Below are 244,582 nucleotides of genomic sequence, written 5' to 3'. Positions count from 1 at the left end.
TAACATTTCATTTCAAGAGGGTATATTTCCAGATTTATATAGACATGCGATTATGACACCATCGCACACAAAAAATAGAAATTCGATGTTTGCAGCAATTATCAGTACTGTTCTCCAAACTGACTTTCTCCAATGCCTTAGACACGATTTTCCTAAATAGATCTTTCATACATAAAAACAATGTACTTTACTGTAACCAATTCGGATTCATTAAAGTGAAGTCGAAACTAAGGCTAAAAAAATCACAATGTGATTTCATTTGTTTCGTAAGCTCTTGACGTTCGGAAATCGGATCTTGGAGTTTTTTTTATAACACCAATGTCTTCGATATGGTAAATCACAATTTACTTCTGCTAAAACTTGGCTATTTCAGGATAAGAGGCGTTCCCCACCATTTTATCTCTTTATATTTCATTAGATGGACTCAATCTTTTCGAGTTCTCTTCAGGAATTGTATAGGTTGTAAAAAAACTGTATTGTTTCATCAAGTTTAATTAAAGGATATAAATTACGGAGTTCCTCGAGGTCTAGTCCTGAGCCCTCTAATTTTCTTCTAATTATGAACGACAAGCCATCTTGCATTACCGGCATCAATGCTACAGTCTCCCAGTTTACGGATAGTACTTCTATCTTCATAAAGGTTCAGAGACGAACTGACATTGAGATTTTTGCTTCTATAAGTTTAACCATTTTAATTCATTGGTTTCGAAGAAACCGACTATTGTTGATTGACGCAGTTCTAGATTTGTTTATCACCAATACATCCAAACTATCGGAGCAGCAGACGTTGGTTTTGGGAAAATGGGAGGTACTACTATGTGATGTCTCAAAGTTTCTCTTCGTGTATATTAAAACCAACTAAAATTCCAGGATCACGCTGATTTTGTCAGCAAGAAATTGAATGTTACGATATTTGTAATTAGTATTTGTATTCCAAGTTTGCGGTCTCTTGATTACAATGGGCCGCATACTTTGAGTTGATATATCAATATCTGTCTTAGGCTTGGGTCCTTTGATGGTTCGAATATAAACGCTCTAAGCCAATATTCAAATACTTCAAAACAGAGCGTTGAAAAGATCATTCGGAAAACCAAGCCTGTATTCTGTAAGACAATCCTCAAGTAATTAATTATTTACATTTTGAGTTCTTTAACCTTCGTGTGAAAACACTTTGATTTGTTTCACGTACCAAACGCTTTAATTCATTACAATCTTAGGAAGGCCAACAACATAAACATTCTTAAGCATCGTAAAAGTTTCTGTAATCAGTATCTTATTATTAGCTGTACTAAGCTTTGAAATGCACTGACTGACTTCCTCAAGGTCGAAAGTGCCGTAACAGTATTTAAAGAGGAGTGAAAACTCTTCTTTTGAACAGTTGGCCCTATAGCGTTCAGGAATATTTTAGCCGTACTATTATAAGTCCATCTAACAAATAGAATATTTTAGTACATGTATATTTTCAATTAGTAATTAATAGTATTACTTTCTGATGGCTATTTGTGGAAGCTGAAACTGTTGCCCCTGTTTGTAATAAAGAAGTATGAGTTCCGTTCAATCAAAGGTGCATTTTTCTTTAACTTTGAGTATAACGCACATTGTAAAAGCCGGGTGATTAGAGTATGTGACAATTTGTATAGCTAGCTAATTTTTCAATTATTCTCTTGAAACCTAGAGGTAACATTGCATTTTCTATTCCTGATATGGGCGCGGTTTTCAAGGTACAAGACAAACCTCAATGCAGAATTATGGTTAATATCGACCATTTGCTCATGATTCTTATTCTATTCATCGCAAACTACAGTACTCTATCTATAATATTATCAGCGAATGTTTTAGCAGAAAACTAAAGGTGTGCTCTTCTAACCCCATAAGCTAACGAATTTAGATTATCTATGTCTTTCTTGTATTTACCTAATACTTCCTCTATATGATAGTAAAACTTGAATTTACTATCATATAGTACACTTAAAATCCTATGATTACTCACGACTTTCAATACTTAATTTTACAATTTGAAGCCATTGTTTTCCGTCCTCCTATTCTTGTAAATATTATCACGTTACACATTTACATCAAACTGTCTTGTAGCATTTCACACGATCTTCTATATTTACCCCGTGAGAAGCATTTATGAAACTACCATCTGCATATTGAACAGACACTGTTGTTGTTTCAGTCACAAACTTATTAATATCTGAAAAACGTTATATAGAGAATAATAATTGGCTGATTGCGCTGCCTTGCGGTACAGCTGTATGTAGGTCTCTGTATTTCCTTTATTCCCACTGTTATTTCTGTCATCCAGAATGATAACCGTTTAATAAAATAGCTGGAACATTTGTAGTATATCATTTAGATAAGAGAGTGGGAATGTGAACATTATCATTAATATAGTAAAATCAAGAGATGCAGCTATTAAATATTGTATCCTTCCTATTAGGTAACTGAATAGTCTCGACAATCTCTGCTTCTGTGGAAACCATACTTAGTTTATGGAATTAAATTAAAAGTTTCCACAAACTGTTATTATCTGCTGTTAACAAAACTGGGCTTCTGTAGTCAGGAAATTAATGTTTTGGGTCTATGGAGATATTTTATCACTATCTGATTTTAACATAAGAAAATTACATGATTCTTCGAAGCACTGGGCAAATTGGCACTTTCAGATTTCCAAATACTGTTTTAAAGTATTAAGAATAGCTTCTGACCTTCCACAGACAATTGCTTAATCATGGATTATGATATGCTTTCTGGACCTGGCGATGTGTCCTTGTTCTTTCTTGTAAGAACTATTTCAATTCCCTTACACTAAAATGTCCATTTATTCTTTCAGTTTCTTTTTTAGTAGCTTCTTTGGCCTTGTTGGCATACAACATGTAAGCTTCAGAGTTTTCAGGTGGCATACTTCATCTAATATTTTAAGCACGTATATTTTGCTATATTTTGGCATGTAAGATTTTCCATGTCTACGATGTGTCCATTAAATCGACTAGTCGTCAGTTGGTTTGGTAAACGAGAGACTCTCAAATGTTCAATGTAAAAATTGTCTAAGGGTATTTATATTATTGAGTTTTGTTAAAACACGGTTGCAAAATAAAATGATTGCATTGTAGTGCCGCTCCTAGCTCACCGAAAACTGGACTGTAGCTGCTGGAGAACGGATATCCCTGGAGGCTGAGAGTTCTCCAGAGACAGAGAACTTGCAGAACCTGGGGCTGTCTCAGTTCTGTACTAGTCAGAGGCGGTACCTGTCACAGGCCAGACTTACCTGTAATAGGCCTGAGGATACAGTACAATATCTTCCAGAGACCGGGATTGCATCGGTTAGAAACTTAAAAACAAAACAATGAATCGCGTAGATAGTTAAGAACAAATGTGAATAGGAAGGGAAAAGGTGTACATGGGGAGAAAAGGTTTAAATAAAAGGATGATATATCTCACCGAGGTGATCTTCAATAATTGTTACACACAGCACGGTACGGTTTAGAGTCGTATTTCATTATCCCAAAGTACGGTCACATGATCAACACACTGTCTATGGGTAAATTTACAGATGAGAGCAGAGTACAACACATTTCACACTGGTAGTCCTTTCGCATCGAGGGATAGGATCTTTAATTAAGTGGGAAACCACATTTACCAAGGCCACCAAAGACAAACTCCACAAACTACATTTCAAGGCTACGCGAATCAATCGTTTCTATACTCTCATCTTATAAAGGAACAAAGTTATAAACTTCATAGACGGAGGACAGTTTTTTGAAGCTGGAAGAGGCTGGAACCTGCGAGAGGTTATCATCAAAGACAGGGTTCTGCCGAAGACCAGGACTTCCCACAGGCCGAAAAGTCGTAGGGACCTAGAGCTTCTAAAGGCATGGACTGCCATACGCTAGGACTTTATTTATGTATTACTATTTATTAGAGGCTAAAGGCTACCGTGACCGGGTCCTGCTGAAGACCGCGAGGTACTGTAGACTAAAAGATCCCAGGGGCAGAGAGCTACCAGAACACAGGGGTTGCCAGGATTTGGGAGCAGCCAAAGCTCGGGACATACCAAATGTTTAGAGCTGACTGAAGTGTTTAACAGTTAAAGATTGGGATGGTTGAGATATTTCCGGAACCAGGGCTCAGTGGCTCAGAAGGCAGAGAATTGAACAAAATTTTCTGTATAGCTAACAATAATATTAAAATTGAAACATTTAAGATCGGTTTCTATATAATTTTTCAGGCTGAATCGAAAGACAGAATTGAGGAATCAAATAAATGAGCAGTTTTATGATATAATTGATAGTAGTGGATCGTCTAACAAATTAAATCTATGTAGTCTATCTCGTTACTTTAACTTAAGCAATTTTCTTAGCTTGGAATATATTTAAATGTGGGGCTTGTTTATTAAAATAAGTTTTTTAGTTGTTTCAAAATAATACATGGTAAGAAAAAAATACTATATGTTTAGCAGTTTTTACGAATTAATGTACATTTTTATTTAAATTTAAATCATAATTCCAATCTTAATAATATTATACGTACAAACGTGCCTTTGTTTGTTTGAATTTCACACGTAAACTATTCAACTGATTTCCCCCGGATAGTCACTAGGATAAATTTATGCTTATTCTTATTTCGAAAATACCTTTGGGCTACGTTCCTTTCGTCTTTTCATTCTTACATTCCTTAGAAAATGTCATAAAACATAAAATGTCCAGAATTTAACTCCGAATACTACCTTTGAAGTATATATCCAGAACTACGCTACATGAACGTTCGCTGGATTGTGCTTTTGAACTAATGTACCAATTTCAACTCTAAATGTTATAAAATATTAAAAATAATTATTATAAAGAAATAAGGGGAATACTACTTAATGTAGCTAAAGACAGACTTTTATTTGAGATTATAAACATAAATGAAAAGAATAAAATTTTAAAAGCTATTCTTCCCGTATTTAGACGATAATTTTCATACTCAACGATGCAATAATAGGATAACATATGCAATACGTTTTCGCAGGAATACAATGCATGGTAATACAATCCAATAAACCATCCTCCTGTAGGGTCTTGCGACCATGATGACTAAATAGATCATATCGAAGTGTCCTATGTACCAGTAAGATAATCTGTGTTAACAAGTGATTTTTTCAAATTGGAGTGATGCTGATGAACTCTATATTAACTGTCGGAGATGGAAATCGTCAATAATAACTTTAAACAGACTATTACTTAGCATGCGACTGAAGTTTAACTTCTTTTTATACAAACAAGTGGTATTGGTATAACAGAAGACCGAATTTAATACTGACGAATGGATCATCTTTATTATATAAAGGATAACTTAACAGATTAAAGAAAAGAGGGGATGTTCTCGTAATTCGGTTTAGAAACAAATTGTATTACTGTAGTAGTTATCACTCTGAGGTATTCAGCACAGCAAGCATATTTGATACATGTATTGCATTACTCGATATTGCTTGTGCACCTGCCAGAGAAACGCACGAATTTACTTTACGGCGATTGGACGGGCGTGATCAGTAGGAGAGCGGAGAGAGTGAAGTGGTGGAATAGGCAAGCTTTGGCATAAGGCAAAGGCAAAGCCAGTGGGCTCTGGGCTGATAGTGATTGTCTGATTGATCGGCTGTTTTGGTGTACGTGTAGCGAATATTCAAGTGTCCTTTCCAAATTTTAATATCAGTAAGAGTAATATTTATGTTATTGTAATATTAGTGCTCACTTTTATTACTGTTGTTTTATAACTTAGATTGTTTGTGTAGAACATTATTATCTAGTTTTGAACAAGCATAACCTCTCCCTGTATCATCTTGTATTGGATTGTTTATAAAGGTGAGTTTTATGAAGTAGTGATTCATTTTTTATTTAATTAGAGTGTGTGATACAATTTATAATTATAACAGAAGTAAGTGGTGTGACATTGTTCCTTGTTATACTAGAATTTCGTAAGGCATGTCGGCTATCCTATAAGTGATATGAAGCAAGGAAATAAACCAAGCTCAGGATGAGAGGAAGCTTAAATATTTAAATAGTGGACTAGCCCACCAACACAAATTAACAAAAATCTGTTCAATTTTCTGAACAATTTAAAGAGGTGGGTTGTATTTTTTGGTCAACAAACAATATTATATGCATATAGCTTTGGAATTTTTCACTTTATTATCTAAATATGGGAAGAATGGCTTTCCTATTTAATAATAATTCGAAATTCCTTAGTCATTTAATTGTATGGCGTTTAATTTTTTAACACTTGGATCAGTCTGATACTATAACTTAGGCTATACTTCTTAACTATATTAGTGGCAGTCGTGAATTTAACTTTTAAATGGGCCATTTACTGTTTTCTCTAAATAAATAATAGATTAACCCTTTCACTGACAGACGTTTTTGTAGGTTATGTTGTAAAAAGTGCCAAGAGGGTGTACCATATGACCTATGCTGTAATAATAAGAGCTATGACAAACATTTTGCTCTTACTATTGATATTTTCAATAGTAATTAATTTGAACAATAACTTGGTATTTGCACCAACTGTATACACATTTTTATATTCTAAACACAATAATTAGTTCTATAGCCTAAGTAACTTAAGTTCTTTTAAATAAAAAAAGATAGTTAAAATTATAAAACTATACAAAACACTGAAAGATGATGTAATGTGCCTTTCTTGGTCTCAAGATGTTTGTTTTGATGCTACGTTTTCTATATTATTTAAATTATTCTTATCGTGCATGCATTTAAAATCGATGTAGTAATAATAAAGTACCTATGACTTACTATGAATTCTTTTCCTTTTTTTAAATGTTGCTTAAAGAAATACACAGTTTAAAAAATTTTCACACACAGTATCACCTGTCTTGATTTTTCATTTGATTATGGGTTGTGGTTTTTTATTATCCATAACATTATGTAATTGTTTCAACTATTTATATTAATTTGAAATATGTGACTAATTTAGCATTTTATGTACGTTTATATCAATTGATAGTTCTGTTATCCCATGTATAAAGTATCATTGATTGTAATAAGCGATATAAAAACCTGGACCCCTTATATAATATAATATTTAAATGACAATATTTAATGTGTTGTACAGAATATAACCATATTAAGCTTAGTAGGTCTATAGAAAATATACAGACTGGCATGTCACGTACATGGGCATTGATGGTGATTACTCACCTTTAAGCTATTGGTCCCCAGGTTGTGTTAGAGAGGCCTTCTTAGCCGTAACTTCACCTGCTAAAATAGCTGTCTTTAGTTTAACTTTTACTGTAGAATGTTAACGCCTTTTCTTCGAAGTTAAAAGTAATAATTAAAAAAAAATGTATTCTTAAAAACATTTTTATGTGTGAAGGTATCCATCCTAACTTATTTGTTTTATTTTTCTATTTTATAAGTATAATAGATGGAGGTACTCCAAATCATCAAAGTTTCGCATAGGTTTTTAAATACAATGATTTTTAAATCACATTTCAAAATTTTGGGGTTTGAAAATAAAAATTAAGATTTGACTCATATTTGGTACTATGTAAGAGAGTTTTCTTAACATTTTATTTTATGGACTGCTAATTGCAAAGACATAAAACATTATAGTTATTTACCTTATTTTATTTACCAAGGTAAGAATGTTGACATGAAATTGGCCATAAATTCTAACCATAGAAAAAACAAGTACCTGGACCTAGTACCTAAGTGAATCTTAACCTAGTTCTTGAATTTAACTCTTACAAAATCTATATTAATTTAATGACATAAAGATAAATACTACAAATATAGCTTTTAAATAAATAAAGTCTATTTTTATTATAATAATCACCATTTGTAGCGGTTATTTTCGGAACTACTGGTTTTGATCAAATTTTGCATTTACATTCAAGACATAGTCCTCTATATTATATTACGACCCTCATTCTTAGGCCAGAACTATTTTCGGAGTATATTGATTTTACAGGTTATGTACTGAAAATAACCTATGTTTAAGTTAGTCGTTCATCAAAAACCTACAAGCTGATTTTGATAAAACTGTCAATTCAAATTCAATGCATAGCCTACTATATTATATTATAAACCTCATTCTTAGACCGCACCTATTTTTGAAGCTTACATAGATTTTACGGCCCAAACGCAGAGTTTGTAAGTTATGGATTGTCCTGTATCTCAAAAACGTATCAGCTGGTTTTAATGAAATTTTGCATGCACATTCAATACATAGTCTAGTATATTATATTACAAATCTTATTCTTAGGCTGTGCCTATTTTTGGAGCTATATCAGCGTTATAACCAAATGGTGAATCTAAGTTATGGATTGACCCGTACAGTACCTCAAAAACTTACGAGTCGGTGTTGATAAAACATTCTATACACATTTAAGACATAATCTACTATATTATATTACTACCCTCCTTCTTAGAATGGACCTATTTTTAAAGCTACGAGTATATTGATTTTACAGCCTATGTAATGAAAAAACATATGGATAGTTGTGCCTCAAAAACCTACGAGCTGATTTTGATAAAACTTTCCATGCAAATTCTATACAGGAACCCTGAGTTAGATTATGGTGAATATCAATCCGAGGCATTGGGATTTGGTTGAACGTTAGGTTAGCAATTTTTTTTAAAATTTGTGTTATGGGTAACCATGATGGCAACAAGAAAATAGCAGAATAAATAAATGTGTAAACAAAAACAATTAAAAAATAACACATCAAGAAAAATTAGGTATGCTACCTATTATTTATTTATTTATTGAAAAAAAAAAACATTAAAATAGTTACATTAATTTCTTTGACACCTTTCATTTTCAAGAAAAATATCAGACCCACGTCACTCATAACAAAGTAATGTGGGCCTGATAATGTTTTCCTTAAAAACAAAATAAATAATAATTAGAATGTTTATTTTTAAATAAATGATTAATTAAAATCCAACAAGCAAGGAGCTTCTACAAAATAAGTTATTATTTTTTTATTATAATAACTATTTATTTACATCTTTGGAATCGGTACAAAATTAAATCTTTATAGTACAAAATCTTTGTAGGAGCTTAATTCTATATATTTCCATAGCATAAAAAGATATTGATTTCCAAACTTGTAAAATAATGAAATGTTTGTGATAAAAAATGATTTTTTAAACTATGCAAATCCATAGCTTTAAATTTGAGTATTTAGAGCAGCTATCTATACTATCTATTAAATAAAAAAGAAAAAAAAACTCATAATCACTTGTTTTTTCACTTTAACATTTTTTTGAAAATTAATGTTTGTAAAACTGTTACTTTAGACTTGGAAGTAGTATTGAACCTTTATACTTAATTTAAAGTGTACACTTACAAGGACCTTTATTAAAGTACAGAGCTTTCTAAGGGATTGGTCTTTATTTAAATTTCCTAAGATGAAATGAACAGGAGATGTTTGTTTTAACACAGCACTGAAAAAGCTAAAACCGAGCATTCAGCTGACTACAAAATTCAATCCTTTTAGAAAGTCTATAGGCCTATAGGTATTTCAGCCTGGCATATCATGTTGTGGTGTTAAGTTTGTAAGCAAATTACTTCAGCATCCAATTTATCCTCTTACTGTAGGACATCTGCCTGCACTTTTGTCAAAGACCTCGTGATTTATTTAGGGTCAATATATTCAATATATTTTACTGGAGGTGTTAGTAGATATTTTAGTATTTTAGTTTTTTATTAGGTAAAACAAAACTGACTTGCACTGTAAACGGAAATAAAAATAGAAGCAAAAGTATTTTTAAATTAATAAAGAATGAAGTATAAAATAAAAGTTGTAACCAACTAATCAAGAGTGTAATTTGTGATGGTTCTCATGATAGGCTACATTCATAAATTTGATAATTCTCCTTTCACAGCAAACCTGAAGGATGTTTCTGTAATAATTAAACAGTAAATATTGATTATGCTAATCCTGTTTTTTTTTTTTACTATTATTCAAATAACATATTTTAAACTATTGCATTATTTTAATTTTTCCTCTGTATTCATTTGATAGTCTTTAGCAAACTGGTAATATTCCAGCCTATAGTGAGAAACACACCATTTCCCCTGTGATGATTCTGAAGCGGGAAACCTGTGAGGTTAAGCAGTTTTAGTGAGTGGTACTATAACAAGATTACACACTTGCCAATAGCAGTGTGCTCAGAGTGGTAGACCAATTCTTGTATAAATGGTATTCATCATTTCTAAACTGGCACACATCAATTACTCATTCCCTTTTGTGTTTCATAAATAGGATTATTGTAACCTTGATATATTCTCTATGTGTGTATGTGAGGATTGGTTTAAACAAGTTACAACATAACTGTGTTTAAATAATAGTCTACAGTAGGCCTATTCAAAAATTTTAATTCTCGATTAGTATACAAAATATTAAAGTAATATTATTTTGATTATTATATACAGTGTGCCTTAACAGTTTCCCTCCCCCTTCTATAACATTCTCATGAATGGAGATGAAGTGATTCAATAAGAAGAATAAAACAATTTAAACTTTAATTTTTCACCAAATTTGATTGAGTAACATTAGAGACCTCTAGTTTTTGCCATTATTCTTCTTTTTTTATAATACCTTTAAAATTATGTGTCACTTGCAAGGGGTTCCCATTTAAAAATTTTGACTTACCCACAAACTACCTCATTTCAGGAGAGTGGGTCAACTATGTTCATACATAAAAAACTGCTCAGTTGGTCATATAAACATGCCCACAAGTAAATTACTTCAGCTCTATTCCTAAGAAAGGTAAGAAGGGGGTAAGGGGGGGTGTCTTAAGGAGACTTGAGACACTGTGTATATTGTATTTACCTAGTCAGAAAATTACGGAAAATTACATACTTTGGAAGCTCCGCACCTAGTAGTGCTGCTTTTATTTATTTGGGTATCCTATTGCAATGGTGCATATAGAAAATTATTTTGGAGGGGGCTGACCCACTGGGTAATTTTAGAGGTATAATATATCCTACAAAAACTAGGGCTTTGGAAATCTTACCCCAAAAAATTGTTAAGCTTTAAGACCTCATAAATGTGGTCTAGCTTATGTGTAATCAGGGTCTAAGTAAATTATTATTTAGAATATATTTTAACAGAATTTTTTTTTACATACTTCGTGTGAAAACTCCAATACAAATCTGAATAGTGAGCAATGGCAGATATCGAAAAGCACTGTATAGTTTGGCTTAACCAATGTATTATCACAACCAGCGTACGTTATCTGTTGGAGAGGATGTGGCTGTTTTTGTTGTCTCTGCCACACGCGGTGCTATTTTTGTTTCCTACAACATATCACAGCATTCGTGGTAGTGTACGGCGTACTAGGAACAACCGCCACAAGCAGGATAACAATTTCGTATTAATGGGCAGTGACGTATCCAAAATTAGTAGTTCGGGGATGGACCAAGTTTAATGAGGGAGTATTGTCATCGATCGTATAAGTGTTTGGAAAATAAGGACTTTAACCTCGAGAAATGCTTAATACGCATTTTATTATTAAAAAAAGGCAATTATTGATCATTACATGTAGTAGACATTATTGACGGCTATGCAGATTTGTCTATGCCTACAATGCAGTAATTTAACATTAATTAACGCATATTTACTTTTCCTAATCCTGTATGGGTGTGTCTGGGGAAAAAACCTCTAAATCGGTTCCCAGTTGTAGTAATAAAAATATCTTGAAATGCATGCAAGATTGTTTACAAAGGAAACAAATAAATAACGTCAGATTTAAATCAACATAAAATTTGTTTCTATAATGTTTATGTTATTACTAGCGTGGCTATAATAAAAATAAAGGTGGTGGCACGGAGTACGGCGACGTAGGACGGGAGCAAATAGGCTAATGGGCGACGAGTTCAACGGGCCCGTGCTGGTTGGGCGGTACTTGCTATGGAGTGGGAAAGGCTTAAGAAAACTATTTGTGCTAGAGTATTTTGAAGGAGTAGTAGGAGGACATAAGCAGAATAATTCATAGATATCATTTTATTAACGAAGGAAAACATTTTTCAACTACGATAGAATGTCAATCAGGTCTTTTGAAGAAATTCTAGTTCGAGCTCTAGGACGCATACAGAAGAGGAACACGTACACGGGGAGATGTCCATCTGAAATGTCCGTGACATTAAACTACCATACACTATTATAGCTTGCATCTGCCTGTAGAGTATTGCGACCATGATGGTTATAGGAAGATAATATACAATACCAGGGCGCCTTTTATAGGTATCAGTAGGGTTGCTGTAACATTTGTTTTTCATGTACAATTTCGACTTCATGTTAAAACTGGCATCCAGTTTAAAACATAACAATTTTAAAACTTAAACTGCAGTTTTACACTATTTTCTTTTTAATTGCAATTAAAAATAGTTTTTATAACATACTAGCTGTTTTCCCGCTGCTTTGCACGCTTTTCGTAAGCTTGCCCCCTTGCCCGTGTATGTGAACTTCTGGTTTAATTGAATTTATATTCGATGTAGAGTTTGCCTTGTTGCCACGATCAATAAAAAAAAAAAAAAAAAAAAAAAGAAAATCTGTTTATGTTTATAGCCATTGTTGCACGTACATATATACTTTATTATAAAAGTGGTCTAACACTCAAACTTTAAGTTCAATCAGAAATGTAATTTTAAAGTGGGACAAATATACATAATAACTTAGCGCCTTCAAATAGTGTTTGGGGCTATGTAAATATACGTAACTGTCTCGAAATTTGTGCAGTTTGATAGTGTGCAGGGCGCTTTGAAATCTTTTATCTTTCTGCAGCGCCGCTTAGTGGTGAGTTACATCAATGGGCATAGCTTATAAACCTTTCTCCGTGGAAAAATACATATACGTACAAATTTTCATCATGGATCTCGGTCCAATAGTTCACGATTCCATAAAGGACAAACATACAAACATTCATTTTTTTTTTTATATATATAGATTATATATATAGATATATATATATATATATATATTATATATATATATATACTAGCAGTTTCCCGCGTTTCGCACCCCACAGGCCCGCCGGCTTCGCAAACGCTTTACCGTGTATTTGCACTTCTGGTTCATGCACGTACATGTATTTTATTTAATATAAAGCGGGTCCTCTAACAGTCAAGCTTTAAGTTCAAACCATATTATTTATCATAAAGACAAACATATATCCTAACTTAGTGCCTTCAAATCTTAGTCTTTGGCAAATTAATACACGTAACTGTTCTCGTAATTGCAGTTTATAATGTGCTGGCGCTTTCCCCCCCCCCCCCCCCTTTGAATACTTGTTATCTTTTGCAGCACTGCCTGGTGGCTCAGAATTACATCAATGGGCATAGTATATAAACCTTCTCTGTGGAGCGGGCCCGCGCGCGCTTTGCTGCGCATTTCAATAATTTTTGTTTTGCAAAAGTTGCCCGCGGCACTTCGCACGCAATTTCCCGTTGAAAACAGTACACTATATTCACTTATTCTTTTTCTATCACATTCTAAACATTGCTGAGATAATTGATAGTCGTTCCATCGTGAGCCTCTTGGGCGTATTATGAAGGTATGTTACCATATTCCTGCCTCTATCTAGCTGTTACCCACGGCCTTCGCACGCAAATCTTAAGAACCGAAGTCCTTATATTACTTAGTAAATTTTTTTTTTTTACTATAATAAATTTTAGATTAAATTAGTTATATCTCCGGATGCCCACAACGATTGAGCTTGCTTTGTTGTCTCGATCGAGAGAATAAGTACACACGGAGTTTTGAGAACCATACTTCTGTCAAAAAAAAACAACTAAGGTTGATTTTATAACATTCTTTATATTTGTAGCCAACGTAAGATAGTAATTATGATATCTGCATTACTCTTCTGAATCAAGGCATGAGCATGTGTTTATATTAAATAAATATTGCAGTTAAAGGTGAATTTGTTACGTCAAATTTGAATTGTATTATCTGGGGGATAGTAAAGTCTATGTTTAACAAGTCGATTGCAAAAAAACAGTTTAAACAAAATTTGTCGTTTCTCTTAAGCTTACTCTATGCTTTAAAACTATAAGTGTAATATATGTTTACAAACAAAGAACAGCTGATTAAAAAATTTGAAAACGACGTTAACATATGTTTGCTGCAATGCATTTCTTATGGGTAATTTTACTGTAACCAGTGGGGCGGAATCCTGAATCGGGAAAGGGATGGGCATAAGCTTATAAACCCTTCTCCGTGGAAAAATACATATACGTACAATTTTTCATCATGATCGGTCCAAAACAAAAATTTTTAGTTCACGATTCCACATAAAGGACAAACATACAAACATTCATTTTATATATATAGACTAGCGGGGCCCGGCGCGCTTTGCTGCGCATTTCACATAATTTTTTGCAAATAAGTTGCCCGCGGCTTCGCACGCAATTTCCCGTTGAATAACAAGGTACACTATATTCCACTTATTCTTTTTCTATTCACATTCTAAAACATTGCTGAGATAATTGATAGTCGTTCCATCGGGAGCCTCTTGGCGTATTATGAAGGTATGTACCATATTCCTGCCTCTATCTTAGCTGTTTACCCACGCCTTCGCACGCAAATCTTAAGAACCGAAGTCCTTATATTACTTAGTAATTTTTTTTTTATTACTATATTATATTTTTAGATTAAATTAGTTATATCTCCGATGCCACGATTGAGCTTGCTTTGTTGTCTCGATCGAGAGAATATGTACACACTGGAGTTTTTGAGAACCATACTTCTGTCAAAAAAAACAACTAAGGTTGATTTTATAACATTCTTTATATTTGTAGCCAACGTAAGATAGTAATTATGGATATCTGCATTACTCTTCTGATCAAGTCATGAGCATGGTTTATATTAAAATAAATATTGCAGTTAAAGGTGAATTTTTTACGTCAAATTTGAATTGTATTATCCTGGATAGGTAAAAGTCTATGTTTAACAGTGATTGCAAAAACAGTTTTTAAAACAACAATTTGTCGTTTCTCTTAAGCTTACTCTATGCTTTAAAACTGATAAGTGTAATATATGTTTACAAAGAAACAGCTGATTAAAAAAATTTGAAAAAAGACGTTAACATATGTTTGCTGCAATTGCATTTTCTTATGGGTATTTCTGTAACCCAGTGGGGCGGAATCCTGAATCGGGAAAGGGAAGCCGATGGGCATAGCTTATTAAACCTTCTCCGTGGAAAAAATACATTATTACGTACAAATTTTCATCATGATCGGTCCAATAGTTCACGATTCCATAAGGACAAACATACAAACATTCATTTATATATATATATATATATATATATATATATATATATATATATATATATACGAGATTATTCCAATACTTTTCTATCTTTAAATACTGTTTTACTTATTTGCAGACATTTTTATGATAGTTCCAACGGTACTTTTTCCAACGTAAACCGTTAATGCATAGGCGAGCGCGGCCACTTTAAAGATATGCTTACATAAGCCAGGAGCTACAAACAACTGATACCTCTCAACTGGGACATGTTTGGTGCTCCCGGCTTGTTCAAGTGTATCTTTGAAGTGGCCGTGCTCGCTTATGCGTTGACGGATTTCGTTGGAAAAAGTATCGTTGGAATTGTCGTACTAATTTCAAAATAGTTGGTATCTTGTAAAATTTTTAAAACCTATTTAAAAACAGCTGATGCCTATCAAAAGACAAAATAGTTGCTCGCGTATGCGTTGACGGATTTCTTTGAAAACAGAACTCGTTAAATTAGTATACAAATGACTAAATAGTTTTGGTATCCTATGCATTTTTTTATAACTACACAGGTTTTTGTATGTTTTTTAAACGGGCAAAAGGATTTTGTTAATATTCTATTTTCAAAAAGGTCTACCGGTTAATACAATTCTCAAATTTCATAACTTTATAACTGGTTCAAAAGATATAATTTTTTATAAAAACAAAAACACATACAGACAGTTAAACGGAAAACTAAAGGTTTTAGGAGATACTTTCATATGAACTCTTTTTACTAATTTTAATGTGTAGAACAAAATCCCAAAGTATCGGAACAGTTTGACTGAACACCCTGTATACAGTACCGGAAATTTTGTTTATTTTGACCTGAAGGGACTTTCGTTTCCTCAGTGTAATGAGGGCACCTACTAGGCTCTCTTCTGTGGCGTAAATTGTTATGTTGGTCGGATCTGGGACAATTAGTCACCGAGACATAATTTGGAAATACCATAAATAATCGGACAGTTTAGGGCTAGGAATGACAGATTGAAGAGCAGACTATCTGTAGATGTACAAGTACTGGGATGAACAACACTCAACAGATTATTTTCGATTGCGCTATCACACAAGCCACTAGTGAATGAATCAACCGTAATATACAATCCATGTCATACTGCAAACTGGGCTATATAAATTTAATTTGCATTAAGTTACGAGGATTTTCTAATAAACTTTGACAATAACTAATACTAATGATAAAAGGATTTATTGTTTCAGAATTAATTAACATAACACTTCTTTTACATTGAATTTTGAAAACATTATGCTAAACCTTAAATATCATAATGAGAGGGATAGGTTTCTTTGTCATTCATTCATTCAAGAAATCGTGGATCATCAAATATTTGATACAACGAGATTTTTTTATATGTTCAAGTTAACTCTATTGACATTAGATTTATTTAACGGCAACGCCAGAAAACGCACGCTAACATACTTTTGATTGGCAAACAATAAGTTTTCGAAATGTATTCTTGCTTACTACCCTTCTTGCTTAGACTACTACTGAGTATTCATACTCAATTATGCACCAGAATTAAAACAGACATCGTGAAAACTAAATTTAAATAGTTCTTTAAATGTCTTCTTATTTACTGTAGGGCATTCATATTTGATGCTGCGCCAGAATTAAAACAGATATTCAGCGTCAAATCAAAACTTTTAATGATGAGTCTGTTTAAATGTCTATGAGCTGTTCTGTTTCCTCGTTCTTTAACATTACCGGTGTACACGTATATGAATTCATAAGATAATAACCAGTGTACGGAGGAAATTTTATCTTTCGGAAGGTGTTTTCAAAATAGAGTTAGTTTGATCTCTTTTTAGTATTTTTGTAACACAATTCCATTCTTACGTATCATTTGTTTCAAAGAAGAAAATATTGTGTTATTCTTACAGACGCCTTCTTTTCGGATCCAGGTTAGATATGTTGTCTTATGTTAAGCAGGTATATGTCCTCGAAACGATTTTCAACAAATAAACAACTAAATTTAAAAACTCAACTAAAATGAGATTTATTTTGAATAAATAATATTTTGTATATTGTATTGAAAGTCGACAAATAAGCCTAACAAAATGTAATTACTAAAATGATATTTTTACTATTTAAATAAGATAACCCCGCTAAGTGAAATACTAGAAAATGCAACTATAGTCCAGGAGAAATAGCAGTTAAAAATGGTCAAATAAATAAATGTTTTCTTACAGCAAACTAATGGCACAATTTAGTCAAATACATCATAAATAAATTAAAAAAACCATTCCGAGCCAAAATTGTCTATTAGAGGGTATAGGAGGGGTGGTTTTTAGGGGTGAAAATGGTTTTTTGCAATTTGTGAGTAAACAATGCATCCTATTGAAAACAGTCAAATGTAAAGTTGTTGGGAAAAAATATACAACTTATGTAGTAATCATTTTTGCCCTCAAACCCTAACCTCAAAAATTTCCCAAAAAAATTAAAAAAACTGATTTTTTTGTTTTTAATTTTTTTCTTTTACAAAAATGGTTTGATTGAGCTGAAAGTTTGATCAAATATACTTTGTGCTATTCTAAAAATACTGTATTTTTTCATTAAGAAATATTCAGCCGTTATAATAAAATTTCACTTAGAAAAATATTTTGATAATTTTCAATCACCATTTTGAAACATTTTTTTTAATCAAAAAAGATTCTCTGACGGCTCATTATTTTCGTTTTTTTTGTCTATTTTGAAGAAATGAAATAAAAAATATGTAGTTTAATTGAAAAAACTGCAAAAAATTGAAAATAAACAAAATATTGACATTTTTCATTATACATTGTATTATTTACGTGGAAAAATTGTTATTATTTATTTAAATTATAATTTTTTTTAATGTTGAAGAATTTTCGAATATTTTGAAAAGTTTAGAAACTTGTTGAATGTGAAAGTTGGATTACAGGTATATATATAGTACAGGTATATAATAGTGTCCTTGAAGCAAAAGGGCGGGGTCAATCCTATTCTTCTATTATACGGGTTTCAGTATGTTTCTAAGCATTCAATAAGCAGCTACTTTGTCGTCAGTCAAGTTATATTGGAGTAGTGTCGTGAAATAAGCCTCGTGATTAGCAATTTACAAGATTTTTGTCCATATAAAATACAAATCGTAAGTAAAACTTTAAAATTTTGCGAAACAAAATTTTATACAAATTATTCAAAAAAATTATTAAAAATAATACAGATCATAAAACTTTGTCTCTGTACATACAATTTTACGCATGCTATTTATCTAGTAATTTTTACGTATTTTCAGTATACTAATTTTATCGTGCTTTCTGCATTTTATAGATTCATGTAAATGGTGGAAAAGGTACCTTCTTGTATCATTTGTAAAAGCCGCGATGGAGATTTGGTGAAAATAAAAAGTCGAGGGATAGATACTCTTATTTCGTCAAGTAAACAAAGCAATGATCAGCGGTACAAAACATTTCAGAAATTGACTGAAGCACACATTCATGATGGTTGTCGATCGGCATACAATAGACCTCGATCAATTGTTACAGCTTCCAAAGAACAAACAAGAAAAAAAATCTATTGGGAAGAAGATTATGAAAGAAGCATGTGATTTTGATTTTGAGCATCATTGTGTTTTTTGTGAAGAACCTTTTAACCAAAATAGAGCATTTCGCGGCATGCAGAAGGTTGAGACTAAAGAAAAATTTTATCAACTTTAAAGGGAAGAGATGTTTCAGAATCATTTAATAAAAGTCTGTTAGTTAGACTGAATTTTCTCAAAGAATCAGATGAAGTTCAAGCTTATTATCATAATAGGTGCATGTCATCTTTTTATGATGGGACAAGCTCAACATCTTGTAGACATACATTGACTGTAGATTCTAAAGATTTCATAAGTTACTGCGTGTATTACTTAAAAAAAAATCATCCGAGTGCCAATTTTCCCTTAACGAAATTAAAGAAGATTTTGATGGTGATATCCCAACATTAAATACATTAAAAAATAATTGAGTGATAGTTTTGATAATGATCTTGTGTTTCCTTCAATGAAAGGAGATACAATCATTACATTTAAAAAAAGCAGGGAAAAATTGAGTAGAATATGGTATGAATCACGATCAGATGACGAACAATATGAAAAAAAGATATTTATATTTTTAAGTTCACTGAAAAAAAAATACATAAATATTCAAAAAAAAACTTTTGGAAAGAAATAATGGTTTCTTGATTCAATTTCAATAAGAATTGTAAAAAATATATGATGAAAAATACAAATTAAAAAAAATTTACTAAGACTCGAATTCTGTTTTTTTATTTATTTAAAAATTTCCACGTAATTGTTAAATATGCATGATTCATTATTATTTTGCTTAATGCTTACAAATAGCACTGGTATAAAAAGAAAATTATAATTTAAATAAATAATAACAATTTTTCCACGTAAATAATACAATGTATAATGAAAAATGTCAAACATTTTGTTTATTTTCAATTTTACTGCAGTTTTTTCAATTAAACTACATATTTTTTATTTCATTTCTTCAAAATAGACAAAAAACTAAAAATAATGAGCCGTCAGAGAACCTTTTTTGATTAAAAAAAATGTTTCAAAATGGTGATTTAAAATTATCAAAATATTTTTTTAAAGTGAAATTTTATTATAACGGCTAAATATTTCTTAATGAAAAAATACAGTATTTTTAGAATAGCACAATGTATATTTGATCAAACTTTCAGCTCAATCAAACCATTTTTGTAAAAGAAAAAAAATTAAAAACCAAAAAAAACGGTTTATTGAATTTTTTTGGGAAATTTTTGAGGTTAGGGCAAAAATGATTACTACATAATTTGTAGATTTTTTTATTTCCAACAACTTTTACACTTGACTGTTTTCAATAGGATGCATTGTTTACTCACAAATTGCAAAAAACCATTTTCACCCCTAAAAACCACCCCTCCTATACCCCCTAATAGACGATTTTGGTTCGGAATGGTTTTTTAAATTTATTTATGATGTATTTGACTAAATTGTGCCATTAGTTTGCTGTAAGAAAACATTTATTTTTTCAATCAGGTAATACGACTGGACTACTACTCTTTTACCATCTTTCAAGTTTAATTAAACATTACTATATATATATATATATATATATATATATATATATATATATATATATATATATATATTAACAAATGCGTAATTAAGACGCATAAAGTACGTATGATACATCAGGGTTAAAAGTATTTATTTTCCTTACTGTCTTTCTCGCTATTAAGACAATCGCGTGGTGAAAAAGACTTCTTTGAAGTTTTACAACCACATGTTCAAATCTCATGTTGTCGTTCTGTCATACTTGTTTTCGCATATGAAAAATTGTTACTATTCAGAAAAAAGACCTGAAATATTACTACAGTTTATTGATAATTTTCAGCGTAAAATCCGGAAATTGTGTAAAAGAAATTACCGAACTGATCAGAGCATGCTACGGTGGTACCGTCAAGCACAGGAAGCTTGCTCAAACGTAAAGCACCGGTCGCCAAGAATACAACTTGAAACCGTGAATAGTTAATGCGTGCTACGAACAAAGACCTCAACAGTCATTACAAAGTGTTGGACAGGAACTTGTACTGCCGAAATCAACAATCTGGCAGATTGTAAGAAAGGAATTACGCTTGAAGTCATACTGACAAAACTTCTCTAAAAGATTGAAGCCAGGTGATTATGAAACACGCAAAGAGCTAAGTACGCATTTGCAGGATTCCTTATAAGATGGAAATTCCTCCATTAATTTGACATTCAGTGATGAGGCAAAATTTGACTTAAATGGTAAATTTATAGTAAGAACAGTGTAAATGTTCGCATTTGGGAACAGAGGCCCTGCTCACATTTCGGGAACATGGGAGGGATTCTCCAAACTTAAACGTTTCTTTGCAGTGTCTACCACAAAAGTGTACGGCACCTTTTTCCTTTGCGGAAAGGACGGTTTCGGGCATTGCTTACCTAGATCTGTTGGAGCAATTGTTGTTCTCTCAGCTTAATGAAGACAAAGATCATCTCACATTTCTATAAAATGGGCTCCACCCATTGATACCGTGAAGGCCAATGCTTCTTAAACGATCAATTTCCCCACTGCTGTATTGAACGTGGAAGGTCTCCAGACCTTACTGTGTGAAACTTTTTGTTTGGAGATACATAAAGGACAACATCTACGTGTCATACCAATGCCTCAATCACTACAAGAACTCCGTGATTATATTTGCGTGACATCATCAACCGACTTTTGCTAATGTATGGTCTGAACTGCAGCATCGTCTAAAACTTACTATATTGTCAGTGGACGCCATATTTAACACTTGTTAAAGTAACCTATTCAACATAGAAAATTCAAGATTTTCTTTTTCTTATGATGTTTTAGCATTATGTATGTACCAGTTACTTAATAAAGCATTTGAAACTTTATGAATCATGTAAACACCATGAGTATAAAAAATAAAGGCATTTTATAAAAAATGTAATACATTTTTATATATAGGCTTATCTTTATAATCAACAGTAGGTGCCAACCATACAGCAAAGGTTCAAATTTGTCTTACTCTCAGATAGAAAAATTGTTTATACTTTTTTAAATTTTTACAACTTAAGGAATTACATATTAGGAAAAAAATAACTGTATCCAACATCAAAAGTAGGCATTTTAAAGCTTTTATTTGTATGGACAAAATATTTTCTTTGTTAGAAAGACTCCCCGAGAATATTGTAATGGGGTTAGAATTATAAAATTGTTTAAAAAGAGGCATGTTTTATAAAGATACTTATATAGATTTTGAAAGATCTATGGTATAACATTTATGCAATTGCTTTTTTCTGGTACTACTGAGACTGATCAAATAGGATTGATGAAAGGGTCTAATTGGAACGGTTGGTAGTGATTGCAAATTAGATTGCTATTGTCAATAGTATTTTCTGCTGTTCGTACGTCGATATGTTGTCAATACCATGCTCTGATGTTCGTGCGTCGATCAGTTGTCAATACGATGCCCCGCTGTTCGTGAATCGATCTGTTGTGAATACCATGTTCGCGGTTTGTGCGTCGATCTGTTGTCAATACGATACCCCACTATTCGTGCATCGATCTGTTGTCAATACTATGCTCCGCTGTTCCTGCATCGATCTGTTGTCAATACCATGTTCGCGGTTTGTGCGTCGATCTGTTGTCAATACGATACCCCACTATTCGTGCATCGATCAGTTGTCAATACGATGCCCCGCTGTTCGTGAATCGATCTGTTGTCAATACCATGTTCGCGGTTCGTGCGTCGATCTGTTGTCAATACGATACCCCGCTATTCGTGCATCGATCTGTTGTCAATACTATGCTCCGCTGTTCCTGCATCGATCTGTTGTCAATACTATGCTCCGCGGTTTCTTGCGTCGATCTGTTGTCAATACTATGCTCCGCTGTTCGTGCGTCGATCTGTTGTCAATACGATGCCCCGCTGTTCGTGAATCAATCTGTTGTCAATACAATGCTCCGCGGTACGTGCGTTGATCTGTTGTCAATATCACGCGCAATGCTCCGCTGTTCGTACGTAAATCTGTTTTCACACAAGCTGTGGTGTTGTTAAAGTCAACACACCTCCATTGAAAGTTAAACTGATTTTTGTAGAGGTTAAGAGGTGGCTGGCTTAATTGATTTTAATCACGTAAGGACAATGCTACATTATAAATAAATTACATCCGTACTTTTGATCGCTGTCTCATGTATACTTTTAAATGTACATATAGATCCAATGTCTTCGTTAATCATTTTCTTTTAATTTAAATGATCGATTATTAAAATAGCTATACGCGTTTTGGAAACTCGAAAGGTATGCAGATGGATATATAAACTTTGCCTTAAGCATACACCTGGCAAAATTCCATATTAAAATCATGTTTTAACATTCACATTCTTGAGGATTCACATTTAAGACCATTTCAGTGCAGCAGCTTTGGTTTGGAATACGATTAATTAGACATTCGCTAAGTTCAAAACTTAAGCGGCTCGATCAATCAGCGTCTTTCATAAAGTAGTTACAACATTTTAACTTGTAACACCATAAAACATTTCCAAGCACCAGTTTAAAACGTTTCACTTTTGTGCCAAAATATTTACCATTAGGTTTATTGTAAGGGAGGCTTTTAGAATAATGGGCAGCAAGTTTGAGAATTGAGAGAGGGCTGAAAGAGCGATAACAAATCTCCCTATAACATTTCTTTAAATCACTAATCCTTCAAAGTCACGAATTTTACACTAGAGTTATGTTTACTTTTTGATAGTCGTTGGACTGGAGCAGAAACTTCAGTTTTTGTGTAGTTTACAGTTTTTATGTTAGAAAATGAGAAAGGGGGATTCGATACCTCCAAGTTTACGTCATCATTTACTTCTTTTTTGTTGCAAATTACTCATAGCGAACAGTACCGATACACAGCAGATATAAAACTATAATGTACAGTTAATTTGCAAGTTATTATATGCTTATTTTCTTAAATATTAACATTTCTCATTATATTACCAATTGTATTATATTCTTTGTGTTGTGCGAGACCTTATAAAATAAAAAGAGTTAAATGCTTAAAAAATAGAAATAAAATAGAAAGATAAACATGGGTTCTAATAGAACAACGAGTAGATCAGCAACGCTCTAATATCAAGGACTTAACAGTTTTTGTAATTTTTGTGTGTGTGTAAATTAATATTGTTTCAGGCACAGAAATTGAAAAGGATTACGTTTTATGAAACTGTTTATTTTAGTTATAAATTATTTTTGTTCTGATGTCCTGACCACCAAGCAATGTGGAGATTGTTGTATCGGTAATGCGTGTGGAGAGGAGTGAATGGATTGATTGAAGGTGCCGCAGAACGCATCACGAGCACGGTGCGGCATGATGCTGCGAGTTGCAGGGACCGCCGCCAGGATCGCTGGCAGTCGAGCAGCGCCGCGCCGCGCCGGGCTCTCATCTCCTCTCTCTCAGTTGTGTGGGAGTGTCGCGGCGTGCGGTGCGTGTGTGCGTCAGTGACGGTGACAGTGACATGAGTTAGCCATGTTCAAGCAGTGCTGCGGCTGCAAGGGCAGGCCGGACCCGGACACCGACGACGAGAAGGAGAAACTACAGGAGGTGGAAAAGAAGAACAGCGTTACGATAAATGTGAAGGAAGAGAAGGCCGAAGTCACCCCGGAGGTGGTGGTGTCACTGCCGGACAGCAGTCCTCTCCCGGAAGTGAAGAATGAAGCGGAGGAAGCCCCCCTCCTCAAGAAAGAAGAGCCACCGAAGGAGACCAAGAATCCGGGACTGACCATAGACACCAGCCAGGACCTGGAGGGTCTGGACGATGACGACGACAACATGATAGTTCCTATCACCCCCCGCACTGCGAAGGGGTTGACCCCTCACCCCGCCAAGCGCAACAGTACCCCCGGACTGTCCGCCATCCCCAAGTGGCTGTCCCAGGACGACGACGAGGAGTCCGGAGGCACGGCTGAGCCGCCGGTCACCCCCGTGGGCCGCGACGAGCTCGCTCTCCGCCGACACCGGTTCTTCTCCGACCTCCTGGTCGCCGCACAGGCCGCCACGGAGCACCGGGTCCGCTTCGACCCCCTCGGCCCCTCTGTTGCAGGTAGTCAGTTGAAAGTTATCCAGTGTTATATTGTTGTTTACACCCCGCAGGCTGTAACACCCGCGTCGTTCCGAAGATAAATGGGCAATAAAAAACAACGGTGCCGCCGAATCGTCCGCACACCGGACTATATCTCACACCAATGGCCTCAGATTTTCGTCGCCAGCAGTCGCGCCTTGGATCCGACTGGTTTTGCAAGGAAATAAATACAAGTTCGGGATATATTACACTTTATAAACTATCTTTGATTTTTCGTAACTGGCTCACCTTTTGCCGCTAAATGCTTTAAAAATCTGAATGTCATCAATTGATATACAATTTTATAAGGACATTATTGATAACTCTGCGAACAGTTGTTAAATTTTCTAGAATCTTCTTCATTCACAGTTTTCAAACTATTGCCTTTGTAAGAAAAACAATTAAGTATAGATCTTCCAAGTTGTTAAATTGTCTTAATTGTTGGTACTCTTTTGGAGGTAAGAGTTTAATGTTAGTCAGAATAGGGTGTTTGGAACCGTGTTGTTACCTCGCCGTTGCCTGACATCCGCACTAATCTCTCCATGCAACAACAAAGGCTTTTGAGGTATCCAAATCTACAGGAATGGGGATGAAGTTTGACTTTGGAAACTGGATTTCAGTAGCTTATCAATTTAGCTGCTGTAACTATATTATTATGCCTTTAGCTAACTGTAATCACCAAAATTTGTATCCTATATAAAACCTAATGCCTCCCTAGGTTGACATTGTTATGGGGGTATAGACACCAAGTAAACGTCGATCTCAGTTATAAATAAATAAATGCCACGGTCATTCATTGCATTCATCTTCTAAATTCATACTCCTCAAGGTGTATCGGGATCTTGATTGTTACTTGGTAATATCCACTAACGAATCTTTATTTGATACGAACACCATTAAATAAGTATACTAATTGCGATTTAAAATCATTTAATAATAGAAGAGCACGTTTTAAATTCAGCTTACTAAATTTTAAAGTAGACAGCCGTCCTAAACAGCAGAAACCCGTGCACTTCTTTGCTACAAAAAACATTACAATGTAATAACGCAAAAGTAATGTAGTAAATTGTAGCGTGCTTCTTAGTTGTTAACATGAACATCCATTCTGTTTCCACAAACGTCCAAGCTGGAATCTACATAATGTGTTCCCGGGTAGTTTAATATGAAAGTGGTGGTACAGAACGACACGATTACACCTGGTACTTAACTGTATTTGCTAATGAAGATGTCCTACTTATCATTACGTCAATTCAGTGACGGCGAACAGTAAAATATTGATGGAGATGGAGAAATACTGTTTTAATTTTCGTTTACTGGAAGAGGTTTTGGTTCACCAATCGTGGTATGGGGAGTTCTAACTTGAGCCTCAAGGCCCCGGCTGGGCAGTGACATTACACAGACGACATCTGTTTGCGGTTGTGTCGCCGGGTCGCCCAGATTGTTTTACAAGCGTTCTGCGGGGATATAGAGTTTTGAGTCGGTGTAGAGTCTCAAACCAATCGCAGAAACACTAGCCGATAATATTAGGTTACAACTGACTGATTGGCTGGAATGAACAGTTTATTATTTAATACCCGACTCTGACATATCAGTGAATTCCAGTCGGTTCCTTCACTGGTATTTTACAAATATGTCCGAAACATAGTAATAATGACCAGGAAGCATGATTCACCAATGATCAGTAGTAATGCATGTGTTATGTTGTGATAAGACATTCGGAGTTCTGGGGATGAAATATGTAAAACAGTAATACGATGCAGGTGCATCTGGCATAATAAGGTGCAGGTGCTCAGCTAGTCTGAGGTAGACATTGAATGCAATGATCTGCTGAAACACGTTAAAAAGTGTCCTCGGTGACTTACCCAGGAATTACTTTGGGAAGAAATGTCCTTAGGACAAGGGAATACCGAGCTTATAAGTATAGACTGTGGAATCTGGAAAGTATTGTGGATCCTCCTATTAGTAGACCGGTGTTTTCACTTTGTCCTTTGTGTCAATGTGTTAGTACAACGGACGTCTTATATGTTTAGATTGGTTACGATCGTCAGGCGGACCACAGCCAACGTGAGAATTGGCAGCCGGAATTGCCAATCACTATTGTCAGACCAGTGTCCAAGTGATTCGGATTCCACGTTATACTGTACTCCCTGGATACTTGGCTCTTTTAGGATCTATAGACCTTGGACAGTACTACTCATTCTCAGGACTCACACTACACATCATTCATCTTATATTCACCTGTTACCGAACATGTATCTTTGAGGGATAGAATTATAAATAAACTGATGCAACGGAATATCGAGGAATACCGTGATATTAATAGGTCTTCCTTGGAATAGGAGAACACCATGTAAGAGTTTCTAACCTCTTAAGACGTTTTTACCAAGAGTTATCGCACGGACAGATATTTATGGACGGGAGTTTAAGGAACTTTCTGGTGCTTAATAAGAACATCTAATATTTGTAGTGATATACCCCAAAACATCTAAAATTGATAGTGATATACTCCAAAACCGTCTCAAATTGGCAGTGGTGTATTCCAAAACATTTAAAACGGGTAGAGATTTATCCCAAAAACGTCCAAAGCAGGTTGTGGTATATCCCAAAACATCTCAATTTTGTAGCGATTTGTGAAAAAAAAACATATCTAAATAAATATATTCGTAACGATATATCCCAAAACATCTAAAATTGATAGTAATATACTCCAAAACTGTCTAAAATTGGTAATGGTATATCCCAAAACATCTAAAATTGATAGTAATATACTCCAAAACTGTCTAAAATTGGTAATGGTATATCCCAAAACATCTAAAACAGGTAGAGAATTATCAAAAAAACACACAAAACAGGTTGTGATATATCCCAAAAACACCTAAAATTGATAGTAATATACTCCAAAACCGTCTAAAATTGGTAATGGTATATCCCAAAACATCTAAAACAGGTAGAGAATTATCCAAAAAACACACAAAACAGGTTGTGATATATCCCAAAACACCTAAAATTGATAGTAATATACTCCAAAACCGTCTAAAATTGGTAATGGTATATCCCAAAACATCTAAAACAGGTAGAGAATTATCAAAAAAACACACAAAACAGGTTGTGATATACCCCAAAACATCTAAAACAGGTAGAGAATTATCCAAAAAACACACAAAACAGGTTGTGATATATCCCAAAACATCTAAAATTGGTAGTGCTATATCTAAAAAACATTTAAAGTTCGTAGTGATTTATCTCGATGTCCTCCCCTGGGTATGTCAGTGAGGGCTCTCTCAGACGTACACAAATGAGGACCATACATGGTTTTTTTATAGTGCACGATGCTTGGGTAACGAACCTGCAGCTTCGTCCAGAGCCAAGTATTTTGATAAATTTAGACCTCATATATCAGTTAGGTAGTTAAGACACCTAAGACTAGGCTTTTCAACCTACGTGACAGAATTGGGTGAACTATAAAACGGATCGGTATCGTTGGTACCAGCGTTTTTCATATCATTCCTATTATTTCCTATCTCTACTACTTCCGCGATCTCCTGTCTTTTAAGGATAAACGCCCTGAGGGAAGTGCACACGGAACGTACAAATTCAACAAGAATAAATTGTGTGTGTCAAAGAAAAGATCTTGCAGGCTTTCCGCTGTAGTGGACGAGAAACCGAGCGAGAGGTGGTGGTGACGGAAGGACGAGAAACTCCAGACCACGAAACGCGGCGAGACGGAACAGGAGGGAATGAATCACGTGACGAGAGTATTTATGAGCCGGAAGTCTGTATCTGTGGCGGTGTGTGACACTCATCAACTCTGTCTCTTTCCGTCCAGTCCCACTCCCAACAGTCGTTTATGTTCTGTCTCCCATCTCAGGCTCTGTGTGGCACTGGAGTGGCACTTTACTATTGTTTCAAAGAAACTTTCTAAAATATTCCTTTGATATACGAGCACTGTACGTAAATAAGAGAATGTGTTTTTAATAAATGAAATCAGTGTTACAAATAATCGTGTGGCGTTCACTAGTCTCTCCAGAATTGGTAACCAAGTACGAGTGACAGCTAAGAATATTAAGCTAAACATTAATATTTTATATTATTTAATGAAGTTGTAAATTTTTACGATAATGCAAAAATGGTGTATGTAATGAGCGTGTATTGTATTTTTGGTTGCCGATATTATATAATTGGCATGGACGAATAACAAAGAAGAATGGCTTTGTATCTACAATAATGACCCATTTTAATCCCTCTTCCAATCGCCGACTCTACTACACATGTAACAGATGAACCCAAAAACAGTCCAAACCGTGACGTTTCAGTGAAGTTAAAATACTTATGTATATATTTACCTACTGTAATAGCCTAAAAATGGTAGATAGGGACAGAGTGGCCTCCAGATAGTACCAAAGTACCCGTGATCAATAATAAGTTGAGATTAAATGCAAGACCAAAACTTACGACCTCATGCCTATGGCAGCGCTTCGATATAGCGGAATCGTGCCCTTAGTGATCGGAATTTAGGACGTGAGATCAGGCCATAAATCAGCTAATGAGGGTTATTTAAGGGAGCGATTTGCCACGAGCGAAAAATCGCCTTCTTCGATGCTATTTCCATTAGGGTTAGTGGTTAGAACTATTTGTACCCTTGAAACCAATAAATAGCTAAAAACGTTGTTTCCCTCATTTTTAGTAAATTTATCTAAATAATGGTTTTGTAGTAGGTAATATATAAGAAAAACTGTAGTTTGTATTCAGCGACCAAAGGTTACACAAGAATTAGTTGGAATAAGATCTTCTAAATTGTATAAGTAAAACATCGACTTTACTGAACTAAATTGACATAAAAAACATACATATATAACTCAAGTGTGATTACATTACATTATAACTGTTTGATCGTGATACCTGTAATTAGGCCTATTCTTTCCCTATTGTTGAATCTGTACGCTCCCAACACGAATGGACGCAAACTATCCAATTACGCTATCTACGCCAATCACAGTATTACAATACCAGTGATTAATTATCCGAGTGCATATCTTGCCAAGCCTTCTGCATTGTTATTGTAGCGATTTGATCGCAGTTATAATAATTAAATTAATTAACCTGCCTTACAGGTCTGTTCACTGGTCTGTTGTAAATACACATAAGTTTGAGGGCGTAACATAACTACAATTAACGAGCTGGTCACTGCGTTTGAAATGGATTTTTCATTTCTGTTTGCGTTGAAATAATTAGTAACCGCTTCTCCCTCTAATGTGTTAAGGAAAAGAGTTGTAAGCCACGTGGAGCATTAATTTATGAATTGTTTCCAAGTTGGTTAAAAAAATCTCCTCTGTTACCACGATTAGTAAAGAACTTGAACATTGAAATAAACTTATGCAAAACAAAATAAGTAACCCGCATTTATAATTATTATATATTATGGTACATGTAAACCAAAATATGTAACCCATACTTATTATTATATATTATGTTACACATTATATATTGTTATGTACAGGGTGTCTAGTTAGTAACTCTCAGGACAAATGTATACCACGTTATTGTACAGGTCAAGACGAACATATTTCACCATATGAACATGTGTCTCCGGTGCTAAGTTTCCTGTATGTCTGTCTGTATGTTTTCCATTCAAAAATTAATATGTTAAAAACTAATAAATGTTATCCAAATAACAAATAAACCAAATTTGGATGAAATGTTTATATAGTAAGAAGACCAGTAACGACAACAAATATTTCATTATCTTTTGCTGAATTCAAAATTGCAGCAATTACATTTTTTAAAATTGAATATCTTAAAAACCAACAATTTAACTAACTAATTAATAGAGTAACTTTTTTTATTCTATCACAAATTAGATTATTTAAATGTAAGAGTAAATAATTGATTTAGAGCATATTTACTGTGACAATACTTGTCTACATTAATTTAGGTTCTCAGCAAATAGCCAACATTAAAAAAATGAATAAACGGCAGCTCTAGAATACCCTAGAATTATCTAGAATATCAGTTATGCGACACTCGTGTATGCAAATCTCCGAAATGGGAATTTAAAAAAGTTTTACAGAAAAATAAGTAGAGTAATAAATACGTATTAGTGAATTAAAAGTAATACATTATGAATAATACTATGTGCTCGATCTTTATCGGTTTCTTTATTCATTGTTATCTTTAGAATAATTCGATTGTTATTTTACATGTTTCAAATTTAATTTTATAACAGATAATTAAGTTATTTAAAATATACTTAAACCCCTTAATGTTGTATAAAAAATGTTACATTCACCTACTACAAAGTAAATATACATCGGAAAAAATTCAATTATAATTCTAACATATAGTGTTGTTTGCATTTATATTTTTGTGGTTTTATATTTCACGTTAGAATTTTAATTTCATATTGATTGTTTCAAAATTCTGAGTTAACGCTCATCTCCCTTATTTTGGGAAAATAATAAACTAAAAAAAACTAAATTGGGAGAAAGATGCGATATTTACATCCTGCAGGCTTGCACGAGCTGTATGTACTGTGGATACACGCTATCAAAAGTTTATATCTAAATCAGGTTTCTAAACAATGAGTTTATGTGTTGTTACGATCATTATTGATCGTGTAATTGTGTTGTTAGGGTCGGGTTGTCTCTGTTGTTAACGATGTTACCTGATTAGTTCCAGTAAGTAACAAAGGAAGGTCCTGCTGTATTTGTTGTGTGTCACTGGACACTCGGTCATGAGATTATTGCGAACTCGTGGCGTTATCTATTGTTTTTAAACAATGAGTTGATGTGTTGTTACGATCATTATATATTTGTATTATTGTTAACGATGTTAGTAAGTAACAAAGGAAGGTCCTGCTGTATTTGTTGTGTGTCACTGGACATTCGGTCATGAGATTATGGCGAACTCGTGGCGTTATCTCTTGTTTTTAAACAATGAGTTTATGTGTTGTTACGATCATTATTGATTATGTAATTGTGTTGTTAGGGTCGGGTTGTCTCTGTTGTTAACGATGTTACCTGATTAGTTCCAGTAAGTAACATAGGAAGGTCCTGCTGTATTTGTTGTGTGTCACTGGACATTCGGTCATGAGATTATGGCGAACTCGTGGCGTTATCTCTTGTTTTTAAACAATGAGTTGATGTGTTGTTACGATCATTATTGATTATGTAATTGTGTTGTTAGGGTTGGGTTGTCTCTGTTAACGATGTTACCTGATTAGTTCCAGTAAGTAACAAAGGAAGGTCCTGCTGTATTTGTTGTGTGTCACTGGACACTCGGTCATGAGATTATGGCGAACTCGTGGCGTTATCTCTTGTTTTTAAACAATGAGTTGAATGTGTTGTTACGATCATTATTGATTATGTAATTGTGTTGTTAGGGTCGGGTTTTCCCTGTTGTTAACGATGTTACCTGATTAGTTCCAGTAAGTAACAAATGAAGGTCCTGCTGTATTTGTTGTGTGTCACTGGACACTCGGTCATGATATTATGGCGTACTCGTGGCATTATCTCGCGTTTTTAAACAATGAGTTGAATGTGTTGTTACGATCATTATTGATTATGTAATTGTGTTGTTAGGGTCGGGTTGTCTCTGTTGTTAACGATGTTACCTGATTAGTTCCAGTAAGTAACAAAGGAAGGTCCTGCTGTATTTGTTGTGTGTCACTGGACACTCGGTCATGAGATTATTGCGAAACTCGTGGCGATCTCTTGTTTTTAAACAATGAGTTGATGTGTTGTTACGATCATTATTGATTGTGTAATTGTGTTGTTAGGGTCGGGTTGTCTCTGTTGTTAACGATGTTACCTGATTAGTTCCAGTAAGTAACAAATGAAGGTCCTGCTGTATTTGTTGTGTGTCACTGGACACTCGGTCATGAGATTATTGCGTACTCGTGGCGTTTATCTCTTGTTTTTAAACAATGAGTTGATGTGTTGTTACGATCATTATTGATTATGTAATTGTGTTGTTAGGGTCGGGTTGTCTCTGTTGTTAACGATGTTACCAGATTAGTTCCAGTAAGTAACAAAGGAAGGTCCTGCTGTATTTGTTGTGTGTCACTGGACACTCGGTCATGAGATTATAGCGAACTCGTGGCGTTTATCTCTTGTTTTTAAACAATGAGTTGATGTGTTGTTACGATCATTATTGTGTAATTGTGTTGTTAGGGTCGGGTTGTCTCTGTTGTTAACGATGTTACCTGATTAGTTCCAGTAAGTAACAAAGGAAGGTCCTGCTGTATTTGTTGTGTGTCACTGGACGGACACTCGGTCATGAGATTATTACGAACTCGTGGCGTTATCTCTTGTTTTTAAACAATGAGTTGATGTGTTGTTACGATCATTATTGTGTAATTATGTTGTCAGGGTGTGGTTGTGTCTGTTGTTATTTTTTACCCGATTAACAATATTGATAACAAATTGGGCGATTGGTTACCATTAAACAACGCTTTTTCCAAATTCACATGACACATGAAAAGGAATCACAGTTTCCAACATGAGAACAAATTTATACAACAATAAGAGAAAATGATAATCCGGACTGGCCAGATAACAGAACAAAGTTGAAGGATACAAAACTGGGATAGCATGAACTTTGGGGGTGGATCACAACCAGGATATCAGGAATTACCATATCCCCAATGATTTACTAGATTTACCCCTCTCCGGAATATGTAAAAAAGTATACATCTGAAATAAAACACAATTTTTAAAATTCACTCGTATTTAGAAAACATTTGGCCATCCCCTCTTATTCTGTCAGTATGAGTAATACAGTGAGTAATAATATATGGGTAATTATCACATCCTCCCCGGCTTTAGATTTTGACGAGTCTCAGATAGAAAATAGCCTGGATTGATCCTTCATAGATAATGTTGACGTCTTATAGATTTTCGTGTAGTAATAATGCATAATTTTATTGTTTTAATTTGTAAGTAGTTTTACCACTCTAGTCAATAAACAATTAAACTAAAAATTAGTCTAAAAGTGTTACATTCTCTTAGTTATTAAATATTAAAGAAGAGTATATTATACTAATTAAGTATTTTGTGTTTAACACTGTAGTTAAATCTTATACTCTGGGAGCTGAGAACCAATTTACACTCGAAATGAATAGTCTTAAGACTGAAATCAATTGCCAGCCAACCAAGAACGCCAGGAAAATATTTGGTAGAAGGGAAGGGGGGTCAAGACGACTAATGTTTTCCCGTAGTGGACGGAAAGTAAGGAAAGTGCAGTCTACTGCTCATTCCCCATTTTGTTCATTAAAAGGTTCTTGACCTGTTTCATTGTTGAGAACGAACTTTCAGCAGTACATACCAGTAATATTTAATAACTTAAATAATAATAATAATAGTTAAAATTTGGGGGGGGGGGTATAGGCCACTTTATCACCCTCGCCGGCTACGTCCTTGGCAGATGATCGATTTCTATGCTAGGTATATTTCTCAATCGATTTCTAGAAAATCCAAGTTGTGTGCTTATTTGTACAATGCAACTTGGCTCTCGGTTCCTATAATAAACTGAAAATGTTTTAACACCAAACAATATTAAATTTTCGCGAACATTAATATTATCTTTGCAAGTATTTCATCATAATTTACACTTTTCATAACGTTTCAAAAGTTATAGTTACAGGAAATGTATTAGATATTGTTCACTTTGACTAAAAATGTAAAAAATTATAATATTGTACTAATAATAATAAAGTATATGAGGAACTTTGTATAAAGATATAAAACACTTTTATATTGGAGGAAAGACAACCAAGTTTTTCCTAACCCTGATGTTCGTAATATAATTAAATACATGAATATTCAGAGCACAAACGAACGGGTTGTTATCCACTGTAAAAGTAACTCAGCCAGTATTTTATTAATACTGGGGCGGGTAGCAGAATCTGTCTCATATACATTGCAGAGTGTTAAATTTCCAACTTTTATCTTGAACCGAGATTATTTATATTTCTGAAAATGTAAGGCTGGAATGTTTGATAAGGGTACGGTTTCAGAGATGCCGCAAGAAATGTGACCATTAGAGATCGCATCTCCATGTCCTTGTTTCTCCCCTTCCCCCTACCCCGCACCACCCTCAGTAACATTAACCCCTTAACCCAGTTGTGTGCTATCCCCTGAATTGCTTTGTCCGAGGGGAGGTTTAAGATTGCATGGAGCTGAACTCTTATTAAAGCCGTGTGAACCATGCATACACAATGAGGGAAGTTCATGGTTCATGGAGTCGGGATGTTTACCAGTATATAAATATATCTTAGATTGTTATTGATTTGAAAGGCATTACTCTGTTGTATCTGTATACAATATCCAAATCATTCAATTGATAGTATCCATTCTGTTATTTATAAATTGTCTATAAAGAACAAAATAAAAATGTATAAACATATAGAATTCGTGTAATACACATTTAATTATATAGCGTAATTGAAAACGGACAAAAATTCTTTGAAATGTAAATATTTTACAGTTAGTTTTTTATATTTTCTTCAAGTAGTGTTTAATCTACTTTACTTGTGTCACTCCTCAAAAGTTTTACCATCCAACAAAATAAAAAACTATTTTTGTAAAATGAAAATTTTTTTAAACTTCTAATTTAAAAAATCAATATACTGTATATATCCAGTCTAAACTATCATAAGGAAAAAAGTAAAATGTTAACTAGGGTTATAAGAACAATTTAAAAACATAAACGTAGTAAAATTGAAATAGAGATATCTAATAAAAAATTGATGGTGGTATACATATTTGCAATATATATTATAAACATATGTATGTTAAATATTCCTGAAAAATTATAATATTATAACCACTGCAATTTGGCCCATTTTAAAACATCAAAACAAAAATTATCAATTCAAAAATATACCCTGTAAAAATTGAGCAATTTCGTAAAGTAAATGTCTTATCCACATATTATTCTGTGAGATTATGTAAAATAACGCATTAAGTTCTTTTCTTGAATATATAGCTCACAAAGCATGTTTTGGTTGTTTGGCATTGAAAGTTTCATATGTAACGTATCAGTTCTAACAATTTTCGAATGACAACTCACCGTGCTATATTGTATATATAGCTATGACGATGTTCAGCCAAATTAATGTCTAATGTACGGAGATGTTGTGGTAACTGACACGTAAACATCATCTCCGATATGTCTACACGATTAAGTCAACAAGAGATCAACTGAAAGTCAACCAGAGAGTTGGCCACATTCCCGGCTCTTGTGGTTCATTGACTCCAATCTCTGCTCTGACACTCTTCATCCAATCAGATATCAAATGAGAGCAGCATTTCTTGAAGGGTTTGGCTGGCCTATTGAAGATCTGTCGACCTCCCTCCTCCCCCGTCCCCCGCCACCAAGTAAGGGGGAGTCTAGCGATCGTATTGTTTAACATTTCTTGACAGTTTGAGATTATAAAAATTGTATTAGGATAAAATCTACAATAATATATATAGTATTGCTCCCGGCGGAGCAAGTACTTTTTGTGATTCAATGTTTATTGAAATTAAAAAAAGGCTATTGCCATTTATACAATTTAATGTAAATAAAAGTCGTTTGACAGGTATTTGGTCTTCCGATCATATGTTAGTTTGCTTATTTAAACGCATATGTGACAGATACGGCCAAATACAAAATAATTGAATCGGAAAAAGTAAGCGCTCTGTGGTGTAATGGTAGCACATTCACCCGGCAAGTGAGAGATCCGGGTTCGACTCCCGGCGGAGCAAGTACTTTTTGTGATTCAATGTTTATTGAAATTATATATATATATATATATATATATATGTATATATATATATATATATATATATATATATATACACACATTATGTCAATGCAACGTTAATATAAAAGTCGTCATTGCGTTTCTTTATTAAATTATAATTATCGTTCTCTCGTTGCTGGGCAATTAAATTAAAAATTCATTACAGTGTTTCTTCCTTTTGTTCAAACAGAATATCAACTTTAAACTCCTGATAAAAAAAGTCCGGAAATCTAACCAAACCGTTTTCTTTCTCCGTTCTCCAAAACGTGCAAATCGTTAATGTTTTATCAGGCAGAAAGTAAACAACTGTTTTTAGACTATTTTAGGTAAAAACGAAGGTTTTCGAACAAGACCGGTGACTGCAAAAAATATGTTCCCTCATCTGAAGGGGGCAGTTAATATATTTCTAGTAGCCTAACATGTTCGGGAGGATCGGGATGTAATCGTAATGTTTTCAGTCTTATACTTACACGTCGGTTAATACGAGTAGTTATTTGTTCGTCATGTGAAATATTTAAAAGGCTATGGTTTTAGACAGATTGGTCAGAACAGGGTTTCTTTTTATATTTTTGTAATAGCTTTTAAGCTTTAAAAATAAATTTATTATAACAATTAGTGTGACGTATTCATTTAAGTTTTTTTACACTAAACACTTTTGCCACACACATCTCTTATTCAGTTATTGTATTTACAATTTTAGTTCAGTAAAATTATTATTGATTGAAAAGCTTTGCAGACATGTGCAAAATTGTATGATGGTTATGCAGTAAAAATTTGGGAAACGAGTGTTGTGAAACCTCGATCTTTGCTATATTAAAACAATACTGAACCCCATTTTTCGCCGTTCTTATTGTTTTTAGAGGTCTCACTATACAAATCTAGCGAATATGCATCTAAACGCTTTTTAATCGTTTTTTTATAAATTGTATTCAGTGTAAATATTGAAACAATTTAATACGAAAAGTTAATTAAAAAAAGTAACAATATTGAAATAGTTATAGTCTTTAAAGAGAAATCTACTACTCTCTCTCTCTTAAGCCTCTATTTCTCTTATGGGGTGGCATCAATATGAAAAGTGTTTTATTTAACAGTAGTTTGTAATTAGTTACTGAAAGGTATTCAACTTACATTATCAATATACATGTTGTTTGTCCATTACGTAAAACATAACGTGTACCAGAGAACCGGTATCATTATATCTCGAGGATCTACAAGCGCGCTCTCAGTCTTGGCTCTTAGGGATATAACGTCTCAAAAGGGCATTTCACGCTCTTTCTGGAGAGCCCTCTTTACTAAGCATTGTGAAGTGTGTTGTGTGTTTTTAGTTTTATAACCCTGTGCATGTCTTAGAAGTTGATGTTTGCTGAATTTACATACTGTACAATTCGTACCCTTACATTTCACGCTCTTTCTGGAGAGCCCTCTTTACTAAGCACTGTGAAGTGTGTTGTGTGTTTTTAGTTTTATAACCCTGTGCATGTCTTAGAAGTTGATGTTTGCTGAATTTACATACTGTACAATTCGTACCCTTCGTACCCTTAACATTTCACGCTGGTGTAGTTGTTGAGTTTTTTTACTACCCTGTGCATGTCTTAGAAGTTGATGTTTTGCTGAATTTACCATACTGTACAATTCGACCCTTACATCCACGCTCTTTCTGAGAGCCCGTCTTTACTAAGCATTGTTGTGAGTTGTGTTTTTTTTTAGTTTTATAACCCTGTGCAATGTCTTAGAAGTTGATGTTTGCTGAATTTAATACTGTACAATTCGTACTAGTCTTTCTGGAGAGATAAGCAATGGTGAAGTTGTGTTGTGTGTTTTTAGTTTATAACCCTGTGCATGTCTTATTTGAAGTTTGGTGCTAGAATTTACGTACAATTCGTACCCTCATTTCACGCTCTTTCTGGAGAGCCCTCTTTACTAAGCATTGTGAAGTGTGTTTGTGTGTTTTTAGTTTTTATAACCCTGTGCATGTCGTAGAAAGTCGATGTTCTGCTGAATTTACATACTGTACCGTACCCTTACATTTCACGCTCTTTTCTGGAGAGCCCTCTTTATACTAAGCATTGTGAAGTGTGTTGTGTGTTTTTTAGTTTTATAACCCTGTGCATCTTAGAAGTCGATGTTTGCTGAATTTACATACTGTACTTCGTACCCTTACATTTCACGCTCTTTCTGGAGAGCCCTCTTTACTAAGCAATTTGTGAAGTGTGTTGTGTGTTTTTTAGTTTTATAACCCTGTGCATGTCTTAGAAGTTGAATGTTTGCTGAATTTACATACTGTACAATTCGTTTAACCCTTACATTTCACGCTCTTTCTGGAGAGCCCTCTTTACTAAGCACTTGTGAAGTTGTGTTGTGTGTTTTTAGTTTTATAACCCTGTGCATGTCTTAGAAGTTGATGTTTGCTGAATTTACATACTGTACAATTCGTACCCTTACATTTCACGCTCTTTCTGGAGAGCCCTCTTTACTAAGCATTGTGAAGTGTGTTTGTGTGTTTTTAGTTTTATAACCCTGTGCATGTCCTTAGAAGTTGATTGTTTGCTGAATTTACATACTGTACAATTCGTACCCTTACATTTTCACGCTCTTTCTGGAGAGCCCTCTTTACTAAGCATTGTGAAAGTGTGTTGTGTGTTTTTAGTTTTATAACCCTGTGCATGTCTTAGAAGTTGATGTTTGCTGAATTTACATACTGTACAATTCGTACCCTTACATTTCACGCTCTTTCTGGAGAGCCCTCTTTACTAAGCATTGTGAAGTGTGTTGTGTGTTTTTAGTTTTATAAACCCTGTGCATGTCTTAGAAGTTGAATGTTTGCTGAATTTACATACTGTACAATTCGTACCCTTACATTTCACGCTCTTTCTGGAGAGCCCTCTTTACTAAGCATTGTGAAGTGTGTTGTGTGTTTTTAGTTTTTATAACCCTGTGTGTCTTAGAAGTTGATGTTTGCTGAATTTACATACTGTACACATTCGTACCCTTACAATTTCACGCTCTTTCTGGCGAGCCCCTCTTTACTAAGCATTGTGAAGTGTGTTGTGTGTTTTTAGTTTTATAACCTGTGCATGTCTTAGAAGTGATGTTTGCTGAATTTACATACTGTACAATTCGTACCCTTACATTTCACGCTCTTTCTGGAGAGCCCTCTTTACTAAGCATTGTGAAGTGTGTTGTGTGTTTTTTAGTTTTATAACCCTGTGCATGTCTTAGAAGTTGATGTTTGCTGAATTTTACATAACTGTACAATTCGTACCCTTAACATTTCACGCTCTTTCTGGACGAGCCCTCTTTACTAAGCACTGTGAAGTGTGTTGTGTGTTTTTAGTTTTATAACCCTGTGCATGTCTTAGAAGTTGATGTTTGCTGAATTTACATACTGTACAATTCGTACCTTACATTTCACGCTCTTTCTGGCGAGCCCTCTTTACTAAGCACTGTGAAGTGTGTTGTGTGTTTTTAGTTTTTATAACCCTGTGCATGTCTTAGAAGTTGATGTTTGCTGAATTTACATACTGTACAATTCGTACCCTTACATTTCACGCTCTTTCTGGAGAGCCCTCTTTACTACTAGCATTGTGAAGTGTGTGTTGTGTGTTTTTTAGTTTTATAACCCTGTGCATGTCTTAGAAGTTGATGTTTGCTGAATTTACATACTGTACAATTCGTACCCTTACATTTCACGCTCTTTCTGGGAGAGCCCTCCTCTTTACTAAGCTTGCACTGTGAAGTGTGTTGTGTGTTTTTAGTTTTATAACCCTGTGCATGTCTTTAGAAGTTGATGTTTGCTGAATTTACATACTGTACAATTCATACCCTTACATTCATTTGACCTATTTGTTGACAACTACAATCTACCATTGTTGTCTTTGTTTTGTGGTCATCTATCATGTTATGTACACTTACGTGTCCATAACTTGTAATTTATTTTGTTTAGTTTGAATAAAGGGAAGACGTGGAAACAAAAATTCTAAAAACTATTTCGGTCACGGATTTTCTAATAATAATTTCAAGTTAACGTTTAAATAATTGCAGTAATTTACTGTAAATTATGTTGCATTTTAACTCTAGTTAGCAAGCCGGTGTTTAAAAAAATCCACAGCTTTTGGGAATATAAATCGTATGAACGCTATAAAACGGTGTACTAGGTTTTTAATTCTTATACAGGCTTGCAATTTTGATAGTCATTAAAATAATGTCCTGAATCACAACAATTTCTATTTTATTTGAGCTACCAAAGTGTTTCCAGGATCGGGTGTAAGGGTCCATTAAAGCACAATGAGCTCCCTTAATGCTTCTCGTATAGATGGGTCCCACGCAAGTAGCTTAAATGTGAGCTAATGGAGAGCACGTTGTAATGAGCTACTCGGCAAATATTATTACATTATTTCACTACATTACCTTGCGTGTCCAATGAACGAAACATTACGGTCCTGACACTCATCGCTCTGCCGGAGGTCCGTGTATTTGTTAATTACATTTATTTACAATTATGTGGTTGCAATGCATATGCAAAAATACTGTAGACAAGCCATGGTAATATATGTAGGATTAATAGAATTGTAAAAACTAACAATGACAAAAAATACTTACGTAAATATTCATACTAGTTGTTAACGTTGTACATATTCTACATTGTGATTGTTCAACATTTTTGAATTGAGTGTTAAACTTGTTTTGGTATAATGGAAATGTTCTTTATGATTTGTAATATGAATCAATATTATGGTGGCGAAGTATTTGATTATTCATTATTTTGAACAAAATTAATTAACTCAATAAGTAGTATAATTTATAGCTAATAGACCACACTAGGATTAGGAATAGTTCTTACACATTCTTGAAAAAGTTCTTTATTTAGCATCATATACAGGTGATTTGAAGCAAACAAAGTGTAAACTTTACAATTTTATTTACCATTTCTAACCCCACAACTGTAGAATTTTCTTTAAATTATGGGCTCCAAATATTTGAATATAGTATAATATTTAACTTTCAGTTATTAATGAGATATTGAATCAACATTTTGTCAATGAGCCTCTAAACTAATGATGCATCATATTCAGATAAATGTTTCAAGGCAGTGTTTCCACATAAAAACTACCTTTCTTCAAATTCTATGGCATTTAAAATGCATGTGATAAAAATTCAAACTAAAATAGTTTATTTATATAATGGAAAATAATAGAACAATACAATAAATAGCCACAGTTCGAGAAGGCTCCACATGGGTTGAAAGCCAGGTGGGGCTGAGTTCGTAGTAAATCAATGGAGATAGGCACAGATCGATTGATAGTAACTAAAAACATTTTATAAATATTATGTGGTAAATAAAACTATTGTATTGTACAAAGCATACATACAATTTAAAACTATACTTGTTAAGTGTGAGGATGACAGGTATTAAACATTATAAAAATAAAGAGAAATATAGAATTAAGTTGCAGAAATATAATAACAACAAAAATCAATGAAAGTACTCGTATTTATTCTTAATGAAATTTACTCTTAGGTTAGTTATTGTTCTGTATCCACTGCTATTGTTATTGTTCTGTTTTATTTGTGGTTTATGAATTGAAATTAAGATAATTTCCATATGTAACCATTGTTATTACTATAATTATAAATATTTCTCAGCTTGTTTTACAAATATACTATTATTGTTTGTTCCAGGTGAGACAATCGTCAAATTTGCATCTTAACGCCGTAATATTGTAAGTAACAGTTAAATTAATTTTTAATATATGTAGTCATCATATTATTATAGCGTAGTGCAATTATCATAATTACGTAACCAGTTCAACGTAACCAACCCGTAGGGACCACATGAGGTTGAATTTTTCAAATTAACAATGACTAGCCTGTGTGCATTTTGTTCAACACAATTAAGCCTAGAATGCGGAATACGTAAGATAAGTTAAAAAGATTTGCAATGTTTTTTTTTTAAAGTTTAGTTGTAAATCGGTGGCGAGGAAAGAGTTCTGTGGTTGGTACAGAGGAATACCTGTGGGCTTTTGGGTGGGGGGGGGGGACTTGCGCGTGTCATGCATTTTTAACATTGCACTTCTGAGCACAAAGCCGAGGTACGTCTAGCCTTGGAGCTAGTTTGAAATCTCTTAAATTGCCGTGTTCAGCATACAAACTACAACATCTTGACTATTGATCGAGTCTGCGGCATAAAAAGTACCTGTTTATGGGACAATAAAGTACCGGGATTGTTAACAATAACAGGGTACGTCATACCACGTGTCGCATAACAGGCTTCGCTGAGGTTTCTTGCAAAATTTACAACTATACATTTGCAATCTATTATTTCATTTTTGAGATATCCTGTGAACAGAAAGATTACCATACAGGAAAGTCATTGTTTACATCATCCAGGAGACAAAAAAGACATTGTACTAGCCAACTGATTGATAAGATTAATGACGCTCAGCAAAATTCCATAGCTTAACTGTGCGCCATCATAGAACTCATTTTTGTCTAAGTAGAAATGAAGTTTTGTGTAAAATGTCTACAAAATGCAAAAGCTACAGGTGAAACGTTTCTCGTAATATTTTGCCAAACAATACATTTAAAGGTTTGTTAATTACTTCAGGTTTCATAGCAGTGTTGAACTAATAAAACTTCCGATGACTATTCTATAACCCTCACATCTTTTGGTACTCCCTCTGATTTTAACGGGATCTCGCCCCTCCTTCAGAAACTAGTTTCTGCTCACTACTGAAAATGCTAAAATCAGAGATGATAAATGATCGCCAACCTCTAGAACAAATTGGTTGTAAAGAGCTTTACGTGTGTGTCTAGCATTTGTACTGGTCAAACGTTTATTATCCGTTTCTTTGAATTTTGTACACGCTTTCCTTTCTGAATTTTCATATCTAGATTCATTAGCGAGCGGAATCTGGATGAGGAATGGAGTTCTGGGGTATTTCTATTTACAAACATAAAAGTTTTTATGAATTGTTTTTCGAAATTTGTTCAATTAACTCATATATAAGACGTATGGAACACTAGTTCTTCTCGAGAACATTGACACTTTATATTAAATTGATAATACATATAAAAACAAAATTATTGTGGCCCATGCTGTTTAAGTGGTGAGGCGTAGTCTCTTAATGACTTCAAAACAAAACAGTTGTTGTAAAAGTAAGCGATGAGATTTTGAAAACAGCGTGTGTTCAGTGTTCTGATTTAACTCTGAAGTTAATACGGATTGATGTTATTCCAATCTCGGTAGCGCCTCTGAATGTGAGAGATAAAGTAACCTGTTGTTTATCTTGTAAACAGTGCCCAGTACTTGTCTCGGCGGCACTGCGCGTTATCTCAGATCAGCGCAGGTAATTATCTCAACACAAACAAACTTTAGCAACTGTATAATCGTAGCACTTCCTACAGCTTTCGTTCACTTTGGAGAGCAGTAACTAATAATAATAATATTAAAGTACTGATATCTTAATATAGAGTTATAACGTCAGAGTTAAGATCGCGGAGGAGTACAAGTGCAATCCCGATATTCAGCATTGCATTATTTTGGCTATAAACAGATATAAACCCCTCACAGTTACAGCTCGAGTATATTATTTGAAGAGGTGCTTTACAACTGTATAGCCAACGCCTGTGAAGTTCTAAGAATTGCGTTGCATATTTATGTAATGGAACAAAATATATAATCAAAATAAATCATGTAAAATAATAGTAAAATTTAAATATCCAATATAATAATATTTTGTAGTTAAACGTATTTAAGATATAACGAATATGATGAATTGATTTGTTAATTTTGTAAAGGCGATAGAATTTCTTTCGAACATTTGCCATCGATCAGTTATTAAAAAAAATCGTAACGTTACGTTTTTAGATCTGCAATTTTCTCTCTTTCTCAAATGGATAATCTAACACATGACTATATCACCTCAATCGTAAAAACTATATTTAATCAAAGATGACTTACCAATACCTGTCTCTCAGACTATATACTTGACTGTAGCCAACCAACTGCTGAAACCGAGTATATCACGAGAATCTGTGCAGTGATCAAGACTTGATATAATACTCAGTTTCAGCACTGACAAAGGGTTACATACATAGTATTGTTTTTCGGTGGTTTTAGATTGCATATGTTATTTAGTATATGACATGTACTGTGTATGTGAGATGATGTGGAACGTGTCAGATATAATAAACTCGCTTTGGCGTACCCTGAAACTGAATTTAAATAAGATTTGTAAAAAGTGTTTACAAAACACAATACTCTATAGAATTGGTAAATGTGTAGTTTTATCTGACGATTGAATAATTGGTTTATTTAATTTAAAGTTAAAATATCGATAGAATAATATTTTAATTTAATAAAAGAGCAGCTTGACTTTATGGAAACGAAACATTACATTTTAAAAGGACGGAACATTCTTTGATCTTTGTTAAATATTGGAGGGAGAGGAATTCATTGAAGCTTAAACTTGTTTGCCTTTGTAACGCTGAACCGTGACAGAAAGGCTTTGTAAAAACACCTTTACAGTACTGTACTGCCAGCGAGACGATACCATAGTTTGACCTTCTCAGAATCTAGACTATGTAAAATTTGGTGTACATCGTCTTCAGTGACATGCATTGAAGTGGATAGGCTGAGCGCTAACTAAGATTATCACTCGAGGGGCTGGTCAATTTCAATTCTGTCTGCCTGCCTGCATGATACCATGAGCTATTGACTTGACATTCCGTAGGCTACTTCAGCCAAGCATGTTTACGCGACACGTGGTTTGATGTAATCCTGCCTTGTTTATTAATGACCCAACGACTTTTGTCTGTCCGATGTGCCATAACTCTTTGATAGATGTGGTATTGGGACTTGAAACGTGGTACATATGTTCCTCTTGGTCTAAGGATACATTCCTAGGAGTGTGGGGATAAAACGACCAAAAGGCAGCAAAGTTACCGGAGAAAGGGTTACAGTCATGTAACGTAAAGACTTCGTTATATTCTGTCGTATCGGTTTATTAATTGTTAATTTAATGTTATTAAGCTTAAAAAATAATTTTGTGCAGTCAACATTTTGAAGAGATGTGTCCAAAACTGAGTGAAAACCGTTTTGAATGACGTAACTTTTCTAAAACTCTAGTTATGATCTACGATTCTTAATAGCTCGATTAAAACTCGTGATTTTTCTCAAAAGTTTTACGGTTTTATTCTGAAAACATTAAGCAATATCAGAGAACATATATAATAGAATAAAGCGTTATTACAAGTTGCTTAAAATATCGCATGTTTTTCTACATTTATGTTGTAAATTATTCAAGGTAAAAGTGTATTGCTAATCGTCATAATATTAAAACCTTATTGTGTTAGGCTGACAAATCCACTCTAAGGCATGAGTACCTCCATTTCTGTACCACATAGTCTTTAACTAAGAAATTACGGCAATTTTCTTGTTCATAGGGATATAGTGTTCAAGCCTGAATATGTTTTTTTCAAAAAGATGGATTTAGAAGTCTAATGTTTATAATCAGCGAAAATCTGTAGAGTTTTAAGGAAGTTCTTATATGGCGGTGATTGCCAGAGATCAAATCCTATGAAATGTATGTAATTTATAAAAATATTATTTTTGAATCTTAGTCTTATAAAAACAATTACTTTATACAAACATGGACAACAAGTTGATTTTCATGTGTTGTCTTGAAATATCAAATTATTATAAGTGTAATATACATTAAGAGTTTTTAAGATTAATTCAAACAAATTTCTTAATCACTGACATGTAAGTATATTTTATGAAAAATTGGAAGCCCATCATCTTGAAACCGTAAACGATGTATAAATAGTAAACGGTGTTTTATCTAATTATGATGCGGTTTAATATATCGTATTCATCTATGCTTTGTGCTTTTTGATTTTTGTAATACTTTATAATTTAACGAAATATATCAAACATAAATAGCAAAAAGTCCTTGTAGCATGAAACATTTATATTATAGTTAATAGCCTACAGTATTATTTATTGCTATACAATAGATACAATTATATATTAATGAGTGTTCAAGCTCACTAGTTTCAATTGCCTAATTGAATAACTTGTGTTGTAAGTAACATTGAACTTTTAATTATATAATTGAATACAAACGGGTTGATGTTTTGCAATTTTAAAGTGAACGTTGACTTTTGAAGTCAGTAAGAGCATACGTGATGAAAACAATCGTACCTGGTTTGGTTGGGAATCAGTGAAGGATTACAGTTTATTGTTGTTGGCACTGTTATTACTGCTGCTGTGTTATTGTATTCTTCTCAAAGCTGCATGCTAACAGTATTGTAGCTTCATAGGATATCGAGAAATGATTAACAACAGTCATTGTTAATGAAGTAATACAGTAATTGTAAATTTCTTTGTGTATTTGTAATGTGCTTCATAACTGAGATGTGATAGAATTACCTTAAGTTTTACCTTTTGAGAACAGTGTTCAATTTTAAAACACGTATTCCTTTACTTTTTGTCGTATAATTAAGGTAGATGTCTCATTTTAAAGATTTTATTGATAAGTATCGAAACGCTTTATAATTTTTTCTATCAAAGTTTTTTTGTGTTTAAACGTTAAAATACAAAACAATTTAGTTCTTTCGGAATAACTAATACAAATTTAATAAAGACTAAAAAGTGATTAGATGAGTATGAATTATATCTTAAAAGCGTAATATCTCCCATAATTCTATGAGTAATGAGGCGTCAACTTGTTTGAGGATTAACGTTGCTCTTATGAGTTTAAAGTCAAGATGGCCGACAATCCAGCCGGATCCTGATGGCGTTTAGACTGAACCCTCAATCTTGCTGTAAGACGGTACTTCCATGTACTTCCATACTGTTAACCATGGCAGATATGCGCTGCAATGTTCTAGTTTAATAATAGGCTATCGCAAATATTCAGATTGTTTTGAAATATTAAATACAATCTATATGGAATTTTACAAATTGCGTGTTATTGGAAAATCAAATTTAGCACTATATGAATTTTTGATTGCAATGCAGTGTATACTATTAAAAAATATTTAATATTCAAACACACTTAGTTGTAAAACAATGAACAAGAATGTAGTCATATCTAGTTTATTAAGACCAATTTCACACCGACCCTCTCCCCAATTATAAGCAGATACTACGGAGATAGATTATTTCTAAAGACAACCCCTCTTTTATTTTTTGTGTATAGGCAGTTTTTAATTTGAATTTGGATTTTAGAAACGAAGAACAAACAGTACGTAATATAAAATAAGGTTTTACCTTGGACCAAATGGTAGATCAACATCTGGTTGGAGAATTCTGTAGTACGTTAATGACCATTCATTGTACATTCCCGCTGACCTTGTGCCACCGACAGGATAACATACGATTAGTTACACATCACATTATTGACACTGTTCCATGGGAAACAGGACTACACAACGTGAATGGAAAAGCCGCGAGACCCGTCTGTTACAATCAAATATTAGTTGTAACACACAAGGCTGTTGTAGAGATTTGTTGTTTCTACATTACGTCAGCACTAATTTTGTCATGTGCTATAAAAGATAGCAAACAATAGTCTTAAGCTCCCAGACGAATATCAGCTTTGGCTGATACATGTATCAAACACGCTAATTACACAGTCTTGGGGCTTCCAGCCACTCTGCATTGTATGACCACACAACATAGTTTTTTGTAGAATCTGTTGAAAGATTCTTTTAGTATTTTGTCAGCCAAGCATTTTTGTGCAGTTCGAGGCGTGGGGGAGGGAACAAAATGATTGAAAATACCAACTGATCAAATTTTCGTCGCTAATTTGTATACCTTGAAAAACTTAAAAAGTAATCGTCCGACACTTAAATGATAGTTATATTAGACGTCAGCCAACGACATAAAATAATTCCACTTATCCCGTTAAATGATGCTTATTTAACCTGTTATTCAAATTTCTGAAATGGTGTTTAAGTGAAAATGATATTACTTCTAAAAAGGTTATATTTGCATATTTTTAACACAGTGCTTTATTTAATTCATTCAGTAGCTTCTCATTTTGACTTCCAACTAAATGAACGTGGCTGACGGTAAACATTTTTACGAAAAATTAAGTTGTGATAATTTAACCTTAAAAAAAAGCAAATCGGCTCTCGGCTCGTGGTTAACAAAACAGAAATGTATGTACGTTTCCAAAATAGTTAAATTTCTATTAAACTTCGTATAATGTGATTTTTGAGTTCCAATCACGCTATCCAGTTCATTTAGGTTTCAACTACTCCCACCTATGTTAAATTTTCCATCTATTATGAACATTGTCTACTTTGTATTGAAAATAAATCAGATACCGTACTACACTTTAGCATCTGAATGGTTCAATCAAGGTTTCTATTATACTATCTTGGGTATTTGTATTTTTGTAAACGTAACAAACGGCAATCAGAAGCTCAGTCTGCTGCCCTAGCCTGCAGACAGTCTGTGGCCAGCGCCTAATATATCTCAGCCGTTCAGTTCAATCAGCGAGTTTATTTTCTCTCCTGACCCATTGCCTCCAATCTCGGGTTTGACGTTAGAACTGACCTGACCGACCATTGTATGTTTTCCCTGGCAACGGGTGTTAACTTATGTGATAAAAACGTGTGTTAGACATTAGACGGCAAAGTAATGCTATTATTATAATATAATAAACTATTACTGTGCTTGAGCTAATGTCCCTTCCACATTTTTGATTCTAAATAACATCCCAGTCGTAATGAGAATGGTTTAAATCCAAAAGTTAATTCAGATTAATTTAATAATGAATCCAACAATTGTTCAATGTGAAACGCGTTTGCTGCGGTTTCATTAAATATTAAAAGTGTAATTGATTACGAGATAATACTGCTAATCTCACCTTTTGTTACACTGTTTTTGTTTTATGCCACACCAATATAAACAGATTTGCTAAATTGGTATTATTATTATTTAGTAAAACTCCGTCATTGTCTTTTGGTATTAATATTTATGAAATATAATAGCATTGCCTATAATGGACTGCACGAGAATAGTTATGTATGAATATGTATGCATAAAAGAATATCTATACAAAAAAGTATTTCTTAACATTTGGTAGCATTTATTAAGTATATGGTGTGTATATTAAATTTGTTACCTAAAGGCCTGATGTTCTGATTTTCAAATATTGTTTTTTAGTGGCTTATTGAGTTTAAGATTTTGTATTGTCTTACGACAACTCTTTAAGTAGTTAGAAAAAAAACTGGTGAAGTAATTTAAGTGCAGTTGTCGTAAAAATTCGATTATATTTAAAATACTGTAATTAAAAATAATATTTTCCACTTCACATCTAAAACATACTTAACAGTTGTAAAGCAAATTATCGTATTTAAAAATTTAATATATTGTGTTTATTTTGGTGTGGTATAACATTGAACAATAGAAAAAGTAAACTAAAAAATTTCGATTTTTTAAGGATTTGCGTCGTTATTTCAGGTTGATATCCTGTGTTTTAGAATCAGTTAAAAACTGAACGAGAAAATACGTATTTATGTAACTTCTGTAGTCATGAAACTATCTCACGGATTGTGGAGAGGCCGGACGTCTAGACTAAAAAGATCGATTTGAATAGGGGTAGTCAGATGAACACAGAAGTTGTGCTAATTGAGTCAACAAACTTGTTGAAGTTTGCCGTCGTAAGTTGAACTGATGCGGCAGTGGGATGCTTGTATTGTATACTAATGAACAGTTCACCATGATTACATCAACTTTCTCAGTCACCTGTTACCACGTCGGTTAGAGCTGTTGCTTGTAACTTTGTCAGACTCCACTTATGCTATAACATTAGTATTGTGAACACTTTTAAGACAGTTTAAATTCCACATGATGTATCCAGATGCTGGGTTAGTGTGAAGTGTTCTATGATAATTCTACGAGTGATACTGATGTCTCGTACTCTTAATACTGTAATACAGAAATACCGGTTGCCTTGGGTCTTATAAAACTATGCTTTTTAAACAATTGTATGTTAGAAGATGTAATGAGTACCTTTACCATAACTCATATGTAAAATTAAAAGCATGGTAGATGTTTACAAGAGTATAAAATAAATGTTTCCTTTTTTAAAATGGAAAACACAATACATATATTTCTCTTTTCTAATATAGAACTGAAACACTCCTTTCTTTGTAAACCTGTGTTTTAATGATTATGTTCCTGTGAAAGTGAGCTGTGGTTTATCTTGCAGTTTACACTAACAAATATTAATTACTGTCGTGATTAAATTATAAAAAAAACTCCTTGTAATTACTCCACGAAAATTTCTGTTTAATTTTTTACACCAATGTACGTAAGAAATGTCATATAAAGTACAGTCATATCTTGCTTAGTTTATCGTCTTTCTGTTATCTCCAAATTTACTAATGGTAGACAGTTCCGAATTTGCAATGTTTAGTCTAATCAAGACGGGTTAAAACATATCATTTCTGATTTGAAAATCGATGCGATATAATAATATTTTCAAACTGTAATAACACGAAAGCGGGAGATTAAAATGAAAAAATGCTGGATAGTAAAGTGCGAGTTAATTTTATATTAATCTTTTTTATCGAATTTATTCCGCTGCGATCAATAATATATGAGGTTTTTTGAGCACCATGCCTCCTCATTTAAAATACAATAACTTATGTCTATATATTTTATGGCCTGTCCTATTCAGTTGATAAAGATGCTTTTTACAACCTCTTTGCGACCACTTTGCATCGTAGACTTTTATTCTCTTGGAATAGCGTAATAAGGTAGAGCTGGCCATAAGAGTGTTTGAAAAGACTTAATTGATCTGCAGTAGATTGCTGTGAGTCTGGCGGGCGGGTGGTGGGCGTGTGGCTGTATCAGCCCCCCCACTCGCACCCCCACCCAATCCCAGTTCGCCCTGAGCTGACTCCGAGAAATATCTAACCTAACGTTAATCAAAGGCTTGCTGAATTATGAATCACTAATAAGCATTTCACTCTGCCGTTGGGGCAGAGCTATTTTTAATAATTTACTGGAATAATGTATTGCCAAGTTGGGTCCTGGCAGAGGTTTTTTTACTTCAGTCCATTCAGGAGACATTTTGTTAAAGTATTTTCAGAGATGTCAGATATATGAATAACAAAATAGGTCCCCACTTGAGGAAGAATAGTTGAAATTGTGAGAAACCTCATTAAATGGGAGCTAAAGATGTTCGTAAAGAAAAGAGTGAATGAGGAAGAGATGTGGATAATACCTAAACGATATTAACAAGACTGCACTGGGCATTTACACTCATTCATCTCAATATTGGTTTGGAATGTTCTCTTAAAAGAAATATTAAATTGTTCCTGGAGATAAATAAACATTTAGAGTTAGAATGAATGTTCGTTTGGGTTAACAGACATTTAAAAATTCGCGATTGCTACACAGTATAAATTGGGAATAAAGAGATTATTATTATCTTAATAATCTTATAATCAGTTCACAAGTTCCTTTTTGTATTTTAAAATTTACTAAATACCGAACAACAAAATGAAAATTTACAAGTTTCGGCCCGTTCCCCAGTTAAATCAAATGCTAAGCAATTAATTTTGTTGATATAAACAAGCCTCTTGAATGTTTATACATTTTTCTAAAGAAGTCTGTAATTAACTACTTAGTCCTTTCAATTAAATAAAACGTGGGTAAAGTTAGATGTAAGATGGAAAACTTCTTCATCGAATTACTTGAGTCAACAGTAAAAAGTTACTAAAGTACAAATTTCAGGTAAAGTAAAGTCGTCTGTTAGGCGCTAAAGTCTTTTCTCTATATATAATGTCTATGACTGATAACCGTAATTATAAGATATGCAGCATTCTCTGGTAGTGACTCTTCAAGCATGTGTTTGGTGGTCTCCATAAATAAACTAGACTAGGGGCACCCCTCTTCAAGGATCAACCCCAGTCTGATGCCTCGGTTGATGTGCTCGATCGTCAAGTCAAGTATTGCTATACTGTATAACTCTGTCAGTCCAAGGCGTCTAGGTTACTCTACAACAACACTGTAAATATGCTTTCTGTGAGTTTTGACTTTACTGCCATTGACATTTTAAATTTATAAAAGTAATAAAATTAGTCCTGTCGTACTACTCAAATAAAAGAAATTTTAACATTAGAGTTTGAGGAAGAGATAAAATTAAAATATTTTGATTATATGATTTTTAATAACTGAACGATGGCAAGTGACCGAAAGACATTATGTCACCTTCACAAAATTAAATCCACATCAATTTAATCAATCTTAAATACTTTGAATAAGGTAATATAGAATTGTCATATTTGATCATCTTATATTATTAGGATCAAATATAACATTATAATATATGATGATGTTATAAAAAAAGTTGTTGTAAAAGTAATTTATTAGATCTTTAAAACAGCGGCTATTCAGTATTCTGATTTAACTCTGAAGTTAATGCGGATAGAATTTATTCCAATCTGAGCAGCGCCTCTGAATGTGAGAGATAAGTAACCTGTTGTTTATCTTGTAAACAGTGCCATCTTGTATAATCGTAGCACTTCCGGCAGCTTTGCGTTCACTGTAAACATCAGCCACTTATAATAATCTATTAAAGTACTGATATCTTAATATATTGTCGTCGGAGTTGAGACCGCGGAGGAGTACAAGTACATCCCCGATACTCAGCGTAACATTATATTGGCTATAAACAGATATAAACCCTAACAGTTACAGCTCGAGTATTTTTTGAAGATGTGCTTTACACAACTGTGTAACCATAGTCTGTGAAGTTCTAAGAATTGTATATACAGGGTGTAACTGAAATACAACGACTAACTTCAGGAGGTTGTCCCTCGGGTCAAAACAAACCAAAAAGTATCTATAAATGTATGTCCTTAAATGGCATCGTTTTCCGTCTGGTCCGTCTGTTGGTTTTTTTTTTATTAATATTTTTCTAAACAACCATTAAAGGTAAAAAGTTAAAATTTTCAACATGTGCCAATCTAGTAAGATCGTCAATTAAAAAAATAAAATTTAGTCAAACATTCAAAACAGCGGCGTTTTCAAATCCTTGATGGCGTATTTTTATTATTTTTTTATAAGTATTTTTTTTATTAAAGTAAAAAAATCTAGGAAACACTTGCAAATATGATATGTTATTAGGTAAAGAAAAATATCACAACAGTTTTATCTCTAGAGCGATTTCAATAAATGAGTTACCGTTTGTTTTAGAATAAAATTTAAATTTCCTTTTGATTCAAGTACATTTTTAAACAGTAATTAGTTTTAAAAAAAATTCACTATCAAAGTTTTTAACAAACCGCCTTTTTGAATTTTGCTAACTAAAAACTTTTAGTTTTTAAAAATTGACGATCTTTACTAGATTAGCATATGTTCAAAATTTTAATGTTCATCTTTAATGGTTGTTTAATAAAATGTTAATGTAAAAAACAACAAACATACGGACAGACGGAAAACGATGCATTTTATAACACGTATGTTATACCAAACTCAAAATTTCCTATAAATGTATTTAACTTATAGGAACTTTTTGGTTTGTTTTGGCCTAAGGAAAATCCTCCTGAAGTTTGTCGATGTTTTTCAGTTACACGCTGTATATACATATACATTGCAAAATAAAAAATATTTAAAATGAAAATATCAAATGTAACAGTCATATTTAAATTAAAGTATTTAATATTGATTAAATTGATATTGGCTTAATTTTGTCAAGGTGGCAGAATTTCTTTCGGTCATTTGCCATAGTTCAGTAAAAGAGAAATCAATAACGTTATGTTTCTAGATGTGCAATTTCAGCTCTTCCTCGAGTGGATGACTAATTTACACATATATCCATAATCTAGGTTGTAGGTTGGGCCTGAGGAAGAGATCAGATTGCAGATCTCGATTGTACTGTTACTGTTTTATTATGAATGACAGTAAATGTCCAAAAATGCCCTGTTTGTTATACTTCCATTTCAATCCTCAAAACTAATTCAAACAAAAGCTTACATCTAACCAATATGTGTCGTTTAGTCGTTTTAGGTAGCTCAACACTTCAAGCCGAGTATACGAGTACACTGCGTATCATCCACCCAACTGCTGAAACTGAGTATGTCATGAGAAGCCGTGTAGTGTTTAAGACTTGTTGTATACTCAGTTTCTCCACTGACAACGGGTTACAAATATAGGATTTTTCTCTGTGGTTTCAGATGTCTGATGTTATGTAGTATATGATATGTACTGTGTATGTGGGATGATGTGGAACCTACGAGATACTCGCTCTGGTGTGGCCTGTAACTGAATGTAAATACAATGTGTAAAATATTATACACACAACGCAATACTGTATAGAATTAATCTGATGATTGAATTTACTTATTGAGTTTAACATTAATTATCGACAGAATAACACTTTAATAAAATAAAAGAGTAGCTTGACTTTATAGACTCATTGCAATTTAGAAAGACGGAAAATTCTTTGACCTTTGTTAAATATTGCTGGGAGAGGAATTCATTGAAGCTTAAACTTGTTTGCCTTTGTCACCCTGAACCGTGGCAGAAAGGCTTTGTAAAACACCATTACAATACAGTACTACTAGCGGGACGACACTATAATTTGACTTTCTCAGAATTTCTGTAAAATTTGGTCTTCAATGACTGCATGCATTAAATTTAATTGGCTGAGAGCTAACCAAGGTTCAAAGATTGGTTTTGTCCTATTTTTTAGATTGTTATTTAAAATGTTGTGAGGAACTTTGTTATAATTTAGATAGATATGTAACCCTTCTTTCGTGTTTATAAAGGAAGATTAATTTATGGACACTCTGTATGAGTGGGAAGAAAAAGTTTTATCGGAATTTAATCACGTACCGTCGTTGTTAGTGGAAGATTAATTGTAAGTGGAAGATAAACCAAAACCTATTTTCACAATAACATTATCATTAGAGAACATGTGTATACAAAGAGACACGTGTTTCAGTTCTATATTAGAAAAAATATATGTAACGAGTTTTGCGTTTATAGAAAAAGGAAATATATGAACAACAGACAATTGGAAGACAGCCAAGCCCCTCCCATATATGTGTATTTTATACTTTTGTAAACATGTACCATGTTTTTAATTTTAAATATGAGTTATGGTAAAGGTACTCATTACATAAAATTGTTTATAAAGCATAGTTTTATAAGACCCAAGGCAACCGGTATTTCTGTATTACAGTATTAAGAGTACGAAACATCAGTATCACTCGTAGAATTATCATAGAACACTTCACACTAACCCAGCATCTGGATACATCATGTGGAATTTAACTGTCTTAAAAGTGTTCACAATACTAATGTTATAGCATAAGTGGAGTCTGACAAAGTTACAAGCAACAGCTCTAACTGACGTGGTAACAGGTGACTGAGAAAGTTGATGTAATCATGGTGAGCTGTTCATTAGTATACAATACAAGCATCCCACTGCCGCATCAGTTCAACTTACAACGGCAAACTTCAACAAGTTTGTTGACTCAATTAGCACAACTTCTGTGTTCATCTGACTACCTCTATTCAAATGGATCTTTTTAGTCACACTGTAGACGTCTGGCCTCTCCACACTTCATGAGAGATATGACTTGGATTCTAATGTGATCATTGTAGTTATTCCTATCTGCACGCAGTACAGACATTCCACAACCATACAAATTCAATTTGCGGCGGCGAATTCCAACAAATTTTTGACTCACATAGCACAACTTTGTGATAATTTATTACTCATACTTAAATTGATCTTTTTAGCTTAGACTCTAGACGTCTAGCCTCTCCACTCCATGAGAGATTCAAGGTGTAAATAAATGCTGCAGAAAATATATTTAATATTCTTTTATTCTAAAACTCAAGACATTTACCTAAAATATACACGCATTCCTTTTCGTCTTATTTGTTTAGTTTGCATTTTTTTAGTTTACCGTTTTCTAACTGTGTACTACACAAAAATACGTACTATATTTAATTTTTATAGACGATCATTTGTTCTTACAGCTGTTTAGAGTTGTTAAGTACGAGATGGAAAATATTATTTCTAATTTAAGTGCAATTTACACTAAAATATAAACGCATTCCTTTCAAGTTCTTTAATTCTGTATTAAGTGACTCTGGAATAATAAAGCAAGGTGTACCCCAAGGATCTGTCCTGGGAGCAATATTATTCATTGTCTACATAAATGACTTATGCAATGGTAGTTTACAAGGAAAAATAACTTCTTTTGCTGACGACACAGCTCTCTGCTATTCAGAATCTAGTTGGAACAGTATAAGGTCCAGTATGGAAAATGATTTGGAAGCACTTCAGTGGTGGTTTACTATGAATCACATGCTGCTGAGTGTAGAAAAAACTAAATATATAAATTTCAGCCTCAAAAAAGATATTAACTTCGAAAATCAAGTTTATTACAAATGTGCTAAGTGTCTAGGTGTTCAAACTGTATGTATTGGGAATAGTTGTGCTGTAGTTGATAGAGTAACGCATATAAAGTATTTAGGAATTTTTGTTGATAGCGAGGTTAATTGGAAAATTCACATAAATCATTTAAAAAACAAAATTAATAATATTTTAAGGTATTTTTATTTTCTTAAGAAGTTATGTAATGAAAGAGTTATGCGTATGCTATATTTTTCATTGATACAGAGCAGAATTGATTATGGAATTATCTTTTGGGGCAGTACATACGATACTTATCTGAATGCAATATATGTTCAACAAAAACATGCAGTAAGGTTAATATTAAATAAAGGAAAGACAGTCCATTCGCGTCCGCTTTTTTGGATTTGAAAATTTTACCATTGAAATATATTTTTGTTTATAAAGTTCTGAAAATTTTCTTTTGCAAGAGTGGTAATATGCCACAAAAAAATATAGAATATAAGCAAAAATTAAGATCCGGGAATCAATTTACAGTTCCTAAACCAAATTCTACATTTTTTACAAGAACATTAAATTTTATAGCACCAAGAATTTTTAACAAATTACCAAGCAATATTAAAGAATTATTGAATATTGACACATTTTTGAAAAGACTTAGAGAGTGGCTGCTAACTTTGGAACACATTGACTTTCTGATTCAAATTCAGCAATAACATTTATGTTTGTATACCATAAATATTTTCCATCTTTTTCGCTTAGATGCTCTTTTACATACAGTAAACTAAAAATATATATATATATATATATATATATTTTCTATATGACATATTTTCTATTATTTTTGTTTCAATAATTTATCATGCAACAAAGAAAAGAAGCACTGATAGTAAGAAGAAAATTGGCCGAAAAAGTTTAAATAAAATATTCATTCTTTCACAATCTGGACGCTGTAAAACAAGTTTAATGTTTAATATTTGGAACCTCCGAACAGGCCACGTGCCTTGGAGGCCCTAAATTTTCTCTTCTGATATTTATATAATCTAGTATATTTACAAGTTTTTTTTTATAACAATATTATATGTAAGGAGACTGAAAAAAATTATGTTAAGTTATTTTTTAAGTTATGTTATGTTATTTAAAAAAAATCTAAAACATGTTCATTTAGTACATATAGTCAGTCTTGGCAAGTATAACTATATTGTTTATGATTTTTAATCATGTAAGTTCTTCATATATTTTATGTATGTTTTTGTGGCAGAAAGAGAAAATAAATACATTTATTTATTTAAGTATAATTTTCTTTATCTTTTTTAGTTTACCGTTGTCTATTAGTATTCTAAACCAAAATACGTTTTATTTTTGATTGTTATAGACGATAATTTGTGTTTACAGTTGTTTAGTATTTTTAAGTATGAATTGGGATATTATTATGTCCATTTTAAATGCAATTGTATTTTAATGATGATTGCACGTAAACAACTTCAACAGTTTTCTGATCTAATTACTTAAGAGTATGCCTAAAGTCAATACTAAATCTAAAGCCCATAAGACACTTTAAAGACTCAGAATGAACAACGGGCCTTTGTACAACAAATTTACAAATCTGCTTATTTACCATATACTCAATACATTTCAACAAATGTTTAAGAAACCCTTTTTTGTTGGGACATTCTTGTATGCATACAGTATTCATGCAATCCATTACAGGGAAGACTATTATTTTATCAATATTAACACTAAAGCTAATGACGGAGTGTTTTATTAACTGTGATGCCAATTTAGCAAATCCATTTATTGTGGTGTGGCATACAACAAAACAGTGAAACAACAGGTGAGATTAGTAGTATTACCTCGTAGTGTATTACATGTTTGTTATTTATGGAACCGCGACACACGAGTAGAAAACGAGTTTCACAATCAGTGGATTGAACAATAGTTGGATTAATTATTAATCTGGATTGACTTTTGGATTTACATAACATCTGGGTATTTAGCATCTAATATGTTAGAGACGTAATAAAGTAAGCCCACTAATAATTTATTATATTGTAATAATAGCATATCTCTATCGCCTAATGTCTAACACACATTGTCATCACATAATTTGACACTCGTTGCCAGGGGAAAACATACATTGGTCGGTCAGGTCAGTTATGACGTCCCTTCTGAAAATAATGGACGACAAGTTGATTTTTATGTGTTGTCTTGAAATATCACATTTTTATAAGTGGAATATACATTAAGAGTTTTTAAGCTTAATTTACACAAACTCTTCAACCACTGACATGTTAGTTTATTTTATTTAAAATTGGAAGTTCATACGGTGTTTTATTTAATTATGATGTAGTTTAATATGATGTTTTATATTATATATATTTATGTATAGTTTGTATAAATGGAATACATAAAATATAAATAGGAATAAGTTTCTAGTTAATAGTCTATAATATAATTTATCATGTTCTATTTATTGCTCTATAAATGAGATAAAGTAACGTATTAATGGGTGTTCAAGCCCACCAGTTTAAATTGCCTACTTTAATGATCTGTGTTGTAAAGTAATATGGAACGTAAAATTTTATAATTGAATACAAACGGGTTGATATATTTTGCAACTTTGAATTGAACGTTGACTTTTGAAGTCATACATGATGAAAACAATCGTGCCTGGTTTGGTTGGAATCATTGAAGGATTACAGTGTATTGTTGTTGGCACTGTTATTACTGCTGCTGTGTTATTGTATTCCTCTCAAAGCTACATGCCAACAGTATTGTAGCTTGATAGGATATCGAGAAATGATTAACAACAGTCATTGTAAATGAAGTAATACAGTAATTCTAAAACTCCTTATAGTAGTTAGTTGTAATGTGCTTAATAACCGAGATGTGATAGAATTACCGTGAGTTTAACTTTAGGAGAACAATATTAAATTTCAAAATACTTATTCCCTTACTTTTTGTCGTAGAATTATGGTAGATATCTCATTTTAAACAATTTATTGTTGATAAGTATCCAAATGCTTTATAGTTTTTCCAGGAAAGTGTATGCGTATTGAATAACTAAACGATAAAGTACAAAACAATTCTTTCGGCTTAAATAATAAAAACATAATAAAAAATTATAAAGCGATTGGATCAGTATTAACCATATCTAAAAAAATGAAACACTTCTCATAATTCTACGATTAATAGGGACGTAAACGTGTTTGAGGATTAACGTTGTTGTTGAGATTAAAGTCGGGAGACTGTGAATACAGCCGGCTTCTGATAGCGTTTTGGCTGAATCAGCAATGCAGGGAATAATGGTTATAATGACAGCTAAACTTCCCGGTATGGCGTAGTGCGTCCACACTGCCGACCGTGGCAGATTTCCACTGTAAGGTTCTAATTTAATTATTAGCTATCCTAAATATTCAAGGAGATTTGTACCATTTATACGGAACTGTACGAATTGCGTGTTATTGGTACATTAAATTTTGTAATCTATGAATTTTGATTGAAATACAGTATTTTTAACAAATATTAAATATTTATATAATTTTTTAACAATTAGCAAGAATGTAATCATCTGTAGTTTAATAAAAATAATTCTGCAAATTCTAGTCTCCCTCTTCAATATAAGAAGATATTTCTTAAAGAAAAAAATATGGGTAAAAATGTAAATTTGATTGTGGATTTTAGATGACAAACAAGGTTTGACCTTGGACCAAATGCTAGATCAACGCCGTGTTGGAGAATTCCTTAGTAAGGAAATGACCGTTGATTGTACATCGCTGACCTTGTGCCACCGACAGGATAACATACAATTAGTTACACATGACGTTAATGCCATTGTTCGTTCGATGGGAAACAGGACTATACAACGTCAATATAATACAACGTCAGGAAACCTGGGAGGCTCACCTGTTACAACCGAATATTAGTTGTAACACAAAAAGCTGTTTTAGACATTTGTTTTACTACATTACCTCAGCAGTAATTTTGTCATGTACTATAAAAGATAACAAACAATAGCCTTAAACTCTCATTCTTTAATAAGAGGGACGACAAATTTTTTAAGAATTCCAAATGATAAAATTTGTCTGTAATTTCGTCGCTTTCAGGACAAAATGAGGATGTGTAGGAGGCATTTACAAACCAATTTTGATGTGTTATCTGTAAAATATAGCCTAGATATTATGTTTTACTTTTATCTTGTTTATTTAACATTTTAAAAACTTTTTTGGTTTTAGTAAAAAAGTAAAACTGTGAGATACGCTATATTGTATACAATGTAATTAAAAAACTAAAAAAATACGTATTGTTAACTTAACACTGCAAATGTGTTGCTTAAATTAATAATTAAAAACAAGTACATGCAAACATAGTATTCAGTGAGTACCAAGTGAACGTTCGTAGTGTGGCAGTGATTTATACAATTGCACATTGCTCTGTCATTTTAATTACTGCTGTTGATCCTCGGCAGTAGCCATTAATTCACCGTTCTTCGCTTGTGGTGATAAAATTAAGGATGATTTCTGCCATAAGCTGATAAACAATGACGGCTTAGATCGTTGGACCAATACATTATTGTTAACAATTGCTATGGAAAAAAAGATTTCTTTGGAAGTTTCCAATGCTTGTGACATACCATTATGTGTAGCATTTCCTGCTTTCTGACCATAGTAATAAGTTGAGAAAAGCTTTTTTATATGTTACAAGGCTTTCATGGACTGAAGTAGCATTGTCGGCAAACTTGAGATTCTTTGCTTGTTACAACCATTAGAAAGCAAATTAACTTCTTCCACTTGTTAGTCTGCCAAGTACATGAACTGGCTGGTAGAAAATTAACAGGAACCTCTTTTTTACCTCACCCTTATTCCAAACTTGTGACAGTGGCACTCTTTAAACTTCATATTATAAATTGTATAGTTGTAGTTTGAAAGTAGTCTACTCTAAAATATTTTACTGTTATGATTTCTTGGTAGAAATATCTTGTGCTGTAGATCAAGAGAGGAATAAACTGTTTTGGGTATAACCACATCTTTACAGGATTTCTTTTTATCCGTTACAGCTTTTTTTCTTTTACATGCTCATCAAATAGTATTTACAGATGTTCCTTTTCATCAATGGTGCCTGTTCTACATGACCAACAAAGACCAAATTGATCTTTTTGGGGTGTTAAAGAGATAAGTTTAGACTTTTCATTAAAGAAGAATACGCGTTATATAATGAAGAGATGTTCATTTCTTTGTATTTGTTACTAAACATTTACAAAATTTTGTTTCTGTTGGTATCAGGGCGTAAGTATTGTCGGTTTGAAATCTATTTTCAATAATGAGACTCCATTGTAGGGAACCTAAGATTGCCTGTTTTTTAATATCATCTTATTTTTAACTCTTTCCCCCATTTTAATTTGGCAATGATGCCTTTTTTCTCTGTTTTTTTTCCAAAGTAGTTCTAATACACTTTAAATACTATTAATTTTCTTGAGTTACGCCTTAGGAATTGCAAGTTGCCCCCGATTCCACTCATCAACAAACCGGGTGTATCTCGATATACGCCAGTTTGTCTTGCAACAGTTGAATTTGTAAGATGTGCCCATGTGCTAGGATCCAATATCTCCTCATCGGATCCCTACTGAGGTACGCCGACTATAAAGATGGGTAGAGCGCGTCATCGTTAACAATGATAATCGTATCTCAGTTTTGAATATTTTACAAAAAGCCCTTTGGTCTAAAAGCGACGATTTGGCAAACTTAAATACCAATCGTCAGATATTTAAATCATAGTTTTATCAGCGTTAGGTAACGAAATAAAGAGACTGAAAGTCGCTATTTTCAACAAAATAATTGGACTTATCCTGTTGACTGACGCTTGTTTAAATTGTATTCTAATGCCCGGAATGGATTTAAGTGTTTTAAGTGGAAATAATATGACCTGTGAAAAGTTAACTTTGCATATTGTTAACTCAATGTAATTTAGTAATTCATTCTGCAGCTTCTCACATTGACTCCCACCAAAACGAGCGTGGCTGACGGTGAATACTATTACGAAAAATTCAGTTGTGAAATTTAAGCTTATACAATACTGGCTCTTAGCTCCTGGTTAAAAAAATAAAAAAAGTGTATTTTAACTTTTTAAATGATTTATCATGAAGAAATTAATTGGAAGTTAAATATACTATTAAACTGCTGTGATTTTTAGCTCCAATCAAGAAATCCTATTTATTTGATTTCAACTACTCCCACCTAGGTTAAATTTTCCGTCTGTTATGAATATTACTTTGTATTGACAGTGGATACCGTACTACACTTTAGTATTGACTGGTTCAAGGTTTCTATTATACTTGTATCTTGGGTATTTGTATTTTTGTAAACGTAACAAACAACAATCAGAAGCTCAGTCTGCTGCCCTAGCCTGCAGACAGACTGTGGCCAGCGCCTAATATATCTCAGCCGTTCAGTTCAATCAGCGAGTTTATTTTCTCTCCTGACCCATTGCCTCCAATCTCGGGTTTGACGTTAGAACTGACCTGACCGACCATTGTATGTTTTCCCTGGCATCGGGTGTCAATTGTGATAAAAATAAATGCTATTATTACAATATAATATATTATTAGTGGGTTTGAGTTATTGCGTCTCGCACATTTGTGAGGCAAATGCCCATTTGTGGTGTAAAACCAAAGTCAATGCAGACTAATAATTAATCCAACTATTGTTCAATCCACTGATTGTGAAACTCGTATTTTGTTCGTGTGTCGCGGTTTCATAAATAACAAACATTGTAATACACTACGAGTTAATACTACTAATCTCACCTGTTGTTTCACTGTTTTGTTGTATGCCACACCACAATATACAGATTTGCTAAATCCGTACCATGGTTAATAAATAAACTCCTTCATTAGCTTTAAGTGTTAATATTGATAAAATATAATAGCATTGCCTGTAAAGGATTATACACAAATATATTATGCATACAAGAATGTGCATACTAAAAAGAGTTTGTTAACATTTGATGAAATTTAATAAGTATTATGTAATTAAGTAGATTTGTAAATGTGTTGTCAAAAGGCCTGTTGTTTTTTTCTGATTTTCAAAATTGTCTATAAAGTGTCTTATGGGCTTTAGATTTATTATTGACTTTAGACATACTCTTATGTAATTAGATAAAAAGCAGATGATGTTGTTTACGCGCAATTATCATAAAAATACAATATGCATTTAAAATAAAAATAATGCTTTCCATTTCTTACTTAACAATGCTAAACAGCTGTAAAAACAAATTATCGTCAATAAATTTAAATATAGTACGTATTTTTGTTTGGTATACTGTTAGAAAACGGTAAACTAAAAATGGCAAACCAACGCAATAAGACTTTAAAAGGAATGCGTTTTGTATTTTAGGTTAATATCTTAAGTTTTAGAATCACCTAAAATAACCGAGAAAATATCTATTAGTATACCTCTGTAGCATTTATGTACACCTTTGATCTCATGGAGTATGGAGAGGCCTGGACCACCTAGAGTCCAGATCTAAAAATATCGTTTTAAACATGAGTAATCAGATGAACACAGAAGTTGTGCTAATTGAGTCAACAATCTTGTTGGAGGTCGCCGCTGCACTTTGAATTTGTATAGCGGTGGCATGTTTGCATTGCAGATAAGAAAAGCTCACGATCATTATATTAAGTTCCGAGTCATATCTCTCTCATGGAGTGTCGAGAGACTAGACTGAAAAGATCAATTTGAATAGGGGTAGTCAGATGAACACAGAAGTTGTGCTAATTGAGTCAACAATCTTGTTGGAGGTCGCCGCTGCACTTTGAATTTGTATAGCGGTGGCATGTTTGCATTGCAGATAAGAATAGCTCACGATCATTATATTAAGTTCCGAGTCATATCTCTCTCATGGAGTGTCGAGAGACTAGACTGAAAAGATCAATTTGAATAGGGGTAGTCAGATGAATACAGAAGTTGTGCTAATTGAGTCAACAATCTTGTTGGAGGTCGCCGCTGCACTTTGAATTTGTATAGCGGTGGCATGTTTGCATTGCAGATAAGAATAGCTCACGATCATTACATTAAGTTCCGAGTCTTATCTCTCTCATGGAGTGTCGAGAGACTAGACGTCTCGAGTCTAGACTGAAAAGATCAATCTGAATAGGGGTAGTCAGATGAACACAGAAGTTGTGCTAATTGAGTCAACAAACTTGTTGGAGTTTGCCGTCGCAAGTTGAACTGATGTGGCAGTGGGATGCTTGTATTGTATACTAATGAATGACTACATCAACTTTCTCAGTCACCTGTTACCACGTCAGTTAGAGCTGTTGCTGGTAACTTTGTAAGATTCCACTTATATTATAGCATTAACATTGTGATTTTGAAGTGGAAAGAATAAATTATTATAGAATATTTTCAGACGGTCAAATTCCACCTGATGTAACTATTAATACAGTAATGTAGGGTAGAACTTGCGTCTGACTTGGATCTCATTAAACGTAACTATGCTTTATAAACAATTATATGTAGAAATATATAATGAGTACCTGTACTATAACACATATGTACAATTAATAACATGTTAGTGTATTACAAGAGTATAAAATACAAAGATATGGGTCCTAGTGGTCTTGGATGCATTCCAACTCTCTTTCTGTTGTTTATGAATGTCCTTTTTTAAACTGAAAACTCAATAAATAGACCTTTTCTAATATAGAAATGAGACAAGTATTTATATGTAAACCTTTGCTTTAATTACTATGTTATTGTGAATGAGCTTGGGTTTATCGAGCAATTCACACTTACAATTAATTATTGTTACGATTAAATTCGAATTAATTCTCGACCCACGTATACAAGGTGTCAAAAAATTATTCCACCAAACTTCAATATTTGATTTTTCAGGCCTAAATAAGTAAGAAACGTCATGTAGAGTTCAGCCCTATCTTGCCTAGTTTACCGCCTGTCTGCCTTTTTTCTGGTTTTGTAGCAAAAAAATATTTTTTTGAATAGAATAAAGGTGTCAGTTCTAAATTTGCAAGTGTTTATTCTAATTAAAACCGGTTATCTATCCCAAAGCGCGGCCAGATTAAATTTTCAAAATGTAATAACACAAAAACGGGAAGTTTAGGAAAACTTTAAAAGTATAGTAAAATACGGCTTAAGTTTACATGAAAATGAGATTCCAAATTTATTCCGCTGCAATCAATAAATAAGTTGTAAAGGTTTTTTGAGCGCCATCCCTCACTTAAAATACAAATAAATTATGTTATATTTTATGGCCAATTTTATTCTGTTGGCAAAGATGCAAGGGTGTTTATTACAACCACTTTGCGACCACTTTGCACCGTATACTTTTATTCTCTTGGAAATAGCGTAATAAGATAGAGCTGGCCATAAGAGTGTTTGAAAAGACTTAACTGATCTGCAGTAGATTGCTGTGAGTCAGGTGGGCGGGTGGTGGGTGTGTGGCTGTATCAGCCCCCCACTCTCACCCCCACCCAATCCCAGTTCGCCCAGAGCTGACTCCGAGAAATATCTAAACTAACGTTAATCAAAGGCATGCTGAATCATGAATCACTAATAAGAGTCCGCTCTGCCGTTGGATCACAGCTATTTTTAATAATTTACTATGGAGTAATCTATTATCGTTTTGTGCCCTGGCAGAGGTTTTATTACTTCATTCCATTCAGGTATATGAATAAAAAAATAATCTCACTTTAGAAAGAATTGTTAACATTGTAAGAAACGGCATTAATATATTCCAAATGGGAGTTAAAGATGTTCACGAAGAAAAATGTGGATGAGGAAGAGATGTAAATAATACCTAAACTATATTAACAAGACTACACTGGAGATGTATACTCATTCTATGTATAACTCATCTCAGTATTGGTTTGAAATTTTCTCTTATAAGGAAGTATTAAATCGTTCCTGGAGATAAAAAAAAACATACAGAGCTGGAATGTTAGGGTTAACAAACATTAAAAAACTCATGATTGCTATACAGTGTAAATTGTTAATAATGAAATGAAGAGATTATTATTATTTTGATAATCTTATAATCAATTTATAAGTTCTTTCTGTATTTTTAAATTTACTAAATACCAGCAACAAAATAAAAATGTATATGTTTCAGACTATTTCCCAGTTAGTTCAAATGTTTAATCATTACTTTTTTGTAGAATAAAACCAGTTTCTCGTCTTTAGTTTTTTTTAAGAAGTCGGTAATTAACTACTTAGTTCGTTCAATTAAATAAAACTTGGGTAAAGTTAGAAATAAGATGGAAACTTCTTTATTGAATTACTTGAGTCAACAGTAAAAAGTTACTAAAGTACAAGTTTCAGGTAAATTAAAGTCGTCTGTTTGGCGCTACAGTCTTTTCTATATAGACAATGTTCATGACTGTTGAACTTAATGCTACGATATGAAGCATTCTCTGGTAGTGACTAGTTCAAAGCATGTGGTTGTTGGTGTCTATAAATAAACTAAGACTAGGGGCACCACCGTAAGGATCAACCCTAGTCTGAAACCCCGGTTGCTGGTCTCGATCGTCTTCTAGCTAAATATTGCTATGTAACACATTCAGCCGAAGGCGTCTAAGTTACTCTCCAACTGTAAATATGCTTACTATGATCCTGAACATTAGCTAACTTTGCGACATTTTAAAATTTACAAAAGTCCATAATTTAATCATATTAATTGCAAAGATGATTTAACAAACAAATTATTATTTGATAGATTTTTAAACAATATAAATTAAGTACAAAATTTAGCCAGTTATTCCCACCTGAAGATGATCCAACCAATTTAGCACCTGAAGATGTATTCCCTAAATTCGAAATGTACATGGTACAAATTAAATCAATAAAAATGTTATGAGTTTATACTGTTTAGTTGAAATATCAAAACAATTTTATGTAATTTTTGTTTTTTTGTCCCATGTAATCACCACAAAATATGACTTTTCTGAACTGAAATCGCACCTCAAATTCAACGCAACAATCTCTTTCATTATCCACTGAGCTGTACTTTGGTCATTAACATTTTCCATATTTCTAAAATGACCTGTTGTTGTGATGTCTTAACTCCTGTGGTTTAAACATTTATAAAACCCCCAACCGAAGCGTAAAACCGCTTTGATTTTGTCCCTCCTTTGGCGGATTTTTGATATGTGGAAATAAATGAATGTTTGGTCAAGTTTGACAATGTTATTCACATTGCGTGAATTTTTCATTTTGATAAGCTTTATTGATAGTAAATTAGGAGAAATAGCAATATTCCATTCTGAGAGTGTGATGTTAAACTTCACGTAGTGGAACAATGTCACTTTAAATTTTCATTGGTTTCTTTCACAGTTATTGAGCTATTTATAAGCCTTCGTAAGTATATTAGTTCCTTTATTTGTTGATAATTGAACTTTCCTTAAAACATATTTTTCTATTTTTATTTCCTTTCAAAATAAAACCAACGTAATGATTGGGACATTTAAAATATTTTAAAACTTAAAAAAAAACTTTTGTAATATTTTACACCTCATTTGATAACGCCAATGTATATATAATTTTGTGTCCGTCATGTATGTATACAGGATTTAACAATTTTGAAAATGCCTCCTTGCATTTTAAGGTAATTCTAAGCAATATATGGGTCAACCTCGATTTTTCTCATATTACAATATAATGTTCCAATAGTCAATTAGAAAAGGAAATGACTAGAATTTCTTACCGGAAAGCAGTTATAGGGAGCAGGCAACTGCCAGACGGTCATGTGTTTAAAATTGTTTTACATACATTACCTACATTATATTGTAATATGTAATAACAATTTATCAGTAATTTTTAATAAAAAAAAGGATCACGCACGATGCCTGCCCGCTGCGCAGCGCTTCGCGCTGCTTGCTCTTTTAGAAAAAAAAATTAACTCGAGTAGTTCCAAATGTGAAGCCCAGATCACGTCAGTGCCCCTGATCACTAATAGGTAATTCTAAGCAATATTATGACCGTCTGGCGGTTGCCTGCTCCCTATAACTGCTTTCCGGCAAGAAATTCTAGTCACTTCCTTTTCTAATTGACTATTGGAACATGTAATATGAGAAAAATCGAGGTTGACCCATATATTGCTTAGAATTACCCATTTTAATAAAAAGTTTGGCGCAATTTCACCTTTAAAATTAACTTCAAATAAAACAAAAATGGGATTTTAGACTTGTTATGTAATATGGTTTTGACAATTGATGCACCACAAACTGCTCCTTATTCGACGATCACTGTCGAAAGACAAAATTTGGTTACCTTTGGTGCAATAGTAAAACACGAGATTGGCATGCGTCATCAGGACTTGATGTTTTCCTGTCAGCTGACTATTGATGACTCAGACGTGAGCGTCAGTGTGAGCTGCTGACTCTGGGTGTTTCGTCACCACTTTCCTTTCCTGACTGATGTGTTATTTATAGAGCTGTCACTGAAGGCATTTCTGATGGTTCATTGAATTATCAAGGCTTTACCATTATGATGTGTGGGACATAGTTTATTCATCTTTAAATTTTAAAAAAAGTGGTTGGGCGACCTTTATCGAAGAATCCTATCACGCGTGGGACTGGAAAAATCATTTCTGTTTGTCTGTCCGTATGATATCTCGAACACGGCCTGACCTATAGATTTGAAATGTTACATTCAGCTTTGTTTATGTATGAGGAACACTGAGTTCGATGATGTGTGTATCACTCCATGAGATTTAGCTGAGCGTTAGCGAATACTTTCACATTGGTCTTATGGATAACTGTGATGGAAACGAGATAATAGAAGAGTAAATAAATTCACAAACAAACTGTGTAAACTCATGCGAGATTTTAACAAGTGACACTTACTCGTACAGTAAAAATAAAATGTAATAGATTGGAGACAATACAGTTTGATACAATTTCATTTAATCAAACATATATTCGTATTCTGTGTACTTAATTAACATATTTTTGTTGTTAGCATAACATTTTCATTAAAAAGATCTTTTTCTTGGAGAAATAAAAATTTTATTGTTGCCCAAAGAGTTTTTTTTTGCAATTTGACATTGGTTTTCTTAAAAACTACTTAACTCACAGTTCTGGGGCCTGTTTTATTCAATTAATCAGGTAAAACACAACTATTGAATTTGCTCCAGAATTTCAGGAAGACCACGTTTTATATGGCGAGTTGAAATCCTGGAGAAATCTTTGACTACCCGTTAACTCACTAACAAAGTATTTCCGAACCCATATTTATATAAAAATTTTCACCATTTTTACATGTAGAATGAGCTCACACAGATTGTGCATTCTTCGTGAATTAATCACCCTGCAACAAAACTCGTTGAAAATATTTGACTTCAGCACGATATTACATTTTAGTATCCTCGCTTGCGTACCAGAAATGTTATTTGAACACTGTCATACAAGCTAACATATTAAACAGAAATGTGAAAGAATCACGTGGTAAGATATTCCGAGAAAGATTGTACATTCATGCTTTGAATGTTGCATGAAACTTCATTTCTACGATGGCGGTTTTTTCAACCTCCAGTCTCACGCCATGACGGCCAGACATTCTGTCTTTATTATAATGGCCTCGCTCAGCACGCAACCAGGGCCCTAAGTATTAATACTGTTTTAGCCGCCTCAAAAATACATAAACTAAAACATTGCTGCAACCAAAATGTTGAAATCACTCAAATATTACATCTAGGCTCATATAGATCTAAGGTTTGAGAAAGATAGGTCAGTGCAATTATGGATAGGCTAGATATAGGCAGTGACTAAGCCACAATGTATCGTGTGGCTGTCTTGATGGTGATTAGAGAAGGTTTTAATGTAATTTGAAAAAAGAAGTTGTAAGTAAGGATGTTTTGAAAAGAATCTAAATATTTATCAAGTAGAAATAGCTTCAGGATACGGAGATATATGGATCGAACTGAAACAGAATAAATTACCCCTGGAAACGTCAGTTGATCCAGGAATTGATGCTTTACACGCTTATCTCACTTACGTGAGAATCGTTAACGTGTGACAAATGTTTTTGTGACGTCAGTTTTTCTGCTTTTGCATGGTAACCCATTTTCTTATATCTTAGTTTTCAAGGGACAAAATGTTAATAATAATAATATATTTATCGAAGAAAATGCAATATAATCATTGTATCGGAACCTTTAATATAATTAAGTGTAGCTAAAAAATATTTGGAATTCGCTTTTTCCATTTCTTAATTCTCCATGAACAATTTCCGTTCATCTGGTTCTCATTGATACGGTCGCTGCTTTAGCACCCCCTGGAAAATTCCCTAATTTTCACCTCTAGTTTCGTTGTAAGTTCGCCAATCATGTGGTCTCCCAATTGTTTGCTCGTCCATGCTATAAAACTCTTCTGAAATAAATACTACTTTTAGACGAACTTAAACGCCTCCGGCGTTGCGGCGCTTTATCGTGTCCGGTGCTTGAGCAAGCAGACGCTCATACTCAGCTGTCTCAGTTCCGCAGTTCTGTCTTCCTCTAGTTCAGTGTGTTTACTAAATGTAAGAACAGTGAAATAGCCTCAGTTTTTTATGGTGGCTTGGCTTATTCCCAGGGTGGTTTAAAAACTATTTACATTATATTTTTTTTAGTTTGAACATACGAGTACTAGAAAAATGTGTGCGCATCCTTCCCACAATATCACTCCATAGATGTGATGGGATGTGCATAGATGATTCCATACTGCGCCGTCAACAGTACCTGAATTGGGCAATATTTGGGAACTGTTTTATGTACACTTTGTTCACGTAACAAGCTCATGTTAACCCTCTATCTAAGTGAATACCAAGGAATTTAGTGTATCTGTATAGATTTCTTCAATCTCAGTATCTTCTAATATGACTATTCGACTCATATCTGGATCTATTTGGCGCTGAAACATTGAATGAAAATTTATTTTTCTGGATATGTTTTGAAATTGAGCTAACTGAAGTAACTATCTAGGTGAATACCAAGAATTTTAGTCCTATCCGTATAGATTTTTCAATCTCAGTGTCTTCTAATATGACTGTTGGACTGATATCTGCATCTATTTACCGCTGGGAAAATTGAATGAAAGTTGATTTTGTTGGATATTTTTTGAGGTAATTGAAGTGCTGGATTGCGCCGTTGAGTTCAGTGAATGCAGCGATTTAGCTTTTTATTTATGAAGATGTATTGAATCAGAGTCGTGGCAGTTGCAATAAGCGATTTCGAATCATTAAGATGCCGTTATTAAATACAAAAGCAACAAAGCACTCGTGGTACTGAGAATATCGTTAGCTTTCTGACATTAAGACCCTTTTCGTTCTTGAATATCTCACCCCTTTCTTCCAATAATATTTCCCCACCTCGTTTACGTCTCTCTTGCGTCCTTATTCAACAATTACTGCTTCAGCGTCGTGCTCGTGTCAGGCCCAGAAATATTACCTCACCTTTTCTTTCCTTTTATTACTGATGGTTGCTTAAATTCTGATATCAAGATTCGGTCCGGCTCGCTTACTTATCAATTGTGTCTCACTTCCACGGCTTAAGATTAATTTAACAGTACTTAGAGTAACTAATTAACAGTCGTATATGTTCCGAGTAGCAAGCGACTCAACTGAAGTCATGGTGTGGGCGACGATGCGACGCTACTAACAGAACTCATTCTCCGAGTCCCTTGAATGTAGTCTAAAGTGCAGGCATCCAAGCGTGCTTCCATGTGCTATTCTAACTGAGCGAGAGCTCTAAGCTTCATTCTCGTATACCAATTAGCGGACGTTTTTAACCTGAATTGCATTTAGAACGTAAAAGGCAAGCTATAGCTAAATACCGAGTTATAGGTAATATAGTATCTCATATTCATTTATTCAACACAATAAATTCAATGGTACTGAATTCAATTCAAAGTTTTATTGAACCACGGCAACTTATTAAAGTAACAAAATATAATAAGCTATTTCAATATAATAAGGGTTTTACAGGTGTATCACTATTTATAAACTATATTTCATTATAAGTAGTCAATCTGTTACTTTTATTGTTCTTAAATTATACATTATTCTAAAAAAGGTTTTACTCAGCATATCTTATAATATTTAGTAATAAACAATGGAGTGTGTAATGTCTCAATCACATAGGAGTGACATATACAATTCTACAAAGTCCGATTGAGTTTTGGGCTACAATGTGGTATAATTATAACATACAGGTAGAACCTTCATAAACACATTATTAGGTCATAAGACACGATGAACTTTCATAATTTTGTCTGTAAGTCCATCTTGATAAATATCGTCAATTCAAAAATCCAAATATAAAAGCATTTTAAAGGTCTTTTTTATATAAAAGTTCTAAGTGTTTTTTATTTGACTTTGAGTTTTTTTAATGACTGTGAACATATTTGTGGTATATTGCTTGATTGTAAATGTTCCTCAAACTAGTTTAGGAACTGAACGAATCTCAGAAACTATTAGCTACACACAGTGTGAGCCATAACTTCCAAACGCCCGTAATTTATTTGGTACGTAAACTTAGTTACTTAACTGCGTAACTGTATTATCTGTGGAAGTTACCTCATGAATGTTCACTGTTACTCTCTCAGACTTTGTGCAACTTCGCTCCACCCGTCTTTACAGTTTCAGTAGGAGTTATTAAATTTTCAGAAACCTCAATAACAAGAGATGTAACTTCATAGCAATGCTTTTAGTTTTTTGTTGAAGAGTTCCGTACCTCGAGTGCTAAGTTAGAAGCACGTACAATCTCAAAACAATGTTTCACTCACATTCAGATGGGAAATGAGCTGGCGCCCAAGGAACAGGTGTGATCTGGGAATTGAGAGTAGGCACTTGTACATTAATGATTCAGCAGGAGAGGTTCCGGAGACGGGGCAATCATCACTTATCTCAGGTGTGCTTGGGATGTCATTAGTTTAAGATTGTAACGCCTCTGTTATATTTGCGTGTAACTAACTAAGCAACATATATTGTAACAGATAGGTGTAGGCATACAGTCAGTGCTTCCTATGTGCCTGAGTATAGTTTAATAATTATTGAAAATTTATATACAGGGTGGTCTAAACCTATTGTTAAAATTCTTTTGGGTAATAAAACAACATACTCTTGAATGTGGCTCGAATACACAATTAAAAAAAACAATTAATTATATTCCACACTCTCGCTTTAAGAAATATAATTTCAACTTTTTTTAAAATTGTATATTTATTAAAAAGAAATCTAGAACCTCTCGGATATATTGCTAAATTCCTGGAACTTTAAGACTATCATCGTATTCTTTCTTACATTTAAATAATTTTCGTTGAAAAATAAAAGAAAAAGCGTAGATACAGAACACTTAAAAAACTGCTTGAGGGTTCCAAATGCTACAAGAACTGCTCCTCTAAATTCTCAGAAGATAGTAGGCCTATGCAACATTTTATTCTGGAGACAAGAGACTTATATTAGCTTTTGAAACGCCTTTGGGCCATGGTACAATATAACTAAGTAGTTAGTGCGATTGATAAGTGAAACGAATACTTTGTAATAGGTATACAAGTTGAAGTATTGAGCCGGTTCAATACCTATATCTCCCCGGCTCATGTGTGTTTTATATAGTGTATGTGGGTGTGGTTTATTGGCTGCAGAGGCCACTGACCATTTGAAGGCGTTTGGCCTTTCCGGGAGAGTGGCAAAGACTCCGAGCCGTGGTGTACAAGTTAGGAGTAGCTCAGTTTAAATTTTGTTTAATTAAGTGTTTTTGTTAGTTTTGCTGAGCTGTTCTCCTTCTGACATGGGCGGCTAAGTTTACGGCCCCTCACTGATGAGGTCCAGGAGATGAGTTGATTTTCTGCTGTCATCTCTCCATCATGCGTGGTCGCAGAGAACCTTCGCTTTTGCGCTCTGCTGAAGGACGGCCACCATGATGGACATTGCTACTAGTCAACATCTGTGATACCCTGCTCATATTCTTTATTTATTTGTTATTGTTATTGTTGCCATTTATATAGTTTATATTTTGTTATTTAATTTTAAGTTAGTTTTAGATATTATTTAGTTATTTCTTGGATTTCATTAGGAGCCCGCCCTTAGCCGAAGGATACCGGGTGCAATTGGCATTTCTTGTTTCAAATTATGGCGTTTCTAATTTTTGTATGCAGGTGCACCTGATAAGGATTGTTTGAGGAATATACTACTGCAGGCACTTTTTATTTTTTTTATTTATAGTATCTATACTTATATATTTATATTGACTAGATAGGCCTATGTTGTGTCTTAGTAAATGAACCTGAGTATGCTGACCACGGTGTTCTTTTTTTTTTACCTAGTTTAGTTTTGATCCGGCATCCCGTTCGCCACCATGGGCGCGCGCTTCCCTGTTGGTTTGCTGTGGGTGTGCGAGCGGCGATGTCCGGTTTCAGTATATCCATCACCGTTATGCTAAGTTAAGTTACTTTTATGGATTCGTTGGACAGATGAAAAACTAGAACAATATTGAATGTTTTTTAATGGAATTTTGTTCCTGTTTACGAAATTTTAATGTAGCTTTAAAACGTGGAAATGTAAAGCAATATACCACATGCAAATATGATTTAAACTTTTAAACATGAAATTGGTGAATTATTACATATAAACAATACCGTTAGGTCCATTTTCAACTATTCATGCAGTATTAATAAACGATAATTTTTATATATACACATAATAATTGGAGTAGAGTTAATGATAGTTCTGTTTTGCATTTTTAAATTTTCCTTTCGTGTAAAACTATTGTTCACTTTAGTGCAAAGTATGCCTTAATTATGAAACATTTAATTTATAAACATGTTCGCCGAAAGTACTTAAACAACTATGCCTTAAAGATAAAAATACATTGTAACACCTAGACTGTATTGTCTAGTGGTGATTGCATATAATCAGTTAAAGCTGCTAAATCAGGGGTTTTTGTAAAGCTCTACGATAGAGCGATGTTGGCTGTGCACTCGCATTTTAGGTGGTTCCTGGACAATTCCACGCAGTTAATTATCTGCCACCCACAGAGCTCGCCCGGCCGCAACAGGTAATTGTAATACCGTGTGGCTTCCTGGGGGCCCGGAACTTCCCATATAGAACACGGCCACAGCAATCTCCACTGTGCGCTGAAGTGCATTGTTCACTTAAATGAAGTACACAGAATTCTACTTCTGTTGCGGAGAAGGTTCCATTTCCTTATCTAGTGCTTTGAAGCAAGTGGGGAAACTCTTAACATATTGTTTCCCGACGTATTCTTAAAATTAAGTGTTCGTCCAAAGTACTGGAAAAAGTATTGTGATGGGCGGAAAATCGAATTTGGTCTTCAAGTTGTACCAACTGTGTCAAAAAGTGGTGTTTGTTAAAATTGCCGTTTCTGAAGTAATATAGCAATTTTAACCGCTATGAAATTATAGTTGGTTAATAATCGGACAAGTTTTATTATTTTGTAAAATGATGTATTCAAAGGAGTTTATAAAAAAAATTCTAAATACAATTTTATAGAATTTTTATCGTATTACATATCACATTGAATGTATAACAATGTAATAATGAAAGTCTCATACCATCCACAATACGGTAAAAAACTGGTAACCATACGATAAATAAACACGTAGTTTTATTTTTGGGAAACTTCAGCTAAATTCGTGAGAAATTAACTGATTAACATTAGACGTAAATAAACACCTATTGAGAATCTTTTACATTTATCTAACATTTTATATTTTGTTCTATATTTCAGTATTTTAAAACGCAATAAATAATAATTTTACCAAAAGTTTTAGCTTTATAATGAACACCAGCTATATACAGCCTTACCATTCTTAATAATCCCAGCAGAATGGTGGTGTGTGTTAAATGTGATTTGTCAGGTTAATCTGGATATGATGCCTTTCCACTCATGTTTATCAAACATAATTCAAAAACTAATTGTGCAACTTCATACAATATTTATAAATTGCCAGTTTTATTATTTAATTAGAAACAGAATAGAGCATTGGTATCAGTATGGAAGTGTGTAGATAGGCTCAGATTTTTAGCTGAAGGCACTACGTAATGGAGTTTCGCAAGGATCATTATCTTGCTCTCTAATTCTTCTCTCTTCTCTCTCATATGATTGGTTTACAGAAGATGTTTCCTCGAGATGAGAGCTACATGTGTTTGTATGTTTATGATGTTAATAATAAAGGCAACGCACATGAATGATATAGGACCGTCGCCTGTCCGTAAAGATAAATAAACCAGAAAATGAAAAAAGATTTGGCGTGGTCACATCACTTGCAATCTTTAGTTCTTTAGTCTTTTTGTATTGGTAATTAACAAAATACCCAAGTATGCACGGAACCAAAAGGTAGATAAGTTGAAAACGGGTAATAGTGCTTTGTATTAACTTTTGTGCAGTATATTAAGTTTTATATAAAATTATCAGAAGTATTTGTTTGCTATCATATGCTGTAAACACAAATTCTCATTTCTCTGTATAATTGACAAATTGAGTTGGATCTAATTAATGGGGTCAAGTGGAATCTCGTGCTCGGCGCGTTTGAGCTGATGAAAACGCAATTGCCCCAGTTACCTCTGGGAGTTCTTGTCACCAATCCTGTTTAATTTGTCGGTATAAATCTGTCATTCTTACAATTTTACCCGCATTACTTCCAGAATACTTGAGATGTTGCCTCTCACAATTGGCAGTAGTAGAACATGGTAACGGGCATTGTAGGATTCGTGTAAAGGGCTGTACAAGACCTAACTGTTATGTTTGGCTGGGCTTTCAGCAGATTGGATGTGTAACGGTTATCGTCTATTGTCCATCTGTGTTACAGTTTCGTAACCATTACACCCAGAATACTTGAGATGTTGCCGGACACAATTGTCAATCGTTGCAAATTGTAACGGGCATTGTAAGATTCGTGTAAAGGGCTTTACTTTACAAGAACTAACTGTTATGTTTGGCTGGGCTTTCAGCAGATTAGATCTGTAACGGTTATCGTGTATTGTCCATCTGTGTTACAGTTTCGTAACAATTACAACCAGAACATTTGAGATGTTACTACACACACAATTGTCAATCGTGGCAAATAGTAACAGGCAATTTAAGATTCGTGTAAAGGGCTGTGCAAGAACTAACTGTTATGTTTGGCTGGGCTTTCTGCAGATTAGATCTGTAACGGTTATCGTCTATTGTCCATCTGTGTTACAGTTCCGTAACAATTACAACCAGAACATTTGAGATGTTACTACACATACAATTGTCAATCGTGGCAAATAGTATCAGGCAATTTAGGATTAGTGTAAATGGCTGTGCAAGAACTAACTGTTATGTTTGGCTGGGCTTTCTGCAGATTAGATGTGTAACGGTTATCGTGTATTGTCCATCTGTGTTACAGTTTCACCAACATTACACCCAGAACAATTGGTTATCGTCTGTTTTAATATAACATACAATAACATTTTGTTGTCTGTAGTTGTTCAGATGCAATTTGCATTTAGGTACTGTAACAAAACAATTTAAACTAAGACAATCCAAGCCGAGGCATCTCAGTGAGGTTAGTTCTAGGATAAGAACAGAGTTCGCAATGTTGCATTGTATCCAGTTCTTGGTGGTTCCTAGGTCTGGCCGTAGGGTTGCGCTGTTACTGTGATGAAGTGAGATTTCTGTAATATGTACTTTTGTGACATAAAGACTTGTTACAATGATTTATTATAGTGTTACAATAGTAAAAATTGCTTTATAATCTTATTATTAAACTCGTTTCTAATTGGTCTGTAATGCAGTTCTAATAATTTTAGACATTTTATAGCTGTAACAATAACAAAGACCGATTCACGAGAAGTACTTCGTAACACTTAATTCGTAAGTTCCGCCGGAACCCGAACCCAAATTTCTTACTTGCCGCGTGATAGGATAGTGTAAAAATCCTCCACCTTAAAACATCATCGAAAATAGTTACAGCCACAGAAATGGTTTCAAAAATCTTAAGATTTTTAAAACACTCCATTTCGTATAGTATCATAATATATCTCATTAACTTTACAACGGTGGTGATTTTGGAGTCAAATGAAGAACGAAAAATTGCAAACATTTAAAACAATTTTTGATTAAGTATGTGACGTGAACCAACTGACACTCCACTACAGGAACACTTTGTGTAAACTTATCGTATTGAATCAGTTTGACAAGAAAGTTCTGGCGGTTTTGTAAGATCTTTGTGTGCCCGCGGTCGTCGCCAAGCTGACAGCTTGAAGTGGTTTGCGGACCTCTCAGCATTAGTGTGGGTGGCTCTCTGTCTTTGTGGCAACAACTTGAGAGTGTCTGGGTCTGGTGTAATGAATTTAGTCTTGAGTTGATATAAGGGAACAACGCCAGAGGAACCGGCTCCTGTGGATGTTTACCGCCCCCCCCCCGGCACACCGCACACCAGCACTTAATAACGTAAACAAGTTCGAGTACGACTATGTTAATTGGTTTTGAGATATACAGTAGCTGTCATTTCAATCAGAAATGATCAAGATCGCAAGTGAAATTATTCAATTACAGCAATAATTTTCATGCTTATCAATTTAAGTACAAATAACTCGGTTGTGCCTTTTATATAAATAAAATATAGGTATTCCTTATTGGAAGCACTTAATAAGTGGGTGATGAGTTAATTATGTTCTTTTCAAAGTAGGTTATATTGTTTGAAAACATCAGTATGGAAGTGTGTAGATAGGCTCAGATCTTTAGCTGAAGGCTCTGCGTAATGGAGTTTCGCAAGGATCATTATCTTGCTATCTAATTTTCTCTCTCATATGAGTGGTTTACAGAAGATGTTTCATCGAGATGAGATTTACATGTGTTGTGATGTATGTTTATGATAAGAATAAGAATAAGAATCATTTATTCCATTGATCTGTTTACAGAAATAGGACCAAATCATTTTAAAATTACATACATTGTTAGAGCTAAAAATTACATTAACACAAAAGTGTTGTAAAAAAAGTTCACATGGAATTTAAGTAAGTAAGTAGCAATAAATAAAAGTAATTATAGTTAGTTATAAACTAAAAACCTAACATTAATATGGCAATTCATGAATTCCTCAATGCTGTAAAAAGGATTTTTCACTAGCCAATCATTATAACTTTTTTTTTAAATATTTTAAAGGAAACAAGTCTCGCATCATCAGGCAGCTTATTAAAAAAATTTTATAAAATTTAATTTAAACGAGCTTTTAGTTTTAGCTAGTCTGTGAGGCAATATATCAATCTTATTCCTTCCCCTAGTGTTGTATTGATGGATCTCCTGTCTTGTATGAAAAAGATTCAAATTAGATTTTGTATACAATAAAACTTGAAAAATATAAAGATTTACTATTGTGGGAATTTGAAATTGTACAAAAAGAGGTTTGCAGTGTTCAAGTGGGTTGGCTCCTCCAATATTACGAACAGCCTTTTTCTGTAGCACAAGAATGTCAATGACATGTGAAGAATGACCCCATACAAGTAGACCATACAATATGTGCGACTGAAAAAGCCCAAAATATGCCAATCTTAAATACTCTGGACTAACAAAAACTTTTGAGTTTTCCAAAGTAAGTAAATTTACTCTAGAGATTTTGTTACAGACAGTATCTATATGAGTTGACCAGTTTAATTTTGAGTCTACATTAATTCCTAGGAGCTTGACCGATACCAAATTGATTTCCTGTTTGAGGCTTAAAGTAATACACTGTGTTTTATCCAAAATTGCATGCTAGCTTATTTGCTGCAAACCATTCATAAGCCCTTTTCTCAGATTGTTGGGTAATTTGTGCCAAACAGTCTAAATTATCATGACTAGAAAGTAAGGTGGTATCATCAGCGTAAATCACTGAATGAGTATTGAGGTTTTTTAGGAAGATCATTAATATAAACAATAAAGAAAAAAGGCCCAAGAATAGAACCCTGTGGAACACCAGTTTCCACGGTTTTCATTTGAGAGCATTTATTCCTGACACATACATATTGCAATCTATTGGAAAGATATGACTTAATAAGTCTTAAAGCACAATCACTAACACCGTTAAAATGCAAGCTTATCAAGAAGAACATCAACAAGGACACTGTCAAATGCTTTACTGAGGTCACATAAAACTAATGAAGAGGAATCCTTTTTTTAAAAAGCGCTCCAGGGTATGATCAATTATGTTTAATACAGCCGAAGTTGTAGATTCTTCCCTGGCGGAAGCCATATTGACTATTTGAAATTAAATTATGAAACTCAAAATAGCCATTCAGGCTGGTTGTACATAATTGATTCAAAAATTTTAGAAAATATAGGGACAATTGAGATTGGACGATAGTTATGTACACACAATTTTTGTCACCTTTCTTAAACACTGGAGTAACTTTTGACACCTTTAGTAAAGGTGAAAAAAAACCCTCATTCATGCAGTTATTTAAAATTATCGCTAGGGGTTCACTTATAAATTTAATAGTACTTTTAATAATGAAATTCGACAACCAATAATAGTCCATAGCTTTTGAATTGAAAAATTTTGACACAGCCTTTATAAACATCCTCGGTTGTAACTGTTATCCAACAAATGGAATTTTGATCAATCATTCGTTCTCCCAGAAAGTAATCAGGACTATGGTGACTGGGGGGAATTCCTTCACTAAGCTCTTTAATTGAGTTTATGAAATACTGGTTGAATTCCTCAGGATCCAAATTTACATCTTGACTGTGTGTAGGTGAGTGGTTCATTACTAATCACCTTCCAAGCAGCCCTGCATTGGTTAGGAGCTTTACTAATATACTGCTCAACTGCAACTTTTTTTGCTAGTGTTAATTCATTCCTATACCTTTTTTTATGTTGAATATATACATTTTAAGCTGCCTGAGTTTGCTCTGACCCCCTTAAATTCAAACTTTTATAAATTGTGAATAATGCAAGCATTTCATTTCTTGTTTTGGCTAGTTCCGGTGTATACCACTTGACAAGTTTAGTGTTATTAGACCGTGATTTATTTGAGGTTTTTACTAAGGGTGAGCAATAGTGCCATAAGTCAACAAATTAAAAAAAAAAACTATTAAAAAGTGTTTTAATGTCAATTTTATTTTGTTTAAAATCATCTATCATTGTCCCAATTTTCTTTCTTTAAATAATAAATAAACTGATCCAGACTTTCATCACTGTGCCTTCTAATAAAACCATTACTAGCTTGCAACATGTTTTGATTGTTCTGTAAGTGCTTTGTGGAAAACATTTTAAAAATAAAGGGGTACATGGTCTGCAAGGACAATGTTCACCAAGTGTAGTAGTAAATAGCTTTTTATTAAAATTAACAATAATATTGTCAATGCAGGAATTAAAACGTGTAGGTTGATTATTTGTAATAAAAAAGATTAAATGATCTGAGAATGTTACTAAATTTAGAAAAAATCCAAATTACCATTATCACTATTACCCATTTCAATATTAAAATCCCCAGCTATGAGTACCCTCTGGTTATTAATTAGTAACCTTTTGACAGCATGCTCAAAACAGTTAAAAAATTTGTTAATATATCCATTTTGGAGATCTGTAAATAAATGCTCACAATCAAAATATTTTCTTGTATTAATTGTATACAACATATTTCAAATCTAACTCAAAATTAAATTTAGATACATCAACAACAGAAAATTGTATTGTATTTTTACACATAAATACCAACTCCACCATTTTTCCTAGTTTTTTTTCTACAGACTACGCTGGCTGGAGTAAAATTCTCTGGTACTTGATTTTGTTTCAGCCAGTGTTCTGATATACAAAATTAAGTTTATATTTTTTTCTTTACATATACTTTCTAACTGCAATATTTTGTTTCTTAAACAACATTACATTTTACTTGCATTAGTCTAAAAAAAATTGTTGAACCTTTGTTACAATTTTCTGAGACACTCGTAACTTTTTCACTAGCTACATCAAACTGGGAGGAGCATATAGGTAATTGTGGATTTTGTTTGCAAAGGGGAACAACATTATGATTAATCAAAGCTGGGTGGTGGAAGAGGGGGAGGGAAAATCTTCAAGAGATGTCAAAGAGGCCGATAGTGTTTGATTATGAATTAAAATATCAGCTGAGAGATCATCTGTTGCCGCAAACAGAACTTTTTGGCTCACCCACAATGTCTGTTGTTTGGTCTAGACTTTGATGAGTAGTACTGCTGGCATTCTGACTTGCACTAATAGGATCTATAAATGTCTGTTCATCTGACGTTTTTTATTAATATCAGTCTTTTTCAGATGTTCGGTTATTATATGTGCAAGATGGTGTTTTCCTGATAAATTAAAATGGAGTCCATGTTTCGTATGATGATGTCTCTGCATTGATCTCAAATCAATAAAAGAACCTGCATTTAAACCGTCTGAAATAAGTTTTAAGGTTATTGTTTAATTTCCTGATTGCATCGTTCAGAAATGGTTTATCAAACCTAAAAGGGATGCTTATTAAACTTAAATTTGTAATCTGTTTAACTTTACTGAAGATTTCATAATCAAAACTGTTGGGTTTGTTGGATGAATTACCAATGTCATCAATGTTGTTAGTTCCAGCCAAAAAATATAGCCTGGTAATTGAAAGTGTAATCTTCTGTCAGTTCTAGGAGATTTTTTGCAACATAATTAAATGGTGCTCCAGAACTACTCACTACTGTTACCTTGTATTCACAACCAAGTTTATTTTGATGTTAATCATAAAGGCAACACAAACGAATAAATTAGTACCTTAGTCTTTCTGTGAGGATAAATAAACCAGAAAATTACAAAAACATTTGGTGTGGTCATATCACGTACAATTGTTAGTTCTTTTGTCTTTTTGTATTGGTAATACTAAAAGTAGGTTATATTGTTTGAAAAGTCTTTAAGAAATTAAATACAATGCAATAGTCTTTGTATGTGCACGTCCTCCTCGTTATTTGTAGGAATATTGTTTCCTAATACTGTTTTGGTTTAACTCAAGGATATGAGTGGATTGTAGGAGTCCCGATGAAAAATGTTTGGGTGGATTTTATTTTCATAATTAATCAAACCAGTTTTATTAATATTCCAGTGTTTTTCAATGTTATATGCATATGACATAACCTTGCTAATTTATAATACTGACACTAATGTTAAAACCCAGCTTAAAGATTCTTTTGAAAGAGCTCAAATCTGGTTCTCTGTAAATAACCTAATGATTAATGAAAGTAAGACTGAACATATATTCTCAATAAAATATGTTATAGACATTTTGTGTGATTCTTATTTTCATCCTGTCAAGCTGTTGGGTATTTATTTATCTTGATACAAACTGAGCTGGGATGCACATGTTAGTAATCATTGAAAAAAAGTCTGTCTAGCGTAACTTGTCTCTTAAGACAATTTAGATCATGTGTCAGCTTGGAAATTTTGTTCATGGTCTACTTTGGTCTGTTTCCTTGCAACTCAACTTTGGTATAAGACTTTGGGAGCAACGCATCAAATGCAGCCGTAAAGGCTTTTATTTGGCAAAAACAGCAATAAGAGCTATCACTTGTCAGCTTCTGACTTTTGTAGAGCAACCTTTCCTGATCTCAACATCATGACGTTGAATTGTATGTATGTATACAGTAATTTGCTATAGCGTAATATATTATATACGCTATATGATTGCGATATGTGATTAATTGGAGTATTATATAAAATTGTAAAATGTACCTTAATACATGTATGAAAGCAACAATTAATTGTCAAGTATTTGTCCTAATTTCAAGTTTATTTCAATTAATTATTATTTTTATTGATTTCAGGTAAGAACACGATAGCGTGAGATCATTTCGCTGCTGGCTGGTACAGTTGTGTATGACATTCATAGCTCAATCATCATGTCTTTGAACGTAATTGTTGTGTAAAATGACATTGTCTGTTTCAAAAGGGGAAGTTAGCCCTGATCTCTTTACATAGGCTGCTCCAATTACCTTTCATGTTTCCCAGGACCAATCCACTTAGCCTCGCTTGCTGCAGAGTAAAGGAAATGTGCGAGAAACTCATTTAGCCCTTGAAAACCAATTTGTACAAAACTCAAGGCGACGAGAGTTTGCGGGACAGGATTACCAGTTGGTGTTCGCCCCCAAGTTGAGAAGCTTTTAATACTAAGTTATTACTCGTGTTAGAGTCGAAGAATACACTCACAATCATGTGGTTTCTTTCGGTAACTTTACGGTTGGTTTGGCCAATCATAATCTTTCGCATTTAACAATATGGTACTTTCCTCTGGTTGTAATGCACACGTAAGTGTTTTATTTTAAGTTGCGTTGAACACGAAAACACGGTTTGAATAAAAATATTCGGCCTTATTTGTTCAAAGTTTATTATTGACAATGTCAGATATGGACGGATACTATTATATCTGCCATTTACCAGAATTGGGATTTATTCTTTTTTTTTTTAGTATATAAAATCTTACGACATATGGTGTATGTATAAATATTTGTGTATCCTTAACCTTGAAATGTTAACGATTTTTGAAACATGAAGAAGAAAATAGATTTCAATCCTCAAAACCTAGTGTAACATATAACACTATGGAAAATGTCCGAAATCCTGTTGTTAAATCTTTCAAGGTATTGGCGCTACGAAGATAAACATTACAGCTTCGGATTATAACAGTGTGTTATTACAAAGTGATAAATTATGTAGTATTTTTACGGTTGCGCAAATTACATTTTTTCAATTAATTCATAAAGGAATTGAAACTAGAACATTAAATTATATTTTGTACACAAGGGATAACTCATCCAGTGTTATACATTGGGTCCATACAAAGTTAGCGTTCGGACTGTGCCCTCTGTAATGAGAGGGCCAAGTAGTAAATATTTGAACTGACGCTCAAGTAGTAAACATCTGAACTAACAATCAAAGTCACGTGGCGCAGCCCTAGCGTCGGCCCTCTTAACTGCCTGAAATAATCCCCTGGACCTCACCACAACTCGTCCTTATGAATGATTAATCTACTGTATAACTAATACGATCAAATCTAAAGCCAAATAATGTTGTCCATTTAACAGAATAACTGAAACAGCGATTTGCCTATAAACTATCATATCGGACTGAATCTTAATTAACGGAGAGGAAACTAAAGCGTTGTTCACATGTATTGTTATCGGAAATTTGTTGAAGTGTACCGGGACTAATTTATTCCAAGAGTTTCTTAAATTTATTTTCCGTTTAACTTCGTGTATTGTTATAGTTAGTTATAATGGTTTTTATGTATATAAAAATCCAATGTGGCTTGTTGAATAATATTGTTGTAAAAACTGAGTTACTAACAACAAATAATAATTAATTTTATTTATTTCTTTAACTGAAATCCGTTTTAAACAATGTACAAACAGTAAATATATCATAAAGTACTAAAAAATAAAGTACTTTAGTATCTTTGATTTACTTTCGTGTTTTGTTAGTAAATTTAATCAAAACATGGCACGGGCAGGGGTAAATGTTGAGTATAATTAAGCTCGCAATGTTAAAGTGCGGGAGCTGACAGCAGTCAGCATTGTGAGCTGCTGTTACATCTGTACACCATGTCGTGTATGTACACATTCAGTCAGTCACTCTTGCTTCAATTTCCCTCGTTTGTTTCTGTTTGCGCAAACTAAAAGGAACACCTGTCAAAACCAACCCATTTTAAAAACTGTATTTTTATCTTGAAGTTGCATTTTTTAACTTTTACTTAACATTTAGAAAAATATGTCTAAGTGATTAAAACATTAGATCTGCTTTAGCCAAGATGAAGGAGGATGCTGTTTATTCGTGAAAGTTCGGCACATGCGTGAGAGCGATCACGATTTGCACTGTTTTACAACACAATCTGATTTGCTTGGAATTTTACGAAAGAATTGATCGCCGCACTAGTTGTGGTGGAGGTCTAAATTGGAGGATATGACAATGGTTAAGAATATGTATTAAGTCATAATTTTTTATCTCCGATTATATTTTGCTAAGATTGACACCCTTAAAACTGATCATAAATAGGCATACAAATAGTAGTTGTGTCACCGTCAGATAACCGGAAAAAACAATATTGAAGTCACTATTTTCAGCAAAGTATGTGGTTATCTGACGCAGATTGAACGTTGATTTAAGTTTCTGAAGGTTGGTACTAAGTGTATAAAACTAATAAAAATATCTAAGGAAAAATATAATTCTTTATTTTTTATTCTACAACCTTTTGATAACCTCCCTTTTCGACCTCCACTAATACAAGCGCGACTGACGATCGAATTCTTTCTTTAAGGAAATTATTCTGTATATTATAAAAACCAGGTTTGGGAAAAAATCGCTCTCCGCTACTGTAATATTGTGTGTTGTGTTTGATCAGGTGAATTCGTCCTGGAACATAACTGAAAAAAGAAGTAAAATAACGTCTTGGCAGAAGTTGGGAAGAATTTATAGAGTAGGTAGTCAGTTTGTATGAAAAGTATATTTTCTCGAGAGTTTTGAGAATCGTTTCCCGACAAATGTGAAAGACTCACTGATATCCGATATGCATTGTGAATTATTGAAATCTGGCTCGTAACAGTAAAATATTCCATTTGCAGTTTACCAAGTGAGAAGTGTATGTTAATGGCGGAACATCGTGCCAAGTGATGAATTCTTTATGGATCATCCTCTCCGCCCTCTTCCTCCCTCGTCTTCAAGACAGGGTCTGGCGCTTACATCGTGTCTTGAACTAACTGTAACATTTAATTCTATAATGGCCCACAACAACAATTAACACCATAGTTCTATGTGGAATCTGTACCATATAAATATTACAACTGATTTTCCCTACTGGACGAATTGATTCCTGATTCTTCTCTAGGATGATAGAGGTTTGGAGTATTATATTAAAATAAAATTGGTTTTGGTGAGTATATACATCAACAATGTATAAGTATACACACTGGGAGGAAACTATTTCATCCCGTCAATCCGTACCGTGACACCAATTTGCTTGATATCGAATGTATTCAGATCCACACCAATTTCTTGCTTGATATCGAATCTCTCCATATCCACACCAATTTGTTGCTTGATATCGAATCTCTCCAGATCCACACCTATTTGTTGCTTGATATCGAATCTCTCCAGATCCACACAACCAGTCCATTCGCAACTTGAGTGTAAAGTGGTATAATTATTAATGTCATAGTACACATGCCTGGCATTACATTAAATATTATTATAATTTATTAACATTTTACTAGGTCATTACAGTTTAAATTTACTGAAAACTGTATTCAAGGAATGGTCTGTAAACGTCTCATTACTATAAGAAGATTCACTACCTATTCAACCATTAAAAGTTTTGAATCTAAACTTGAATTAAAAGCAGGAATCTCTGAACCTTCACGAATGGAATCTTTCAGACTTTATTTATTACGTTCTTTGAATACATCGGCCTTTGTGTAATTAATTAAAAACGTTTCTCGGAAAGGACTGGACTATATATTACTTATAAATGAGGAGCAAGTAATTTGAATCAAAACATCAGAAAATTAAGTAAATAAAATATATGGAGTGTCGTCTTTACAGAGGTGAGGCCTTCCAATCGGATTGGTATGAGTTCAGTATCTTTTAATCGTCTTTTTAAAGGCCTGCCTCAATAAATAAGAAATTCTCATTCTCACATATGCTAACGTTACGACTCTGGTAATAGGTGAAACTCGGAACTGAATGCGTGGCAATCTTATTGTAAATTATATCGCTCAACATGGTCTGTCAATACTACCAAATCAACAATCTATTAGTAATCACTACAAAAATTTACCGGTCAAATTTAAGATGGATACTGTGATCGAGATAGTAGTGAAGCCGCGTGTTTTATTTGACAAGGGTTTTGCGAAATGCTGAATTCACGCTTATTTTTTATGAAACAATTATCAAATGTACTGTAGATGAATGAACAAGACCTTCTTTCCTTTAAGTCTCACATGAAAATATGAATTAGAGCATTATGTGGAACTCTGGCTTGGACTATTCAGAGTGAAGACCTACTTTAAAAAAAATAGGATACTTGCTGTACAACAAACGACGTACGGAACACTTTAAGAGATACAGTTGGAGCACTTCACACACAGGAAACTATGAGTTTTAAAGTAAAAGGATGTCCTTCCAAAACCGGTCGATAATTATTAACACAACTTCAGGAAAATCACATTAAAAGGAACGTTTATCAACAAGCACAGTACAGACTGCATAAGCTCGTAACCCCTGTAGCTGGTAGTGAAACAAAGGAAAGGGGTTTAAATCTGCACTACCTAGATTGTTCATTTACTCGGATCACTTCCATTCAAATATTTATCCACGTGACTTTTTATGTCTTAATGTTAACATTTCGGCATTAATGAACGATTTTACGTAGAAAACTAATTTTATTATTAATTATTGCGTACAGTAGTTTCTAATATTAATGTAATAAAGAACTTTGTCAATTTGACCATTCCAATTAAATATTATTATTCTCAGTGAAGACATTAAAGAGAGTAAAGTCAAACGTTTTATATCTTCCAGGATTCTTCATTGATAAATAATATATTTTAATAGTAAAAAAAAAAACAAAGGAAACCCAAATAGCGTTATATTGAACACCAGAATTGATACGGATTTGTACCAAGAGTATACAAGGAGGGCGAATAGTAGTGTTAGGTTAGGACAGAGCTGTGTTGATGCCATGTACAATATGCATGGCTCAGTTATTCTGATATGGATTTGTACCAAGAGTATACAAGGAGGGCGAATAGTAGTGTTAGGTTAGGACAGAGCTGTGTTGATGTCATGTACAATATGCATGGCTCAGTTATTCTGATATGGATTTGTACCAAGAGTATACAAGGAGGGCGAATAGTAGTGTTAGGTTAGGACAGAGCTGTGTTGATGTCATGTACAATATGCATGGCTCAGTTATTCTGATATGGATTTGTACCAAGAGTATACAAGGAGGGCGAATAGTAGTGTTAGGTTAGGACAGAGCTGTGTTGATGTCATGTACAATATGCATGGCTCAGTTATTCTGATATGGATTTGTACCAAGAGTATACAAGGAGGGCGAATAGTAGTGTTAGGTTAGGACAGAGCTGTGTTGATGCCATGTACAATATGCATGGCTCAGTTATTCTGATATGGATTTGTACCAAGAGTATACAAGGAGGGCGAATAGTAGTGTTAGGTTAGGACAGAGCTGTGTTGATGCCATGTACAATATGCATGGCTCAGTTATTCTGATATGGATTTGTACCAAGAGTATACAAGGAGGGCGAATAGTAGTGTTAGGTTAGGACAGAGCTGTGTTGATGCCATGTACAATATGCATGGCTCAGTTATTCTGATATTGATTTGTACCAAGAGTATACAAGGAGGGCGAATAGTAGTGTTAGGTTAGGACAGAGCTGTGTTGATGTCATGTACAATATGCATGGCTCAGTTATTCTGATATGGATTTGTACCAAGAGTATACAAGGAGGGCGAATAGTAGTGTTAGGTTAGGACAGAGCTGTGTTGATGTCATGTACAATATGCATGGCTCAGTTATTCTGATATGGATTTGTACCAAGAGTATACAAGGAGGGCGAATAGTAGTGTTAGGTTAGGACAGAGCTGTGTTGATGTCATGTACAATATTCATGGCTCAGTTATTCATGTAACCGGCTCTAAACTCACAGTACCATGATGTCACCTCATCTCATCCTGTGGCTCACAGATGTCCTTATCCTTATAAGGATGTACTTCAGGTGTTGAGCGGCATAGCTGTTTGTTACGAAAGTTTAATGTAAATTTAACTAACCAGACAATTGTATTATTATTTAGTTTAAAACATATAGGGGTTCTTTCTTTGTAACGTCAACGTTCTAAATATTTTGTTCAAAATGAAATGGAGAGCAATAACATGCAAAAACATTTTGTTGGCATTTATAGGTATTTTAGGTGCAGAATTCCTTTAATACCTTCCAAAGGGACGAATCAACTTCTCCTTACAGCTAAGGGCAATTGTAGCACTTCTTATTTTGTCGTCTCTGCTTTGATGACACTCGCAGATTGTTTTCATCTTCTCTCGGTAAATCATCATGTATTAATTATATTGTTACAGGACTACATTTCTGGACTACTTAACGAAAGGCCCTGTCTGGCATAACTGTACATTTTCTGTTTTATTATATTAGTTTCTATTTCACATTTATTGTTGCATAATCAAGCCAAATTTTAAAAAGAAATTGCATATAATTTCACAGATTTTCCAAAGATTAAGAATATTTGTTATCTTCTTATGTCAAAATATTGATTACATTAAGTTGTAATACAGGTGTAAGGCAAAGGGTTTGAATACCACCCTCTCAAATTCATACAAATTGTGAAAAATGAATTTTTCTGCCTTTTATTGAAATAAACACCTAGAAACTGTATTATCGCCATAGAAGTAACGTGATTTGTGAAAAAAAAAACATTTTCTTTTGTACAAATAAAAGAAACCGTAATATTTTTCCATCTGACATCTATAAATCGTATTATCGCCATAGAATGTGGTTTGTGGAAACAAATTTTCTGCTGTTTGAATGAAAGAAAACTGCAACGTCATTCGTGGACAAATATTTTCCGTTTGTAATGGAAGAAACAGCATCGTCATTAATTTATCTATGAGGGTCAAAAATTATGGTAACGACATAGAATTGGTTGGTTGTAGTTGGAGAAGTGTGTAATTTGCTTAGCACTAAATTGTAATTGTGCATTACAACTTCTTTGAGGTGCCGGTGTTTAATAAAACATTAGTGATTTTAATAATTAATGCATAACTGTGCCTCTGTAATTTGAAGTAACCTAATACTTACTGAGCCAACGACATAATTCCCGTGGGACAACAATTTTGCAAAAGTTCCCTTGATATAATAAACGAGAGTTGGTTTTGTTTGGTAATTATGAGCTTTTTGTCTGCCAGCCTTTTGTGCAGAAGTCTTTGTTAAGCGGGAGACAAAAAGATGGCTGGAGACATAATAGCCACACGATACTGTCAAAACGTAACTGGATGCCAACAATTTTGTTTAGTTTGACTTAAACAGTTTTTTTTAAACATTGTTAAGCTAAAAAAAATTGCATTTCACTGATAGCTCAGGTTTACAAGTGTGTATTTACTCTGGAGATTTAACAAGAATAAATTACTTGATTGTCTTTATGTGTTGTGCATTAGTCGCATGCTGATTAAAATGTTGTCAAGAAAATCGTGTTTGACAAACTTTTATGCGACTGTCATGTGCAAAAAAAAAAAAAAAAAAAAAAAAAAAAAAAGACTATTTCTTAATGTATATTTTGTCAGATTTCTAGTCTCTTTAAATTATATTCAAAGGCATAATTTAACTAAAAATACATTTTATTTACGGGTATTATTGTTCTTGTGTATTGTAATATTAAATGTTAAGTCTACAGACTCATATATTTTAAAAAAATGTTCCGTAATTTTTGTTTATTCAAGAATACAAATATTTCGATTTTTGATGACCACACTAGTATTTACTTCCTTGATGAAGTTCATAATGGGAGCCTTTTCAAACAATACAACAGTTTGACTGAACATACATTCAGACAGAAGTCACGGTTCTGGTTGACGGAACCGTTCACACTGCAGTCATTTGTAAACGAATTCACAGTTACATTCAGAGTCACATTCTGGAACAGTACTGACTTCCAACCGAAAAAACAATATCTTTCAAAACGTTCTATATACAGGTTGAGTTTTAAATGTTCCTCTCCTATTCTTAAATTTTTTTCAAATATAGATATCAAACCAGTGCCAAATTAGTACATACACTAGAGTTTCGATTAACCGAATGTATAGTAATTCGGTTAATACAGAATATTATACAAAATTTTCCTTTTTTGTAGCAAGAAGGGTTAAACATGATGTGCACCAGCACCTCCAGGGTAGTGCTGCATTGAAAATATATTTATCTTCGTTTTATGCTGCAATTACTAATGTAATATTGCTCTATGATGAGTGAAACAATGTAAAATTTATTTTGCCTAAAAGTGATTCGGTTAAACCGAAAATGTGCTTAGTCGTGTTCGTTTAATCGAGGCTCTAGTGTGCTTTATGTTGACAAAGACCTTTTCGACGCGATTGTTAATTCGACATGTTGAGAGTGACATTATTTGGTGTTGATATTGAATTACTTTCCGTTTTGTTTATTCATTTGTGTTTTCAATAGTTAAGGATTAAAAAGCCTACATTTCTATTAATTTTATCAGTAAAATATTATGGCGCTTTAAAATGTAAATGTAATTAAATAATCCGTATTTACTGCCATAATTAATTAATAAAGGGTTAATTTTTGTAACAAAGTAATTGTTCTTGTATCATGTTGGCGCGTAGTTTACTTTCGTCTGGTTTACCGGTGGGAATAATGGATTAGATAGTTTACTGGTAAAATAGATCTATTTCAATCGTAATAATCCACCACAACATTCACAACATTGGTGTTTAATTATATTCAATACCTCATTTTGGGACGAACATTGTCTGCAACGCCGACCTATACGTTGTACAAACAGTACAAAATGAAGTGTCTGAAGGCAATATTTTACATTTAAAAACAAATTAGCTTTAAAATGGTGGATTCAAGACCGGCAAACATGTAAAGGATCTTTAAACAAATAGAATACCGTACCTTAGTCTATCTGTGTTTATTCGGCATCTACACTCTGAAAAATAAGTTAGTAAATATGGAGGAACATTTAAAATGAACGCTGAACCTGCAATAAGTGACAGCATCTTAAATACATGAATAATTAATGTCTTTATTGAGCGCGGCTTTCAGGAACAACAGCTCTTTTTCAAAGATATTTGTGTGAAGTAATTTTACAAACAAAATTACAATACTGTTTTCTCTGCAAGTATTTCTGACATAGATATTTCGCTTTGTTGTGAAACAAATTTTTGATTTTATTGTTAAAACGTTTGTACCTTCATTTTAATTTTCCCCATCAGCTTTTTTTAAGACGTGAGGGTCTACTCGTTTATATAATTCCATGAACTAAGGGCATGTATTGAACATAGCACCGGTCTTTGATTGACGTTTTCTGACGATAGCTCCTTACGATATTCTGAGGCAGCATACTCTCTAGTTTTGAGAAGTACAAATCTTATTGAAGCGTTTTGCAATGACATTACGAAGTAGTAATTGAAATTCCGGAAGCGAGTACTCCAAGATAGGGAAAACGACAGATTTTGAGATAAGAAGTGTCGCTGCCACTGGCAGGCAGCACATGTCCCGGTCTGTTCAATGCTCTCAATACAAACTTACACGCTGAATAATACTTCACCTTCATCTTAGTGCAGCGTCTGGAATCTGACGCTCTCGTCACAAGCTCTACAATGGAACTAAACCTTCCTACCATAGCTACGTTAAGTGTAGAAAGCTCGGTTGCTTCACCTTGCTTAGAGATCATGTCTAAAACATCTAGTGTGCTTACTTAGTTGTACATCTGATGAAACAATGAGAATACCTTTTCACCTAGATTACACTATATTTTAGTAGTCTTATGTGTCTTTGATGTCGAAACGACGTAAAGAGTTCATTTTGAGCTCCTTCGTGGTCGACTTTATCAGATTTTCTTCAGACGAACAAGTCCAGACGCTGCACTGAGAGGAAGGTGGACTGGAGCTAAACTCCAGTCCACAGCTAAACACTCACATTCAAACATGTACCTTCCAAAACGAGCACAAAGTCATCTTTATACAGAATTCGACGTGGAAAAGATGGACGCTTAACAGAACACAGAAGAATCCAATTTGAGTCGGCGACCAGTCGAATAACTTTGAAAGATGAGAATTGAACAACGGCACAGAGTTGTGGATAATGAACAGTGGAGAATTATATATATATATATATATATATATATATATATATATATATATATATATAGGCGTATTTAAGGAAACAACGAGATAATTGTTTTTCCACACCAGCAGTATTAAATGATTGGGTCGAAGCAGCTCTTATGGTGAACACTTGCATGCAGAGCACTTCTCTCCAATCTTTCTCTGATAACATATTTCATACAGATATAAACGGAACCATTGGATAGCTGTGCAATGAAATTGTAATCTGGGCTAAAACAAATAAAAAACGCTTTGGAAGAGTCAGAGGGAGCTAGAATTCTATCCCTGTTTATAAGAAGTGTTTCAGTAGAGTCCACCGGAGGAGTTACAAGTTTTTCTCAAATTTAGAAATCCATGGCAGTATTGAAATGGGTCTAAAATGCGAAACAATTATGGGTATCTCCTTTTTCTCAATTCAGGAGAACAGTAAGATGACCGACCGATGACCCGACATTTGCTGGTGTTGGGTTTTATATATATTTATTACTTATTTATATATAGATATATATATATACTTATTTATATATTTGTATACGTTTAATTTACATTAATTTTAATATAATCCTTGAAATTTGACAAAAGCTCAAAATAAAAAATATATATTTAAGTACAAATAACTAACAAATCGAGAAAGTTTGAAGTCAGTAATGAACGAAGAATGTAGAGTTTGAAACACTCGCGCATGGCCGAGCACTGGCGAGCATATTTATACATGGATCAAATAGATCCGGCATGGATCACACACAGAGCTCCGACTGATCGTGTTTAGTGAAACGTGAATGTCCTTCAAGCCATGTACATCGTCGAATGCAGTCCAACTGCTGCGTCCATTCATTCAGTAGTTCATTCAGTTTTTATGGAGTAATTTAAAACATCGTTTGCTTTTTTGTTTTACAGTGGCTCTTAAAACTTTAATGAGAACAATTTAAAAGTTGAATAATGAACAGGTTTGCGAATGTGGTAATTAGGAGTCGCGATATTTATTTGTTTATAGTAATTGGAATTTTAATTGCCATATTAATGTTTTCAGTGGTAACTGCAACTTCTATTATTTTGTTTAATTACTTTTAGAAATTAATAATTTATAATGGATTACATTGATATTATTAACCTAACCAATTGTTATTCCAAATTGCACACATTGGAACTATCCGTTGTTGTAAGATTGTGTAACCTTTAGTGGTTTATCAATATAATATCGGTTTTGTCCCATAACAATAAAGATAATGCTCTCATGAAATTGGACTACGGTTTTATTACACTGTAAATGTGAGTCCTTTTATAGACTAGACTGTTGGTTTGGGTTTACATTTTACTGCTTTATTTTCGAGCGGTAGTTGTGTAAGATGTTATTGCTTTGCATCCAAAAGTTTGTGTAGAATTTATCGATACTGATACTGTTCATTGTAATACATAACCTGCAGTAACCAATACACAGCGCGCCATAAAAGTGGCATAAGAAGTATGAGGTACTTTTATAATGAGGCTTGCTCTCAAAATTAAGCCATAAAAATGAACGATTAAAATGATTGGACAAGATTCCATGTCGAAACAGATTGGCCAGTACAGAGGAAGATAATAGAGAAATTATAAAAATTCTACGCTAAAAATCAATATCAGATTATTTTAGGAGTGAGGTACAACTTATTAATTATAGCTTAAGCTATAATTGTTAACTGGGATACGATGCAGTGTAACAGAGCTCTCTGCAATAGCGGCAGTACATGTGTTACTATTGTAAGAGCAAGAACAGCAGTGAGGCAACCCTATCAGCAGGCGCACAGACAGACAGACAGACAGACTGAGTCAGTGGGAGATAACCGGTGACACTGACCTCACCCAATACACTGTACACTCTAGAGGCAGCGAGTGGTCTATGCCTTATATGGCAGCAGTAGTGGAAGCAGGTGGTGGTGGAAGTTGATGTCCCGTTTTGGTGCTACTCTGCCAGCAACAGCGTATGCTCGCTCTCGCGGTCATGGAGTAATTAAACTTGTCGATAGGGTCTTCAACGTTGTACGGATTGCTACCCAGAGGTTAGTAACGAACTTAAATATATTTGTGTGGTAATAGGTATTTGGTAATTTTATTTTTCACCGGGTTTACACTACTTCTGACTCTTACGTACAACTAGCTGGAGATTTAGTAAGAACATATGCGCGAAACTGTTTTTGTTTTGCCTTTTTTTATTTAGGTACGGTGGTAAAAAACATGAGGCAGGATTGTGAAGGGAGCACCACCTCCCCCCATTCAAAAAGTCAGAAATACTGGAATCATCGGTGGGATTTTATATTTTCAATTTAGATGTGATATGTTCAAGTATTTTCATTTAATCTGTAACAAATTTTTTTAATATCGACCATTTCGGAAATTTTAACCTAACATGTAATATATAGGTCTATAGTATATATGCACTGGAAGTAACTTCCGTAATGAGAATTGACTAAGATCTGTTAGTTTATTTCTCTGTAAAGACTGATGTAGGGTATTAAATTTAAATACATTTCATCTTTATTGACGTCCATAATGTGTGAATCAAAACTGACCCACAAACAGCCTCTGTAAATGATCGAACAGTGTTGCACTCAGGATATAGGTAAATAGAACTAGGTCATAAGGTGAAGCAGCTTCACGGCGTTGCAATGTCCACATGTCAGCGTTACTTTACACCTGTCCATTCACGTGTCGGCTGCAGTAGCGGGTGTAAATTATTTCTAGTTATGTATAGTGTTACTCTACTATAGTTTTCAGTCAAGGTAGGATTTTTATGTCCAATTTACTTAATGATGTATAACAAATAATGAACTATATTTATTGTTGTGAACTTTTTCTCAAATCATGTTAAAATATTTTGCGTGTTTGATATGTTTTGAAAAATTACCAATGAACTTATTAGTAAATTTAATTCAAATCCGATTTCTAAACTCAGCAACCAATTTAGGTTTTTTTGTGTAAAATCATATGGCTGAAATAACACAATACTTCTGTGTTATTTATCTTAAGAAGTCTTAGCATTTGAATTAAATTGCACTGGTGTTCCTATTGTAATCGCTGCAACAACCTCTTTCTAGCACAACGCCTCCTCTTTAAGGCTACACATGGCTGTTTAAGCTGATAGCCTTAATCTCCTCTTGAAAACCGATATTAGATATTATTATTAAACTGCAAAGTTTTTATATGTGATTAAAAATCATTAAATAAAATAGGACCCATACAAAACAGAGATTTTCTAGAAGCTGAAAAGTAAATGTTTTTAGGATTTAAATTACATGTAATTATTTTATATTATATTATTTGAAGTGTGTAAAATGTTCTCTCCCTACTTTTTGCTATTTCTTCACATACCGATACCGAACTATCGTCAACCAGTATACATGTTTTATATTAATCATTATGACGGAGTTATTAGGCTCCTTTATTACAGAACGTAGAAAGAAAGTGGAGGTATTAAAATTTGGTTTATTTCAAGAAAATATGTTGGATTTCCTTAATATTAATTTAACAGATCTCGTGGATTTAGTGCAGGCATACGGACAGACAAGCCGTGGCCTTGGTTTGGCGCGCGGGCCCGAGGGAGATTAGGGACAGAACAGCTGATTCGGGTGTCTGCATTGTAGAAATACAATTGTCACATTCTTCTCTCTCCTGGTTGTGTCCTGCCCACCTCCATCCTTTATAGTGCAGTCATTGAAGCGAAAAATACGGTCTTACCTCCGAATTTTTTTACTGTGAACCGATCCTGAAATTTTGGAATTAGGGCTCATCTGTGAACTGAACTCCGCCTATTTGCATTGAGCCATATTTATCGCTAGAAAACATGTCTAATAGTAAGTGGTGACATGTAAAGTGTTTTCTAACACCTTACCTTACTTAACAATCCCTAAAAAAAAATCACAAATATACTTTGGTATGAAAATTGATCTTGAACTCCACACTCTCGAAAATTATATATATTCTTATTTTTAAGGGGTGTAAACAACCCCTAAATTAAAAACAGTAAATATACATAGATATATATAATTACATTGAGTAGCCATTTATCGCTAAAAAACACTTATTAATAGTAAATGTGTGACATTGTCAGAAGTGTATGTTTCAACGTTCACAAATATTACCATATTACATTATAATATATATATATATATAATATATATATATACTATATATATACAACACATTACAATAGTTTTTGGGTCTCTATTATACTGCATACTTTCACATTGCTCCAAATAGTCACACTCCGAAAATGTTACTAAGTATGAAAAATATTATAAGTTTTTGGACCATAACTCCTTCAATTTCATGTATCACAATAAAAAAACCATGTAAAGGTATAAGAGAGCTACATATTTTTCATTTCTATATATAATTATCAAACCTTTTTAAACCCCCTTTTAAAGGGCTTGAAAACTGCCCCTTGCTCTTTAAAACACAGTCCAGTCAATTTTTGTTTTGACAGAAAAAAAAAACCAAATTGTTTTTGTCAGAAAGATACCTAAATCTTTTATTCATACACTTTTATACGTATCTGTCGTCATTGTTGAGTTATTATGAAAAAAGGTTTGGGTTTTAAAAATTTGAAACTTTTTTTTAATCGTGACTTTTTTAAAAAATATGTGTCCTGAAGCATCCAAACTGATGCAATCTATCACAATCTTCATAATAAAGTTAATTCTAGGCGGAATAAGATTAATTTTAATTTGGTTGAAATGGCACTTATGAAACCCATTGATTTAAAAAGAAAAAACATTAGATGCTCCTCTTATTTGCAATAACAGCTAACTTATTTTACGTGCAAAAGACTTTTAATAGTGCTTATTTTAAAGCTTATTTCAAGCACTACAAAGCCCTTTTTTATTAGAATGCCTAAAAATGCATCTGCTCGCCGCTAGATGGCATTGACCACATCGATTAAATTTTAAAACAAAATAAAAAATGGATTTGAACTTTAATATCTAGCTTAATATTGCACTTAGAACATTTTATAAAAAACCTAATTGTTTATTTTTCTACCTGCTACAATTATGTTTTCTATAAAATTTTCGATAAAACGTATATTTTTGCAGGTATTTGCAAAAAACCGATGAAAAACGTGAAAAAATTGCGAATTTTCAATTGCCAATATCTTGAAAATTATCGGGATTTTTCGAAAAAAACTTTATAGATGATTTTTTGCTTAAAATTAGGCCTTCTATCGAGATCCGAGGTTATTTTGAACAAAAAAAACAATTCACCCCCGAGAAGGGGTGGCAACCACCCCCAGGGTGATTGCGGAGTTCAAATCATTTTTCACTTTTGAAGTTAAGGGTAAGGTGAACCTAATTCTAAAATTGTATGCAATTCGGTTCACAGCAAAAAAAATTCGGAGCAATAATGCTTCAATGACTGCACTAATTACTTAAATCCCGCCCTGAATAATTTCTTGTCCAGATCAGTTCAGTTGCTAAACGTCAACCTTTTAGTGCGTTTAAGAGGTCCCATGCTTTCTCCAATTGGATATCTTCTTCCTTAAGTTGTCTACTCCCGTTTAGACCAAACATATTCAAGTTTCTAAAACACTTTTTGATTTTTATTCAATATAAAATGTAAGACTTATGTCTAAAATTAAAGTCACATATTTCCCCTAGTAAAAATTGGTTTTTTTGTCTCTAACTTGTATGGATAATGGTAATTTTCATTCGAAATATAATTTTAAGACCAAATTTTTAATTATTTACTTAAGTGCGTGATTGTTAAAATGTTCAAATGAAAACCTCTTATAACATTAATTTGTAAAAACCTTTTGAGTGATTAATAAAGCTTGAAAGACAAATATTTGTTTTCATTGTTGGACTAGTAGAAACACTAAATTAATATTAATTTTATTTATATTTGTGCATTCAATAATGTATTGCACGTACAAATAATTTTATTGAGCAAATATATAATGAAAAAGAGGAAATATTGTTCAGATAAATGGCGCGGTCACACAGTTATACCCCCCTGCCTAGATGAATGGCGAGGTTATACAGTTATACTCTCCTGTCCAGATAAATGGCGAAGTATCAGAGCTATACTCTCCTGTCCAGTAAAATGGCGAGGTCACACAGTTATACCCTCCTGTCCAGATGAATGGCGAGGTTACCCGGTTATAGTCTACTACCTACATACATTACGAGATTACACAGTTATACCCACCTGTCCAGATGATTGGCCAGTTCGCTCAGTTGTTCCCTTCTGTCTTCATAAATTACGAGACTACATAGTTATACCCTCCTGTCCAGAAAAATGATGAGGTCACACAATTATACTCTACTTTTCTCGTTAAATGACGAGGCTAGACAGTTATACTAGCCTCTCTAGATCAATGGCGAGGTCACAAAGTTATACTCTTCTGTTTAGACAAATGGCGAGGTCTTACAGTTATACCCTCCTGTCCAGATGAATGGCGAGGTTGCCCGGTTATACTCTCCTACCTACATACATTACGAGATTACACAGTTATACCCACCTGTCCAGATGATTGGCGAGTTCGCTCAGTTGTTTCCTTCTGCCTTCATAAATTACGAGATTACATAGTTATACCCTCCTGTCCAGAAAAATGATGAGGTCACACAATTATACTCTACTTTTCTCGTTAAATGACGAGGCTAGACAGTTATTATATACTCTCTAGATGAATGGCGAGGTCACAAAGTTATACTCTTCTGTTTAGATAAATGGCGAGGTCACACAGTTATACTCTTCTGTTTAGACAAATGGCGAGGTCACACAGTTATACCCTCCTGTCAACATAAATGGCCAAGTCACAAAATTACACTCCTTATAGACCTTGAGAACTTCGCTGATTATATTCTTGATTATGAAAATTTACTTTACAAATTAGAATTTGTTAATACAGAAATTTTATCCCAGACTATTTTATCTAAGATGTATAATCCATAAATTGCTAATTGCAAAACATAGCCAGGCCCAACAAAACTGTTTGAAATGTTTAAATTTTATCATTAAAAGGAAAGTTAAAGGTATTTAATGTTTAAATTTTATCAGTAAAAGGAAAGTTACAGGTATTTAATGTTTAAATTTTATCATTAAAAGGAAAGTTACTATTATTAACAGCTTACGGTAATATCCACAGGTAACTTCGTCAATTCAACTTATTTCAGTACAATCCTTTTTGTATTTTGCAAAATTAGATTATACAATATCCTTAATGAAGTTCCCGGCAGCTGTTTGAGATATAAAAGTTTACTGCTGCAGGGAGCAGTTCTCTAAGGAACTTTCCCCATTCACCAGCACATCAGGAAATCGAGTTTGCCGAGGCAGCAGTGAGCGCTATTATTCTTCTTCACTTGACACCAATTCTTCCCCTGGATCTGGTCTTACCTATTTTATTTTTTTCAATGTCTTGTACAATTTTAAACTATTTTATATGTTGACATAATGTTGATTTTTCAGTGTCTATCCATCATACATGTTACACACTATGATGTGGAATAATAAATACGAAACATTAGGTAAATTAATAAAAACATGCAATCAAATGAGTTATATTAATTTTTGTTGCAACATACAATGTATGTTTTTGAAAAAATGAAGTAAGGGGTTTTAAACACATGTTGGTTGCTTACTTGTATTAAAATAAATAAACAGATATTTTTTATCAAAATATAAGTATCTGGCATGAATCTCGATCAATATCTGAACAAAATAAGACGATGGTCAGGATTGATAGTCACGCACTCTCGCGTTGTGGTCCCCGCCCTATTTCATAAGAAACGGCAAGTGTCCTCTTAGTCAGCGGCAAATACCTCGAGAAACCAATTTTAAATTCCTCAATACTATTTTATATTGATTCTAACAAAATGTTATATTTAAATCTTCTAAATTTGGTTTCGACAATTCGCTCTAATTGTGGAATTTGTTTTCGGTTGAAATTTCTTTAACTATTGTACAATAAGAATGATGTTAAAAAGAACTAAGATAAAAATGTGTGTGTGTATAAAGAAAAAGACTTTTTCTTTTATTGTTCATGTGATAAGCCTCTGCGCATTTATTTTCTGCATACAATATATATATATATATATATATAAGTATACGCATGTATATATATATATATATAAAACAGTATATATATATATATATATATATTTTCCAAAATACTTTAAAATAAATTTAAATTAATTTCTATAAATCCAGAACAAATCACGTTAACAAAAATTTTGTAACATAATCAGTAGATAACGTGAATAATGACTAACCTTGTTAATTCTTTCATAACAGCTGATATTTTAAATTTAAAAGTATATAATAGCCTACTAGCAGTTGCGTGGCTTTGTATGCAATTTTTTTAAATAAAAACTAGGATACCATGAGCGTATTCTTTTTAAATGGCATTTCAAACAATCCTGAGATAAGTGATAGTCGCTGAAAGATATTACTATGTATTGATCAGTTTTAGAATTAACTTTAAAGACGGGGGCCCTAAAGTCAGAGAATGAAACTGTGTTTTATAAGTACCTCTGATATTTCTCAAAAGTCTGTCCAATATATCAAGATATTTTATTGAATAGCTCCAACGTTATCAGTAACAATAGTGAACTATTTTAAAGTAAAAGTAAAGTAAAGATGCCTTATTTTAGGCTAGTGTGGAGAAATCCTTAATCTAAACTGAGACTAAAGTTTGTCCTTAGCTTTTCAGTTAACACACTTATGATGTAATAAATTATGGCATTTTGCTTTAGTTGATAAAAGTCTCAATAAAAACAAACCCATGTAAAGAAAAGCAAGTACACATGTGACATTTTAAAAATGTTCCTGACTTTGACAGATGAATAACATTTACTAGCACGTGTTTAAATGTGTATACATTATTATGCTTATTATTCTTGACTTTTACAGGTGGTTAAAATACATTGATTATCTGCTGATTAGGTCAAGTCAATAAATATATTGAATAAATAATAGGGTATTAAGACCATTAGCATGGATGAATTTTTCGAAATAGACATAAGCTTATGGGTTAACCAGACCGTACGAATGTCAAAGTAAACTATCAGTACAATCGGTCCAGTAGTGTTTTACGTGACTGAGTAACACGCCCAACAGACAAGCAGTCACTAATAGATTTTTGTAATATTTATAGATACAACATTTACTACCTAAATTTACTTTGATAACTTAAAGTTGCACAAAAATGAGTTAAAAGTTTTACTTGCAAACCAAGCCTGGTGTTTCCTGTAATAATACTATTGGATTTGTAAAAATCTACATCGAATGTATTCAGCTGTGTTCAGCTCTCAACACTCTCTTGTCGCACTTGTGATCGAAGTGTTAAATGAATTCTGATCTGTTGCAGGTAATATCCAGTTGGCCGTGATACCTGGTGTGCAAGAGTGAGTAATATTTACATCTGATTAGGGCTCTTTATTTATATAACAAAACAATGTTTAGTATATCGTGATGTTCTTCACCACAGTTCCATCAGAATGCACCACAACCTAGAGTAGATCGGTAACCTGTGTAGCGTTTAATCATCGTGTAAAATTAAAGGCTGCATTACTTTTATTTTGGAGAACGCCGCATTTATAACAATCTAGGTGCTCTTATAATGATAAATAATGTCAAGCGAAAGACCTTTAGAAGTCTCCTTTTATTTGAGTAGTAAATGTTTTTTGTTTCAATTCCATAAAGCAGAATAACACTTCTATTTTGTTTATTTGTAATCAAATTTTGTGAAATTTATCTTTGTACAAAGTTGAATATGTGACCGAACCAACGTGGGTTGTATACATATGTCCCTGTTGTGATGTTGTTGTGTATTATGATATGTTATTGCATTCACACAATTTTGAGTAAAATTTTGTAAGATTCTAAAAGAATACATTTCCACAGTGAAACTATGAAAGTACAAAATTCTAAATTATTTCAAAACCACGCACTAAGCAAATTGTACAAACAATTTTGAATTAAAACATTCCAATTCTGCTAATTTACTATCACACCGTGAAGTTTAATAATGTATAAGTCGAATATTTTACAATGTTCAGTGTATACATAACAATTAGATAACTGAACCATCAAGATCGTTTAATTTGGCATGAAAATAGAATACATTCAAAATAAGTTTTCTTCATCTTCTAAGACTTTCAGAGCGTATGAAAAATGTATTCAATAGGACACTTATTGAACGTTTAAATTTTGTGCAATATGTTTTATTTTAAGACAGCATTAGATGCGTGTGTTGTTTTGAACTTTAATCTTATTAGTGTGCATAAATACCACAGTAAGATATATTTCTCAAAATATCGTACCACCATGATCCTTTCACATTGTTCTTCGTTGTATATTGGTCTTTTTAAAGTCTACACGTCAAGTCACCATAAAGCGGTTGTACTTGTTAAGACAGTTTGCTACGTGTATTAATTTGCCACATGTTAAAATCTCTCATGTGTGTACCGAGTTTGATCAAAAAATTATTTATTCCGCCATTATCGTTGCCACCATAGTTACCCATAAGACCATTGTAAACATATTCGCTTACGCTAATCCAAATCCCATGGTGTGACATAACAAGCATAGCACTCCAGTGTTCCTCATATAGAAACGAAGCTTCATGCGCAATTTGAAATTTATAGGTTAGTGTCGTGTGGACTGACAGGCAGGCAGGTTGTATTTTTCTAGCCCCACCACTGATAGACTTTGCTAACGCTTTGCCAGTTGTCATAACCACACACATTTTGTTTGAATTATTTTTATATAAATAAATTTCAAATGTTCGTTATTAAAGTCTGTTGTAGTTTGGTATTACTTTCTTTGTTTTATTCCAGACGTGCGTGATTATGATTTCCACAGTTGTTTGTCGCATTAGGTAGGTTTGGCTGTGGCCATGGCATAATGCTTCTAAACGTAAGAAAGCAATACAGGTATAATATTACATATTTTACTTTAAATTTATTACAGAATCCCTATAAGTGAATTGCAAACGTTATTATATTACAGAGACATTACAATCCGACATGATAATTATTATAATTTAATTGTTTCTGCAACCGTTAATATTGTGAGATCTGTTTATGAATGGTGTATAAAGTAATGTACTGTATAAAGATATTGTACACACATACTTCCGGTAGACACAGAGAGATAGTATGAAGGGGGGAGGGGGATGTGTGAGCGGACACGAGATTGATGTTCAGTTCTGACCACACATTACGCTAATGGCAGCGTTTAGTCTGACCGCACTCCATCAGTTTCCTGCAAACTTGAAACATGACGTGTGGAATTCAGGTGGGAACTGTGTTCTGTTTTATCCCAATGCAATCAGATAAGTGAGTACAAAGTAGTTACTGCTGAGGTTCAACCGTTTTTAGGTTGTAACTAACTTTTATACTGACATAACGTAGTAATAGTACCTACCCCATCTCCTAGTTGCAGCCCATGTTTGTCTGGACGAGGTGAATGAATGCGATAAAAAATCAAATTAACGGTTTGTAACTTAAAATGTCTATGCTTTTGGTTAAGCACATTTAATGTTTTAACAGTTCTTATCAGTCAGCATTGCCCTGTCTGCGTGATTTCAAATTAAAGAGGAAATTTTTGTCATGCTTGAATATGTGTGAATAACCGTCATGAAGTGGTTCGATTTAGTAATAAACATGTTACTATTTATCTGGCGCTGCCAACTCTTGAAAAAAGAGAAAAAAAAAACAGAAAGCATAAGCCATAAAGCCAAGAAAACGAATTTAGATATATCAACGTTACTTTAAGGAACCACTATACATTTCTGTATTATTTGCTCATTTAAGAATGTCCTATTTCTCGTGTATTTTAATAGTAACAGTTAACATTAAGGCGAATTAATTGGCTTTTGGCTCGTATTTGTTTTTCTCAGAATAATTAAGTTTAAGATAAATTCCTTGAAGACAGGAAAAGTACATATTTTTTTTAGTATTTCTACGAGGCGTTGTATGCGTGTAAGAATTTTAGACAATTTCCTAACAAGGCAAAAGGTTTGAATGCGAAACTTTAACAACATGCATATGAATTACGAGTTAAGAGAATATAATTTAAAAATGAGAAATATATAAAATATTTAATTAAGAAAATATATTTTTTATAAAGAAAAACTCGTCATTCCACTCAGAACTTTTTATATACACTGTACTCCAAACATTATAATCTTCAGTCGTTATTTATTTATGAGATAATATGTTTGTAGGAGTAACGAAATACAGCGAGATAAGAGCCGAGTCCTGAGAGTAAAAAGGGCGAAGTTTTTTGTAGAGGTAAAACCACGCCACCTGACATCAGGCCCAGAGGAAGTCATCAATTACTTTACTTTAACTTTTATCAAAGCTCCATACTCAGCACTGGCTCATTAGGAAAGTTTAACACTTTATCTGACGCATGAATTCCTTTGTACCTAATATGTACTTATCAGTGAAATCGAGCCTCAATACTTTTTATACATGCATTATTATAAAACCAAAATAACTAAATTTAGAAAAATAAATGGCGATTCTGGCACAATGTACATCTGTCTCGTGTAGACATTGAGTGTCTACGTAGATATAGGATAATTGGTCATGCGACACACTCACGGTACTTTGCAGTCAAACGAATTATTTAAAGGGAGGGGTAGAGCTTGATCCCTATCAAGCCGGTATGCCTAGACATTTATTTTGGGTATTTATCGTATATCTATTCATTCATTCACCATTTGTATACGCCATTCTAGAAAAAAGCAATTGCACAGTGAGTAGGGCTGTTCTTATGGATCTCTTCTTTTTAATAATTATTTATAGGTCTAGGTGTCATATTAACTTTTGTTACAACATACCTTATCAGGATTTTGGATATTTGCCGTGGTTAAGGTTATAAATATAAAAGGTCATACTTACCCTTAGGGTTTGAACTCTTATTTTTCCCTTCTTTACTCCTCAATGTTCGTTATTTATGTATGTATTAATAACTCCCCCACCTGACGAAGAAGATAGATTCCAATCCTCGAAAACGTTGTGTTATTCCTTTCCTTTCGGCAAATGTCCGAAATCCTGTTATCCTTTCAAACCTTCCATCGTTAATAAGAAACATTAAACAAAGTACCTTATCGTATTTTCAAATTATATAAAATAACATTCCCTCTGTCTTATTCGGAAAAAAGTAGGTACTATAAATTTTGTGACATTGAAGTATTAATAATTTATTTCTTATAGTTTGTACATGTAATCGATATATCAAAAACCGTTTGAGAAAAAATGGTTTATTACAATTATATTACGAAATGTTGTAAGCATTCCAGGACATGTTGTGAATGTTGGTAACGTTTTAATAGCAGCCATAATGTAATGAAATGACTTACCAAACTGATCAATAAACGTGGCCGAGATCAGTGTTTGTACCAAGGTTTCATTCAGCTTTCTGTCGCCTTTTTGGTTGATCGGAAAACTCCTGTGGGATTTACATGTAATTGAGGTATCGGAAACGGTTGAGTTACAACAACTTTTGGTTATAACAAAAAGTTTAGGAAATGCTATATACATACCAAGACATTTTTTTACTGTTTCTGTAGGTATATAACAGAGTTGTCAGTTTTATATAGATATACATTTTAGAGGGGTGGATTTGGGTTCATGTTTGATGCAGATATTAAGAAATTGTTATTAAATGCTACATGGATAGCAATTGTTACAGGGTGATATTGTGTAGAAAATCAACCTAAAAAATTATGTAGTACTAGCCATGAACAAAACTAGGATTGATATAATGCTTCTGTTGAATATTTAACTAATAGTTTAGGTTATAAAATATTTTAGAAATGTACGATTTCCTTTCTACTTGTATTATTATTGATAACTAGCAGTTCGCGGCTTCGTACGCAATTTCATTTTGAAACAAAGCGATACCATGAACACATTCTTTAAAAAGTATTCCAATCAATCCTGAGTTGTCAGTCACTGAAAGATATTCCAATCTGAATATGGATTACCAATTTCAAATATCATCAATACTGTATGGGTTCTAACAAAATGTTATAAATAATCTGCTGGCTTTGGTTTTGACAATTCGCTCTAATTCTGGAATTGTTTTGGGTTGCAATTTCGTTGACTATCGTACAATAAGAATAGTGTTAAAATCATAAGAGAACTAAAGTAAAATCTATGTATCAATTAAAATTCCTTTAAATCTGGAACAGAACACGTTAACAGTAGTTTTGTGACGTAATCAATATAGAATGAAACAATGACTTACCATATTAATTTTTTTAACAACGGTGGATATTTTGAAATTAAAAGTATAAAATGCTAGCTGTTACCCGCGACGTCGCACGTAATAAGATATAGAAAAAAAACAGGGTCGCCATGAGCATATTATTTTTCAATAGCATTTCAAACAATCCTGAGATAAGTGATAGTCACCGAAATATATTCTAATCTCTTTTACATTTTAGATTTAAGTTTAAAAAGGCGGCCCTGAAGTTTGAGAGTAAAATTGTTTTTTTATAAGTACCTCTGAAGTTACTCAAATTTCCGAATTTCTCTCCAATGTTTCATTATAATGTTATGGAATAGCTCCAATGATTTTAGTAACAACTGAACTATTTTAGGCCATTGTGGAGACATTCTAGGTGTAAAGGGAGATGTCCTTAGCTTTTCAGTTGACTATTACAATATTGTTTAAAATGATTGCCTAGGGTGAGTTGATAAATATGTCCTAGTATAAACGGTTATTCTAACTCTAAAGTTGACTCCAGTTTCTTCAATGTTTCACTGTAAAATAGCCACGGCAGTAGAACGCCTAATGCAGTGGAACAAGTAGTGGGCGACTGTTTTCATTTCATTGCCGACTGTTGTGACTGGAGACAAGGAAATGTCAGTCCGTCTCTGTACAGCGTTCATTGTGCAAGTGTTCAATTTTGTCACGGACACATGAACGTTGAACAATCAGACATCTCGTTATCTCTGTGCGAGTCCTTTCATGTGCTGTGTAAAAAGCTGCTTTTAATCCGCCCAAACGAAGTTGCATTTATCTCGTTTACACGCGGATGCTTTTTATTTCATTCAGTTGTGTATAAGGTAATTTAACTTTCCTGTCATGTTCTCCATTCACATACAGGATGGCGGTAAAATAACAAAACGGTTCTATTTCGTCTGATACTTGATAGAATGACTGAGCTCCACACCAGTTTAAAAATCATCCGCCTACTCTATCTACAGTGTGTTTAAAGGTTTAAAAGTATACAGTGTGCTTAAAATATTGAGCAAAAGAGTTTATCTTGTAATGTACAAGATAATCTAATGAGTTTTACATTTAATGTTTACGTCAAATTACGTTCTTTAACCTTTGTATTTTAAATACTCTAAAAACAATTATCCCATAGATAATAATGACAAATTTTACAGTGAGACCATCTATAGATTATTTTACAAGACATGTTCTCTTATACGTGGGAAATACCGGTTGATTAGCCGTAGATTATATTTAAGAGTCGATCAGTCATAAAGAAATCCATTCAAATCCATAATAGGGAATATAAATTCTGGTATAATAGCGATCAATTTAGTTGTATAAAGTTAGGCAGTATGGGAATTTAGGAATGTTCTAAAACTGGCGATAGGCAACAAAGTGGTCCTTGAAGCAAACAAATGTACGGAAAGGAGTTGTTGTCAATCGTGGGCCATCTTTCGTCACTCGAGAAATGATTGTCTTGCTTCAAACTACCATGGTACTGTGATGACCCAATCTAGGAGCAAGCTCTTATACATGGGTGTGGTTAGTAAAACAGGTCAATTGTTAAAGTGTATATAGAATTTCACTCGTTTAAAATTGGAGGCACAGAATCGGTTGGAAAATTTTGTTTCAACCTATTGAGTTTGTGTATTGCTGTTCCACCGATGAAAAGAAATGAAGTCTCATGCACTGTATTATAAAAAAAAAATACGAGGATCAATGATATAAAGGACATTAGTGCAAATAAAGTTTTAAATGGAAAATCAGTTGGTGTACAAGCGGTGCTGCAAGGCTTGAGTGCCCTGATAAAGTTCGGCCGGAATATCGGAGTGTACTCTTGCAGTGTGTATTTGGAGTAGGTGTTTGAGTTTGCTGTGAAATGTGCGCTATGCACACACTCGAGTGTACAGTCCCGGCCTTGCAGCAAGTGTCAACACTTTAGTGTATTTTATGTTGTAAAGTGAAGAAATACTTATATCGAGTTACTTGCCTAATCATACTTACCGTTATCATCACATAAACGAATGCTAGTTATTTTGGTAACTGTTTTGTAATTAAATATAATAAAATTATCTTCTTTGTTTGAAATTTGTTTTTGTCGGTGGAAGGAATGTGAAGGAAACAAGAGTTTTCCGGACATTTGCCATCGTTTTAAATCAGTAACACTACGTTTCGAGATGTGCAGTCTGGTCTCTTCTTCAGGTAAAATAACTACACATAATTAAAAACTAGGTAAGGTCGTAGGTCATTGGTCGGCGAATGCACACCTATACCTGTATTCTGTAGTTCAGTTTTAATAATTAGTGTTGTGTTTTGTTTTTCAATTGCACGTTGTAGAGTTAGTGAATTTCACATAGAACATGGTGTTTGTGACTCTTGACTTACGCATGTCACAACGCTCTGGTATGATTTGTTAATTTTAACCTACTTTGTAATTATGTGTTAGGTTAGTTATTTACCTGAAGAAGAGATCAGATTGCAAATCTCGAAACGTAGTGTTACTGATTTTTTGTACCACTAAAGAATGGTAAATAAAATTACAATTTTATATAAAGCTTTCAACTAATATAACTCAATTTTGAAAAAGGAACTTGTATTGACTAATTAATTTGTAAATATTACTTAATTTTGAACAACAACAAAAAAACCAATAAGTAAAAGTCAATGGCCACCCCTTTCATTACTGGACGGTTTGACCATTGAAATTACAATTTTGGAATGTTTGTAGGTTACTGAGACCTACTTTTTGGCGTATCGGAAATGCACCACAATTCAGAATTTCTAAACGCCAACCTCCCCTGACCAACCTGACACACTGTTTAAAGGGTAAAAAAGAAACATTTTGGCGCAAACCAGAAGTTGCTATCTGTCACCGTTCTAATATGGTGGCCCAACAAAAAAGCCACCATGTTTTTAGTGTGGTTTGTTTTTTTTCCGGTGTAATGGCGGAAAATAAGATTTTCAGCTATACTGATTTAAAACTTGGTTTTGTTAAGAGGGGGGGGGGGTTTGGGTCACGAAACGTGTACTTTATATCAATTTTATAAATTACGAAGATTGCACCATCAAACATAGGGAAAAGGAGGTTATCCTTTGCTTCCTGTTAGTTTTTCGGCGGATTTGAATTTAATATCAATCAGTAGGCTACCTGGATTTTTTTAGCCCGAGAAGCATGAATTTGACATCGGTTTTCAAGAATACTTACACGTTTTCAAAATGGCGGCGTTTAAATAGCCGAAAATGAGTCCACCCATGCCTCCCCACCCACTTTATTTATGCAAAATAGCTGAAAACCTCATTTCCCGCCATTTAGCGGCCACCATTTTAGAACTGTGATAGATAATGACTTACGGTTTACGCCAAAATATTTATTCTTCTATACCTTTTCACACGTGGAGTGTGCTCCCCAACGCATTTTGATACACCAAAAAGTAGATCTCATTATCCTACAAAGATTCCCAATATTTTATTTCCATTGGTCAAATATCTCGATATGACAGATGTCACTGACTTTTGGAGTGACTCTGTATATAAAAAAGATAATATGAACACTTTTAAAATGGTTCGTAACGACAAGGTTAAAATAAAATAGGTTCTTTTACAATGTTCTATTTTGCTGTTTTTGATTGTCTTTCAATACTATGTTTACTTAGGTAACTTTCTATAATTGGCAGTCCTTCCCAAAATTTGGTTCTTTTAGGTTTTAAAAACCCGAGCTAAACAATAGATTTAGAAATATATAATACGGTACTGTAATACAAATTTTATTTCAATAGATTTATACGATATGTTTAATAATGTGTATAAATGACAAGAACATGGTTACTCACCGAACAATTACGTTATTGATCAGTCTGCTCTGATGCAAAAATCAGGTCCAACGCGACCGACGCTTGGACACGACTGCTGTGTTAGTCACTGTTCCGGTCTGTTGGTTGTGGAAGTGACATGTTTCATTTGGTTTCAAACTAGAACGTCGTGCAATGTAGTCTAAATATAATTGGCTGAGCGTCGGCGAACACAATTTTCTTGCTCTGTAGACTATTAGTTGATGACTATCACAGATATGAGGCTATCCCCTGAACCTAGCCTGACGTAGTTTGGTTGACGGTTCCAAGCTAGTCGTAATTGACATGAGGCCAGTGGCCTAATTAGGGAAAACGAGGGGGATGGAATCACCCAAATAACCCTAACAATTAAAAATAAAAAAATAAAACGTATATCAGCAATCCAAAGTGAAATACGCAATTATTAACTTTTAATAAAGCCTATGTATTTACATTTAGATGAATTCCATAACCTTCCCCACTCCCGGTGTAGGGTTCTCTTCATTTACATTGATGTCCCCCCCCCCCCCCCCCGTCATCCCAAAGTCAAGTCCTAGTTATCCACTGTAGTCCACTGATCATAACCAAGTCTGTTGACGCATAATAACGACAGACAGTATTTGTCATGGGAGAGGTATTCCAGGTATATTGTGCAATACTCATAGCTTAGCGATGCTGAGCCAGATTACGTGTCACAGGATACACAGCTCGAGTATCATATCCCTCTTAAACTCGTTATCTTTTATAGTATGCCAGTAAATCTTGTTTTTACACTAAGTCGTTTTTATAAGATTCTGTGTATAAAAGAAAAACCTTGTAGTTTTTAGCATAGAATCTAAGCCATACATATATGTTAAGGCTTTAATGAGAAAAATGTCTAACAATATTGCAGAATCCCGAATGGATTGTGGTTCTTAATATTTTATATTGGCTGGAAATTGATTGAAATTAAAGGATAGGATTTCAATAACGCTCACATACAATTGTTCCACATTTCTTCTGATCATCATAGCTAACCACCTTTGAAATTGAAAATAAATACTTTATTTTGACACAACTATGCTTTTACAGTTGTAAACTTTGGTCTGCCATGACGAAACTCTATTTTTTTTAATTATAGTTATAATTTTTATATTTACATTACTATTCCTAGGTTAAACCTAATGATAATTTTCAACCACATTAGCACAATTATTAGTTTTCTTAGTTATATCAAATACATTTGACCATTGTTTACTGTAATCCATTAGATTTATTTTAACATAAACTGAAATAGCAACATTTAGAATTCCCTCTGTAATATTATTTTAAAGACAGTTTTAACCACTAATATATATTTAAGAGTATTTGCTGATTCCTCTACAATGGGTTGTATGAATTGAAGTCAACCAAGGTAAATTAAAATTCATTAGTAACTTTATAGGACAGTAAAGTGTACAGCACAACAAAGGGCAACAGTATATTATTACACAGTAGCTGTATATCTCAGTCTAGATGTAGGTCAGAGCAATGAGCAGGTTGCAGTTCAGCTTCAACCAGTGTTATGGACATGCCAGTTATCTACTTGACTCTGCTGACTCACATCTTGTTTATAAATAAGCTTTTTGTTATTGGAAATTATGTTGTTATTTTAATTAACTGGTAAATAATATATTAAATATAGTTTACAGGTACATTGACATGATTAGCGAGTCCATCCTATAATATTATTAATGCTGAAATTTTACATGGACATTCTGTCGGTTCCTGGGATGAATACAGGCCTATTCGTATTTCAAAAATTCCTCTGGGTTATGCCCCACTGGTCTTTAAAGTAGCAAAAAATCCCTTCATGGTCTCTAAAGTTGTAAAGTATTAATTAAAAAATCATGTCCAAACTAATCAAATGTTCTGTGTAAACAATGTTTATTATTTTTAAATGGTTTGTATTTATTGACGGTACATTCCGGAATAAATAGTATTTTTAACACCGTTTTAGATTTCAGCGATTAGGTAAGTACTCATCTACCTTACAAAATGACCTAAAACCTAAGATGGTCAGAATTTGACATTGAAGACTCCCTTTCAAGCAGTCGGCAAGAACTATGCTTGGTGAACGTTTGCTGGACTGTGCTTTGGAAGTAATATTGGTACAAATTCCAGCTTAATTGCTAGAAAATATCAAAATATTTTTCACTTTATAAAGAAACAAAAAATACGTAAATCATTGTTAATGTTCTTTAAACTAAACATTTTTAGCAAATATTAAATATATATGACATATTTAGTATCTAGCTTTCACTATAAATTTAAAGACTTATATAAAACCCATCTTAGTTCACTTCTGACAGAAGTAGGCTTTTCTGATCGGTGATACATATATTTTCTTTATCGGGAAACAAGGCAAAATTAAGTATGTAACAAAACTTACTAAGAAGTAAATTACAATGACCATTAATATACACTTTTTAACATTTTATCAAAACAGGAAGACATAGTTCTTATGCATTGATCAAGGGTGTGAGTTGACCTGAGATTTAGTCGTGGATGGGAATATGTTATAGATGAGTAGCTTATGGTGACTATATGGTTAGAAGTTACTCACAGAGACTATCTTACCAAGGTTATAAAAATGTCTTCTGGATGTCAATTAAAATAAGTATACATGCATGTGTGTGTGAGGGAGTTAACACAACAACTTCATTAATGTCTTGCGTTTCTTTTGAAATAAATACTCCATAGATACCTGGTTTTACGATTAGGTGTTATTATATGTATACAAGAAACACCTTAAGTCTACTTTAGAAAGTGTAGACTAAATGGTATATTTTATATATTGAATTTATGCTGATTTTTATTGATGTCTGAAAAAATGTAGAAAAAAACCATTAGGGAGAGTCCTTTACAGTTAATAAAGATGTCTAATGTCTAGATACAAGTTATAATGTATGCAAAACTAATTCACTTATTCCCCTAATTACCAGGTGTGAAGCGCTACTGTGATACAAGCTGATGTGTTAGCTTTGAAAGTTATAATGTATGCAAAACTAATTCACTTATTCCCCTAATTACCAGGTGTGAAGCGCTACTGTGATACAAGCTGATGTGTTAGCTTTGAAAGTTATAATGTATGCAAAACTAATTCACTTATTCCCCTAATTACCAGGTGTGAAGCGCTACTGTGATACAAGCTGATGTGTTAGCTTTGAAAGTTATAATGTATGCAAAACTAATTCACTTATTCCCCTAATTACCAGGTGTGAAGCGCTACTGTGATACAAGCTGATGTGTTAGCTTTGAAAGTTATAATGTATGCAAAACTAATTCACTTATTCCCCTAATTACCAGGTGTGAAGCGCTACTGTGATACAAGCTGATGTGTTAGCTTTGAAAGTTATAATGTATGCAAAACTAATTCACTTATTCCCCTAATTACCAGGTGTGAAGCGCTACTGTGATACAAGCTGATGTGTTAGCTTTGAAAGTTATAATGTATGCAAAACTAATTCACTTATTCCCCTAATTACCAGGTGTGAAGCGCTACTGTGATACAAGCTGATGTGTTAGCTTTGAGCTTGTTAACTGAACTATTATGCATTAATAACACGATTCCATGTAATTGGACTTGTTACTTGTTTCATCCAAAGTTGAGTTGTTGTAATGAACTTTGTAATGTAATAACTTGCGGAGACGTCAGTAGAGTGGAGTTTACAAGCTCAGAGTATGTCAAGAGCTATATCGGTTGTATTAAAAGTCAACACTTGACGGCACTTGTTACAAGGAAAAATAAATCTGTAAAACTAAGTGATTGTAATTAATTACGTAAAACAATTATGTTTGTGTGAATGATTTGTTGTTAACCTGAGTGGAATTGGAATATTATAAAGCAGCAAATGTTTGTGTATTGCCTTGAAATAACTCTAGGTTTTGCATCTAAAATATCAAATAATTATAAAAATGATCAGAAATAATTTACTTTGATTGATTATATGCTCGCAATGAGTTGTTAAAAAATTCATTTACTTGTTTCCAAGAACTATTTCTTTGAAGTTTGTTTTGAAATGTAAATTCTTTCAATTAATTGTGTTTATACCTTCCAAGATTGTTTAAGTAATTTATTTCACCTAGTTATTAATTTTGATCTTTTCACCCTTAGTCCTGTGATCTCAGGAGACCCAGAGTTTCCTCTTACAAAAAAAAACAAAAAAAAAAAAAACAAAATGTTTTATTCAACACTACTTGTCTTGAAGCATGGCTTAAAATGTTACTCCTATACAACTTCCTGAGACAATATTTCCTGTTTCCCCTGCATTGCACTGATACTCTCCTAAAGAGATATTCCATGTCTTCAGAACCATAATTTTCCCTATGCGTTGGAATGTACCAATAGGATTGTCAAAAATAGTGTGAAATGGATGTGATGATGACATTGACATGTCCGATACAGATTACATTTGTGTCACCTCTAAATTAATGTCGATAATATTGAATTATTTAATATTAAGTTCATTAAAACACAATTGTTATTGTGAAATATAAAAATAAGTTAATAATTAATTAGTGTTAAAATAAAACCAAAGTTATTATATATAAAAAAGGATTCTCCTTAGAAATTTTTTTTACATCTACACAAATATATTTTAAAGTTCTGTTGTAAGGGCCAAGTTGGTATTTAAATAAAAATGAAGAGTTGTGTCATGGCTTTACTCAAGTTTTATTGCAACAAAAATCCTCTTACCTTTATATAGGCACCATTGAACATATGGGAGGCTTAATACAGTTTACAATGCAGTATATTTGTTATTATAAACAAATTATTATTTAATAAGAAAAATATTGATTGTTTCATTTTCTTCATTGTTTAAAAGCCTTTAGCTTTAAACTACGGTTTTGGCAAGTTTATATGTGTTTTAATTGAGGTATATTGTAATCTAGATATTTATTTCAATGAAGAATAAAAAGAGTCCAAATACAGGCATTTCTTCTGAGCAATCAAATGTTTAATTAAGTCAATCTGCACAATAGTTTCACCTCTCGGCCATTTAAAATTAAGCCAGCCATAAAATGTATTGCTAATATGGTTTTAAAAATTGTTGTGCTTAAATCCTTAAAACTGAACTGATGATTATAACAAAAGATATTTGAAACAAAACAACTGGTATAATTGTTTCAACATTTTTGGACACTAGATTAGTTTACTTTATCATTCCTGAATACAGTCAAGAGTATACCATCAAAACCTATTGATAATTTATAAAATATCATTAATTTTAATTATTGGAGTATTAATATACTATTTATAAAAATAATTTTGTACTATGCTTTCTTGTTTATCAGTTCTTCCGAATTCATAATTAATGAAAGAGTAGGATATTTTAAATTGAAATAACATCTATAAAAGTGAAAATAAGTGGACATTTCTGTTATTTTTGTATTTGACAATGACGTTTTGATGTTGAAACTTTGTTAACACCCTCTGTGTGTAGTGACTGACAAAAGTAAGGTAAGTTAACCTTTTTGTCAGTTATAGATTATAAAAATAAAATGAGAAATGAATATCTATATGGCAACATTTTTCTGTTTAATGCTGAGAATTTCTAACAATATATTAAATTTTGAGTTTTACTCCTGTTTTATTTATTTTGAAGCATCATAATTTTATAAGAAATTGTCCATAGTATAACTAAGTGATCTGTAAATACCAGCCCGAATAAAATAAAAATAGTACACTCAGGTATGCAACATGAAAACTCTTTTTCTTCAATTACACCTTCAAAATTAGGACATGAATTTTTTTTAGTTTTAAATTAGTATAGTATGAAGCAGGTAAAATATACTATATTGTAATATTGGAAAATGTGATGAAACTCTATAAATATGTAAATCTGAAATCCATCCATGTCTGTCTGGGTCTGTCTGTCACCAGGATTGGCAAGCTGAGCTGATCTGACTTTTGACATTTGGTTGTGGCTGGGATAACGGTACCTGCTGCTGTTCAGTCTTGTTCAGTGTGGCCGATCCAACATTTATTTTCTACCCTACTCCTATCTAAGTCCAACATTTATTTTCTACCCTACTCCTATCTAAGTCCAACATTTATTTTCTACCCTACTCCTATCTAAGTCCGTTTCAGTGGGAAATCCTAATTAAATTCATGCAGCATTCCAAAATAATTGTTTATAAGGTTTTGCGTTATAAAAATCTTGATGTTTTTTGGACTGTAGTTTGGGAAATGATAGATCATTGAAGCATGTTAGTGTTCATTTTTCTTTTTTTTTTCCACTGTTAAATTTAAAAATGCCATATCAAAATGTGAACAAGCCCACCAATAGATTTATTTGTTCATTAAGACTGGTTTTATAACAGTGTTTAAATAGTATTTTCAATGCAATTGATGTTCCGAATTCATTACTGGTGATTATAACTTTTTATTTGCTATCTGTATTACACTACTAATCAAGCACCGTATACTGTCATATTTTATAAAATTAAAATTCAAACAGATGTGTCTGCCATTTTGCTGAACTTTAGCTGAAAGTGTCATCAGATGTTAAGTAGAAGTTAAATTTGGATTATAGAATAACATAAATACTACAATTTCTTCTGAATTCCAAAATATTCCAGGTAACTTTTCTAACCTTTTTTTATATAAACTCGGATTTCAATGAATATTTTACATAAAGAATCATCCGAATTGGTCCAGCTGTTCTAATATTTAGCACTTAGCAAGCAACACATTTTGCAATTAATTTTTATTTATAAGATTAGTTGAAAGTTTTTGTTTTAGCTTTCAGTTTCTATAATTTAATAAAATAAGTTTTAAAATATCGATTGTTTTGTTTAATGTAAGGTTAAACCAACCAAGTAAACCAAACTATGTTCAACAAATTATTTTTTATCTTGGAGTCAAAAAAGGTTACACTTGGTGACCTGCTTGCTGTGACAGAGAAAATTGGTAATTAGCCACACCAATTGAGCTGTGATGACAACAAAATAGATAGATGGGAGCATTATCTTTTGACATTAATAAAAATGCTAAAATTGGAATTTAAACATTGCCTGTAGTATATTTTTGTTTTGCTTCTCATAATGTATGTTTAAAATTTGTAATTTAATTATAAAATTATTTATTAACAAAGTGCGCCGTGTAGCGTGGAATCCATACTTTTCCATCCTATTTTCTGCAGCCTTTTCCTATGAGAACGAAAAAATTGTCAGCCATGCTAATTTGATTGAGCTAAAAATAGGGGGGTAGCAAAAGGGTTAAATACATAAAACAATAATATTTTCTTAGATAACATTTTTCTTAGCCACCTAATTTGGTGCTCCATATTGATTATATTACAACTAAGCTTATATATGTTTTTTATCCCGTAAGATGTCTCATTTCTGTCCACATAGAAAAAGAGGAAAATATTATATTGTCTAAATATCATTGAAAAGAGATCAAACAACCTACAGCAAAAGTTACAGCATTGTTCATATCTCTTGTATGTTAAGTTAAAAATTACACATAAATAATAAATTTCCTTGTGAATACAATTTATTAGACAAAATATACAAGGTTTGTTCCACCTTAAACACAATCTAAATTTCCCACCTTGAATTTTATGTCTGTGTTTACACTGTGATTTGTATTAATTGAACTTTGAACAAATATAACGTTTAAAAACTTTGGAGAATACAAAAAATAAAGAGAATACAATACAATGCAATGCTCATTTACATTAAAGCAGGCAGAGTGGTTGAGTTTTGTTTCCACTGAACATTGGCAAATTTCTCCCTCAGCATTTTATGCAAACAGAAACCACAGAAGGCAGGAAACGTCCCAATTCTCTCTGTAACTTCCGCAATCTCTGGAGTTAGCTTCTCACTTCATCTCTGTTGTTAAAGTATTTTACTGATGAGTTTTATGGAATCCATTTCATTTTATGAATTTTTAAGAAGAAATTTTTTTAGCAACATATTAACCTTATACAACCGATAAATTTGGATGATTTAGAGTGGTTTGTTCTCTTTAAAGCAAAGGGTTTTAAACTTTGTAAGTGCCATGTCCCATAATAGCAGACTGTTAATAATTCCTTAAAGTTAAAGGCTAAGAGCCGGCTGTACTGAGGAACAATATTTAACCTCAAACCCTTTAACACAGTATTTTGTTATAGATCTATGAGGGATGTTTCATTTACAAAACATAATTACACTTTTTACAATTTTTATTGTGGTTTTTCAGAAAAAATCTTTCTATTTTATCATTTAAATATTACAAAACTATACACTTTACTAGATAAATAAAAAGTGTTCGGACGTGTATTAATAATATTTTTTAAATGGCACATCCTACATAATTCTTCAATAAAAATTAGGGGTGTAAAATTGTTTAAAATTTGTTTTATGGGCTTAAACTCTAGGTCATTTTACTACAGCTGGCTCTTAAGGAGAATTTGTTGATTGTTGTTTATCGCATTGAAGTCCACCCGATGCTGCATAAATGTGGTAGATAACAGGTTAATTTAATTGCCTTTACAACTTTATTTGTTGTTTTACAGTATTTTAATGCTGCATAAATGTTTGTCTCATTAATTCTCCTTGTTAAAAAGACAGTTATATAATATTTAATTGTCTTTATAAACCTAATTGTTTTTTAAACTATTTATCTTGATGGATAAATTATATTTAAACAGTTTATTAACATTATATTGATCAACAATTTATTTTATTCTATTGTAAAAAGTGATGTAAACTATTTGTTTTTTTATTCGTAATAGCACTTTTAAGTCTATGTCATAATATATTTGCCATACTTCATTTTATTGGTTAACACTGACCTAGACACTTTTTGGAATACATATATTTCAGAAGAGATATCCTCTCTGATCTATGTTCATCATAGTTGGAACTGTGAGTTCTCTAGGAGTTCAACGATAACTCATTGGCCTTAGAAAACTAAGTGTAGGCATTGAACACAATATTCTATCAGATTTGGGTCTGATTAGAATGAGTTGATTATTGGTAAGAAAGATCAACCATAAATTTCATATTGAATTTATTTTCCTTAGAATCAGCATTTATTGTGAAATGAGAAAAACACCTACCTCCCCCACCCATCCTGTCTTCTTGTAGTGTAAAATCCATGTTAACACATAATGTTTTACTGATGTTCAGCTTCCAATTTCTAAGGTTTTTAGCCCTTTACTTGTTCTACCACTCTTACTACATTACTAGTTAAAATTCCACAATGATCAGGTGTTTTTTTTTAATTTACGGAATTTCAAATCAGATCAACTCCCTCCTCAAAATAAAGAAAACCCTAACAACTAATGTAAATGATAAAATTGAAATCTACCCTTTATACAATATTAACTATTCTCCTGCTATAAGACAAAGTAGGAGTATGTCACGCAACTTGTTGTGTTCTGTAACAGGCTTCACTTGGATCGTGTGCAACATTTTAAGTCTAACTACATATGTTACTATGGCAAAGTTGTGTTCTGTAACAGGCTTCACTTGGATTGTGTGCAACATTTTAAGTCTAACTACATATGTTACTATGGCAAATGACTGTACACAGTTACTTAAAAATTTATTTATTCTGTTAGTTTATCGTTGCCATCATGGTTATATATAAAACCAATGTAAAAATGTTTACTAACACTCAGCAAAATTCTGAGGATTTGCATCATCAAACATCATCATGTTGTCTACAGTATATATATAAATGGAAATTCATAGAAAATTTTAAATCACTAGGTCAGTAGTTTGTTTTTGAGAATCATGTAAACAGACAGATAGGGATAAATTAAATTTTTCTGGCCCCTCGAGTGACAGGCTTCGCTAACGCTCAGCCAATTAAAGAAGGTAAATTTTGCTATGCTATTTATTGTCATATAACATGTGCCCTGTTCACAAATTTTGTTTATTCGAGTCTACATAATTTTGACTGTGACTAGTACCTTAGACTTCTTATCATCTGACTGGTTACTTTCAAGTGTGAAGATTAGACATGATTGCATTGTATGAGGTCAAAGTACTAAAACTAAACTAACATCTTCCTCATAATAAGTACTAAACTAAATTAGTTATAATGAAGTTAAAAAAAGGTGCTAATATTATCAGATAAATAGGCAGTGTGTAATGAATGAAGCAATCACAATCAATGGATGACACTGGTATCTGTTATAAGTGATGTGTTATTGGCGGAGGGGGGGGTCTCAAGTGTTATTGAGAGAGTGTGAGGGGGCGTGGCTCCTGGCCAAAATATTATCTTTAGCAGATGACGTCACTCTCACATCTCACATAGCCTCTCAGTTTCTAGTATCTTGGAAACCAACAAAGAGGTGAGTTCTTGGGTTTTCATATGCATACTGTTCATCCACGTTTAAAAATAATATTTCATTTGTGTATTTTCAGTATTCTTGTATTATATGTGTTTTATTAGTTAGATTTTATTCATTTTTTGTATAAAATGCATTAAATTTCATTTTGTATGTTTTGCTGTAGGCAATTAGAAAATATTAATTCGTTAGTTGTAGCCAAGTATTATTTTTACTCTACTGAAACTTTTTTGGAAAATATGGTTTTTAGTGTATACTTTGTGATGTCCATTAAAATTTGTTGCATCTGTGTACTGTTTTTCGTTGTCCTGATACTAAGCAAATATTCTATATTACCGGAAAAATCCATTAAACTTATTAAGGGTTAGCAAGGGAGATTGTTTTTGGGAATATTTTCCCTATTCATACATTTTTATTTTGCACTGTTTATTTATGTTGCTATGTCTTCTTAACACGTTCATGACAACGTGTACCCCATCCCCATCGGGTACACACAATTTTTCACAACTGCTGTTGTGTACCCGATTGGGTACATATCAGGCTTTCGTTAAGCACGTTGGGCACCCTATGGGGTACACGTTGCTGTGAAATTCCTTATTGTGTTTTTATTGTTTGCCTGTCTTTTTAGTTTGTTAAATTTGATCCTGTGCTTAAATAAATACCTCGGACTGTCGTGTACACTGTCAGGCATTCAATTGCTCAATTTCCAAGGTAAATTAATTTTTTAGGTACTCCTCGAGATACACAGAGAAAAATTGAAAAACATTGAAATAATATGTTTTGTGCAAAATTGTGAAGCCTACAAATTATACTCGTTATACTTAAACGTAAAAAACCGATTATGGTTTTTGTCAATTACTATTGAAAAAATCACAGAAAATAAAAAAGTACGGAAATAAGTTGTCATGAACATGTTAATACAAAAATCATTATATTGAAATAAACATTTACTGCCGGTATTCATAATTTGCTGTTAATATATAAACATCAATGAGCTGTGTAATATTTTAGAATATTTTTATTTAAAAGTTATTTCTAAAGTTTTATGGCTATAATTTAGAGTTGCAGTAAATCTGTTTTCTTTGTATGTATCTTTAATTTTATTTTTAACACAGTAAAGTTTGATTTAACTGTTTGATATTATATTTTTGACACATAAATAGAAAAGGAATTCATATAAACTATTAAAACCCTTAATGTGTAGTATGTTGATATCTCAAGATGTTAATTGTTTTGGCTAACTGAGTTTTGTTTATTCCATATCAAAAGTATAATATGTTAAAAGTTGAAAAGAAAATGATTTTGGGAAGAAGGTATTTTTGTATACTGTTGTATACAAACTAGTTGTAGTTTGTTTTTTATGACCAATTATTTTGTTATTTATTATTTATTTTAATTAAGTAAAAAGTAATATATTAAATATAGTTTACATTGACATGAATAGCAGATGAATGTCCATTCTATAATATTATAAATGAGAAAGTGAATTTGTTTGCAACGCATAAACTATTAAACCGATTGTACTGAAGTTTTACATGGACATTCTTACCGTCCCTGGGATGAATATAGGGCTATTCTTATTTTAAAAATCCCTCTGGGCTATGCCCCACTGATCTTTAAAGTAGCGAAAAATCCCATCTAAGTCTGTAAAGTTGTAAAATATTAATTTAAAGAGCATATCTACTGTAATCAACTGTTCTTTGTAAACATTGTTTATTATTTTCAATTTTTTTACGTCTATAGTGAGTACATTCTCTAAGGAAAAACAAATATTTTCAACAATTAGACAACTACTCGTCTACCTTACTAAATGTCCTAAAACATAAGATGGTTAGAATTTGATGAAGACTCCTTTTGTAGCAGTTGGTAATAACTATGCTAGGTGAAGTGCTTTTGAAGTAATATTGGTACCAATTTCAGTTTAAATGTTTCAGTTTATAAAGAAACAAACACGTTAATAGTGTAGTTAATGTACTTTTAACAAAACATTTTTAGCAAGTATTAAATATTAGATATAATTGACAAAGTTAATATCTAGCTTTTATTATAAATTTAAGGACTGTTATAAAACCCATATTAATTGTCTTTTGACAGAAGTAGGTTTCTCTGATCTGCGATATATACTTGATCAATATATACTTCCTTGATTGGAAAACAAGGCAAAATAAACTATCTAACAAAAGAATACTAAGAACAAAGTTAATTACAATGGCAACAAATATATACTTTTACGCATTTTCTAGATCTTGGCGTCAAGGCAAACTCAACATTAACATTAGAAATATAATTTACTCAAACCAGCAGTGGTCATACACGTGCAACACCAACTAAATTGCGTGCAAAAGACCTGGTAACTGCTAGCAGTGAAGATATAAAAGACAATGTAGTCTAACTTTTACTTTAAGACTGTTATGAAACCTAAATAAGTTGTTTTTGACAAAAATAGGCTTCTCGGAGATGTGTTTGTATATATATTTTCTTGATCGGGAAAGAGGTAAAATCACATAAGGAGCAAAACATACTAAGATCAGAGTAATTATAATAACCACAAATATACACTTTTTAACATATTTTGTTGATCATGAGAAGAAGGCAAACTCAACATTGGCGTTGGAAATATAATTCACTCAAATCAGAAGTGCTCATACAGACCCATGAAATTGCGTGCGAAGCCGCGGGTAACTGCTAGTATAATATAATGGGCTAATAATATGATTTGTTGACTTGTAGCAGTTGCTATTAGTAGTAATACGTACAACTATACATGTTAAAAGTATCAAATTAGATAATAATTATAATTGAAAATGTCAGTCTCCTCGAACTTTGAGATTTGCAGTATTCAGAGCTAAATCATTTTATAGTAAGTAATAAAAAATTTCAAGTTAAACTTATGGCATACACAGTTATGCTTTTCTTTTTATGCTGATGCCTTTGAAAGGTTCTTCATAATTTTGTTTTAAGCAACAATTTGATAAATCTTTATTTTTGACATGAAGTATTTGTTTAAACAATTGATTCTGTAATAAAAACGACAACTAATTGCAAAACTTGTATAACAAAGTTATATGAAATACGATAAACCAATTCCAAATAAATATTACACTTCATTTTTACTGAGATTTCCAAGAATCTATCAGAGATAAAAATTCAAGAGAATAATGCACAATCTTTCTTATCTTTACATTGATATGATAAGCTTCCTGTATGCACATCACAGAAAATGGTTAACTCATAGAAAATTGAAAGATTGTTTTCGATTTACAGATTGATTTAATGACATCCAAACCAAGAGAATTTCCAACATTTAAGATTCTTTATATTTTCAATGATCTGTCAGAGATAGCACACAATGTAATAGCAATTCTTCAAACCAAATATACATTATTTTCAATGGAGTAAATTCCAGCAATTCCTTATTTTATGATGTAGAGATAATTTTCACAATTGTTTTCACATTACACAATCAGATCACATTAATGTAATGAACATCAGAATTACTTGTCTCGCTTGTGCTGCAGTGATTTGGACTGGCTTCAACGGGAACTGAGTGGTTGAATCTGGCAAGAATCCCATTCTCCATCCATAAATCCTTGTGAAGTTGACTAAATAGTAGGGAGCGCCACACTTGAAATACTTACGTAAGATCAAAGCTGATCTGTTACCTGAGCCCAGTAAGGAGCAAATAGATATTGCTTATCTTTTACCTTTATTTGAGTTGATCGTAAAGAAATTGCCATAAAGATTGATACAAAAATTCAGAGGATCCACTAGTCTGGCACTATTATTGTAGTAGCATCAATGCTTGCTGATATATTAAATTTTATCTGTATTACATCCTCTTTCAACATGTATCACACCAGTACTCTTTTACATAACATATAAAATGCAGTGTTTAATACTTATCGTCAAAAAGTAAATTCAAATGAGATTGGTAGCTAGTTTGATCATGTCTATTCTAAACAGTGCATGGTTAGGTAATAAATTAATATAGATATTTTCTAAGGCTCAAAACGGGTTATATAGAGGTAAATTATTTCTGATGTAGCTATACTTGTTTACTGTAAAGGATTTTGGCTCGTATTATTTAAATAATTAAGATTATGATTTGTCAATAAAGGAATTCAACTGTGTTATTTAATGCAATTGGAGGACCAGTCTTACAAACATTTGACTCTTATATGACCAATAGGCTACAAGTTATGTTAATATTTCTGATTTTTTTAAATGAAACCTGGAGATGCTCAGGGATCCATCATGGTTTTATGTTATTACTTCTTACCATCAGTAATGTGCATCATAAAAATCTTTGTCAATTATCAATACCTGTTATTATGATGCATCATATTTGAGTAAACTATAGAGTATGAACAATTAGTAAAAAGAGAGATTTCTTTTGCTAGGAATCAATGTGTGTGTCATGCAGTTTAATGTACCTTACAATTATTGAATGTTTCTATCATCCAGGTAGTTAACTCACAGAAAAGCAGGAAGAAATTACCTTTACTAATTCTGACAATAGTTGATTTCTTAATCAAATTAAAATAAGTTTTTTTTAAATACTATTAAAGCTAACTACAATAAAGTTGGCCTAAAATTTGAGTTTTGGTTTGCCTAAATAAGGTCTCCACTATCACATGAATAATTGTTTTGTAACGTAACCACCATCAGTTAAAGATCTACCTCCACCTTGATCCAATGTGTTGCGTGACTCCTCACAAACTAACCACCATCAGTTAAAGATCTACCTCCACCTTGATCCAATGTGTTGCGTGACTCCTCACAAACTAACCACCATCAGTTAAAGATCTACCTCCACCTTGATCCAATGTGTTGCGTGACTCCTCACAGTTAAAGTTGTGGAACTCATTTTCTATTGTTGATCTGGTATATAATGAATTTAAAAGTAATACTATTTGTGTTTTTGTCTGTCACAGGTCAGGAGAACTTATTGTCCCCTGCTGCTGAACTTAATACTCTTCTAACTCGTCTAGAGAACGTCACCAGCCGCTTGGAGCAGACGGTAGCTTCCACCGACTCGCCCAAGACACTTTCTCACTCCAATTCTTCTACTCGTGAGTTACCTTAATTATATATTTATTTTTAATACAAAAATATACATATAACTTAGTTTATTTGATTGCACAAATCTTTCAGCTACATATGTGTCTCCCTGTTCTTGCATCCTTCTCCACTGTTTGAGCCTTTGTAAAATGTTTCGTTCTCTCTTGTGTTTCACAAGAATAATAGAATCAAGTCTAGAAACGAGCCACTCCAAAATTTTTTTCTTTCTTGTACTAATGTTACAACTGTAATCTAAAATAAAATGGTAAAAATATAATAATTTTTTTTATAGAATGTGAAAACATGCACTTTTATGTAGGCTATGAACTTTTATCACTGAAAATAAAAACCATATGTTAAAATCGTATATTATTCCAATTCTGAAAACCTCTTACAAATTCTGCTGTCTATCTAAACCTGCTGATAACCAGTGTAATAGATTATAGTGTCTCCTGATATAAGTGTGTCATGTCAGTAAAAACAATGTAAAATGTATTTTTATTTAGGCTATAAATCATCATAAGACTAACTCTTGTACATCATGTTTAACTATTGAATCTTTGTAAAAGGTAATCAATGAAATAAATTTCAATTTTAAAACATTTGTTGTTTAAAAAAAGCATTGTAAACCAAAAATAATTTTCAAAATTCAAGTATAACTTGACTTCAATTAGAAAAATTCAGAATTATTCCAGATTATTTATCCAAATTTCAAGTGGTCCCGTTGTATTGTTTTAAACTTATTTCTTCATTTAGTATTACCTGCGCTTTGTTGAATTAAGTACCTTACACTTCATATATTCTTTATTTTTACTGGTTAGAATGCTGTTATTACAAATTATAGAACAATATGGTTATTAAATCTTTATTGTAAGTGAAGTTAAGTAGTCGTAAGTGAAGTTAAGTAGTCATGGACAATGTGCATGTTGATTCTTCTTCGAGAGCCAGAAACAATACACTAGTCTATTCCTTTATTTTAGGCATTTCCGTTCTCAGTGCTTATTTCCATTGGGATGGTCAAAGTTGTATAACTAAATACTAGTTTTTAATAATATTTTCCTGAATTCAATATGTTTACTGTAAGTTTGTATTTTCACTCCTACATTTTTTATGGAGGATATAATTTTTTATTTTAGTTACTATACAGTGGTGGTTCGTTAACACTGGTTAGTTGTATTTTAACATGTAATTAAAATCAAGATCTAGTAATGTTATTAAGCAAATTATTTTATTTATCTTACAGTTTTTTGTAGTTTTCTGGATTTCATAATGTAAGCTTAGATCTGTTACTACAGTGATTTCGATTCAACGTATTGTCCTTGGCCTCATTTAGGAGAGTAACACTCAATTGTTTAAATTTGTGTTGTATAATTATTGTTTTATCAGACCAAATTGCTTCTATAACACCCATTTTATTTCTGTAATAGAACTTTTAATATTATAACTGTTTATGTTTTTGTATGTGTGAATTTTGTAACATCAGATGTTTATAAATATTATGGTTCTTTCATAGTAATAATAGATATTAAATATGTATAAATAAATCTAAAATTTGTAGGCCTTACTGTAATAAATAATTATTTTTATCTATTGAACAAATTATCTTTTGAATTTAATACAAGAAAATGATCCTCTGGTAATAATGTCTAATTTCAGTTAAGCAACTAAGTTACAAAATGTATAAAATACAGATGAAAAGTTACTGTAACATTGAATTGAATCATAGCCTTTATATCTCCATAAAAACATGTTCAAGAGAGAAACACATCTAACCTACAAACTAACTTCATTTTTTATTCACCACCTAAGATTTGAATAATGTAACAAGGCTCCTTCTTTCTTACGTAAGATAAACCCACATGAAGAACACCAGCAGTTCTGTTTTACAGAAGCTAGTTGTTAAATATGAGAGGGAAAAATCATATACTCGTGCTTACCGTCACCAACAATAAAGAATAGGTCAATTTATACAGAAATTTATACACATCCATTAAAAACAAATCCTCAAATATACTTAAACTCCATTTTAACATCATTAACGACTGCAGAAGAGATAAACCATTTATATCTTTCTGAAACCTGACTGATGATGTTTCAATGTCAAAATTAGTCTCAAGCATAAAAAACAGTAAAAAAATATATAAATACAAAAAAAGAATTGTTGGGGTAAGTTACCATCTTATCACATTATTTAAACAATCCAGAGGCTAATGAACATGAATAATATGCAAGTTAAAAGACAGGTAAGTTTATGCAGGATATTGAGTGTTTTACATAACACTGGTGTTCGTCTAAGGCCACATTACAACTCTGTATGTTGTCATATTTCTTACCACAGAGGGATATAGCCACAGCAAAAAGTTAGATCTCAACCCTAGGTTCCTCTATGAAGCACCTATAAGACATCAATGCTCACTTACCACCTTGTTGAGTTGTTTGCTCTGTTAAGTATCTGGTCCAAAGTCCAAAATAACCCCAAAGTTCTTGACTTGTGATTACAAAGGAGTCCGGTGCCTTCCATCTCCAATAATAAAGTTAGGTGTCTTTTAAATACTTTGTTTTCAGTGTAAAAAACTCAATGTAAATAGATAACAATAAATAAAATTGATTATGAGATTCTGTATTAATTTTTTTATAGCATTGATGGATTTAAACTGTGAGATAAAAATAGAATTTTACTGTGGGATGTGATATCGTAATCAAGCATTTTGTTGTGTTCTAATAAATGACCACATAAAGTAACTATTGCCATTAAGAAACTGGTAAGCAAGGAAACCATTTTAACATGTTTTAAATATAAGTGATAATGTTAATAAATATTCATTTATTTATTATATCTTAACTTAATTATTAAATAAATTAATCAGTTGTTAAACTTTTATTCATAAATAAAATCCAATCAGAAAAACTGTCTCTGTAAATCTGTAATTTCAGTTATCACCCTCAATGCTTCTGTAAATTTATGGTATTTTATTTATGTTGCCCTTTAAATAATTCATTTAACTGCACTATTCTCATACATTTCTATAAGAGAAAGATTTTACACACTTCAAACATGCATTCCTTTCTAGGCTAATTGTCCCATAGATTTGGTGCAAACAATTAATTGAGCCTAATGGCATCATGTATACAAGAGAAACCGGTTGTTATACTTTAATTACAGAGGTTAGTAACACTGCTGAACTGTTGCTCCGTGTGCAGCCAACACACACACATACATACATGTTCATTAGTCACGGTCCGTGTTCGTCCGTCTGTCTGTTCTTCGGCCTCCAGTTCTCCACAGACATGCTGGCTCGGTGGGCTTTTCTTTCAGGTAACTAATAAAGTGTTAAAGTTCTGTTATTTCATAAAGATTATAACACGATTAATGAAAGAGAAATAATACGAACACATTGCAATATAATTAATGAATGATGTTTGGATAATTAACTTAATAATAGTATAATTTTTAATACTGTGTACAGTTCAAAACAATTAGATAAAGGAGGTATCATAAATAATGTCCTGTACAAATTACCTACGTGTTAAGAGTTATATATACACTCTGTCGATTCAATAATGGCTTTTATTTTCTTTAAAAGCAAATAGTACTAATTGTACAGACTTTTCTCATGGTCTCTTTCAATATTACCCGACCTTGTGATCACACAAATTTAACTGTTCTTAACCTAATTCAACAAAAATCGTTTGGCTTGCTAGTTCTATGTTTGTCTCAGTTTGAATCAACCACGACTGATAAATTGAGGTAATATTAAGGCTATGGTTATTTTGCCTATTATTTATATTTTATAGTGTTACACACTATAAAGTTAGCATTATTCTTTTCGTTAAACCAGCATATCTATATACCAATGATTGAAGAATGAATAAACACTTCAAAAAAAGGTTCATTTGATCTGAACAGTTTTTGGTATCACACATGTTAAAAACCTGAATATATTTAGGAAACATTAAAATTTGTTATTTGTTGTGAACAGCCATAGCGTGAATATATTACTAGTCTTATTACAATATTTCAGTCCCATAGATAGCTCTGAGATCTGTTAAACGAATCATCTTACAAAACGAAATAGTATTTATGCACTATGTCCCCACAATTTACTTTCACGAATGTACGAGCTTTCAATTACCTCATCTGATTGATTTATTTGATTTCTATATAAAAATGATTAGTTTTTGTAAACAAATGCAATATTAAATGGAATAAATTTTTATATTTTCCAAATTTTAAATATACCTCTACTCTTTGTAGGTAATGCCTGCCCTCCAAGTAGCTGGCACTGCATCATAAGTGTCAACTGGGCAAGTTTTATAGTAAAGAACTTCTGGGAAAAATTAGTGATATATATATATATATATATATATATATATATATACATATAAACACACACACATATAACCTTATTTGTTATATATATATATATATATATATATATATATATATATATATATATATGTACATATATTTTATTCCAGAGTACTAAGAATTGTTAAAATTTCCAGAAGGCCTTATTTGTTAAAGTAAAATCTGATGTCACATCTCTGCAACTCGCTGGATGTCCAGGAGCAAATCCTCTCTAACCATAAACGTTAAAGTTTATGTTTGGAGGGGGGGGGGAAGTAGCGTCTTGATCACTGTCAAGTACAAAGTTTGAAGTGGTTGAGACTCCTTTGGTATGGTATCAAAGGCTGTTTAGTTAGTCTAGATCTGAGGGGTCATTTTTTGTTTGTCCCTTTCATCTGGTATGGTTTAGAAACTCCATAGTCTTTTTTTTCCTATGTCACAATAGCTGACTCTTAGATTATCCTATGATCTGTGTTCCTACGGTTTTTCTTCCCTGAGATTTCACTAGAAGCCAGCTCCAATACCTATCATTAATACTATGCCATTCCAGAAACATTCCAAAAGACCTATAGATTTAAGTACATTGATATTTCCAGTTTCTTGCAATAAAGGACATGGACAAGAAATACACCGAACGATGATTCTGTGAGACTAAACAGAACTCACAGGTGTACCGTCTAGAGCTGATTGCTAATTAAGCTTCCAACAGAGAAACGAGCTGACAAGTTAATTGATAACTACTGTACTCCTCCCTGTCCTCTTCTTCCCTTTGTCATGTCAAGATTCTCTATTTCATTAATGCAATGTTAACTGTAAGCAATGTTTGATCTGTATCTTCAATTATAGACACTATATTGCAATAAAGGACATGGACAAGAAATACACCGAACGATGATTCTGTGAGACTAAACAGAACTCACAGGTGTACCGTCTAGAGCTGATTGCTAATTAAGCTTCCAACAGAGAAACGAGCTGACAAGTTAATTGATAACTACTGTACTCCTCCCTGTCCTCTTCTTCCCTTTGTCATGTCAAGATTCTCTATTTCATTAATGCAATGTTAACTGTAAGCAATGTTTGATCTGTATCTTCAATTATAGACACTATATTGCAATAAAGGACATGGACAAGAAATACACCGAACGATGATTCTGTGAGACTAAACAGAACTCACAGGTGTACCGTCTAGAGCTGATTGCTAATTAAGCTTCCAACAGAGAAACGAGCTGACAAGTTAATTGATAACTACTGTACTCCTCCCTGTCCTCTTCTTCCCTTTGTCATGTCAAGATTCTCTATTTCATTAATGCAATGTTAACTGTAAGCAATGTTTGATCTGTATCTTCAATTATAGACACTATATCGCAATAAAGGACATGGACAAGAAATACACCGAACGATGATTCTGTGAGACTAAACAGAACTCACAGGTGTACCGTCTAGAGCTGATTGCTAATTAAGCTTCCAACAGAGAAACGAGCTGACAAGTTAATTGATAACTACTGTACTTCTCCATGTCCTCTTCTTCCCTTTGTCATGTCAAGATTCTCTATTTTATTAATGCAATGTTAACTGTAAGCAATGTTTGATCTGTATCTTCAATTATAGACACTATATTGCAATAAAGGACATGGACAAGAAATACACCGAACGATGATTCTGTGAGACTAAACAGAACTCACAGGTGTAACGTCTAGAGCTGATTGCTAATTAAGCTTCCAACAGAGAAACGAGCTGACAAGTTAATTGATAACTACTGTACTCCTCCCTGTCCTCTTCTTCCCTTTGTCATGTCAAGATTCTCTATTTCATTAATGCAATGTTTGATCTGTATCTTCAATTATAGACACTATATCGCAATCAAGTGTGTATTAAATTGATGAATAAAATTCATGTCTTTGTATGTTTGGTCAAGTTCCGTTATTTCACCCCATGTTTTTAAATCGCTACTATAGCCACGGAATTGATTGTTTGAGGTGAACTAATCATTTCAACTTATATTTCTGATCAGCCCCTCTAGAATTTTATATTTTACTGATAGGTACTATCTCGAGGGATGTTTTTCTTTTATTGACATCAGCGCGGGGCAGCACCAAAGGTGTTGCCCCACGCTGATGGCCGGAGACACTCGTCTCATTTCGATAACAAGAACAGTCTGGGCATGCCTGATGCTGATGTCGTCAAGGAAAACAAACAGTGTCTATCTAGTTTAGTACCTCCGTACTCATCTATGATCATAAATAGTTAAAACAATCAATTCTGTGGCTATAGTAGCGATTTAAAAACATGGGGTGAAATAACGGAACCTGACCGTATGTTTTTTTGCAAAATCAAAGTTATTTCCAAAAATAAAAGATAGGTATTTTATTAGTTGTTTTTAAAGTTATAACAGCAAGTAATAGGTTTTAACAGCAATGGTAGGTTATTGGTATGATGCAAAATTTAATGTAGTTTGTATTAATAACATTTGATTGCTACTTTGTAAACAAGAAGAAACAAAGTATCAATTAGCAAATTTATCTTAAAAAAAAAGTTATTTTTCGTACCTCTAAATTCTATACTCCTTTAAGCCTATGCATAACACAATTATTTTAAATATATTTCTAAACCAGATATTAATAGGGTAGTACAATCTACTTTTGTTAGCTTCTTATTTAATAAGTTACTTTATACAAGCTCAAAACATGTTTGAATTATACTTTGGTTCTAATTAATTGAATATGAACTGTCCTGGTCAAGTTTTATTAAAATATTAATTCCCTAATCGCATTTCTCAGTCCCCTACGATGGATTCTACCAGATTCAACTTTTCGTCTACGCTGAGTGTGAGTGCAGGTGGCAGAATGAGTTCCCAAGGGTTCCAGGATATAATTTCCGGACCCCTCACCTCGTACCTTACCTATCCTCACAGCTTGGAGGTGAAGTGACAGCAAATTAACTGTCTGTTGTTGTTTCAGAAGTAAATTTCTCGCCTACACTGAGTGTGAGTGCAGGTGGCGGAATGAGTTCCCAAGCGTTCCAGGACATAATTTCCGGACCCCTCACCTCGTACCTTACCCTGTCCTCACAGCTGGGAGGTGAAGTGGCAGCTCATGCTAAACTCGTCAGTGAGGCCTTCCAGTAAGTTATTCTATCATGAGTCAATTTTTTAAAAAGAATATTAAGGGTCTATTTTATATAGTTTATGGAAAATAATCAGTTTCTTATTGTCTATTTTCAAATTAACTGATTCACAAATAAACAATGACCTGCTCTGTGTGATAGTTCATTAATGATTCAGGAACCACTCTGAACTGTTGGAAACCTTATTGAGACTGTCACGGCCATTGTAAATAGTAAAACATCTACTGTGCAAAGTATTTAGTGGAATATTAATGTGCATGTAAGACAACTTGCATATTAGAACTGTTACTTGTACAGAAAAGTTATTTGTCTATTAAGTGATGATAAACATCTTCAGTCTTTGGTAAAAAAATTACTGTAGCATTAACCCTCCATCAGGCGCTTAAAATTAGAAACACCATCAGGCGCTCACGGAGGTTTCCTCCAGGTTAGCGAATAATGGATATCTGTAGTCGTTTAAACTGTTTTTATTTGTTTAAATATTCATACTGATTTAATTACAATGTAATATATTCATTTTTAGAAATTAAATAAAAATTACTCTCTTATGTAATGAATTTTCCAAATAAGAAATTCAAAATTTTAGAAAATGTTATTGTATACTAACATGATTTATTTTAAGAAATAATGCAATTAATTGTAAAAATGTTTAACCTACTGTAATAATATATAGAAATTAACTTAGTTTTTAACTACTTACAAAAACAACTTACTTCAATTCTTGAGATTTTATACAATTGTAATGTCAATTATTACTCTGAAATAAAAATTTATTCTTTACTAAATATTTTTAACACTAGCTACACTAAGTTTCGAAACATTTTCCTTCTAGTTCTTATGACGACAATGTTCACTCCATAAACAGTACTGAAATGTACCCTAGCACACGGGTACTATACTGACAAGTCTCTCGTCTTCATTCTCCATTTCACAAAAGTCAAATAAAATATATTGTAAAACTTAAAAAGAAACCATCACAGGTCACACATTTAGGCGCACACGGATTATTACTCCATAAAAACTAAACACAATAAGGCGCTCATGGAGATTTCGTCCAAGCACTCGGGAGGCTATTGTTTCGCTTCCCCGAAAGATGCTCGTGAAGTACACTGCGGGAAACGACTGGCAACATCAGCAAAGTAGTACTATTTTTAATAATAAAAAATACACGGAGGAAAACTCCGCTTAGCGCCCAATGTAGGGTTAATAGGCGGATCTCTCGAAATATGCCAGCAAAGTCCATACATACTGTGGCTAACTGAATTTGAAAATTTCTTTGATATGCTTTTTATGGAAAATAACAGTGTAACCTTCGTTGTAAGCCTATGAGACTGGTACATATTATTATTTTAATAGATTATATTTAGTAAGGGCACCGCTAACAAAAACTTTTAAGTTGACATGAACTTTTTGCAAAACCAACATTTCTCAGCTCTGGAGACTAATTCACTTTAAACGTTTGTGGCCACATCTTTCTACAAGACTTCCCTACAACTTATAGAATATATCAGAAAATTCATTGCTAATCCGATAGCGATATAGGAGCAAGCTTGCTAATCTGGTGTGCAAATCACAATAATTTGACAGAGATATACCAAATTTGGTTTTGCTTGTAATAGAACCTAGATGACAGACATGGAATACACTGATTCAATTGTGTAAAGAGTGTGAAAGTATGTAGGGAGGAATGACTAAACCAGTAAATGCCAAATATTCTATGTGCAGATAATAAGGCATAATAATAATAATAAGTATTAGGCTGTGAATATTGGACAGATTTTCAGCCAAAATGAGTGAACATCAAATTTTACTTCAAGTGATAACGCAATAGGTTATTTGTAGATGATGAGATACATGCAATAAATTTATTCTTTGAAATGACAACAATTACAAATCATTTTATTCATAAATGCAAAAACCCTATTGGGTTTGTCTGCATTTCACTAAATATACTAATTAATAATTTTATGCTTTAAATTAATTTGTGGCCAAGTCCATGCAGTTTTATTACAAGAGTAAACACCTCACCAATAATGCAGTTACAATATAAAAAATAATAAATACAAATTTCAAATTAACATACCAAAATTTCTCAAGAAAAACAATAGCAATAATTAATTAACATTTATAAAAAAACTTAATCCTAACAACAATAAATAAATACTCAAGGATAACAATAACAACAATAAATATATACTCAAGGATAACAATAACAACAACAAAAACAACAAACAGAAGAAACAAATATAAAATATGCATAATTTAACTCAATAACAATATACCCAAAAACATATTTAAAGCTCAGATAAAATCATTCAAAGAACCACAAATAAATAAATATATATAAGTTACCTTAATTGTATTTTCTGTTCTGTGAGTAACAAAACAGGTATGCAAATAATGTATCGTCAAAGCCAGTACATGCATAAATCTGTGCAAAATTTGTGCTGGTAAATTTATTATATGCATAAAACCATTTTGCAAATTTTGAAGTGGAGGTATGCTGACACTACATTTTGCAAGAGCTTCCTGGTGTCCTAACAAATTTAATCCCTTTTACACATATTTTTGTACACATAGGATTGTTTAGAAAAATGTGTGGATTAAGAAGCTATCATTTATTTTTATATGTAATTTGGCAAAAATGTGTTGCGTAGGACACAACTCCAGTACCTCCAACTGGCGGAATGCAGAACAGTACCTTCGCAAGCGGAGCAGGGACAGCTGCTGCAGCCCACCTCACTCAAGATACAAGCTATCCAGGAGTTGAGAGAGAAGAATCGGACGTCACAGTACTTCAACCACCTGAGTGCTATCAGCGAGAGTATACCTGCCCTGGGCTGGGTCACCATTGTGAGTATTGTGCCAAGCCCTGAATCTTCCCACGTGTTTGTCAGCCGCAATGGGGTTGCACATCCCAGTAAACATTCTGTGCGTCTGTTCAAATTTGTTTGAACCTGGTTTTTAGCTTTCCCTGTAACTTATAGTTAGAATTTAAGGTTTGAGTTCTTGATAAGTTCACACCTTGTGAATCCCAAAAAAGCATCAGCATAAGCTTTCCGGCACTTTTGTATGTGCACATAAACTTTCTTGGAGGTGATGATCTTGTAAATCTATACTCATTTAAAAGATTTGATTTCTTTTGGATCGTAGTAATGAATTCAGATTTCATCTCCAGTTGTAATGTTTTGTGAGAAATCATTTCCATCGCATTCATATTAACAAAGGTTTGACCTGTAATTTATAAGACATTAAGCTTTCATTTCAGGATTACGCATTCTTGTCATCCAACAAATTGCACATTTTACGGAACCTTAAGTTGTGAATCATATGACAACTCAATCTTTAGGTATATCAATATACAAAAACTTAATAACAAACCATAATTACAAAATTATGCATTAGATTGCAAAGCTAACACCAAATAGATAACCAATTTTATCACTTAAATTTTAATAATATTAAACTGAGATGTACATAGATGTAACAGAGGGCTCTTCCCTCACATATGACATTGATTACACTAAAAACTTCAACATAGGGGAAATCGATTCAAACCAATTTGTATTAAGATTCCATGGGAATCGTACCATGACCTCTTGGTTTAGAGAGCCGCTGCCTTACTCCTATGCTGCAGTAAAGGTCAATCAATATTAATTAAAATGATTGAGATTGTCAAATTGATTCAGCAGTCCTATTGAAAAAGATTTAAGGTTTATGGAATGACCCTTGGTCCACTAAGGATCATGTAAATATGTATTTCTTGTAATCTGTGTGAATTGGTCTCCTAAAAGCCACATATTTGTGCACTGTTTTAAATTTGTGTAACAATCAATGTGCAGTAAAAGGTGAATTGTTGATGTCCGAAAACAAAAATTGGTTTTTCTACAATTGTAACACTTTTGGCTCTAAATGTGTATTATTTATTTTATTAATAGTAACTATTTATTTAATATAATCAATCACTTTCAATTGTCAATAGTCTTTGAATCACTAGTTTGAAGGCAAGTCATATATACATCAAACAACAATACTACTGTACTAACAGTAGAGATTAGATATTAGTAATAATCATAGCAAACAAACTATCAAGAACACAATAATAAAAGTTGTTTACCCACCCCTTGATCCCGCATACAGCTACTCAAGGACCTCTTGTAGACTGTAAAATGCCTTTCCGATCAATAGAGCCTTCACATCTGGAAATTCTTTGAAATACTCAAGCTAGTATTAGCGGAGGCAAAGAATTGAAAAATTTAGCATAAATAATTCTCTAAGAATGTACAATTAACAAGATGTGATAAGATGAACTAAACAATATTTTTAAACGTTTTTTTTATTTACTATTTAATCTTTGCCATGTGCATATTCAATTGAGGTATAATTGAATATTATTTATGTTAAAGAGCCCCGCTCCTGCACCATACATCAAGGAGATGAACGATGCAGGACAGTTCTACACCAACAGGGTGCTCAAGGACTGGAAACAGAAGTGAGTACAGTAAATCTTGCTAGCAATCATCATATAGTATGAACACTTCATATAATACACCACTTCCCTGTTATGAATACTGAATATACTTATCTAGACATCATTAAAAAGTAAAGTGTTGGACTAAAACATTGTAGCCGTCTTCTTGTTAGGCTCTTGAGTACAAGACAAATTATGAAATAGGTGGAGATAAAACATTGTTTTCACTTTGTAGGTTATTTATGCTGAGAAAACCACATAATGTCTAAATTTGTTGTTAATGGAGTTCAAAAAACTTGTGAACATTTCACCCAACATTAATGTTACATAAAATTTATTAATAATTATATAATAGATGGATTCACAGAGATTTAATGATTTACGTTTAATTTTATACAATGAGCATTATTTATGTATAACAAAAGCTTATTGGCTTAATCTTGTACCTGGAAATTTCTGTGCACTTTCCTGGAATCTAGTATATTTACCCAGTCCTACATTACTGTTTCAGTAAGTAAGAATGATAAATGTTTTCTAGTTTAGTGTTCAATGTAATGCGTTCATTTATATTTGTTTTTGTTGAATTTATAAATGTTAAGTTTATCAGAACTCGTTAAATATTTAAACAAGGATATTTTTCTCGTATATCATTAACATAACTGAATATTGTCTGTCGGTGTGCAGGGATCAGAGGCACGTGGACTGGGTGAAGGCTTGGGTGGAGACACTGACCGAGCTGCAAGGGTTCGTCAAGCAACACCACACCACAGGGCTGGTCTGGGCCAAGACCGGGGCCGCAGGTATCCCACCTCCCCCTCCCCCTGGGGGCATGCCCCCGCCACCTCCCGTACTGCCCCCGCTCGAGTCTCTGTCGCTTGACAACTCCAACGACCGCTCGGCGCTCTTCGCCCAGATCAATCAGGGGGAGGACATCACCAAGAGTAGGTTTTGTTGTAGCTGGCACCTGCGCCTGCCTGCCTGCCTGCATGTCACCTACCTTCAGCATCTCTTCTGTCACTCACTGTCTTCTCTTCGTCTTGATATTTCTGTCTTAGGTTTTCAATTGCAAAAATAGCATCTCAGTAATAGTTGTTTTCTTTGAAACGCCAATATTTTCATAACTGACAGGACTTAATGGTGACTTTATTTAGCCATTGTAAACCCAATTTCAAACTTATTTTCAACCAGTAGTTTAATTATTGCCAGACTGTGGTCACACAAAATCAGTCCTCTGCAAGTCAAACATTTTACGCAAGACTACACTTATCCCTCCATTAGTTCCTAGCACTCCAAGTGGCTTTTTCACATATTATGTGCAAAGTTCATTTAGGTGTTTCTGGTTTTGGAATGGTACTCTTACAAATGCTTACATTTTCAACAACAAAACAAAATCAGCATGTTAAAACCATTCTTTTAGACACTTATTTGAAAACTATTCTTATCAATTTGCATTGCTTTATATTCACAGTTAATTTCTAAACTTTCGTAATGGCATATTAGAGGCAAGAGTTTGTAGGTGATATTTTTGCTCAAGCTGTTTTTTTTATCGAAACAGGCATCGTATTTACTGACAGTTATTTTGTTATTTAGTTGATAAATACTGACTTGGAAATAGTTTTTGATTATTCTGTTTGCTAATTATAATGAATTTATCACTGATGGCATTTTGTATTTGTAGGGATAATAGCATTACTATCTGCATGTTCTCTTAAAGCAAATTTGCACTTGTAATTAACAAGAATGAGCCTCCCTGCGTGTATATAAATATGCTTAAATTATGTCTATTGAGTGAGAAGTACTACATGTCAAATGCCATTTGTTATAACCTGGACCTGAGTTCGGTCATATTTGTTTAACTTATTATTATTAGAATATACATTAAACAAACAATTAGATGAATTTCACTGATTTTTTCTGTCTTCAAAAACCTTTTATTCTTGTTAGATTGCTGTCATACTTTAGATTCTGTGATGTCTAGTTTCTGTGCTTGAGTTTGGTAACATTTTTATGGATTCTTCTTCTCTTTATTGTAACTTAACCATCTTAAAATTGTTCTTATTTTCAGAATAATACTTCATCGCTTTATGTTTCTGGCTTTCCTGCCCTTTCTTTGTTAATAAACACAGTAAATCACAGCATATAAACAGAACACTGTAGTTAATTATGTCTTACTCTCGTTATCCCATCCTAGAAAGTTTCTAGGAAGATGCATGTAAATTTATTTGAGTTAAAATAGTTTTCATAACTCCATTCTTTAAAGTGTGTATATATACATATCTAGTATCTGTGTTAATTATTCACCTTGTTAGCAATTATTTCTCATATTATATTGCCACTGCTAATGTACTGTGATAATATTAAAAAGCTTTTGTTCCAAAGTTATTTTGTATTTACAATAATTATTGTAGACTGTGAGAAATTATTTAAACTATATACCAGTTTCAATTTGGAATTTTTAGAAGTCAGTGCACATGGGTTGAAGTTTTAAAACATGAAATTTTGATTTGTAGCTGTATGTATCACAGTTGGAATATAAGAAATGAGTTGTTATTGTTAGACCACACTGATTTGTGCTGTATGTAGATTGTAGCTTATTGTTGCATGCAGGCTTGAAGAAGGTGACATCGGACATGCAGACACACAAGAACCCAAATCTGCGTACTGGTCCAGCCCCGTTCAAGGCACCGGTGAGTGTGGGTGCCCCCGCTGCAGCCCCTGTCAAGGCCCCACCATCCAACAAACCCCCTGTCTTCGCCAGAGATGGCAAGAAGTGGCTTGTTGTAAGTATTCAATATGTTTGTTTGTTGGTCAGTAAAATAAAAAGAACAGAACCCAATACGGGACCTTGAGGTACACCTCAATTAGTTGGAAGAGGTGTAGATTTTCATGTTCTTCCTTCTAGGTATCTTTTGAACGATACATAATGTAATAGAAGTTAGTGGAGACAAGAGTAACTAAAACTAGATCAGTCAGGACAGAACTAGACCAAGGACCAGACCTTTTGTTTTGACAAGCAGTATGCGTTATTTCTATTCATATTGTTGTTTTTAGTAATAAAAATTGTATGTAATTTTAATCATCAAAGTGAGATTTTAAAATGTTATTACATTTTATTTTTTTTGTTTGAAGTTTATTTTTGACGATGGAAGGATTATGAAGGAAACAGGATTTTTCCGGTGTGAAGAGATCAGATTGCAGATCTCGAAACGTAGTGTTACTGATTTTTTGTTTCACTGAACGATGGCAAGTCCGGAAAAATCCTGTTTCCTTCACATTTTATTTTGTTAAAATTCTGATTAAGGTGTAAATCTACTATGGCCGTCTGGTTATATTTTGTTGTAATATTTTTGCCATTTTATTATATCTTAAAAATTAAGTATTCTAGTGAATTGTCTTTATAAGATATAGACCAGGTGTCCAATTTTGGTTCTACCAGTTGCCAGCAGTATATACAAAGAACTGAAGACGTTTTAATCTGAAAAATGGCAATGATTGAACCCGGTTATGACTATTAAATTAGAAAAACTCAAAGAAATGGCATTAATTTCTAAACAATTGTGTGCTCTCTTAGTAAAATTGATTATTTATAAAACTACTTGAAGTGAGCAAATACAAAAAATTGATGTCAGGCTTTGTTACCTACATGTGTTACCTATATTGCATCCAATACAATTCCTATCTTAATCTGGAACATTTATATGTCCATGCATCAATGGTACAAGCAAAACAATAATAGCGGTATTCATTGGTCAAAGCATGGTTAACTTATAATTCTTCAGTAGGAATTAGTTTGCTCTATGCACATGCCACAGAATTGATATAAACAAATTTCTGAATAGTATATAGTTTTGTCTATTTTGACTAATAATACTTTTACAGTTAAAACAGTTGAGGATATTTGTAATAATTGTCGATTAAATAACAAATAGGATGAATAGGAAAATTAGTTTCCTTTGAGAGTGACCGGTGGAGAGAGGAGTGAGGTGATTTAAAAACAACCACATATGATAATATATTGTGATGTATAAACCATGATTGGAAGTTATATAAAACTTCCTGTCTTTGTTGTACTAGGAGCACCAGAGAGGCAACAAGAGTCTGGTAGTGGAAGGTGCGGAGATGAACAACGTAGTCTACATGTATGGTTGCTTCGACTCTACTCTCACTGTCAAGGGCAAGATAAACTCCATCTTCCTTGATTCTTGCCGCAAATCTGCCATCGTCTTCGATTCTCTCGTGTCTTCTGTGGAGTTTGTTAACTGTCAGTCTGTACAGATGCAGGTATGTTGTAGTTCCCTTGCAGCAAAGATTATAATGGGACCATGTTTTCTTACCAAACGCCAATTTTTATCATTAAATCTTTACCTTTCCAAAAAATTGAAAATATACAAAAATTAACAATATATTGGGGGGAAGGGGATAAATATAAACTACATTTCAAATTCCATAAAATTCGTAGGATGAATTTGGGTTTCAAAGGTCACTTGCTGTGAAGTGAAATTGTAGTTTTAAAACTGTCTCAACCTATTACAAATCTAAATTTATACAGAAAGATGTTAGTACAGTAATCTTTCTTTTCTGCACTGTAAACAAATAAACATTACTTTGTCTTTGCCATGTAAATGTGGAAAGACAAAGTATAGCTCAGGTTTTTATCAATATCAAACTTGGGCAGGGTCACAAAAAAACCACAAAAGCCATCATAAAATCCATCCCATCAAAGGTAGGACAAAAAACATTCATCTTATCCACTTCATCTTCAACAGTGAAGCGTAGAACCACTTTCCACACAGAAAGAAGCAACCCCCATTCTGTTAAATCAGCTACAGAAAGAACAAACAGATAAGAAATCTGTTGGGTGTGTAAGAAGTGAGGCGTCATCCTTCATGTTAACCTTTTACACACTATTTAATTGGCCATTTGATACACCCTGAGCTTCAATTAAAAACTGATTTTTTAGCTTAGGCTTCAAACAAACACATTCAGACCATTGATTATCAAGTGATATTGTTACTTATTATATGTGAATGGTTGTTATTATATCACAGGACATTTTGATGAGCAATAACATTAAGTATTTTATATCATAAAACCAGTATATTTGAAATTTAAAAAAATGCAATGTTTTTGGTGTTTTATCTAACAAAATTTCCAATGGATAAAATGCAAATAGGTTGCAGAGAAGAACAATATATAGTGCTAATAGTTTCTAAACATAAATACGATTTTTATATGTATGTATGTATATGTATTGCTAATCGGTATGATGTTGTGATAGGCACTTCATTTGGCTCAATTAAAATCAAAATACGTCTCTTAAACTCTGAAAATTACATCATTACAATATGCTCTTTCTTGTTGCAATCTGTAGTTTATAAATAAGCTGCTAAATATTTACAAAGATTAAAACCATTAATGAGTAAAAAAAGGCCTAATGAAAAAGTAAAATAAAATTATTTTTATAGATTATGGTCATCTCCATTTTAAACTCTTTCAATTTTTCCATGTGTGATATTGATTAAAACAAGTATTAGGATGAAGCCCAGGATGATTGAGATAGGTACTGAAAAAATTGGTTTCTTTTCTGTCACCGGGAATTTTTCAGTCTGAGCAGACAACACAATCTAGGTGTTTCCCCTCCTGGACTTGAATGGTAAAGACCATTCAGTTGAACTGAAGCATCAGGAGTAAATGAAGTAGGCCTACCTCATTTTCTCAAAATATTGCGGATATCAAAAACTAGGGTTTTGATTTGGTGCTTCCTGTAGCATGTTGAATGGGAAGCAAGTTGTTGTCAGTTCTCTTGATATTGTATAAAATCAAACTATTTACAAGAGCAATCTCCAAAATTGAGCAATACAACTTTCACCACCACTTCAGGCTTTTTTTTGGCGAAGCCATAACTGGAGCAGTAGTGGTCACTGCGGTCTACACCTCCTATCTACGTAATCCAATATAAAAATTGGTTTTTCAATTTCTTCTACCACATTATTTTTATTTTTATCTTACCAATTCCGTTTCCGAGGTATGGCAAGTGCTTACCATACTAACCACTCTTTTCTTCTAGGGCAACGCCATCATGTTAGATGTTTTGTGGCTATAGGCTACCACTTTATTTATTCAGATTTGTTATATGTATTTTTCCTCATATTTCTGGTAGCCCCTTTCTATTTGGCATTACTTTAATTCCAAAAATAAAACTTTAGTAAAATAAGCATCTTTAGCTAATAGTTCCTTGCATAAATCAACACTAATATAAAACCTATCAGTGTATAGATGGTTCCTCATTTATTAGTAACATTTTGGAGCAATGTCATCATATGTAATATTATCTTTGATGTGAATGGCAACTCTGGTTAAATAGAACTATTTGTAGTGTGAGATTCATAGTAAGATGTAATCAAGGAATCTGCCATGCAATGAATCTACCAAAACATACATACGCAATTTCCTCTTTATAAGTTTTTGGTTAATTTACATTTTGAATTTGACTTGCCCTTTGAAATTCACAGTTTCTATTGTGAAATCAAACAGAATTTCTGTATCAGTGTCATCCAAACATGCACAATTTGTCATTTTACAACACTTGATTACAAATAACTTATATTTTATCTGTAAGAGACAAATACAGTACATAATATACATAATAATATTATTTATCACAAACCATTAATATTTCAAAAGGAATACTAACAAATTAAATCCAAACAAACACTGCTCCACCACACACAACACAACTGTAAATTGGACAACACGCCATTGCAGTGACATTGTGGTTATATAAAAAATATTTGTTGTCTGTTAGGAGCATGAATTATATATTATATATATATATGTAATATGCTGTAAATTAGATTAATAAGTATAAATAAACGTTTAAAACATTACTGAAATGTATATGGAATAAAATAATACGAAGTTAGATGATTTAGAACAGGAAATAAGTATTGAAACCTAATGTCGGATTTGGTTTAAAGGTTAAATGATGTCAAATCAAATCAAATCAAATCAAATTCTTTATTGCCTTTATACAAGTTTCACAAGCATGGCATCGTCAAATTAGAACAGGAACAAGAATAAAAATTCAACTTAATACTAAAAAATATTAAGAACATTTCACAAATATAATATCGACTGTAGGGCATGAGTTATTATATTAAAAAATTTAAAAAATTTAGTTTAAGATTAAAGACTACATAAAAGACAACTTAAAACATTTAGATTCATACATTTTGAGATAGGCTGCAAAATTCAATAAATTCCTTAATGTCATATACACTTAGCTCAATCAACAGTAATTTTAACTTAAATTTAAATTTTTTATCATCAAGACATTTTATTTCATATGGTAACATATTATAAATTTTCTTACCTAATTCAAATGTCGATTTAATTGTTGTGTGATAATTACATTGCCTAACTCTAAGAAAGTTACTCTGTCTAGTAAAATAATCATGAACTGAGCTGTTAGTAGGAATTAGATCTAAGTTAGCCCTAATATACATTAACAAATTCAAAAGATACAACGAAGGGACAGTAAGAACACCCAGACTTTTAAATAGAGGCTTACAATGAGTTCTACAGCTAACACCACATATAATTCTTAAAACTCTCTTTTGCAAAATTAAAAGCTTTTTTACATTATTATCACAGCCCCAAACAATTATTCCATATGACAAATGGCTTTGAATGTATGCATAATAAACAGACATCAATATATCTAAATTTACAGATAATTTAAGTCTTCTAATAATAAAAGTACATTTAGAAATCTTTTTACAAACATTTACAATGTGTGAGTCCCATTTAAGATTTGATTGCAACAGAACTCCCAAAAATGTAACTTTACTATAACTGACAAAGTTGCTTAAACTAAACTTAATGCTTTGAGTTTTATCCATATTAAGGCAGAGAGCATTAGCTGCAGTCCAGTCCTCAGCTACTGAGTTAAAATGAGACAACAACTGATTAGCCAAATTAAAATTTGAACAGCTTATTTGTACTGCTAAATCATCTGCATACATAGAGGATGAGACACAGACATTGCTAAGAGCCGATGGCATGTCATTAATATATACAATAAACATAGTCGGTCCTAGAATTGAACCTTGCGGTACACCAGTATGCACTTGTAAATATTGAGAAAAGCAACCATTATGAAACACAGATTGAAACCTTTCAGACAAATATGATTGCATAAGATTAACAGACCTAACATCAAATCCATAAAATTTTAGTTTCTTTAAAAGAATAAGATGATCGATAGTGTCGAAAGCTTTCGACATATCATAAAAGTTACCAACCACACATTTTTTTGCATCTACATTTAATGTACAATCTTTCATAAAATTAATTACAGCCATACTAGTACTCTTACCAGGTCTAAAACCATATTGACTATTAGAAAACAAAAAATTATTCTCAAAAAATTTCATAACTTGATTATTAAGCAAAATCTCAAGAACCTTGGACACAACAGGTACAATCGACACTGGCCGGTAATTAGCAAAGTCACTCTTTAAACCCTTTTTATGCAAAGGAATTACCTTAACTAACTTAAGACACTGTGGGACAATACAACACTCAATACAGAGATTAAACAAATAAGACATTATTTCAGCTATAAAAGGTGATGCTAATTTCAAAATATGAGAATTAATATTATAAACATCAAAACATGAACTGCTACTCAATGATAACACTGCACTATGAACCTCTTCAACAGTTACACGACAAAACGAAAAGACTTCCTTTACATTATTATGTTTATTTACACCAGAAAGTTTTAGTTTATTTAAATAGTATGACATATCATGTTTTGCCTGAGGCACATCCTGGGCAATAGACTTAACACTACTAAGAAAAAAATTATTAAAACCAGAACTAGACAAAGTTGAGTCTAACTTATTATCAGAGGGGCATTCATTACCACCTAAACTGTCTTTGACAATAGACCAGATTGCTTTAGGTTTGTTAATAGCGTTCTTAACTTTACTACCATTGAAAGCTAGTTTAGCTTGCCTTACCTCATATTTATATCTACACCTAAGTGCTCTATATGAATCTCTATGAAAATCCAAACCAGTACTTCTAAAAATAGTATAAGTATGCAAGCATTGCTCTTTAAGTAACCTCAGTTGTTCATTGTACCATTTTGGCTTTTTAGGCCTACTTTTACAAGCCCTATTGTATTTAATTGGAAAGGCTATATCAACAATATCTAAAAACATACTAAAAAAAAGATCAAACTTATCTTCTATTGAGGATAAAGTGTACAACATTAGCCAATTAACTTTACTTAATAGTAATCTAAAATATGCACTATTTACATCATCAATTGCTCTGGATATTTTACAATGACTTTCAGACCTACTGTAGTCTTTAGAGCAAGAACCACAACTATTAACTGAATCAAGTTTACCCTTGAATATCACGCTATGGTGATCAGACAGTACCATCAGTTCCACAAAGGCAGAAATAATCCTATCCGGGTGCATAGATACAGCTATGTTATCAATACAGGTACCAACACTATTACCATATAGGCCAGGTCTAGTTACATCATACACAGAATTCCTCAAATTGAAACTAACAAACAAGTTTTCTAAAACCCTTGTGTTGAGGACTAGTGGAAAAAGTAGACTGTTAGGTAGATAGTGCAAATATATGATAATCCAAATTATGAATACAAGTTTAACTATCTGAAAATCCAAATTGAATATGAATACCAGTCTATTAGATTATTCAAGTGCAATTGAATAACTTGACATGGAAACTATAATTAATTGAACATTTAACAAACAAAAATGTCAATCAGTCTTATTTATCACTGATGAGGGAGATAAAAATTTGCTTTGTTTATTCATAAGATGAAGCTGTTTCCTGATAGCAGGAAAACTCAGAGAGGAGCATAAATAATTCATCTTTGTTGTCTATCTTATCAGGATTACTATCACAGTGACCTAGATGTGTGTACTCTATTTTCTTTCAATATTCATAAAAATTGTTATTTTTATTAAAATAATACCCTATAAAACCCATGATAAGTGGTTTAACCAACTCCCTGGGTGGTAGGGTTAAACCTGCCTGGCAGCAAACCGTTTTTGTGTGGAATGCAACCATTTTTGAAACATTCATAAAAGTATTATTTTTTACTTAAGCATAGTCATGTGCATGCTAAAATAAACAAGTGAATTTAAGAAAGAAAAAATGTTAAGTGTTTATGTGCTTAAGTTATCAGGCTTAGAGAAACTGAGACTCTCTGTTTGATTATGTTTATTATCTACTTGCAGATTTGAAGCTTAAATTGGGCCTACAAAATAATGAAAATGTTATGTTTTTTTGTAAAATAATGTGATTAATTTTTCTTTCAGGTCCTAGGGAAGGTGCCAACGATATCGATAGACAAAACAGACGGATGCCAGATATACTTGAGCCCAGAGTCAATGCAGGTGGAGATTGTAAGCTCCAAGTCGTCTGAAATGAACGTTATGGTGCCAAAAGCGAACGGAGATTTTGTAAGTACAGTATTTTAAAACAGGTTTCTGTAAAAGAATTCCTTATTACTGTAAAATATAGTTAAAACATGAATATATTTTTACAACAGATACATGCTAATCAAACTCAAAACAAAAGATAATGATAGGTTGTACAGTGGAAGTCCTAGTACACATAAATGCGGGCTTGGTTTGTTGCTTCACAGATACTCAACTTCTCACTGTGTGTTTTTAAAGATGGTGGATACGACTGATGCTGCTACGACTACAATTCTCTAAAATTCTTAATAGGAATATTACTAAAAAATCAAGAGGAATTAGGTCTGGATTTTTGGGTGGTGATACAATTGCATTGGACCTACCAGTCCACCTTCCTTGGAAACAGACTCTACACAATTGCTACATTTGACATAGCACCATTTTGTTGGAACACACTTGCCTTTTTTAATCCTCATTCTTGGCCAACTGAGGGAATATATAAAGTCGTAATATATCACTATAGATACAACCAGCTATTGTTTTCTTAGCACAAATAAACAGTCTAGTGAACTTGTTATTCATTAGGCCAGACCAAATATTTCATCTAGGTGAGTCCCACCAAAACTCAAGTTTCTATTTGATTTCTCAGAATTTCCAAAGTTCCAATTAGAAAGGTTTATTCGTCAGTTAATACAACATTGTTTTAAATACCTTTGTCATCATTGAAACCAGAAAGTTGGGAAGAAGTTGATATCTATTACTTACATATCATTAGGTTTTGTTTTAGCAGTAACTTACCCATTTGGTAAGAAAGTAACTTCAATTCTCAAATGCTCCAGATAAAACAGTTTTACCTGTCACGATTCGTAGAAATAATCTAGACAAGTTTTTCTACAGTGAAACAAAAGTATGGAATGCTATATCTTCAAATAGGTTTGATGATATAGTAATCCATATATATATATATATATATTTTTTTTTTTTTTTCTATCTTATACTTATATATATACAAGTTTCCTATCTCTTGAAACTTTTGAAGCCTGTTCTATACAGAGCATACTTACATTCTGACAACTTCAATTTGGCACAGAAATACGGGCCAACTGTTGAGACAAAAACAGATGATTTGTTTACGTGTTTATTATTGTAACAAAGTGGAGAATAATTTAACATATGTATGTTCCTGGATAGTAGTACTTGTTGTTGAATAGATTTATTAGCAATTAGGACAGTAGTGAGTATCTTTGGGATGACATACAATGTAGAACTAAGCATGTATTAGTGGCATCTAACCTTCTCTCACTAAATAGATCAATGTCTACTCGGGTTATAGGTCCCATCATGGGACATGGTCACCTGAGGAAGCATCTTCACAGAGTCGGCATCCTTCAGGAGGATCTGCTCTGTAGAATATGTGATGAGTAGGATGAAACTGCCGAACACTTCCTCTTTGATTGTCCTACAATAGCAAGGGAGCGGTATGCCATCTTTGGTAGTTTGGGCAAGGGTGTTACATTTCCCCAGGAGGATCTGATAGGTTGTTTTCGGCGGTTTGTGGAACTGCTAAATCATAGACTGGTAGACCTCATGGTGTGCTTCCGGGGTGTGCAAAAGGCCCTTGAGGGTTAAATGCATGGCAGTAGGCCACCCCATAGAAGAAGAAGAAGTATGTATTGAATATCCACCATGAAATATGTCGCCTGTGAAGGTTAAAAAGAGGAAGGAGCTGTAAGCTGTCATGATACAGGCTGAGTTTCCTATCACTGAACAATATAAGACTACAGTGAGCAGTACAGGGCTATCCACAGTGGTAGTGGAGAGCAAGGGCTAGAGCCTTCAGTGTTACAAGGACCATTACTGGAGTAACAAATGTTTGTCATGTTTCAGGCCGAGTTTCCTATCCCTGAGCAATATAAGACTACAGTAAGCAGTACAGGGCTATCCACAGTGGTAGTGGAGAGCCTTCAGTGTTACAAGGACCATTACTGGAGTAACAAATGTTTGTCATGTTTCAGGCTGAGTTTCCTATCCCTGAGCAATATAAGACTACAGTGAGCAGTACAGGGCTATCCACAGTGGTAGTGGAGAGCAAGGGCTAGAGCCTTCAGTGTTACAAGGGCCATTACTGGAGTAACAAATGTTTGTCATGTTTCAGGCTGAGTTTCCTATCACTGAGCAATATAAGACTACAGTGAGCAGTACAGGGGTGTCCACAGTGGTAGTGGAGAGCTAGGGCTAGAGCCTTCAGTGTTACAAGGGCCATTACTGGAGTAACAAATGTTTGTCATGTTACAGGCCGAGTTTCCTATCCCTGAGCAATATAAGACTACAGTGAGCAGTACAGGACTGTCCACAGTGGTAGTGGAGAGCAAGGGCTAGAGCCTTCAGTGTTACAAGGGCTTTCCTCCTCCACTGGAAAGGCTGTGAACCCACAACAATATTTATTACAAAAACCGCTCTTTATTGTTTAGGCTTTACTTTCAAGTATTATTTTGCTTTGTTATATCAAGATCAGTATACTTAAAGAGATGAGTTGGTTCCATTTTTTTTATGTTTCAGTTTTTTAATTTCAATTGTTGAGTACCAAAACTTTGTTTGTAATAATTAATCAGAAATGCTGGAACAAAAGTTTTATGCATTGAAAACATTGTAAATTAAAGTTTGGAGACAGTTAAATTTTACATAAAATATTGGTAGTATATATAAACTGAAATAAAGGTAATCATCATTCCATGGTTGAAGTTTAACTAAATTATTTTGTTCTATTAAGATAAATAAAACACTATATTTCATTATTTAGGTCAAAATTTCGATAATATGTATGTTTAGCGTACAGTTTTTTACAAGACATTTTTATGCTAGTAACGTCCATTGTTGGTTTTTAATAAATTGGCGTAACCGGAACCAACACATCCCTAGTAGAGTATTTTGCAATCAGATTTTTTTATCCAATGACTTCACATAGAGTTTGTGTTATGTGATTAATCGCTAGGGTTTCTTTGAAGATATTTAAGTTTTTAAATGCAAAATATTTTGTGGTTTTGTTGGAAATATTGTCACACAGATGTGTACAGTACATAGACATGTAGATTTCCACACAGTGCTCACCACTCTGTTGAGTCTTTTGATCACCAAATTTATGGTATTGAATATTTTTGTTGTAAAGGAAAATATGAATAAGGCTGATCTTGATATTGTATGGTGACTACTGATAGTTCAGACCATTGGATATATTGTCAGATTCTCCTGATACTTCTAAAGCCACAGATGGCACATTGCCTATACATGATTGATTCTATCTATACCTCTATAGAAATCACTGTCAAGAAACATTGTTACTATAGTCAATTTCTCAAGTATAATCCACCCTTTAAATTGCATAAACACAAACAATATTTTACAGAAGATATTTATTAAGTGAATGTAATGCAAATACCATTGCCATCAAATGTGATTCTCTATGTTTTTACAATCATATCATAGAATATATTGAACTATTTATATTGTCAAAATCTGTTATAACGCTTAAACAACAAACAGATGACTCCACCAAGTGCATTTGTTGAGTTCCATAGTAAACTCTAATAATTTAGTTGTGAATTTTGTGTAAGAGATTAGGTGCATTTCGTGTTATATATACTATCATATGTTAATAATTAAGAAATTAGTTGCATGGTCGGATGAATTGAATTAAATCATTGTTACCACAGCTGCAGATTTCATATTACAGTTTTATTTTTTTACGTATTACTCATGCAAGTGTACATTTTTTATAAAGGGTGTGGAATTGTGCAACATTGACTGCACATTCACATTCGCTCAACATAGTCAGTTGTTATTGCGTACAGTTCTGTGTATTGTTATTTGTGCTAATTTGGTCTTCTTATGCGTGTTTCTACTTTTAATATATAACTGTGAACAAGTAGTGGTGTATGTTTTCATTCATCAATATTCATAATTTATTTATCAAGACATAAATAAATAATAATAATAACTATTGTATGTATTACAGTTTTAAATAAAAATAAATTTAACTATGTCTTTTTTTAATAATTTATATTTGTCCCTTTCTTTTCATCCTAAAAATATTTAGTCTACAGTATAAAGTTATACATAGTTCATATCTAAAAGTGTTTTATTATAAGTAGTAGTCAAGTTTTATCAGTTATAAACATGGCAAGTATTACCAATGGCACAATGGAGGAAATCCACCCATGGTGGAGTATCACCAGAGGATCATAGAGGAGATCCACCCATGGTGGAGTATCGCCAGAGGAGATCCACCCATGGTGGAGTATCGCCAGAGGAGTATTAGAGGAGATCCACCCATGGCTGTATATCACATGTAATTTTGTATACTACATACTTTTTAGCAGTGAAGGTGTTAATGGTTGCTTTGTTGACCTCCTATATTCTACTCCTATTCACATGGTTGCACTTATGGTCGAGTGTGAGTAATCATGGAACCCATCTCTTGGAGAATTTTTTCATGTCCAAATATTTGTGTAAAATGTGATGTAGGTACCCATTCAGTTGAGGTACTTACACCATGAGCCAACTCACGCACTTTGAATCTTCGATCATCCAATATCATTCCATGGACTTATGGATGATTTCCGGCTTGATAACTTCTTTTGGGCGACCTGAACATTCTGTATCATTAATGCTAGTACAACCACAACAGAACTCTTTAAACCACTTCTTAACCATTAAAATTGAAGGTACTGAGTCCCCGTAATATTTATCAAGTCTTTCCTTAGCCACAAACAATTAGTTACTATGTTAAAAAATTCTAGTCTAAAATTCCACAACATGTAAGATCAAATATTATAAACTGTGAAGGTGGCAAAGTTAAATCAAACTGCAAAAACATTTGTCTTGAGCAAAATAATTTAATTATAACTGTACCCGTAACAAGCAAGTGAAATTTTCAATGATTACTACATGAAGTTAAATAATAATAACTTTGTTTATTTGTCGTAAAACATTTTACAGACAAAGTCTAATTCAGCTACAGACTAAATAGCATTGTCTCTAAATAATATTTAATAAGTACAAAACAAAAATACTATGTATATGTACTATGTATAATATAATACATTAATTGTTTAGTTGAGAACAACACTGATTATAGCATGAGTTTATCTTTAACCCTCCATCTGTTAGACGACTAGTCACTAGTCGCCAAAAAATGTTTCTCCAATGTTGAACGACTAGTCACTAGTCGTTCATGCAGTCATCTTTTTAATCAAACTTTTCCTTTCGAAAATAAGATTTTAGTAAGACAAATATTATATCACATTAATTGGGAGGTTTCACAGAATAATTTGATGTATAGTTTATTGAATAATAATGCCTAATAAGTGTGCACTGAAATTATAAAGTTGCAATACAAATGTTCGTTTGCCGTGTCTGCTCGCGCCCATCGAGAGAACGGAAAAAAACGGGATTTTTCCCTATACTCTTGACGAGGGAAATGTTGTGTGGGAATGAGCTTGGCTACATCACTGCGTTCGGAATTCCTTTCTTTACAAGAACATCTGCTTCAAACATCTATTTTTAGCTCCACATTGTGAAGAAAGACCTTCGAAGCGACCATTGTTTGCGACATTTCTGTAATGTTAGACGACTAGTTTGACTAGTCGCTAGTATTTTGGTGTATATAATACTATTATTAGTGATGTGTTTATATCAAAGTACATCAAATTTTTCGTTGTGAAATTTGCCACCTAGTGATATGAACATCTTCATGGAATTAATCAAGTGTGTGCGTGTATTTGATGAACAAACTTTATAAATTTCGAGGGGACTGTGACCGCCATATTGATTCACCGGCATCACTGACTGTGCATTTGAACTTGTGTTGTAAGTTCTAGGATTTTATTCATACACAGTAAGGTGAAGAATGGTTTTTGTTTTTGTTTTATATATTGTATAATAATTTATTGACATACACAGGTGAGCCTGTAGGCTAAATTTTTAATTATAAACTTTTATACACAGGACTAGGCCTAGTTTACAAATAGTGTTTATTTTATTTATTTTTATTTATTTATTTTTATTTATCGAACAATATGAGTGACCTAGTAAATAAGTCAGGTGAACTCAGACAATTACTCTTAGATGATGAGTTTCTAACCGACAGTGAAATTGATGAAACGCCCCCCGTAACATCAACACCAATTCACCCTGGCCCCAGCACATCTGCAGGGATTTCAAGACTCTCGTCCTCTCTAGGCCTAAGGGAGGTGAATTCCTCCGATATAGAGGTGGCAAATGAATCGGAGAGTGAAAATGGATTCTTTGATGTCGATGACATCTTTGCCCTGTCTGAAAATGATTTGGATGTGTCGCTCACAGACTTTTCGAGTGGTAGTGGGGACGATTACGAACCACTAGAAGGGGAGGAAGAAAGTTCAAGCGATGATGCCCATAAACGCCCCAGAAAAAGAAGACGGCGACAGCCTTTGGCATCCCCGCCACCTACTGCGGAATTACCATATTTAGCTGCTGAGCCACCGGCTGTACAACCCTCACCACCAGCTGCGGATCAACAGGCAGTACAACTCCCATCACCAGCTGCGGAGCCACCGGCTGTACAACCCCCATCACCAGCTGCGGATCCACCGGCTGTACAACCCCCACCATCAGCTGCGGAGCCCCAACTTCCTCCTGTCCAGCCATTGTGGTTGAGGGCGTATCCTCCTGAGAGGCCAAGACAGGTGAAATCTAAATTTAAGGTTAGAGGCCCTGGACCTCGACACACCGAAAGGTGTTCGAAGCCAATAGACTTTTTTTATCTGTTCATGAACAATTTTGTTTGGAACCTGATGGTTCGGGAAACAAACAATTTTGCTCAAAGACACATTGATTCACTACGAGCTAGAGGGAGGCTTCGTCCCAGTTCACGGCTGCTCTCTTGGGTCAATGTGACTGTTGAAGAGATAAAGAAGTTTTGGGCTCTACTAATCAGCATGGGGCTTACGAAAAGAAAGACTGTTGAATCATACTGGTCGACCCACCCTAGTCTGTTCATACCTTTCTTTTCTAAGACCATGACATTACGTAGGTTTCAACAGATCCTAGGCATGTTTCATGTATCGAATCGTGAATCTCCAAACAAGGGCCACCCTGGGTATGACCCTTGGGTGAAGGTGCGTGATTTTATCGATCACATGAACGATGCCTTCAGGTCTCACTTTGTGCCAAGCCAGGAAATCTGTATTGATGAAAGTATGATTGGCATGAAGAACCGTTGTACTTTTATTCAATACATGGCTAATAAACGGCACGCAAGGTTTGGCATAAAGAAATTCGAACTTTGTGATTCTGCGACGGGATATGTCATGCAATCGGCATTATATTCAGGCAAAGACTTTTTGGAAGGTGGATCTGATCCATTTACCCAAAAAGTTGTGGATGACTTGATGACGAATGCTGGCCTATACCGTAAATATTACCACCTGTTTACCGACAATTTTTACACAAAAGTCCCTCTTGCAAATTTTTTATTCACAAGGAAGACCTTTCTTACAGGCACTATCAGTAAAGGAAGCAGATTTATTTCAAATCTTGTAAAAGAATCTAACATATCAGTTGGCGAATCCCTATATTTCAGGAAAAACAAGGTGCTTATCGTGAAATATAGGGAACGCAAAACTAGAAAACCTGTCATGCTTATCACTACGGCCTACCATGCAGAGGATCAGGAGGTGGTAAGTCGTAGTGGTAAGCACAGTATCAAACCGGTGGTAATAGCAGGATACAATCAACACATGGGGGGTGTTGATTGCAAAGATAAAAGTATTTTTCACTTGACCTGCAGCCGCACAACCAAGCGATACTGGAAGAAAATTGTATACAATTTTGTTGATATGGCGCTCCTAAATGCTTATATCTTGTACAGATACCACTCTGAAAAGCCTATGAGCAGATGGGAGTTTATGATCAACATTGTAGACAGTCTTCTTTTAGTTGCTGCTCCAGTTCCTCAGGGTGATGCACCTCTACATCAGCGCCCCATCCCCCCCACCAATCATACCTTGCAATCCTTGCCGGGGAAAAACAATAGAAAGTGTACAGTGTGTAATAAAAAAACTACAATCTGGTGTGCCGATTGTAAAATTGGAATCCACTACAAGTGCCAACCCAAGTTTGAACACTTCCTTCGTCCTGAACAGAGAAGACGTCGAGTGGTCAACTCGTCTTCCAGCGAGTCCGACTAATTTTTTGGATTAAAAATGCCATGGATTTATGTATGTACATATTTTTTATTATTACAATAAATTTTACTTCATTTGAAGCATTTTCTGTCAGTATATTGTGTGTTTTTATCAACTTTTATTTCCTGGAAAAAAACAATTCTCAGAATTTACAACAAAATTTTTTACATATAAACATAGAAAATAAGCTAAATAATATATTTTTCTGTTCTAAAATTTTATGCTCTACAACATAGAGAATGTCTAAAAATATAGTAAGCATACAGAAAATATCTAAAAATGTTGGAATGTGATTATGTAATTTTTTGTAAAAATACAACGATTCACAATTGACCAAAAATAATGTAAACACTTTTGGGAAAGTGTAATTTTTTTAATGTTTTGCATAAAGAACCTTTCTTAGAAGATTTTGTATATCTTGAAAAGTGATAAAAAAATTATTAATATTTTTTATGAGGCTTTACTTTTGGATTTTTTTTTTTTTTTTTTTTTTTTTTTTTTTTTTTTTTTTTTTTTTTTTTTTTTTTTTACTTATAATGAAAAAAAGTACTAAATAGAAATTAAAAAATTACTCCAACTGCATATACATGTTTCTGGTTTCATACTGAAAAAGAAAATATATAATAGTGTATACTTTACTTCAAAAATAAACATTCTACATAGGTTTGAATGAAGGTGTGCACAACTAGCAAAATAGTGCCTGCCATTATAGGAATTTGAACTGCCAGATCCAGGGTTAAATAATCATTAAAAGTCTATTTTTTTAATAGATAAAAACTCTTCAGTATTATAGAAAGGGTTTTGTAACAGCCATTCATAAAGTTCATTTTTATAAATTTTAAGAGGGTATTTTTCAATCAGATGTTTTAATTAGTTTTAATTGCACTTTTAAGCCAATTACAACATGACTCTTCAAAGATTTGCTCAGTCGACAATAGTCAATTAAAATGTTATTTCTGTTTCTTGTGTTATAATTACGTGTTTGTGTGTGGTTTATTAAGTCCTTATAATTTAAAATGTAAACAGATCAATCAAACTATAAATGAACTATTGTTAGAATTCCTTGGTTAATGAAAACAGGTTCAGAATGATCGAGATACTCAGCTTTACCAACAACTCTAACAGCTTTCTTTTGAAGCACCAGTATTTCCCCACAGTATTAATCCATATCTCAAAATATACTGAAAGTAGCCAAAATATGCAGTCCGAACATAATTTTCATTTATACAGCAAAATACACGCAATAAAAAAAATAATTCGGCAGTAGCTACTTGGATCATTATATGGACCTTTTTTAAAGACTGGACAAATTCTGGACACTCAGTTGCTCTGGAAAAATACCCTGACTCATACACATATTGAGTCAAAGTGTTAGTGGCTCAACAAAAATATAAATCAATCTCTTTAACAGATTATTAGATATATTGTAGATGTCATTACTATCTGAATTGTTTAGTCTTTTAGCTGCATCAATTGTGTCAGATGGCTTGATTGATTTAAACGATAAAAATGATGAATTAATACAATCAGCTTTTAATAAATTTTAAATACTATTAATAACTGTACAAGTAATATCAGTTTGAAGCCTTTTGGAGTGTTTTTTTTACTCTTGCTTTGAATTATTTCTCATGCTGCTTTATTTTGATTGCTGCTGGTTTTAATATAATTGGTGTTGTGATTAAGTTTGGCCTTTTTAATAGATAATTTATACTCTTTTTTTGTGGTTAAAAAGTTGGAGAAGCTCATTCGATGGTTCCCTAGAACTTCTGATTAAAGAGTAAAAACATAACAACTTTTCTTTTATATTCCTTAATTCACTAGTATACCATTTATATTTTAAATTGCTTTTAGCTATAAGTGAATTTTTCTTAACAACTGAGTAATAATTTATATTATTTAAAAGAATTTGAAAAAAGGACTGAAAAGATTGTTCAGTGTCAGTGAACTTAATTTCATTAAGTGTTCCCAGTCATAAGCATCCAAACTAGATATTAAATTGCATATTTTTTGTTTAGGCAAAACAATTTGCAAGTACATGTCTTTCCCAATTGGTGGTATAAGAGCTTGAGTATCTAGCACATTAAGGTTAGGCATTACACCATCGTGATCAGAAAAGGGAAAACGAAAAATGTTACAAGAGTTAACCCTATTCTGCTCAAAAAATGTTGTCAAGGCAATTTGCACCCCATGTAGGAGATTGGTTCAGACAATAAAAATTGTACTCCCTTAATAAACGAAAAAAAAAAAAAAATATATTAAACGGATGGTTTGTTCTTTGTAATATCAAATTTAATTTTCAAATCGCCTCCAATAACTATTGTATAGCTGGTCCATTGAGTTAAATATAATAACAGATTTTCAAGTTTATTGAGAAAAATATTATGGTCACCATCATTTGAATGGTACAATGAATTTAATTTGAATTTATCTAATAATATAGCGGTTACTTAAAAATGAAGTTCTACACAAAATTCTGTAACATCAAGAGGCCTTGCATGAAAATTATCGTGGACAAATATTAATGTTCCTCCTCTAATCTGGTTTGCTCTACAAAAAGCAGATCCACAGTATAAACCATTTGGAAAAGAATATGTTACCACTAATTGTTTAAGAAAATGCTGTGATAAGCGAATGACGTATAGGTTCGATTAATTTTTTATAAAAGTATCTAGAACAGTGGTTTTGCCATTAAGACCTTGAATGTTTAGAAATAGCAATTTTATATTTATAATATTATTTTGTAAACGTGACGAGTTAGAACAATTTTCAAAATGACGAAAGTGCAAATTACCTGGTCTTAAAGGTAATTAAATTTCTATGGTTAGATTCCTTTCCTCCTGCAAAAAAATGACAAAACCGATACACTCACAGGGTGCTCCAGAGGACACTGGTCACTATCACGTGTGACATTCACCAAACAAACATGATCACTTGAAATGCTCTCATTTTGCTCACGGCACCTCACTTGTGAAGATGATGGGAGTGTTGACCTCAGGTACTGGGCTCTCGTCTTTGACGACAGAAGTTGTGAGGGGTGTTTGTTCTGGCTCCATGTTACTCCGATGGCATTCTCCAACCTCCTCACAAAGCTAATATATCGGAGGCCATTTCTCAACTTCCTGGTAGGATGTATATTACATAGCCAAACACTATTTGAAGGCGCTAAGTTATTATGTATATTTGTCTTTAAGATACATTTCTGATTGAACTTAAAGTTTGAGTGTTAGACCACTTTATAATAAAGTACATGTACGTGCACAATGGCTATAAACATAAACAGATTTTCTTGATCGTGGCAACAAGGCAAACTCTACATCGGCGTTGTAAATATAATTCAATTAAACCAGAAGTTCACATACACGGGCAAAGCTTACGAAAAGCATGCAAAGCTGCGGGAAACAGCTAGTTCATTATAATTAATAGTCTGTTTTATTAACAAAAGCAGTTTCATTTGTTGAAAAAAGGTAATTTCATACTTGGTTACATTTTTGTAAGTTTCATCATCAATGCCAGTTATTTGTGCAGGCCAATGGGGAAACCCTTTCACTTTGGAAAATATTGTCATTGATTTTAATATCAGTTTTAGACATATTTCTCACTGGAGTAGCCATTGTAGAAGTTAAATTTCAGTTAAAATCAATCATTATACTTTACCCAGCTTAATTTGTGCCAAGTTACAAACAATAAAATATAAACTAAATATATAGACATGATATTATTTACAAATTAAAAATGTATAAAATATATATACAAGCAAAGTTAATTAGTAAAAATGTAACAGGTGATAATCCTGTCAGAAAGTAGGTTATAATAAACCTGTTTATGTGTTAATGATTTGTTTATAAATTTATTATTGTAAACTAAATAACAGGATGGAGGTTGCTAAAATTATTTCCAACCTAAAAAATACATTAAATACTGGATATTACATTATATACTAGTAATAAAAAGTGCAATGGACTATTTATTTTATCCACTTCAGCACTTTATAAATTCACCATTATTTTCTAGAATATCTCCTAAAAAGATCAAGTTTACAAAAGTTTAAGACCCTTTTCAAAAAGGGCAATGATATAGATTCAAGCATTTGAATTTTAAACTTAGCTCCAGTTCACCTTTCGTTTTATTGCAGTCTGATATGAGACAGTCTCAGACTTGACTCCTGGAATCGAGTCATGTTCGTCTGAAGAGATCCAAAGAAAATTGACGATGAAGAAGCTCAAAACGAAACACTTCGACATCAGAGACATCTATTTATATATAGGTGGAATGGTAGTCTCATCAGGTACACATTGGTAGACATCAGAGGCTGCAATAAAAAGGAAGGTGAACTGGAGCTAAACTCAAAATTCAATTGAATCAACCCTTCCTACCATAGCTATGTTATCTGTAGAAAACTGGGTTGCTCAACCGTGCTTAGAGATCGTATCTATCTCACCGTAGGGCACTCAATTGAACAGCTTCAAATGATGAGCAAAATTGCTAATGGTTCTTATTTTAGGTGAATACTTTTGATTCGAAAGAATTATATTTTCTACGCTATGGTTGTTTGCCATGCTGCCACAATCAAACAAATTTTCCAAAAGTGTATACTTACAAAGACTTACCTTGTACACAGTTTTGAGAAGACTACTTCCTTCGGTAATAATCTTCTACTTCGGTCATTATTATATACATCCGGCCTAAGATGTTTCTAATGCCACAGTTGAGTTTGTTTTGTTGGCAAGGAAATATACATATAGCCTATAAAGGTCCGAGAAGCCTACTTCTTACTAAAACCATGTAAGTTATGCTTTATAAGTCTTAAAATCTGTTGTGAAAGTTAGATAGTAACATTATCTTTAATTACTGCACTACTGATCAAATGCTGACTACTTAATATTTACTAACAATTTCAGTTAAAAGCATAATTTACTAAAACCTCCAATTTTTTATCTGGATAACTTTTGTGCTCAAAAGGTGATCATAGAAAATAAGAAGTGATGTTTGTATGCTTTCAAGATTAGTATAAATATCAATACATTTAAAAGGTACCTAAATTAATTAAACATGATTGTGTCATGATAATATAATGTTTACAAAGAACAGTTTATTACTTTTTGACAGGTTCTCTTAATAAATCAAATGTCTTTGCTGCAATGTATTTCTTATGGAAACTTTCACAACTTTATCACCAGCCCTGATGTCGTAGAGAAAAGTTGTTCCTCACAGGGTCACAACTCTAAGGTGCAATATGAAAGTATGTACCAAATTTAATGATTTTTCTAGGCGCTGGTAAGTAATTCATAACACTTTCTTTATATAGATGTCTTAAACTAATTTGGTTATAAAGAATCAAATTCAGTCTTTTTTAAATTCAATTTCTATTACAATTACTATTGTAGAGTCTGCCCCGTTCAAGAATATACAGTATACAGCAACGAAAACCAACTTAGATTATAAAGCGTCTCCTTTAATTTATTTTTGATCTAAGATTTTTCAAGTGACATAGTTGTAGTTTGACTCTTTGTTCCAATGAAGAAAATATGTAACTTGTGTACAACTTAATTCACTGTTGGTCTAATTTATTTACTTGATCTATAAACTATATGTATATGTTGGTTTTCACTGGTAATCTGCCCACAGTCGAAGACATTTAAGTGTTATAGTTAGAGTTCGTCTTTTGATCCAATGAAGAAAGTATATCTTTATAATTATTCAGTCTTATTTATTAATTTAGTTATATGCTGTCGCACTGACCAAGAAAATGATAACATATCATTTTGCAATCCAACTTAGATTAATTTCTGGTGCTGATGTTATTTTGATGTTTTCACTGATCAAGAAATAAGTAAAAGGGGAAGAGAGTTATCCAATTGCTTTTCTTAACTAAAAATGCCATACACAATGTCAAGGCAGCTAAACCAGATTCAATTACCTTATGTGCAAATATTCACAGCTTTGTATAAGGTAGTTTTTATAACAGCGTTTAAATAGCATTTCCATTGCATTAGATGGTTTATTGATTATTCGTGCAATCTAAATTTAAAATTAAATAACTTCGTCTTTGCAACCTGCATTACACTACTGACCAAACACTTTACAATAATTTAATGAAATTTTGATATTAAATGTAATATTCAGTGACATACACACGCATAAGAATTATATATAAAGATTGTTTTTCTGAGAGTCAAAGCTCTATTTTAGTTTTTAGTTTTCTAAAAGACATCAAAAGTTAATATATTGTCAAAGTATGGGAAAAATCTTTGTTTAACCATCCGAGCTATTGCTGATTAAGAGTGGGGGAACTGTGGAAAAACTTGTGGATTCGCCACCAAGACAATGCACCAATCCATAGCACCTTAACCGTTCAGCAGTTTTTAGCTGACAAGAAGATCCGTGTTGCAACACCCAGTCCTATTCTCCCAATTGAGCAGCATGTGACTTTTGGCAGTTTCCCAAGATCAAAAATCGACTGAAGGAAACTAATTTTCAAACTGTTCTCAAAAGATGACTTTCAGCACTGCTTCAATCACAAAAAAATACGAATACAACACTTGATTGGCAACTTCACTTTGTACAAAATGTTCCAATTTCAAATAGTTGTGCCTTGGATATTATGTAACTCATCGTTGGATCCTAAAGTAAGCCATTTCGAAAACTAATATTACCATTATTGTTTTATCACTACACCTTTACACACCAGTTTCATTTGCTTTAAATATTTTTAACACATTGTAATGAAAGATTAATTAGATAGTACTGAAAATTAATTACATTCAATAGCTAAGATATATTTTGCTGTCATTAAAATCTGTATAAATCTTACATCATCTTGGATAAATAGGTTGGTGGGTACATAATATTAGCCAAGAAAGAAAGGATCTCATAATTAAAAATGTTATTTACATTACATAAGCTATTACATTCAGGATTAACAATAAATAACAGGTATTAGTTTTTTAAAACATTTATTGTACAAATGTTAAAATTACTTCTTGCCAGGGAGGATGATTCCATCATACTGAAACAGGAGCACAGAAAACATTAGAACAAAACATATAACACATTTGTTACACATCTCAATAAAAATGTGTATTTATTAATTTTAATAATAAAGTTTTTTTTTATCCCTTCTTTGAAACAACTTTTTAACAAAATTCAGCAAAAACTTTATACATTGTTATTCTTGTTTATTACTGTCATTTTAGAACTAAAAAATATAAATCTTGCATATGAACCGATTCAAACATTGATATACATAGGAAAGATATTAATTTGGTCCATTTCGTTAAATAACTTTTGCCTATGCCCTACAAAATATAGTTTTTAGTGTTTCCTTATATATATATATATATATATATATATATATATATATATATATATATATATTCATTAAATTTGTATAAGTGGCAATAGCCTAATTTAATTTCAATAAACATTGAATCCGGCGGAGCAAGTACTTTTTGCGATTCAATGCTTTTATATATAGATATATATATATATATATATATATATGGAAACATATTAGATTTTCAAAAATATTGCTTGTTTGTGCTCAATACGTAAACAATCCTACACAGTGCACATACATATATACAGCAATGTCCACATTGAATATTTATGGCACTTAATGTATGTGCTTTATGCTTAGTAAAAAAATTAAAAAATAAAATAAATTGTATTTAGTGCCACTAAAAATGGGGGATTCCAATGCATATCAATCAATAGGCCTTGTAATCTACATTTCAATGGACACAGTAAATAAAAGGAAACAATCGAGTTGCAAAAGGCTAGACTGCTAAAACAACTAAATATTTTATTAGTTTACAAAGCTATAGAAATAGATCATCAATACATTGGAATGATAACAAATTCTCTCATTTTATATTGCTACAGTTATTGCTTCTCACATACATACTTTTTGTTTGATATGTCTCTAAAATGGTCAAGGAATTATTCAATCAGATTCTCCTAAATGAACATAATAAGAATTCTACTGATTGAGTAGGTAGGTTTACCTTCTGCTGGAACCACTTCATGGCATCCTCCTTGGTGAGCCTGTGCTGGAAACCAACTACTCCGGTCTTTCTCCTCCTGTGTGCGACGTTAAATCCTACAAACAACCACACCATACATCAGTATATCTTCATAAAACATAACATTGCATCCTTACTTTTTACTGTCCAGACTACCAGAAATTAAAAGTTTGAGAGTTAAAATGTTGCTCATATAGAGAACACGGAGTCTATTTGCCTAAAAATATTTATGACCTATTAAAGTAACTAATTTGAAGAAAGGTAACACCCAGATAATATTACCTGGTCGGCCCAGAACAACGTAGAAATCCAGCCCGTAGATACCAATGGTGGGGTCATATTTGATACCCAAGTCAATGTGTTCCTGGATACCGAAGCCGAAGTTGCCTGTGTCTGAGAAATTGTCCTTCCTCAACTCGTATTCACGCACCTGGAAATCAAATAACAGGTTTAAAACCATTCTCGATTTTATATATTATGTCCATTTATACATATTTTAAAATCTCAACAGGAATTTAATGATTTTTTTATAGTTTTTACATTATGGCATACGATTTTGTATGTATTTATTTGATTATCTAATAGATACAAATAGCATTATTTTAATTGTATGGACTGATTCTATAAATTCAACACTATTAGTATTTTTTGCAGATGCAACTACTCGTGCCAAATTAATTAATTAGCTTAAACACGAATTAGTTAATTGTTCTACATTGAATTGCACTGTTATTGAGACGCTTAAGTTACTATTATATCTGTTGCACATTTTGCAATGTTTTTTTGTTCCATATGCTGTACTGTGTTAACATTGTGTTATTTTTCAGCTGTGTCACAATTAAAAATTCGAAATGGGTTATCATATTGTCACCCCGTAAAGCAGAAATGTCATGCCTAAACTCCTTACGCTGCATTAATATTTGGACCTGCGATATATCCATCCTAATATACTGCACTAATACGAATTTGATGTACAGCCACACACGTAATTGCAGAGCTGCTCAGTGATCCACAACAGCCCAAATTGCATAATATCTGTACATTTCTCACCACTGCTCAGTAACACCACTGAGAACCCGTCCAGGAATCTCGTCATGGTCTACTTGTCTCAACATGAATAATTTCTTATTAAATGTATACGTTTCTTGGATTTTATAGAAATTTTGCACACAGTGTTGTTTTGAAAGTTTGTTGTGGATTATTTAATTTCTCTACAATAAAAATTACATTTTCCGATATTTTACAAAGGTTTGATACAAAGCCACATTGTGTCATTGATGTGTGGAATAGGATGGGGGGTTTTAATATGAAATTGAGACTAAGCAATGAAATTTATTTTGTGAGTCGTTAACCTCCAAAAGGGTACCTACTTCAGAGTGACCCATTAAACAGTCACTTATATCAATTTAAATCCTGTTAAATTCATGATTATATATTTTATGGCACTAACTCTGATCTCTCTTATTAGATTATACAAATTAACAAAAATAATGGGAATTTTGGGGCGGTCTGCTTCGTAACATTATATGAATTGACCCAAATATCCAATGTTATATGATGAATCCTAATTGCTGTAAATAAAAAAAGATAAACATAACTTGTTCATTTATATTATAAGTGCTATTAGCCTTTTACGCTCTGATGTCAGTTTTGTGATGGGAAAAATTAAAATGTACGATATTTTAGACGTTTGATAAGTTGAATTTACTGACTATGATCCAAATGCAATCCAATTTGTAATAAACACAATCTGGATATTTATAAAATATAACAGATATAGATAATACCACACCATATGGTTTCTTTTGTCAATACCATCAAACATCAATCAATCAAATCTTTATTTCTCATTTGGATACGATGCACTATATAGAGAATTATCACTGATATATCTAACTGATGATGCCTTAACACTTAGAGTGCTAATCCCGTAATTTTACGGAACGGCGAAACTTCCGAAGAATGCTAATCCCGTAGTTTTACGTGGTTGTCATTTCAATTGGTATTATATTACATTGTCCGTATTTAAACGGGTTTTGCCTACTCTACAATGTTATTTGGGTTTTTAGTAACACAATTCACCGCTAGAAAGCGTCAGATGTATTGTATGAGCTTAATGACAAAGCAACTTCGGTCGCGTTGTTTACGTGCCGCTGACGTGACGTTCGTTGCAACCGGCAGTCGATGTCGCAATCATGGCTTCTCGCAGCTTGAACGACGTTGCGATCAGTGATGTATTAGATGAAGATAGTTTTATTGGTGTAGATAGTATTTTTGACGATTCTGACATTGATCCTGATTTAATGGAAGAAGATTAGACACATACTTCAGGTAAGAATAAGTAAGTCTATTTATCATATAAACATCAGTCTAAAAGTTTGGTTATGTTATTGTTTTCGTGAATCAAACTATAATTTGTATTATAATAAATTAACTTTATTCAACTAATATTTTATTCTTATGAATAAAATGAAAATATATTCATATTTTACATAGTATATTATTATGTTACAGATGCTGAAAACAGTGCTGACAGCGAAAGTGATGCCGACGCATCAATATGACGGCATAGTTTTTTGTCAAAAAACTACAAAACATAAAAACATGATTTGTATTATTCAAAGGACAGTTTATATTTGTAAATGGGTCATTGTAAATAACTGTATATATGCTTAGTTTAGTAAGTTAGATAAAAAAACTGTCTCAAAAAATAATTTTTTTTCCAAAAATATATGTTTTTAAAAAACATTTTTTGTGTATTTTTTTTAAAAAAAACCACTAACAATCTCACGTTAAAAGAAAGACGAAAATAAGCTGAATTAAGGCATGTAAGTATTTTTTTCATACCTTAAATACTTTTTTTTAAATAAATTTTTGAAAACCACCAAAAACGCCCAGCATTCTACAGAGTTACATGTCATTTAGGGCCAGCACTCAAAGTGTTAACCGGCGAAAGCGCTTTGTAATAAATTAAATGTGGAAGTATGAAAAATGTCTTTTCCATTAAAACCTACTCACTTCCATCAAGAATACAAAGCAGAATATGTAATAATGGCATTACTACACTCACCTTGAGCCCCCTCTCGAGGATCTCTTCAGCCTTAGCTCCTCTGACTGTGCAGTGAACAGCAATTTTTTCATTTCTTCTGATACCGAAGGATCTGACAGTGTATCGCGCCTTGGAGAACACAGGCTGCTGTCCTGTCAGTTGCTCCAACACCTGCGTATAACACAACACTGGGATAACATCATCGCAAATCTATGGAACAGAACTAAATCTGACGGTGCACTGTAGCCTGTAATTTGCCCTAAACGAAAAAAATTCTCCTTGGGCAGGGTGGTAAGCTCTCAGTAGGACACAGTCAGGTAGTTAGGTTAAGTAAGTTTTTGTTAACTTTATGAATAAAATAAAATATTCTACTGTTGTTCAGTATATTTTTCAATAATTGTTGTGATTAATATCTCAGCATTTTAGGTCTAAGAAGAAATCCCTCATATAGTAGAATGTTCTCCCTCCAGAGGGAAACTTTCATATTAGATATTTATTCCTCACCTTTTTATGTAATATTTATACAGCTATTTTTAAAACGCTGTTCTACAAGTTTCCACTAAAAAGATCAACATAATCTTGGTAAGTGGGACTAGTAAACATTCAGCAGTTTGTGGAACTGCTGAAATCATTGACTGGTAGGCTTCATGGTGTGCTCCCAGAGTGCGCAAAAGGCCCTTGAGGCGTAAGTGCATGGCAGTAGGCCGCCCCATAGAAGAAGAAACATTCACTTGTATTGAATACCAAACTTGTGAGCATATAAAACCAAGTTTTTAGTTTCTATTGCAAGCAATGGCCTAAATGACTTAGTGAATCACAGCTATTTGGTGATTAATTTGTGGAAAATAACATGACACAAAATACTATATCTCTTCATTTGACAATATAAAATAATCATAAGCTCTAGGGTTACCTTAGCTGCACGAGTAAGCCTATCTCCAGACTCTCCCACACAGATGTTCAGGCAAAGCTTGCGGATTCGTACATCTCTCATTGTGTTCTTCGTTTTGTCTTTGGGTTCCTTTTTAGGTTTTTTGGCATGAGGAGTGACGACTTTGGGAGTACCCTTTTTCACCTTGTCCTGCAAAATATTTTAAAAATTAACATCAAATTGTTGACTAAATAATTTCCAAAGCTCAACTTACTGTACATAATTATGCACTGCACAAACACGTTTTATGGAGAAAATGCCTACAATAAACCACAATTTAAAATGAAATAAGTACATCTGTACAGTTTTAACTTTATGATACAGCAAATTTCTATACTACTAAAAGCTTTAAAACTAAACTACTGTACTGTATGTTTTAGTTGTTTGTGTGGTTACACATATGTACAATAGTAAAACACAATCAAAAAATTAAAACCTTCAATAATGTATACAATTCATAAAATTCAAAGCTTGGCTTGCTGAAAATTTAAAAAGAATACAGCACAAATCAACAATTATGTCTGTATTGCCCAAGGTCATTATTTGTAAAAAATAGCACAGGCAAAACAAAGTCCCCATCCCTACTCCTGTACGGCCAATGTTCCTTTGCCTTACATGCAGGAGAAAATGGTTGAGCTAGCCCATGTGGCATTCCATTATTGTAAAGCTTTTAGTTAAAAAACATATTATAGTTTATAACCAGACCAGAAGTTGTAAATGTGTCAGTTTTCTAAATAAGGCCTTTTTGGAAATCTGAAAAAATGCTCTGAACTTTCAGTACGTTTTCACAAAATATCCTTAAAACTGCTTATTACTAGGACTACGAAAATATGAAATTTTAAAACTTTTAGTAGACCTGAATAGCTTTTTGTGTTGATTTCTTTACCCTTTTATTATTTTTGAAAAAATAGGCTAAGGATAGTAAAATAATCAGTGACTTAATTTACGTGTTACAGTGGCTTTTTAATTTACGAACTAGGAACAATACACTAAAGAGGCGTTATATAAAAGATTGAAATTTACATATTCTTAGATAATAGGAGTATAATGCAACATATAGAAATCATTTTTTTGTGTGATTGAAGATGAGGCTTTATTCTACAGTTCTATTTGATTTTTAAGTTCGGAAAAACATGTTTTATCTTACTATTTAAAATGTTTGAAATAAAAATCGCTCAAGAATTAAATGTTATCCACTATTAAAGTATGTAGTTCGAAGTTCTGAATAACCTACAGCCTACTCGGTAATATAGGCTCTAAGAATTATATGTCTGGACATATTAGATAAACATAGGTTCTGAAGAAACAAATCTCATTCGATTACACTAAATTGAATTTTCAATTTCTTTGTATTCTATTAAATATATCTTCAACTTTTCTTTGTAAATGAGTTTCCCTACAATTGATTAAAAGCTACCAACAAATTCAATATGTAGTTTATTCTTCAGTATCAGTGAAGTTAACGACCTGAGTTGCCAATAGAAATTTCAAAGTTACAAACGTATTCTGCTCATCCTCCTGAACATAACTATATACATGGTTTTAGGATGTGAGAATCACAAAACTAGGTTTTTTAATAATTAAAATGAAAGTCATTTTGTAGGCTATACTGTTCTTCTTGTTCTCTTTGCGTTTCCTAGCTAGTAGTAATGGCCTGAGGTATTCGTGATCAGATCCTCAGATAGAATTTGATCTTTAATGATAGGTTCTACCTCAAGGGATGCTTTTCATTTGTTGCAACAACTTTGATAATCCCTCACACTAATGGCCAGAGGCACTTGTCAGGCCAATGTGAACTTTACTCTCAGTAGGTCTAAATGAACGATAAAATTTATTTCGTCAAATTTGATTATTTGAATTGTACATTAGATATTTTGAATATCAGGATAGTTTGAATAACATTATATTTATTTGGCGTATCCAAAAATGTTGTGATGAGTGATGTCGGTCACAAGACCATGTTACACCCGGCACAGATTTATAACAAGAGAATATTACTCTGCACATGTAGCACCACTTTGAATGTTCTATAACTTCATTATATGCCATTTCTAAGACTTGAAATCTTTTATTGTTTTGTTCAGAAGGACAATGACAATAGGTTAATAATGCGAAACTCATCTTTGCCACTCTGGCCATTAATTTCACATTTACCTGTTCTTCATATAGGATAGACTTTAATAAGCAGCCTACATTCATTCTGTTCTTCCTATTGAATGTATGACCAACATTTTTTGGAGATTTCAAAAATGGCGATGAGTATGAGATTGAAGGTTTTTGCTGAGCAGTTATAGAAATTGAGGAGTGGAATACTGGTAGACTGTCTAGCAGACAATTTTTGTAATTGTTTGTACCTCAGAGAAGTGCACCTGTCGGGTAAGAATCCTTTCCTCCATTTCACAAAAGCAGATGCTCACAGCTATCTAGGCAAGCTGCAAGAATCTTTTAACATGTGGTGCAGGTTAAAGTGGGTTGATATTTTTAACAGTAGCAATATTTTGACAAGTATTTTTTTTTATGTAACGTGTCATTCATGTTGTTAATGTATAATCATTCTTGTTGTACAATTATTATATAATATCGAAGTTGGGAAATATACATACTCATTCGGTAATGACGATCGAATAACAAGTGTAGGCCACTTATTAGTCTCGCCTTTACTAATACTAAGATACTTTCCGTCTTCTATAGCTCAAAAGGATAATTAAATTAATTAGTGAATATAAATAATTAAATTCAGACTCATTATGAAACATTAAAACACTGCTTATATACAGCTCAAACGTTACACAGCTTTCTTGCACAGAACTTGCATTCATCTCATGAAAATGTGAGGTAACCAGCATGGGAAACATCCCTACCCCCACACCAGTCTACGGCAGGCCTGAAGTTGATTAATCTGCCCTTAACTCAAAATACTAACAACTAAATCCAGGTCATCAATTAATAATACAACTGGTGATGTCATAATTAGCAGTTAAAAGCCAATCTCCAGCATTCATGAAAATTTGTGTGGGATAGGCTAGTTCATGGCATTTGTTACCAAGCATATAGCTCAGGCATAGCCTAGGTCCATAAAAATAATGAACATAACCTCAACTTTCTCTATTCTCTATAATATAAAAATGTAAGTTACTGCTTAAAATTATAAAACTGAAATAAAATGAATTCACTCCCAATAATGTGGAATTATTATTGTGATCTAATAATTTCTTAAAATAATCATGTGAAACGTCACAACCCAAACACATGATGTTTATGTCAAATGATTTTAGGTACGCCGTAAAAGTACTAAGACACAATAATAAAAGCAGGTGAAAAGTTTTTTCCTTCATACTTTAGATAAATACAACGATTCATTTGGATTAAATTGTAATTATATGGTAAAATCCAACATTACTCACCGCCATGGCTACAGGAAAGAGAGGATGAACTTCTGGGGTCGTGCAGATGTTTTTTTACCATAAGAACCGGAAGGTAACAAATGTCATACTCTGAAAGCGTAACCGGTAAGACCGGTGTATAAAATTAACCAACAACGGTGACCTAAAATAGCTTTCTTTATTTACCGGAATTACCGGTTATATTTCAGGATATCGGTGTTTCTGATGATATTATGACCTTTGATGTATAATAACTAATAGACGATAGATAGCTAACTCAATACAACAAAACATAACATTTCTATCCTTGTCATTCCGTTAAACAGATTATCCTTCAGAAGTTGTCGGACAAGTTAAGTACGAAAAGAACAAGTACGGAGGGATAGTAATAAATTATTTAACCTGATTCTGCAGGAACATTTAGATTAAATGCCTAATTTGCATTAAACCGTCAAATAATCATCTGTATCAAGAAAAAATTAAGCAATTATGGCAATTTTCTACAACATCACGTTTTACAAAAACGGTATAGTTATTATAGGTGAATATATTACCTAGATTATTTTAGGTTTTGTTTGTGAATAGTGTTTGGTTTTTAACAGGTTTTGTTAGAAATACGCAGGTGTATTTTTAAAAACTATAACTGATTTACTACATTTGTGTTACAGTGTTATATTAAAGTATACACATTTACTAAAAAAGAACTCTTCTTATGTTAAAAGAGTTTCAAACTTTTTAAAAACAGAATGAATAGTCTGTGTAAGAACTCACAAGTTACTACGTATAGAAGAACTTGCTCAATTTTTCATGACATTCTTGAGTTTAAAACACTAATTTATGCAAGTGAATATTTTCACGAGTAGTGGGGATGTTTGTTGGGTCTTACTGTTTGTAGGTCGACTCGTTGTATGAAAAGTAAGTATTTTTTCTCTCTAAGATGGAAAAGATTGTGAAAGTAAAAATGGAATTATGTAAAAATCGGAATTTGTTAAAGCTTTTGGAATTCTTCCTAACTCCTTATTAATGTTTACATGTCACATAATGTCTAACAATGTTATTGAGAGTGGGTAATGTTTGAAAATACAAATAGCACCAAACAATATGGTTAACTGTTAACGAAATATTTAATTTTACCTTAATTTTATTTTATTTACCTGGAAATATTTAAAACATTAAAGCATTTGGCGACGTACTCAATTCAGGTCACATAATGTTTGCTCATAATATCAATGTTTCTTCAAGAAGTCTAAGATCATTAAGCACTCCAGCATTCAGTAGACAACATCGCTGCTTGGCTGAAGAGAATGAGATTGAATTAAAATATCGAATGATTACATTTATTTGTTTACATATAACTATTAAGACTAGAAAATAAATAGACCTAACATGAAAGGAGTTTCAAGTATGTGAAATTTAGGACTTATCATGCCGGCTACTCTTAATCCTTAAAAATACATTCTTTACTGTGTGACTAAAGTTAGATTTTTCTTTAGTTTTATTCAAAGGTCAACCCCAAACAGAGATTTAAACCCCTATATGACCTGGTATAAGTATGTTGTTCGCTCCATACTTGAATATGGTTCTGTAGCATATTATGGTCGCCTTAATTCGTTGGCATTAAACCTGCATATCCCTGTTTTCAGTCTCTAATTACAACCTCGGAAAACCAGTTTGTTCTACAGCGTCTAACAGTAAAGTCTTTCAATATTATCCTATTTTAGTGATATAATGACATTCTCTGGTCATTTCTACAGTGATTGTGGCAGGAATTTGTATATACCGTAATATGATGTGTGGAAGGGGTCTTTGGAAGTGCCTTCGTTTCACAATACTGGTATAAATATCACAACTAAATATCTCTAGAACTTTTGCTGCAGTACACGAGGAAATAGGATTTTGTCACTGTAGAGATGATTTAACTTTCTTGGGTGCTATTAAAGGCAAAATAAGGGTGCATTGGGTACATTTTTTAATGAGGTAGAATATTTACTCTGCATTAACATAACTTCAGAGAAGCAGTCTACTAGTCTATATTCAAATAGTAACTTCAATGAAGGAACGAGTTTCACACAAAATAATACGTACTTGTTCGATGAGAAGAAATTTTCATTTCCTGATTTGATTTGACACTTAGAAAATAGAAGATGAAGAAAAAGTGTTTTATACTTAATATTATATAATTAGGTGCCAGGCATGGAACTGAGTGTATAAACAAACACTCAATATCAATTGCCCGTGAGCCATATGCGGGGTTTGCTAACACAACGTTAAAAGTGCCATTATTGTTAATTTTTAACAGTTAAACAAAAAAACAAAAAAAAAACGCGATCTCGTAACTCTTGAAAAATACCAAATGACAAATATATATATATAATAAATTTAGAGTGGTGTGCTTAGTGTGCTAAAGAGTGGCGAGATCGAATTAATCTTTAAGACATTGACAATTTTAAGTTGAATAAATGTTTCTTACAAATGAGACTCCTGTACAAAAATCCTGTTTACAAACCTCTTTCATAAACCCTGAAAAGACTAGTCAAATCCCCCACCTCCGATTATCACGTTAATTTATTCCTCCCAATTTAATAAGGAGGAATAAATAATAAACTCTCATCCTAACTACTTGGCTATTAATCTGCTGGACAACAGTGACCATCAATTTCGGCTAAAAAGACATGATTTCTTAAACTTAGCTGATCGATTTTAAAGATGAACAATCTCTTAAATGTTTATGTTAATTAAGGTTAATGAACTTTGATTAACCATGTCCTTAAGATTTATCATCAAATTTACTTATTGTTTGTTGTATATAAACAGATTGTAAATAAATTAAAGTCAAAAAAAAAAAAAAAAAAAAAATTTAATAACCTTGACACAGACCACGAAGTTCTCACTTCGTCCAAAACCGTATATTTACACTCAAAACGAAAGACTAACTTTCCTAAAGATTACAAAGAGGGCACTCAAAGTTAAATCAAGGTTTAAAATTCAAATTCACTAGTTTAGCTCTAATTTGGATTGTCCAAAATGTAGTGCCGATCCCGTAACCGTCATGAAAGAAGTTTCCGTTGCCGAGATCAAGTTCAAGAGCTAAGTATTGCTGACGATGTTATGACTCTTCCAGAATAATCTGTTCACCACCAGCTTCTCACTTCCTCTGTCATGCTTATCAACTGTGACTTTAATCTATTAATATTAGTAAAATCTATATCAAATTCACATTTTTTGCCCGATACTTTCTATTCTTTACACAATTATTATGTATCGTTAATTACTTCATTGCTTATTTGTATATGTGGTAATCTGTTTTCATTCATTTGCAAAAATTGGCAAATATAATTCAAATTTAATTTGATGGTATAGTAAGCCAACCTACCTAATTGCGTTTCTAGATAAACCACGTAACTAGGAGTATTATATGGGAGACTACATTTTCTGAATAAAAATTCTCAATATTCCCAGGATCATGATAAAGGTTCGCGATAAACCTTCAACAGTATCCCCTTCATATATACGTCAGTTCTTCTCCAGAGGAACAAAAATCGAACGGACACATGGATGAATCTGAAGGTTTGTCTAACTTAACTCACAATCTTTTGAACAATTTGAGAATATTTTATCTAAATAAGCAGAACAGATCAGTACGTTACATAATTTGTTCACTACTACTGTTTATAGTATAAAATGAATATTCTTCTGAAGTCACTTATGATATGAGTTATTTAAACATTTCAAACTACACATTATAATATACTAATCATCCTGACAACACGGCCCATGAGGGTACTAGCATTTTAGTAAAAGACACAAACATTATGAGAGAATCCCCTTCAGGTTTCTAGCATTGTTCTTGAATATTGGTTAGGATCTATTACATTTTCAGCCATTTATTGTCCCCCTAGACAAGTTACAACTAAACAATAATTTGAACAGGTTTTCACTACATGGGGGAGAAAATTTATAGCAGAAGGTGATTACATCGCGACATATCAATAATGGGGTTCTCGATTGACCACTCCTATAAGACCACATACATTGAAGGTTCTAAATGATAATCATTTCAATAATTTTTCTACGGGTGAACCTTAATTCTAGTAATACGCGAAAAAATCCAGATCTGTTAGATCTTGTTGTTACAGAATGTATTAATCAAAACTACACAGATATTCGAATCCTACCTTAATCGGCATCCTGTATATTCGCCGATTATCTTAATTTAAGCACAGTCGTATTTCACAAACGGTTAAGTGAAATGTTATACTACAAATTTACTAATTGGGTTCGATTTCGTGATTCATTAGATGAAAATGTGAATTGAAACATCCAGTTGAAAAGGGCTGAGGATTTACAGAGTGCTACTGACTACTTTATTAATAGTTTGCTTTGTTCTGCCAGAGGCTATGCCCTTACAGCGTTCTCCAAAAGTTGACAAGATAGGGAAACAGTGTCTTCGAGAAACAAGCGATGTAAGCGTCTAATTGAAATTGAAATAATTACGTTTTGTTTGCCGTGTATCATTGGAGGAAACGGTGACCTTGGTATGCGTAAAACAGCTGCACGAGGCAGTCCGCTATTGTGACTGACACGCCTGGTGCTAGTCGCGAGTGTACAATGTTTACACTACAGCGCAAAAAGAGACAGTGTGTTTGATACGCATCATTGAATCGATTGTAAGTATGCAGTGTCGGTTTCGACTTACGTATCGAGGTCAAAATTCGCCAGATGATAAACCAATTCGTTGCTGGCTAATACTAAAACCAGGGTAACCTCTCTCATAGCTGACTTCATATAGACCAATAAGCCTCTTACCTATTATTTAAAAACTGTTTGGAAAGCTTCTTCTGAGAAGATTACCCTCATTTATTTCATTTCATTTATTTATTTCCACGGCAATCGCCACTTTTACAATACCATTACATACATGTACATGAAATAATCAATAAACTATAAAATACAACAACAATATCGAACAATTTAAATGCAAAGACTATAATATATAACAAAGTACTACTAAAAAAGGCGAGTAAAAACAGAAAAAAGGTATAGTTGAAACAGAATTATAGAGTGCCATATACTAATTTGATGATTTCTTCTCGAAATCTAGCAGGGCTGGTGGCGAAGAAGTCAACAAGATGTCCCATCTCATTTCCGCTGCGTAGAAGTCGAGGTATCGTACTCTGTTGTTGGTAGGTCGTTGAGTAGTACAGTCTTGCAAAGGTGTCTCGCAGTCTCGTATGCCCAGGAACATGGAAGTAGATTTTGTTGAGTAGTTGCGGGCAATCAATGCTTCCGATGATGATCTTGTGGAGAAAGATAAGATCATGTATCTTTCTACGAGCCTCAAGAGGAGCAAGGCCATGCTGTAGTTGATAACCAGCAATTGGAACATTCATGTAGTGGTGGCCATCTCTGAACCCAGCTGTTCTGACAAGACGATGCTGAACTCTTTCAAGTTGTGTTTTGAGTCCTTCTTGGGAAGGTGACCAGATGGAAGAGTTGTATTCCAGGAGAGGACGAACAAGTGCTTTGTAGAGGATCAGCAGGGCGTCTACTGAAAGATTACGAGTAGAGCGGAAGATAAATCCAAGAGTTGAGTTTGCTCTATTACAGATGTATTGGATGTGCTCAGCAGGGTGAAGAGTTGGTGTTGTGATGACGCCAAGGTCCTTTATTTTATCTACTCGATGAAGAACGGTGTTGTAAAGAGAGTAGTTGAAGAGACAATCCTCATAAATTGATAAGGATCCTGCAGTGCTTGCTCATTAGTTTGGTTTAAGGTTGAAACATAGCACAATAGAATAAGTTCGTAGAGAAGTTGAAATGACATGGGAGTACTTAGAAAATAACAGTTATTTTCAGCTACCTTCTTAGATGTCAATCAAGCGTTTGTTAATTATTAAGAAGTTGTTGTCCCATTCTATTTTTCACTATTAAAATTCTATCTGCTTCACTCAGTAGAATCGAAATTCCTCATGATAGTGTACTTGGTCCATATTTATAATTATTACATACCTCTGACCTTCCAGAAAATGAACATTCTCAAGTTGCAACTTTCGGAGTGATACTGCTGTTTTGTCAGTCCATAAAGATTGTGTTCGAGTATCTCATTACTTACAACAGAGTTTAGATGTAATTACAAATTGGTTGAAGACATGGAGGATCATAGTTAATGAAAATAAAGCAGTTCACATCACGTTTATATTAAATAAACTTTCTTGTTCTGTTACATTGAATAAAGTTCATTTTCCCCAAGTAACTGAAAGTAAATTAGCACTTGCTATAAGTATAGAACAGAAAAAGTACAAAAACCTGCAAGAACAATGCGTATTTTCTTTGCCAGTGCTCCATGACTTATATAGTTCTTTGACACTACGAAGCCAGCTAGAAACACGATAATTTGTTCTCAATTGTCTGCAAGTAGACAGTCACAAGTAGTGATGTTTCTACCAGTTTATACGAGACAGTCAGACATATGTACTGGTGCTAGTACTCTGTCAGAACATAGATAACCAGACACAAGAATAATTAAAATGAATTGTCGGAAGTTAAGAAATTTCTTCTTAAAAACAATGTTTTAAAGTTTTTATTGGTGGATGCTGAATCATTTTGAGGGGGTGGAGGGTAGTGGGTAAATGAATACTTTGCAGGCAAAGCAGAAAATGAAGGAATATCCTCGACTTTAAATATGGTCTCTGTTGATGTGTAGCTTTGAAGTTGGGCCCCTTATTACTCTTTTTCCTTAGATTGCAGCTATGTGTAATACAGTATCCATGCTGAGAACTGGTGAAAGATAAATAACAATAAATAAAGTACACTAGTGATCATGTTACTGTTTTAATGCCCTCTGGAGGGATGAGCATGCTTGCCTGAAGAGACAAGTTTTTCCTAAAAGAGGCAACACAAAGTTGTCCAAACATGCACTTGCCAATGGTGATCAATATGAATGGCACAAACTTGTCACGACATCTCCAAGTGTGAGCGCTCAGTTTACTTGCCCAAGCATGCTTTCAATGTGATAGCGGCTAACCGTCCAATTTGTAAAGGTATACCAATTTAGGGCCATTTCAGATCGTCCTATTGTGGTTGGTAGTGATTTTACTTTTAAAGATTTATACTTATATAATAACAATTTTAAATTCAGATAACAAAAGGCATACAGAGGCCACACAAAAACACCCTAGGTTTTCAAAATCTATAAATCCAGCACTGTTCCTACCATCTAACCGGTGCGCTTGGTTTAACACCCCTGGACATAGCACCTCTTGCTCGTGACATCAATTTGATGTCATGAAAGAGGGTGCTAAATCAGTGCAGTGGCTGTGTCCATGCTCTGAATAAGCACACCCTTGGAATAGGGGGAGTGGGTCTTTATTCAGCGTCCATTTCCTGATTAAGCACCTCCTATTTGCAATGGTCATGGATTCGCTGCACTCATTTGTTTCAATTGTATAGTAGTGAATGCAAATGTTTTATTAGATCTTGTACTAACACTACTGTTATAATCACTAGCCCAGTCACTCCTTTTTTATTCCTTCAGCTATGTAAATATTCTGTGCCACAATGCCCCAATTATGGGTATCTTACATGTATATATTCACATTTTGTTCATTAAATTTAATTTTATAGCATTTTACATTTTACAGTACACTACTATCCCTTGAAATACTTGGAATTTCCTGTTTTATTGGAAACTCTGGGATCTATACAATTTTTCATTTTCCTGTCTGTAAAGAAAATACTGTAATATGACTATTGCGAGCTTTATAAAATAAAAATAGCCACATTGTACCAATGAACAATATTTTATTTATATAAAACTGCAGGTAAATTATTTATTAGTTTAGTCAAGTAAGCTGCACTGACTTAAGTTGTATGTTTATTAGATCAGTGTGACCATGTGTTACAGCACTTTACAGCTAGTAACAACGCATAAACCAAGCATATTATTTATGTCACTCCGCTACAAGATACTCAATAAATGGCTCAAATATCGCTCTGGTGACGACTCTGCACTGCACTTACTGACAGCGAGATAGTAGCGGAGTTTAGAGATTTCGTGAATTTAGTCTTCAAAGAAACAACTCCATGAGTTGTTGATAATAATTTGTATCTTCATGACAGCAACTCCATGAATACGTAAGGTTGTTACCCCTTTACATTATCATATTTAATCTGAATTAACACACTAACTAAAATGTTAGTTTAACTGGCCTTTGCAACCAAATACATACAAAGTTGAGAATAGAAAAGGATTTATTTATATGTTTAGAAAGGTTTTTAGAATATATCAGACATTTTAGGCAATAGGAAGCCTGGACAGACTGGACTTTACTTGTCAAAAGAAGTTTATATTGTACATGTTCCTTTTAAAATATAAATAATTATACAGTGTTATAGTTGTTTGGAAGCTATCAAAAGGATTACTTTCATGTGTATCCAATTTCAATTTTTTAATTTTTGTATGCTTTCCAATATTAAAAACATATACAAGTATGCAGCTAAACATTATCTTCATGAAAACAGCTTTCAGAACCTGTTAAATTTCATAAACAGAAGGATGAACATGGGTTCTTTCTTTAAAATGTATTACTGAGGAATACTCCAGTCCTCGAAATGCAGTGTTTAATTTTTGTAACATTAAAGATGGAAAATATCCGAAAAGAGTGCTAAATCACTGACCTTCTCCATGCACTGAATAAGCACACCCAAAGCGTGACGTCAAAGCCCAGGGGGTGCTAAGGCAGAGTCCCCATATAATATCTCTTGTATCTGACTAAAAGTCTAACTATTAGTCAAATTTATGTTCTCTACATATTATTTTCATTAAAAAGAATGTAATTAATTAAACACGGGACAAAAAAACACCTTTGTGACATAAACATATTTATTTCACAGTCTTTCATCAAAAATAGTTTTTACACACAGACAGACATTACTGTCATAGTTTACAATTTGTTTGAAAACGAGCACCCTTAAATTTAATTTGTAACACAAATTGGAACAAACAAAATAGTCACAATTTTTCTGGAAACACCTACCTATCTGTGCAACTAACATATTTTTAAGGTGGAACTGTATAAAATTATTGTACTTTTTATTATTGTTATGAAGGAACAATTAATATTGATGGGTAAAAGTATAATTATAATTATTTGTAAAAAAAGATTATTGTAATTGGATTGAGCAATAAGGTTTAACAGACTGAATTGATTTGTTGCAAACATCACAATACTGTTGGACACTACATTATATACTTGGTTTTGGCAACCTCTTTTAAGTCTTAATTGCTTTGATGTTGAATCAATCACCTAATTCAATTTTGCATGTTTTATATTACATAATTCATAACAAGTTACATTAAAAATTGTAATAAGGTAAATATGATTACTTTAAAAAAGTAAAATTGTTTGCAGCTTTATTTTATTCCCATAAATCACAAGTATAGCACCTCAAAATGTTTGATAAATAATTTCTCAGTTGACAATTACAATATTGTTTGAAATTAAACTTGCAATCATATTAGTAATTAATCAACTTCTGTTACTCTAATTTTAAGTTAATTGACTAATTGTGGGTTTGAAATTGCATTACTTAAAATGTCCTGTTTATCAACACATTGCTGTTTCTTACAATATTAAATTCAGTTAGTTTGTGCATGTTTTAACTGAATAGAATAATTTAAGATTATTGTGTAATAAATTAATTCTGGTTGGTGTTCATATTTTATTATTAAAATGTTACTATTATTGTATGACATAATGTTGTGCTATAGTTGTAATTTATCTGAGAATACCCTTATATTTTCATGTATATTTCGTTTTTAACAGAATTTACTTGTATTTCTGACAACAACATTTGAACTAACCCATATTGGAAGCAATAAAATTCAATAATATGGAATTAACTATAAAAACGTTGAACATTTTCACAACAACCAAGTGATGAACAAAAAGATCTTGGAAGACACTTGAACAACACAACCTAAAAGCATTGTTAGGAAGACTGACACCCACTTCTAATGTTGCATTTATGAATGCATTCGGCCCTGAGCCATGTACCAAATGCAAACATAAATCTATTTCCACCTTAAAAATAACAAACCTAAGTATTGAAAGGTAATTTACAAATAATAATTCTTTATTAATACATTTATAAAGGGATGATAGATATCTAATGTACTTACATGGTAGAAATGACTATTTTATATATAATTCTAGTCGTGACCTTATTTAAAAATTACTCATAAATACATACATGTTCAATCACTTAATATATATTCACACGGTGAATGAGCACTTTGATGCATGAGGAATCATTTTTACTTGTGTTTTGTTTAATTCTTTAGAGTTTTGCATTTTTTTAAATATTTTTCATTGTCTATGAAGTAAAGAAAATAATGATATAATCAGTAGTAATTATCATTTTAATTCTATTAATAAACAAAATATTGAAACCTTTTTGTTCCTTATTTTAATCTTAATTTTACAGGCTTCTCTAGCATTGACGTTCGTGGTTAGATATAAAATTAAAAATATTTTTTCTGATCTAATTTTTTCAATTTCAGTGAAAAAATTAAGACGGACTTCAATGGTTTGTATAAAAAAATAAGTTAATGGTATGTATTTTTAAATACTAAAACATAAATCTATTGAATGAACTTCATTCTTGAACCATTCAAAATATTCACATTGCCTTTGAAAAATAACAATATTTTTAGCCAAGGAATTGTAATTTGAGCTATTCTTACATTAAAACATTATGTTACATCTGAAAGAAAGTAATTTCAAAATTAACTTTTTATTACTGTACTAAATTGAGATTATTTAATGGATTGAGTTTATTTTAATGGACTCGTTAAAACCTCAAGCATTGGATTCTCATCCAAGTAAAAACTGCACCAAATCCCTGCTACACAGATTTTAATTATACGCCAACCATATTCTTTAGGCTTCTTCTTTTCATTGTTTGAACACATAGATTTCATTTTACTTTACTTGCCTGGAGATTGACCAATTTAAACTATTTTTTTAAACAAAATTCTATCCAAATAGCAATGACACAGGAGATCATGAGTACAGTACTGAGCTAATGCAAAACCCACGTGAACACAACAAACACAGATCATACCACTCAACTGGCACACAACTCTCGCACTACTTGATGAGTTTAACTATACACTAACGTATATTGACAAACATTACAAAAATAAAAGTGCAAGATACTAACATGGATTGGATGGTCTCAACAAACCATAGGCCTAGAGTGCTCACGTTTAGTGGAACAGCAAATATCAACATAATACTGTAATATGGTAATATTTTCAAGACACTACAATATAGTTTTTTTTATTAAACTTAAACTATTGCACAACACTAAAAAATGCTGTAAATGTTGTCACAATCAGTTAGTTAAATATAATAAGATTATAATACATTTTAATTTTAATTTGCTGACAGTAATCCCATCATTGAAAAACAATTCTAAAATAAAATAATATTTCACGTTTTGTTTTGATATCTTTAATATCTCAGTCACCATAAATCGTACATAATATTCAACAAAAAATGTAAGAAACCACCTAAACCTCAGTCATTAAAAGAGAAATTCAGTGTCATACACTATTCAACTTTACAAAGGGTGCAGTTATTAATGCACATAATAGTTAGTGTGCACTAAAAACTCTTAAGTAATAAACCTTAAACACCAAAAAAACCACAAACCTTGGTGCCAAAAATATTAGTAGTATGGTTGGTATATCGTTTTATGTCAAATACTTTATCCGTTGTCACAAGCAGTCTAACCACAAAATAATTTGTACATAAAAGACTTCATCCATGTCACAAACAGTCTAACCACAGAAATAATTTTTACGTAAAAGACGTTATCCATGTCACAAGCAGTCTAACCACAGAAATAATTTTTATGTAAAAGACTTTATCCATATCACAAGCAGTCTAACCACAGAAATAATCTAAGTAAACATCATTTTAACCAACAAAAACTTGCTTCCAGTATATAACTGGTTTAGTTGGTGTTATATTACACAATTTATTTAAAGTGGGATTGATCCTTTTCCTGTTTTTAGTGTATTTTTAGAAGTCTTAAAATGTATAGATTACACTTAACCAGACATTAATTTTTAGATTCAAATGGAGATGATTTAAGTCCATTTCATTTTCATGGAAGTTGGACTTATATTGATTGCAAATTTGTTTTTGTTTGGAAATGTATTAACCCAGATACCATGGAGGAATGTTTACCTAGACACAATGTCACCAAGCATCTTGTCATTTGAAGAAATCCTATCCCTGCACTTCTACCAACCTTGCTACACCAAACCTAGACGCTTGTGAGTTCCAACAGACTATTAATCGCTTAAATAAAGTGATGATGGTTTTAAAAATATCAACACTCCTTTACATCTCATTATAAGAATATTCTGGACTCCACACAAGTCGGATGATTCCAATAGGTGCACCAGAGGAAACCTTTTCCTAGAGACTGAGATGTCCTTCATCATTCCTTAAAAAGTCACTGTGAAAAATCAAAATCTCCAGACAACTTTCCATTTAATGACAGAAGGGATCTGGTTTCCAAAACCTGTTGGCTGTTTTCTTATGTTACTCATCCATAACATTGCCTACATAGTAAAATCAGAAGTATAGAGTTTTTATGGCGGAAGATTGAAAATAGAGATAAATAAATTTGATTCACAAGATCTTTGGTTCTTATAATTTAGCATTCAGTTGTACAAATTCATGTCAGTCTGGGCTTCCTATTATAAAATATAAAGCTACACTCTACATGTTATGATCTGTAGAGAAGTTTTCTGTGGTTAAATATATTTTGATCTTTAAAAACATTATCCTCATTATATAGAGTTGTCTTCAATTCTTAACATCTTTCTCAAGTAGATGGCTAAACTGGCTGTATGTGGTTCATAGCTGATAATGGTAGTTTCAGGAAAGTACTCTTTTTAGGCAAAAGTTCTTGAACTTATTTCTTGTTTATCGAATCTTTCAGAAGAGTATGCCTGAGGAATATCTATATAATTTGTGATCAATTTCAATGTCCGAATCTGAAGTGGTCACAACTTGTGGTATGTTGTGTATGTATGTATGTATGTATACAAAGATGGGCTACCATCAAAACAAGACCAGTATTTTTCTGGAACTTTTCAAACTGACGAATAAGTTCAACATAGTAGGTGGTAACATGATTGACACCTATTTCCTTAAGAACATTAAACGTGTTTAAAGCAAACATTGTGATTTTAAACTTGAGTATTACAACAACAAATACTTATCAGTAATGGTAAAAACCAATACTTTTTGAAAACTACCATTTTGAATTTGAACTTTCTCATGAATACTATGGACACACTTTTCTCAGCTTCGTGGACCTTTTGTAATTGGACCAGATAGTACTTGTACATTTTGGATGGATCTTTGTGTACATTTTTCTGTTTTGATAGGAACTTGTTATGAGTTATAATGACATGAAGGAGAAAATGACATGAGAACTGTGACTGTAGGAATTATTCTATCATACAACTGGTTTAAAATAAGACTATTTTTTATTTGCACGCACAAAGATCTCAGGGGTTGTTTGGACACTTACTTGTTTATTGATCTACAACTGGACAGATGTCTTAGACCAGTAGTAGGGGTTGAATGGAGACCTTAATAAAAGCATTTTAGTTCAATGTTGTTTTAGACCTGCAGTGGAGGTAAGCAAACCTTATTATTTATAAAAAAAATACTAATTTGTATTTGATTATTCATAATAGATAATATTCGTTGCGATATTAAAGGAAACATGTTAAGTAGTATTTTTCTATTCTAACTGCTCTTTAATTGTGTAATTGTTCAAATTTCTAATTTGTATTTGCTGCTCCACTCAAAAGATCTCATTTTTTTTACCAAACCTCTACAACAGATGGGAACTTATGCACAATATTACCAAAGATTATGATAATAAATGTTATTGCTGGATATATGACTTGTTTTAAACATTTAATTGTGAGGAACTGAACTTGTCCTGAATAATTTTTTGTATTTTAACAACCTTTTTTTGAAATCTATAACTTTTAAACAATCCAATTAATTTCAATTAAGTTTGGAACTTTATTAAAATTATACTTAAGTCAAAATATATTGCTATTTTATTAGATAAATATATCCATTTGAAACCATTCAAACAGGTAAATTTAATTACAATATAATTCAATACTTGTAAAGTCATATCAACACATTTCTATAATTTCAATTCTATTAATTGAAAACCTTTCAATAATTCCTTATTTACAAAAATAATATTAATATTGCTTATTTAATTTCTAAATAATTATTAGTTCTGTGTCACACGCAATCTGTACTTAGGGTATTATCTTGAATATTTTTTAAATGACTGAGTTTTTAGTATTAATATGTATTTAAAATTACAAATTTAAATAAGATATAATTTATGGATTTTGTTGAAAATATTTTCTTATCTGAGTTTGGAGTTTTAATAAAACTAATTACACATGATTCAACTTACAAGACTCAATGTGTAAATCTTTTTTGTAATTCACCACCATGAATAAATTAACCTATTTGTCAGTTTTATATTACTATAAATCTTAAGTACAAATTCAAAATTTTGTAACATTTTATGTTTTGGGAATTAAAACATCAATAATGTTTTTATATCATAACATTTTAAATTTACTAAGATCTATATTAATGATTTACAGCATCTATCCTTATGGACAATTCCCAGAAAGGGTGGTGTTTTGATACATTGCACATTCTGTATATTCCAACATTTTATTATGAAAATTATATAATTTTATCCATATTTTCAAACCCAACATTTTAAAAATACAAATTTCATACATCATTTGAGCAAATATGCTACATAAAATAATATATGTATGGATTTATTTGTTCATAAACAGTATTATATAACCTAGTATCTAATAAAAATAAAGTAATATACTACAGGATGTCTGTTCTTGTAGAGGATTGAATGAAATGAGTGCAACAATAGGCCTAGAAAATTCGTTTCTGCACCCAACAGTTTGTTTGACTATTAATTTTAAATACTAAAATTACTGGTTGTATAAATACTTATAATGATAATAATACACAGCCTTCAATGCAGAACATATCTTTCAGTTCTTCCGGTGAGGACAGCAGTGCTGAAAACTTAACAGAAGCAAAACTCTACTCATAAGCGATCATGTGTGGTATAAAAATATGAAAAATACGTGACTCATCAACAGTTAACTTTTGAGCTTACTTTGAGCTAACAAAATTATAATGTTCATGTACAGTGTGCTGATAGAGAGTGATACATGACTTGAGCACAGATAACTGTAACCTTTCTCTTCTTATAGTACAAGTTTCTTTACACGTCTTTAATATGAAGATCAAGTCTATAAAAATAAATTTATAGCTTTGAATTATGGCATAATAATAATTAATTACACAAGTAGTTAATCATTATTTAACTTTAATTTATGACAATCCACTTACGTTTTGGAACACATACACAATGGCTTGTACAAAACCTGGCATATTCTCGTACATTTAAACAAACGATCGTATTGGTTTTGTATAAAGATTTAATATACTCTTTGGTATACTTGAAATCATTTTACACAGTTTTGTAATCAGTGAATTAAAATTATAACTTTACCAGCAAATAATCATATCTCATATTATTTTTATACACTTATATTAAACTGAATAATATATTTTATATAAGATAAAACCAAACTCCAATAAATTAATTGAACTAGCAAAAATATTTACAAATGCAAGAAGCCAAAGATGAATTGATTTATTTATTAACTTTTAGGAATAATAACAAACTCATTTAAATAATAATACTTTTAAGGATTTTACTTAAAAAAAGAGATGATGGTTACAATTTATTAAAACAGGTTACATCACAAAAATAAAACAATCCATAAAATATTATTTCACAGCCAAATGAAGATAATTAAAAACTGTTACAATTGTAATGCGGTTAGGTGTATCGTCTTGTGATCTAAAAATAATATTAAGTTAAGCTGTGAACTTGAGTAGACTGACACTACCGATCTTGAGAGACGGCAACAACAAACATAGATCACCGAGTAACTCGGATCAACTGGAGGAATGTTCCGCTGTCTGCAACCCTGTGAAATGTTGCTTTCCGGGCCAAGTTCATAGTCAACCATGTCAAGGCTGTACAATGATTGGCTACATAAATCTGAGTAGACTGATACTACTGATCCTTAAAGATGGCAGCTACGAACATATATCAACGAATAACTCGATCGACTGGAGGAATGTTCTGCTGTATGCAATACTATATCTACCAACTATTGTATTCCAGGCGAAGTTCATAGTCAACCATGGCAAGGGCTATACAATGATTGACTGTATGAACCAGAGTAGACTCATACTACCGATCCTGAGAGACAGCAATTTTGAACATACATCCCCGAGTAACTCGATCAACTGGAGAAATGTTCTGCTGTTTTAACACTTAATCTACCAACTGTTGCGTACCGAACCAACTTCATAGTCAACCATGTCAAGGGCTGTACAATGACTGACATTATGAACTTGGTTTTTTAGCCACTGAGTAAAATTGTACAAAACAAAAGTAAAATTCAGGATATATTTTATATGTACATGGAAATAACCAAAATTACATTTATTCATTATGAATGGAAAAATATATTTAATCTTATATTAAAAGTCAATTATCACAAATTAAGTTTTAATACTTAAATTGTGTTAAACATGTTTTGTATTAAAATAAATACAATATTAAATAATAATAATTGTATGAATATCAAAATTATCATTGAGCAATGGTGATTTTTAAAAGTAACAAATGAGAACTACAATAAATTTAAATAAATATTTTGGACAGTTTTAAAAGTTAACCATTAATACTACTATATATAGAGTATTATTTACACTCACATAAAATCTTATCTAATAATTTTTAAGACTTTAACGTTTTAGTAAAAATTACATTGATTTATTAAATTATTAACAAATGATTGAAAAACATCAATTTTTATACACCCCAAGACGATTACTTTTAAAATTACATCAAGGACTTCCAGGATTACAAATTCCAGGATTTGTTAACATTAAACTTAATTATACTCTGAATCAATATTTATCAGCATTCATAGCTGAGTCAGGCTTGGGCATCTGAGTATTTTTCGCTCTCGCACCACACTAGCGATCTGCTACACCTGTCTACTTTTATCATCTTAAAGAATAACACTTTTCATAATGTATAAAAATTACATTAAATTATTCACTTTTTTACTAGAACTGTACTAGCATATAAAAATAACAGTATAGGTTTTCAAGAAGGTAAAATATTCTGCAAATGCCATTATTTTAGTCTTCCCTCATGAAATTATTAATTTTGTCCATCAGGCATAACTGTGCTTTTACACTGGCACATAATATTCCTGTTGTAGTTTTGATAAAAACAAATATTTAATTAATTGTGCCATAAAAATAGTGTTATCTAAAGGAAAATAATACCTTCTTGTTGTAAAACAGCAATGACTAAGGAACAAAATTAATGTTCTAATATTATTCTTTACCATTGCAATATTAGTTTTATATTTTCTTCATAGTTTCAAGCTGGTTTGTCAAAAAATTTCCATAAAAACAATCCTGACCATAACAGTTTTATAAATTCATTCATTTGAAATTCATTATAAAGAAAACATAAAGTTTGGGTAAAACTCAAACTATTCAGCAGGTAATGAAATTAATTTCAATAAAGGTGTTTTGGATTTGTAGACACTAGATCGCAATTTGTGGTTACGAAGAGGGAGATCAGGTAATTCAACCAGCAGCAGAGTAGAGATAGTAGTCGATGGTCACTGGAAGAAGATAGGAGGGAGGGGTGTGGTGAGGAATTCAACCTATCTGGGGCTGGAGTTGTCCACTGTAGGGGAAGTGTGGTGGTAGGAGAAATGAAAGAGAGGAGGAGGAGAAATAGTTGATGAAAATAGCTAAAGGAAGGAATTCAACCTGTCTTAAGGCTCGGGTTATCAACACCATCAGAGGGGGAGGGGTGATGGTCAACTGCACAGTGAGAAGGGGAAGGAGGGGCGGGGATCAGTGATACTACTTCAGGGCTGGCTGTCTGCTTGTCTGATTCACTGTGTACGTCGTAGACTCTCTCCTGGGAAACAAAACAATCAGTCAATATCAATGGCTGGCTCAGAGTTTACTGAATGTTATTATTCAGAGTTCGACTAATTGAAACCTCATCTACAAAGAACTCTTTGTTAATTCAAGTGTACCTCAATTAGAAGTAGAAAAAAATGTCATTTTTAGAGCTACTGTGTGTTCAATTTCACAACTTGAAAACAAATTAGGACCAGTACTACTATATGACATTAGTTCTTAGGCTTTGATTAAAATCATTGTCATGAATATCTTACACAATTGTTTGGTTCACACTGCATCCAAAAATGGCTAACCAAATTACTGTATTAAGATATTTCAAATTTTCTGTAAAAACTTCAGTAAATTGATATTAAACCAAAACTGGTTCAACCAGTGATGCTTACAAAGGCAAGTGGAGATGGATGGAGCTATCTGGTGATAGGTTTGAAGCTCAACCAATCAGCAACCAATATAAATTCTTTACTGGGTGATTGTATATGATTGCGCTGTCACCTTTAAATCTTTTCATATTGAATAAATGTTACTTAGGCTTATAAAGTATGCAAAAGTACATTTGTATTTCTAGAAAGAAAAACATCAGTGAATATTTTACCTTACAAGTCATTTCTAGAAGTACTACTTGTTATCTGTTCCTGAAGCTACTTGAATTATCACTTCTTCATTATAAGTGCATTCAACAAGATGTTACTTAAGTTTGCATACTGCCAGCTTTACATGGCTGTAAGAGACTGACTCAGAAGCAGTGAATGGCAGGTGTGGGATTATGTTTTGTAAAAAGGTAGTACAGCATGCTGAGTTTGCATATTTGCTTACACTGTAGAGCCTGTAAGGTAGCTATTAAGTGGGCCATATATTCAGTTATAACATGCAGAGTTACCAACACCATCCCCACACACAGCACGTGTAGATTTTTTTTGTGGTGATGATCAGAGGATTGTTATGTAAATCACCAGTCATGGCTAAATCTAAAGCAGCCTCTCTGGGAAAAATCTGCCACACTAGGCCCGGGCCTAGTCGACCTTATTAGAAATACGGCACTGGCAACCAACGCTCTTAAATAAAACAAATATATACATTTATGATCAGAACTCTGGAAATTTTATTCTTTACCCAATTAGTTACTATCTCGAAAGATGTTTCTTCTTCGTAACTAGCAGACCGGAGGCAGCACTATCACTTACCACTGACTCGCAGGTCAACTTGCCAAATTACATGTGATATTAACATTGCTGATAAGCATACAATGTATGCAGATGCAGGCAGTACTACGTTTATATATGCGCATGTGTGGATGCTTGAATTATTCTGTAAAATTACTTTCGGTACTTAACAGACATTTCTAGGGAATATTATTCCCTTTGAGAATAACATATTTATCAATATGAAAAGATTTTAAAATTGAAATATAGTAGTATACAATACCCTTAATCAGAGGCAGCTAACTTTTAAATAGTTTAATGCTGTATTTTTCTTTCTTAATTATTTACAATTTTCCTTATTATTCTTTAGTAGTAATATGGAATTTCACCAAGTACATTTTTTCTAATCAAATTCTATTGCTCGTTGGTTTTGTGACTGTTTTGTATGCCTAATGTGTTTATGAACTTGTTTAAGTACTAACCGTTTTGTTTTCTCAATGTAAATGTACCCACAATTACATTTTAGTTCAAGGAAGAATTGTATTGATTTTGGAGTCATACATCCTTTAGTCTTACCATCTAGGCCGTAACACAATGTCGGGTTGCTAAAACTTAAAAACCCTAGCAATTAATGTTTTTGTTTACTATTTTGTATACTCCAGGTATACAAACTAGAGATGTGTCCTATACCGGGAAACTTAGAAGATAGTCAATAGACCATGCTACTTTGCACACCACAGTACAGGATTACACTAGTGTTGTGAAATGTGTTAGTATGTAAGTATATTTTATGGGAAGGTGTGCAATCCATAGTTGCTATAGCAAATTGTGGATATTGAAGTCTTTCATTGGTATCCAAATTGATATTTTAGTCTATTCTGCACACACTTAACTGTTATTTTGTTTTGTTTGCTTCAACTGGTACTTTTATTGGTGGAGACTTATCTGTTATAGGTACAGTTTTTTATACATAGTACTTATCGTCTTAGTGTAACACTGTCCCATTAAAACTAAAAAAAATAAATTATTGTAAGGTAAATTTCAATATTTTTACCCATATAAAGTTAGTTATAGAGATATTTTAAAGCAATTTATGTTTGATCCAGATATTTGGTTTTCCGAACTGAGTCCATTTCCACCAAGCTCAAATGAGCTCTACTATAAGCTCAGACAATAGATTACTGACCTGTGACTTGTCATATTTGAGTTTGCGCCAGAAGTGTGAGCGTTTGTCCGAGTGAGTGACTTGCTCTGCACTTGAAGTGCTGTAGTTTGGATTAGAGAAAGTGAGCACACTGCGCCCTCCTGTGTACAGGTATTTCTTGGACTGCCTTCTGCGTCTGACACAACAGACCATCAGGTTTCCTTTCTACTGACACTCAACAGAAATGGGCTTAAGACTTAAAGGTAATCACAGGCAATACAGCCAATTTGAAGAATACAGAACAAAAAAGATAAAGAAACGAAAGGCATCTCAATAAATTGAGTAAAATGTTCGATGACTTTAACCAGATAATGTTCATGACACAAGAACCCTTTAGACATGAAGTTCAATTTTTTGGAGGAGGACTGCATGAAAGCCTTCGCTAAACTGGTTTAGTTAAAATCTTTAATTTATTCTATATTTCCATGCAAGCATGGACAGGATGATGAGTTTTTAAAAGTAGTATTAAAAAAATATAGTTAAGTTGTATAATATAACAATTTAGTTTCTTTATGAAAGGTGTTTGGAAGTATTTATGAAAATTATATATCAGGCAACTCTAAATGAAAATAAACCTAATGTTTACCACCCTAACGTCGATGTCCTAATCCATTATCCAATCAATAGTCTGTTCCCACTACCATAAATTGGCCATTTTAAAGTTTGTCTTAATAAAAAAATGTATTACTATACTAAATTCAGCAATGGCATTATAACTTTCAAAACTATGTAAGAAATAACAATATCAATCAAATTTTTTTGAGTGAACCTCTTATTCACACCTATGTCTCACTGACCTTCTTCTGGATAGTGACACTCAATCAATAAGATCAAGGAATGAAGTGTCTAAAATAACCCTGAGGCTCAGACTTGCAACAATTAAAACACAAGATTTTACTTAAAACAAGCTAAGTGTGATAATCAGTCATAGTTCATGTGACATTTTTACATTATGTAAAACTTTATCAGATTTGTTATCAAATATATTCAAATTGTTTTTACCAATACATATAATTACTGGACCATACAAATCTACATACGAGCAAACAAACAGTTGTCTCCCATGAAAGGCATATTTCGAAACACCAATATTTTATGTTGACACATAGTAAAATTCTGTATAAAGATGAAGCTCCTTGTATATGTTTATTCCAACTATTTAAATTCTATCCAAAAAATTACAATAAGTCAACCCACAATTATAGAGCTATCTTAGTTCTATCAAACACGACTGAAAATAGAACTAAAAGGGTTACATCTTCAATACAATAACAACTTCTCACTAATCAACACAGTTTAATAAAAGGAAAGTCAAGAATAACAGTAATAAAACAAGTAAATTCAATCATGATTGGAAAACTGGAGCTAGGGAATGTTGCTACAGGTGTCTTTCTCAACTTGTAAAACATTTGACTAGATCATAAATTAGTAATACAGAAACTAGGATCCCTTGGCATGCAGAGAAAGAATGACAGTCATACAGATACATACATCTAAGCAATAGAGCAAATGGTGAAACTGACCAAAAGAGATAAACTTTACAAGTTTATTAAATCTCAATCCTTACCAATCACAAGAGGAATAAAATAAGGTTCTGTCCTTGAACCAATGCTCTTTATGCAATTAATTAGATATCCTTAACTTTATCAAATCTAAAAACAATTGATGAACTGTTGGTACTTATAATTATATGTTTGGAGATATTGAAAAATAAGTCTCTGTCAAGTATCCTTTATTTCTGGAGATTGTTCTAAAAGTTTGTAGGCGATCTTTATAATTCCATTTATTCTGTGTAATCCATGATGATACTGAGTTACAAATTTGGCATCTTTTTCCACAATATTTAAAAGATGGTTTTGATTTTTAGGTTTAGCCATTTCACTTTTGATAAACTTTGTAGGGTATCCTCTGTTAATTAATGAATTTGACAATGATGCAACAATGGAAGTGAATTTCATCTGTACAGAGATTCTTAGCTCTTAGAACGAGACCCTTGAGGATGGATTTCTTTACATACTGTGGATGGGAGCTATCATAATGTAGGTATTGCATACTATTTGTGTCTTTGACATGAACTTTAGTTTTAAAGCAGCCATTGTTTAATAGAAAATCTACATCAAGAAAAGTCACATAATTCTGTGATGTTTTTCAGGTGAAATTGAGTGATGAAAAATCATTTAATTCTTTATACATTTTTCAGATTTTCCATTCCATTATTCCAAACAGGAAAGATATCAATGTAACGAAACCAAGCCAAGGCATTGCCGAAACCTGTACATACATATCTAATCTAATAAGTTCTCATAGACAATAGTGAAGCAGGCTCAGAATATGTTTTCTTGTCCAAAATTGTAACTAGCAACTCTTGGACTGTTTGTTAACTATGCTTGTTCTTCTGTGAAATGATTTTCTTGTCAACTTATTCTAGTATTGTGTATAAAATTAAAATTATGCAACACAAATTTATTTTCCTAATTTTTCTTGATACAGGATATCCAGAATTTGTCATCTGAAATATTACATACCTCTTTTTTTATTAATTTAGTATTTTCATGTTACCTTATAATCTAATAAAATAGAAAATAAAGTGTAAATGATTGTTACATACTTGTGGTAGATGAAGCCTACAAACAGGACGGCCGCGACGAGAGCTATGATGCAGAGACTGCCTGCTCCAAGGATGACAAGAGTGGAGGTGTTATCCATGTTGGGGGGCCCAGACTCAGTGGGGATGGGAGAGTCATCATCCAAGTCTAACTCCGAGGCAGGCAGGATTACCTTCATGTTGGGCTCTGAACACATTCAATTATTGGTTAAAAGTTAAAAAAGCTACAAAAATATTTTTTAAACTTGACCTGTTTCTGTTATATATTTTCATGCTTTGAAACTATCCATAAGACCTAAATTAATAGCAAACAGAATAAAGACAGCATTGTGTGTAATATCATTGTATTATTTGTAGGCCTATGTGTATTGAAATAATCATAATGGCCACCATAATTTTAAAACTGTACACTTAACACTTAATCAGGACAGTAGTACTTAGATCCTAAAAATATAAACACAGGAAGTACGTTTTCTTTTGTCATAACTAATGTATTCTTTCGGTTTATTTTTTTATAAATTATTTTCTGTTAAATGTAAAATTAAAAAATGACCTGCAATCATGGAATGTTTTACACACTTGTCAAAATATTTGGATAAAACTGAATATTAAATAACAATAAATGTGTATTAATGAAAATAAATAAATCCATTTTAGAATGTTTGAATTTGGGAAAATTTCAAAATATAAATTAAAATATATCTTCTGATTAAAAATTGCTGGAGAAAGTCTTTCTTAAATTTTGAAGGTTGATGTATAACAATGAAGACTTCCAAAGAAAGTGAAGGTTTCTACTGGTCCAGGTCAATCAGATGTCACCAAAGTTAAAATTTCCTTAACACTGATTTGAAATTGAAAATGGGCTTAAAAATGGAATTTATCTCTGTGGCATTTGTAGCCTAATAAAAAATTGATAATGTTCAAGTACTTAATTTAATTGGGCTTTAGAAACATGTTGGGACAATGTCCAGGATTAATAACTTCACAACAGCTCTGTTGTCTCAAGAAGGAGGAATGTAAAGCAGGACACCTGTAGTATGAACACAGAAATGTTTTAGTACACAGCCTTATACGTTGAGGCCTACTGTTCACAACACATCAATGTATAGAACGTAAAGAAATTTTCAGAAGAAAATGCGCTTAAATTAGATTTAGAACAATTGTTATTGCTTAAGTGTTTATTTGAGGGAGAAGTAATAATTATCAAATAATTCTAAAGATTATAATTATATATATATATATAATATATATATGAATATATATATATATATATATATATAATATATATATATATATATATATATATATATATATATATATTCATATTATATATATATTGTGAAAGGAACAAGTAGTTACTAGTTCAGTTAAAAGTTAGAACATTATTTCGGGTACCTTCTATTATAATTGATCATAAATTAAAGATTCATTACTTATGAAATACCACATTGTTGGTTGGTTTGAAGTGTATCAGGTTGAACAATATAGCAAAAAGTTTCATAATTAGGTATTTTTAACCCATGTGCTTCCCTCCCATTTTATATCTCACCAAAACTATTATTAATTAGAATTAATTCCTTTTTAATGAGACGTTTCTCTATCGATTTCCTTAAAAGCAAGGTTGTGCTCTTATACAATGTAATGATTGTCTTTTGCTTCCTGGATTATCCTACTTGGAAAAGACAAAAGAATTAAGTAGGACACTATATTGTATGTAATAATACTCATTCTATTATTCCTTTCCTTACTTATGTACATCCTTATTCACCCTTGTATTGTAAAAAAGGAAAAAAAATATGCTAGCTGGCAGCATTTCTTAATGAGAGCTATTATTGCTACCTGTGCTGCAGGGAGTAGAGTCAGGCAGGTCAGGACAGGCACATACATAAGAATTTCCTCCTCGGTAAAGACACAAGTGGCTGCAGTAGCCGTTGTTGACTGAGCAAGGGTTCATACCCTGCTGCTTGCCAGCTGCCACAAAACTTATCTCTATTACTCCGTGCAGAGCCGTGTGGAAAGTGGTGCGTCTCCGACCCGTCAGCTTGTCTGCCCGTTCCACCGTCTTCTTAAGCAGACTCGTCCAGTAAATGTGGTCTCCATACTGCAAATATTGGATAATTACATTTTAAATACTCAATAATACTTGTTCAATATCTAACACCATTTGTACAGGGACAATTTAAGAGCTTTTTAAGATCTTCCAACAGCACCACACATGTTTCTGAAAATTTAGATTTAAAATCTCTATTTTCAACCTGGCCACTCCTGAATGTTGGGTGTTATTAAATAAAAAATTTGAAGAGAAAAATATTTCATTTACCAAGTAAAGTACTGATGATATTAAATTTATTCTGTCATCAGAAAACGAATAAAATATTTTTAAAATTAATGAAATTGTGATGATAGACCCAATCTTTGGATGTATTTGGATGATATCATACATAATGAAACTTTGGTAAGAAGCATAGTGGTAAGAAAAATTCTGCCTAAGGTTTTCCTAAAGATAGTTTGCATCAAAATAGTACCAAAAGATCCTCTCACTTTAACAAAAAGAAAACAGAAATGACATGCTTTAACTTCATTGAGTGGTTTACTGCAAATCCTGAATTCCTAAAGAAGGTCATAATGTTTGATGAAACGTTGAATTTCCAATACGATCCAGAAAAAAAATTAGAAGACACAAACATTGCCAAGAATGAATAAAGCTTGACAGAGTAAGTCAAAATTGAAATTCATACCCATAGAGTTTTGATATTGAAGGTGTCATCATAATTGGTGGATACCGCAGGACTAAACTGGTAACCAGTAGTATTGAATTCAGGTCCTGGATAAGCTGAGATAAAATAAGAAAGTAAAGATCAGATCTGTGGAACAGGAAATAATGGATTAAGCTCCAATACAATGTGATAGCCACAGTGTGCTTTCTGTTCTTAGCTGACAAGGATGCACTTCAACATCAATCTTATTCACCAGTCCCTTATGACTTCTACCTTTTTTAAAAGAGAAAAGCGCATTAAAGGATACCGGTACACATTTTCAGTCTGTAGAAGAAAACAAAAATGGAAGACTTACTGAAGAGGCTGTCACTTGATCTGTACCACTGCTATGAACAATTGAAAATTTGCATGTACTCGTAGCGGTGCATGTATAGAGAAGGTGAGTATGTTCAAGAGTATTAATCGTCTTTGGTGAAAAGTTTAGGATAAAATACATTTTTCAGAGTAATTTAATGATTTAGTTGTCACAGATGTATATATATTTAACTTTTTTAACTGGAGTGGTTTTAATTCATGAAATCCACAACATGTAAATGAATTAAATACTTTTTGAAAATTGCATCATAACTCCGATAACACCTTAGTGCAAGTAAAATTTTCTTCAAAATGCAACAAAATTAAAATTACTGAGATTCAATTGATTAAATATTCTGTACGAAATACAAATTTAAAGTAATTACTAACACAATAAAAACATAGCTATTGCATCTTACACACACACTTTTTGGTAATAAAAAGAGGTGTTTGGTATGATTTGAGAGATGCGGTATACAAAAAAAGAAACAATCAAATTCTATATTTGACTCTATGTATTTATATAATTATACTGTAAAACTGTTTTCCAATCTCCTTACCTGAGTCAAGCCAAATGGATGAGTATCCAAAGGAATCAAAGATCTCCTTTCTTTTCCGTTGAGGTCAGTGATCTCTATACAATCAAGAATAGCATCTGCCCAGAACAGCTTCTTTTCCTCAGGGTCGACAATCAGGCCCTGAGGATAGTTCAGTTTGTCCTTGACAATGGTTATTCTGGCCGAGCCATCCATCAGTGACCGTTCAATCTTAGGCTCGTCGTCCAAGTTTGTCCAAAATAAGAATCTATAACAACAAGTAGTAATATTTTAAAATCTAGCTATTATTTTTGTAACACCACTCAACTTCCCAATAACAATTTTCTAAACTTATTTTTCGGACAATAATGAATCTTCAATGATTTTGCAATTTCATTAATTTGGTTTGTCAGACTAATATTAATCTTTCTTTCGTAAACTAAACTGTGAAGTTTCTGAGTCATTATTGATAGATAATCAAGATATTATTGCAAATATTAATATTGAAATATTGGAACAAGCTGATTTAATTGGTAAAATCACAGTTCCGAGGCTCTCTACCATGAATAAAAGTGTCACATTATTCAAATCTATAGCAAATCAAAGAGCCAACATATGTAAGAACATACGTTAAGAATTTAAGTCTACGTTTGTGATGTAATATGTCATTCAACCAGAGTCACAATTAAAGGGCTGCGGGTGGGTTGTTTGCCCCGGGTAGCAAAATTGTAGGAGTGTAAAAATATAGAAGGTTGAATTATTGCATTACAACTGTTTATATGTAATTTTGTTAGTCTCTGTGCAAATCGCTTTACTCGAGTATAAAAAAATATTAATACATGTGTTTGAACATCAACCACTAACTAGTAGAGCTAAAATAACGGGAGTTATATTAAAAGTTGTTTATTTCTGCATTTAGACATATAAAGCTTATTATAAATTTCAACTAAACTGCAACTATGCAAATTCACAACTTAAGAACTGGTGAAGACAAAATTGTTTTACAAGATAAGTACAAGTGTACAGGTTTTGGGTATTTAGTTTTAGAATTAATGTACCTATATAAAAAAGTTGTTATTAAATTACCATCGTAACTTTTATTCTTGACGGGGGCAGTTAAATAAATAATTCGGCATTGATCATGTTAAATGGAGTTCTTAAAGCCATTATCTCTGATATGTAATTTTGTAAACTACTAATTAAAACAAATAATTTTAGCACAAATTTAAATAAACAAGGTTTTGTTAACTTGCCCCAACCAGTGCCAGCTCGTTTAAATGCACAAACCACCAGACTACTAAGTCAAAACCGCCTTAGACAGTGACAATAAGGCATCAAAACATCTTTTAAAGTTCAATGTTGTTTCTTTATCCTGTCAAGATGATAGGAGTTTAAAAACTTATACTCCCATCTTCAAATTCATAATGACAAAATGTTGCTAGTAATTGTACACATAACTTAGCTATGGTGGGAACGGTCGATTCAATGAGAATGTTGAGTTTAACTCCAGTTCACCCTCAGTGGAGCATCTGGAAGATTCCTGGAAGGTTTTCAGATTCTAGTAGTCAAGTCTGTGATAGCTTCAGATTCCAGAAGTTTTTCAGATTCCTAGTTTTAGAAATATAAGTGTAGGGTTGCCATATGGGGGTGTCCTTGGTCCACATTAATTTGCGATAGCAATTTATGTTTTGTATGTAAATATTCCTTGTTCCTCCATTTGTATGCAGATAACACTACACATTCAAACCACAAAAGTCTGTATGGCCCAATTAGTCAAGAAGACTAATGTTTGAATATAGCCATTTATGGGTTATAAGTAAATAGTTTGATGGTGAATAGTAGTAAAACAGAAAAAAATCATATCCTCATTAAATAGTACAATGTGTAAAGATATTAAATCAGCAAAATTAATAGGTATATATCTTGACTGTAAACTAAGCCAGCAGTGCTATTCAACAATAATGTAGACCGTTCTGGGTAGTATATCTTTTTAAGTAAATTAGCAAACTATGTGATCTTAAACATGTTAACAATGGCCTACTTTGCATGTTCTAATAACAAATGATGAGGCAATTATTTTTATTTTTTTTAAATCTCATTTAAGTCTCAGCGTCAGCTATGCCTGCTTTGAAGTGCACTGGTGTTTTATTATTATTACATGATTGGACCTCCCTGGAATTTGAACCCGTGATCTCTCGGTTAGAGAGCCGAGACTATAACCATTAGTCTACGCAGGAGGACAGAGGCAATTATAGAGATTCAACAATTTTTATACAAAAAAAGAACACTGTGGATTTTGAAGAGTTTGGCAGAAATAGAATCATCTAGACATATTTTCAGGGAACTGTGTGTAATAACTTGGTAAAGTTAAGTTATTTAGTTTTTCCTTAACTGATGGGTAGAGAATCCTCAGTGACCTAATAATTAGAAAAGAATTACATCAGTATTTTACAAGAAACAATTATACATTTAATACCAGTTAGTTTACAAAAACTAGGGGCAACCATATTTATATGCAGATTAAACCGTTTACCCGAGAACTGTAGTTTGTTATACAAATTGAAATTAATGATAGATAATTGATTATAAGAATGTTTTATTCTATAGAAGAGTTTATAGCCTGTGTTATCAGTTTTAGTCATTCACTTTTCTTATTTAAAATTTTTAATGTGTTTTATCTTGTAGGTGAGCTGAGAGTTAAAAAATTAAAAATAAATTATACTTTTACATGTAATGTAAGTTATCAGATGGGTATTATTCATTCTGTATGTTCAAATTGTTATTTTAACTTTTTTTAAATTGAATTCTATATAAATGTTTAAACATAATTCAACTCTTGAACAATAATTAGTCGTTAGTCAATTGATACCTTTAATTTGGTGAAGAGATCTGCCCAAGAAGTATAAGAATCAAAGGTGATCTTCAAAGTAACATTTCATTAAAACATAAATGGAACATACCCTTTCTGTGGAAATACAGCCACAGATCTTGGCTTGTGAAGATCGGTACTGATGATTGTGCGGCGACAAGATCCGTCAAGTCTAGAGACCTCTATTATTCTGCGTCCGAAGTCAGTCCAGTAGATATTGTTGGCCATCCAGTCCACTGCCAGACCATAGGGATTTGTCAAGTTGGTGGATATTATGTCATGCGTGCTTGAAAAGTTCAGCATATTCACCGCCCTAGTAACACATTGGTTTAAATATTATGAATAATATTGTACACAAATAATATCTACAGGTATCACAAAGTATCAGCCGTCAAAAAGTGTTGATTAAAATACTGAATGTAGTGGGTGCAACTTACTACTGTTCCATCTGTCCTGAACTCAGTACATGTCTCGTTGTCACAGTGAAAGTGTTGAACAATGTTATGGTAGGTTCTTTGACAGAATTATTGTTTTCCATATAATTAACTGATCTTGTATCTATGTATTTCTTAATTTTATTTTCATTAACTACCATGACCAATACCATCATGAAAAAGAAAATCAGTCCAATAATGTTTCTTTCACAGAAATTCACCAACATATTTAATTTTGACGTTAAATAATTAAAAATATACTTACCAGCAGGTTTCATGTACTCTAAATGGGTTAATTACTAGGATCCATACAATAAAGGTTTATTGCAGTGAGAGATGCAAAAAGAAAGACCTTTAAAACTCTCCTATAAAAAAGCTCCATCATCAATAAAAAGTGGCAACTTCATAGTACCGATAGTGGATAGTGGTAGATATGGTCTGAGAATGCTAGTTAGTCTCATGGAGAGTCACTTCTCTCAGATTCTGAGTTGCATCGAGTACTCGGCTTACAAAGTTAATATTGTTTGCAAACTCAACTGCATAAGTATGATTTTTAAACCACCAAAGGTGAAAATAATAAAATTTGTACTGCTTGGTTATTATAATTTGATTTTTAATTATTGTAGGGTTTTGATTTTGGCATAATTAATTTCAGTTCTATACCGTATGTGTTTTATGTTACTCTCTTTAACAGTACAGAAAGATAGCCACGTTAGCCTTCTGATGCTTAATACTTTTCACAAAGTGTTGGACCTTATTGAATATTAAATCCAACACAGAATGATATTCATCATATTTCAAGAGCCATTTTAGGTAATCCAAGTCACAGTCGAACATGTCATATTTGAGAGGAGGCATCACCTGTTTGTTGCTCCCGGCTTTAGCAAGAGTACCTTAAAAGTGGTTGTGTTTGCTTGTGGCTTCATGGATTTCGTTAAAAATTACTGTTGGAATTGAAAAATAGAAATAAAAATAGTTGGTATCTTGTACACTTTTATAACTGATGCTAAACAGCTGATTCCTTTCAATTGACAAAATGTTTGTTGCATGGGCAAGCATACCTATAAGTAATCATACTCGCTTATTCATTGACGGATTTTCTTGAACAAAGTTACAAAAACTTATTGTTATAAAACTTGCAAAATAATTGGTACCTTGTACATTTGTTATAACTATATTGGTGTCTATGTCATTGTACTTTAAACAATTTTCAACAAAATATTGAAAATTGACCATTTTGTTAATATTACAGAAAAAACAAAACCAACAATTTTTTTAGTTTTCCTCTTATTTCTTGTAACCTATCTGCAAAGTTTGATACCTATAGCTTTACTAGTGCTAGAGATAATAATTTTTGTATAAGAAATACAAAAAGGTGGCTTGACCTATTTTTATGAAACATTTTTTGTTTGGAATCATGAGTACTATAGGCCACAGTAGTTTGTGACACCCTTTTGTGAACACTGTATATGTAGCGCAATCACCTGGCAAGTAAGAGATCCAGGTTTGAGTCCCTATGGATCAACTACTTTTTGTGATTCAATATTTATTGAAATAATAAACATATATGTGCTATATTACACAGTTTGTGGAAACGATAACTGTCCCAAAAAAATCCCAAACAAGTTGAAACTTGGTGCAGAAATTTATCTTATAAATATCTTTGCTAAGTTCATTGGCCAGCTCGATACTACATTTCATTTCAATATGGTGGCAGTTTAAAATTTAAAAAATTCACAACTCCATTATTTATTAACCAAGAGTGGCCGTTTGAACTTCTTTGATTTTTCAGAAAACCACAACTATATTATTTATGGATCTAGAAAAAACAAAAAGTTATCTGGAATGCATAAAACATTTTGAAAACACTTTTCAAGATATTAAGCATGTTATAAGTACAAAATCTTCCTACTTCTTTTAGCTGAGCCGGAAGATTGGTTTACATTTACATCTGCTCACTTTTACTACTTTGTATTTATTCAATGATGTTGTAGATTAACAGTGCAATCTGACAGTTCTGGTCATGTAATATTTTGTCTTTAATTCTTCATAGAACATTTAAGTTTCACATTGTTAAAAATCAGAAACTGTAAACTGATTAGATACAATGACACCAAAGAAGTGTTTATATTTTCTTATACTAACAATTTTGAAATATTTGTGTTAAAACATAGATTCTAATTTATATTTAAAGGAATTAATCATTGTGTTTTGATAAGCTTATAACAAATTAAATCAGAAATAAAAAAATTAAAATCAGAAACTGTAAACTGATTAGATACAATGACACCAAAGAAGTGTTTATATTTTCTTATACTAACAATTTTGAAATATTTGTGTTAAAACATAGATTCTAATTTATATTTAAAGGAATTAATCATTGTGTTTTGATAAGCTTGTAACAAATTAATGCATTTATTTGCATACAATTGGTATTATTATTTGAAGGAAATACTAACATATTTGTAATAATAGTAGATTAAATCTGTTCTTTTAAGAAATAAAATAGGATTCAGTGAGATAAGTAGAAATTTGCTTGTATTTTAAAAATAATTATTGCAATAATAGTTTAATAAACGAAATAAACAACTCTCGATAACATTTGTTGAATTTTGGACTTCACCCCAAATTAATTAAATTAATAGAACTAACATTAACTAGTACAAAGTCTAAAATAAAGTTTAGAGGAGAACTTTCAGAACCATTTCAGATAAAGACTGGCTTAAGACAAGGTGATGGATTATCACCGCTTCTTTTTAACTGTGCATTAGAGTACGTCATGAGGGAATGGGAAAGAAATAACCAAAAAAACATAAAGATTGGATATCAAAGGGACAACATTAATCTGAACTGTTTGGGGTTTGCTGATGACAGCTCTTTTGGCCAATGACATTCAGGAAACAAAACAGCAAATTAAATCTTTACAAGATATAGCTCAGAAAATTGGTTTAAAGATATCGTTTGAAAAAACAGAAGTTTTATTAACGCAGCCTCCACTTGCAAATAAAATAAGGTTGGACAACCACAATATAAAAATTGTGCAGAAATTTAAATACTTAGGAGAAGTAATCACTTATAACCTGAATGAAAAACCATCTTGGCAAAGTAAAATAGACAAACTAACTTAGATTAAACATGCTACTAAGAATACGTATAATAAAAGATGTCTTTCAATAAATACAAAATTAAGACACTACAAAACAGTTGCTCTGCCACAAATTACATACGCAAGTGAAACAATATTTAAAACAACAAATACTATTGCAATAGATAAGGTTATTAAGATGCAGAGAAGAATAGTCAGAACTTGCTTAAACAAAAACTATCAAGTAGACGGAGTTTGGAGACTAGCTTCCAATGAAACAGTCTACAAAAATATAGAACCTATTACAAGTATAATTAAAAAGAAACGAATATCATTCCTGGGGCATTTGTTGAGAACACCTGAAAATAGAATTAGCAGGAAAATAGTAGAAAAACTGTGGTATAGTAAAAGTGACATTAAATGGATCACAGAATTAAGGGAAGATATGAGAGAGTTACAAATTACAGTAGAGGATTTAAAACACAAGACAAACACATTAAAGATATTAAATGACAAACACTCTACACTACAGCTGAAAAGAAACAAACAACGAATAGGAAGAGTGGTTCCGGAGGAGGAAAGAAAATTACGCTCGGAAAGGATGAAGAAATATTGGATGGATAAAAGAAGAAAGACTAGAAAATATAAAGTGACTAAAGTGGTCCAATGTAGGCCATAAAATTATAAATAAATAAATAAATAGTTTAATTGGGATTGGAAACATTGGTTTTGAAATAATGATTTAATATTAATACCAAATCACACATTAATATGTCTTAGCATCTTGGTAATTTCTGAACAACATTAAATAACTAAGAAGTAAATTTTAACACAAAGTTTGATAGTAAAACTGTAAATGTAACCGTGCAAAGAAAATGTAATTATCATTTTGAAATAAAATTAGGAACATAATATAAAACAAAAGTTATTTTAATGTTAACAACTTAAAGTTTTCCAACAAAAAACCACCTTGCAATAATTGCACATTGAAATAGCAAGGAGTTACCTGATGAGATGGAGGTCGAAGTCACTATAGAAGATGAGACTTTTATTCCAGTGGAAGTCGATGGCAACAGCATTGCCTATTCCTGTGATGGGGAGGGTGACATCAAACTTATCGTCTGTATCAAAAGACACACGGGCCAGGTTGTTCTGTGTGATCAGCAGCAGGTAGGAACTGGGCTGGTTGTGACAGGTGCGACCATCTGTATGCAGCAATATACCAGTGGGACATGCGCAGGTGTAGCCGTTAGGCGCACGCAGGCACAGGTGTGAGCAACCACCATTGTCTTCTCCACAGGCATTCTCAGCCACATTATCCGTCTGGTAACAATCCTTATCATTCAGTGAAAAATCTCTGTTATTTGTTTACAAACACTTTTCATTTAGTAGGTTTCATAGACAGAATTCTAGATTTTATTTGGGTATTCAGCAAACTTGGAATTGAAATTCTCAGACTTGCCTATGTAGGATGAAATGTCTATAATTTAAGATACCGGAATGATTCTGAATATCTGACTCAACTCCTCTACACTAAAACATAATTTAGTGATGCTATTTATAGTATTTGTCAAAAACACAGCAATGGTAGATGGTATAGAGGTGGGTGACAAAACAACAGTATGAATTTACAGAGAGGCTTTATTTGAGAGTACATATTATATGTTTACTATGTATAAAATTAAAGGACTGGATAAATTCTTAATTTGATATTGTTGCACATATTCCTAGTTTAATCTGATTGCTGACAGAATTCTTGGATTTTTAACACTGATAATCTCATTATACAGTATAGGTGAAATTATCTGATTGGTTAAGAAGGGCACTTGAAGATAAACTAATCTTATTTATACAAGATTATTAAAAAATAATGCTGTAAAAGTAACATTAATTTATTTGCAAACAAAGAGTCACAAAATCATGAACCGCATGAAACAATTTGCTATATTAACAAGTTTTAATGTTCATTGCAAAAATTTCAATTTGCACTACAGATGCTTGATATGAGTGTTGTTATTTACCCTGCAAATATTCAGGTGACATTGAAGAATGGTGCAAGATTAACAGTTGGTACTTCTGTTTGCATTAATTAAAACAGTTGATTGTTGCAACAATGGAAAGGGCCGGTTTGTAAGTTTGTTTTGATAAGATTATGTTATGTCTTGGTTGAATATCACTAAAATAAAATGGCTAGCACAAAGCAAGAAAAAAGGTTTTAAATTTTTAAGTCTGCTCGAACTCATGCTGTTGTTAGTGTTCAATGGAACCTTCAAAGGAAAGTTAGAGGATCCTCCTCATCTGAACAGCATAACTTGTTGGGTGAGGCAGTTTGAGACAACTGGGTGTTTTTGTGCTAAGAAACATTTGGGCTGTACACAGACCGTGGAGGACTGTGGAGAGAATTGAAGCTGAGAATGCATGTAGTTCTAAAACTTCAACTCGCAAAGTTATTAGGTATGGAACTTCAAATACCACATTTTACACTTCATATGGTGTGTCTTGCACAAAAGGGTGAGACTCCAACCTACAAACTGCAACTGTTGCAAGCATTAAAGCATACTAACAAGCCAAAGCACTGACATTTTTGCCTTGCTATGATTGAACACTTTGAAATTCATGAATTTGCTGGACAGTATAGTATTTAGCAATGAGATTACCTTTTACCTCAGTAGACAAGTAAATTACCACAACATAATTGAATACGGGGATTAGAAAAACCAAGGGAGTGTATTGAATACGAAAGGGATTCACCAAACTGTAACTTTTTTGTGCTCTTAGCAACCATAAAGTGTATGGGTCCCTTCTTCTTTATTGAACACGCTGTGTCTTGTATAATGTATTTAGATATGATGTCAGAATAGCTTATTCTTTAGTTTATGGAGTATACATCCTCCAAACATAGTGTTTCAGCTAGATGGCACTCCTGTACACTACAAATCTGAGGTACATGAGTTTTAAAATGTTATGGTGCCAGACAATTGGATTGCTTACACTAGAAATGAAAACAGATATCTGTTGTGCTGGCGGCCGTGTAACCTAACTTAACTAAGTACTTGGGATTTTTTTTCTGGGGGTTCTCAAAGACAAAGTTTACTACTGTACTATACCTCAAAATCGACAAGGCTTAAGTCAACGTACAACAGAAGCTGTGCGATCCATAACACAGGAAAGTTGCAGAGTGTGTGGGCGGAGCCGGGCAAGCAGAGTGTGTGGAATATTAGCTGGATATTTGTATAGTAACTAACAATACTCATATACTTGTACTTGTAGTGTACAGTAACATTTGTTAGTATAACAAATTAATTGTTTTGTGCATTTTCCATGACCTTATGACTCTTTACAAATAAATTAACATTATTTTTGGAACATTCTTTTTGAATAACTTAGAAGGAATATGAATTATACTTCAGTCCACATGTAACACCCAGCTAATGATGACTAATGATTTGATTGCTGGTTGCTATAATTTTTTCTGAGGTATGTAGACAATAGTGTCTTGTAGCCATAGATTTAGCTTTCCCTTGAGTGTCTTGACTGGTTCTTGTTTGAGATGGTCTGGTAGGCGGTTGAAATATGCTGCTCCCTTGTAAAAGGGTTTCCTTCCAAACAGGCTGAGATGGTGAGTTGGTTGTGTGAAGTCTGCAGCATGACGAGTATTGTGCTGGTGCATGTCTGCCTGAGCTGTGCTGTATTAACAGCATGTAGAATCACTTCTTGAATGTGAAGTGATAATACTGTGAGGATCTTTAGCTCTTTAAAAGCGTCTCAACAGCTTTCTCGTGGGGCAATATTTGCAAGGCATCTTGATTGCTCTTTTTTGTTGTACCAGAATCCTCTCTAGATTGGTATTACTTGTGCCTCCCCAGGTTGCAATACCATACCTCATGTGTGATTCAAATAAGGCAAAGAATGCTGTTTTTGCTGCTTCCAAGCCACTTATTTGTTTTAGTCTCCTAATGACATAAGTGCATGATGAGAGCTTTTTGCAGAGGCCGTCTATGTGCGCTGTACAGGACAGGGAAGAATGTTATTCTGAGGTACTTTGTGCTGTTTTTTGACTCTATATCTGGTAGTGTTATGTTAGTGTTGTTTTTGTTTCTGGTAGTAAAGGTTAGCTGAACTGTTTTCTTTTCATTAAGAACCAGTTCGTTTGTTGTACAATACTGTTTGGTAATGTTGAGGGTGGTGTTAGTGTTTCTGGTGAGTGTTTCCAGTGATCTATGTGCCAGTGTGATGGCTGTATCGTCGGCGTACATTACTGTATGGCGGGAGTCATGTAGCCAGCTTGGGAACTCCTCTACGTACACTGATGAGTTCTGATTTCATCTTCTGTTTGATGTTGTTATTTGTGTAGTGTATCTCGACAAGCTGCCTCCTGTCATGTAGGTAGCTGTGAAACCATTTTTCCGTTGTTCCTGTCACACCTAGAGCTCTTAATTTGGAAATTAGTCTGTTATGATTGAGACAGTCGAAGGCCTTGCTAAAGTCTAGGAATAGGCTTGTTACTTTGTTTCCCTCTTCTAGTTCATCAATTATATGTTCTGTGAATTGTATCAGGGCAGTGGCAGTTGACCTTCCTTTAGGAATCCATGCTGTTGGCTTGTGAGCAGTTTGTTTTGCTGTAGGTGAAGGAGAAGATTTTCCAGAACTACTTTTTCTATTATTTTTGAGGAAGTTGAGATGAGGGAGATTGGCCTATAGCTACCCGTGCTTGTGTTTTCGCCATTTTTGTATTTCGGATACACTTTTGCAGTTTTCAGTAGATCAGGGAAAATTCATTGTTGGAGTGATTTATTTGTGATATCTGTCAGGGGGATTGTTATCTCTTCTTTGCAGATCTTGATTAGTTTTGCTGATATCTCGTCAATGCCTGAAGAAGTCTTTGGTTTAAGTGAGTTTATGGCTTCTTTTTATATCAGAATGCGTCACAGGTTGAAATTGGAATTCAAAATTTGCTGCTGGTGCTGGTTCATCTTGTTGTGAGGGGTTTAGGCTAATGTTACTGGCTTGAAGTGTTCTGTCTGCATTTGTGGCAAAAACGTTGTTGAAGCAATTTGCTATGTCTGCTGGGTCTTCTATGGTTTCATTGCCTTTTTGTAGCTTCCATTCAATGGTTGTGTTTGATTTTGCCTTTCTTTTGTTATTTATTACTTGCCATAGCGCTTTGGGCTTGTTATCAGCTTGTTCTATGTGAGCTGTTGCTTGTTTTCGTTTCAGAAGCTTTAGTCTTATGTCGTAATCTTTCTTTCTTGCTGCTGCCTCTACCTTGTCCTCAATCCATCCTGTAAGTTGTTCTCTTTCCAGAGCTTGGATATATATATATTCTTTAGTCTTGTACATTCTGCATCCCAGCACTGTATTTCTTTACAAGGTTTTCTATTTGTTGTTATTTGAGGGCGTACTCTGTTTAGTGTTTGCTGCAGGATTTCGTGGAAGTCACTATAGGCTTAATTGGCGTCATTTGTTAAGAGTACAGAGTTCCAGTTTTGGCCCTGAAGACTTGTTTTGAAACAATCTGTAGATTTTTTGTTGAATATCCTTTTCTTCTCCCTTTCACGTGGTGGGTTGATTTTTTTGGCTTTGCACTGAGATGGCTTGTGCTGTGTGGTCTGAGAGGCCTGATGTTATTACAGCTGTTTGGATGAGATGGTCGTCGATATTAGTACAGATCCAGTCAATAGATTTGGCAATTTCAAGAGTAATTCGCGTAGGCGGTAGGTTCTCTCGGACAATACCAAAAGAAGCGAGGAGTTTTTCAATTTTGTTGTTGTCACTTTTTTCAACTAAGTTGTCAACATTTATATCTCCCATAAGGATCGTTCTCCTTTTTGTTTGTAGGGCAATTTCGAGTTGGGCTGATAAAATGTTGACTGCATGGTTCAGGTTTGCACTTGGATACATAAAGCTCATTGAAAATATCTAAATCCCAAACAATATTCTTCTGGCAAGTAATTATGTACTCCAATATTATAAGCTAACAATTAATTATATTATCATGTAATTTTATGTACAATATAAACTAAGCAGAACAACGTCTTTAAAATTACAAATATATTAAGAAAATGTTTAATAATTTTATTTTATTCATAACTGCACTAAATCTAATAACTGACAGCCAATCTCATATCACTTAATATGTTTAATATTTTATATTAGTTATTGATTATTATTCCAATTGCCTATGTTAAACTTTATACTGAATGTTCCACAGATCTCTCCCACTCAAGATAGCTTTATACTAAAAAAAATTTGCTTAATAGAGGAGTTTCTGAATAAAATGAAGATTATCGAAAACTGTTTTCTATCTTAGATCACCTGAAAGCAATTTTGTTTTCATTTAATTGATATTTATTATTAAGCCTTTTATAACATTTATATGGATTGTTGGCTTTCAATTTGTCTCTTTCATTTTCTTTGTAATATGTAGGATATCATTAATCCAATGATAAATAATAATATATACTAGGAAAATTTTATTCCCATACCAACACCAAAATTTGATCTTGATTTTCGATTCTGAATTCAATAACAATTCTTGTATAAATAGTTACTAAGAATAGTACCTAACTAAAGAATTTAGACAAGCCAGTAAGATTTGAATTCCAATTACCAGGCTAGAAGCATTTTCCTCTTCTTCATCATATAGATATTGAAAAGAACATGCTTTTTTGAGAAGAAAAATAAAATCCATCCAATATGATAAAGTTAAGCCTGTTCTTCTTATCCTATCTAAATTCTCATGTTAAACCCTGGTTTTTGCCCTTTTTTAACATAAATAGTAGCTAAGAATGTAATATTCTAAATCGTTTGTTACCATTAAAGAAAATCTGGCTAGTAGGAGATGTTTGAAAATAATCTAAGGTATATAAACATATATATATTTTTATAACAAAGGAAAACTACACAAATTACAAGATAAAAAAAATTAACATGTCTGCTTTTAGAGATGAGAAGCGGGCTTCCGTGCATAAACGCTATGGATGCGCAGCAATGGACAAATATAGACAGACAACGAAAATAAGAACTGTAAGAATAATATTGTTTATACAGTTATGATAATTTGTTTATCTATTTACGTTTAGTGATTGGTAATTTGAATACTGCCATTAAGCTGTTTCTGTGAATAGTCACAACAGACTTGAGGTAATGAGTAATCATAAATAAGTAAAAAATAAAGTAAATATATAAAATACGAACTGTGAACAAAATTTTATTGAAAAAACTAACTGTAATTAATTGTTCTATCTTTATTTTTCCATACAGAAATTATGACTATGACTATAGAGCTGTAGCATAAAAAATTGTTGACACTACTATGAATTGAGGTACCAAGTATCAGGATCTTATCCATCCCTAGTAAACACCTTGAATAAATATTATATTAGTATGGCAGTTATAGTATCTTGTTAGAAAATTTTCAAGAAAACATTGTTTTGCTCTATAAAGTGTTTATAATAGTGAATGGTTTGCACTACCAATGTATTACAAATAAATTGTAACTACTTAAACTATATTTCACTTAAAGTTCTGTATAATATTACTTAACACCTTTACTGTGGCTCTATAGTGTCTTGAGTACTCTCACTCTGGTCTGCGCTATAAAGTGTCTGCCGCAGTAAATGAGTTAAATCAAGAGCACTTTTCTCTTATATCAAATTTATTGTTAAAAATCAAACATCAACAAGATTACTCATTTATTTTACTAGCAAAACAATAATAATATGATTCAAAGTTTGTGAGGTTGTGGCTACGATACCTGGATGGAGCGAATGTCCATGAGGCCACGCAGACCGCTGCGTATCACGGTGGGGTCAGAGCCATTGATCTTCTCAGCACGATGCAGAGCCTCAGTCTCCCAGTCTGTCCAGTAAACATGAGAGCCTACGATCACCAGGCCATAGGGGTGTGGTAGTTCTTGCAGTACAGTCCGCCGTCCCCCGCCATCCAGCTGGATGGACTCTATCGTCTTCTCCTTGGCATCGTTCCAGTAGAGCCTGCCTGCTGGGCGATCAATAGCCAAGCCGTTGGGCCAATGGATGTTATCTGATACCAGAATTTTTCTGGAACCATAAAATTATATCACAGTTTGAAAAAGACTACAAATTTTGTGTCTTGTTCTCACAAAAAAATTAACCTTAGGAAGCTGATCAAGATGGTGATGATTTTATTTATTAGAAATAACATCAATTGATTTACCTGAAAATATTATCTAGAGTAAACTGAGAATGAATTAAACATGTCTTTATCATTTCTATAAAAAATGAATAAACTAATGATAGAGATAAATAAATTTGTCTGTATCATAAAGATAGTTTAAATTTTAGATAAAGACAATCATTGGGTGAATATTTTGTACTCTTAAAAAAATAATTTTTATTTTTTATGACTTATTACATATTTAAAATATGATAAACTCTTGCAGAAATCCTTTTGCATTTCCATAATATATTTAAAAACTTAAATTTTACACCAAAATATTCGGTTTGTAGTAAAGAAAGTTAATACTCTTTCAGATTTTCTGTATTTTTACATTTGATACTAATACTAGTGTGTTATTTTACCATATCTCATGTCAAGATTACTAATTTAGAATGATTTCATGTGACTATGGTTTAAGATCCATACAATGTAGTTATATACATTTTCAGTTTAAAAAATTAAAATAAAATTGGATTTATCCAATCAGTTTTTTAAGGATTTCCATAAATGATCAATTATATCAGTCTCCCACCTTAGATATTGTTTATATCCTTTTATTTTGCATTAGGAAATCAGTGTACCTGTCACTGCCATCCATGCCTGCCTGCTCGATGCGTCCGGTCTCCCCCCAGTCTGACCAGTAAAGGAGGCCCAGGTGGTAGTGTATTGCCAGTGCACGTGGTTTTACTTTGTCAAAGTTTGACCAGAACAGCACTTTGCGGTTTGTTCCGTCCAGCTCGGCCACTTCAATACTCTTACGCTCCCCATCAGTCCAGTAAAGCTACAACATCCCCATAATCATAACACATCTTAAAAGAATAGGGTGAAAGAAAGAAACCCATTTACTGACAAGAAAACTTACCTTCCTGCCAGTGGAATCTACCACTATACCATCGGCAGCAACCAGACCATCTCCTACAACAACCTTTATGTTGTGGCCATCTCTGGTGGCTTTTTGGATTACGTCCAAGTCTGTGTCAGTCCAGTAGATTTCGCCTATGACAACAGACACAGCACTTCAAGATTTGCCACAAAATTAAATACTTTACATAGATTGAGTTTGATTAAAAAATTTATAATTTTTAATTGAATACTTAAAAGTTTCTATACAAATTAAATTAAATTATTTTAAATAAAATTGTAATTTTTTAAGTAATGAAAAGTTACTAAGTAAATTTTATTTAATTATTCTTTAATTTTTAAGTAGCAAAATATCTTATTTATTGATGCTCTCAATTGATAAACTTCTATTAACTGTTGTTTTTATTTCTTGTGTAAAACTGCATGTACCTACCGTAAGTAAATTTACATTAAAAGCAATCTCAAAGTTTAAAATTGTAATTTTTCTTCAAAATAGTTCAAAACAAATAACAGATTTTCAATATTATTCTGTATTTATTATAAATTGCAAATGATATTGTCAATTTTTCATATTTATAGTAATTATGAGTGGTTATTACCCGAAGGATACATTGGCTAAGATTGAATCTTAGCTAAGAAGAGCAATCTTCTCAGGTAGAGCAGATTGTTCTTAGATTACTATCTCCGTTAGGTTGGCCCTTAACTAGAGCGACTGACTCTTGGGTAAAGGAAATTAGAGCACATGATGACATTCAGGTAGTAGAAAAAGTAGTAGAAAAGGTAGTACAAAGCAGAAAAAGTCAGGTAGTAGGTTAGGTAAGTGTTTGCTCTTTTTTTCTGAAAACCAATATATTTTCCCTGGTTAGAATTTGTTTACACTTAATCAATAAACTACTTTTAGTGAGGACCTAGTGGTATATGTCTCACTAGTCATGTGTAGTCACTGTTAACATTTTACAATTCATACGATGTGTCCTCACACGGTTGTCCTCTACTGTATTTACCAGTTTTCCGATCAGCATCAACTGCCCTAGCACTTTTGAGCTCAGGCAAGGGCAGAACCACATCCACTATATAAGGCACATCCAAGGAAATCTGGCGGATGTCTTCTCTGTGAGCAAAGATCAGAGAGTTGGTAGGGCCTGGCACACAAGTCTTCCCATCATCCTGAAACACACAGGGTCTTAGACAAGGTTCACTGCTTGAACCATTAATGTTCCTTTATTTTGAACACTTTAAAAAATATATTACTGGCTCACTCATAATTATATATTATTATCTAATAAGAATACTATATATGAAGTATAAAACTAGGATAACAGGTGTTTACCATGAGTTCACATTGATTATATATCCTCATTACCTCTGATGATTGAAGATAAGGTGAGGTTATGATATCTGTTATCTTGGATATCATGATTAATTGTATATATATTTTTACATATTGCATAATATGTTGTGATCCATAAAATAAAGTGAAAAGTTTTAGTTGTTTATTAAAAATATGATTGAATATTGACAGTCTGCAGTCTAACGAGATGACAAAGCTGACCTACCATCAACTTGATGCCGATGGGGCAGGCGCAGGAGTGCCGTGTAGGAGGAGGGGCTAGCAGACACAGATGTGAGCAGCCACCATTGTTGGCATGACACATGGATGGCTGGATCTGGCGGTTGCGGTGGAATATTCTCACATCCATCAGTCCACTGACACCGGACCTGTACAATAAGCTCTGGTTAGTTGTTCCAAATAAACAGTTGTCTGGGTAATCTGGAATTGAAATACATATTAACATAACTGTTATCTAAACTACAACTGTAACATTAGAATTCCTCAGGTCTGTGGTTTGCATGTGACGCACTAAGGCCTCAAGAGATAGAGCGATCCCCTTCTACCAGAATCATCATCTAAATAAAAAGTACCCCAATTTCCCTAGACATCATCATGAATCAGAGTACTTGCACCACTAAATAATATTATAAATTTTCAATAAATACATTAATACGTAAATTTGATGTTACATACAAAAGTAACACTTAACAGACAGATGAATCATAATTGAGAGCAGAGTGCTAAGTTTGTAAAAATCTACCTTAGTCCATTTTCGAATTCTATGCCATGAACTTTGTTACTTACTTTTTATGACTCTGAATAATTGTATTAAGCATTGTTAAACATAAAAAGCAGTCCGAAATGTATATGTAACTGCATCAGATTTGTATTGAAAAATTAAGTTAGTGGATCCAAGACAGCCAAAATTGTCAATTGCATCAAAATGAAGTATTTACTACACAAAATTGTTCAGTAATGGTTTCGTATCAATGTTTGTAGATAAAAAAATGTAAAGGGAAGGGATATTTGAAACTCACTCCATGTATACATAATGCAGTGAGTATATGATGGGAAGGGCTGATTCAATGCGAATGTTGAGTTTAGTTCTACTACAGATTACACACAGATTTAGTTCTTTACTTTTTCTTACACACAGATTTCGGATGCTGCACATAAGAAGAAGGTGAACTGGAGCTAAACTCATCACTCCATCTAATACAAAGAAGCTGGGTAGGCTAATTCTGCTATCTGATATCATATTATTTTTTAAACAGAGTAAATAAACTATATACTATTTTATTACTTTAGGAATGATAATAGGGATGCACCATTCCTATGCAACAAATTGCAACACAGTGAATTTTAGCAGTATTTACGATAAATCCTGACAAGTAAATGTGTGGTTATCTTTAAGTCTACCTCAGTACAGCTCTGTCCTTGCCAGTGTCCTTGTTGGCCATATGGATGCTTGCAGATACCCAGTCTGTCCAGTAGATCTTGTCCTTGAATGTAGCGAGACCAAACGGGTGAGGCAGGTCAGTGTCTGTGAAACATTAACATGCTGCAACAGTCTCATTTGTTGTGACAACACTAATTGTTCTAACTTAATTACAAACAATCAGGTCAACTGGTTAAACCTTATTCCTACTAGATTGGGTTATAAGATGTAATCTTAGATTAGAATATAAAAAAGTAAACCTAAATTAATTTATAAGAAAATTCAATCAATCAATAAATATTTCTTTATTACATGAACATTAAGTACAGTAATATAGTCAAACATAGTATAATGTAATAGGAAAAGTCACTTAGGTGTTTGTTGCATCCAGGAACTCCTCCAGGGTGTAGAGTGGAGTCTTGACAAGGAATTCTTGAAGTGCTTTCTTCAGTGCGTTTCCAGTTAGCAATTGGAAGTCTTCTGGCAGTTGATTTCTGAGTTTTCGTCCTATGTAGGACGGTTTTCTTTCAAAGAGGGCTGTTCGATGGCGGGGTAGAACATATCTGGAGGCATGTCGTGTGTTGTAGTCATGGAAATTGTTGTAAGTGTCAAAATTGAGTCTGTCAACATGTAGAATTGTTTCGTATACATACAAGGCTGGTACAGTCAGAATGCCTAAATTTGGATACGCTTCCCTGCAGCTTTGTCGAGATTCAAGATTGGCGAGGGATCTAATTGCCTTTTTTTGAAGGGTGAGTATCGTTTTCAGGTTTTCAGTAGAGCTGCCCCAGATGATAAGACCATATCTAATGTGGGACTCTACCAGTGCGTAATAAGCAGCTTTGACGGATCCCTGAGTACCCACTGATTTGAGTCGCCTCATAACGTATATGTCTGCGCATATTTTATTGGAAATGGTGCTCACATGATGACTCCATGAAAGTGTACTATCGATAGTTTGGCCCAGAAATTGTGTTTTATCAACTACTGATATGTCTGGAATATTTGTTGGTATTTCCTTTTTCCTACTGAAATGCACTTGCGTTGTTTTATTAGGATTTATTGCCAGATCATTCAGTGCACTGTATTTGATGGCTTGTTTGAGAGAAGTCAAGGAGTTAAGGGATAGTTCATCTGCTGTGTCGTTTTTTATAAGAAGGGTAGTGTCGTCTGCATACATTATGCAGTCAGTACTGGAGCTGGCGATGAAAGTAGGGAAGTCATTAGTTAGAAGAATAAAATGAACTGGGCCAAGTACCGATCCTTGAGGCACACCTCATGCCAGTGGTTTTGGAGTTGATGTGTACGATCTGGTGATGCAAGATTCAGTATGCTGTACTGACAGCAATTAATTATATTGCTGGAAAGAGTATAGAAAAGAGAAAAAAATAAGCATGATTACTGAGTTAATAATTATAATAACGGATCCATCGAGTATATTAACTTAATTGGAACTAAGGATGAAACATCAAAATTGATTTATGATTAGGGTAGGCCGTACATTACATGGTAAGGTTTTTATTAGACCAGAAACAACCTGAATATTTATAAACCAATTAAAACATAATAAATTATGGACTTCTTGTTATATTTCTGTAATATAGGATATAACATGGTGAAAATACAAAATATTTTTTTCAATATTAAGTGTAATAAAAACTGAAGACAATAAAACAGTTATAGAAATATTAGGTGGAGTAGAAACTGGACAGGTATTATAGGAAACACTGATATCAAAATGCATGATTCCATCATAGTTATTATCTGTAATTGACCAGTCAGTAATACAAGTAATTCGATGACGAAATAAACTAAGATGCAACTCGAAGGTTACTCATGTTTTTCTAAAAATGTCTATCTAGAAATGTATCATATTTAATTTCCCAACTATAACAAGGGAAGCTGGAGTTTTTAACAGATGCAACTCGAAGGTTACTCATGTTTTTCTAAAAATGTCTATCTAGAAATGTATCATATTTAATTTCCCAACTATAACAAGGGAAGCTGGAGTTTTTAACAGATGCAACTCGAAGGTTACTCATGTTTTTCTAGAAATGTCTATCTAGAAATGTATCATATTTAATTTCCCAACTATAACAAGGGAAGCTGGAGTTTTTAACAGATGCAACTCGAAGGTTACTCATGTTTTTCTAAAAATGTCTATCTAGAAATGTATCATATTTAATTTCCCAACTATAACAAGGGGAGCTGGAGTTTTTAACAGATGCAACTCAAAGGTTACTCATGTTTTTCTAAAAATATCTATCTAGAAATGTATCATATTTAATTTCCTAACCATAACAAGAGGAGCTGGAGTTTTTAACAGATGCAACTCGAAGGTTACTCATGTTTTTCTAAAAATGTCCATATAGAAATGTATCATATTTAATTTCCCAACTATAACAAGGGGAGCTGGAGTTTTTAACAGATGCAACTCGAAGGTTACTCATGTTTTTCTAAAAATGTCTATCTAGAAATGTATCATATTTAATTTCCTAACCATAACAAGAGGAGTTGGAGTTTTTAACAGATGCAACTCAAAGGTTACTCATGTTTTTCTAAAAATGTCTATCTAGAAATGTATATTTAATTTCCCAACTATAACTAGGTGAACTGGAGTTTTTAACAGAGTTCATAAGCATATTTGTTTGGATTCTAGAAAGTAACTAATATTATGTTGTAAAACATCATACACGTGAAGTATGTGAACAGGTAGTAAGTTGAACAACAATTTGAGGTGTGCATACATCTTTTCTGAATTAAGGTGTGCCACTATGAACAGAACAGGTAATGTAGAAACAGGCACAGGCATTAATACTACTGTTCTCAACTGTTTGTTCAGTCACTTTTACCACTTTAAGCTGTAGGACTCTAGTAACATACATCTATGTAGGATTGATTGTCACAATTGGAAGCAACCATCTAATATAGAAATAAGTCTATTGAAAGAAACATTATTCATATTTGAAATGATGGGTTTGAAACATTTCTTTTTACATTTAATTCCAATTTAAAAGGCTGTTAATACTCTAGAAGAGAAGTCCCTTCCAGTACTTATTATATCTTCCATTTTCAGTTACTTTATTCAGTTCAGGGCAGTGGCGTAACTAAGACTTGGTTTTTGGGAGGGGATGAATCTGATTGAAGTGCACACTACACCGGTGGTAGGGGAGGAGTATGGAATAAATCTAAATCTAAATAAATTAGTCCTAAATTCAAAGTAACACTTAAATATAACACTAACATTTATATGCTGTATTTCAAACTATTTGAATTTTTGTTATACATATATTTATTATTATTTTAGGGCTTTTGGGGGAGGGTTCATCCACTTCATCCCCCCTTAGTTACACCTCAGGCATATAACACTGGTTTGGGAAGGATTGGTGATTTAGACTTTTTCTGTAGGATCTGGTTTCTTATTTTATCTAACTAAATCTGGTGATTTCTTAAAATAATTGATTTCTCTACTTTTATTTCAGACAATTCACTGAACACCCTGAGAACTCACTGATTAGGACAGTCCGATGTTTGCCATCCAATGTGGAGTACTCGATGGCCTTGGTGCCTCCGTCTGCCCAGTAGAGGCGGCCTTGGTCTCGGTCAATCGCCAGACCGTTGGGCCAAGTCAGATTAGTGGTGATCAACGCCTCACGTCCAGAACCATCCATACCGGCTCGCTCTATCTTGGCCACCTCCCCCCAGTCACTCCAGTACATATACCCACCTGCGACACCATCTTGTACTCACAGTCAATTCTTAAAAATAAAAATACTTACAGTTTGAATTTCCAAACTATTTAACCAGTATATGAAAATAATGTAAATAAAATTATATCTATAATGAATTCTATAATGAATTCATTGAATCATTTGAAGTTTAAGATTAAACTTGATTAACTTATTAATCATTTAATAATGTCTGATTAGCCATAATCTAACTACTTGATCAATTCTGATTAAGATTGATACTTTACATCTAATCTCAGGAAAATTGGTCAAACATTTGTCAGAGTAGATCAGGTATTATATCTCGATTGGACTTGATAAAAAACTGTCATGTCAGTCAAATTTAGATATTTTAATTTGTTCAATAGCTAAACAAAAACTATCAAAATTTCTCAAAAGATAAAAATGTATTTAATAAATTACATTGGAATGTTAAACCACTGCATTAAACTACTAAAATACTAGTGAAATTCTTATTCATTGTAAAACATTGTAAATTTATTCAAACATTTTAATTTTGTAATAATTTAAAAATACAGCGCCTACAAGAAACAAATACAAACTATTTAATAAATTCAGGATGTAAGTTAATTTGTAGACCCTAATAATTAACAAAAAGTATGGTTTATAATATAAAATAAGTCGAGAAGAAGGGGTGTTTAAAAACAGGTTAACAACACTTAGTGCAGTCATTGAAGCGAAAAATACGGTCTTACCTCCGAATTTTTTTACTGTGAACCGATTTGCATGAAATTTTGGAATTAGGCTCATCTTACCCTTAACTTCAAAAGTGAAAATGATCTGAAGTCCGCCTATTATTTTTAAGGGGTGTAAACAACCCCTTAATGGAAAAATCGACATTGAGCCATTTTATCGCTAGAAAACATGTTTAATAGTAAGTGGTGAAATTGTAAAGTGTTTTCTAACACAATTACCTCATATTAAAATAATTTTCAATCCCTTGAAAATCTTACAACCCTTGCAAACAACCCCTAAATTGAAAAAATCACAAAAATACTTTGGTATGACATAAAAAGATGTAAGTATAGAGTAAGTGATATTTTATATTCTCTATAATAATTATCAAATTTTTAACCCCCTTTCAACCCTTGAAATAATCATGGCTCACCTCTTGATAAAAAATTGTTTTGATAAAATGAAAAGGATTTAAATAGTATTCCACACTCTCGAAGATGATTATCATATTCTTAAGCTTTTCTACCCTTAAAACTACCCCTAAATTAAAACAGTAAATATATATAATTACATATTGCAAAATAATTTAATTTAGAGTAAAAAATTGCCATTTATTGAATAATATATTTACAAATTTTATAAAATTCACTCAAATGTGTTATATATACATATAAGAACGTTGATATGTATTCATGCCTACGTTTCCAAAATATATGAGCCATATTATGTATATATATACACATTACAACAGTTTTGGATCTCTATTATACTGCGTACTTTCACATTGCTCCAAATATTCACAGTCCGAAATTTTCAGTTACTAAGCAGAAAAAAATATGATAAGTTTTTTGACCATAACTCCTTCAATTTTCATGCTATCACAATTTAAAAAAACCATTGTAAAGGTAATTAAAAGAGCTACAACATCCTTCATTGCAATGCATAGTAAAAAACCTTTTCTCAAACGGTGAAGGGGTAAAGGGCTTAAGAGATGCTGTGATTGCGCTGCCACGCGCTCTTTAAACAATCATATTTCCGTCAATTTTTGTTTGACAGAAAAATCTAAAAATCCAAATTGTTTGTCAGAAATATACTTACATTTTTCATTCCTACACTTTTATACGTATATGTCGTCATTTTTTATATATTATGAAAAAAGGTGTTTTAAAAAAAATTTGAATCTTTTTTTAATCGTGACTTTTTTTGAAAAATATGTGTCCTGAAGCAGCCAAACTGATACAATCTATCAAAATCTTCATAATAAAGTTGATTCTAGGCGGAATACGATTAATTTTAATTTTGGTGGAAATGGCACTTATGAAACACGTTGATTTAAAAGAAAAAACATTAGATGCTCCTCTTATTTGCAATACAGCTCACTTATTTTACCTGCAAAAGACTTTTAATAGTGCTCATTTTAAAGCTTATTTCAATCACTATAAAACTCTTTTTTATTAGAATGCCTAAAATGCATCTGCTCGCCGCTAGATGGCATTGACCACATCGATTAAATTTCAGACAAAATAAAAAACGGCTTTGATTTTTAATATCTAGCTTAATATTGCACTTAGAGTACTTTATAAAAAACCAAATGTTTCATTGTTGTACCTGCTACAATTGTGTTTTTAATACAATTTTCGATAAAACGTTTATTTTTGGAGATATTTGCAAAAAACCGATGAAAAACGTGAAAAAATTGCGAATTGCCAATGGTATTGAAAAGTATTGGATTTTTCGAAAAACGTTATAGATGATTTTTTGCTTAAAATTAGGATTTCTATCGATATCTGAGGTTATTTGGTAAAAAATAAATTCACCCCCGAGAAGAGGTGGCAACCACCCCCAGGGTGGTTGCGGAGTTCAAATCATTTTCACTTTTGTACTGAAGGGTAAGATAAACCTAATTCCAAAATTTTATGCAATTCGGTTCACAGTAAAAAAATTCGGAGCAATAATGCTTCAATGACTGCACTAACTTACTTAAAAAAAACTATAGTTAACACTTTGACTACATAGGAGTGCAGAGTCTAATGTTGGTACACACGACAGAGTATTCTTGTGACCATTTCAAGTGAACATGTTATATCATAAATTCTGATATTATGTATGGTGGAGATCTGATATTATGAAATTAAATAAATTAAAATAAAGAAAAGTATCATTACAAATTTTAATTGAATTTAAAATGATGAAAATGGTTTTCCTTAAAGTTAATTTTTCTTTCTTTAATCTTTCAATGACATACTGTAAAAGATTTATATCCTATTCTTTAATTGTTGATAAGTCAACTTAGTCTTATGTTTGGCATAACCTAGTAACAGGAATCTGAAAAATCAGCTAGTGCACAATATACGTTTTTTCAGTGTGCTAGCCTCAAATTTTGTTGTTATTTCAGTCAAGTAGGCTAAACAACAGCGGTTTTTGATACGTCAACTTGATAGTATGATTATATAAGTTATTACATAATAAAACATAAATAAAGCATATAAGTTTTAGTTTTGTTTTTTGTATGATAGTAAAAATTATTCATCACATGGAGCCAAAGAGTCTTTTGACACTTAAATGTATTTCTGAACTCAGCTTTGTCTCGTTCGTAAAATACGATTGTGACCAAAAACAACCACTTTTGTTCCTAGTGATGGAAAATACCAAAGAGATTTTAGAAATTTAAAAAATTATCCCGTTCTAATAATTTTCTATTATTTTTATTAAGATTTTCTATTAAAAACTTAATAGAACTTAATGCTTTAGCTTTCGTGAAAGAAATGTGATTGTTAGCAACAATACGTACTAGCAGGATCTACACTGATATCTCTGGGCTTGTCCAGACCATCCCAGATAAGTAGAGAGCGCAGGGAACCATTAAGAGTGGACACTTCGATACGGTTGGTACCTGCGTCTGTCCAGTAGAGCTTATCTGTCACCCAGTCTACAGCAAGACCTCCAGGAGATTCTACAAAACATACAACAACCACTATTTTCTGAGATGATTAATCATTGATGTCTTTTGTAATAGTAAGGGCAATCTGTTGTAAATAAAAAATGGTATGAATGATACTTTATTAATGTTAGCAATTAAATAAAAAGCTCTTTGAAAATAATTATTTAATTGTTTACTGAAACATCAAAATTTTAAAAATACTTGGTCAAAAGAAAATGATTGGATTAGGGTTAACCAGAAAATTTTAAGAGCTCATAATTAATAAAGAAATTTTTATATGAATTAAAATACTTGTAATATAAGAAAGGTACTACAAAATATGATTGGTGTGAATTATCTCGTTAAACCAATCAATTTAAACTTTGTACGTGTTCAAACTATAACACTTATTTTTATAAATTATTTTTTAAAACATTCCATACAGATTTTAATTTCCTTGATATTTGATAGTTAACAATTTAAAATGTCTGTATAGAACCCATATAGAATAAAATCTTTCAGATTTTGCATAATGTTGTTTTTATAAATCACCCAACTGAAGTTTAAAGAATGGAAAATATGAACAAATATGCATCATCTGACATGAAATGTTTTGATTGTCCACAGACAGTCTTCCTTTACGTTTCTATAAATTTAAGTATGGTCAGAACTATCCGACCATATATACTAATACAGAATTATAACACACTCCTACATCACTTATTCCAAATACTTTCTCTTGTTTGTATTGCCATCTTTACCCAAGTTGTTGCTGATGATGGGTTGTTGCTTGCTTCCATTGAGGAATGCCCTAGAGATGAGATCAGCCTCGACATCGCTCCAGAAGATAGAGTCAGTATTGGAGTCCCAAGCAAGGGCCACAGCAGATTTGACCCCATCCAATGGTAGTACCATATCGTAGCTCTGATCTTGAGTGTCCAAGCGACGGAGGCGCACATCCTTCTTGCGAGCAAAGATCATCAACTGGTCGGGTGTCGAGTCACACGTGCGTCTGTTAGCAAAACAGGTGGTGAGGCCAGTAGTTAACAGACGACTACTACATACCTCATAATATATCACATAAATCAGACAATAATGCAGTCAGATTTGGGAATAATTAAAATAGTAAGAACAAATTTGATTTGCAGTTTGGGAACACTTTCACATAAGATAAAATCAAACTATTTTAAAAATTACTACTGAAACCATGTCAGTGTGAGGAGCAGTCATTAATCACTATCTTTCTCCATTGTATACCTGTAAACTAAGCAGTATTACACTGAATAATATCAACAGTAAACATATTTTGTGGTGAATGTCATACTTATCTACATGAATGTCGGAATGCCCATGATCACACTGAATCAAATGTTAATAAAGTATAGAATAACATTCAAAGAAAGGAACAAATAGAACTGTATATTATGTGTGTTACTGGATGACTGTACAACTTTTGCAAATAAAGTGTATGCACTTACAATAAGCTTATTCAGTGCTTTAAGCATAAGGAAGGACACTGAATAAGAACCTCAAAACTTAATAGACGAGGACACTATAACCATTCCATTATTTCCTTGCAAACTACAACACTAACCCTCTACATCTAAAATTCATTGTGAGAGAATATTAAGAGTATAATAAAGCAGATCTAATTATTTTGTACATGACTCAGAAAGGGATAATAGATTACGAAACTAAAAACACTTTTCCAAAAAAAGTGGCCAATTGTTCTCTGACAGTGTAGATATAAAGTTCTAACATTTTGGATACTAACGTCCGGATATTCGGACATGTGAAGAAATCCCGAAAAATACTTATGTCCTGTAGTTGTTGAAAATGCTAACTTCCATATATCAAAATGTTCTAAATTTAAATTTAACTTTAAAATTGAATTATATTGTATAGTATTGTAATATGTATACTCTATCTTTGAAATATGAGTTTTCACTGACAATTGTGATTGTAAATATATTATAAATTATTAATTTAAACAGAATTTACACACAATAAAAATCAAATATACACAATTTACAGTGTCATAAGAATTGTATTTTCTTGTACAACAAATAAAAGTTTGCGATTTAGTCAAGTTTTATATGTAGTGTATAGTAAAATCAAACATTTTTCACCTGAAGAAGGAAAACACATTTTTTATTTTTGGTAAATACATTTTTTATTATTAAGTTACTTTTACATTTATTTTATAGAGAACTAATATGTTTACTGTTATAACAGTATTTCTATAAAACCAATGTAAAAATTTAAAATAAATAAATAAATAAGTTAGTTGATAAATAAATTCTGTAGACTCTATTTATGTACATTAAAAAAAAGAATCACTAATTATGATAAAAAATAAGAGAGTAACAGGTAATAATTTGAAGTAATGCAGAACAACATAAAAAGAATCCAGGATTCTTCAGTAATTCCTGGATACAAGCCTTGATCATGAAACCTGAGAGGCTCCTTATTAAAGGTACAAGTTGCCTTGTATCTCTAGACACAATGAAACATTTTGTTCTGGTACCCAAAGGGTTAAATCATCACTGCAATAAAAACACTCATTTTTAAACATGATCACTTGACCTTGAATTAGATTAAGTTCAAAGTGTACTAACTTGTTAATGGTCAGCTTGAGTCCAAGCGGGCACGCACACTGAAAACTGTTACTGTCGCTGGGTAAGCAGAGATGGGAACAACCACCGTTGTCATCCCCACAATGATTGGTGTAGTTGGGCTGTCGTTGGGGGTGGTAGCTGTGGGCAGATCAGATAGTGAGGTTATGTTGCAGTCAATCCAATACAATTTGTGGTATAGATACTTTAGAAAGATTATAAGTTCAGGGGGCAAGATCATTTTGTTGCAATTACGTTGCATGTTATTCAAGACAGTTGAATATATATATATATATATATATATATATATATATATAATATATATATATATATATATATATAAAAGTCATTTGACAGGTGTTTGGTCTTCCGATCATATGTTAGTTTGCTTATTTAAACGCATATGTGACAGATACGGCCAAATACAAAATAATTGAATCGGAAAAAGTAAGCGCTCTGTGGTGTAATGGTGGCACATTCACCCGGCAAGTGAGAGATCCGGGTTCGACTCCCGGCGGAGCAAGTACTTTTTGTGATTCAATGTTTATTGAAATTATATATATATAAAATTATTTTTAATTTTCATGCTATAATAAGCAAACATAAATGAAACAGAAAAATATTATTTTTGTAGATCAATCTGTAATGAGAAAAAACATGATATTCAACAAGGTAAATACCAATAGATAATTTAGTTACAAACTTTTTAGTAAATGAATTATAAAGATACACCTTTTATAACTTAAGTTATGAATTATTGTGTAGAAATGTGCAAATTGTTAATTTTGGCCATTATCTTTTTTTCTTATACACAATGAAACTGGGACGTAAAAAAATTGAGTGATATTGAAAAAGAATTTTTTTGTTTTGATCATCAAAGGGTTAATTATAGAATTGGATTGCAATAAAGTATTATAGTATGTACCTGTGTATATCCATAGGGAAGTGGAGTCCAGAGTGGATGGTGCGGAAACCAGACCCAGAAGACTTGCTGGCGGTAGAAATACTCTTAGTATGCCAATCCGTCCAATAAATTGAGTCTTCAAAAAGAGTCAAAGCAAAAGGATGCGGAAGACCTTTTGTTACCACCTGAAAATTTAATAAATTATTGTTTGGTTCCTTACTATACTAATTACTGACTTGGTAAGGGTTTGTTTGAAAAAGAATGTTTTTCATGACATATTTCTTTCACCAAATAGCTCTTGAAGAATTAAATGCATGTAACTCGTTTCTATCACAAAAAGAGGCAAAAACAAGAATTTGATGATTAGAAAATAGCCATTATAGATGGTAATTGGCAAAGGTTCAGAGTAAGTACCTATATCGTATATCATTGCAATGCTAATTAATAACACAATTAATAATGAACAATTAATGGGGTTTGTTATTGCTTTATGACAATTCATATGAAGTAATTTAAATACTATACAACATTTAAAATATTATGGAAATTAATTGCAAGTTTCAAGTTTGAAACAAAAGTGAGCACAATATTCTGAAAGACCAATTCTACTAATGGCACAATGTTTTGGTTTTTCTTCATATTACAGCTATGCGATATACAACAATTCCTAATTTCATTTTGAAGTGATACATTCCAGTGGTAATCACATGCAAAATTAGTTCTATCATAGGAGATAGGAGTAAAAGTACCATAAAATACAAGTGTGTATAGTTTGTAATGTAACATACAAATCTTTATATCACACTAGATTCAATAAGATCTTTGATGTAGTCTTTTTTAATTGTATTTTTTTTAAATTTCAGAGTGACAATTATTTAAATAATCTAACTGAAGGCTATTTATAAAAACAATTATTTGATTACTTCGTGGGGAATTATAGAAATAAAATTGTCAAATTGAATTGAGTTCTGTAACATATATATTTATAATCAAAGGAAGACCAGCTAAATGTAAAGATATTACATTTTACAGTTTGTATATGAATTATAAATTTAGGAAATGGAGTATGTCTAATCAAAGATTACTTTGGGAAATTTCATTTTTATGTATGAAAACACCTCCCTTCAGTCATATACGGTACTCAAATCTCTCAAATAATTCCTTAACAGTTTATTTCATTCTCTCAACTGCTTTTCTTTTCTGGTCTGCCTGAATTCAAGATGGCCCAAATCATTACAGTACTTTACAATAACTTGTAAAATAACAATTTCTTCTATTACCTGTGTTCAGAGAAAGTATCTTAATGAGCTGTAGCAATGACCTTTGATTGTAATAGTGATAACTAGTAAAATTCATGACATGGAATAATCAAACATTTTCTATTTTTCCTGTCTTCAAAGAAAGTATTTTAACGAGCAGTAGCTATAATCTTAGATTGTACTAGTCAAGGATGTAACCAGCGAGGGGGTCCAAAGGGTCCAGACTCCCCCAAATTGTCTATATTTTAAATTTATTTTTTAGTAAACGATTATTATTATTTAAATAATTCAGTATTACTGACATTTATTGCTGAAAGATCGTTCTCAACAAAGAAACGGCTCAAAAACTTTTTAAGGAACGAAATGGAGCCTTACTCTCTATCCACTATGGGAAAATTTCAGTTGTATGGACCCCCAAAATATTTTCCTGGCTACGTTCTTGCTAGTAATAACTAGCAAAATCAATGCTATGACATAAAAATGAATAACTCAAGCAATAACCGACTATATAAACTTATATTGCTCAATCAAGATATTTTATTTATTCATCTTACTATTCCATAATGTAAATGTAACTAGCAGTTTAATTTGGATTTGTTTTTAAATATATTTGCAATCCCGATTATTTTTAGATATGTCACTGACACATTCATACATGTTATGTGATATAAAATGGACATCTATAAAAAAATGAAATATTTTTATTCATCCATTTTGAAGTGCCTTAACCAAATACAATTAACACTTAAATTAAGCTTCTATATATAATTACGTCAAGAGCATGTTACCTTGCGCCTGTCTGAGCCGTCCAGTTTGGCACTCTCAATAACATGATGTTTGGCGTCAGCCCAGTACATGCGATCAGCTGTGTAGTCGATGGTCAAACCATTTGGCCAGAATACTGACTCTGTGATAATGCTCATTCTCTTAGTGCCATCCATCTGTATTCTCTCCACCTTAGGGTTAGGACCTACCAATCATTCATTAATGTACATTTTTGAAAAAATAAATTAGAAGTAGATAAATTAAGGGAATTGAGTCATTGTTTGTGTACTCCACTACAAAACACTATAATATAACACTTAGATTACAGTTCCTTTCATCTGGGAATCTACAAACAAGAACAGCAGTTGGAATTACCCCAGTCAGTCCAGAACACGAGGGCTTCGCCTGGATGAACGGCTATGGCCCGAGGTTTGTCCAAGTCATTGGAAGCCAGCACATGCCGTTTAGTGCCATCCAAGGATGCCACCTCCACACGCCGAGTACCAGAATCTGTCCAGAATATGAGATCGTGGATCCAGTCCACTGCTACTCCTCCTGGACTCTCCAACCCCCACCGGATCACATCTGAATAAAGATGGATTAATTTGTTTATACATTAAATAATAATTAAAAATGTATACTTATAAATTAGAACTACATCTTCATCATCAGTCAGTATACTGATTTAAATAATTACCTCCAGCATCAGATCCGTTGAGCCGAGCAACACGGATATAATCCATCGAGACATCTGACCAGAACACCAATCCTTTCTTGTAATGATAATCGAGAGAGATTGCATTATGTAGATTCTTTAGTATTGCTGTGTACTTGAGGTTGTTCAGACTGAGCTAGAATCAAAATGATATGTTGGTAAGAATAATCTGTTATTGTATTTGAAGTCATTAATTATGAAAATACAGACTCTTTTTTCATTGTACCTGTCTGATGTCTATTCTATTAGCGAAGAGTAGTGTTGGTGGGCTTCCGAGAGCCTTGCAGGTCCTAGCATCTGGCCGCAGGATGTAACCCTTGGAGCAGCTGCAGACAAATGAGCCCACTGTGTTCTCACAGGACTGGCTGCACACCGGTTCGTTGACATAGTTACACTCATTGATGTCCTTGCAGCTGTAACCCAGCCAATGATAAGAATATATGTCAAATTAATATCACTTATTTAATTCAGTTAGTATAAAAAAAAAAACAAATCCTTTCAGAATGGAAAAGAAGTTAAATATGGGGTTGCGTTAGACACCCTGCTCTTTAATATCTATATAAATTACATCCTGGATAAATTAGCCTAATAATGTTGAATGTTTTCTACATGCAGATGATGAAGGAATGAAACTTATCCCACAATATTGTATTACAGCAAACTGTTACAACTAATACATTATTTGTGTTAATAAACTGAGTCTTATTTTGGAAAGATCCACAACATTGACTTTACTTAATCACACAAATAACAATTAAATTTAAAAGATTTATCCACTACTCCTTTAAACTTGTAATGTATCATCACATGTTATATGCAATAAAATAATTATTATTGTTAATATTTATAGACTACACTTAGCAATACATTAAACACTGTATACACTTTCTAAACTTACTTAGACATATATATTAGCGTGTTGGGTCATAAAATCAAGAAAAATAAATAGCCAGATATATCTTGTCTGTTGTACAAGCTAATATGATTTAAATGAATTATTATTTTTAGTTTTTAACTGAAAAGTATATTATCACACAAATTTAAGTTCAGTTGATGATAGAATACATTTCATTTCTCAAAGACTCTTTTCAAGGCCCCTATATTTTTATCTAAATCTCAAGTTTTTAACTAACTTTTCGATGATCAACAGCACATTTAGGGTGGTACTTGGGGGAGGATAAGCAATTTAACATCTAGAAATGAAGAGAGGACCAACGTTTTACAATAAAATTAAGGATGTGCGTGTTGGTAGAGTATGTTGTGGGGGCTTGAAAAAGAGATAGATGGAAGAGAATATGCTTAAGGAGATGAGAAAACATGTAGTATAGTATGGAATAGTAGCAAAACAATCTTAAAAGGTTTATAACTACTAAAGGTACTTTGTATATTTTCATGCATAATTAATGTCCGCAAAATAAATACTGTTATTATTATTTTGGTAAATTTGTGATCTCAAATAATTCAACTAATTTAACCAATCTATTTCCAACTGTTTATTATTTCTCTATTTCATGGAGTAAAATAAATAATTTATTAAAAGCGATAATATATTCTGGCTCTTTAATTTATAGGATCTGGTGCTGTACTAACTGTGTTCCATCAGCTGCAATGGTGTATCCTGGGAGACAGGCACAGCCCTTGGAGCCATCTGCGTTGGTGATACACACTTGCTCACATACAGTATCAGGACTGCATGGCACTCGTGATGGACAGTTCTTCTCGTCTACACAAAATAATCTGGTTGGTGATACACACTTGCTCACATACAGTATCAGGACTGCATGGCACTCGTGATGGACAGTTCTTCTCGTCTACACAAAATAATCTGGTTGGTTATACACACTTGCTCACATACAGTATCAGGACTGCATGGCACTCGTGATGGACAGTTCTTCTCGTCTACACAAAAGAATCTGGTTGGTTGTTCAAAATAATATTTTGACCTTAAAGTGTACTAATGCAATCAAGGACGGTGACTTAGTTCTTGTTCTATTATATTTTTGCCTGTCAAAAATTTTGTTTGTTTGTCAGTCACAACCCTAAAATCTGCCTTAATATAGCAAAAGATCGAAAACTTGTTATCTTTCCACAGAATTACAGGGATTTGAATTAGGAATTCTGAGCATTTTATAATCAGACTCAAATGATCATAAAACCATTAACTTGAGAGAATGGCATGATTTTAATATGTTATGACTTAGTGTAGTTACATTTTTGAATGAAATATAATTTTATTCCTTATTTTAACAGTTGTTTTTTTTGTGGGCCTAATTATCAAATTCCCACACACTGCTTTAAATACCTGCAATCGATTCTTCATTAAATAATTAAAATATTCAGTCTACTACACATTTTTAGTCATCAGGGTAGGACAAGGCTGACATTAAAAATTTAAAACCAATTAATCCAAATGAACACAGATTGCACCACATTAACTTCCCCATCTTTCATATGCTTAGAATTCACTCAATTCAATTTATTTTACTTATACAAAACTGATGACTAGTAATTAATATTCCATTTCTGTTAAATAGTACATTTTAATTTGGTAAATTTGTCATAATATATCTGCAATAACTCTTTTTATTATTGTGACTTATAATGAATAATAGTCTGAAAACTAAATTAATAATTGTTTTTAACGAAACTTTAATAATAAACTGTGCAAAGGATGAATCGAATAAATATGAATTTGTGCAATAAGAATCCTGTAAAATATTTGTTGGTATCAGTCTACATGATTTTCTTGTTGGAAAATATTATGTTAATTTTACACTTTTTTATACATATTCTAAGCTGAGAACATATGGGCTTCCTAATTAAGTAGAGTTACAGATAATTAGGTAATTTAGTTAATACGTGTAGTTGCTGTACAACCCTTTATGAAAGGTTTCTATATATTTGGTATTTATTAATACTTTCAACATTATTCTAGAACCCTTGATTTACAAAGAATTTTTGTGTTGCCTGCAGTCGCTCCTCACCTTCTCCTCGAGGACAATCATTCTTGCCATCGCAGACATGTTTGCGCGCAATGCAGGGTGGTGAGGCACGGCTCGAGTGGCTGGGCAACATTCGTCCACCGGCTGCACTGTCATTCATAGGACAAGTGAATTGTAGTTCTGCGTCACACGTGACCACACAGTTGTTCTCATCTTCGCCCTCAGAACAGTCTTGGACGCCATCACAGACCCAAGTTTTCTGCAACAGTTACAGCAGAGTGAATTACAAAACAATGGTTTGAACAAAGTTCTCAAGTCACGTATTTTTTTCTCATCTTTGATTTTAATATTGTGAGCTAATATAAAGATTTGTGCCAACTTGAGTATCTAGTTACTGCCTAAAAAATACACACCAACAGAATTTAAAAAAAATCTAATTTTCAGTAATTATTTGCCTCTTTAGAAGGGCTAAAAATAAATTTACAAGGAACATCTTTAAAGTAAACACGAATAAGCTGCATTAAAGGAATACAGAGTATAAACAATAAATTTGGACCACTGTGACAAAATTTGTGTTCCAATAAAAAATTAATTAAAGATTGTACAAGCTAAAAATTGTGGTTTTTGCGAGACACTTGTTTTGTAACCCACAAAATGTTCTTCCCGTAAAAAACTTATATATGTTTTTTTATAAAAATCAACTTAAATAAATTGTTCTGAGCTTTTTACATCTCATATCTAATTTTGGGATATATACTGGCGAAACGATTGTACAATTTTGATACTTTTTAATGTATGTGTGCAATTTAAATGGTAACAGTTTTTGTCAGAGTAGTTCAAATCTAATTTTCCAACCATTTCTTGTTCTTGTCTCATTATAAATTGTACTGATTTGAGCAATGTTAATTTCTAACACTTATTTCTCATTGGCCAGACAATATATCTTGAAAATTAATTGTTTAGTAGGGGTTATATCTTGGTTACCAGAATTTAACATTTATAACCGCTAAAATTTATAAAAATATCCTTGAGAATTTGAACAACCCTATGTAAAAGCATACGAGGAAAGTTCTACAGTTGTGTTCTATAGTTTACAGTTTTTAGACTAGTTAATCCATGTTGGAGAATTATTTTCTTGTTCAGACATCATCTAAAGAGTCTGTAAACGTAAGAAATATCTAGCCCTACACAATTTTGACAAAATTATAGTTTTATCTGCAATTGATTTGTGGACAAATTACATTCATGTATAAATAAGGTTGAAAAATTGTAAAAATAAAAAAAATACTGACATTAAAATAGATCCGTATGAGCCATACAGTTTTGATGAAACCTAACCACCATCATCACGATCGGTAAAAAGACGTCTTATTAAAATGCTGCCGGTTAAAAGGATGTCAATGTTTCAAAAGGAGAGATCAGTTAAAGCGTGGCCATTTAAGAGGGACTGCACAATCAAAGGCTAGACGTAGCACGCACTGACCAGTATGCAACTGCCACTGTGGCAGACGAACTCGTCAGGTCCGCACGTTCTCGTCGTTGCCTTGTCACAATTCTCCTCGTCCTGCCCGCCTTCACAGTCCTTTTCCTCGTCACACTTCCAGTTCTCGGGGATACACTTGCCACTGCTACACCTGAACTGGTGGCGAGCGCAGTTGCCTTCCGTGATAGTCTCGCATCCGTCTTCATCGCTCCAGTCACCGCAGTCGTCGTCACCGTCACACCGGAAGTCTATACGGACACAGCGTGGGTACGAGCAGCGAAACTCTCCTTCACTGCACGTCGGTACTTCCACCTCTGGAATACATGCAATCACTTGTTAGTACATTGTAACAAGAGTTGGGATTTGAGAATTGTCTTCTTTTTTATATACTCGACATTTTTAGATTCTTGGAAGCCTGACACCGTCTTTTTGAGGGGTGATGTTCGAATCGCTTAACATATCTACTCCAAACCAAACCATACCCACAGAACCGTCACGCACACGCCTTAAAATATAGATACAGGGAAAGGTCAGCAATTTCAGTTCTCTAGAAGTTTCTCTCATGAATAAATTTTCTGAAAGTTATGATACCTTTTCCTTGTAGCCTAAAATATCGTTCATTCTGTTTATTTGCACCCACCTTCCCAAAATCTCGCTTCAGTCACAAACTATGGATAGTACAACAAACCGCCGGCCGTTTTAAACTTGTATGTTCTATTTTTTATTAGTTATTAAAAGTACCAAAGACATTTGCTAAATATTTCCTTGGTCTGTGAGTCTCGTTTATATTCTAAACCTCAAATTTCTCCTTAGCCATTGAGTACCAAGATATATTGTTTTGCCCTCCCGGCCATTCGTTTTCATCTCTAATGCGATAATTTCATACATCTTCCAGTCCTTATGATACCAGGAGTTTCTGAATTCCTCAGTTAGAGTTTCAGGTTCCCTACTTTTAAGACTAAGCCTTAGAGCTACATAGCAAAGACTGCAGTTGTAGTGCTTCTGCAGGCTGTGTGAGTTCTTTTCGCCTATGAGTTCTGTTTGAAATCCCTGAACATCTCATACGGTACACCAAAGCCACGAGTCTCATGTGCTTCTGAAGACCCAAACTTTCTCTACCATGATTTGATACCTCGTAGAAATGTACCAAAAATATTATTTGGTAGCACTTATTACAAAGAAGCCTTTATTAGCGTAACAAAGTGTTAATAAATTAATGGTCTATTTTTAAGAGGTAATTATGATGTCTAGTCTAATAAATTTCCTACAAGGGGTCACTTATTTTAGTGTATTTTTGGTCAAACATGTATTAGGATCATTATTTGGTTGAAATTCAGTCTGCAGGTATCAAAATCGTCCAAAATTGAAATAGATGAGCTTATAATTTTTACAGATAGACCAAAACCATTCCCAAGTCTTTACGCCCGCTGAACGTTACACACCACTCTAGGCTTATCTATACGTAAGTAGGTGACATGTGGGTTGTTTTCACTTATGACAATCCATATGTCAACTCTTGTTACTCAAAACCAAAGCACCTTCAGGAGTGAAAGATCAAATCCTTACCGCACTCAGTCTCATCAGAACCATCGGAGCAATCCTGCTCGAAGTCGCACTTCCAAGAAAGGGAGATGCAGCTGCCGTCTGAGCATCGGAACTCTATCTCCGAACAGTCCCTGTCACCATTACATTTCGTATTAGGCAGTTATTGGTACAATTTTTACTCTAAGTGTGGTAAACTAGGATGTGCATAGCCAAAGATACACAAGTATTTTACACAATCCAAGCTCTTGAACATTACTATTTTACCCAAAAATGATTAGCCGTGGTAACAGTAAAATTATATCAAAATATAAAAAATTCCAGGCTGAAAGAGATGTTAAACTCTACCCCAAACCTGAAAGTGACAGAAATATATGTCAAAACAAAATGGATAGTAGCCTAAGTGGAAGTACAATTAAGTAGATAAAGAAGAAAAGATAAAAAGGGCGCTGATACACAACACTGATCTAGAACCAGAGCCGTACTCAGCTTCATATTCGCCCCGGAATTCATATTCGGCCGGGCCCCGTCATCTCCTGCCACCTTTTAGAAAACGTGTGGCGGGGCCCGGCCCGGGCCTCGAAAAATTGTCCGAAAAAACCGGTCTGAGTACGGGCCCGCATATGAAAAGACATAGAAAACATAAAATACACAATAATAAATATTCAATACTAATTGAACGCATAATGCCAAATAAAATGAAACGATGCTTACGTTTTGCGTGTACAGTTCATTTCATCGGAATAATCCTTACAGTCGTTGTCGCCGTCACAGACCCAGGAGGTCGAGATACAGAGTCCGTTGGAGCATTCGAACTCGGAGTTGCTGCAGTTAAGGGGCACTCCTCCTGTGTACAGAACCAACAGTGTTGATGTGCAATGTCGGTGCTTCAGAGACACTATGGATCTTTGGGTGTTTAGAACAGCTCAACTCACCGCAGTGCGTTTCGTCGGAAAAGTCTCCACAGTCGTCCTCGCCGTCACATAGCCACTCTTTTCGGATGCACTTCCTCGTCCTCGGACATCGCACGTTCCCCAGGTCCTCGTTACACTCCGCCTCTATGTCTATACATTCCAGTTCGTCCTCCTCGGCCACACAGTCGGCGTCCCCGTCACACCGCCACGCAATCGGGATGCACGTACAAGACGTGTCGCACAGAAACTCGTTGACACGACACAGCCCTGCGCACGGCATCACCGGCTCTTTCACTGCAACACCAACAGATTGTTGAGATATTTGTAATAGGCTTGCATTTATAGGTTTAGTTTTAATCGAAATACCGATGACGTCATTCTTGCAGGCCAACGTTACACTAGCCTACAAATACTGGTCTTCACGTTCTTTTTTAGTGTTAATAGTTTAGACAGTATCGGCATTTGTTTATGTTAAAAGAAATTAGATATAAGCGACGTCATTCATATGGATATGGACCAACATCACAGAATGTGGTGGTCATCTACCAGTAATCTTGGATATTCTCACTGAACAACATAAAATGGTCGCTCAATACAAAAAGTGTTAGAAGCGTATTGGAAGTGTATTCCAATTCGTTTTTGAAGTGTTGGAAGGGTGGAATGGACATAGCTAATTCTGTTCAATTACTAATCTCTAATGTTCTATGATATATCTCTTTTTACAGATAACAAGTAGTCAGGAGTTTCACTTCTTTAATTAATTATTATTTAGAGTAACATAATTATTTTCTATTTATTTATCTATTTATTTTTTAAATTATTTTTTCAACCTACTTACAATACTTACTGGGACATCGCAGACAAGATTATTATTAATAATATTTTCAAACGACTTTTTCAACAATTAGTACGCATTTTTGAAAACTGTTCTCACCGATATATTTAATAAAATCATGGGTTAAATATAAATAGTTCGCCGTCAGAGAGCTATTTTAGGAACATTACGCACTGTTTAGATTACGTTTACACAAATAGTTGGGAGAAATCGTATTGGATTAAAACGGGTCAGTAGCCAATTTTGATGCAACTTTTGACAGGGCTACCTAACATTTTAGGACAACAACAAAGATTAAATGAAAACAAAAGTAACATAGTGCTACGAGTATTTTGAATGTAACTTTAAAAACTATCGTCCAATGCTAACTTTTGGATTGGAGCATAAAAAGAAAACTTGACAAAAACACAGTTTTTTTTTATTTACATCTACAACTAATGGATAAATAGTTGTAACACCTACTGGGAAAAATGGTAGTAGCAGACAATTGTAAATTTATTTTAAATGTACGTATATACTATTTTATATGCACACCTACTAATTGTCCAAAATCGAAAATCATAAATTATGAAAATACCTGGAGTTCTTGGGTTTGGGTCCTCGAAGGGCGCAGGCAGCAGATGATGGTCCGTGTCTATGATGACTGGAAGCGGCCAGCGAGGAACGGCCATGCCGTTGTGCTGCGGAACAGCGGGCGACAAACCGTCCATGGGTGAAGAAGGTTGTATATTCTGCCTCACCATATGCTTCAGCCAGTTACTTGACGGCATATTGGGCGGGTCTGGCATGTGAGCGCCTGGAGCACAACAATGGCCAGCGTTGTAAAACTAGAAAACTAGATTACTAAAATACAACTAACTTTTATGTTGGCAACAGTGGTTATAAGAAAATCAGAAATATCCTATTGGCATTGATACAATTCCACTGAAGTGTGGCACACAGTACTCGTATTTTTGAAACATATAAACTGTCTTTTGTAAATGTATGTTTAATCTAGTTAAATCTTACTTTTATATTGTGTTACACTGTGTAGGCCTATTAGAACAGTGGGATTATGTTTACTACTCCGGCGTGGCGTGCAAAATAATATTATATTGCTAGACTGTTAAACCCAAAGTATAAGTCACATACGGTAGCATCGACTCTGGTGGTTACAAGTACACGGGTCTAATGTGACAGTATCAAGTCCAGATACATGGAGATATAGCATCATCAAGATAAAGATATCTGATGAAATATCTGCCGCAAACTACAAATCTACATTCCTAGACGTTACCGAGTGCAGTGACGAGTACATCTAATATCTTCGAAGAAGCATGGAGTTATCATATCATCCAGGTAAGGATACCTGATAACATCTCTGCTGGAAACAAAAAAATCTTCATTCCTAGACGTTACCGAGTGCAGTGACGATGATAGCAGAGATGATGATTTGCAATAGCTTATAAGGTGGACGGAGTCAGCTCAGAGTTCATGTAAATATGATGAAGTCTGTGCAGGAGATCACAAACCTTCTGTTTAAGATGAAATCGAGTGTTGGGATGAAGAGTTATTTAATAGCTTAAGCAATGCGTAGTGTCATCATATCAATATAAGAGTAATTAGTTGAAGTCCCTACTGAAGGCCTCAAACTTTAGTATAAACTTGACTTTAGTACAGAAGGATAATTTTGAAATCCATATAAAACATCTTGAAATTATTTTAAATATTATCAAACGTTAGAAACTTTTGCTGATTAAATACGTGTTTAGAAATTCCGAGGGATTCTGGATATTTGAGAAATTTCGTATAAACCACCTTATATCAATCCAAGGGGCAGAAACATAAAATTGAAAACCATCAAACACAATTCATTGCATGATGACTAACCTTCTCGAGGTTTCTTCGTATTAGTGGCGGGTGGGGATCTGAGAGCAGCGCTGCCGTACATCTGCCAGGCAGTGCCGCCATGCCGGTACTGAGGCTGGGATTGCGGCATCTCCGTCGCCAACATACGCTCGCTACCCAACACTGTAACACAGGACCACAGTGAGTAAACCACTGAACTGAGAGCCACACTGCATTACATCTGCCAGGCCATGCCGGTAGTCTACTGAGGCTGCCAACATCCGCTCGCTATCCAACACTGTAACACAGGACCACAGTGAGTAAACCACTGAACTGAGAGCCACACTGCATTACATCTGCCAGGCCATGACGGTAGTCTACTGAGACTGCCAACATCCGCTCGCTACCCAACACTGTAACACAGGACCACAGTGAGTAAACCACTGAACTGAGAGCCACACTGCATTACATCTGCCAGGCCATGACGGTAGTCTACTGAGACTGCCAACATCCGCTCGCTACCCAACACTGTAACACAGGACCACAGTGAGTAAACCACTGACCTGAGAGCCACACTGCATTACATCTGCCAGGCCATGACGGTAGTCTACTGAGGCTGCCAACATCCGCTCGCTACCCAACACTGTAACACAGGACCACAGTGAGTAAACCACTGAACTGAGAGCCACACTGCATTACATCTGCCAGGCCATGACGGTAGTCTACTGAGGCTGCCAACATCCGTTCGCTACCCAACACTGTAACACAGGACCACAGTGAGTAAACCACTGACCTGAGAGCCACACTGCATTACATCTGCCAGGCCATGCCGGTAGTCTACTGAGGCTGCCAACATCCGCTCGCTACCCAACACTGTAACACAGGACCACAGTGAGTAAACCACTGAACTGAGAGGCACACTGCATTACATCTGCCAGGCCATGCCGGTAGTCTACTGAGGCTGCCAACATCCGCTCGCTACCCAACACTGTAACACAGGACCACAGTGAGTAAACCACTGAACTGAGAGCCACACTGCATTACATCTGCCAGGCCATGACGGTAGTCTACTGAGGCTGCCAACATCCGCTCGCTACCCAACACTGTAACACAGGACCACAGTGAGTAAACCACTGAACTGAGAGGCACACTGCATTACATCTGCCAGGCCATGCCGGTAGTCTACTGAGGCTGCCAACATCCGCTCGCTACCCAACACTGTAACACAGGACCACAGTGAGTAAACCACTGAACTGAGAGCCACACTGCATTACATCTGCCAGGCCATGACGGTAGTCTACTGAGGCTGCCAACATCCGCTCGCTACCCAACACTGTAACACAGGACCACAGTGAGTAAACCACTGAACTGAGAGGCACACTGCATTACATCTGCCAGGCCATGACGGTAGTCTACTGAGGCTGCCAACATCCGCTCGCTACCCAACACTGTAACACAGGACCACAGTGAGTAAACCACTGAACTGAGAGCCACACTGCATTACATCTGCCAGGCCATGCCGGTAGTCTACTGAGGCTGCCAACATCCGCTCGCTACCCAACACTGTAACACAGGACCACAGTGAGTAAACCACTGAACTGAGAGGCACACTGCATTACATCTGCCAGGCCATGACGGTAGTCTACTGAGACTGCCAACATCCGCTCGCTACCCAACACTGTAACACAGGACCACAGTGAGTAAACCACTGAACTGAGAGCCACACTGCATTACATCTGCCAGGCCATGACGGTAGTCTACTGAGGCTGCCAACATCCGCTCGCTACCCAACACTGTAACACAGGACCACAGTGAGTAAACCACTGAACTGAGAGCCACACTGCCTTACATCTGCCAGGCAGTGCCGCCATGCCGGTACTGAGACTGCCAACATCCGCTCGCTACCCAACACTGTAACACAGGACCACAGTGAGTAAACCACTGAACTGAGAGCCACACTGCATTACATCTGCCAGGCAGTGCCGCCATGCCGGTACTGAGACTGCCAACATCCGCTCGCTACCCAACACTGTAACACAGGA

At 33.1% G+C, this 244,582-nt stretch overlaps 3 protein-coding genes across 4 annotated transcripts; 1 reads left to right on the top strand and 2 right to left on the bottom strand.

Annotated features, from left to right (window-relative positions):
• Positions 1-24,270: 24,270 nt before the first annotated feature.
• Positions 24,271-154,848, top strand: LOC124362976 (adenylyl cyclase-associated protein 1). Of its 2 annotated transcripts, none has more exons than XM_046817900.1 (10): positions 24,271-24,919; positions 128,266-128,403; positions 135,698-135,860; positions 138,521-138,716; positions 140,270-140,355; positions 141,019-141,275; positions 142,942-143,114; positions 144,409-144,615; positions 150,708-150,851; positions 153,105-154,848. In XM_046817900.1, the coding sequence occupies exons 1-10, from the start codon at positions 24,346-24,348 to the stop codon at positions 153,186-153,188; spliced, it is 2,022 nt and encodes a 673-aa protein (XP_046673856.1). In that variant the 5' UTR covers positions 24,271-24,345; the 3' UTR covers positions 153,189-154,848. The 2 variants fall into 2 exon arrangements, with proteins under 2 accessions (XP_046673856.1, XP_046673854.1); XM_046817898.1 differs by lacking the exon at positions 153,105-154,848 and adding an exon at positions 152,825-152,948.
• Positions 154,849-165,967: 11,119 nt separating this feature from the next.
• LOC124362975 (60S ribosomal protein L11) lies at positions 165,968-174,554 on the bottom strand. The gene is made up of 6 exons (XM_046817897.1): positions 174,437-174,554; positions 171,015-171,182; positions 170,123-170,272; positions 167,335-167,482; positions 167,035-167,129; positions 165,968-166,037 (listed from the first exon to the last, which is right to left on the bottom strand). Exons 1-6 carry the CDS (start codon positions 174,440-174,442, stop codon positions 166,005-166,007), a joined length of 600 nt encoding a protein of 199 aa, XP_046673853.1. The 5' UTR covers positions 174,443-174,554; the 3' UTR covers positions 165,968-166,004.
• A 15,749-nt stretch (positions 174,555-190,303) lies between these two features.
• LOC124362974 (low-density lipoprotein receptor-related protein 4-like) lies at positions 190,304-242,719 on the bottom strand. Its single transcript, XM_046817896.1, has 30 exons — positions 242,583-242,719; positions 241,291-241,509; positions 239,900-240,172; positions 239,679-239,811; positions 238,989-239,098; positions 237,423-237,736; positions 235,982-236,198; positions 234,588-234,720; positions 233,224-233,410; positions 232,980-233,133; positions 232,658-232,867; positions 232,306-232,487; positions 230,280-230,443; positions 229,358-229,495; positions 227,501-227,751; positions 226,611-226,772; positions 222,907-223,122; positions 219,377-219,500; positions 218,181-218,343; positions 217,629-217,791; positions 216,626-216,759; positions 216,345-216,544; positions 215,321-215,624; positions 208,571-208,887; positions 204,137-204,358; positions 201,201-201,444; positions 199,409-199,670; positions 197,573-197,756; positions 194,947-195,100; positions 190,304-192,613 (listed from the first exon to the last, which is right to left on the bottom strand). Exons 1-30 carry the CDS (start codon positions 242,704-242,706, stop codon positions 192,455-192,457), a joined length of 5,817 nt encoding a protein of 1,938 aa, XP_046673852.1. The 5' UTR covers positions 242,707-242,719; the 3' UTR covers positions 190,304-192,454.
• Positions 242,720-244,582: the final 1,863 nt, after the last annotated feature.

The sequence above is a fragment of the Homalodisca vitripennis genome, chromosome 5, assembly GCF_021130785.1.
Source record: "Homalodisca vitripennis isolate AUS2020 chromosome 5, UT_GWSS_2.1, whole genome shotgun sequence".
NCBI lineage: Eukaryota > Metazoa > Arthropoda > Insecta > Hemiptera > Cicadellidae > Homalodisca > Homalodisca vitripennis.
The sequence above is the reverse complement of the archived record's forward strand: the minus strand, read 5'-3'. Positions and strand labels throughout refer to the sequence as shown.

Excerpts from the sequence above, each read along its gene's own strand:
- LOC124362974 (XM_046817896.1), bottom strand. The coding sequence starts at position 242,706 with ATGTTGGCGACGGAGATGCCGCAATCCCAGCCTCAGTACCGGCATGGC. Across the intron at positions 216,760-217,628 it reads TGATGCTGATCGGAAAACTG|GCGAAATCTACTGGACTGAC; the intron begins GTAAATACAGTA and ends CTGTTGTCATAG. Across the intron at positions 216,545-216,625 it reads TAGATTCCACTGGCAGGAAG|CTTTACTGGACTGATGGGGA; the intron begins GTAAGTTTTCTT and ends GGGATGTTGTAG.
- LOC124362975 (XM_046817897.1), bottom strand. Across the intron at positions 170,273-171,014 it reads GGCTTACTCGTGCAGCTAAG|GTGTTGGAGCAACTGACAGG; the intron begins GTAACCCTAGAG and ends TGTTATACGCAG. Across the intron at positions 167,483-170,122 it reads TCCTCGAGAGGGGGCTCAAG|GTGCGTGAATACGAGTTGAG; the intron begins GTGAGTGTAGTA and ends TTTGATTTCCAG.
- LOC124362976 (XM_046817900.1), top strand. The coding sequence starts at position 24,346 with ATGTTCAAGCAGTGCTGCGGCTGCAAGGGCAGGCCGGACCCGGACACC. Across the intron at positions 141,276-142,941 it reads GGGGGAGGACATCACCAAGA|GCTTGAAGAAGGTGACATCG; the intron begins GTAGGTTTTGTT and ends TGTTGCATGCAG. Across the intron at positions 150,852-153,104 it reads CAAAAGCGAACGGAGATTTT|GCCGAGTTTCCTATCCCTGA; the intron begins GTAAGTACAGTA and ends GTCATGTTACAG.